Below are 288,358 nucleotides of genomic sequence, written 5' to 3'. Positions count from 1 at the left end.
AACAAGATACCACAAACTTCGGGTCTAAAAACAACCCACATTTTTTATTCCAGTTTTATTGAAATATAATTGACATAGGCACTGTATAAGTGTAAGATGTACAGCATGATGATTCGACCTACATACATCGTGAAAGGTTTACCACAATAAATTTAGTGAGCATCCATCATCTCATATAGATACTAAATTAAAACAAATTTTTTTTCCTTGTAATGAGAACTCTTAGGATTTACTCTCTCAACTACTTTCATATATAACATACAGCAGTGTTAATTATATTAATCATACTGTACATTACATCTCTATTTCCTTATCTTAAAACTGGAAGTTTGTACCTTTGATCACCTTCATCCAGTTCCACCTCCCCCCCCACCCCCTTGCTTCTGGTAACCACAAATCTGATCTCTTTTTCTATGACTTTGCTTGTTTTTTTGAAGTAGAACTGACCTACAACACTATGTTAGTTCCTGATGCACAACATCATGATTTGATATTTCTATACATTTCAAAATGTTCACCACAATAAATCCAGTTACCATCTGTCACCACGTAAAGATATATTATTGTTGACTACATTCCCTATGCTGTACATTTCACCCCTGTAACTCATTTATTTTGTAACTGGAAGTTTGTACCTCTTAATTTCCCTTACCTATTCACTCAACAAACATTTATTATCTCACAGTTTCTATGAGTCAGAAGTCCGGGCATGGATAGCTGGGTTCTCACAAGGCTATAATCAAAGTTGGAGTCAAAGCTGCAGTCTCATCTGAGGCTCACCGGGGGAATGATCTGCTTCTAAGTTTATTTGAGTGACTGGAAATTTTCATTTCTTTGCATGGAAGGCTTTAGGCTCTTGCTGATTCTTGGAAAGAGGCCACCTACAGTCCTACAGTCCTCTCACAGTTCCTTGCCTCTTGGGCTTCCCCAACAAGGGGAACCTTAACTTTATCAAGCAGCAAGGAGAGCCTTTAGGGCAAATCTGCTAGCAAAGTGCATCATATATCATAAAGTAACTATGGAAGTGAAATCCCATCATCCTTGCCATATTCTGTTGACTAAAATCAAGCCACTGGTTTTGCCCACACTCAATGGGAGGTGATTATACAAAGGCATGGATACCAAATCGGGGGCCACCCCAGAGTCTGTCTGCTACAATGTCTAGCTCATAATGCTAAAGAGGTAGAATTGAAAGATAAGAGTGATGTATGAGTTGGCACTTGGGTAACTGGGGTTATATTTTTCTAAGCTTATATTGTTTGGGATATGGATAACTAAATTGATTTATTTGTGAAGTTAAGTATATATGTTAAATACATTGGAAACCATTAAAAGAATAGAAATTGAGAAGAAAATGGAAAAAAGGAAACAAGAAGGAAGGAAGAAAGTGAAGAAGGGAGAGAAGGTGGAAAGAAGGCCAAATATGAGTATGATAGTTTTAAGAAATTCAAGTATATCAGTAACCTGATTTTTTAAGAAATGGACAAAAACTCTACAGTTAATAGAATAAGATAGAGTAAGTTTTTAAAATCCCCAGTCATATGTAGATTATAAGAAACACACCTAAAATATAAAGTAAGAAAAAGTTTGACAATGGAAATACAGAAATGAGATCAGACAGATCTCACTGAAAGAAGACTATAGAAGCATCAAACCAAGGGAATTTTAAGGTAAAAAGAATTGTTAGGCATAATGAAGTTTTCCACAATGAAAAAATATTTAATTCACCAGGAAAACATAAAAATCTGAATTTCTATTCCCTTGTAACATATATTCAAAACATATAAAGATGAAATAGAAAAAAAAATCATAGAAATAAATTGGCAAATTACAATCTATTGCAGGACTTTTAAAATACCTATCAGTAACTGAGATAGTAATCAGTTAAAAAATCAACAATAATATCAAAGAATTGAAGTATAAAAATTAGAAAAACTTGAAGTAATTGACAAGAATATATGTTACTATATATATAAACATCATGTACAAATATAATAGAATATACACTTGTATCAAGTACAGACTTTATAAAGTGGCAACATAATAATGAGTGATAATGGAAATTTAAGCTATGGGAGTAGATAGACTCATCCCTTATGTATATGGGTAGAAAGAAAAAAGGAAAAGTTTCAGACAGAACCCTGATTATGAAGCTGAGCGTAATGACTAAGGCTTGATTCCTTGTAAACCTATATCCCTTGGCTTAACTTTTTTTCCAGCCTCAACTAAGAACATCCATCTGGATTTCTATAGGCATCAAGTGAATCATTTCCCAAATGTAATTATCTTATGTACCAAATGAATCCTCTTCCTATGTGCCCTGTTTCAGAGGCTGAAACCTCTATGGACTACATTACAGAAGCTCTCTTGCCTCTGACTTCCTGTTGGGTTTAATCGATACAAGACTCTGAAAGGAGATGGAAGGCTGGGAAGGAGAGGGGTGGGCTATTTACTGCCCCACATCTAATGCCACTCCCAGCTTAACTCCGGCAAAGGCTACTCCTCCTGCCTAAGGATTCCAACAGCCTCCGCAGCTGCTACTGCTGGCTGCCTGATGAATCCTCACCGGTTCCCACTGCTCTGAACTCACCCTTGCACGTAGCTTTTCATTACATTATTTCTAGGTAAACCCTTTTGCGTGTGCTCTTTCCTGCTGGGGAACTGAGAGATCCCTCACCCATAAATTCCAAACTTAATTCTTAAACAAATGCAGAAGTAGTCTTGTATCCCTAATAAACAGAAGCTGGCAGCCAATCTTCAAAAATACAAATATAATATGTGTTGAAAGGCAGGGGGTTTTCCTCACAGAGGAGCATAAATAATTCAGAAATTATCATCCGTTCCTGAATAAGCAAGTGCTCAGCTGCATACTGTGATTTATATTCCCTTGATTTTTTTTCATACAAGATTCGATAGTATAGAGTCTCCTAGCCTCTTTCATGTGAAGTCTGTTTAACAGATAAAATAGTAAAATAGTCTCCTGATGTTTACAGCAGTTTCATTTTATCTCTAAAAGATTTGTATCTTTGAATAGTAATTGGAAACACCAAAGCTATTTTTTGTGGGGTTTTCTTTCTTTTAGGCAACTCGCTCAACTTTTTATTCTTTATGTTGTTCATTTCTCTTTGTTCAGTGGGAAATCCTCAATGCCATTTAAGAAATAATTTATCTCTAGTTTGCTGTCAGGACCCTTATCATCTGTGGATTAAAATCCATGCCTCCCGTAAATCAACTTGATTTAAACTTCCTCTCTGTCTCCCTTTGCTTCACCTCTCATTCTTTCTCTAATCTTCCTCTCCCCACTGTCTTATCTCCTTTTGACTATTCATGGGACAGATATTTAGTCTGACCGTAAACTTATGCGTTAAGGGTATTTTTCCAAGTGATTTGTCTTAGCCATTTAGTGTAATATCCCTGAAGTTCTAACAAGGCAGCTCCTCAAAGACTAGCTCACTAGCTAGGTAGTAGCTCTATCGACAGAAACTTGATAGGTGAATTGTACAAAATCCTCAAAACCCTAGAGTGTCTTGTTTCTGTTCCTTTGGGAGGTGAGGATAATCAGAGCAGTTTCTGGAGATGCAGGCAGGTTGACTCTGATTATAGCCTGCCAACAGGAAAATGTTGAAAGACAAGAACTGGGTTAACCCAGTGCACTGACCCCCAGTCCCAGAAGAACAGGAGAAACCTGGAGAAAAACTAGGAGCATATAGAGGTGTCACTCTTCTTCCCTCTAAGGAAACAGAATACTACTGGGCAGTATCCATAATGTGAGTACACGGAAGGTCACTTTTAAATGCACACACCTGACAAGGTAACATCAAACAGATGAACGTTCTATGAAAATTCACAATTCTTCCATCAATTTATATTCCAGGAAGACAGAATGGATAACTTTTATTGCCTGGGCATTTAAAAGTAATGCAATATATGATCAAAACAAATTCTAGTGCTTTAGAGTTCCAACCTTTGCTGAAATGATTAGTCCTTTAGATCTATAGAAAAAATATACTACAAAGAATACCATCTTATATATCAGACTCTTTGTAACAAAAGGCTTTTTGAGTACCCGCAGGCTTAATCACTGACTGTTAAAAATGATTTCTGCTTCTAGGTGATTTTTCATCTTGAGACTTCAAAAGACATTTTTAACAATAAATGAGATAGAAACGCTCAACTAAAGAAAGTCATATTTGTAGCATTTAACTAATGGTCTTATACTGCTTCCTGTTTTCTGAGTATAACTGGTAATTTTCTTACTTAGCCAAACTCAACTGTCTTATAGCTTCCTGATTTCCACGGCAACCTCGGAGAATACAACCAAAACTATGGACCTTATTAATAGTAGTTTGGACACCCACTAGAGAAAACAATACAAGCAGAGTCGTCCTCCTCTCACCCTATAAAAGCCCTCCTACCCCTGGCAGAGTCTCAAAATAGTTCATCCAGTCTCCTCAGTGGATACTAAAATCTTTCACTGTTGACCTGTAAGCCAACATTCTCTTCCTGCATCCCTGTACCCTAAACTCTGATGCTCTGTGATGGCTCCAGCATGATATGGACTGACATCGGCATGGTTTTGGTCTATGTAATGACTTATTGAAGGCATTCATGTGATTTTTTTCAAGGTCTTTTTCTGTCCGTAAACCATTTTTTTCCCCTTACCACCTACTTTAATCTAGCTGAGAAGTCTTGATAATTTAATGGGTTTTGTTACAAGTTCACAAAATAATCTCTCAGTTTCTGGAAGTGATAAAGGTATAGCTCTTTTTACTCACTCTTCCAGTTCTCAGGCAAATAGAAACTGCAGACAGATATACAAGGTTTGGTCAAAGATCAAAGCATAGCAGCTCAAAAGTATCCTTTCCTACTTATAATCAGCAAGTCATTCTAGGCAGAATTCTTCTCTATTCCATAGCCTTATGGTGATGATTAACTAAAATAAAAACATGGAACTAAACACATAGTAAATGTATAATAAATATTATTATTATATATTATACTCTTATTATAGTCGACTTGTTAATAAGAACAAGAACATTGGATTTCAATCATGACTTTAACTCTCCTTCCTGTGAATGATAACAAGCCACTTAACCTCTATTTGGCCACCCTGAACCTAGTCAAGCTTCACCTACATAAACACTTTACTAGCTCTCCCCGACAGCACAGTGAAGTCCAAATTCCTATGCATAGTGCATAAGGCCCTTGACAATACGAGTCTTGAGTTTCCATTCTTATACCACACTGACATACCATCAAAAACCCATCATGCACTCTAAACTGTAAATCTCATGCTGCTTCATACTGTGACATTTCATATGCCATTCTTCACTTAAAATGCCTTTTCACCCCTCCTTTTCAAAATAATTCTGAGTCATTAAGACTCACGTAAAATACTCTGTGAAATTCTCTCAGAATCCTCCGTTCAGTTACTACGTGTAATATGCTCACATACTGTTCCAATATATATTTATATTTTAGTACCTATGCTGCTCTGGGCTTGTACATTTACTGTTCAGATCCTTACTACAGTTAAGGTTTTCACTAAAAGGCAGAAATTTTATCTTGCTCTCTCTGTAACCTCGGCAAGTGGTGCTGCTTTTAGCACAAAATCAGTCCCCAAGCACTGGCAGAAAAATAAGTATGTGAACAAAATGCATTAATTCCAGGCCTCAAAACTCTCATTTGTAAAATTAAAAAGTTATGGTTAATGATCATTTATGTAAGCTCTATGATGTTATTATTCATAAATAATTTTATTTATAAAGATGAATGCTTCATTTTTATTAGAATTTATGCTTTACTCAACCTAAAGAAATGTATTACACAATGTATTAATTTTGTTACACATCCACAGTGCTGTTGCTACAGAACAGACAATACTGAGAACAATTTTTATAAAGGTGTTGCTTTAAATGACGTGATTTGGAGACCTTCCACTTCAAAATGGGATAAAGCAGTTTACAGCGAACCAACACTCCTGCCAAGAAAAGCCAAGAAATCCACATACAATTTAAAGAAGTCATCAGTTTCAAGTAACCATGGAGCTGCAGAAGTAATGAGGACCACAGGGACTACAATTACACAAAAAAAGGAGCTTCAGAAAAATTATTTTATGGACAAACTACCTTTTCTGTGCGGGCATCTGCCAGTTCTGAAAACAGGCTAGTGCCTAAGAATTCAGACTTTGCTTGGATTCAAATAGGACTGCCTCTATAGGACCTAAAACCAATCAAACTTTAGCAGTCATTGGAGCTAGAATGATATAACTGTAAAACTGAGAGATCCTAACACACAGCAGGCATTTCAAGAAATCTGCTGAATTATTAAGCTATGCAAAACAAAGAATTAAAGAAATGAGCTTAAAAAAACAAAACCAAACAAAAAATAACCTCTGACAAACAGAATGGAATTCCCTACAGTCTCACAGCACTAAGATGAAAGGCACCAGGAGCCTTCCAAGGAATGGGCTCCTATGAACATACCAGATGATCAGCTAGAGCCCCTGAAGGGCTACACCCTCGGAACAGGGAATGGAACAGATGCAGATGGAGGCATGCTAAAAGGCAAGAAGAAACACAGTCTGAAAAAACAAAGCAAGCATCAGAACCAACTCAGATATGACACAGATTTTGGAAATATCAGATAGGGCCTTTGAAATCACTGAGATTCATATGTTAAGGTTTCTAATGGAAAAAGTAAACAATAACCAAGAACAGATAGATAACATAGGCAGAGAGACAGAAATTCTCTGAAAGAATAGAAAGAAAATGACAGAAATCAAAAATACTGTAACGGAAATGAAGACTGCTTTGATGTGCTCATCAGTAGACTGGACACAGCCAAAGAAAGAATCAGATTGCTGAAAGATACGTCAGTAGAAACTTCCCAGACTGGTTATCATAGAGATGGCATGTACTGATCCTGTGACACCAGTTCACGGGCCCAGTCAAAGAACTTACACAAAATGAGCCAGATATAAATTTAGAGTGGGAGGAAAGAAGGAAAAGCAAGTTTTGTAATTGAGAGTATAATAACGCTAAAACTTAGGAAAATAATCTAAGAATCAATCACATAGGTGGGAAATGGTATGGTAATATATACAATTATAATAAAAATCATATTCACTAGATAATCATCCAGCACATTGCTCCACTTGCTCCTTGGAGAAATGAGCCTAATCTTTTTTAGATGACAACTTAGAGATAATTACATTTTAGGCCATTGAAAAATATCTTATATTATCCACTGATTGCAGTGAAACATTAAAAAATTTAGTTTAATTCTGTGATTCATTCTCCCTCTCTCTCTCTCTCTTTCTCTCCCTGCCCGCCCAGCCGTCAGCATCTATTTCCTACCACCAAAGGGATCAGGGTTTCCTCTTCACAGACCGTATCTTCAAAAGGTTCCTTTTTCTCCTCCTATCTTTAACACTTGTTGACCTTTCAAATACTATTTCTAGCAATAAAAGCCTATTCCTAGTTCTTCACAACAACCAATATAATCCCCATTATACTAATGAAGACACTAATGAGCAAAGAGGCAAAAATGACCTCTTTTTTAAGGTCATACAACCAGTAAACTGAAGAACCAGGACTTGATGCTAGTTATCTTAATCCCAAATTCATGTAATTTTTGTCTTACTACATTGCATTCCACAACTCGTATGGGGTTCCTTTTGTCACTTTGTCATCCTCACCATCATATACTAAATCTAGACTTTAAAATACCTGATTTGTAGAAATAAATTCTTAGTTTTGTCTTATGAAATTCCAATCAACCTATTGTGTATCTGTGAAAGTCAAGAATATCTTGGCTATTTTGGAAAACGTTATTGAAACCTTACCAAACAAGCTTTACCAATCCTTCATGCACACTGTGAGTGCCTGTATGAGGTCGTCCCGACATACAGGGTTGGACATGTTTAATGTCACTAGGACAACTCTATTCAGAGCTAGAAGAAGCTAGCAGGACACTTGGACCTGCTGCCATCCACCTGTCAAACACTCAGCTACCTCCTACAGATAGAAATATGGCCACATCTTTTTCTCTCCTGAGGATGAATGGAAGATCCCTCACATCTTATCTGAAATAAATTTTAACCACACGTTGTTAAACTCAACTCCTCACTTTGTAATATTAATACTATATATTTTAATTAAGCATTTACTATTTATAGGCTATATTTCTCAGTTTATCTCGAGCCAGAGTCATAGAGTTTCCCTGACTCATCATTATTTTATAAAGCACTTAGTATGTTCTATACACTATGTTCAGTACTGTGGATAAGAAGTAAACACAGCTCAATCCTTGCCCAGAGATTCAAAATCCACTGGAGAAAATAGACATGCATAGACAATGCTAATACTGGATTACAAATTTCTTAAGAGGAATAGACCAAGAATCCAAGGGGTTTTCTTCCCCCACACACTCTATTTCCTTTACCTTACTATTTACTATCCTTGATGATACCAAATTTAATTTTGCATGTTAAACTTCCAGGGCTATTTCAGCATCAAAAATTAGTATAAAATGGCCATAAATAAAAACCAGATGATATTTCATTATTTTACTTCTTAACCAGACTACATTAAACCTCATCCACATAAAGATATTGCAGAAAGGAAGAAAAGCTTGCCATATATACATCACTTTCAAGCTGTTCCTAAAATATGTACAAATTAATTGAGTGAGTTTAGTTCATACATGTGTTTTAGCAGTAAGACTTCATTCAGAGTGATAAATATAATTAACAAGAGAATACCAACAAGGCATGGAGTATCCTACAGTTTCTACCCATTTGTTTTTATTACTCGTTAAAAAAACCCTAAAATTCATTATCTCAAATTTTCATGAAATTAAATGTTTATAATTCAGAGCTCAATGGCTCCTCCGTTTGCATGTTAAAGAAAATCTCCTGGGCCTCACTGAAGGAGAAATGATCAGAGAACTGCTTTACAGGAAAAATAACAGGCTGAGCAGATTTTCATATCAAAAATGTTCAGTAAATGTACCAAACCATGAATAAAAGATAATAAGATAAAATTTAAATGAAAAAGATAAAGATGTTTTTCTTATTTTAACTTCATTAACTATTATCTGCCACTAATATCTCGGATGTTCTGCCCTTTGATAAATATGAGGGCTGTTTTCAAAAGAAGAGTAGACTCAGCAAAATTTGTGCACTGAACGAAACTTGAGTTAAGGGACAATGTTTATAAAACTATTCAGGAAAATTTACAAGAGAAAATTCCAAGGCTGAAATTCAGCTATAGGGCAATGATCTTATCGGAGTTTCATGACTAATACTTAGAAATGCATACGATCTGCCTTTGTAATTCATTTTAGGTTTCAAATGTCTCGTGTTTCTGAGTATTGCTCCTGACCTGTTCCCACATCCAATGGTGGCCACTGCTGCTATAATGTGATTGTTATTAGTCCAAAGACAAAACAGTCAAAGAATGAAAGATTGGTAAGCAAATATTTTAGCTAGAAACTATGGCTGAGAAGCAAAGAGGTAAAAATAACCTCTTTTTTTAAGGGCATATATACATACAATCATACATGTAATAGTAAATGGAAGAGCTAAAACTTAAAACTACTTATCATAATCCTAAATCCATGTGATGGCTTTTTCCAAGTTGGTCCCCAATGACCTTTGCCTCCTTGTATTCATATCCTTGTGTAACCCCTGCTCATGTTATACCAGCGTTGTTCTGTGTGATCAACAGAATATGGCAGAAGTGATGATATGTAGCTTCTGATATTAGGTATGAAATACATCACAGCTTCCATCTTGGTTCTTCTATCTCCTGGATCATTTGCTTGGGAGGAAGCCAGAAGTCCTGTCATGAAGAGTTCAGTGCAGAGGCCCATGTTGTGAAGAACTGAGGCCTTTTGCCAACAGCCATGTAAGTGATCTTACAAGCAGATTCTCCATGACCAGTCAAGCCTTCAGAGGACTACAGCACTGGTCGACAGCTTGACTGCAACCTCTTGGGAGACTCTGAGCCAAAACTACCCAGCAGCCACGCCTGTATTTTGAGATTCAGAAACTGTGTTTTTTAAAATTTCTAAATTATGGTAATATGATCATTTGTTATGCAGCATCATATAATGAACAAAATGACCTCAGGCCTATTTTTTTTTTAATTTATTTATTTTTGGCTGCATTGGGTCTTTGTTGCTGCACGCAGGCTTTCTCTGGTCGCAGCGAGTGGGGGCCACTCTTTGTTGCGACGCACAGGCTTCTCATTGCAGTGGCTTCTCTTGTTGTGGAGCACAGGCTTCTAGGCGTGCAGGCTTCATTAGTTGCGGTGCGTGGGCTCAGTAGTTGTGGTGCACGGGCTTAGTTGCTCCGCAGCATGTGGGATCTTCCCAGATCAGGGCTCGAACCCGCGTCCCCTGCATTGGCAGGTGGATTCTTAACAACTGCACCACCAGGGAAGCCCTCTTGGCCTATTTTTAATAAAATCTCTAAAAAATAAGTGGGTTGGGGGACAATGGTATTATATACTAATATCTGAAAAACAAGAGTTTTGAAGGCAAAGCTAAGATCAGTGTCCAAGGGTACTGAGCCACATAAGAAACATAGGCAAACACCAGTATCTGCAGACTTGAGTTCAATCGGGGCAGGTGAATTCTGATTATAGGAAAAAAGAACTAAGTGTGATATTCACGGGGGATGAGGAATCAGGCAGAAGAGGTGTACAGACTGATTCTTTTGGAATACAATGATTTAGCCCCGCCTACAAACCCAACCTCATCTCATGCTAGTCTCCCTCCCACCTATCATCATATTGTCCTAAGGCTGGCTTTCCACCAGTTCTTAGGGAAGGCCAAGCTCGGTGCTATCTCAGGCAAAGCTAAGATCAGGCACTTTTCCTGACCACAGTATGTAAATAGATCCACATTCTGATAGTCCTCTCCTAAATCTTATCACAATCTGAAATCATTTACATATTTGCTTGCTTCTGAAATTTCTACTCATTAAACAGTAAAACCCATGAAAGCAGAGATTTCACTTCTCTTCACTCCTGTATTCGCTGAGCCTAGCACATTGCCTGACACGTAGTAGTTACTCAGAAAATAACTGGAATCTTGTTAGAAGTCAGAACAGAAGATTCCATACAACCAGACGGATAACAACTGCTAATCTCAGAAATGAGGCTGTTTGCCCTCTGCCTGCATTTTAAAAAAATGCATGGGAGCAGACAAGATTAGCAGGTGGATATGTTTCCCAAACGAACTGGATTCTCCCAGGCTGAGTATTTCAGCAAGGAGCTGTTTTATCCAAGGTAAGGCAGTGGTTCTCAAATGTTATTAGCATGTATCAAAATCACCTGGAGGGCTTTCTAAAATGCAGCATGGCTAAACCCAATCCCAGAGTGTCTGAGTCAGCGGATCTGGGGTTGGGGCCTAAGAATTGGCATTTCTAACAACTTCTGAGGTAATGCCGATGTTGTCTGTGCAATGATCACACTCGGAGAACCACTGAGTAAGGGACCTTCACAGTGCCTGTTAATGTTTCCATATGCTCTTTACCACCCCCATACTTGGTAAAATGGAGATAGGCAGATAGTACCATGTACATGGCCGCAAGCTGGACTCTGTCCTTGTTGAACCTGAAAAATTTAATGGATCTCTCAAAAAGGGAAAAACAGAAAAAAATAATTTTAAGCCAGGAAAAAAAAATGTTCACAGACTATTCCATTTCTCAGCAAAAGAAATAATGCTCTGTGTTCCAAGAAAGCAACCCACATAGAATTGATGTTGTGGCTTTTGGAAATATCAACAAAGAACATCGTGTTTATTCTATGTGCAAACTATGTGTGAGATTTGGGTTTGAGTAGAGTCATGCATTACAGAAAATTCTGCATAAAAGCGTATTTCTTTAAAACCTATGCATCTATTCCTTGAAACTCTGTAATTTTGTTCTAATTATCATGGAGATTTTACCCTTATGATAATTAAAATATTAAGGTTACAAAATTACAATTACCTAGGATAGAAGCACTAGACACATTCCAAGTGTGAGGAAGACCTCTATCTTGACATCAGTAACTAGGACTATCTGGGACACACATGACCCACCCTGTACATGTAAGCTGGTGTTACTGCTGGGGTTTCCCAGGAGGCCCAAGAAATAGGATATTTTTTCTCTCTCCAAATTCTGAACACATTTAGAAATAAGAGAAAGGGAATCTCGTAAAGACCAAAATATCACTGTGATAATCCGTAAAGACTAAAGTGGACCGGAGAGCTTAAAGTGAGAAATAAATGCCTTTCCACAAAGAGAACCTGCCCAGGTTCAGACTTCCTGAGTGAAGGAGTAGAGGGTATTCACTCCTGGTTTAATGTCTTCATAAATTTGCCAGAGATAAGCCACCCCTTTCGACTAGAGTAAAGTACGTGGTGAAGAGGTGGGGAAAAACGTAGTGTTTCACCAGTTCAGCCCCCTCAGAAACATCAGGAGGAAGAAAGAAATGTGCCCACATTACTACTACTGCTGTTACTGTACGTTTCAAAGGAATCCATTTCTTCAGATGAAGAGATATTTCTGTGCTTAGTAGTTTTCTTTAAAAATGGCCTTAACTTCCCCACACCATGATATGTGTTTCCCCAAGCTCCCTGGCATACATTCAACTTTCTGCTCCAGCCTGGACTAGGAAACCTTCTTTATTCCTCAGGAGTCCATCTCTCCACTAGCTCCAGGCCTCCCCAACACAGAACTGTAGACAATATTGATCAGGGAGAAAGCATTGACCCTTCCCCAGGCTGGACCCTCACTCTCTAGAGTACTACATCTCTTCAAAACAGTACACTTAAACACAATCCCATGTCAGCTCAGATTTTGCGGACTAAGCAACTACAGCAGAGTACAGAAACCAGCAGTAGAAAGTGTCTATGAACTGTGGTTCTGCATATTTATTGTGGGATAATTGTCATAAAAATGTAACCTCAGCTAAATCCTGGGTTCCAGCTGGAACTTTCTGAAGTTAATGCTTTGGGGGATAGCACTTGAAAATCTCTTTTAAACTGAGTCAGCCAGCTAATTAAGTTTCCATTTCCCAGAATTGTTTTAGTAAGATGTATCAAAGCTATTAATAGACTGTGCAGCAAAACACATTTACTACCATCTTGCAGGCCCACAGTATAGATCTCTTGTTTTGATTAATGCCTAAAAAGTCACTTAGCCATGAAAAGTAATTTTATCACTTGTGGTTTTTCTCAAAAATGTATAGATACCATAAAAGAGTTTTTCATTAAAGCATTTTCTTTAAGAGATATTTCCCAAAGTCCTCACAGATGGTATATCAAATAGTTAACACCTATCTACTCCACCTTTAAAATTTCTCTAACAGCTGACTAAAAATTGAAAAAAGACATTCAAAATATCCCAGATCCAGGATATGGTCGATTAACTCTTAAGATCACTGTAACAAGTTACCCGTTTTACCAGGAGGCCATTTGGGCTGCCTGACAAGGTAGTAAGTTATAACTAAAAAGAGAGAAAACTTGCTACTGATAAGATACTGGAATCTAAGTCTCCTTGCAGCAATGAAAATTACGGATTTTAGCTACCTTTTAAGTTAATAAAGAAAGAACCACAACAGATTGCCATGAAATGATAAATGAGCTGGTAAACTACTTTACCTAATAATAAATACACAAGGATCTATAAAGAAAAAGCATATTCAGGAAAACTTCAGACAAAAAAATTAATGACCAAGATAGAGTCCAGGAAATTTTTGTGTAATTTATCAAATTTGGAAAGTGAAGTTGGGAATTTACCTGGACCTCTTGGAAGACCAAATTTCTTCCAAAAGCCTGAATAATATAAAATATGTATTTCTCTCAATATAGAAAGACTGTCTTCTTTTCATTTGGAACTATATTCCATTAGTTTCTTTAGAATACTTTAACAATTAGAATTTACATATTTGCCATTAATATAATTGATGTTTTCAAACATATGATGTATTTGAATGATCATAACTATAACATATAGAAGTTGAGTGAGATATAGACAAGTTACTTAATTGTCCTAGTCATACATGAAATTTAATGTTTCTTTTAATGTTCCTTTGTATTTCTTTCTAGCATCCCAAGTTTGTACACCTACAATTTCTTAAGCACCTAGCGCCTTCATGCTGCCCATCGCTGCCTACTTCCTCTCGTTTTGCTGCCCTACCTAGACCTATATTTCCAGAACAGTTTCTCTAGCTTCAGAGCTCTCTGATTTCCAGTTGTAAACATAGAAGCTCTATGCTTTCTAGCACCATAAAGTATTACAATTGTAAAGAACCTCATGGGTCATCTAGCCCAACATTTTTTTTTTTTTTTAGCCCAACATTTTTGTAGATGGGGAAAACAATTTACTCATTGTCAGTGAGTGAGTAACAGTTTAATTTCTTTTCTCTTATGTTCCGGCTTTGAATACGGGAAAATCATTCCTTCTGCTAGGTTAGGCACATGTTTCCTAAAGGAATCCAAACATAAACAATGTGTATTTCTGTTTACATGAGTTGAGGGGAGCCAGGCAACCATTCACACGATGAGCAAGAAGCAGAAAAGGCATGTTAACAGAAGTCAACATCTACTCATGAGAAAGACTCTCAGCAAGCTAGGAGTGCAATGCTGTAAGACTGAATGCTTTCTTCCTAAGTTGGGGAGCAAGACAAGAATGTCCTCAACCCTCCTAGTCATCATCATACTAAAAGTCCTGACCAGTGCATAAAGGCAAGAAAAATAAATAAAAGACATGCATGTTGGAGAGGAAGGTAAATCTGTCTCTTTTACCTGACTTGATTGTCTAGGTAGAAAATAGAAAGGAAATTTTTTTAAAAGTCTTCTGAAACTAATGAGTGAACTAAAATCCCAGGATACAAGATCAATATACAAACAAAACAAAATAAAACGAAAAAAAAGTTATTTTTCTATCATCTAACAATGAACAACCAGAAATCAAAAACACTTAAAGGGCCATTTATAATCCCACACAAAATTTAAATAGGTAATGATCTAACAATATATTTAAGGGTTCTCTATGCTGAAAAGTACAAATCATTAAAGAAGAACTAAATAAATAAAGACATTTATAATGTTCACAGATTGGAAATCTCAATATTGTTAAGATGTCAAGTATTCCCAAATTGATCTATAGAGTCAATGCAATCTCAATCAATATCCTAGCAGAATTCTTTGTAGATATCTACAAGCTGATTCTAAAATATCAAACTATCAATGGCATTTTTCACAGAACTAGAACAAAAAATTTCACAGTCTGCATGGAAACACAAAAGACCCGAATAGCCAAAGCAACCTTGAGAAAGAAAATCAGAGCTGGAGGAATCAGGCTCCCTGACTTCAGACTATACTACAAAGCTACGGTAATCAATACAGTATGGTACTGACACAAAAACAGAAATATAGATAAATGGAACAGGATAGAAAGCCCAGAGATAAACCCATGCACATATGGTCACCTTATCTTTGATAAAGGAGGCAAAAATATACAATGGAGAAAAAGCCTCTTCAATAAGTGGTGTTGGGAAAACTGGACAGCTACATGTAAAAGAATGAAATTAGAACACTCCCTAACACCATACACAAAAATAAACTCAAAATGGATTAAAGACCTAAATGTGAGGCCAGACACTATCAGACTCTTAGAGGAAAACACAGGCAGAACACTCTATGACATAAATCACAGCAAGATCCTTTTTGACCCACCTCCTAGAGAAATGGAAATAAAAACAAAAATAAACAAATGGGACCTAATGAAACTTAAAAGCTTTTGCACAGCAAAGGAAACCATAAACAAGATGAAAAGATAACCCTCAGAATGGGAGAAAATCTTTGCAAACAAAGCAACTGACAAAGGATTAATCTCCAAAATACACAAGCAGCTCATGCAGCTCAATATCAAAAAAACAAACAACCTAATCCAAAAATGGGCAGAAGACCTAAACAGACATTTCTCCAAAGAAGATATACACATTGCCAACAAATACATGAAAGGATGCTCAACATCACTAATTATTAGAGAAATGCAAATCAAAACTACCATGAGGTATCACCTCACACTGGTCAGAATGGCCATCATCAAAAAATCTACAAACAAGAAATGCTGGAGAGGGTGTGGAGAAAAGGAAACCCTCCTGCACTGTTGGTGGGAATGTAAATTGATACACCCACTAAATAGAACAGTATGGAGGTTCCTTAAAAAACTAAAAATACAACTACTATATGACCCAGCAATCCCACTACTGGGCATATACCCTGAGAAAACCATAATTTGAAAAGAGTCATGTACCAAAATGTTCACTGCAGCACTATTTACAACAGCCAGGACATGGAAGCAACCTAAGTGTCCAATGACAGATGAATGGATAAAGAAGATGTGGCACATATATACAATGGAATATTAGTCAGCCATAAAAAAAACGAAATTGAGTTATTTGTTTGTAGTGAGGTGGATGGACCTAGAGTCTGTCATACAGAGTGAAGTAAGTCAGAAAGAGAAAAACAAATACCATATGCTAACACATATATATGGAATCTTAAAAAAAAAAAAAAGGTTCTGATGAACCTAGGGGCAGGACAGTAATAAAGACGCAGACGTAGAGAATGGACTTGAGGACACAGGGAGGGGGAAGGGTAAGCTGGGACGAAGTGAGAGAGTAGCACTGACATATATACACTACCAAATGTAAAATAGATAGCTAGTGGGAAGCAGCTGCATAGCACAGGGAGATCAGCTCGGTGCTTTGTGACCACCTAGAGGGGTGGGCTAGGGAGGGTGGGAGGAAGATGCCAGATGGAGGGGATATGGGGATATATGTATACATATAGCTGATTCACTTTGTTATACAGCAGAAACTAACACAACCTTGTAAAGCAATTATACTCCAATAAAGATGTTAAAAAATAAATAAATAAATACCACTTTACTTAACAAGAACAATTCTAATGCCTTTCTTTAAGAAAAATTGCCAACACTGTAATCTTCTCCTGCTAAAATGTCCCTCAGGACCCATGCAAATCTTTACCACATAATAATGACAAACCAATTTAAAAATTGTATTATTTTAGTTGCAACATTTTGCCCCTAGATTTTTTCCTTTGGTAAATAAGAAATCAACAGCACTCTAATCTTTGGATCTGAAAACGCCATGAGCTTCTGTTTGACTTTTTTTTACAATCCATCTGTGACAGGCTGAGTTGGTGATGGCAGTAAACAGATATTGAACTTCTTTTCAAGTGTCTCCTTCCCAGAGGATTCTTTTAGCAATCTGGGAAGTTCGTCGTTTGAAGCTTTTCTCCTTTGGAAAAGCATGCCAGTGAAATTCAGCAAGGAATTAAGTCATTTAAAACTAAGCAAGTCATTCTATTGCCAATGAAGCTAGAGATATCACTTTTGTGACTGAACCACAGGAAAATTAAAACTGTCCTTACCAACCTGAGGATTATCAGGTGCAAGAAAAAATACATTTCATCCATTTTTAATAACAGACATATAATCATACAGGGTAAAGATGATTTCTCTGGTCCAAGGAAAAATTTCATTTACATGGCATTGATCGAAAGGTGAGTTTTCAAAGTTAGTTAATCAGGAATCGGGCTTAATACAATAATTTTCTTAGTAGTGAAATATTATTACACATTTGGCGGTACTATTTAGAGGATAATTTGGCAACCTCTTAACTGAAAATGGCTCCTCTCATAAAAATGAGTACCCAGAGAGATTTTTATGCATACTCAAATTCCATTTTATATGCAAAGAATTACTCTAGAGAAATATATCACTAACTTTTTAGTGTCAGAGTAGACAATAGTGTAAGTCAACAAAATCTAGCAATGGCAGGCAGAGTTTAGGGAAGAAAGGTAAAATACAGTCGAAATGCATTTTGTTAGAACCACTGTTTGCCTACCTAGTATCCATTCTCCCCTTCCTTCTTACTCACAGCTTTTGTACCTACAGGCTATTTGCCTACTAAAATCAACCTTTTTTAGCTTCCCCTGCAGCAATGATGGCTATGTGACACATTTCTGGACAACGAGATATAAGCCATATTCTGCCAGGGGTTTCTACAAATGCTTTGTATTACTGAGATAAGCAATTCTCCTACTCTTTCTTTTTCCTTCCTTTTTTATGCTTGGAATGTGGTCTGGAACTAAAGCAGCCATCATGAAACCAAAAGTATGAGAAGAGATGCCCAAGGTGATGGGACATAAAGCTATAGATTGAGATATGGGTGGTCTCAAGGGGCTGCTACCTCAGACCTGGACCATGAGCCTCAATAATTCTTATACAAAAAATAAATTTTTTTTGGCTTAAGCCACTGTAGTCAGGTTTCTGTTACATCATGCCAAATGCAATCCGTAACTGATAATAATCTTTAGTGCAACTACCAAAAAATATAATAATCTCCTTGAATGAGGACAACTATTTATATGAGCATTTATGATAAATTCATGAGTCTTAAGTCATATTGGTGGAAGAAAACTTTACACATAAAATCATGAGCTTCTGACATGGTATTCTCCTATGATTTTTATGCAGAATGTCACAGAATCCATTACGCAATAAATAAAGTAGGATAAGTTAATGTAAAACGAAAATATCACCCAGCAGGTGCCTAAGGTACATTTGCTACAGAACTAAATGAAAGAAGAGACATCCTGATGAAGCATCTTAAATGGTCATGGTTTACATTCCTTCCATCCTTTTTCATAAAATCCTTCTTCAGTTAATATGTTACTCTTTCTCAATGTATATGTGACAACCATCTGGATCTCAGAAGCTCTGAGAGTCTGTCCTAACACTGATAATACACATGCTTCTCGGAAGTCCTAGGACTGTTGATCATAGGCAATGACGACTACAGAGAAAGTAGCTCACCTTTCCAAATAGACGGATCTGTTATGAGCTCTATTTCTCAGCCAGATTGGAATCGACAAGTCTTACTGTATTAGCAACAACCTCTTTTAAGTCTTTTTTAAAACTTCCTTAATTTTGCCAACTGCGCAAAACTGGTGCTTACAAACTGTTACAATTCATAAACAAAAACCTAACCATTTCTAGGTAGGCACACCTCTTCTGAACCATGAAGTCTGCCTTACCCAAATTCTGAGATGCATATATTCATATAATCAATCAAATTATCAAATATCCTGTTATTTGTTAACTTGACATGAAATAGTCAATATTAAAAAATAATGAATTTAGGAACTATTAGAGTCATTTTATCTGTGGGATCTTTGCGTTGATAATTCTAAAGAAAGAAACAGTACAGTTTAAACAGAGGTCTCAGCCAATTCTATAGGAAGTTCTGTATTTGGGGACCTTCAAAGTTTTCCTAAGTTGAGGTAAAGGGTGAGGCTTTACCACTACATCTACTAGTAATTGGACGTGGACTGCTCCTGAAGAGGGGAACTATTCTTGAATGAGTCCATTGCCATCAACTAGGGTAATTCTGGCAGAAAGAAACAGCCAACACTTGCCGTAGTTGGGGGAATGAGTAACTTGACTTGAAGGTGAGTCTGGACAGTGCACCTCTAAGACCCTTCTCATCAACTGAAGACGTCTGAGAAACATTTATATGAGATATACATCTCATCACACTCTGTGCTCATACTACAAACCCCTCACCCAAACACCTTTGTTATCAATTTTCCAACCTATTCTTTCCATGTCCTTGACCATTTGACCAACCTATTAGTCTCTGCCCTTGAATCACTGTAGATCTGTACCTCAAGCCCCCTTCCAACTTGAAGTAAATGACCAAAGGCACAATCCGAAGTGTTACCCATTTAAAGGACTTATTTTACTACATTCAGGACCAACCCTGCTAACTGGCTAGGCAGATAACATATAAAAACTAGTCCTTACTTTTCCACAGCTATAGGTGGAGGGGAAAGCAACAGCACAGTAGGAAATAGTACAATGTGAGTCTGAAGCACCTGTTTCTACTTCTTTACCTTCTGGATTTGCTCAGATCAAATCACATTACTTCATTTCCATTTTATACTGAATACTGCTGTGCACATTGAGCTGTATGGGGCTGTCAAACAGATAATTTCCAGTTCAATTTGGACATAATCACTTCACTATGTATCAAGCCAAGAGGTGCCTTTTAACCGGTTGCAGAGGATGGGAAAGAAAGAGAGGTTGAGAGTTATACCAAACTTGTAGGAGGTAATAGTAATGATGATTGATATTGTAAAAATTAATAAACAGAAACCTCAATTAAAATAGTCAGGACAGCTACATGTAAAAACAATGAGATTAGAATATTTCTTCCCACCATATACAAAAATAAACTCAAAGCAGTGTAAGACCAGAAACCATAAAACTCCTAGAAGAAAATAGACACAAATTGTAGCAATATATTTTTACAGCTGTCTCATAAGGCAATGGAAACAAGAGTAAAAACAAACAAATGCGGGCCTAATTAAAGTTAAAAGGTTTTTCACAGCAAAGGTAACCACTGACAAAATGAAAAGACAACCGACTGAACAGGAGAAAATATTTGCAAATCCTATGACAAATAAGGGGCTAATAGCAAAAATATATAAACAGCTCATACAACTCAATATCAAAAAAACAAACAACCCAATTAAAAAATGGGCAGAAGACCTGGGATGCTCAACATCCTTAATCATCAGCGAAATGTAAATCAAAACCACCATGAGCTATCACCTCACACCTGTCAGAATGGCTATTATCAAAAAGACAACAAATAACAAATGTTGGCGAGGATGTGAAGAAAAGGTAACCCTTGTACACCGTTGATGGGAATGTAAGTTGGTGCAGCCACTATGGAAAACGGTATGGAGGTTCCTCGGAAAACTAAAAACAGAACTACCATATGATCCAGCAATTCCACTCCCAGGTATATATTCAAAGAAAACAAAAACACTAATTTGAAAATATATATGCACACCAATAGTCATGCCAGCATTATTTAAAACTACTAAGATATGGAAGCAACCTAAGTGTCCATCAACAAACGAATGGATAAAGAAGATATGGTGTATATATACAATGGAATACTACTCAGCCATAAAAAAAGAATGAAATTTTGCCATCTGCAATAACATGGATGAACCTGGAGGGTATTACGCTTAGTACAATAAGTCAGAAAAAGACAAGTACTATATGATATCAGTGATATGTGGAATCTAAAAAAATAAAACAAACTAGTGAAGGAAGGACAGTTTGGAGCAACAGCTTGTCAGTTACTTGAACAGCTCTGGAGAATAATTGGGAAGATAAAAGATGAGAAAGTAAACCATACAAATTTAATGTCTGAAATATCCCTGTTAATCAAAGCCAGGAAGGGGGACCATCATCCCTTGTCAGTAAATCCCACCTTCCCTTCCTTTACTCTTTCCTTCCTTCCTTCTTTCCTTCCTTCCTTTCCTTCCTTCCTCCCTCCTTCCTTTCCCTCCCTTCTCTTCCCTTTTCTCTCTCTCTCCCTCCCTCTCTCAATTGTGGTAAGAACACTTAACATGAGATCTGCCCACTTAAGATATACAGTATTGTTAACGCTAATCACTATGTTTTACAGTGGATCTCTAGAATTTATTCATCTTGCATAACTGAAACTTTATACCCACTGAACAACAGCCTGGGTCTTATGAATAAGCTTAGCATGTCAGATCTTGCTAGTGTGTTTCCTACATATCATGTTCAGCAGAAGTTAAGCTGAACAACAAGAACAAAAGGAAGAACCCTAATCCTTTGCCCTGACTGACTTTCTCTGCTCTGTGCTGTGAGAGAAGCGTTGTCTGAGGCATCTGGGAAAGCAGCAGTGGGGACATACAACTCTACCAAAGACCTAGACATCTAGTTGCACAGACCTAGACACCCTTTTCTCCAGCCCACTCTGAATGAGAATCAGAGTGAATTTGTTGAAAGTAGACACATGTGGTGGGAAGTTGAAGTGGCCAAAATATATGTATATAAATGACGTTTGTAACTAAATAATGTGCCCAGAAGCTATAAAAATAATTTTCTTTTCAAGAATCTATTACTTTCTGGACATGTTTATGTTATTAATTTTCTCTGTAAAAACCTTTCTTGCATAGACTATGAAAAAGAAACTTCAGCCCTGTTTCTGTCTGAATTAGTTTAGAATATAAGCTAGTGGAGTCAGTTAAGATTTTATAAAACTGTAGAGGTTACATGTGCTTTTCTCTGTGTTCTGAGTGCTGCAGTGCTAAAAAGGATGGGGTGGGAGGAAGAGCGACCTGGTCCTATATTTAATCTTTTCTGGCAAGGGTCCAGCCACACAGCAGAACTTAAACGTGACATTTAGAGTTCTGGGAACCAAACTTGACAGTGCACTGCCACCGCAATTCGCCACAACCAAGCCCTGGCAGGAATTACCTTCGCAGAGAGAACACTGAATTCCCTCTGCAAGACCTTGAAAAAGGAAACAGAAACAGCGAACTAGAGGATGAGACTATCCAAAATACAGCATTTTGGCCCAAAATAAAGGGCGTTTAAAATGTGGCTCTGGAAAGTAAGTCCACTGTTGAGGGGAAAAGTAAGTTCACAAAATGCAGTATTTAATGTGTACCCCTTTATTTATAAATGTATAATATCTAGATATAGGTAAATATAGAATACAGAAGAAAAGTTTGAAAATGAATATAAGATCTTAGCAGTGCTCAGAGTGGAGTATGGTTCTTCTTTCCCTCTTTTTGATTATCTTTAATTTCTAAGATTTATGATATATAAATACAGATATAACTTTTGAAATTTTAGTTATTTAGATATTTTACTTATTTAGAAATTAAGTTATTCGTCAAAGTTATGTATGGGCTGATGAACCAGGACATGTACATAAAGTCTTGCACCGTGTATAGCTCTAGTAACACACGGCATTATACCAATCAATGCTTATCGTCTCTTCTCTTCAGTAAACTCTGAGCAACTTGAGGTCAGGGATAAGATCTGATACTTCTGGATACCCCACCTCCAAATAAATAAAAGAGAGGAGTGTATGTCTTTAGTAACGTGTACGTAGTTAACAAACTTAATTCTTAAAACAACTCTGTAATCATCATCATCCCCAATTTTACAGATGAGAAATTGAAGCCTGGAGATATTAAGTAACACAGCTCAGGTCCTTCGGTTAAGAAGCGAGTGAGATTCAGGTGCACATCTGTCTGACCCCAAACTAATGTCGGTGGTAAAATTTCAAATCTGTTAAATGGAAGAGAGAAGGGAGAGGGGCAAGCCATGTGGATCTGGAAGAAGTTTAAAGTTATTAATGTAAAGCAAATGAATAGAATATAAAATAAAATTTACAATAAGCAATTGTTCAAAATATGTATAGAAAATATGCATCTCGTGAGCAAGAATGTGCTCCCTGGCTGATATATCCAGATGGGAACTGAATTACTAGCACTCGAGAAAGTTGTAGTAGAGATTGCTGTCCTGAGGGCAGATGCTTTTAGGTAACATCCGGGCTTATCCATCTTGGTTCTCCTGTATTTTATTAGGGTCAGTCTCTCATTTTTTTTTTTTTTTTCTGGCCATGCCACGTGGCATGTGGGATCTTAGTTCCCTGACCAGGGATCGAATCCATGCCCCCTGCAGTGGAAGTGCTGAGTCTTAACCACTGGACTGCCAGGGAAGCCCCTCTCAAGTTTTTAATGAAGGTCCCAGGTGATTTTTAAGGACAGAAACTTGTTCCTTTCCTCCGACATCCTCTTTCATTTGGCAGCAATGCATCCCGAAAGCATTGCTGAAAGAAACAGCAATCAGAGGAGATTCATTATGATTCTAATGAATCACAAGAGACAGGCCCTTTGCTTCAATGCATTAACAAAAATCATGGATGTAAATGCAGTCCCACGGGTTTTGTGGAGTTTTTAAATAATTAAAAGTTAATCCATTAGTGCTATCTCTGGAGCATTATGCTTGACTTTATGATAGCTCTAATCAAAGAAGATATACCCATAGGTAAATGCTGGGACATACTCAGAAAGTAGGACAGGCTCAGTTTATCCAAAAGTGTAGAGGAAGTAACTGATTTCCTCTTTGGGGCTTAGAATAAATTTGATAAAACCAGTTACCATATAACTCAAGAATGTGGATATGAATTAAAAAGCCCTAACAAATATTGCAATTTAGAGCTACCTATTGTCTAAGTAGTTAGTCCCAAGTTTGGCCTGACTTTGAAGTAAGTCCTAAGGTATGAAGGTTGGGATGAAAAATGGGAGAATCCAAGTTGTTCGTTCCCTGAATGTTTTTCAGGCACATGGGTAAAGAAAAGTGTTCCATTCAAAGAATGGAACTTGATATTTTTTCCTATACCATGAACCGCATGGATACTAATATTAGAAGTACTACCTATAGTATTTAACAAATAGAAATGGCACTATGTTATGACAGTTAGTTTTGGCATTCCAAAGGAAAACAAATATCTTGGATTCTCATGATATGTATCCATAGAAAATAGTACATCTTTCGCCTATCTTATTTTTTACCTAATCTCTCATTCCCTATCTGTAGCCTCAAAGCCTTTAATCTTTACGAGTAGCGCAAAATAAATGTATCTGATAGAATTTAACAGTTTTCAAGTTCAAAAAGTTCTGCCAAAATGAGACAAAGAGAGGTGATTTCTCCTAAGAAGTCTTTTTTTGGGAGACAAAGGATGAACTAAACTGATATTCCAAGCACTCTGCTGAGCTCAGGGTATAGAAAGATGAATAAATAGCTTCTTCTCACAAGGAACCTACTGTCTATGAGGAATACAGACCATCACAGACAAATATAAAATTCTGAGGTAGGTATGCTGGTGGAGATGTAGACATGCATTGTATGTTCGCTAGGATGTGACCGCTAACGCAGGCCACTGGGTACAGGAAGGGCTTCCTGAGTAGCTACTGGAGCTGAGATCAAGGTGTGTAGGTGTTAACCAGGCAGAAGGGTGGAGTGGAGAGAAGAGTAGGGAAGGACATACCAGGTAGAAGGGGTAATATGAACGAAAACACAGCGGGGAACTATGAATAGCTCTAAAATGACAGATTGTAAATTATGAAGCAGAGAAAGAAGAGATATGGGGGGATGCAGTTAGGCAGTGGACAGATCACAGATGAGGATATTTGCACACATGAAAGAGTTTATCCTTGTGGAGTTACTGAAAGATGTAAAGCAACCAAGTGGTATTACCAAACCTGAATTTCTTTTATTTATTTTTATGGAAATATAATTAATGTATAATATTACATTAGTTTCAGGTGTAATAATTATGATTTGACATTTACTATGTTCCTCTAATTTTTTAAGAAATAATGATTACATCCCTAGCACTGTTCCATCCCTCCAGACACCTCACACTTTCATTCAGTTACAAGATAAAGGATAGCACAAGGACACTACAATGGGTACACAGAATACAGATGGAGCTAAATCATATATGTTGAAATGATGAAATGCACCATTTCTATATTCAAGCATTCTTTCCACAGATGTCCCAACCTCTCACTGCTCTGCTTGGAGTCTAGTGCTGTGAATACTGTTACCTCTTTCTTATGACGATATCCTGATAAAGTCTTACTTCACAATGGCAATTGGTTCATCGTTAGGGATACACTGGGGAGGCTGAAGATTATTGGATTTTGGACTCTTCACTTGTAAGAAGTATCATAATAAGAAATGTTCACATATATTTTTTCCTACCCCAAAATCATAACTTCAGGGGTATGTGTAGACTCGTTTGAGATCTTTTTTTTATTCTGTGTTCCAGGCACTGTTCTAAGTTACTGCATTCAACCCTCACAACATCTCTGTGATATTGTTTTTTTAACATCTTTATTGGAGTATAATTGCTTTACAATGGTGTGTTAGTTTCTGCTTTATAACAAAGTGAATCAGCTATACATATACATATGTCCCCATATCTCCTCCCTCTTGTGTCTCCCTCCCTCCCTATCCCACCCCTCTAGGTGGTCACAAAGCACCGAGCTGATCTCCCTGTGCTATGCAGCTGCTTCCCACTGGTAGTGTATATATATCCATGCCACTCCCTCACTTTGTCCCAGCTTACCCTTCCCCCTCCCCATATCCTCAAGTCCATTCTCTAGTGGGTCTGTGTCTTTATTCCCATCTTGCCCCTAGGTTCTTCAAGACCATTTTTTTTTTTTTTAGATTCCATATATATGTGTTAGCATACGGTACTTGTTTTTCTCTTTCTGACTTACTTCACTCTGTATGACAGACTCTAGGTCCATCCACCTCACTACAAATAACTCAATTTCATTTCTTCTTATGGGTGAGTAATATTCCATTGTATACATGTGCCACATCTTCTTTATCCATTCATCTGTTGATGGACACTTAGGTTGCTTCCATGTCCTGGCTATTGTAAATAGAGCTGCAATGAACATTTTGGTACATGACTCTTTTTGAATTATGGTTTTCTCAGGGTATATGCCCAGTAGTGGGACTGCTGGGTCATATGGTAGTTCTATTTTTCGTTTTTTAAGGAACCTCCATACTGTTCTCCATAGTGGCTGTATCAATTTACATTCCCACCAACAGTGTAGGAGGATTCCTTTTTCTCCACACCCTCTCCAGCATTTATTGTTTGTAGATTTTTTGATGATGGCCATTCTGACTGGTGTGAGATGATATCTCATTGTAGTTTTGATTTGCATTTCTCTAATGATTAATGATGTTAAGCATTCTTTCATGTGTTTGTTGGCAATGTGTATATCTTCTTTGGAGAAATGTGTATTTAGGTCTTCTGCCCATTTTTGGATTGGGTTGTTTGTTTTTTTGATATTGAGCTGCATGAGCTGCTTGTCAATTTTGGAGATTAATCTTTTGTCAGCTGCTTCATTTGCAAAGATCTTCTCCCATTCTGAGGGTTGTCTTTTCGTCTTGTTTATGGTTTCCTTTGCTGTGCAAAAGCTTTTAAGTTTCATTAGGTCCCATTTATTTTTGTTTTTATTTCCATTTCTCTAGGAGGTGGGTCAAAAAGGATCTTGCTGTTGTGATATTTTTTTATTACACTTTGCATAAAAATAAACCAAGAAGGTTTAAAAATTTATCGAAGTATCTATAGTTATTGACAAAGGAGGACCCAGGGAGCCCAGATGACCAGCTAATTACAAGCAGAACCCAACATAAAACTCAAGTTCCTGAGTTGGCAACAACAGTGGGCTCAAATAAATATCCAATCCCTTGATAGACTTACAAATTTAACATCTCCAAAGAGCATTCCTGACATTGATTGAAAGTGACATTTCAACATTGAGGATGCACTGTCTTTCTTCTCTGGAGACTGAATGCTCTGAAGCATGAAAATGATGAAACACGGAGTGTATCTGGGGAACCCACCATGATCATGCCCCAGACTGCACTATCCCAGGCTCTCTCAGGGAAAAATACCAATGCCCACCCTGCTAAGAAACATATATTCCTTCCCTTTTTAGGGTTTTTATTCCCAAAATATTTTCAGTCACCTCAGGGATGCTTACATGTGTAACCTGGGGAACACTTCTGCTCCAGTAGCTTTGTAACATATGGTAACTCGTGGGTGTATTTTTTTCTTATGGAATCCGAGCAGCAGTCCCTCTGCACCAATACCTGGTATTCGAGCTTCTTGAGCTCTTACTGAATTGGTTTCACCATTCTTCTTTTCTTCCCCCATGGGTGAGGGGAGATGACGTGCAAAGCACATATAGGTGTTAGGGTGTTCTAGCCTTGTCCCAGCAGTCTCCACAGCAGAATGTGCTGCACATGCCAGGCATTCATTTCAGTTATGGTGACCTTCATGGTGGTTTTTTTTTCTCCTTTTCCCCATAATTCATCCTTCTGTTATGGACAAATTTGGGGCCTGTATCATTTAGGAATCTTTCAGGTATGAATGAATGAATGTGACAGCCTTTAAACAAACAAACAAACAAAAAGGGCGGTTCACTTGCCCAAGTCTGATATCTGACTTCAGGCACCAGCTTGATCTAGAATTCAAAAGACATCTCGAGAATCCACCACTTTGTTCTCTTTGTTCAGATTTGGCTCCATTCTAGGGGGTCTACTTTATACAGCCCCCCAACAACTCCAGGCTCCCACTTTTGTTTACCTCCCTGTCTCTAGGTGACCAACAACATCTGATGCCCACTAAGCCATCTGGCTATACCTCTTTTCTCTGGAAAGAAAAATGAGAACAAGGGACTGAAGGAAATGGGAAGGGAGAAAGAAAGAGAGCTGAGACTTGTTGAGCAGCTACTATGCACCAAGACACTTGGTAGGTACTTGACCCTCTTTAATTAATTAAGCCCTCATGAAAGTCTCTTAGGAACATAATCTCCATTTTTAAGCTCATGCTTTTACCGCACTGTCATTAAGGGAAGGGTTCCTCCTGTTGATCACTTTCCACAACATTCTATCATATCTTGCTCACCCCATCAGTACTCGCCCTATCCTGTGCTTCATCTTACTCTCATCTCTCCTATACTCCACTGGCCAACTTTCCAGTTTCCAGTTTCCAATGTACCATGGGAGTTTTGTTTGTCTCTTTTTGTTTTCTCCTCCACTCTGAGTTTTAGGAAATCCTGCTGCCTCGGCTCTTCTCCTGGTCCTCTTCCAGCTAATTCCTCCTCAATTTTGGATCTTCGCTTACATGTCACTTTGACAGAGAGGCCTTTCCCAACATCCCAAATTAAATAAGACCGCCTTAGTACCCACCCCTATTTGTTGCAGTCTGTTTTATTTGGCTAGAGTTGACATGCGCAGTGTAACTATGTGTGCAGTGATGGGCTTACGTCTCTAAATTCTGTCCCCTAGCTGAACTTTAAGTTCCATGAAGAAAAAGACTGTCCTTATTTTTTTCACATGTGCCTAGCATAGTTCCTGGCACAGAGTATGGCTCAAGACACACTGACTGGATAAAATTTTAAAATTAGTAAATGGATAAAAGAATAAAGGAAATTTTCTCCTTTCTGAAATCCACCTTTACTTTGTTCAAGGTATATGTCACTGTGTGTGTTATATTAAAGTTATTTATTCACATGAGTTATTTTTTTAACTAGGCTGTAAGCTCTAAAGAGGAAAAATTCTACAATTTCTCTATGTATCCCCCCCCACCCGCCTTCTCTCTCTCCCACACACACACACACACACACGCGCGCGCACGCACACACACACCCCAGGAAAATCCTATGCGGTAGATACCAAATAATAGTGTCTTAAATAAATGAGGGGGGAATAAACTAATGTCTCAAGTTGAGTGGAGAAAAGCTAACTATGGTTTCACATGTTTCCTTTCCCAGGAATATTTGAACTGAAAAGAGCATCACTGAAGAGTTATGCCTGATAAGCTAATGGGGTTTCATGGAGTTCAGAGACCATTTTTCTCTTTTTTCAAATCCCATTCCATAAATAGTCTTCTCCTATTGGCCTGAACATGAACTTGGCTCTGTTTGTAAAAAAAAAAAAAAAAAAGTGTAAATAACCTTAGAAGGTTCCCCCCCCCCCCCAGTCTCCCACTTCCCTGTTCTTCACTTCAGAATGTGATGGTGCCCATAAATGCAGCATTTATCCTCAGAGGGTGTCTTGATCAGCATCACCCAGCTCTCACTAGCAGCTTCCTGGTTCAGTTCAGGATCCCCCTGTTCCATCTTAATAATGGAATCCTCATTTAATGGCCCTCCAGCAAGATTCAGAAGCATTTCCTCTCTCAAATAAACACATATCCAACCATTTCAAATTTCCAAGAAAAAAAAAATGCAGGGTTTGATTTAAGATGTGAGAGGACGATTATCCTGCATTCCTCTGGAATCACAGAATGAGCTCATTCACTCTGAACAGCACACTGGGAGACAGCCTGGATGTTAAGTAGTATCACCCTGTCACCAAAAGACGAATGTGTCCAATTATCAGCAGCACCTTGCCCTCAGTAGAGTATAACCTGAAAAGTAACAGAGGAGAGCTCCTCAGCTCTGGGGCCAGGGTTTCGTGACCTAAACTCAAAAGCGAATTCTGATCAGCACAGTATGAGATGTCCAGCTCTCTCCCTAGTGTTCTGGGAAGGCTTCACTGTGCTAAATCATGGAGCTTAAGGTAATCCATTCACAAGCATGCACTGAATACCTCGATTGCTGATTCCTCCCTGTGCTAGAAGAGCTTAAATTTGTACCTCCCTCTGACTCACCTTCCAAATCCCACCCTGGGGCTGGGGAGGATCTCCACACTCGTTTTCCCAGTCCATGTGGGTATGTGTGTTGAGAGTGGAAGGGTGCTGTAAAGAGGAAGAATTAATACAGAAGTCTGGAACTCAGTGAGGATAAAAGGGGACCTCTGACTTTTCTGAGATGGACTGTTACTATCCTCAACCAGCAGCAGGCAATGGCTTTGAAAAGTAGAAAGAGAAACTCTTTAGCACTTGAAATATATTCATGCCACCAAAAGTCACCCTCAGCACTAACACTGGCATGCTGTAATTTAGGTAGTAAACCTCTCCTCTGCCTACACTGTTACCCCAGAGGCACCAAAGAGGCTGCACATCAAAGTGAAAATGCAAAACAGGGTGTGATTCAGTTCACCTTATGAAATCAAAACAACTTGCCCCTTTCACGGTATAATTCTATATATGCTTATAAATATGAATATGAATACACAACACAAAATAATGACTTCCAAAATGTGGCTGTTTGTATGGAATGTTAAAATGAATATTTGTCATTTTGGGATGTCTAGTATGCAAACATTTTTTCTGTTTGAGTGAGTAGAGGTGGGGTTCCATCTCTTACTACCTAAGAAGAAAAGGAAAAAAAGCGTCTTTCCCAGCCCTCTGGCAGTTGGGACATGGCTGTCAGACATAACATTAGCCAGCAGATGTCCCAACTGAATTTTTGAACCTTGAGAAAATAATACAAAAAATTTCAGAGAAAATTAAGACCTCAATAAAACACTAGAAAACAGAATCTATAATATATAAGAATTGTACAACACGACCAAGTAGTCTAACGTCTGAAAATCAACCAATGTAATACACCATATCAGTAGAATAAGGGACAAAAGCCACATGATCATCCCAACAGGTGCAAAATAAAAGCATTTCACAAAATCCAATACTACTTCATGATAAAAAAACAAAAACATAAAACAAAAAACTCAACAAACTAGGAATAGAAGGAAACTTTCTCAAGCTGATAAATGGCATCATGGAAAAACTGACCTAATATCTTACTTAATAGTGAAAGACTTAATGCTTTTTCCCTAAGGATCAGGAACAAGATGAGGATATGCATTCTTGCCACTTCTATTCAACATCGTACTGAGGTTCTGGCCATGGTAATTAGGCAAGAAAATGAAATAAAAGGCAACTAGATTGGAAAGAAACAAGTAAAACTATTCCATTTTCAGATAACATGATATTGCATATAGAAAATCCTAAAGAATCCACTAAAAAGCTAACTGAATAAAATGCATTCAGCAAATTTTCAAGGTACAAGATCAATATACAAAAACCAACTGTGTTTCTATACGTTACCAGTGAGCTATCCGAAAATAAAATTTTGAAAAATTCATTTAAAATAGCATCCTAAAGATCAAATTCTTAATAAATTTAACAGAAGAGGGATAGAACATACACTATAAAAACTATAGAAACGTTGAAAGCGATTAAAGAACGAATGTGTTAAAACCTAACATTTATGATACCACATATCCTGTTTTACTCTAGATAAAATCCTTATGAAGTTTTTCCGGTGGAAACCAGTGAACTTTTTTAACAGCTTTGGGAATTTTTCTGCATGATAATTTTTAAAATTGAAATGTGTACTCTTCAAACGAACTAAGGCTTGAGGTTTTCCAGGAGTCACCTTTTAAAAGTGTCTGTGCACACTTTAACACTTTGATATTTTTCTAATTTGGTTTTGTATATTTTTATGTGTACACAGTGTACAGACTTCTTTTCTTGTAAATAAAACATGTTTTCATTTGTCTAAAAAAATTTTTAAAAAGAATGTGTTTACTCAGAGCAGCTGTGGTGAAGTTAAGAGTAAAGCACTACCAGAGCATCTAAGGATGAAGATGTTTCTGACAACAGGGACTGACTTCCTGGAGGCCAGTCTAGTGATAATGTAGAAAGGGATGCTCCTATTTGCAGGATGAAATTTTGGTTGTGACATGACTTCAAATTTTGGTCCGCTTTCTTCGTCTATTTCTTCGGCCCTCCCTTAAATTCAGAGATCTGTGTATTACCCTTTCAATAAATTCCATTTAGCCAGAATCAGTTTCTATTTTTTTGTAACCAAGAACCCTGACTTGTATGGGTATTATTGCTGCTTAGTTTTCCTCCTCTCCTAAAGATTTCGCTTAGAAAAGGAAAAGCCCTTAAAATTCCTAAAATATATACATATTTTTAGCCCTTTCTAAGTGCCATGGTTTTCCCAATAACATTCTAACTTAATAATAATAACCTCATAAAGCATATATGATTAATCCTATTTTTATAGGTGAGAAAACTGAAGTTAAAAGAGGTTACATGATTGTCTAAGAAAGGGCAGACCTCAGACGGAAATCTAGATCTGCTGAGTCTAAATCCCGAGCAATTTCAACTATAATAAGCTGCTTCCTTAATTTTCTGTCCTCAAAGCACAAAAAGCATGTTAGCTGGCCTCTCCCTAAGGAGGATGGCATTGAGTTTAAGTAGACCCCACACTAAACAACATTAAAAACTCAACAATAAAGAAATAGTTACATGAATTACTTATATGCAGTCAATGGAATAGGAAACAGTCATTAATAGTTATGCTTTCAAAAGTATTTAATGACATGACGATATTAGTTGCAAATTTTAGGATAAACACTGTCAGAAACAAATCCAATTATGTGATATGCAGACATATGTGTGTTTGTCTGTCTTATATATGTGTGTACAGACATAAATATTATAAAAAGTGCTAAGAATTAATAACAGAAAGATAAGGAAAGAAAAGAGTATATTGTGTATTTGAGGAGAAATAGCAGGAGATAGGCAATTATAAAGACAATAAATAGCTCTAGTCTTGGGCCTTGAAAAGATTGGGCCCATGCAACCCTACCATGCTATACTCACCAAAAACCTATTGCGTGCTCAAGTCCCTGAGAAAGCCACACCTTTCCTTTCTGTGTCGGAGATTCCCATCACTTTTGGATTGCTTGTGGCTCTCACAGCTTCCCCAAACAGCCAAGTCCTCCCATAGCTTCCTCAATGCTGACCTCTCCTGGCCATTTCTGATACTGCACTTCTTCCAATTGAGGCAGCTGTCAACCTGTTGTTCTCTTCACCTGTTGCAGATAAGCTAAAATGACCAGAGGTGCCTAAGGGGCTAACGCTGCTGGAGACCCACTGCCAATAATCCTCCTTGGTGTCAGTCTTGCCATTATCCAAATCCAAGTTCACCCTGGGTGGGCATTCTTAAGAGCTCTCTCACCACCTAGCCCTGGGCACTGGAGACTTCTCTGTTGTGGACACTTTTAGACTCAGCGAGTTTTTCCAGACAGGGTTTCCATCACTGATTTGAATTTTCTCACTCTCATTTGTGTTCCCTGGTTTTGTGCCTTTCTGCTCACATCTGTGTCCTCTTTCTGCCTAATTGAACAGTATGACTGGCTTTGATCATTAAGAGTCTCCACAGCAGCTGATAAAACCGCTGAATTTGGCAGCAATATCACTTATGAGAGAAGGAAGACCGGGCCCTTGGATGACTGAAATTCCATCTGTCACTCTGGGGAACTCTCAATGTTAGGAGCTGTGTCCTGACATCTAAAAGGAGGCTGCACAGGTCTCCAGCTGTGGTGGAAAACACAGCCTCATTGTGGTCAGTCCTAATGGTCATCACTCCACTACCAAGCAAACTAATGGGTCATAAAACTGTTGTAGCCACTAATTACCAGTCGGCTCTCTTGCTGACAACACAACCAGCCCAACACAATCACTTGATGAGGGCATTTGTCAGTCTTTCAAGCAATATTTTCTCTTCATGCTGAGAGTTAATGGCTGGCTAGGATAGAATTAGAAAGCAAAGCTTTAACAATGAAGACTATCCAACTGGTAAAATGTGTCCGATGCCATTTATATTATGGTTATAGCCTGACAAACATGTTAGATGGATTATTTTAGATGATACAGATTTTCAATGATAGCCTTGGGATTTTCTAAGGGCCGTTCCCTTAAGAAAGCATACACACGATTTTGAGTGTATCTGAGCATATCTGTGACCAGTCTTTCTGAATTTAAACTGTTATAGGGCTCACTAAATCACACAAATTTCACCCCAGGAATGAGAAAGAGGAGTAGGAAGAAGTGGAGAAGAAACAGCACTCACCACAATGAAGCAAGTGTGGGGCTGTTTAAGCAAGAGGCTGCGAAGCTTCGCATTTCCAGTCTGCAGAGTCAGCTGGAAGCACTGTCCTCAATCATGGTCTCCATTTCCAGTGAATCTTTGTATCTTGCCTACAGCCTGTCTGCTTTCAATTTAAGTCAAGTTTATTTCAGGCCTTGGGCCTGTGGACAAGGTCGTATAATCTGAACAATCTGTCTTTGTTTTCCTAGGGTGCAATTTCTTTGCCTTTGCAAGGAGACTGGGACCATGAGTACCCATTTTACACAAACAAACATGTGATGAAGAGAAATATAATTATAATCAAACAGGGAGTATTTAAGAACCTAAACTTACACAGATATAGACAACAAACTAGTGGTTACCAGGGGGTAGCTGGAGGGGCAAGATAGGGATAGAGGATTCAGAGGTACAAACTACTGTGTATAAAATAAGCCACCAAGGATATATTATACAGCACAGGGAATATAGCCAATATTTTATAATAGCTACAAATGGAGTATAACCTTTAAAAACTGTGAATCACTATGTTGTACACCTGAAATTTATATAATATTGTACACCAATTACACTTCAATAAAAAAAGTGTTTTGAAAAAAGAACATAAACTTGGTCTTGAAATTGTGAAGGATATATTAGAAATATATATTAGCTAGAATGCGTTCAGTGCAAGCAACTGAATACGCAGCTAAAACTGGTTTAATTGGTCAGAACACTTATTTTCCCCCATAACAAAAATTCTGGAGGCCAGGCAGTTCCAGGGTCTGTGTAGTGTTGACTTAAAAAAAAATGTATGCACAATGTGAGAGTTGCAAGTTAAGTTTTATCTGGGACTAAATGAGGACTGCAGCCCGGGAGACAGCATTTCGGATAACTCTGAGAAACTGCTCCTTTGAGGAGGCGAGGGGAGGAGCCAGGTTATACAGGAGTTTTCTCAACAAAGAGCAGGTAATTGGGAAGTCAAAAGATTATATTGTTAAATAAAGAAAACCAGACATCTCAAGTTAAGGAATTTAGCACTTTTCTATGTATGGGAAGATGCAAGAGTCTGGGCTCACTGAAATCATTCCTGTGATATGCACCTCAGCTATCTGGGGCCAGTAGCTTGCGTTTTCACATCCTGAGTTTCCTCAGGGCTCAAGTGGCTGCAATCTGACGGCTGCTAGATGGCAGGTATTCTTTTCAGCCTTGAGTTTCCTCAGGGCTCACTAGCTCACGCTGGAGGGCTGCAATCATTGGTGACTGTGACATCCTTTGTTTATTGATATGGCAGGAAATATTCCATTTATAAATATTCCATTTATCAGTAGTCGCTCAATAGAATCAGAGACCCATGTTCCATACAGCTTTCCACTCTGCCACTCTTAAATTACTGACTCACTTTTGGCTCTTATCCTTGGAGTGGCATGATCACCATCAGCGTTCCAGACAACCACAGCGAGGCAGAAAACAGGATATTTTGTTTTCATGCATTTTTCAATTCAGAGAGTTAAATATTTCCCAGAAACCACAGAGCTGATTTTCATTTAGGTCTTATTGGCTAGAATTGGGTCCCCTGCCCAAGTCCTAGCTGCCAGAGATGCAGCAAAGAGAGTATTTAGGCATCTTCAGCCTCTACGGCAGGAGGAGGATTCTGCCAGCAAGGAAACACAAAGGGGCTTGTAGGATGCTTCGGCAGTCAACACAATCCGCCACAGTACAAGGTACATTTTACTCTCAAAGAGCTTACAATTAACTATTAATAATAACATCATTTTGTATGGTGATTGACAGTTCACAAAGTCCTTTTGAATAAATTATCTCACTTAATCTTCACATTACCCTGCAAAATAGATTAAATAACCCTTTCCATATTTTTAAGGAGGGAATTGAATCTCAGTATGGAAAAAGGCTAGTAATATAGTACAAATTAAGCTTCCTCAATCTCGTAAGTCTAGTAGTATACAAACTTAGAAATCACAGGGATCAACTGGAATTGGAACCAGGTAGGCAGATGGCCACCAAAAATCAGCCAATAGTCTAGGAGAAGAGGAAATGAGCAGACAAGAAAAAATGAATACCCAGTGAATAGGTAAATCTAAGACAGAAGTCATGAATGCAAGCCCTACTGAGAAGTTTAATTCTACAGTATTTATTGGGCACTTACTGTTGGTGCAAAGTTGAGACTGTGGAGAAAATCAATGTGAATTAGACTTAGTCTCTGTGCTCTAAGAGCAGAGTCTAATGTAGCACCAATTAGTAAATGCTCTGATAGAAACATGGAACTCAATATCTCATGAATAGTTGAGGGAAGAAAAAAGAATGTAGGCAGATTTTAGAGAGTAGGACACCACAGTCTTTTATTCAGCTCTCTTCTCCCTCCACATGTGATGTTCATTGTTAATGAGAGTTTACTTTCTTCCTGGGCAACTATTTTTGGTTCCCAGATCATTTGACATGAACATCAACCAGCCAGGAAGGATGTTGGCCAGGGTGCCATATTCTTAATGCCCTACATGCTCCTGGTAAGAGTGTGAGTGGAGAGAGCCACATCCCATGGTTCGTGTAGACCCCTTGGAGGACAGTAACGAGCTGGTCACAAGAGTCCTTGGCCTCCATTTCACTAGACACTTTGTTCCTGGTGACCCTTAATTTCTCCTATTCAGACCAAGGGCTTATCATGACCTGGCTCTCACATCCTTAATAACCATGTAAATCAACACACTGTCAAAACCCAGGTTCCATCCAAAATTTCGCCTAAAACACAGTTATTTAGCCCTAACTTTTCTACATCTTTCTAGGGTTTTCTGTGTTTTTTTTTCTTAAATCTGTATCACTAGGGAACTTTGAATGAATTTGCTCTATGCAGAGCCTTATGAAAATGATGCAATTAGAAACAGGGAGAGGTGCTGGAAAGCGGCAGGAAGCTCAGAAAGTAAACAAAAATTTTCTGTACGCTAATGTAAAGTGGAGTTAAACATTTTCCCTACCCTCAGTATTCTTTAAAAAACTAAGTTGACCTGCCCTTACAAAGAAACTTCTAGTCTTGAGCTGTTGGGATGTGCTCAGTTGAATAAAGTCTCAAATAATAATTTATTTTTTCCACTTTAAAAATTTTCTGAGATTATTCCAATCAATGGAACTCTCATAAGAGAGGTAGAAAGCAGAAATTATTCAAAGTACAAAAAACAAGCAAAAAGTATTCACTGGCATTGTCTGTTGGGGGAGGTCATCAAGAGGACATGACCACCAGCTGACCCAAGAGCTGAACCCAGGCAATAGGAGGTGCCTCACCCCCTTCCCTGTCCTTGGAATGTACATCCCACCCACCCTTCCCATAGCCGGAGACATTTCAAGGACAATTCTTGAGAGAGCACTGTTTTGTTGAGACCATCTGGACTGAATACGTGACTGAACCCAATCAAGGCCTCTACATAAACTTTTAAGATTCTGATGGATGGGTGTGGAGATCTACTCATCTTACAGTCGTCCAAGACAAGCCTCAGATGTAAGTTCCTTTGCCTATTAAAACTGCCACCTACCAATCTGGAGTGATCTACCTCTTTCCTCGTTCTCTCTTTGCCCTCCGCGTATGGAGGCCAATTTCAGATTTCACCCACCGAGCTCCCAAGGTTGCAAACCAACACTGTCTGACCTTCAAGTAAATAGAACAAATTCAGATTTGTGGTCATGTGAACTCTGCCATGCACATGGCCTTTCAAAAAATATTTCAGGGACCAGTCCTCCAAGAGGCATTTAGTATCTCATGCAACAGTGATAGCTTATTGCATATAAAGGTGAGAATTGTTGTTGTGATGTGTACAGTTGATGGAGAATAATAGCAGCCTTCTCAGCAGCTAATAAAAGGCCATCTGGAGACACCCTTCAACACTGATGTTACATTTCATTTTTTTAATGCACTAGAGATTGCATGGAAAATTAAGTTTTGTGAGAGCCAGCAAAGTGGCATGTTGTTGCCTTTCCTTAGGACTTTGTCACTTGTATTCATAATATTGTTTCTAAGCTGACAAGGTGACTCAAATCAAATCCATTTTTAGAACGTACTTTGGCTTTGCTGTTGTAGATTTCTATATATCACAAATCCACACCTTGGAAACAGACTAAATAAATAACATATCCTATGTACTAGTGTCCTCTGATATCTTTAGTAGTCAAAGTAAAGTAGAAAATCTGATTTTTTTTTTCCCTTCCAGTCTTAACTGAGTGAAAAATTGTGTCATTGTCTTCTTGGATAACCCACACATTTTTCTCTCTCCCTGAGGGAAGTAAAACTAACATTCTTCAGTGTTTACTCTGTCTGAGACATATATTCATATACAAAACATTCAAGGAGGGTGACAGAAAACTGAGGCTCAGCAAGACAAGCAGTTGAAGTTGCCCACAATCCAACATCTGGAAAAAGGCTGAACTAGAACTTGGGTCAATCTAATGCCCAAGTCCATGCTCTTTCCACAACTGGACATGATTCGCAGAGGCTGAGCTGATGCACAACCAAAAAAACCTAGAGAGGAGATATATATATGTATATGCAATGGAATATTACTCAGCCATAAAAAGGAATGAAATAATGCCATTTGCAGCAACATGGATGAACCTAGAGATTATCATACTAAGTGAAGTAAGTCAGACAAATATCTAATGGTATCACTTATATGTGGAATCTAAAAAAAAATCATACAAGTGAACTTATTTACAAAACAGAAATAGAATCAAAGACATAGAAAACAAACTTATGGTTACCAAAGGGGATGGGGGGGTGGATAAATTAGGAATTTGGGATTAACATACACACAGTACTACATATCGATATAAAGCAAATAAACAACAAGGACCTACTATATAACACAGATATTCAATATCTTGTAATAACCTATAATAGAAAAAATCTGAATATATATATATATATATATGCTGTACACCAGCTGTACACAACATTGTACACTGTATATCAACTATACTTCAAAATAAATAAATTAAAAAACTACATGCCTAGAGAAGCCACTTGATCAACAGAATGAAAAGAAGAAAAAGTAAATGTATTTTCATATTGGAATCAGAATCTTAGAACTAGAGGCCCCCAGACAGTGACCTCCACACACTGGCACCGCTCCCTCCCCAGCCCTAGTCCCCGGGGTGGGGTTGAGGGTTTCCTTCCCAGGCTCTGCTGGAGTCCCCTGACTGCATCTGAGACAGGAAGACAAGAGCACAGCCATTTTGGAAAAGGACCAGGGAACGCCTTGGGCAAAACAGGCCTTGCAAGCTAAAGAACAAAGGCCCTGGGGGCCTGAGTCCCAGAAGGGGGGAAAAAACAGGCTTAAAAGATTAACTTTATCTCTGTTACACTGACGAGTATATCTAGCTGCCATAACACAAAAAGCTCAACTATACATTTGCACCTTATCCGTGCCTGTGCTTTCTCGCAGAAAATTCTCCTGCATTTCTTTCCTCTCAGAGCAGCACTCCCCATTCCTGACAGCCACCCTGGAGCCCCCTGCTGCTGATCAAAGAAATTATCAGTGATTATGAGACAAACCCTACCTTTTGTTATAAAAGCAACTTGCCCCTGGGAGCTGGCCCTTTTCCCCCCGCCTGCTTTCTCCGTTGTGCACATTCTATCTCTTCTAATAAAAAGCTTTGCTTGTCTAAGAGTCTTAAGGAAGCGATATTCATTTCTACGGTATTGCTGTCCAAGAATCTGGAAAGGGCCGTGCACCAGCACATCAAGGGATACTCCAGGTTAGAGGGAAAGGCTAAAGGGATTCGCTACCAGATCCCCGGCGCCCGGCCAGGCTGGGGAGGGGTCTCCGTGCGCCCTGAGGCGCCCTGACGAGGAGCACGGTCACCGGGCAGGAGGACGTGTCCAGGGGGAGCGCCGAGGGTTCCAAAAGGTAGCAGGAGTCGAGGATGGAGAAGAGGGGAGGCCTCGCGGGTGGAATCTTGAAGAAATAGGGCCTCGGAGCCAAAAGGGTGGAAGGCGCGGGGATGAAGGGTGCTTTGGAGCTACTGGCCTGGACCGAAACGCGGCTCACTCACCTCAGTCGGTCTTCTGAGCTGCGAGGGCCCCGGAGAGGGCGCTAGGCACGCGGGTCCGACCCTTCTTAGGCCTCCCGGGCCGCAGGTGGAGTTCCCAGAAGCCCCGGGACGCCTCCGCAATGTCGGGTCTGTTTCCGCCTGGAGGGCGTGGCACATCAATTCTCGCGTTTTTTCCGGGACCGATTGTTGAGGCCTACCGTGTGCCCTGCCCCCTCCTCGGGGCCCAGCGGGGACCCAGACAGCCCCGACCTACCCTCCCAGGGCACACAAGCCAAGGGGACTTAGATTCTCGTCTCTTATTACTTTCCGTTTTCCCGGGACCCTGGAAAGGTTGCGGGCATACCCAAGCTGCCCAATAAATGTGTATTGAATAAAAAAAAAAAAAAATCTTAGAAATAGAAAGCATTATACCCGTCAATACCCACAACAGTTTGCTTCCACGTCACCCGCATATCTTCAGTACCAGTAAGTGGACCCTCAGCAAAAATATGAAGTGAAAATTGTTTTCCTGTGCATGCATACGCACACGCATGCATGCACACAAATACACACATACATACCTGTTAAAAATACTCAAATTATTTAATGAAAATAGTTTGACAGAGGAGATATGTCTGTATAGAAGAGGTGTACGTGCAGCATTCTCTAGCATACATACTATTTTCTTTCCATCCTTGGTTCTCTATGGGGCGCGTAGTTTTTGTTGACATTCTCTTTATGAAAGTGTCCTATCAGACAAATGTTGGGCTCTCCTGGTTCTTGAACCAAATTTGGCCTCAGCAAACCCATATTTTCATTGGGAATGGTGGGACAGTAGGGTAGATGAAAGCATAAGTCGTACACAGGTAATTTAAAAAACAAACAACCAAAAAAAACTTTGTTGCCAATTTCCCATTGTTCAGGAAAACCCATTGCAAGAATGTGCCTCAATTTTCCCTTCTTCTCTGCCCCTGCCCCCATTCTATTACTCACACAAATACCCTTTTTATTCTCTTAGCTCCTTTATACTCTCTCCCAGATCAAAATGTATGTGCGTAAAAAGATCTAATATGAATTGTCAACACTTCTCCCAGAGTTATTTAGAGTTTACTCTCAGTCCTAACTAGAATTAAAGATGTGGTCTACTGTTAAGGAATTTCCAGCACAACTAAGCATGCGAGAAAGTACATTTGGGGGTGGCATCTTTGAAATCATACGAGTTGATTATTTCTTCTCTTGGTCTACAAATTTATTGTCCAACTGAGCAGTGACTTTGATGAGAGTCAGAAATTTTGTATTCTCACAGCATCATGTGGAGACTTCCTTCACATCATGTAGTCACAATCTTCCTGCGAGTTCATCTCCTGCAAACTGGCTACCATCTCCTTGAGACGAACCATGTCATATGTATACATTATTTTTATTTCCAAGGGCTAGAAGTGAGGCTAGCATAAAGTGTAATAATTACTATAGATAACATTGATTGGTCTTTCACTGCAGGCTGCACAGTTCAAAGTGGGTTCCATGCACTATCTCATTTAATCCTTAAGACAAACATTTGACATGGGGTCTGCCGTTATGCCCCCTTCAAGGTGGAAAACAGCAGCACAAAGTATGCAGGGCTGTGACAGTGCAAGACTACAAAGTAAATGGCTCTCCCTGGAGGTGGGCAGTGCACAACCGTGCAGAATTAGCAACAGCCCTCTCAGTCAATGCTTTTAGAATCAAATTTAAATTTTCAATTGAATAGTAGGCTTTCATCAGATATATTTGCAATTCTGAAGAATAATTTTAGAGGTCTTAATGCCTTAAACCAAAGAACATGTTAGAGGTAAAGACAGCCATCTGCCTAGTGTCCTTCAAAGCTTATTGTCCAGATAACCATTTATTCTGACAGAAAATTGTCACTAACATTGCTCTGATGACCATATGGTCTAACGAGAATGAGAAAACTAAAGGAGAGAATAGGACAGACTGTTTGAAGTAAAGATAGTCTAGAATATCTGAGAATATCATCAGTGTTACTCTACTACAAGTTTTAGGCTATTTTGGTAATAATTTAACATGAAAATGTCTCTTTTCTATAGACATATGTAATGCGTACTGGCCATGTGGAGCTCTGCTAAAACATAATAAAATCTTGTATGTCTTTATTTTCTAAAAGTAATAGCACATTAGGGCTTCCCTGGTGGCGCAGTGGTTAAGAATCCAGCTGCCAATGCAGGGGACACGGGTTCGAGCCCTGTTCTGGGACGATCCCACATGCCGCGGAGCAACCAAGCCTGTGCGCCACAACTACTGAGCCTGCGCTCTAGAGTCCGCGAGTCACAACTACTGAAGCCTGCGTGCCTAGAGACCGTGCTCCACAACAGGAGAAGCCACCGCAATGAGAAGCCTGCACACCACAACGAAGAGTAGCCTGTTTGCCGAAACTAGAGAAAGCCTGCACGCAGCAACGAAGACCCAACACAGCCTAAAATAAAAAATAAAAATAAAAAGTAATAGCATATTAGAATTTAACACCTGAGAGTCAACCAATAGTACACATTACATGAATTCATGGCATTTATCTGAATTGATATTTTGTCCATGGTCTCAGAATCAAAAGGATATTCAAGTAATCCTGAAAGAAGTTATTAAATTCTGCATTTCTCTTTTTTAAAGGACTTTAATAGAATCTGTATATTGCGTTGTGTATAAATATTCCTAATATCATTCTCTGATCTCATGGTAAATGGAAAGAGAAGATCAGTATAACAATAAGAGGTTCAAGTGCAGAGGGAGGAAACATGCCATGAAGAATTAGTAACTTAAAATGAGTGTGAATTAGGGATGGATTTACTGAATAGAATTCAATAACAATCTCATATCCAAGGTCATATTCTAGCTTCACTGCTAATGAACTGCTCATTTTAGCACAAATGCAGTACAGTTCATGAACAATTATCAACATTTTGTTTTATCAACCATAGATCACAATCACAAAGGATGACATTAGGTGCATCTAAGTAGATTATTAAAGAAACTTTCTGAGAGTGTTTATAGCACCTATGGGTCGCCAGAATGGGCATCATTTCGAATATTTTCAGGGAAATAGAATAATCCTGAACTTAGGGAGACACCTACAGGTAGAATAGAAAAATCAAATCAAATAAAAGGAGGATCTGAGAACCAGAAAACAATATTACGTTTAATCAGGAAAACCAAAATAATTTTCTTTGAAAATAGTTTTGAATGCTGAGAGCATTTTTCATAATGATAAGCACAAATTAGATAAGAATATCTTAGTAGCAAATATATATATATATATTTTTTAATTTTATGTCTCAACTTTAAGGTACTTATAAAAATCAAACTTTGTCAAATGGTCTAAAGCATGGTCCATAATTGTTGGAAATGGGTCAGGATTTATCTATTGGTAGAAATAACATTAGTTGCTATCACCATTACTATTATCATCATCATCATTTTTACCGAGTGTCTACCAAATAGCAACAAGTATATTTAGATATTCATCACTTCAGTAAGTTTTTTTTTCCTCATTTAAAATAAAAATACTCCTGATTGGACTTCCCTGCTGGCACAGTGGTTAAGAATGCCTGCCAATGCAGGGGACACAGGTTCGAGCCCTGGTCTGGGAAGATCCCACATGCTGCGGAGCAACTAAGCCTGTGCGCCACAACTACTGAGCCTGCGCTCTAGAGCCCGTGAGCCACAACTACTGAAGCCCACGCGCCTAGAGCCTGTGCTCCGCAACAAGAGAAGCCACCGCAATGAGAAGCCCAGACACCGCAACAGAGTAGCCCCCGCTCACCGCAACAGAGAAATCCCGCACGCAGTGACGAAGACCCAACGCAGCCAAAAATAATAAAATAAATTAATTAATTTTAAAATATAAAAATAAAAATACTCCTGATAGAACAAACATGGTCAATGCTAGCAGACTTTTATGCCTTAACGTAGGTGATTTTATTAGGTTCTTTTTTAAAGAAAAGAATTTTGAGTAGTATGGAGTGCATAGGAATATACAGATACTAGTGGAGAGTGATGCTGACGAATAGCATAATCTTGTCTGTGAATAGAGACCTAGAGCTGTTTAACAGCCCCCCATCCCCACCCCATTAAATGAATCCCCACTCCCTGAAATGGAAATCAGAAGAATTCATCCGGTTTTCTTCTGCTGCTTATCCCTCCTACTTCTATGCAGGTTTTGTTCAGAAAGGCTGCGTCTTCGAAGCTCTCCTCCACTGCCTATATTACTATTATAATATTAATATTTCTATTAACACTTATATTTCCATTAAAGGAAAGGATTTGACATCTTCAGATGCCTAGAGACATCATTCTAGTATACTTCCAAAGCCAGAAAAGCTTCTGAAGCTCTGGTATTGACCAAAAAATCATTAGAAAACAAATCCTGTAATTCTGCCTTTTCCTAATGTTGACATTATGCCAGTGTATCCAGTCGTGAAATCACTGCACATCAAAAAAGGTCCACAAAAGAACAACTAAAATGGGTGAGGGGAGAGCAGATTCCACACAGCAAATACCTAAGGATCAAGAGCCTTTTTTTTTTTTTAAGACAAAAGCCAGATTCTGTCAATTCAGTCTTCCAAAAATAAGATCATAGTCTCTCCATCTTTGCCATTTCTGAGCAGCACCTAAGCAGATAAGCTTAGATACTTAGAATTTCTGTATTATATTAACAGTCTCTCAATTCTTATCTCCAGTCTCGACTCCATTAAAAGCCATCTTCCACACAGCTGTTATGCTGAAACAAATCTCATCAGATTATTTCCCTGGTTAAAACCCTTATATGAATCTCTATCTTTATCTTCAGGATAAAGTCCAAATCCCTGAACTGTACAAGCCTCTGTACAAAATCGGTCCCTGCCTACCTTCCCAGTTTCATGACTTAACATTCATTCTTGTTTAATAATAACAACTAACATTTATAAAACAGGTACCATATGCCAGGGCTGTCCTAAATACTTTTTTGTTGTGGTAAAACATACAAAACATAAAATTTACCATGTTAACCATTTTTAAGTGTACAGTTCTGTGGCTTTAAGTACATTTACATTGTTGTGCAACCATCACCACCATCCATCTCTGGAACTTTATCTTCCCCACCTGAAACTCTATACCCATTAAATATTAATTCCCTGTCCCCTGCGCTCCCCAGGCCCTAGCAAGCACCATTCTACTTTCTGACTCTATGAATTTGACTCTTCTAGGTACCTCATGTAAGTGGAATCATTCAATATTTGTCCTTTTGTAACTGGCGTATTTCACTTAGCATAATGTTTTCAAGATTCATCCATTATTATGTGTGTCAGAATTTCCTTCCTTTTTAGAAATCAGCTGAATAGCGTTCTGTTGTATGTATATACCACATTTTGTTTATCCATTCATCTGTCAGTGGACACCTGGGTTGCTTCTACCTTTTGGCTATTGTAAATGATGCTGCCATTAACATTAATATACATAGGTTAATGTACAAATATCCGTGTAACTCCCTGCTTTCAATTCTTGTGCACGTATACCCAGAAGTGGAATTGCTGGGCCATATGTTAATTGTTTAATTTTTTTGAGGAATAATATCACCTTCCACAGCAGCTGTATAATTGTACATTCCCATCAGCAATGTCAAAGGGCTCTGTGATAGTAAATTCTATATGTTGACTTGCCTGGCCATGGGGTACCCAGATTAAACATTATTTCTAGGTGTGTCTGTGAAGGTGTTTCTGGCTGAGATTAGCATGTGAATCAGTGGACTTGGCAAAGTAGACTGCCCTCCCCAATGTGAGTGGGCACCATCCAGTCTGTTGAGGGCCTGGAGGAGGAAGGAAATTGGAGGAAGAAGGAATTCACCACTTTTTTCCATCTCACTAATTGAGCTGAGACATCTCTTCTCTGGCCCTTGGACTGGGATTTACACCATAGGCTCCCCTGGTTCTCAAGCCTTCAGACTCAGACTGAATCACACCACTGTCTTTTCAGATACAGACACCATAGCCCTTTTACACTCCCGGTTCACATCATCATTCTGGAGGAAGCCATGGTAACAGCCTGTGCACTTTCATTTTAGGGACTATTCATAAAGATCCACTCTCCTGAGTCTTAAGCCAAGCCTAGCAAAAACAGGGTCACGTGTTCACGTTCAGGAAGAAAGTAAAGTCAGACCTGAAGGAATATTCTGCCATTTCCCCCCCGCCTCCCCATTCCAACTTTGGGTCTGATTTAATACACTTATAGAAGTAATTCTGGTAGAATTTGGCTGAGGACTACAATCACAATATAGTCCCTACATAAACACTCCCATTATTTTTTCCAAGATAGGTATAATTATTTTATATATAGGGATTACATCTTCTGGTGTTCAAGTCAATGTAAAACTAAATTAAAGAATGGGACTAGTCAGATTTTTTTTTAGGCATTGTTTAATTCTTAAAATAAAAAGTAAATAGGTTTATAAGAAATCTTTCAAATAAATATCACAATTTAAAAAAAATAATACCTTTGTCTAGAGTTTCTGACAAAGTATTGAGCATATGTTATAGAGAGTTTTTAAGGATAATTTTATAGAGAGTTTTAAAGGATTTTTTTTTAATTTTTAAAATTAAAATTAAAGTGAAACTATACATACACACTTATAGCATAACAACATTCTTATAAGTCAGGTACTTGAATGTAAAGCTTTCAGGAAAGCACATATTAGGTGTTGAATAATTTGAAGACGTGGCTTCTTTGATCATTAGTGAAAGAACAGTTTAGAAAGCTAAAACAAAAACAGGATGTTATATAGATTGTTGCTTCTTTTCCAAACACTTCTCAATATCATCAAGCACTTGAACGGCAGCCTTTGGAATTCGAGTCCCAGGACCAAATACATTGGAAACACCAACTTTAAATAGAAATTCATAATCCTGTTGAAAGAATTTAATTAGTAGAACAGACAATATTTCTAATTTCAAGAAAATGAAACAAAAGGACAATGAATGCTGTCCTTTCTTCTTTATCCCCAACGCCCCAAGCTTTCTCATCCGGTACACTCTTGGCATTTGGGGCTGAAAAATTCTTCCTTGATTGGGACTGCCACTAGCACCACCGTTAGTACTCCAAGACATTAAAAGAACAAAAGACATCCCGCCCATTTTCCAAACACCCCAGTGTGTTGTTTGTGGTGGGAAGCTGTATGGTCCACCAACTGAGAACTTCTGAGCCCTAAACCATAATTTTCTCTCACCTAAATTTTTACTACTTGCCATTATTTGTGTTAAATTTAGCAACACATTATAGCTTTAAATTTACAAGGCTATTTATTTCCTCCAAGGTAATTTTGTCTACAGCTAGTGAATGGTGTAGTACTTTGAATTTGGCTTCGTGATGGAATTCGATTTTCTAGAAATGAAAATTAACTCATTTTAAAAAATTCTCTGTTGTTGCTGCTGCTGCTTGTTAGTTTTACACAAAGTTTGAGTGAAAAGATTCCCAGGGCACAAATACTGCTCCAGGCTTTAGACTGTTTTAACAGCAGAATATTTGTAGCTGTATCAAGTTTAGGACATGCTTTAAAGTCCTGATCCTCATCCACTAGGGTGATCATATTTCCAGGACATTCTGGTTTGTGCTTACTGTTGCAATAGCTTTTTTTTTTTTCCCATGAGTCTTTTTTTTTTTATTATTGAGGTATAATTGACACATAATATTAGTTTCAGGTATACAACTTAATGATTCAATATGTGTATATACTGCAAGATGATCACCAGTAGGTCTAGTTAACATCTGTCACCCTAGTTACACAATTTTTTGTGTGTGCACTTTTGAGTTTAGAACTTTTAAGATTTATACTTAAAACTCTGTAACACACTGAGTAACTGTGGTTACTAACTAACTGTGGTTAGTAACTGTGGTTACTCTTGGTAACTCTCTTAGTTACTTAGTACTATGTCCTTAGTCTCTAAGGTACTACTTACTTACATACTACTCTCTTAGTAACTTTCAAATATGCAGTACGGTACTATTAACTATGGTCACCATACTGTACACATATACCCAAGACTTATTTATTTTATAATTGACAGTTTGTACCTTTTGGCCCCCTTCACCCATTTCACCCACCCTCTACCACTGCCTCTGGCAAACCACCAATCTGTTCTTCTCCATATAAGTAAGATCATGTGGTATTTGTTGTTTCTCTGTCTGACTTATTTCACTTAGCATAATGCCCTCATGATCCACCCATGTTGTCGTATATGGCAAGATTTCATTTTTTTTTAATGGCTGAATAATATTCCTCTGTGTGTGTGTGTGTGTGTGTGTGTGTATCACATTTTCTTTGTCCATTCATCCACTGATGGATGCTTAAGTTATTTCCATGTCTTGGTTATTGTAAATAATGCTGCTATGAACATGGGGGTGCATATATCTTTCAAGTCACTGTTTTTGTTTTCTTCAGATAAATATCCAGTATTGGAATTGCTGGATCATATGTACTTCTATTTTTAACTTTTTGAAAAGTCTCTATATTGTTTTCCATAGTGGCTGCACCAATTTACATTCCTACCAACAGTGCACAAGGGTTCCCTTTTCTACACATCCTTGACGACGCTTGTTATTTCTTGTCTTTTTGATGATAGCCATTCTAATAGATATGAGGTGATATCTCGCGGTTTTGATTTGCACTTCCTTGATAATTAGTGATGTTGAGCATCTTTTCATGTACCTGTCGACATCTATTGAGATCTTCTGTCCATTTTTTAACTGGATTATTTTTGCAGCACCCTTTTTAGTCGTACTCATTCTCATTCTTAAAAGTGATCACATTGGATGATTAATTACATGGTCATGCTAATTATCCCCCAGCTACTTCTTTTCTATCTCTATTATTTCCTTATAATATTCTTGTAATACCATAATTCTGCAATTGCACTTAACATCTTAATGCTATAAGCTCCACAATGGCAATGGCTCAATCATTTTGATTAACCGCCATATATTAGTGCTTTCTAATCTAAAATCTAAGAGACTTTCAGTTGAATAATAGCAACATTTTATATATTTACTGAAAACAAATAATGAGAAAAATGCATGGGTGTTAACTGATATATAATTATATTATAAAGGATACCCATGTTAACACACAAGTGTGTCATTATAGAATATGATCCTTAGTCTTTAAACTCATGGGGAAAAAAGTATGGCAAACACCTACAGATGTTCCAGGTAATTTAAATATCCAGAGACTTATACGAAATATATTTCTTGAAAATGTCAGCTCACTTATATAACAGGCCTGCAATTCTTCTCAATTCATATTTCAATGCCAGTATTCTGTGCTGCCTAATTATTTTGGTTCTTAAATTTTAATATCATGCCCAAGAGCTTAGGGATTGTAGACTCTAAAACTGCAATATAGATAGAAGTATTCCACAGACAGACAGCAATAAAGACTAAAAGCCCTTTATATTCCCAAATAGTAAACTATATTTATGAAGATAAGAGCAAATGTGCTAACAAAAGCAGTTTTGTGTTGACTGTACCACATTAAGTATTGTGTTGTTAGAAAGAATAAGTAATACACAGCTTGGTCGCCAGCCCCACGTTGTCACCAATCTCACTACCTCATACATATGTGTATTTTCTCATTTCCTAAGTAGTGTATAAATTCATTATTTTATATTCTGAGTTGTAATGGAGGGAAAACAATTGTAGACATGGGCACAAGGTCACATGTCACTGACAGATTCCTGCTGTATAGTGGTGAGGACTTTATAGTATGTATGAATCATTTACTTAGGAGCAGTTTCATGTAAAGTTCTTGTAACTCAATACTTTTTCCATTCTTAGTAAAAAAAGAAAATTTGATATAATTAAATATTAAATTGGAAATAGACCCAATTTATATCTTAACTATTTTAACTTATCAGGAAGGTGTCTCTGCCCCCTTAATAAATTAATTGACATTATTGTTACCTAGCATCCATTTCTCCTTTCCTAAGAGGATCTACCTTTTTGTTCAAGAATCCACCTCTGCCCCATTCAGCCAATAATTTTTAGGACAGGCTGACTCCATTTATGTCTGAATTAGGTATTTTTGGCTCTAAGAAAACTATACCCCAATCAAATTAGCTTCATGAAAAAGGGGCTCTTACAGGACCATGTAATTTATACAGTGCTGAGTTAAGGCCACATTTAGGGATGGGAACAGGCAGGAAATGGCAAGGCAGTGACTCTAAAACAACAGAAGTAAGTGCTACCGACTGACTGACTAAAGGACTGGCTCCACTGCTAGGACAAGGGGTGCTTGCTCACTCTATCTCTTGGGAGGGGCTGATATAGTCACTGTGTGTTCACCATTTTTCGCTACTCCAGTTGTGAGATTTTATTACTTTTATCCTGTTCCTTCTCCATCATTGCTTATTGAATATAAAGAAGATAGATCTCTAACTAGGTGACTAGTTTGTAGGGAGGCAACTCTCTCATACAGCATTATGTATTATTAAATCAAATTATGCATATTGAATTATAATATAGTCTGAATAGAAAACAACATGGACCACTTTTATAGAATTTACTTAGTAAATGACCTAGGAAATGATTTGGCTCTAAATCTGCAACAAATTTTTAGAGAAAGTATATAGAAAATTAAAGAACTACGAATAAGCTACTCAGGTTTCCCATCATGGTACTAGAAAATGTAGGAGATGAACAATACCTGTGGTGGTATCACCCCCCCACACATGACGAGAATATCTGGCCGTCCAAGGGCGCTGAGTTCCTTGATGAGCTCAGGAACCAGGGTCTTATGCCCAGCAGCGAGTGTGCTCACACCCACAGCATGAACATCTGCATCCACAGCCTGCTGGGCCACTTCCCGGGGAGTCTGAACAATTCAAAAGTAAAGAGGCAAACCATTATTTATCCCGAAATGTGTTTCTAAAGTGTTATACTACTTCAATCAACATTCCAAGATTTTCCTCATTAAAAATCTTGAAGTGAATATAACTTCATACTTCATCATCAAACACTAACTCATCCAATTATTATAATAAACACCAGGGCTATATCTGCTTCTAGCACTACAAACTATCAATTAGATTTAAGTTACACCAAAATATAGTCCCCCCCAAAATGTTCAAGATAAAGTAGGAATATAGGCAAAATATATATTATCTCTTCATTATAATTTTTAAAAAATATATCTGTTGTCTTCACTATCAACATTTACTGAGAGGTAACATGGCATAGGGTTTATAAAGAAGTAAAAGACTGAACATAAAATGCAACATGAAAAAGTGAGCCTTAGGTTTTAAAATAGAATGGGAAAGAACAAGATGGTGGACTAGGAAGCTCCAGGACCTCATTCTCCCATGGAAACACAGAATTAACAGTAATATATGGAGCAAAATAAGGTAAGAACTATAGAAACTAGTTAAGGGGCTGCAGCACCCAGGAAAGTGCATAAACAAGAGAAAGGACAGTGCCAAGGAGGGCATGCCTCTCATTTATTAACTAATTTAACCATTGGGATATAGAATCATAAAGGATGTTTTCAAACATTCAATTATGAATTGAATTACCGAAGATAATATCTGCTCTGTAATGAGTCCGTGACATTGCTTTGATACTGTACACATATATTTAAATCATTTCATATAAAAAGTACCTACAAGTTTCTCATTGTAAATATAATGTAAATTGAGACAACTGGAAAGGATAAGGCCACCTGAGAAACCACTGCACAATTATAAGCACTAAAAATAGTATCAAAATCTGTCAATTTTCTGAGTTGGCAAGATTTTAAGGCTCATAATTTTAGTGCAGAAACAAAAGATTCTATACTCAGTAATGGAGCCACATTCAAGAAGATCTCTAGGTAAGTCACACAACATATTGGTAAAACCTTGAGTCTGTGAAAAATATTAACACACGAAATTAAAACCTTTAAAAATGTGCATATTCCTGCTATTGATTTCTTAGAGGTAAGACATTTAATTTAAGCATGATTTGTTATTCATATCATCCATGCTACCAAAATTGATTAGATTAAAATTCCACTTAGGGACCTCCCTGGTGGCACAGTGGTTAAGAATCTGCCTGCCAATGCAGGCGACATGGGTTCGAGCCCTGGTCCGGGAAGATCCCACATGCCGAGGAACAGCTAAGCCCATACGCCACAACTACTGAGCTTGCGCTCTACAGCCCAAGATCCACAACTACTGAGCCCACATGCCACAACTACTGAAGCCCGCGCGCCTAGAGCCTGTGCTCTGCAACAAGAGAAGCCACTGCAGTGAAAAGCTTGTGCACTGCAACAAAGAGTAGCCCCCGCTCGCTGCAACTAGAGAAAGCCCGCGTGCAGCAACAAAGACCCAAAGTAGCCATAGATAAATAAATAAATAAATTTATATTAAAAAATTCCATTTAAACAATTCAGTTCCATGCCTTATGTTTATATAAATTAAACTGTATTTTAAATGATCAAATGTTGCAATTTTAAAAACATCAAATCTAATTTTAATTAAATCAGTCATCAGAGAACTGCATGATTGTACCTTCAGCCACAGATAAGTTTTTATTTTAATGATGCAGAATTATGGTAACAAAGTTGGTGGTACTAAAAGACAAATTATATTTTTGCAGATGGTATATAATGGGGAAATAAACTTTTGGTTATTTGAGAAATTCCTTTAGATGCCAATGGCTGACAACAATTTTTTAAAATTCTTTTATTTTATGAAAAATTATTTCCCAAAAGCTAACCACTAAATATTGAAAATGCATTATATTTGATCACTATTTAAAACAAACAAACAAACTAACTAAAGCAAAAGGACAGCAAAATGTAAGTAAAAAAGTAGAATGGGAAAGTATTCAACTTCGAGGAAGACTGAAAGCAATCTAAATACAGTGTATACTATTTGTTTAATCTGAAACATATTTGAGATTCTTAACAAAACCCACCTTAAACGCCTAAGACTCTAAACACATTTATATATTTATCTACCAACACAGTTCAGGACATATCTCCAGAAGTCTGTGCTAACTCTTTATAGTAACAATTTCTTCTAGCCTCTCTAGAGTAGTATTTTAAAATCCCAAATGGGAAAACTCTTATGGGAGACTCTATAAAGGCTGGGCCTCTTCAGGAAGATTTACTTCTTTCCTGGTGAAAATGCAATGAATACTCTTTAGTCTTCATTCCAGTTAACCTATCCGCAGTATGTAGCAATAGTACTTGAAATTCCTCCCAACAATTTTCAATACCTGAAAAAGAGGACCAATATCCACATCAAAACCAAGATCAGCAAATCCTGTAGCAATAACTTTTGCTCCTCTGTCATGTCCATCTTGTCCCATTTTTGCCACAAGAAGACGAGGTCTACGACCTTCACATTCCATGAATTTCTGAACCCTAAGGAACATTTTAAAATACAACAGTTATATATTAATTGTCCAAAGGTAAGATATAAGACTCTAATTTATTTGCAGTAAATCTTTCAAGTTTATTTAAAACATCTAATCTGTTTACTCATATTTTGTTAATATCTCTGTTTCACATTAAGAACTCCATTAAAGCCTGAGTATGTTTACCATCTCCCCCCTTAGAAAAAAATTTGAAAGATGGCACAGACTGTAAGCCTGTAACACTGAGAACATCACAGTGAAGCAAGAAAAGGAAATAACAACTTTACAACTTAAGACAGTCCCCAGAGTACAATATGCAGAAATAGTTAAATATAAACTAAAAAATGCCTTCAGAAGTATTTGTACATATACATGACTCCTAGCTGTTTTGAACTGTCCATATCTCACTTACCCTTCACAAGTGTGAACTCCCCCAAGGTGACCTCAATGTGGTATCTTAATGTATAATCAAAATACTTGCTTGCTTAAATCAATAAATTTACGCCTCAGATGAAAAAGCACGAAGAAACAAATTTATTTTTGTTAAAAGAAAAAAAAATGTTCCATTTCGATGACTTTCACCTTGGTTGTTTTGATATTTATCTCATATATGAGTAGTGACATAATATTTTTCATGGAAAATTTATTACAGTGGTTGAGAAAACCAATCATCAGGAAGCTACTACTCACTTCAGAAGCATGATCAATTTATATTAATTCATATTTCCAAATCATGTTTGACAGTTATTTACTGTCAGTCCAGTGACGAGTGATTTTAATTTATGCACAGATGGCAACCAAATATTTACTTTCAAATAGGAAAAGTAAGATTTTATAATTATTTGAGCAATTAAACAATGTAAATAAAACTTCAGAAAATATGAAAATGTACCGTCGTAAGGAGATTGAAATCTAAGTACCTGGAGGATATGAAGCAATATCAATGTTAGTTAAACAAACATTTGCTTGAAATGAGAAACTCCTAAAGGGGACTGTGGTGAAAGTTCAAAATATTATTTTAGTAAAGCTACAGATTAAGAGGAAAGTACAAGTCAAATATTTTCCAGTGGTATGTGAAAAAATTAAGCCCACCGTAGATTCATGGGGATTGTGTTAACAGAAAAGATGACATTCTGGTTTAAGAAATCTCACATATTACCTCTTGATAGCAAATGATATCTCTTTACTTTCTCCAAATTCCTGGCGATAGGCTCCACTCACCATACGATCACTAGCTTTATGCTCACCAAATACCTTTTTCATGGCATCTGTGATTTCTCCAACTGTACATCTAAAATATTAAATGGAAGTTCTGTTAACATCATTATTTGGGATAAAAATATTTATTTAACTTAACATTCAATATAATTAGACATATTTTCTTACCTAAGTCAAAAATAGGCTGTCAAAAATCTAAATCTGAATGCTTTCTACTGCATTCATGATAGGATCTTTCCTCAGAATACTTATGAAAAAAAATGATTCTGAATGCCTTTACTGAAAAATGACCGAATGACCTAAAAACTACTAATAGACAAGTATCTAAAGGTTACTGAATAATTCACTGCTTAACAATACAAATGGGCAAAGAGCAATATTCCTACTGATATTTTTTGATAAAAAGTAAATCTTTTAGCATATTCCATTTGGTTATTAATTCATTCAACATGTCTTGAGTGCCTAATATGGGCCAAACACTGCTAAGTGCTAGAGATACAGTGATAAATAAGACCAAAAAAAAAAAAAAACAAAAGTACCCGCTCTTGCAGAATTTATCATCTAGTCAGGGAATACAGATAATGCACTAACAAACAAATAAATTAATAAGATAATTTTATGGTAATAAGTACTATAAAGACACTAAAATAGGCAAAATGGAATGAGGTGTTTGGGAAAAATGTTTTAGGGATATTGAAGATATGAAGATACACCTTCTGAACTAAGACCTAAATGATGAGAAAGAGACATGCAAGGGAACTTAAGAGGGAAAAGTGTTTGAAAAGGAAATGCTAAATGCAGAGGCTCTGAGAAGTAGGAAAACAAGTTTTATGTTCTAAAAATAGAAAGAAGGACATTGGTACACAGCATAACAAAGGAAGTAGGATAAGACAAGGTCAGAGAGGTAGGCAAGGATCATATCCAGCAGTCTTGCAGGCCACGGTAAGATTAAGTTTTAATTTAAAAGGACTGGGAGACCACTGAAGGATTTTAAGCAGAGCAGTCGTCTTATTTCTTTTAAGAAATTAAAACTAAAAAAAAAAAAAAAAAGAAATTAAAACTGAAAAACAAACAAAAAAACAACCAATATACTATTCACTCCATCCCTTAAGCACTTGAAACAACTTAAAAGTCCATTATATTAAGCAATAATCAATAAAAGCAAAAATAATTTATTTAGTGACATTATCGTATATTGGGAGAAAAGTTTTTGTGTCACTTGCTTTTCTGCATGTTCTGTAAGGCAAAGCACTGACTGCCTTTATGCTGGACTATCTTTTCAGAGATGTCTACATAGTACACAGTCTTGGAAGACAGAGATACTGTCCAGCTTGGACAAAGGGCAGGTTTGATTACTGTCCAACATAATAATGTCTCCCTATCCTTGAAAGTATATCAAACTTCAACCTGCAAATCAGTGACACAGGTTTATTATAATAGCTTCGAATGTCCTGAGCCACAGGGAAATACACGAATATTAATACACTCCATTCAAAATGTATGAATGTTTTAAATGCACAGATGTTTAAGAAAAACAAGAATTTTTTTTTTTTTTGGTTTCCAATATTTTCTTTTAGGCTCACATGGTTTATAGAATCAGCCTTTTATTTAAGTACACCCTGAAAAACTAAACTGGTCAACTTTTAGGATGTGGAAATCTCCAAACTTACATATCCTTACCTTGCACGAGTTGCATCTACTGCAAGAGCGAGAATGTTCCCATCTCCACTGGCAGCACATGCAGTCAGGGCAGTGAGACACCGCTCAGCCAAAGCTTGATCCCTGCTGGATTTGACCTTACAGAAAAGGGTAAGGAAAGGGACCATTTATGTGATTAGGGAATAAAACAGAGATCAGATTATACTCTTATTTATATCATATGGAAATTGTTCCATAATCCTAACTTTAAAAACAAAAGAAAAAAATAGAAGAGAATAATATGTACCCTAGCATTGATATTCATTACATTTATTCATTCCCTCAACATTTAAGGACTTCCTAAAATAATACTAAATTCTGTATAACACTGATAATTCAGAAACAAGCAGGGCAATAATAAATAATAGTGCTGACCCTCCCAAGTAGTACATGCTACTTAATAGATTACAACTTAGGGAATATTTTAGTTATATTTTAAGTTTCCCTTAGCTAATTAATAGTCTACTGGTAATAATATGTATGTATATCACTATTCTACTTAAAAATAATCCCAAGAGAAAAAGAGAGACAGAGACAATGAGAAATACTGCAAAAGAGAGAGAAAGACAATGAAAAGTGTAGTCAAAAACATTTTCCCTTGGGTCTTAGCTCTATTCTGCTCTGCTAACAACCTGCCTAAACAAAGTTACCTAAAATCCAATTTTTTACAAGTTTTCACCACCTGTAAAGAAGTCTAAAATATGATACTGCCTAAGATGCCACTAAAATTATATCATATCTATAAGCAGAGGTGGGTTAGAAAATTTATATTAAAGGCAAGGAGGAACCCAAATCTATTATCATTATTGAATTTCTCACTCTTACCCAAAATAAGGTAGATATCATTTATGGTAAGTGGATGCCCTCAAGCTGTGCGTTTAAGAGAGTTTAAGTACAAGTGAGGAAAAAAGCAGTTTTCCAAATACAATAAATATTGAGACTTTTGTGACCACTGGAAATATAATGCTACATCCTAAATAGGACCCTTTAAAAAATGACAAAAATGTGGGAGAGGAGTCATTGTCTCCTGAATGAGGGTGAAAAAGGAAATAATATCATTAAACATCTGCCATTAACTCTAACAGAAAAAACAAATGGAAGTTGAAAGTTACACATACAGTCTAACTGGACAAAGTCTACTGGATTCTTAAAGAACATCTGAACTGAGGGGAAAAAAGTCCTATCTTAAACAATCATAGGGAAAGTTAACAGAGAAAACCATTAAGGAACTTCAACTTTCCTGCCTTAGAAATAGCAGTAATTACTAAAGCCAGAGATTAAGAGGCCAAAGTAGCTTCATACAATAGAAATATATAAGTTACAGCAGTAAGAATTAATATGTTTTATCTATTTTAGTATTTTATATACTTTGGTTCATCTCAGTGAGAAACTGGAAATTAAAAGTTAAAACAGTTCTCTAGTTTCAATCTAAATATCTTTCATTCTAAACTGTACCTTACTAAAGCATTATTCAAATATATTTGAATTTTTTTTTTTTAAATTGAAAGCAAATGATTCTTTCACAGTAGTATCAGGAACATGGAAATAAATTACAGTGAGAAGACCTGGGTTCAAATATGGACTCTGAACTTAATTTTGTTTCTAACTTTGAGTGAGTTATATAATCATCTAAGCCTTACTTCAAATGTGTAAATTATAGGAGACATTATTATTATGGTGTGGTTTTTAATAAGAACGTTTAAGTGTCACAGAGGCAGATATCATGATTAAAAACATGAGTGTTTGGTGTCAACAGACTTAGAGATTTGAGTCTTGGATGCTTAATTATTTATCCTGGGCAAGTTTCTCCATCTCCCTTATCTTTAGTTTCCTTACCTTTAAAATGCTGGGAAATAATACACACTTCATATGGTGGTTCTAACAATGCAGCAGGACAGCGTGAGGGCTTGGACAGTGCCCAGCACACAGAAAGCGCTCAAACTATGATAGCTGTCATTACCTTCTTGAGTTTTTCAATCTGCTTGTTACGCACTGAAGTATTATCAATTGCCAGAACATCCACAGATTCTTCTTTTTCCAACTGGTACTTATTTACTCCAACAATTACTTCAGAACCTGTTAATCTCCCAGAGGAAAATAATATGTAGATTCTATTCACAAATAACTGTCTAACAGTAATGTTCTGATCACCACACATATTTTCCTTATAAGTTTGATATTTTTAAGTAGTATTCTTACTCTTAATGAAATTTCAATATAGATCAGTGAATACCAATATGGAATGGGGATAGGAGGGGAAAAGACAGGTATATATCAGGATCTCTGTAAGGGAGGGCTTTGATTATTCACCCAAACTATATGCCTTCCCAGAGTTTCTGATAAACTCTCTTCTGACACTACAAAATTAAAACAGTAGTAGCAGCTACCAACTAAGATTTATAAGGTAGAAAACAAACATGCAATGGCTTTTCTAATATTTTCTTGAATCCTCTTACAGCCAATCACTTTTAAACAAAAAATACCCTTAAAATCTATAAGTGATAAACCAGAATTACAAATTATACTTCCTTAACACTATAAATATATTTTGCCTCAAACTACCAGATTATTACTCTAGCTAAAGACATCCCGCCAAGAAAAGAGGTATATCCTACCTCAGGATATACCTCTTTTCTTATTTTCTTCATAAAACTTACCATAATCTGTAATTATTTTGTCTATTTATTTGTTTACTTGTTCATTTTCTCTCTCTCTTACCAAAATGTAAGCTCTATGGGTGTAGAGGCCATGTCTGTCCCATTCACAGTTGTATGCCCAGACATAGCACAGTGTCTCAAATACTAAAGACTAAAAAAGTATTGGCTGATTGAATGAATAAATAAATGAATAGTCCAATGCAGAGCACAATGACCAATAATAATGTCATCTTCAAAATGGTGGAGATATCTACCCACATATATACACATAATAAGTGGGCAAACCTCCACACATACTTTGTACATATGTTTGCTCATGTGCATCCAGGCGTGCAAAAATACACAGAGATAGATACATATAGATTCATGAGAAACATTTTATCCAAGTTTCATTTTTCTATAATTTTTGTTTTACTAACTTTATATGTTATCTTCAAACAGAAATTAATATTTCTTTTTAAATACTGGATTTCACATATAAACTTTTCTACTTTATCTTACCAGAATCTATTCTAGCTTGTCTTCGGGCAGCACATTCTTCGATTCGAAGTTTAGGTATTCCCTCTGCTACAGCTTTGGCCATTCCACCCATCTCTTCAATTTCATTAATGAGCTAACAAGGAAAAACAGATTAATAAAACTAGAGGAGAATATGACAATATTTTAATAAACAATACAAATGTGTTATGTTATATAATTACTAATGTTAATAAAATTATAAACTATTTTAGTGGTAAATTTAATGTTTCATAAGAAAAGAATTAACAACAGAGCATTAATTAGAAATTCTGCAGAGTTAATAATGCTGTATTATATATTTGAAAGTTGCTAAGAGATAGATCTTAAAAGTTCCCATCACAAGAAAAAATATCTGTAACTATGTGTAGTAATGGATGTTAACTAAACTTATTCTGATAATCCTTTCACAATATATACATATATTAAATCCTTACGTTGTATACAAACTAATACAATGTTAATATGCCAATTATACCAATAAGAAAAAAGACATTCTGTGTTTAAAATTATTTAAAAAGACAACAGAAAAACTAACAAGTATATTTTGGAAAACACAAAATCTCTCGCTTAAGTCTTAGAAGCCAACTAAAGATAACACTAATTCTGTAATTTTTATTTTTAATTACATAAATAAAGTTTTCATGGTTACATAAATACTCTAAAAAATACATCTCAAAATGCCATTTTATTTTTCGATGTGAGCAGCAGAGTAATGATATAACTCTAGCATTACTGACATCAAGAAACACCTAAACTTTCAATCACAGCCTCATATATACATGAGACAATGGAAAATGGATGGTGGAATGGAATACGATTTCATAGATAGGAGCAAGGTCAAACTGGCTTTCTGCTGATGGACTCAAGAAAGAAGAACCTGTACTGGATTCAACAGAAGCCAAGAATCTTCTAGGAAGCTAAAAAGAAGGGGACTACTTGAGAATTTGCAACTACCTCTCTCCCATTCTGTCAGGAAAACAAAAATTTACTGACCTAGAGAAGCAATGGACTTTGAAATATCAAGTACAGGGAGAGGCAAGGATAAGATGTCTTACTGAAACAAAAACCTACATTCTGAATGATAAGACTGCAAACAAAAAGGCACACACAGGAAACAGTGACAATACAGGATATAAAAGAAAACTTCAAAAAATATAATGATCCTCAGAAAAAGAAGAAGAGATTCTGTAATAATGAAACAACTAGTATGAATGCAAGAGGAAAAATTAGAAAACAAAAATGAGCTCTCAGAAATTAAAAATACGATATATAAAGTTTAAAGTATTTAAGTAGAAAGATAAAAGTTGATGACTCTCCAAAAAACCAGAACAAAAACTCAAAGATGCACTCTAGAACAGATAAAAATGTCAGAAATCATTTAAGGAGGTCCTTACCTGATAACCATAAGTTCTAAAAAGAGAAACCAAAGGAAAATGAGTGGAGAGAAATTATCAAAGAAATAATACACGACAAATTTCCCAGAGCTATGAGAACATGAAAAAGGGGCCAGATGAAAAATGTCCACCAAAGGGGACAGTGCAGGAAAAAATACACACACCAAGGTACATCAACACAAAAATAAAGAAGAGATCCTGAAACTTTCAGAAAGAAACATCCTGAGTGAGAATAGCATCAGATTTCTGAACAGAAATATTGAAAGCTAGAATAAAAAGTAGGTGAATGCTTACAAATTTGCTTACAAACTCCCAAATGAAAAATTTCAAACCCAGACTATCAATTAAATATGAAAGTAGAATAAAGACAGTTTTCAAACATCCAAAGTTTCAACTAATTCATCTCCCATGCACCATTTTTAGGAGGTTCCCATAAGATGTGCTTCAAAATAACAAGGGATAATCAACAAAGAGACAGGATTCAGGACACAGATTCAACATAGCAGAGGTGAAAAGGATTCTGACAATAATGACAAAGGGAAGGTCAAGGACAGCAATGGTCTAGAGAGAAACCAGTCTAAATCAAATGAGAATATAGAGGACTTCAGGAAGGATTTACATTGAGATATAATTATATTGGTAATATGGGACAAAGGAAAGAACGGACAAGATCGAGCTAAAATACAAAGCTACCATACTAGCAAAGCAGTAGATAAGGTCTAAAATTGATTGAATTAGAACAAACAGTATATACATGTAATTTTAAAACATGGAGATAAAAACAAACAAAAAGATGTAGCTGACTCAAGGAAGCAGGAAAACAAGCAAGTGGAGGAGAAAGGACTGCTTTTTTTTTTTTTTTTTTTAATTTTTTATTTTATTTATATTTATTTTTGGCTGTGTTGGGTCTTCGTTTCTGTGCGAGGGCTTTCTCTAGTTGCAGCGAGCGGGGGCCACTCTTCATCGCGGTGCGCGGGCCTCTCACTGTCGCGGCCTCTCTTTGTTGCGGACCACAAGCTCCAGACGCGCAGGCTCAGTAGTTGTGGCTGACGGGCCCAGTTGCTCCGTGGCATGTGGGATCTTCCCAGACCAGGGCTCGAACCCGTGTCCCCTGCATCGGCAGGCAGATTCTCAACCGCTGCGCCACCAGGGAAGCCCCTGCTTTTTTGTTATAGTCTTTTAACATTAGCTGTCTTCTTAACTCTTTGAAATAAAATACTTTAATACAAATACAAATGTATTTTTAAATTAAGTTTCAAATACTATAAAATCAAATATAAAATTCCCTTTTCTCTGAAACACTTGAATATAAATCTTGATATAAATCTACAAATGATTTGAATTATAAATCAAAAATCTATAAATCTTTATAAATCTGTAAATCTTATAAACAAAGTTTCAAAGAGGAGAAACTGACCTTCAAGGCAGCATCATAAACATCATTTGTGAGAGATTCCATCATATATGAACCTCCCCAAGGATCAGCCACTTTAGGAATCCCAGATTCTTCTTGAATAATAATTTGCGTGTTCCTGGCAATTCGAGCACTTTTCACAGTTGGCAAACCCAGGGCTTCATCAAAAGAATTTGTGTGCAAAGATTGAGTCCCTCCAAACACTGCTGCCATTGCTTCTACTGTGGTACGAATGATGTTATTGTAAGGATCCTAAAACATTTAGTAAAAGGCAAAAAACCAAAACAAAACAAGGCAACAATTGATATATATTGCAGCCGTAAAAGATGACAATGATTAAGCAGTGGCTGATGCATACTTTCTTTGCCAAAGTCTGTATTAGTCTTCAGAATATCTAGTAAATTTAGACAAATTAGTAAACAAACCAGACTTAGGATTAAGAGCCAAAGGATCTAGTCTGTGCTTAGGCACTAAAACATCGCCTCTTATAATCATCTGAAATATGAAGTATTTGTTGTGCTTATTTTTGTATTGCCTAAATAGTCTTCTATATGTGCATCATGAGTGTATACTTTGTCTACTTAGATAATTAACATACTTCATTTCATAATTCACTATCTCCTAATTATTGTATACCTTGAAGTATCTACCCTAATGAGGTACACAAAACTGGCAATGATTTATTAATAAACGATTAATAAAACAGATGAACAATGGACTATGAGACAAGAAATATGACTTCTAGTTCATTCTGTTCCTAACTGTGATTTGGGCAAGTCATTGGACCTTTCTGAACTTCAGCTTCCTTAGCTGTAAAAATGAGGAGGCTAAGTCAAAAACAATTACTAAAGTTCTTTCCAACTCTGAAATCTATATTTCTCCATTTACAAGTACCTGAAATCATATTTAATAGGGAGACTACTAGTTTATATTTGTTTTAAATTTATAAAAGCAATGTAACTTTAAAGTTATAAATTATTTTAATGTATCAAAATAATTTAATATGGAAAGAAAATGCATGTTAAAAAAGATCATCACCACATAATTTTTTAATGAAATGAAATTTAAATAGATTACCCAAGTGATAATAGTTTTTAAATGGCTTGTTTGCATGCATGCTTATTTAAACACAACTATAGTAAAAAAATGTGTAGGTATAAAATCAAATTTTAATGAGGAAGTTTTGTGTTAAGAATTTTAACCATTAAAATTATTTAAGACAATATTACTTAAATTATAATTTGTACTTCTTCCTCCTCATCACATATTTTTACTTTTAAAAAAGTAAAATACACAGCCTTATATGTAAGCTAAGATTTAAATGATTTTATATTGTTAACCACTAGAGGGGGCCAATTTTATTTATTTATTATAATTTGTGTAAAAACAAATATAAGCATGCGTTACGCTTCAGAATAATTATGATTTTCAAATATTAGCAGATAAGTTCTTAAATCTGTTTCTTGACTATGCCAAGTTGCTTAGAAGAAAATATATGACTTTACTAAAATTCTACACTTTAAATGTTATACATACTTGCTCAGTAAGTGACCATCCTGATGTCTGGCAATGTGCTCTTAGAAGAAGAGATTTAGAGTTTTTAGGCTTAAACATTTTCTCTATTAAGTGAGCCCAGAGTCTTCTCCCAGCTCTCATTTTTGCTATTTCCATATAAAAGTTCATCCCAATTCCCCAGAAGAAAGACAACCTAAAATAGTAAAGTCCAGAATTTGATTATAAAATGGAAATTAATTGTATCACACACACACACACATACACACAAAAAGCTCAGATTTTAATTTCAAGCAACTTAGTTTGAATTAAAATCAAAGCATATGTACTTCAGTAACCTTAAGCCTGTAATAATAGATGACTTCTGTATTTTAAAATGGAAATATTAAAAGAACAAAAGCAAATCTGTCTTGAAAACCATATTTACATTTTAATATTATTTGTCAAATGTGCCGGTTAATTGTGTTCTCTGAACAGCAGAGGCCAAAATTCCTCTAATTTACCAAGAAGTACAGTCAAATTTAATTCTGAATTTTAATTATAAACAGTATTGGCTTATTCTCTCTTTATCACTCAGATAAAACATAAAAAAAAATCTGGTATATTTATATATACAAATTCATTTTTATCAATATATTTTGCTATACACTCATAAAATGGTCCTGTGAACTTTCTTAATGTTGAGGCAATATTGGAGTTTAATTTACTCACCTTGGTGCAAATTCATCAATTGTCAGCCCAGCTTGGAGTCCAGTTCTACAGTACTCCAACCCATCTGCTACAGTATAGGCCAGTTCCAGAATGGCATCAGCCCCTGCTTCCTGCATATGGTATCCACTAATTGAAATTGAATTAAATTTTGGCATGTGCTATATAAAATAATAAAAAAATACAACTGTAAATAAAAGTATAAGAAAGGTTCTATTAAGTCTATCTTCTAAAAGACAATATTATTTTAAAATGATATTCGATTCAGATATACTAATTAGTTCATAATATTAACTGAAAATATTTAACGTTTAGTTACATTCAATTCACTTTCCAATTAAAATGGCTGATCCAATGAACCACTGTAAGGACTGTACCTGTTTTATTTTTCTAGTGAAAAAGAATCACCAACCATCATTTAGCACCAAAAGTTAAACTCTGAAATTAGCTGGCTGAGGTTAGGAATGTAACCTTTGGCCCAAGAACTGAATGACGACATCTTTAATTCCAAACTCATGACTTCGACCTCATAAGAGGTCCTAAGACCTCAAACTTTTGGGAGAATCTGCTGAAGATGTATAAATTTAATTATTATTAACTAGTTATTAATTATCTTATTTGAATGAACTCATTGAATATGCATAAGTACACAGTGGGTAAAAAAAGAAAATGATTCAGTGCTAGTACTATATATCAAAACAGGAAAAAATGCATGGCTTAAAAATCAAAGATTTCAGTTTGATTTGCTGTGACATTTAATGCTAAGGATAATTCAGACAGGTTCCTTCTACCACAACCACTAATCCACTATCCCCCTAAAATGTCACGTTAGGTGGGGTACATGTCACACAGAACCTGCAGAACCAAAAAACTATTATCCTTCCAAGAATTAACCAAAGATAAAATAATAAAAACTAAATCAGACACTCATTACAGTTGGTTCAGAACATGGACTCAAGTCAGAGTGCTCAAATTCTAGTCATGTCACTTAACTAGCCAGAAGACTGTCGGCAAGTTTCTCAACCTTGTTATCCCTTGGTTTCCTAAACTCTAAAATAGATAATAACTCTACCTTCCTCATGGAATTGTTGTAGGATTAAAAGAAACGATTCATCTAAACAACTTAGTACAGTATTATGCCAGTACACAATAAGTATTCAAAAAAAGTTAGCTGTTGTTAGTGTATGGTATGGATTATCTGTATTTTACATTTGCAAATATTTTACTTATAACTAACCAAGAGTGCTTGAAAAATGTTCATCACAAAAGCAATAAGGGGATTGAATTACATGGAATTGAGAGACTACTTGAATATATTTGGAGTTACAAACGAGAAGGAAACAAACGTGCTTCTCTACTGAGAGGAGTTTAATAGCAGAATTTTTTTTAAGAATAGTAGAAACACTGGGAACATTGGAATATTATTCAGCCTTTAAAAGGAAGTAAATTCTGGGCTTCCCTGGTGGTGCAGTGGTTAAGAATCCGCCTGCCAATGCAGGGGACATGGGTTCAAGCCCTGGTCCGGGAAGATCCCACTTGCTGCGGAGCAACTAAGCCCATGAGCCACAACTACCGAGCCTGCACTCTAGAGCCCACGAGCCACAACTACTGAGCCCACGAGCCACAACTACTGAAGCCTGCGTGCCTAGAGCCCATGCTCAGCAACAAGAGAAGCCACTGCAATGAGAAGCCTACGCACCCCAACGTAGAGTAGCCCCCGCTCACTGCAACTAGACAAAGCCCGCGTACAGCAACGAAGACCCAACGCAGCCAAAAATAAATAAATAAAATAAATAAATTTTTTAAAAAAAGGAAGTAAATTCTGAAACAGGCTATAAAATGGATGCAATTTAAGGGCATTACGTTAAGTGAAATAAGCCAGACACAAAAAGACAAATACTGTATGATTCCACTTATATGAGGTACTTAGAGTAGTCATATTCATAGAAACACAAGGTAGAATGGTGGTTGCCAGGGGCTGAAGGAAGGGGAGAATGGAAAGTTATTATTTAATAGGTACAGAGTTTCAGTTTTGCAAGATGTAAAGAATTCTGGATTTGGATGGTGGTGATGGTTGCACAACAATGTGAATGTACTTAAAGCCACTGAACTGTATACTTAGATGGTAATTTTTATGCTATGTGTATTTTGTCACAATTAAATATTTTTTAGAGGAACAATATAAAACTTTAGTTACTTCAAATAACATACTCGATCAATATCTGAAACTGGCACTTTTATCACTTATACGAAAGATTATATAAAGCAATTTTGAACTTGCAGATGACATTAGTGTTTCACAAGGTTAAATGCCCAAGTACGTAACAGCAGACTGGTACTATCCTCTCCAATAGCCATTCTCCACTCTCCTCTTGTACCTGAACCATACAGTCAGTGCCAAAGTGTTCTACATTTCCAATCTTCTCTCTTTGTGTCCACTGAGATATAAGTGGAAGTTTGGTTTGTTCCTTCTGGAAGTTCACCTTTAATCAGAGGGGCTAGGTCCCTCTCCCGACACAAACACAGCCGGCCCACCTACTTCCTTAATCATGAGCTGGCACACAAACAATAGAGAAGCCAAATGAAAGGAGGCTGGAATCCTCACGACTGCAGTGTTTCCATACAACCAAGACTCTGAGTCTACCTTCCAACTTTTTTTAGTTGAAACAGAATTGACTCCTATTTAGTTAAAGCTACTGCTATTTGTGTGTGTGTGTGTGTTTGTCATATACTGCTCAAATCAATCCTCCTGTGCATGTGTTCTTGAAATTGAAAAAGGTGATAGGCGTGTATTCTATACAATTCATGTGAGCAGATGGAATCTATGAAAAGCAATAAAATTGAAAAGTATAAAGTTTATCAAATGAGAGCAGGCAATGCTAGCAAGAGTTCTGAGATAACAGCAATTACAAGAGGTAAAGAGATTAAAAAAAAGGTTTGATGATGGAGAAGAGATTTGCCCTTTGCTATGAAATAATGGTCTAATTTTAAGGTAGGTAAGAAGAGAGCATTGCCAGCAAAAAGTAAAATGGGAATGATGGGGGAAAATATAAATGAATTACTCAGAGGAAATGAAGAAGCTTTATGTTTCCCTGTAGAAGGATTGCTGCTAATATAGGAATACTACAAGAACCTTATTTTCCCACCAATCTTGGGAAAATGAACCTAGTTCAGGGGTGAAATATTAGGGACCTCATTGTGGTTGCAGATATAAGCGTTATCTTCTAATCCAGTTTTTTGCAGAAATAAAGCTAATATTTTGATCCCTATCTGTCTGACACCAGTGTCTATTCACAACTGAATCTGAACTTTGGAGAGAAATAAAAGAAGTGTAAATTATAAGCCCTCCCTGATTCTAACAAATATCAGAGAATAAAAATTTTAACAATAAAGAAAATACAATAAATGTCTACTGCCCAGAGTCCCATAGGTAATGACAGACCATAAAACTAGTACATTAAAGACCAAAAACTAAAAACTAACAATACACACACATAAACACAAAACCCACACCCTGACTCTATACTACAACTATTACTCTGACTCAATTACCAAATTCAAATTAGGCTATGGCATTTTATAAAAATTCCTACATTCAAAGAACTATAGCAAAATCTATAAGAACCACAAAGGATACCTTTGCTGTATATTGGAAGATGTCAGCAATAATTTTCATGGATGGTTCTGGAGGAAAAATGTAAGTATTTCTGACCATAAACTCCTTTAGTATATCATTTTGGATTGTACCAGTAAGTTTCTCTTTAGGTACACCTTGTTCTTCCCCAGTTACTATAAAAGTTGCAAGAACTGGAATAACTGCTCCATTCATGGTCATGGAAACTGACATTTTTTCTAAAGGAATTCCATTGAAAAGAATTTTGGTATCTTCCACAGTGTCAATAGCAACTCCAGCCATTCCAACATCACCACGAACTCGAGGGTTGTCTGAATCATAGCCACGATGAGTTGCCAGATCAAAGGCAACTGATAATCCCTGCTGACCGGCTAAATATATAAAGAAAAATAATGTAGGATTAGAGTCTGGCATCAAAGTAAACTGATTTTCTTTAACACTACTTAGTGTTGATTCATCTCATCACATTATACTTTTATAATAAACATTTTTTATGTTCAAAACAAACTTAAATAAAATACTTCATTTCCTACTAAAAGTCTGCTGTTTCCCATGTGCTAAGATGCACAAAGTGAATTCCAGACTTCACTATAATAAAGGATAGATGGAACCAAACATGTCATATATCTCATGTCCATCTCAAGATTTTATCTTAACGATTTTTTTTTATTTTTAATTTATTTTTGGTTGCGTTGGGTCTTCATTGCTGCCTGCGGGCTTTCTCTAGTTGCCGCGAGCAGGGGCTACTCTTCGTTGCGGCACGCAGGCTTCTCATTGCGGTGGCTTCTCTTGTTGTGGAGCACAGGCTCTAGGCACATGGGCTTCAGTAGTTGTGGCACGCAGGCTCTAGAGAACAGGCTCAGTAGTTGTGCTGCACGGGCCTAGTTGTGCTCCGCGTGGTATGTGGGATCTTCCCAGACCAGGGCTCGAACTCATGTCCCCTGCAATGGCAGGTGGATTCTTAACCACTGGGCTACCAGTGAAGCCCTATCTTAACAATTTTTGATAGAAATATATTTAAGATTCATGAAAACATATGGCTGTTTGTATATAGTTAACATAATTTAGTATTTGTATGCTCGCTTATTTATTTTTGTTCTTGTCTTGACCGTTCAAATATGGGAAACAGAATCATGAAAACCATGCAAAAAACTGAAATTTGTACATGATCATTTGTTTATTCCTTTCTTTGGCCATCACTTAAACCATTCTCCCCTCCAATTCCTATCCTGATGGTTTTAAGTAAAAGCTTCTCAAAGGCAAAGCCAAGGTCTCTCTTCTTCATACAACTTCACCTAATTCCTTTTACACAATGTGCATGTAAGTATTGTTTACTCTCAAGAATTTAGCACTTTATTCTGGGTCATCTATCTTTTTGACCATGGAAGTTGAAAAACATTTTTTTCAGAGTATAGCCTTAACTACAAAATTATAAAGTGACTATTACCTTTATAGAGATTAACCAGCCTCCCTTCAAAACAACCAAGATGAGGAAGTGTATGTTTGATCATAAATATTACGTCTCACTAAAATCTCACCCTTAATATTGTCCTTATAGAACTTATTGCTCTCTTCCACAGTACTAAAACCAGCATACTGGCGGATGGTCCAGGGCCTAAAGGTGTACATGGTGGGATATGGCCCACGTGTGAATGGCTTTACTCCTGGAAGTTCTTCAGGTAAGTCCTTGGTATCCCTGCTGGAATACAGAGGCTTTATGGAGATCCCCTCTGGGGTGTGCCATATTAATTCTTCCGGGTTTTTGCCTTTCAGCTGCTTTTTAGCCAGGGCAGCCCATTCTGGGTGAAGGGGTTGTTGCTGATGCAGAAGTCGCTGCCATATAAGCCTGGAGCCTGATGACTCTTTCAGCTGCTTCAGGTGATGAGGTGAAAGCAAAAAAAGCTGACTCTTAGCCCTCAACATGATGGAGCATGGAAAACACCCAACAGGAACAAGAACTGACCTAGAAAAAGAAACACAGTGCATATGTATTTATAAGAGAGCAGTAAAATAGGAGTTTTTGGTGAAAAGGGAAAAGAAAAAGAAAGGGTATATTAGTATGATTTCATCTCTTCTCCTCTGCTGCTCCCTCCACCTGATATTTTTTAACTCTGGTCCCTCTTTTCCATAACTGCTATCATTGTTCTAGTTCTAGTCCTCTTCCTCAAGAGACTCTTAGTTGGTTTTACCGACCAACCTTACCACCTCTCATCCACTCTACACACTGACACCAATGAAAACATGATCATGTATCACACTTCTCTTAAAATTTTTCAAAGGCTCTGCATCACGTAGAGGATTGAGCATAGCCTCCTAACTAACTTTTTCATTCAAAAGGTTTTTATTTAACACCTACTTTATGACAGGCAGCATTGGACGCTGGAGAAAAAAGTGGTGAACGAAACAGGTATTCAAGGCCCCCATGACCTGATCCCCGCTTATCTCTCAGAATCACCTCTTTGATCTCTACACATTTTGTGTTCTAGAAATACTGGATTATCTACAGTTCCCTGCATACGTCAAAGTTCCGTGACATGCTCTTGCTCTTCCATCGACCTAGATGCTCTTCTTTGGCTAAGGCATCACCTCCAGTATGTGGGGCTTTCTATGTGACAGGCGCTCCTTAAGGACTTTATGTAGAGCAGCAATTTTAATCCTCGTAACAGCACCAAGAAATAGGTACTAATATTATCCCCATTTTACAGATGAGGAAACTGAGGCACGGAAGAGCTAGCATTTAAACCTAGGAAGCATTTAACTAATATACTCACAGCCTGTCCCTGAAACTACAAGCTCAGCTAAATGGCCTCTTCAGTAATCCATACCACAGAGCTCTGTTTCCCTCTTTATACATCTATAATCTCCCACAATACAATATATTAGAACGTTGTTTTTTTTTATGTTCATATATTTCTTTATATATGTTTTACGTTTATGCAAAACACACGTATATAAAATTTCATATACTGTATATATTCTCCTCTATTCTATAAACTGATTCAACATCAGAGCTGTATATTCCTGATAATTAGCAGAGTCTTTTTCATCATTTTAGGTAACTAAGTCCGATTTCATCATTTTACAGATGTAGAAATTAAAGTCCAGAGAAATATAGAAATAAAGTGGCTTGATCAAAATTCCACACAGAAAAGCAGTAACTGTTCACCTGAATTACTAAATCCTTGTCAGAGTCATACAGTCTCAATATGTAGAGCCTAGTATTTTAAAAGATTTTGAGTTGCAAATTTTATCAATATAGTCATCATGCCATGTAGTAGATAAGGCAACAGCAAAGTGAGCCTAAAATTCTATTTTCCATACTATTTCTTACCTATCAATTTAGTGGAGCTTAAAAGAAAATAAGAATACTCAACATTTGTTAGGGAGTTGTGAAACAAAAGACAATCCACTGGTGGGAGTATTAACTGATTTAACTATTTCCAAAAGCAAATTGGCAATACGCACAAAAAGTCTCTGAAATGATTATGCCATTCCACTGAGGGCCATCAGTCCTGGGAAAGTTACTAGATAAAATACATGGTCCCTATAGTTTTACTTGTAGTAAAGAAAACTTAGAATCATCAATGTCTAACAATGAAGAAATAAGTGAATTACAGTATATACAAATTACAGAATTTTATATAGCTATTAAAATATGTTTAGGACTTCAGCAAAACTAATCTTTGATGTCAGAAGTCAGAAGAGTGGTTATGTATGGTGACTAGGAGAGAAAGGGAGCAAGAAAGGAGCTTTGGGGTGATGGTCTTGATCTGAATTCCTATTACAAAGATGTCTTCAGTTTGTGGAAATTCCTCAAATTTTACAATTATGATATGTGCACTTATCTGTAAGTATATTATATGTAAGTTAAAGCTTAAAATATGTTATGCACGGTTTCTTAAAAAAGGAGATAGGCTCAAAAAGTATTAAGTGAAAGATAAAAAACTGTACATGCAATGTGTTCAACTAGTTAAAAAGTGCATAGAACAAAGTCGAAACAGAAATACAACAAAAACAATTCCTTTTTTTTTTTAACTATAATGATTTTTATTCTATTAAATCCATGGGGTCCTTGTCATCCAAGTTCATGTGAGCCATAAACTACAGGTACCAGCTTAAAAGGTGGGTGAGAAAAATAATTAATTTATAACTGAACCATTAGGGTAGTAATGATATAAAAAGTAATCTGAAAACTGCCTGAGACTAGATTGCAGACAGATAATATCAAACTCATTTCACACAAAATACAGGTAGGGCTTTTCTAAACCTGGATAAATGATAGGAAAGAGCCCTATATAAGTGACTTCCTAAAATCGCATGGCAAATTGGTAACGGTTGGAAATAGACATCACTTTTAGATAAGAACACAACTTCTGCTGATGGCAACAGGATTTCTGCATTCTTCTCATATCCATCAAGAGAGGCTTCAGCATCCAAAGAAGCAACATGCAAAGCAAATATAATAAGTTATTGATGGTTAGAATGTATTAAAGAGCAACGATGAAGCAAGCCTGACCCCACACCCTCAAAAAATACGGGTAAAACACCTACATACAGCTCTGAATCAAATAACTTCCAAGTTTGTTTACATGTGGTTCCGCACTAATACTTCAAGAAAAGCTAGCTTGGAGAGGACAGCATACAGCATGCCAATTAATTGTACTATTAGCATAAATAAATCATTAACCATAAGAAAATACTGGGAGAAAATCATCAAATGATTTTAAATGCGACACAAATTCACAAACAGATTATTGAGTTTCGAGCTTATGAAGGATTGCACTTTCAAGATAAAAATGAGAACAAGTTAGTAATTTACACTTTCATGTCAACTTAGACCTGTCTTTCCCCCTCTCAACCTTACCTTCATCTGTACACAGAAAGACACTTCCACTCCCGCCACCTCTTACAAAAAACCCTCACAATCACCGCGGCCTAGACGGGAGGCAGCTGTGAAGCCAGCACATCCCTGTGAAATCTACAATCGCCCTCGGCCTAGAGAAACTTCGGGGTGCCTGGGGGGCCAAGGAAGATGGCGACATGGCCTCTGGGACATTAAAGGCACCTTCTATCCTGCAGTACCTCCGGACTCCCCCTCGCTGAAAGAGAGCGGCCGGTGGAGAATCTAAACCTAAGAAGCAAGTAGAGGAGAGTGGGATCCCTTCCCGGTCGTAAAGTAAAGAAGGAGAAAGTTGGGAGGTTGGGAGGAGGGAAAGGACCGAGGCTCAGAGGACAGGTAAGGGGGGAGAGAGGAGTCTGAAGAATGGAGGGATTTGAAAGGCTGACGTGCCTCAAGGTGCACGGTCTTACTCACGGGTCGGCCTATCTCGGACCGCGGATGCGGGAGAGGACGGCTGGACCTCGGCGCCCCCAGCCCTACAAGTAAAAGGTCCCCAAAGCTGGGCCTGCGACCAAGCAAACGCAAAGGCCAGCGGGACGGGACGGGGGCGTAGGCCGACACCACCCTCTTTCCAGCCAATCTCATTGCGCTCTCGCGGGAGCGCTCCCGATGACGTTAGGGGCGTGGCTAGATTCCCGCCTCTCTCCACAAGTGTTTCCGGTTTCTACCGGTTCACTTCCGGGTCTCCGCGGCTTTGGAAGGTTTGGGCGCGAATTGTTCTGAGCGCGGCACCTGGAAGGATTCAAGAGGCGTCTTTGGTGAGTAGTGAAAGCGCTTTCCCTGACGCTGGCTCCAGTTTGGGGATGAGTTTTGTGTGCGGCGCCTTGGTGGCAAACTCGGCGACTCGTGTTTGAGGAGCTTGAGGTGGTTTTCAAAGAGCAGGGAGATCCGAACAGGTGTGCCCTTCGGAGCCAGTGATTGAAAAAGTGGTATTTGATAGTGAAGCCACGCATGGTTCCTCCCTCGTTTCCCCGAATCATCGTAATCCTTGTTCTCCCTGCTTAACCTCTCCCGCAGTCAGTCGTGGGGCTAAGTGCGGCCTTAGTGATGAGTGCCTTTGAGCCTTAAGGAAGCTGCGGTCGGCAGCGTCACCTCACCTAGGCCTCATTTGTCAAGAGGTAAACATTGTGTATTTGCAGTTTTGCCAGACGTCGTGCTCACCTGTTGTGCCCATACAGAGGTCTAGCTTGGTGGCTTCCACGAGTTTCAGCACGCTGGCAAAGAAAACAAGACAACCTAGAATACTTCCCTGTTTCCTACAGAGTAAAGAATACATTCCTTACTGCAGTATATAGTCTGGCTGCAAACTACAGTCCCAGTCTTTTTTTCTGTCCATTCCTCCCGTACACGTCAAAGCCTCTCTGAATTTTTTCTGCCCCTGAACAGACCAGTTTCTTTTGAAGTGTCTTGCCAACGGGCTTTTTTTCTCTCAAATGCTTTACTCCCCTTCCTTCTGGCTAAATATTGCAAAATGTAATTCAAATATTACTTTTTTCTCTGAATTCTGTATGTCCCCCCCCATACCCACACCAGTTTGAGATATTCACTCATTTGTCTCGTAACATTTGTCGCATTGTGTATAACTGAATATACATAGGAATTGTTTTCACGTGTCTGTAGCTACTACCACTAGCCTGTGGTTTCCTGCGGATCCAAAACAGGCCAAAGTTTACTCTTCCTTTTTGTATCTGCTACAACTAGCCCAACAGTAACAGTAGATTATTTTATTTATTGAGTTCTTACTATGTCCCAAGTTCTAGGCACTTTATGTATTCTGTACAAAATTTTAGCTTTACAAAAGCCTTTGATGTTGATACTTTTAGCCGTGGGGAAAGTGAGCAAATTTAGTTCCCCAAGGCTATACAGCTGGTTAAATGACAGAGCTGGGATTTGGAACCTGGGCAATTTGTCCTCATCCCTGGCTGGCTCTTGGCAATGCTTCTCAACCTCGGGCAGTTTTGCACCAGCGGATATTTGTCTGGAGACAATTTTGGTCTATCCCATGCAAAATGTTAATAGTGCTGAGGTGGAGGAACTTTCTGCACTATGGCTAATTGCCTCAAGTAGGTATCAATGAAAACAGAGCTTTTCAGACTGTCTGTGGTAAAGGACCAATTTTGGGTTTTTTTAAAATTTTTAATCAGTCACAACTGATACTTTTGTAAAATACAATTTTAAAGAAACTGAATACTAGCCAAACCCATGAAACGTACAACACCAAGAATGAGCCCTAATGTAAACCATAGACTTTGGGTGATAGGATGTGTCAATGTCGGTTCATGGACTGTGGCAAATGCACTGCTCTGGTATGGGATGTTGATAGTAGGGAAGGGGGGGTATGCTCGAATTTTGTACTTTCTGCTGAATTTTTCTGTAACCATAAAACTTCTCTAAAAAAGAAAGTCTTTTTAAATGAATTATTAGAAAAATTAAACTTAAAAAGAAAAAACAAGGCCAGTTATTTTTTGGCCAGATCTAACATACATAAAATTGTTGTCAAATTGCCATAAAAGTTTCTAAATGAATACTTTTAATGTCTATACTTTAAAAGACTGTAACAAACAGTTTGTAAATCAAATTTGGAGTAGCACTGAATTACATGTTACTGAATAAAGAATATCAAGAAAAACGATGAACAAAACCAAACTATAAATAAGTGCCAAATGAAAGAGAACGTAAGAGCCCACAGACTTCTGTAGAGCGTTGAGGTGGAGTGGTTAGGAAGGCTTTCAGAAGCAGGTGGCTCATGATCTGAGAGGAGGTTGGGCACAGACAGGAGAGAGCAGCTCGGGTAGAGTATGTGCACTACTCAAAGTGTGTTCCGGGAATCCAGTCTCTCTGGAGAGGGAGATGCAGTTGAGGAGTAGTGGGAGAGAAGTATGGAAAGCTTGGCAGGTCTAGATTTTTAAGGACTATAAATGTCATGGTAAAGAGTTGGGATGTTATAAGGTAGGTATTACGGAAGGATTTTTATTTTTTAATTAAAAAAAATTACCTATCTTGTTCCAAAATTTGGGATTGGAAACAGCTTGGTAGGGTTGACTTATAACTTTTCCACGCAGCGTCAGCTGCAGTGTATTGGCTCAGGTACATGCGCGAGGCTGGCAATCGTTGGTGTTAGCTATTGGTTGGGAGTTCAGCTGGGGCTTTTGCCTGGGTCTTTAGTTCCTCTCCGTGTTGGCCTTCCTCCTAGAGTGCTAGCTGGGTTTCAAGAGCAAATATTCCAAGCAAGGGGAAGTTGCAGCTGCTAGTCTCTTCATATTTGGGCCAGGAAACTGGTACAGAATCATTTCCACCATATTCTACTGCTCAAACCGCTGCACAGTCTGTAAGATTTAAGACAAGGGGACATATACTTCACCTCTCAATAACAAGAGTGAGAAGGAATTTGCACCATTTTTAGTCTCCTAAATGGAATGAGGACTAAATCTCAGCCTTCAATTGTTCTCTCACCTGGATGCTCTTCTTCAGTGAACAACTGTACTGTACATGGCAGTCCTTCCAGGAGAGGTCCACAGGCAAAACTCTCATATGGATTGGTTTTTAAGTAGGGGAAATATATGGCATGGATGTCAAGTTGAGAGAATTTGACATTTCAGGAATGCAACAGAGGAGACTGTGTGTAGAATAAGGTGCCACATTGTTCAAAAGCAGGGTAAAGTGTATTTTAGCTTCCACTGCTTTTTGTAACTGATCTGACATGTAGTCTCCAAGTATGGTTTGTGATCTTTCAGTTAATTCTTTCTTTCCCACTATTTTTGTCTTACGGGAAAAAGAAAAGCTTGAACTTTTCCTTTTAAAATTTGAGAGAATAGATTTATCCAGAGTACCCACTTTATTGTCTGTCTCTAAATTTGCGCGTATATTTAAATTGTAGTAATGTGATAAACTCTGAATTTTTAGAAAAGGAATGGTGACTGGTTTGTCTATATATCTAACTATATATGTCTAGAAAAATATGTATATATAATGTACACACCACACATACTTGTGTGTGTGTGTGTGTATGTGGGTTTGTGTTCACATGTACTGTACCAAACGTGTACGTAACTTCTTAGCTATCTGCTCTTTATGATCTAATGCAGGAATATATATTTTATCCCTCTGTTTCTTTTAGCAGAAATGAGTTTGGTGATAAAGAACTATTAAATGGGGAAAAGGAATTATTCTAAATTTTGTCATTGACATTCTCATCCCCACTCCGGTGCCTGTTTTGTAATGTGTGAGAAGACAGAGTAATCAGTATACTTCTGTGCTTTTGTTAAAATACACATAACCCAGAAAAAGTTAAAGCTTAACTTTTTAACTTTTTAATTCTTAATTCCTTATGAGTGAATTTATCACATGAATGTCTACAACGTAGATTCATGGTATAATCCTAAAAATTATCGTCTCCCATCTTTGACGTTAAGTTGAATGATAAATCCATTAAGCCTAAAATAAGAAGGCCTGAATGTTATTCTTTGAGTTGACATTATCTGTGACTAGAGTAAAACAATTTAGCACTATATATTTCCATCTTCTTGGATTTAAATATAGAGATAACGTTATTGTCTGGGGGAGTATAAAGTAAGAGGTGTAAAAATGTTTTTATATAAGATTTTTTAATGCCATACAAATGGAAGAAATTTTTAGGAATGAAACTGAATTAGATATCTTTACTCTAATGAGAACCAATGTTATTTGTTTTAAAATATATTTAAATGTTTTTAAAACACACAATACTATGCCAAAGCTTTCTTTATGATTTTTTTTTAAAGGCAAATTTGGAACATTTATAAGTAGTCTTTTTAACAAAATGTTTTTAATAAAACAAGTCTTTAGTGTTCTTTTCATCTTTACAGACATTTTGAAACACTGTTACAGTTGTTCTGTTTACATCAAGATGTCTAGCAAAGCAAATCCTTCTAAGAAAAGGTCTCAGCATTTAAAAAGAAATCCAAAAAGAAAAATTGATAATGAAGAAGCAGAGTTACCAGAGAAAGAGGTAATGAAATATCAAGTTTATCATTCAGGACTCTGATTAGAAATATCATCTGTTCTATGTAAAGCAGTATGTGAAGACTAAAGGTCAGCTTTACTACAAATTATAGTAATTCTTATTCCACATATATTGTTATATGGGAGCTGTTGCAACATGGTTTGTAAAAGTTCTCACATAAAAATTGTTTACCTCAATTTCTAAAGATATTGATCAGAGAATTCTTTAGGGAAGAAGTGCTATGGGGCATTGCTAAGGTGTTTAAATCCGAAGACTGGGAATGTAGTATACAGATTCTATGGCATTCATATGTTAAAAGACAAGAGAATCTGTCAATTGGTGGAGGAGATTTTTATTAACATAGAGAAAAATTAGTTTGGGAGGAATTAACTTCTTCCTACCATAAAAGAAATAATCAACAATTTTTCTCTATTTACCCTGTATTAGACAATGCCTATATTTGTTTTTCAGGAAAAGTATATAACACTATTTCACAGGCAAGATGAGTATGATTTCTTTAAAACATTCTTTGACACCATATGAAATTCTATTATACTTTATCACCATTGTTCAGGAGTAGCTTTAGTATATCCTCTGCTTGTGATAAATACACATCCTTTTTCTGTAGAAGTAGCAATATACTTTTTTTCTGTCTTGCCAGAAGGTATATGAATTCTCTCCAACATACATGACAAATCTATTGCAATAGCAGTATCTTTTTATCTAATGTTTAATTCTTTGTGCATACACATGTGTTTTTCCCTCTAGGTTAGAAACACAGCGAAAAAAAATAAAAGTCATCCAAAACATCTGTCTTCTGAAGGTATTCCTTTTCTATGTCTTGTTTAACCTATCTTTCCCAAGCTATCTATATTTATGAAAAAATTCTCAGTATCTTGTTTATGAGTTCTGCATAAGCAAAAGACAGTAATAAACAGTTACATTCTTATTTTTGCAAGAATAAGTAGCAGTGGTTGGTCAGTTCTTTTGGTCAACTGAAATTTTACTTACCACCTGTAGCAAAATACTGTGTAGGGTCCTAAGTTGAAAGGAGCAAGAGAAATTCAAAGTGTACCACAGTCTGAATTATTACTGATTTGTGATATACAGACACACCTACTGATTTCTCTTTGAGACAAATATGCTTCTGTTTCGCCACCACTATTTAGATTAGATTGGAACCACTGAGTTTGTCTGGAGTAAATTAGTTTGGAGTAGTCATCTTTACTTAAACATCACTTCAGCATGGAAGAATTTTCTGCCTCTCCTCACCCAAGACCAAGTTAGGTCCTCTGGTTTTATACTTCCATAGTGCACTGTACTTTTTCTTTTGTAATGCTTTGCATACCTGAAATGTAATTATTTAATCTCCCTTCTCTCCAAAACTAATCTTCATGTGAGCCAATAGTGTATCTCCTTTGTTTATTTCTTATAAGTAGAATAATATCAACAACCTAGTAGACACTGATTATCTGTTTGTGGTTTGGTTAATCTCCTTTGTTTCAGTTGCCATCCAGCATTTGGCAGAAATCATTTTCTAGTCTTCTCAATGAAGCCCTTTAAGTCAGGTCATTTCTGAGAACCAGACTTTTATGTTGAATCCTAAGAGCTGTAGCTTGGTTCTTTATTTAAGATTGTCTTGAGTTTGTATCCGCAATATCACTTAATAGTATTTTAGTTAATATAACAATAGCATATTCATATTCAATACCTGGCCTGTTATGGCTGTGCAATAAAAAGGAAATTAAATAGTTTATACAGCTTTATAATATTGGTTCTCATAATTCCATTAGCTCTTTTAGATAAATTTATATTTGAATCACTTTTTAAGTAAAAACATACAAACTTCTAGAAAAACCAGAGTCTCTTCTTTCACCGGTGACAGGACAAGCAAAGCGTACTAATCTAAAACAGGTAAAGATCGCAACCCACAAGAGAAAAACCTGGCAACCTCTTTCGAAGAGTAGCAGAGAACATTTGCAAACTATGATGGAATCAGTAATAATGTGAGTATGAAATTTTTTTCTATTTCACTCTTTTTATTTCTGCTTATATGTTTCCTATAGACAGTATCCTTTTAAATGTTATTATGTACTTTATGGTGATAGGGTGTTTTTCTCTTTTGCAAGATTTATTTAATGTCTTTTGATGGCCTTAGCATTCAGCAAAAATGTCTTTATTAATTTCATAAACTTGGAATTTCATCAGTGGAATAAAATTGAAATCTTTGCTTGATCTGCTATCTACAACTTTTTCTGGTGAGGGATACTTTAGGAAGAAGTTAGCTCACATTGACACTTTATGTGGAAGCTAACATGCTAAAAGGAATACAGAGACAGGATTCTGCCATCAAGGAGCTGAAATCTATCAGAGGAGTCAGGCCTATAAATTAATTACAACAATATAATGTGATAAAAAGAACTTAGATTATTCCTCTGCTTTAAATGTATTTAACATAAAAGAAAAAGTGATTGATTCTGCCTGGCTAGTAAAAAGGGGTACTTGAAAGAAATCAGAGAGAAAAAGTAAACAGATTATACTAGTTATGTTTCAAACTAATATTTATTCAATCCCTATTTTTTCTCTTCTAGAGCAATTTTGAGTAACAGTGTTAGAGAAAATGAGAAAATTCAATATCATCTGAACTTCCTAAAGAAAAGGTAATACAGTTATGCAATTAAAAAATGATTGAGATATAATTGAAAGGTTAAATGATGATTTGTCAGGGATTTGGGGGAGGCGACTTATTGCTAAGATTAGCCACTGTTAATAAAAGAACATTACAGGCCTTCCCTGGTGGCACAGTGGTTAAGAATCCGCCTGCCCATGCAGGGGACACGGGTTCAGTCCCTGGTCAGGGAAGATCCCACATGCTGCGGAGCAACTAAGCCTGTGCGCCACAACTACTGAGCCTGTGCTCTAGAGCCCACGTGCTGCAACTACTGAAGCCTGCGTGCCTAGAGCCCGTGCTCCGCAACAAAAGAAGCCCCTGCTCACCACAACTAGAGAAAGCTGGCGTGCAGCAACGAAGACCCAATGCAGCCAAAAATAAATAAATAAAATAAATAAATTTATTTAAAATAAAAGAACATTACAGCCCTTGGGAGTATGAGGGAAGAAAAAAGAGGATGACAGTATTTCAAAACAAGAAACAAAAATGATACTAATGGTACTCAAAAATAAAGTTATGTTTTTATTCTATCCATAAGATTGCTGCAACTGTGTGAAACCCTGAAAGTCCCTCCCAAAAAGCAGCAAGATTTAACTCATGTGTCAAGTCTACTGAAAATGGAAAGGGCACAGCACAGAGCTAATGAAGAGGGTCTGGCATTATTGCAGGTATGAAGTTTGAACAGGGAGTTCATCTTTAGAGGGGAAGGGGAAAAGACCAAAAAGTTTTTTAAATTGTCATGATATTCTTCTAATAACAAATACTAGATCTTGGACCAGGTTTTTCATTAACTTTTTTTTTAACAAAGCAAAAACTTTGCCTGAACTTTGGGCCTCTAAAGTTAAGACTATTTCTAATATATTTGTAATTAAGTAGCAGTCTTATTTTTTTCATCGGACTTTAAATATCAGATTATAGGAATTCATCACTAAATGCTGTAGCATTTCAAAACACATTATATTAGTTTTTCTGTCCTGTATATGCTACTTTATTGGCAAGAAGAACACAATCATCATCATTACTGTTGTTATAGTCATTATAGATAACATGTAATGAGGGCCTTCTGTGTTCTAGTCACTGTTCTAAGCACTTTACAGTTATAGCCCTTAATGATTTAAAGAGACCTGTGCTATATTTCACATTTTACAAGTGTGAAAAAGAGACATATGGGCATTTCTAGCTGAACCTTAGACAGACTGCTTACAGTTATGATGCAAACCTATTAGTCCGATTTCAGGGCAAGTGATTCTTAATCATTATTCTGTAGAAGACAGTGGGAGATAATATTAGCTGTCATGATAAACTGCAGGCTTTTAATTAGTGGATACTTGAACAATTAAGAAAAGCAACCTCAGGGGGCTTATTAAATAATTATTAAAACTAAAACAGATTGGACCATATATCCTTTTGCCATTTTGAAGTAGTTTGTAGATACGGTCTTTGTTAGCAATTCAACTTTGTAAATCAATAAGTTTGTTAACCTTTGTTAGTAAATACGAGGTGGTGGTAGTTTAAGCAAGGAATGCATCCCTAACGATTTCTAATAACTCACCATTCACAAATAGGTCATTCCAGATTTTCCATATGATTGAGAATAACAATGGAAGGATTTATTTGTGAGCAACAGCTCTACATATATTGTAAATTTATAGAGTGGTATTTTTTAGTGGTTGCCTCACTTTCTTCATTGTATGAGATTGTATTTAACTTTCATCCCAATGTTATTACTTTGCAAGAGTATATTCTCAGTACTGACACTAGCTCCCCCACTTAATGAACAGTTGGATAACATTAATATAGGTTAATTTTTAAATTTCAGCTTTGTCTGAGATATAATTGACAAAATTGTAAGATATTTAAAGTGTACATCATGGTTATTTAATATAACTATACATTGTGAAAAGATTCCCCCCATCTAGTTAATTTCCCTTGTCATCTCACTTTTTTTTTTTGATAAGACCATTTAAGTTCTACTCTCTTTCAATTATATAATACAGATTTCAATTATGTAATATCAGTTATAGTTACCATGTTTTACATTAGATCCACAAACCTTATTCATTTTAGCTGCAAGTTTGTATCCTTTACCAGCTTCTCCCTATTTCCCCCACCCCCCCCAGCACCTGGCAACCACTTTTGTACTCTCTGATTCTATGAGTTTGACTTTTTTTAAAGGTTATTTTAAAAGGTTTTAAAGTATAATAATGGTAAATGTTATTTTAACATTTAATATTTGCATAAAGTACTAAATCAGAGATAGTAAATAGTCTTTGATCAGAGACAGTAAATGATAGTGTGATTTTTGTAACACTGGGAGGCATTTCTCTTTAACACCTAAAACTGGATCTCCGTGTGCCAAAAGCATAAATAGAATTAAATGGAAAAAACTGTTTTTCTATACTCGCAACACTTCTGACACCAAACTTGTGGGGTTTTCATACCAAGCAATTCTCCACTTCTCTGTGGAAACCAACTGGGTGTCCTACAATTTAATTCAATTCTAACACTAACTACCTGGAGTTAGCACAGACCCCACAGGGTAAGGGCTTAGTCCCACAGAACTGCCCCCCACTTCAGATGCCAATGCAAGGCCAAGCCTCCGGTACTTCTGACCAACCAAGTATCAATTGGGGCTTCCCATGACCTCCTCCTCCGGTTTGATAATTTGCTAGAACAGCTCGCAGGACTCAGGAAAGCACTTTATTTACTATTACAGGTTTATTAACAAGGATACAACTCAGGAACAGCCAGAGGGAAGAGATGCATAGGGCAAGGTATATGGGAAGGGGCACGGAACTCCCATGCCTGTTCAAGCACCTCCACGTGTTCATCAACCTAGAAGCTGTCTGAATCCAGTAATTTAGAGTTTTTATGGAAGCCTCAGCATGTAGGCATATCTATTATTAACTAAATCTCCAGGCCCTCTCCCCTTCTCAGAGATCAAGGATCCAGGCTGAAAGTTCCAACCCTCTGATCACAGGATTTTGGTTGCTCTGGCAACCAGCCTCCATCCTCTATGAGTTATTCAGTAGCATAAATTCAGGTATGGTTGAAAGGGGCTGATTATGAATCACAAAAAGTGCTCCTCCCACTTCAGTCATTCAGAAAATGCCAAGGATTTGGAAGCTCTGTGCCAAGAATCAGGGATGAAAATCAAATGTATATTTCTTATAACATCACAACAGCCTAACGTTTGCTTCACAGTCAGTTAGTTACTCAGTTGAAGCACTGTTGGCATTTTGGGCATAAGAGTTCTTCATTGGCATAAGAGTCTTTGAACTAGGAGTTTGTAGGTGTTATCTGTGTCTATTAGTTTTCTCCAATGTGCCTTACTTAGAATGGCTTTTTCCCACTGCAGCCTAGAGTTACTGCTGGTGATGACTTTCCAAAACCTGTATCAGTTACCAGTAAGAGAAGTTGTGTTCATGCAATAAGGACACATTCATTGAACTCTCGCTGCTGCTGCTAGGGAAAGGCAGTGGTGAACAAAGTCTTTCAGATATACCGAGAAGATGGTATAGGACCTGCTGGGGCATAGTTTTTTTTGTTTGTTTTTTCATTCGTTTAATTAATTAATTAATTTTTAACTTTTGGCTGCGTTGGGTCTTCGTTGTTGCGTGCCGTCTTTCTCTAGTTGCAGTGAGCGGGGGCTACTCTTCGTTGCGGTGAGCGGGCTTCTCATTGTGGTGGCTTCTCTTGTTGCAGAGCATGGACTCTAGGCGTGCAGGCTTCAGTAGTTGTGGCTCGCAGGCTCTAGAGCACAGGCTCAGTAGTTGTGGCGCACGGGCTTATTTGCTCCACGGCATGTGGGATCTTCCCCGACCAGGGCTGGAACCCGTGTCCCCTGCATGGGCAGGTGGATTCTTAACCACTGCACCACCAGGGAAGCCCTGGGGCATAGTTTTTAATCTCTCTGATCTTACAACCAGAGTTAGCATAAGAAAATACTAGAAGAAGGACAAAAAGTAACATTTCTACAGACAACAAAAGCATGCCAAAAATATGTGTTCACAAAACAGATGAATGCTAACCTAATTTCCCAAGCGAGCGGAAAGAAATTTAGAAAAAGAATAGAAGGTATGAAAAAAGTCATAAATATTAGAAATACTAAAAAATTAAGTTATGGAATTCAGGAAAGAATTAGAGCTAAAAGAAAAAAAGCTTTTAGTAATGCAGACTAAGTTAGAAGGAGCAATAAGCAAATGAACAGAACAAATAATACTTAAATAAAAGGTAAAGTAAGGAGAAAATCTTAAGACTCAAAAAGAAAGAATGACATTTTTTTAAGGTATTGAGGAAAAGTGACAAATATAAAAGTTTGGCAAAAAAAATACAGCATGGGTATGGTATGAATACCCAAAGAAGATAACCAAAGCAATGAAACAAAATTAATTTTTTAAATTATACTGAAAAATTTTAGTTCTTATTACATTAACCCTTTCCTTCATTCAGTGCTATTATTCATTCCCTTTTGTAGTGTGTTGAATGGTGGCCCACCAAAAGATATGTCTAAGTCCTAATGCCTGGAACCCATGAATGTGACCTTATTTGGTCTAATAAGTGTAGCTCACAGACCCAAAGTCGTGGGTACTCAGGGATTAGCACACTATTCCTATAAGGGCCAGGTGATAAACATTTTACTCTTTGTGAGCCATGTATGGTCTTTGTTGCATAGTCTTGTTTTGTTTTTTAACCATCCTTTAGAAATGTAAAAACCATACATAGCTCTTGGACTGATCAAAAACAGCCTATGGGCAGTTGCAGACCTCTGCAGGTACCCTTTTTAATGGTTACTAGAAGCCATAATATATTTGTTGAGGAAAATTACTATAGTTGATGGTAAAAATTCAGCTTCCAGTATTTGGAGAATGATGTAGATGTAAGTATCAACCATATCACTCCTCAGGATTTAAGAGTTATTATTTCTGTATGACTTCTGTGTGGCTTCTTTACTTGTTCCCTGATCCCCAGGGGCAGTGCTATCCTTGGCTGTTGCTAGGACTAGATTTGAAAGCAGTACAGTGCTTAATACCATTTAGAAACCTGGAAGCTGGCTAACTCTATGTGTGGCCTGCAGTCAGTACACCCCTGATATCATTATACTCATTTCATTCATTTCTTATTTTCTCTTTGTTTTCCCCCGTAAGTTATATTTTCTTTTTAGGTGGGAAACTGCCACTCATTTTCTATTACTATCTCTGCCCTAATGTTCAGCATTTCTTTCTTTTGGCAAATGAAAATAGCACTCAGATGTTCCTAAATTAAAGTTAGAGTTTCTCTGCTGTTACATACCGCTTAAGGAATGCTCCTGTACCTGCTGCCATCAGTCCTTGGGCTCTGCTAGATTCACACAGGTCTTCCAGGTTATCTGATGCCTGCAGTTTTCGTAAGTTTTTGAGGAAAGCTTCACATACATCTTTGTTCCGTTGGTAAATCAATTTCTAGGGAGTCTGTTTTCTGAAAGAAAAATGAAAATTATCAGTTTCTTCCAGAAGTGTTTCAATATATAAGGTGTTTTTAAAATATGTATGTATATATTAATAGCTGTTTGGGTTTCATTTAATAATATATTTAATTTAAAACATAAGCTTTCTCTCTCTGATGCAGGAAGAAACAGATAAAATAGTGGAGACCATAGAGTCAATGACTGGGGATATTCACAGCTTAAAGAACAAAGTTCATGTTCTGAGAAGTGAGGTAGAAGAAGAGGAAAGGAAGGTAAAACAGGTAATTTTTTTTGAAAAAAGTATCGCTAGAATCTGGATATAATTTTTCATGATTAGATTCTACCCAGACAGCTTTTGAGTGTAATAAGAGAAGTCAGCCTTTTGAAATAATCTAGCTTTATGAAATAATCTGTAGCTTTCTTTTTCTACTTTAGATGTTTCAAATAGATAGTGAGGTACTCTCTCTTCCCGAACTTTCTCAGAAGAGTCTCAAAGCACCCATACTTCAGGTAAGTACCAATTTGCCATATTAACTGCATCACCAGTTACGAATTGTATATATGTAAAAACATTATATGCTATTCCTTTTTTTTTTTTTAAACAAAATCCATGATATAAACTGTAAGGCAAAATTATTTTTCTCATTTGACAGTATAACTTGAACATCTCATTCTTGTCAATAGCTGTATAGCATTCCATTGTATGGATGTGCCATGATGTAATAATTTGTGAAAATGATGGAAATATATAATTTTTGCTAGTACAGGTAATGCTAGGAACACCTTTGTGCATATATCTTTACACATTTGTGCAGTCATGGCTGTAGGGCGGGTTTCTGGAAGCAAATCCTGACGGCTGCTTTTATTTGTGCTTCTGATAATGGTGTGTGCAGCTTTTCCTAAGACAGTGCTGTGTCCACATTTGTGCAGTCATGGCTGTAGGACGGGTTTCTGGAAGCAGATCCTGACAGCTGCTTTTGTTTGTGCTTCTGATAATGGCGTGTGCAGCTTTTCCTAAGACAGTGCTGTGTCCACATTTGTGCAGTCATGGCTGTAGGACGGGTTTCTGGAAGCAGATCCTGACAGCTGCTTTTGTTTGTGCTTCTGATAATGGCGTGTGTAGCTTTTCCTAAGACAGTGCTGTGTCCACATTTGTGCAGTCATGGCTGTAGGAGGGGTTTCTGGAAGCAAATCCTGACAGCTGCTTTTGTTTGTGCTTCTGATAATGGCGCGTGCAACTTTTCCTAAGACAGTACTGTGTCCCATTTGGGCGTACACAGCACACTGCTAACTTACCTTTGCAAAGGACCCCCATAGGTATTATAGTGTAAGTGTTCACAGTGGTAGAAAGCCTTTACGTTTCCCCAGAAAGTAACAAAATTTTCCTGTCTCAAATCTACCTAGGGTGAGAGGAATGGGAATGGGCAGAGGGAAAACAGAATACCATAGATTTAAAAGCAGAATGGCAGTGAGTTGATGATAATTGAAGCTGAGTGAAGATTATATGAGGTTTATTATACCATTCTCTCTAAATAACATACATATAACATTTTTCATAATGAAAGATTAAAAACTAATTATATGGGTAAAGGTGGTCAAAAGGTACACACTTCCAGTTATTTATAAATAAGTCATGGGGATGTAATGGACAGAATGGTGACTAGAGTTAATACTGTATTGTATATTTGGAAGTTGCTAAGAGAGTACATCTAAAAGTTCTCATCACAAGGAAGAAAAAGTTTGTAACTGTGTTTGGTGATGGATGTTAACTAGACTTACTGTGGTGATCATTTTGCAGTGTATACAAATGTCAAATCCTTATGCCGTGTGCCTGAAGCTAATATAATGTTAATGTCAATTATATATCAAAAAAAAATAAAAATAAAATTTAAAAAAGAATTATTGTCATGCCCACAGAAAGAAATTTTGATGCTAATTCCAAACCAGAACGCTCTTCTGAAAGACTTAGATATTCTCCATAATTCACCCCAGATGAAGAACATGTTAACTTTCATTGAAGAAGTCTATAAAAGACTGGATGCCTCTTAAAGAGTTTATTGTTTTGTTTTGTTTGTAGATTGTTCCATATGAGTTTAATGTTTATGAATTTGTAGAAATGTTATTCTACGTGATATTGCCGGGGCTGAGGCTTCTTCAGGATTCTCCTAATATGCGCTTTAAAATTAACCTCTATAAATCTACCATTAACCTCTATACATCTAACGTAGGCCTTGAAAACTGTTTTTATCAATTCCCACATGTAGGAACTCACATTTATGTTGCTGTATTTCCAGTTATTTGCCTAAAACCGTAAAATGAGAACAGCCACAATCTGATGGTTTATAATGGCTGAATAGAGTTCATTTATTGGTTAGTGCAGAGGAAATATGATACTGTGACTTAACATACGTAAAGTGTTTATAGTGCCTAGCACATAAAAATGTAAGTGTTTGGTATCAGTATTGTTTTTTTGGCTGATGACTTGCATTTTCTGTCCGGTCATGTGGAACTCTAGAAGTCCCCAAATGCCTTTGCTCTTTTACATAACTCCCTAGACTTTTTGTGGCATAATTAAGATTTGCCAGGTGTCTTTAACTTTAGAGGTAGCATGAACATTTTATTTCTTTGGTTAGGTTAGTGAATAGATGTTGAATATTTATTTTCTACTCTCATCAGAGCATACCTTTATTTCATAAAATTGTTAAAAACGAACCCAAGTTCATTTATTCCCTTAAAATAAACACCAAACCAAAAAAAATATCCCTTTCTAAATCTTTTCTCATTGCGATAATAAGCATATACACGTGAAGAAATTATCACTTAAATATATTAAAAATCATTTTTAACCAACCACAGTATATTGTCTGGGTTGCTTTTATCTGTTTATAAAATAAAATAATTACTTTTCTGTCTAACCTAGAATGTTTTGTCAGTTAATTTAGAGGGTGCTATAATTCTGTTAATGCCCTCCGGGCTGAGACCACCAGGAAGACAGCTTCGGTTAAATAAGTTGGGTTTAGTGCTCACTGCAGTGAGGGAGACCACACGTCATGGGGAACCCTGGGCAGCTCAGCAAAAGGGTCAAAAAAAAGGTCTCAGGAAATAATGGTCAAAAAGGACATTAATGGATCTTAAGGGAAAGAAAGTCTTCGAGAAAGGAAACCTATAGTGCAACATTTAAAGAGAACATTACAGTATATACTTTGGACTGTCTGCTACATGCCAGGCAAAGCAACTAAAGGAAAAAGATTTCACAAAATGTCTTAAAACTTAAAAACCCTTGTGTTTTTCTTTTTTTTTTTTTAATTTTATTTATTTATTTATGTATGTATGTATGTATGTATGTATGTATGTATGTATGGCTGTGTTGGGTCTTTGTTTCTGTGCGAGGGCTTTCTCTAGTTGCGGCAAGTGAGGGCCACTCTTCATCGCGGTGCGCGGGCCTCTCACTATCACGGTCTCTCTTGTTGCGGAGCACAGGCTTCAGACGCGCAGGCTCAGTAGTTGTGGCTCACGGGCCTAGTCGCTCTGCGGCATGTGGGATCTTCCCAGACCAGGGCTCGAACCCGTGTCTCCTGCATTGGCGGGCAGATTCTCAACCACTGCGCCACCAGGGAAGCCCAACCCTTGTGTTTTTAGAGTGGCAAGTAGAGCCCCAAATCACTTTTATCATTAACCATGATGTTTATAATCGCTTTTGGTGGGGATGAAGGAGTTACATTAAGTCTGCTGTTTCTCTCAGAACATCTGTTTAACAGATGATTGAAAGTCAACAGGAATTTTGACTTACCATTGTTGCTGAGGGGTAGTTCTCTACCACACATAAACTGGTCATACTACCCACTTGTAGCTTTGAAAAGTACATGATCTAATTTTGAGAGATGTACAGTATCTTCTGGCAGGTAGCAGGCAACATACACAGTATTTTCTTCAAAGGTTGAATTGTGGTATACTCTTTGTGAAGAATTTAAGAGTTAATTACAGACCCAAATAAAATTGAAATTCAACTGCACAAGGTCCTAGTAATTCAGATGGTCATCTTATGTAGTATCCTCATCTGTCTAAATTCTCACATACACAGGCCATGCCAACTATCATACACCTTATCTCCGGTGACTGATAAGTGCCCATGCCAGAAACTTTAAATTCTAAAAGATAAATATTTTGGAATGGAGCCTATATGGTGTAAAAATGTAGCCTGTGATAAAGATAGAATATCAAATAAAATGTAGAGAAAATAAATTATTCAATAAATGGTCTTGAGAAAGCTAGCGAACCAACCGCACTGGGGATGTTGGTGGAGGGTGGTGGTAAATATTCCTACTTTATGACAGAATATATTCAAAATAAATAAAATTAAATAGAAAAATAGAAACTGAACAGAATTTATGAATAAATAACTGATGTCAGTGTAGATAAAGCCCAACAGACATACTTGTTTTGTAGTACTTCACTTTATTGCATTTCACAGATGCTGTGTTTTTTACGTATTGAAGGTTTGTGGCCACTCTGTTTTGAGCAAGTCTATTGATGCCATTTTTCCAACACCATTATTTTTTAATTAAGGTATATACATTTTTTAAGATATAATACTGTTGTACACTTAGTAGACTACAGTGTGACTGTAGTAGTAGTCATACACTAAACTTTCATATTCACTGTGAAGCCAAAAAATTGTTGCGAGATTTGCTTTATTGTGGTGGTCTGGAACTGAACCTGCAGTATCTCTGAGGTATGCCTGTATTATTCATATAAACAGAGACACACATGGTTTTGTCTCATATAAGTAGAGATAAAACCATAAAGAAAATAAATTAATAGATCATTACATAAAACTGAACTTTTTAAAATAAAAATTAAAAAACCAGGCCAAAGACACAGCACAGACTGAAAAATATCTATAGCATATATAAAACAAAAATAATATCTTTATTCATAAAGAGCTCTAAAATACCAGTAAAAAATAGATTAAATACCAATAGGAAAATGGGCAATTCTCAGAAGAAAATACATAAATGGCCAGTAAGTACTTGAAAGATTTTCAACCTTAAAATAATCATGTAAATGCAAATTAAAACAGCAAAACTTTTTCACCTATCAGATTGGAAAAGATTGAAAAAGGCTGAAAGGGAAAGTCGCTGAACATACATGAAAATGGGTCCCCAATAATGCTGCTGAAGGAAGGAGGGAAAATGGTGTAATTTGGGGGGGGGAAGGCAGCCTGTACAGATGTTACAGAAACACAGTTTACTGCTAGTCATTTAAAATCATTATTTTATATGGGTTCTACCATTCTCCAACTTTCAGTTGGGCATATGTTTAACAAACAGGTTTTGCTTAAATATGAGACACCTGCCCGGCAACCTAAAATTAAGGGATTTACTTTCTTTCATTTGGACAGAATTTCTTGGCATTCTCTATTTACCAGAAATAAATGTAGGTGCACCTGTCAGCATTAATATTTGAATCATTTAGGTTGGCTTAGTTTCCAAACATAAGTATCCTAAATCCTCTCAGGTTTCATTCATTGTCAAGAAATATTCAGCTTTAAGAAAGAGAGAGGAAAGAAGGAAAGCAAAAGCAGAGAGAAATTCAAATTTCCCATTTGTGCTTTATTCTGTCCAAAGTGACTGATACATTTTTCTGTTCTAACTAGTTTTCTCGTTAAGAGTTGCCACCCTTGAATGTATTTCTCACTACTTAACCACCACACAACCACTTTCTCTTGCCTTGGGTGTTTGTCTCCTCATTAAAGTGACAGCTGTTTATAACCATATCCAAAGACTGGTTATACTTGTTAAAATTGGACAAAGAGGAAGATGAAGGAGGGACGTTTTCCAAATACAATAAAACTACCATAGAGTACTTTTTTTACATGGACGTTTTTCCTTTTTTAACTAGTAGAAACAAATGTGCCCTAGCCAGTTTTAGCCATTTCCACCTCCAAGGAGGTCCTTAAAATTAAGGTAAGTTTTCAAATGGAACGACAGTGCAGTATAACAAAAATAACAATGGTTAAAATGGCTGATATTTATTGATATGTGCTATATGCCAGGCGCTATTCTAAGCCCATTACATGTATACATGCATTTATACCAATGTTTAATCCTAGTAACAACCCTATGGGGATTAAACTTCATAGCAATCACTGTTATTCCCATCCTGCATAATCAGAGACAAAGGAAGCTAAGTAACTTTGTTTTAAGATCACTCAAATAGTAAGTGGTGATAGAGCTAGGAAGTAAAAAAGATCAGGCTATTTGTCCTTTAGAGTTTTAGAGTTTCCCACAGTCTGTTTACTGTCCTATCCCTGAGATGTTGTTTTAAATTTTCCTCGATCCCCAGTCAGGCTTTTTAAAATCAGATTTATTTCTGCATAGGAAGTTAGACAGTTTGTCTGTTTTTTTTTTTTATTAATTTATTTTATTTTTATTTATTTTTGGCTGCGTTGGGTCTTTGTTGCTGCATGCGGGTTTTCTCTAGTTGCGGCGAGCGGGGGCTACTTTTTGTTGTGGTGCGCGGGCTTCTCATTGTGGTGGCTTCTCTTGTTGTGGAGCACGGGCTCTAGGCACAGGGGCTTCAGTAGTTGCAGCACGTGGGCTGCAGTAGTTGTGGCACGTGGGCTCAGTAGTTGTGGCTCGCGGGCTCTAGAGCGCAGGCTCAGTAGCTGTGGCGCATGGGCTTAGTTGCTCCGCGGCATGTGGGATCTTCCCGGACCAGGGCTCGAACCCGCATTGGCAGGTGGATTCTTATTCACTGTGCCACCAGGGAAGTCTGACAGTTTGTCTTTAACACCTACATCATTACCCAAATTTGGACACCTTATTTTGGATATCTGCCCTTCACATACAAGGTCATAGTCTCCACTGTCACTCCTGAAACACGTGTTAGTGTTTTGAAGTTTATTTTCAAGAATTAAATGAGAAAGCCTATTGAGCCCGTTATTGCTTGTATTTATTTATTCTTTCCCCCTGCTTAGTTGTTAGATGAGTGACCCAGTGCCAGAGTCCACGGAATGCCTGGAATGTGAGCTAACACTGCAGAACCGCTAATAAAAAGAAAATACCAACGTGTTCTTTATAAAGAAGGACATAGTGAGAATGACATTACCAGTCTTTTAAGTGGGGATGGTCTTAGGATACTGATAATTTCAAGAATGAAAGCAAATTTGGAAGCACAACCAGCCCCAGAGACTTGCAACTAAGTAATCCATCTCAGTTCTCAGAAATTGCACCAATTTCTATCTTTTCTTTCTTTCTTTTTTTTTTTTTTTAATCTTAATGTCATGGGTTTTTAAACCTTTTTCCAGACCTTTTAGGGAAAGGTCTGGAAGAGCTAGCATTTCTTGAGCCTCTACGTATGCCTAGAATATTAAGAAATTTGTATTTCTTTTTCTGGTCACGGATGCATAAAGATAGAAATTCTATCCTAAAACGTTTATTTTTACCAAGGAAACGATTAGGGGCCCAAGAATCTGGACTTGTTTAAGGCCCTCAGAGAGGGTGTCAGCAGTTTCAGGAGTTAATAAGATCAAGTCTGAGATCTGTTTTACAGAAAAATGAAATACTTACCTTCATCTATTCTGAGGACAATAACAAAGGGGCATAAAATTGGAAGGAAAGACTTAAATCTAATATAATGAGTGTTGTGTCTTATCAGAAATGAAACCCTAAAAGATGTTTATAAGTGGTGAGTGACTGATTCTAATTCATTGAAAATATTCTGGTATTTGCAAGGCACTATCTCGAGGATGATTTCTCAGTTTGAGTCGGTATAAAAAGAGAAGTAGTTGTTTGTGGTCCCGAGATACTGAGTTCATATTTCTTCTCATGTCATTTTCTTCGAGAATGAGTTCTTCCCCACGACTAACCTACCTGAGAGTTGCTGATGCTTATCTACTCAACCGGACTTGGTCTTGGGGTGGCAATGAACAGTGTCGTTGGTATATTGCCAACCTCCTCTCCTGCTTCCCGAGTGTGTGTCAATGATGACAAGGGGAACCCCGTGTCTTGGTCTGTCACAGACCAGTTTGCCACCATGTGCCGTGGCTACACCCTGCCAGAGCTTCGCAGGAAAGGTTACAGCCGGCTGGTGGCCCTCACGCTGGATTCCCCTCTCAGGGCAATGTCCTGGATGACAACGTGTTCTCCATTAGCCTCCTAAACAGCATCCAAGCCGAGTTCTTGCCTTGTCGATTCTATAGGCTTATCCTCACCCCTGCAGCTTTCTCTGGGCAAGTTCACCCCTAGCCCATTAGAACTCCAGGAATTTTCTTCCTTTTTCTGAACATAACACATGCTCCTTAGCTGTCAATGAGGGGAAAAATTAAAACTAGAATCAGGAGAACCTTAAATTTTTGAAAAGGACCAGAAGACAAGCAGGGTTAGGCTGGGAATGCCTAACTCTCCCTGTCTCAAGTTTCTACAGTAATGACTATAGGGGTCACAGACAGCTATGGCTAAAAACAAGATAATTATCCTCCTTTGCGATCCACTGTAGGAAGAAGGTTCTAAAGTCAGCGGGTCTTCGCAAAGGAGCAGAAATGACTGCATGAGAACAAGTGATTTAACATGGGAGCATGTGGCTACTGCTTCCTTATTGCTGCTTGGGCTTCTGCTCGGTTGTCCCACTACCGCGCCAGTTCCCTATGACCCCAAATAATGCTCCCCTGTGCCTGCCACTGCTGTTTCCCCAAACTCTTCCTACCACCTGTGACTCAAGTTCTCTGTAGAATATCCTGCTTTTTTCCCTTTAATTACTGTCTCTCCACTTCTGCCTAGGACTCTAGCCTATAGTTCTTCCCTGGGAATGTTTGAATGCAGTGGTTCTCACCTTTTAGTGCCCTTCAGAATCACCCGGAGGGCAGGTTGCAACACAGATGGCTGAGCCTCTCCCCACAGCCCCTGATTCAGTAAGTCCGAGGTCAGGCCTGAGAATTTGTACTGCTAACAAGTTTCCATTTCTCAGTTGCCTTGGATGGAGGAATGAAGATATGGGCATTTTAAAAGCTAGAAACAAACAAAAAAACAACAAAAACAAATAAATCAATAAAAATTTTTTTAAAAAAGCTCAAAACAGATGATGTCGGCATAGGACTGGACATTGCCTATCACCTATTCCAGCCCCCTTGTTTATAATCTGCTTTCTCATGGGAAACTAAGATGCATATGTAGGTGTGAATCTGGATATGCAAATGCACGTGTAAACATACATACACATATATTTACATTTATTTCATATTTCTGTATGCATATGTACATACTCAGAGAATTTTGATAAGATAAACTTTAATTCTCTCATTACATATGAAGATTTACGGGCCAAAGAAAATAAATGACTTCTTCGAGATCATATAGATAATCAGTGCTAGAGGCCTAGCCAGAACAGTGTTATTTTGATTTCAACCTATTTTTTTCTAAGTCACGTATCTTTTTCGTAAAGGAAATTTAAATGATTAAATTGATTAAATGATTAAAATCAATACTCTTATTAGTCTTTTATCCTTGTCAGAATTTTTGTTTTAATTTGGGTTCCAATTGATTGTGTATGCATATCTTTCAAGGACAATAAAGGAAGAGATAAACATCACAAGCTATTTTCTTCTATCTGCAATAAAAGCAGACACAAACACAATGGTTGGATTTATCTAGTCTGGATAAAGTTGACTTAGCCATATAGAAAATATTGGTTTCTTACCCCATGGAGGTCACAAAAATCCCAACTACAAAGATTAGAGGAAATCTAAATTTTAGGTATTTATTCTTAGAAAAGTAAACAAACTGGCTGAAGGAGAGCTTTGTTTTAATAAAAAAGTATGATTCCTTGGGAGTGACAATATGTTTAGGTCACCATGAGCCAGTTGTTACCTAGAGACTTATCCTTGGTGCCAGAGGGAAGAGGTCTAAGTAACTGGAGTCCATAAATCTCTCAGGAGAATGTGGTCTAGTTTCTGCCCCAGGGATTCTCATTATCTTTAGCATTGATAACTGAGGGTTACTCCCAGGTGGTACATGGCATCATTATTATAGCCCTGTGCCTTATTGTCTTACTAATAATAATGTGCCTACTGTTTACTTAACATTTAACTACATGCTGATAATTGTGCCAAATTTTTTTTTAAGACTTTATTCTTAGAGCCATTTTTGTTTGTTTGTTGTTTATTTTTATTTATGGCTGTGTTGGGTCTTCGTTTCTGTGCGAGGGCTTTCTCCAGTTGTGGCAAGCGGGGGCCACTCCTCATCGTGGTGCTCGGGCCTCTCACCACCGCGGCCTCTCCCGCTGTGGAGCGCAGGCTCCAGACGCGCAGGCTCAGCAGTTGTGGCTCACGGGCCCATTTGCTCCGCGGCATGCGGGATCTTCCCAGACCAGGGCTCGAACCCGTGTCCCCTGCATTGGCAGGCAGACTCTCAACCACTGCGCCACCAGGGAAGCCCTGTGCCAAATTTTATATATACTTTTGTGTACGTGTGTGTGTGTGTGTGTGTGTGTGTGTGTGTGTGTGTGTGTGTGTGATTTATCTTATTGTCGGAGTTCTGGCTCGGGGGTTTTATGAGGCATCAAAGGTTATGCAGATTTTAAGTCATGATCAGAGCCTGAGTTTGTCAGATTCTGAAGCCTGTACTTTGAATTATTATGCTAATTGGCCTCTCAGGCAGCTAGGAACTCTCTGAGGACCCAGTACAGGCAACATGCTCAACTCTCCAGAGACATGTACTTGTCGGCTCTGGGTGGATGCGAACTGGGTTTTGCAATTGTCTGTATTTAGTGAGGATGAATGTTCACTCTGCCTAAGACTCACTGAGGGGAAATACAGAGGAAGAATGGAGATTTCAGTCTGCTCAGACTTTGGGAGCAGGACAAGGCAGGGCAGTTTCGGAGGACATTTAGACATCCTCTAGAATAGAATCTCATTTAATAACACAAGTTTTGTTTCTACTCATTTTGCATTTTTCATCACGAATTTTTGTTGGGTGATTTAAATTTTGAGAAAAAAACATGAAAGAACTATAAATTAAATTTCTGTAAGTTGTCTGTGATAATACCTAAAGTTTTGTATCCATTTTCCCTAATCCCAGTAAGCACTAGGAACAGGGAAAAAATAAAACTGAAAGTAAAACACAGCCGATGGAATAGCACAGCACCTACTACAAAGATGATTTCTCCCTTCTAACCTGGGATGTTAGCATTAAAATCATTTTAGTTGGGGAAAACAAAAATAGTAAAAAAAAAATGCAGACGGAGGGATTGTTGTGTCAGTATAGGTAACATTAACAGCCTAATTCTCTTTCCCCAAGTTTCTATTCACCCATGTTTCTCAATCTCTGATAGAAATCTTGGCAACAGCTATAAAACCCAGTTGCCGACAGCCCTTTGCTTTTTCTGATCTTACTGTACCTGAGCAATGAGGTGAAAGAGAGAAAGAAGCCACTCCCAGCCTCTCCTCTTTTCTTTACCCCCTCCAACCTCAGCAGTGCTGGTGGCATGTGTGTTCCAGCCCTGTTCCAATTTTGTTCACTTCTTTTTAAATTATTTATTTATTATTTTTATTTATTTATTTGGCTGCGTCAGGTCTTCGTTGAGGCACAAGGGATCTTCGTTAAGGAGTGTGGGTTTTCTCTCTCTAGTTGTGGTGCGTGGGCTCTGTAGTTTGCAGGCACGTGGGCTCTCGTTGAGGGGTGCGGGGCTTAGTTGCCCCGTGGCATATGGGATCTTAGTTCCTTGACCAGGGATCAAACCCAAGTCCCCTGTATTGTAAGGCGGATTCTTTACCACTGGACCATCAGGGAAGTCCCTGTTCACTTCTTGAGTGAACTTTATTTTCTTGAGTGAACTTTTGTTCACTCCCCCTTATTCTGGCTCTTGTGATTTTAAAAATTACAAACAAAAATAGCGAACATCCGGGTATTCTTCTTCCTAATTGATGTGCGGCTTTCTCTCCCTCTAACAGATCTGTTTCCAAGGCAAAATATACTCTAGGTTTTAAACACTGTTAAAAGACATTGCTTATAATCCAGTAAGACTGTCAGACTTTAGTTAGTACCATGCAGTTACTGCAGTGAACACTAGATGTCAGATTTTAGTTCTAGATTATTTCCCAAAGCGAGCACTTGATATGTTTCTAGTTGTCCCATTAGAATTTTTGCTTTTTTTTTTTTTTTTTTTTTGGCTGCGCCGTGCAGCTTATGGTATCTTAGTTCCCGGACCAGGGATTGAACCCAGGCCCCAGCACTGAAAGTGCCGAGTCCTAACCACTGGACCACGAGGGAAGTCTCTCTGCTGCATTTTTGACTATTTCCTTTTATCAGATTCCTGAGACTAAGAACGTGGAAAATAAATATGCAAAAATAACAATACAAATTTCAGGAAAAGAAAATAGGTTAAAAGGGGAGATTAACCCCACAAACATTAAAACATACTACAAAACTTATATAAAGTGTAGTAATGGTACATGATTGTGCAGAACAAAGTCAGGGGAAGAAAAGGTCCAGAAATAACAAGTACACAGGAAAGTTTAAAGTAAGATCAAAGTGACATCTCAAGTCATTGGGGTAAAGATGGAATTTTAAATAAGTGGCAGTGAGACAAATGGATAGCAATCTGAAAAAAAGTAAAATTAAATTAAACTCATATTTCATACCTATACAAGAATAAACTCCAAATTGATCCAAGATATAAATAAATAAATAAATAAAGACTTTAAAAAGAAAAGTCATACAAATACTAGAAGAAAACATTGGTTGGTTCCTTTATAATCTGGGTATAAGGAAAGGCTTTCCAAATTCATAAGTAATAAAATTTAGAAAAATATTAAGTTTGATAAAATACATATGTATGTGTGCATGTGTGTAATTTCTCAGTGGCAAAAGATCTAGCGTCAAAATATAAATTACACACTAGGAGAAACTATTTGCAATTTATATCACAAATAGAGAACTATTTTCTGTAAAATATAAAGAGCCCTTAACACTGAGAGGAGAAAAAAAAAATATACTCAAATCCAATAGAAAAATGGGCAAGAGACATGGTTAGTTCACAGAAAAACAAAATGACCCTTAAACATATGAAAAGATGCTTAACTTCACTCAAAAAAAAGTGTGATTAAACTGTCATGCAATACTTTTAAAAAATATTGAGAACCCAAGTTTGAAGCTGTAGAAAATAGGCATACTCATATACTGGTAGTGGGAGTAGGAAAGTTACAACTCCAGTGAGGGGAATTCAGTACCAGAGTCTAATACAATACATATGCATTTACACAAGCAATTCAACTTCCAGAAATTTACCCTGAGGATTCCTCCACAAATATAAAACCAGTGTTTGCACTGGGTTATTCACTCCCATATTATGTGTAATATCAAACTTTTAGAAACAACCTAAATTTCCATCCTTCAAAGTCCAGGTGAATGAATTACGACACATCTACACAATGAAGCACTTATAGCAACAAGGAAGTTCTCTGTGATGTAATTTGAGGTAATTTCCATGATACGTTTTTAAGTGGAAAAAAAAGCTACATGTACAAGAGTATGTAAGAAAGAATGAGAAAATTAATGTATATCAAATAGATCTCTGCTAACTTTTCTTACTTTTGCAAACAGAAACACAGGAAGATTAAACGAGAAACTATTTTTTAAGTGACTTATTAGTAGTGGAGTTAGGGATGGGAATAAGACTTCCCCGAATATGTACCTTTTATATTGTTTTGACTTTTGAACAGTGTAGGAACCTGGGATTAAATATAACATCTATTCTTTGGCTCTGTTGACTGAAAAGGGCTACAAGTAACAACACTCAATGATCATCCCTGATAGTCAGATCTTCGTAAATACCTTTCAGGGAAAATAGAACTCTTGGAGAAAAGGCTGAAGAACAGGAAAAGGAAAGAAGAAAAGGAAAGAACACCTTGGGCAAGAAAGTAAGGAAATGCTCAAGACTAAATGTGGTCATGTTGGGAATTCCCTGGCAGTCCAGTGCTTAGGACTCCACGCTTTCACTGCCAAGGACCCGGGTTCAATTAAAAAAAAAAAAAATTGGTCATGTCAAAAGAAAACAGAACTGGTACAACGAACTTCCTACTTGGCAAATTTGATACCATATATAACAGCATCGAAAATAACAATAATGCAGTGGATTATAACATGAATTTTTTTAAAAAATCCTTGAATCCACAATGATATGAAAACGAGGTGGTCTGGCAAACAAAAGCTCTTCTTTACAGAAGAATACCTACTAAGGAATGTAGAAGGAATGACAAATTAGAAAGTTGACATTTTGCAATCTCCAATTTAAGAATTAACTCAAGCAAGAATTATTATTAAATAATATTAAATAAAATTTATTTAATATTATTACTACTTACAAATTGTAAAGGGTAAAATGGACCTGTATAATGGAGATGACCGGTGGTCACCATCTTTACCAAGTGGTCAAACTTAGCATGAGCCACAGTGGAAGAACCCAACATTGTGTGCCTTCTGATACAGTGCAGTGAGAAGTGCAATATATCACCATGTAGATTTCTGGCCAAAACTGCGTAACCTGAATCTAATCATAAGGGAAGAATCAGAATAATCCAAATTGTGGATGGAACATTCTATCAGATAATTGGCCTGAACTCTTCAAAAAAGTTAATATCAAGGGTGGGAAGAAAAGATGTGAGTGCTTCATTCTAGATTTTAGGAGACTAAGAAACTGAATCACCTGCGACTCATGAACCTTTATTGAATTCTGGATCAGAGGAACAAACTCTAAAACACACATTTTGTAGACCATTGGGAAAAATTTATTATGATACATTAAACAATACTATCGAATTAATGCTAATTTTCTTAAGTACGATATTGGTAATGTGGTGGCATTTATTTTGTTAAGATGCATGCTGAAGTATTTAGCAGTAAAGTATGATATCTGTAACTTAATTTCAAATAATTCCTAGTAAAGGAATGTCTATATAGTGTGTGTGTGTGTAAAGACAGAGAGAGATCAAATATGATAAAATATCAGTGAATCCAGGTGAACAACAGCTGTTTATTACACTCTTCTTTTAAATATTTTTACGTTTGAATCAAAATAAAACTAATGGTAGAAAGTGGCAGATTTTTACAGGCAGCTTATTAACCTATGTATAAATGACAAACACAGGTCACCACAAATTTCATGTAAAATATTGTATTTAAAGTATTATTTTATTCTCAGTTTTCCTTGACTCAAGAGTTCTTCTTTCCCTTTTCATTGGAAACTCCGTGACTAATAATTACTGATAAATGTTGAATTTGTGATGTTTAACTCTACTCAAAAACCTTAGACCCAGAGCCATAGGAGACAATTTAGGTGAGCAATAGATGATGGAAACCTGAGAGGAGGGAAGAAAGAAGAAGCAGAGCTCCAAAGAAAAACACTGAAAGATAAACACAGTAGAAATAGAAAATTAATTAATTCAGCAATGGTATCAGGCACTGGTCTAGGTACTGGAGATACAACAGTGATAGTTACATTGCGGTGAACAAAATTTTTAAAAATCCCTGCCTTCATTCATTCTAGAGGAAATGGCATCTACTATGTGGCAGGCACTGTTCTAGAGGCTTTAAATATATTAAATCATTTGCTCCCAACAACAACCCTATGGGATTGGTACTGTTCTTACCCCCAGTTTTCAGATGGGTAAACTAAGGTAAGAAAAAGGTTAAGTAGGCCGCCTAAAGTCGTTCAGCTAATATATGGCAAAGGTAGATATTAAATCCAGGGGGTTTGGCTCCATCACTCACGCTCTCTAATTCTGCACTATATCACAATAGAAAGAAAGGAAGGAACTGCATAAAAGACCAGAAAAAAAAAAAAAAAGGAGGAGAAAGTGCAGAGAAGAGGCAAAAGAGACACAAAGCATGGTCAGAGGAAAGGAGGAAAGGGTACCTATCAGGAGTATTAAACTGAAGGAGGGCTAAATTCCATGCCTTTCTTAATGAATTTATGGCTTTGAAAATAACATAAGATTGTCCTCAGTAAAAGAGTTGAGAAAGAAGGGGGAGTAGAGATAAGCAGTGGGGTTACTAATGATCAGTTTAACCTACTACACCATTCTGTCTAAGCCTTGCCCTGGAGGGATGAATTATGAAGTATGAGTAAGAGGTAACGAGAGATTATTACTAACAGTTTCTTTGAGTTCCTAGACATTCCAGGTCAACTCGTTTGCAGACTTGTTAAATGAGAGACTCAGTATTTTCCAGCCACTCTTTGCTTGTTGATAAAACGTAGCAAATTATAACAGCTAGATATTTGGGGAATGAAATCTCTCTAGATGTAAAACATCACTGAGGATTTCTACAGTTGTTATACCCCATACCTGATCACATGCACATTGGTTAATAAAATAACGTAATGGGAAGAAAAATTGCCTTGCCCCATTAAAAATGTTTTATTATAAACTAATCAAGATTGGGTATATTAAGATCATGACCTTTATTTTACTAACCTGAGTGATTATTTTATATGAAGTATTTCATAAGTATTAATTCACCCATATTGAGTCAAAGATTGAATTATCTCTGGAATAGTAGTATGGGCTGCTGTTGAACAAGTCAAATTTTGTTTATGCTGAAGATGAATGTAGGATAAAGAACACTGGTTCTTTATTATCATCATAAAATGCCAACTCAATTACTAATGACAAAATTTCCTGTTTAATAAGTTGTTTACTCATACTCAATGAAAGAGCCTGGTCTTAAATCCTAATCTCTGACAGGAGACGATGATGATGAATATACTTTAAAATGTTGGATAATGCAGGCAGCTGACAATGAATTATAGTTTAAAAATCCCCTTTATGCAGCTACTATTCAGAGTGCTGCATGCATCATCTCTTGCAGCTGACTGGCACACCTAGCATTCTTTGTCCTTTCAAAGTGCCTGGCCGACATCTTTTAAGGGTCGCCAACTCTCTGTGGAGTGAAAAGGCAATGTGCTTAAATGCTTCATTCAAAAAATATCATACATATATAGCAAGTTAGTCTCAGGGCCACATGTTAGGTAAACTAAGCCTCTTTTTATTTCTCCCAGGAACACACCCTTTGGTAATACAAAATTTAAAACAAAGACTCCTTTTTAAAAAATTTGCCTCAGTTTCCATTTTATCTCAGGCCACTGGGCTAAGCTGCTTGATATCCCCAGAACTGCCACATTCCCTCTCTTCCTCTTTTTTCTCCAATTTATAGCTAGTAACATTAGCTCCTCTATTCTAAGATTATGGGTCTGGTGCTTATTGTCTAGCTCCAGCCCTTGACTTGTGCATCTTTCCCTAAGGATTTCATTAAAAAGTGTGGTTTGGGTTCCCAGTTCTAAAAAACAATAATGAACTTAAAAAAAATAAATTTAAAATATTTTGCAAGTTTCATAGTTTCAAAGTGTTACCAGAAGAATTGTTTCATTTGACCTCCACAAAAACCCTGGGAAGCACACAGGACAGGTATTATTTATACCTTGCAGATAAGAACATAGATTTGGAGGCATTGGGAGACTTGCCCAAGATAACACGGCCCATCAAAGTCACCTGACTCAGTCCAGTGTAGATTTTCTTTGCAGGGTCTGAGTTCTTCAGGTCCCGAGAACCTTAGTTGTCAAAGGAAATATGATTAGAATCTCTTCTAAAAGGCTCGTAGTTTTCAAGGTCTATCCATAATCAGGCTGGATTTTATTTATACACAATAACCTCACCCTAGTCTCAGACTTGCACTTTGTATTCATTTAGGTGGCTTGTTTGTTTCTTTTTTCATTTATTCATTAAACTATAAACAGTGATAGGCTGGGGTAGGATTATGAAGATATTTTATGTCATGCCTAAGGGTCTGACTTTATTTTTGTAGCTGTGGGGATTGGAGAGGTAGGGACAGAGAGGAAATACACACATACACACACATCAACACTCGGTTAAATATTAGATATGTGGGGTGGGTCTAGCCGCTGAGGGAAAGGGAAGACAGTAGAATTGGTAGTCAAGCTAATCCTTGGGATAAGGAACACTTGAAAGAGGGGACTGATTTAAGAGAATACATAATGAGTTCAGTTTTAGGTATTTTAGGTTTAGAGTGTGTTGACTGAAAAAAGAAAAGTACAACATAAAAGTTGAGAGTTATGTTTTATTCGGCGGACATTCTTAGGACTTCAAGCGTGGGAGACAGCATCTCAAATAACACTGAGAGACTGCTCCGAAGAGGACGGGGGGTGAGAGGGAGGAAGCCAGGATATATAGGAGTTTTTGCAACAAAACCAGGTAGTTGAAATATCAACAGATTATTGTTAATAAAAGAAAATCGGGTATCTCAAGTTAAGTTTAGCGCTTCTCTATGTTTGGGAAGATACAGGAGTCTGGGCTTACTGAAATCATCCCTGTGCTATGCACCCCAGCTATCTGGGTCCAGTTAGCTATCTGGGGCAGTTATCCTATGCTTTCTCATTCTGAGTTTCCTTAGGCGCACCGTCGGGGGCGACTGCTGGGGCTGATGGCTAGATGGGCTTGAAGTGGGCAGCCCCTTTGCCTCCATCCTGAGTTCCCTCAGGGCCCACAGTCTGGACAGCTGTAATGTAATGGCTTGATGGCTGCAACATCCTTTGTTTACTAATATGGCAGGCAACATTTTAGTTCTCAAGTGACATTCAAAAGAGGTGTCCAATAGAAAATTGAACAGAAACATTTTTCAGGTTTAACTCAGGTTAGACTGTGGTAGGAAGCAACCCTCAAATTTCATTGTTTTACTATAACAAAAGTTTGTTTCTTGCTTAGAATATGTATCAGCTGCTGTAACTTTGTTGGATTCCAGTCAGCTGTGTCCCATGTACTGTCTTCATTCCCAGATCACAGCAAAGATGGTAGCTCTGATTGGGGCCTGCCCAGGGCCAACCTTGCAATGACTCTTCCTTCTTGCTCAGATGCATCCAACGTCACACCTGTTTAAGCTGAAGCAAGTCACATGGCCAAAGTCAACATCAGTGGGGTAGAGAAGTGTATGAGAATAAGGAGCATTGCAAGTCATGTGGTACACAAGCCTGGAAGTATGATCTTCTTTCAGGATGAGGAAATAAATAATTTGAGACAATAATACAATCTACCACAAGTCTGGAAATAAGCATCATGGTCTATAATAGAGATATAAATTGGAGAATCATCAGAGTACAGGTTGCAGTTGAAGCCATGGGATGGATAAAATCATGGAGAGTGTTTTAGACGTGAGAGAAGAGAAATGTCAAGGACAAAACTATTCTCTACACGTGCCTCCATATTCACCATTGCACCATTGCTCATAATGTGGCCTTATCCAGAATACCCTATCTGTCACTCCCATATCCACACTCTGTTTATAATAGTTAGTGTGATAGACATTAGTGCAATTTAAAAAAAATTCTTAACAACACCCTGACTTCTTTTTTGGAATGTTACCTTTCCCTATCATACAGTTTTATTAGGTGGTAAGTCCAGCTGTTTGCTTTTCCATTACAGAAGCCAAGGGGATCCCCCAAAGGCTTCTTTGACTGTACCTTTTCTTTTACTGTCCTGTATTGTAAAGGGGTAAGCAGGTTGCATAAACTGAGCCAGCTGGATACTTCTGAGTGGAATTTGACGCCTGAGTAAGTGCCACAGGGACAAGTGAGAGAGTTGGAGTACATTCTGCCCAGCGGAGAAATCTGTTCCTGTTGTACCAACTCCTTATTCCCTCGGCAACAGCTTTGATTTCTACCTGTTTTAAAGTCTGGTATTCCCACTTTCCCAACAAATCTGTCAGCTCCTAATATCCTTATGACAAAGCCTCCTTTCCTTAAATTAGAGTTGGTAGTAGGCAATTCAGAGGGGAAGTAAATGGGTTCACTTTATCAGCACCCTTTATCAGGCTTTTATGCACTGTGAGATATTAAAGCATAGCAGACACCACTATCCTGAAGGCAAGCTGTCTATTTCTTTGTTTTATGTTCTTTTTAGACTTTATCTCTTTGAAGTTTAATTTATTTGGCATTTACTCTTAACATTCTTTTATGCATTAATACACAACTTCTTGACATCTAGAAATGCAGGTGCTTTATGGTGGATGAGTCAGGCTCACTCCTCAGCAAATAGGTTTTCCCCATTCCCCATGCCTACTCTAATCCCTCACCCAACCCCCACTGGCATGAAAATTTGAAAGCAATAAATCTTGTGGTTTACATTATACTTCCCTCAGAATACAGGCACCTTCATTGGAATTCTCCCAATATTCCTGCAAGGAAGGAAAACACAGTGTTCTTATTGCCACATGAAAGCAGCAAAAAACGGCCTAGAGTTTACCTATGGTCTAGAGTATTATCTTTGGTAATGTTTCTTATAATGTTGTCCATGCACCACTAGCATCAGAATTGCTGAGGGTCTTGCTAAAAATCCACATTCTAAGCCCTCCCCGAAACCTATAAGAGCAGAATCCTTGAGAGTAGTTTAGGGCATTAGCCTGCAGTTGATTTTCATGTGCGTTAAAGTTAGCTTATTATCTCCTACGTTTGAACAGAGGATTTGATGTATGTAACTGATGTAAAGAATGAAAATTCCAACAGGACAAGCAATTCAGCTTCTTTCCTCCATCACCTAGAACAGTAGCTGACATTTAGCACACACTCAGTGATTCCTGGTTAAGTAAATGAAGAGAAAAGAACATGAAGTCATAGGTTTAAAAATAGGAAGGTCATTTAAAATGGGACCAAACATTTAAACTTGTGAGAATCCTGGCTCCACTGTTTATTGGTATTTGATCTTAACCTCCCTGTTCTTCAGAGTTCTCAAGGAGACTATAGAGCTACTTCCTTAGTTTGTTGTGAAGAATAAATGAGTTTGGACTTCCCTGGTGGCGCAGTGGTTAAGAATCCGCCTGCCAATGCAGGGGACACAGGTTCGAGCCCTGGTCGGGGAAGATCCCACATGCCTCGGAGCAACTAAGCCCGTGTGCCACAACTATTGAGCCTGCGCTCTAGAGCCCGAGAGCCACAACTACTGAAGCCCGCATGCCTAGAGCCTGTGCTCCACAACAAGAGAAGCCACTGCAATGAGAAGCCCTCGCACCGCAACAAAGAGTAGTCCCCACTCACCGCAGCTAAAGAAAGCTCGCGCGCAGCAACGAAGACCCAACGCAGCCAAAAAGAAATAAAGAAATTTATTTTTAAAAAAAAGAATAAATGAGTTTAAATATATAGAATGCTTAGAGCAATTCTTGCCTAATACACTCGAAAAATTTAGTTAATTGTAATTTAGCAGTAACTGGCCCAAGGTCAGGCATCCAGTCAGCCAGGTATGACCCAGGTTTTCTCACCCCTTGTACACTTTTTTTTTTTTTTTAGTGACTTGTCAGACATCAGAAGGTCCTCTCTTTCCAAAATATCTTTCACCATACTACTTGGTCCTTCAAAGTACGGGCAGAAATTTCCACCATTGCAGTCATTTTTTTCTAAAGTAGACAGGAAAAGTGAACACTTTCTAATAAAGCAAGGACCTGTAACCGAGGACAAACTGGAAATCACAAACTAAGCTCCCTTTTTTCTGTTAGCTAGCTTTCCGCATTACCCTCAGGCAAAGTTAAGTGTGTCAGAGGGCCTGGCAACGAGAGATTCTGAAAGCCTACCCAGAGATCCATATATATATATTTTTTTAACTTCTGGGGTTAAAGAGGGGTGTGTGTGTGTGTGTGTAGGGGAGGGGGTGAGGGAGGTAGGGGAGTAGTGAAAGGGGAAATTTTAAAACCGAACACAAAATTTTAAATCCTTAAGTTTTTTTTTTTTTTTAATAAATTTATTTATTTATTGGCTGCGTTGGGTCTTCGTTGCTCCGCGTGGGCTTTCTCTAGTTGCGGGAGCAGGGGCTACTCTTCGTTGCGGTGCACGGGCTTCTCATTGTCGTGGCTTCTCGTTGTGGAGCACGGGCTCTAGGCGTGCAAGCTTCAGTAGTTGTGGCACGTGGGCTCAGTAGTTGTGGCTCGTGGGCTCTAGAGTGCAGGCTCAGTAGTTGTGGCACACGGGCTTAGTTGCTCCGCGGCATGTGGGATCTTCCTGGGCCAGGGCTCGAACCCGTGTCCCCTGCACTGGCAGGCAAATTCTTAACCACTGTGCCATCAGGGAAGCCCTCCTTAAGTTCTTGTAGCGGTTTGGTTTTGTTTATTTCCGTTTGATCAAAGGCACTAATGCCCCTTTGGACAAGCATGGCCAAAACCAAAATGAAGACCGGTGTGACCATTGTCTTACTGATTCCCGCATTCCAACGAAGAACAACAAACAATACACAGGCGTTTTCCCAAAGGACTCAACTTTCCCAATCAGATGCTTTTGATCTACATTCGATAATCTTGGTAGGTTGGTGAGGGTGGATTCGGAGTGGACACGGAAACTTTTATCCGAAGAACTTGATTAAATCAGACTTTCTTTCTTTTTTTTTTAAACTTCCTTGTTCCTTCACTCCAAGGAGAGTCCTTGGAAAGAAGGCATACACTGTGTTGGGCATTTCGTGGGGCAGTGCGGGTGTGTGTGCAGTGCAAGGGTGTCTCCTGTTGTTTAGAGACAAACGGTGGTGGGCTGGAAACTAGGATAGAACTGAGAAGAGAAAGGGGAGAGACTCAGAAATGAGACCACGGCCGCAGGTCTAGGATCGCAGGTAAGAAGAGGAGGGGCGATCGTGGGGTTGCGGGGGAAGTGAGGTTTTTCGCCTTTAAAAGGCCCGAAAGCCGCGAGAGAGGGAGGGAGGTGCGAGGTGCGGACTGGAGGGAGCGGGGACAGTCCCAGGCCCGGGAGGCGGGGCGCGAGGAGGCCACGCCCACGGTCGACTGGCTGTCGCGCGCTTTCCAGAGCTCGGCTGGCGTTCGCTGCCGTTCGCTGCGAGAACCGGCGGAACACCCACCGGATGAATGGCCCTCCTCCCGGGATGGGGGCCCCGGGTCCCCGCGGGGCTCCGAATCTCGCGGCCTCGCCCCACAGCGTGCGGCGCGCCCGGCCGTTTGTGCGCGAGGCGGGGCGCGGGGCTCCCCTGGCCCTGGGCGCGCCGAACCCCTCGGCGGCGGGGGCGAGCAGCAGCCGGGGCGGCGCCCCCGAGCACCGCGAGGCCGGAGAGAATGTGCACTGTGACTCCTGGGTCCGAGAGAAAGTGCTCTTTCTTCTGCACCCGGAGAGGTGGTTGGGGACTCAGGGGGACTCCGCACGGGAAGAAGTGGCCGATGAGGAGGACCTTTTCAAAGCGGGCGGACAGGGCCGGGAGCCCGACTGCCCTTCGCCTCTCTTTCCACGGGAAAAGCGAATTTCTGGCAGCCGTGCAGACGCTCCCTCCCGAGCTCCGGGGGACCCACCCAAACCCCTCCTCGTGCGGGTCGTGGATTATGAGGTGACACAAGAAGTCCTGCAGGTCGCGTGGGCGAAGGGCTGCATGACCACGCTGACCGAGGAGCGCTCCATGACCGCGGTCACTTTCCCCGCCAACACGGAGTGAGACCGGTTGCGGGGCGCCGGGACCCCTGGAGAACCCCGAGCTCTCGGCACAGAGAGAGAGAGAGACCCCCGTGTCCACGCCGCGGAGGGACAGTTTCACGGTCCCTCAGGACCTGACTCCCCGAGGAGATTCAGTGGGGAAGAGGAGCCCGAGGAACGTTCAAGAGTTGGTGAAGGAGCGCTCATCCTTAAGAAAAGAAAATGCTCTTCCGGAAACTCCAGCCTGAAATTAACCGACAGCAAGAACCTTTTAAGAGGCTTCAGGGAGGCACACGGCACCCAGTGCAGACTGAAGAACTGTAAACAACACGATACCTCCTTTATACCGTGGCTTAAATACTCTGACGGTCTGGGAACCTTAGAAGAGGGGAGGAAAGGTATTTTCAAACTGGCAGAACGTGGGGATTTTGAAATAAGAAAATCTGTTGTTAATTTTTATTTTGAGATAACTCTCAGTTGGTCACTTTTTTGCCTCCCTGCCCTCCCCTTCTCTTTAAGACCTGAAAGCAGAAGTGAAGTTTGAAGTCTGCTCTCTGCAAAAGGGTGGGGGTGGGAATATATGTGGAGAGAGGCTTGTTTTGAAACTGAAAAAGAAAGTAAAAAATGGGAAAATAAAATGTAAAACAAAACAGCCAGTAAACAAAATCTTCTTTTGTTACTGTCTTCTGGTGTGCACATCTTTTTTCTTTCTTTCTTTCTTTTTTTAAAATTTTTTAATTACCTTTAAGTGTTAAGAAAAGAGAGGAGCTAGGAAAAGAAGGGGAGGAAACGGAAGACTGAATTTTGAAGGTGAAATGCTATTTCAAAGGGCTTTACCCCAAGTATCTAATTTAGTTCAGTAAAAAATGCTATTAATATGAAATTTTTAGTTATCTTAATGTTTGAAACACTGCAGATAAATCTGCTCCAAAGGTAGATAGAAATACATAGTTTGCCATAAAATGACTGTATATCTTATTCTTATTCGAAGTTTCTTACTAATAAGATTTGTAGTCGAGACTGGATTGAAAAAAAATCTCTCCTGATACAGTTGAAAAAAAAATTTCTTCTGATGCTATTGAAACAACTCATTTTTATTTTGTTTATTTATTTTTTATTAAACACCATCTTTATTAACTCTAGTAGTGGGGCCTGGTTTGGAGGTGTGTTAGGAGCAAAGCACTCCCTCTAGAGATGAACTGATGAACTGAAGGAGTTATCTGGTTACTGCAGGAATTAACAAAACAAATGGGACTCTGGCTTTTGAGGAGTAAACTATTGAACAGGGCCCCCTCCCTTACTCTTCCTCCTTTGCCCCTTGTTTTCAGTTTAGAGCTTGACAGGCCCTCAAATATCATCTGATCCACCTCTTGCCTCTTGGCAGACAAGATAGGTAAGATATGTCCCTATTTTACAGTTGAGCCAACCTAGGCCTAGAAGCCATGTGGCTTATGTAGGTCACAAAGCTAGTTACTGCATATGCGTACTAAGTAGACAAGAATATGATCATCTCCCTCCTAAAAGTTTGGGGATGCCTTTAGGACTTACTTCTAGGGAGTCAAAAGATGAGTGAGGGCAGCCTAGGTTTTCTGACTCAGTCAGTTATGAGAAATACTAAGATCACCTTGATGTCTCTGAGTCTGGCCAGACCTGTGGGCTTGAGATTCACCACTAGCAGTTCTCAGGCCAGTGTGATCCTCACTTGAGAGAGGAATTCAGCACCTGAGCTCATCTGTGCTCAGAACTGCTTGGTAGGTAGAAAAGGTAATACAGGCTCCATGAAATGAATGATCTTTTCATCCAACAACGCTGCCTGGCTCCAGTGTGAGGTTAAACTTCTTGGCAGACAAATTTCAGACCTGACTCAATAAGTTCGGTTGTTATGAGTCAACATATGCCCCATGTGATAGAGCTTTGAATAGAGACAAGAAAAGCCTCTTTAAAGTTGACCAAAAACAGTAGCGACATTCTGTTGCCTTCCCTATGGAGCAAACTCAGGACTTGAGCTACTTGGGTTCACAACCACTCCACTCTTACTAACTGTGTGACATTGGGCAAGTGTTTCACCTCTCTGTGCCTCTGGATCCTTATTTGTTAAATAGGGATAATAAATAGTATCAATCTTATAGGGTTTTTCCTAGGATTAAGTTAGATGAAAGATATTTAGATCAGTGCTTGGCATATAATAAATGCTCAAAAGTGAGCGATTATTATTATTAGTATTATCGTTATTGTTTGGTTCACTTTCATCCTAACAAGGCTTTAGGGCTTTATTTAATAAAAAGCAGCAGAAGGCATACAACACAAGAAATCTTATAGAACCCAAACCAGTGGTTTTTATGGACTTTTTTCTGCATTCTTGAAACAAAAGTCTTATTTCTAGCTTTTCCCAATATTTAATGGATCAATAAATTTAAATTCCTTAGATTCCTTAGTAATGACAGGCCCCCCCCGCCCCCCCCCGCCACCCCGCCAGCTTGTGATAAGAGGCCTAAGGTGCACCATGTTTGACAGTCTTTGAAGAGGTTTCTCAGACTGCTTAGTTCCCCTTGGCAGGTAGGAGCTTGGAGTACTTTCTTTAGGACCTGTCAGGTTAGTTTGTTTGCCCTCTGGGATTTTAAATCTGATGCCCTTGTCATCTCAGAAAAGCAGAATAGGCACAATTAATTTTCATTTCATCTCCTTTCTGTCAAAAAAAGTATTCAAGTCAGCTGGACTCCTCTAATCCAAATACGTTTGGGTTAATTTTCTTTCCTTTAAGTAAAAATTATTTTTAAAGCACTTAAGCCCCCTGCTAACTGCCTATAACGTCCTTATACGTGTTCTATAAACAGATGTCTCCCCGATGCAAAAAGTAATAAGTTGAAGTCTACTGAATTTGCTTCACAGATTTTCCCAATCCAAGCAGAACCCTGCTGTGGGAGGAAGCTGAGGAATCTTTTCCCAATTAACAGTGTCCTGGGGGCTTCCCTGGTGGTGCAGTGGTTAAGAATCCGCCTGCCAATGCAGGGGACACGGGTTCGAGCCCTGGTCTGGGAAGATCCCACATGCTGCGGAGCAACTAAGCCCATGCACCACAGCTACTGAGCCTGTGCTGTAGAGCCCGCGAGCCACAACTACTGAGCCCGTGTGCCACAACTACTGAAGCCCGCACGCCTAGAGCCCGTGCTCCGCAACAAGAGAAGCCACCGCAATGAGAAGCCCGCGCACTGCACCGAAGAGTAGCCCCTGCTCACCGCGACTAGAGAAAGCCCGTGCACAGCAACGAAGACCCAATGCAGCCAAAATAAATAAATAAATAAATAAATTTAAAAAACAAAAAGAAACCAAACAAACAGTGTCCTGGGAGTGAATCTGAAGGGAAGCCTGGGCATCCTCAATACCAAGAAGTCTCTGAGAATGACTGGGTCTTGGCTCTTTGGTCTTACCTCCACCTCACCAAAAGTGTGATCATCTACAATTGTCTTATGTGGATGAATCACAGCAAGGACTTTGGAAGCCAGCTGACCACTCAAGTGACCGTAAGACACATATTATAGTCACATAACTGCCATGGATCAAGCAAGTGTCAACCTCTCTTATCCTTTGTCCACAGCCTCCATCACCTTTGAGAGTCATTACATTTGACTCGCTGATCTTATTCTTGTTGGTCATCACCAGCACTTGATGTGCCTTTCTGCTTAAAAACAAAAAAGAAAGAAAGAAAAAAGGGGAAAGAGAAAAGGCTTTCTGTTAACAGAAAAAGTTATATTCATTGCAAAAAAATTTGAGGAAATGTTATTTTGTGAGGAAAAAGAAAAATGGAATAAAAGAAAACAAAAACTCGCCCATGACCCCAAATCTCTTTTAGTAATTGGTATGTTTCCAGTCTGGTTTTATTTATTTGATTTTTTAATGTGTATATACATACACTTTTCTAATCATAAACTGTATATAAAATCTGAGTATTGTCTTTATGTAAACTAACGTATACTGATGCTATTCAAGGTGGGGTCTGTGAACCAGAAGCTTGGGCATCTCCAAGAGTGGTTTTTTAAGAAATGCAGAATTCCAAGCCCCACTCTAAATCTGTTGAATTGGAATTCACATTTTGACCAGATCCCTGGGTGATTCACATTAAAGTTTGAGAAGCATTGACATATATGCTATATTTAGTTCTGTATCCTACTTTGTCACTTACAAAAACTTAAAAGTTTTTCTTTTTCTATATGGAAAACAATGCCATGGTAATAACACTTTGTAGAATTATGAAAACATTTAGAGATCACAAGAGTGAAACATATATTGATTTGTGAATTGGCAAAGAGAGCTCTAAAAAGCTTCACAGTGTTTTTTTTAAAGAGCCTTATTATTCTAAAGTTTTCCTAATGAAAGATTGATTGGTTATTGGAGTTCAAACTATGTCAGAAATGTGGTTCTTTTATTGTCTAAGAATGTGAAACAATACTTACTTAAAAATCCCCTTAAGGGAAGAGGGCAGGAAGTCAATAAAGAAAGCCCGATTACAACACTTGCCGGCTGAGTCGAGACTCGCCAGCCACTTGTAATGAATTGCCAGGGGTTGGGGAGAAAGGTGAATTTCTGAATTTGAATCAACAGATTCAGATAAGAAAGCAGGCCTTGACTCTTGAACACCCTGACATCCTTATAACTCTGTTCAGTACTTTGCTCTTTCATTAGGGAGGGCAAATCTTTGTAACTTTTTTTCTGTAGATGAAGATAAGAAACAGTCCAATTTACTTTGGAAAGAATAAGGAATTATAATCATTTATTAGGCACAATGTAGCTAATAGTTAACAAAACATACGACTTGGTTAGCTTTAAAGCAAGGAATAAATTTAAATTCAAACTCAGATTTCTAAGTATAAGATAGAATGACTACTTTTAGGAGGCTGCAGGCTTCACAAAAATAGAACAAACAGATGCTGTTTATTCAGAGCTTGGTTATAGAAGGGGAGTCAGCCAGCATCACTTGCACTGGGCAAGGGAGCAAAGGCAGGCAGGGCAGTGGGAAAGTTTTATAGTGACCAAGATGATCTTAACTTTATTCTCAGCTCAACTAAGCCTTAGGTTTCTTCCTGACTATAGCTCCTGAGCTCCTTAGAGCATTACTTGAGAAAACTTGCAATTGTAAATTTCTTTCTCTATCCCTTTGAGATATAAATCTCCCAACGTCTTGACAGTTTTACAACCCAGGAACAGGACCTTCTTTCTCAAGGATCTGGAAGCCATCCCTTTGAAATGTAATCTAGAAAGATGGGGGCTCCTGACTCCTAGTCTCTGCAAGGGGTGGTCAGAGCCCAACTTCATAAGCCTTAGTTAGCAAACACGGATGACTTAATGGCTTTGACCAACCTCCCCGCTAAGGTCCTCTAGTACTTCTCCACTAGCTCACCCCAGTGCTTAAAAGCTGTCCCACCTTTTGTTTCAAAGGAGTTGAGTTCAGTCTCTCTCCCCTATTGCAATAGACTTGAATAAAGTCTTCCTTGCCTCTTTAACTCGGTCTAGTACAATTTTTGTTTGACAACAGTGAAGAAAGGAGGGGTTTCATGTATGCTCTGATTGAAAGCTACTAGCATGGGAAAGCTAGAGGTGGGCTATCAAGAGGGGCTTCTTATATAATGGTTTAGGGCTCTCTCTGGTGGGTCCTGAGTTGGAAGGTGCAAAAAAAAAAAAAGAAAAAAGAAAAATAGGGAAGCTGGCAGTCATTGACCAAGTAAGTCCTGGTCTTTCTGGGCTGATTGCAGCAGAGACTGTGGTTTGCCTTCCCAGGCTAGTTGCTCCAGAGGTTGTAGATTCAAGTTTTACAACCTGGTAAATAGTATCAGCCTCAGGATTTTTTTCTAGGAGTAAGTTTAAACTACTTAGAACAGTGCCTGGTATACAATAAATACTCAAAATTATTATTATTGTTACTATTGTTGTTATTGTCTATTTTAATTTTTATCCTAACCAGCTTTAGTTTTGTTTGTTTGTTTGTTTTTAAGAGCAAAAGGCATACAACACAAGAAACCATACCAAACCCAAACCAGTGGTTTTTACTAAGGCTTTTTTTCTGTTAGAAACTAGAAGTTAGAAACTAGAAGACCCAGTCACAGAATTCTGGAAGGTCCAGTCACAGAATTCTTTTTTGGAGAAAATCACGTTATAATTATTTCTTAAAAACATCCAGAATGCAGCACTGCAAGTAGTTTCTTCATGGGGTGAAATATGCTTTGGCATAGTTCAGCCCTGACTGTTGGCACCCAAAATGCTATGTAATGGACTAGTGCTACCTTACTGAGAGAAAAGTAAGGGTTCACCTAGGAATTACCCAGTGATCACTGAGGTTGGTTAGTGCACAAGCCTAATCTTAAGGCTGGTTTGTTGGACAACCTGCCCCAGGCTTGGAACCATGAGTGTTAGAGCTGATTTGTGTGCCTGTTGGATCATCCTTAGGCACATGTCTTACTTCTAAAAAATCTTGTGACTTTGAGCTTATTTTGAAAGCCTGCTTTTCTATGGAAAAGCGGGTACAATTGAATAACCGGAATTCAACTTACTTGGGAGAGGGACAGGGAGGTATACGGGGCACCAGGTAATTTTTACCAAATCAAAAGAACTTGAAGGGGAGGGCTTGTGAACACAGTCACCTTGTGTAAGGATTCTCTGACCACTGATGTCCATGTTTCAGAGAGAAACCCTGTGCAAGCCTATGGACTTCCCAAGCCAGCCTCAATATTGACCCAGATTTCTGAGGTTATAGGTTCAGGGTTTACAGTCTTTCCATCCCAACATAACTGGATGGGAAAATGTGCAAACTTACAAGTGAAGTAATATTAAATCAAAATACGGGAGTAGAAGAAAGGAGGTTCTGTGACCTATATTCAGTGGCAGGGTTATATTTAGGCAATGGGCAGGGTTTGCCCCAAGAGTGAAAAATAAGCAGTACAACATCTTCAGAGATTAAAAAAAAATGATAATGCTGGACTAAAAGCCTGTCTGCTTTTTATCATCACCATGGACTTAGTAATAAAATACTTGTCTCTGAAAAAAATCTATTGTTGATCTAAATTCTAAAAAATTCCTGTGATTACTGTTTGAACTTTAATAATACAGAGGTAAGCCTCCAATGAGCACATTTTCATTTTCCTTTATTATTTTTTTTCTGTGTGGAAGATAATTTAAAGAACTCTCAGTGTTGCCCCGCAAGTCAATCTCTCTCTCCCTCTCACTCTCTCTCTCTCTCTCTCTCTCTCTGTCACACACACACACACACACACACACACACACACACACACACAGAATCAGTTACATGCATTCATTTAGAGAGTAAATTCCTAAGAGTTCAGAACCTTTCTTACTCACTTGGAATGCACTTTGTGTCTCCGACCCCTATATATTCCTGCATTTTAAGAGTAGATTCAGGGACTTCCTTGGTGGCGTAGTGGTTAAGACTCTGTGCTCCCAATGCAGGGGGCCTGGGTTCAATCCCTGGTCAGGGAACTAGATTCCACACACATACCGCAACTAACAGTTTGCATGCAGCAACTAAGAGTTTGCATGCCACAACTAAGGAGCCCACCTGCTGCAACTAAGACCCAGCGCAACCAAATTAATTAATTAATTAAAAAAAAAAGTTTAAAAAAAAAGAGTAGACTCAATATAAACTGTAACCCAGTGGTTGTAGTGATTTAGAAAAAGAACTCGAGTTACTTCAATTCTGACATTATATGTGACATGTATAAAATTTTAAATAGGGAAACAGCGAAATGTAATATTTTTTGTTCAATAAGTGCAAGTTTAGTTCACACATGAACGGTTTTATTGGATTTGGATGATTAACATGAAATTTATTATTTATTCATCATTTTAAAACTAAAGAATGAATCGAAAATAAAATATCCCATGAATTATATAATTTAGTAGTTCTGTTTCTTTTGCAGACATTTCAGTTTTATTAAAGTTTATTAGTTACTTGACAGTAGTTTACATACATAATTATTATATCAGACTCACAGAAGGATCAAAGTTATTGTTTTAGTTTATGATTATTATTGAATATTATTTTCTCATATTGGTGTTAAAAATTATCTGCTACTGGTGTCACATTCACTAAATATGCCGCTGCCAACATGTAGTCATAAAGTCATAAAAACGGGGGACTGAAAGGGTTGGCATTCAAACTCAGATTTCCTGATTCCGAATCAAAGCTGTTTCTGTTAATCCCTATATAAGAGAAAGTAAAATCTCTACCTTAATGCAGTAAGTAATAAGTGATAAGGATAGAACTGGGGAAAAGAGTACCTTCAAACACAACTAGAGAAACATGAGGGTTTGGAGAGATTTAGCTCTCACAGTTCAGGCATAAAATTGATTTTATAATAGTTTTTCTTATTGTGACACTTGGGATTATATTTTAGTAATATTTCTGTTTGTGTATGATAAAAAATAGTATTACTACTCCTAGATTTCCTAAAGTAGAAAAAAATATATATATATATCTAGAGATGTTTAGAATTCCTGAGGTAAGCTGGGCAAAATCCTTTAAGGATGGGGCCACCCTGCAAAAATCTATCTGCTGCTGCCTTGTGGTCCAAAGAAGCTCCAGGTCCAGGTGCGTGAGAAACCACGGAGGCCCAGAACACAGTGTCAGTCAGAGCTCAAGAACAAAAGTCAAAGTAATTATTGTTCACAGGGTGTCATAGAGAACATAATTTCTTTAAAGATGAACAGCAGTAAGTCCAAGAGCTGATAAAGGGCTCTGGAAAGCAGTATGTATCTCTTCACTTGTAAAATGAAGGTCTGGAGTTAGATGTAGCTGGCGTATCCTCCAGAGATCATTGTTTATGTTTCTGCGGCTTTTTTTTCCCCCCAAACTATAATGCAAGGAAGTGTTGAGAGAAATTGAGCTCGAAACACTGCGAATACATATATGTCACTTTTCATTTACTTTACCTCTTGTTCCAGATGTGATATTATGTTTTTCGTTTTAAAGCAGGAGTCATGAATACGTGCAACATTTTCTTGTATATTATCCTGTGCCTACGTGTGTATGTGTGTAAAAACTAGGAGAATGGATTGTGCTTTGTATCTCTCTGCATCCTTTAGTTATCAGTAGGTAAAGAAAGTCTATTTTTGGGTGCCTGCTGTTTACCCATCACTGAATGGGAATCTGGAGTGATGCTAAGCCATTGTTTGTACAAGTGCAAAGATGACAAACTGCTTATGGTGAAGTTTTGCTAAGACTCTTTTCTGGAAATGGAGAACTCATTTCAGGTTCTTAGAAATCCAGACAATTATAGAGTAAGTTCATTTAGTTCATGGATTTCAAATTTAATGTAAAGCTCTTTTCTTTTCCCCTTTGCTTTCTTCAAGAAATCCTAAGAGAAACACTGGTATTTACACAATTAAAACAAAGCTTCTCTGGTTGGAATGAAGTGGGTTTGCCCATCGTTGCCCTGCTTGACTTTCTCTTCAAATTCCTGAGGCTCTGCCCTAGCCTCACCCACGAGGAATCTTCAAGGATTCCCTAAGAAAATGTCCTTCCAATGCTTAATGTCCTACAGCCAATTGAAAGCCGGGGGAGGACTCTTCCATATTTCTGAAGTTTAGTGCCACATGGAAAGATATAAAACCTTAGCACTGGCTTAAGACAAAGCCAAATCTCTCCAGTTTTTTCAAATCACCTTTCTCAAGTAAGATGCCTTACCTGCTGAAAAGGGCATGAAAGCTTCCTTCTTGATAAGCTTCCCAGTAGAGTTAAGGAAATGAAATGCTCAGGGTTAAATGTGTTTGGTTTTTCCTACTGTGTTTGATCCCAAAGCACAGAGGTCAGGGATGACCTCAGTGCCCTAGAGATAAAAGTGTTATTAGTGACAGAGATGAAACTTCTTCCTAAAAAAAGTGGCTCTTTAAGATGTATGGTGACCTTGGTTGGCAATTTTTGTGAAGCAGTGTGTTCTAGAAGGAATAGGAAGTGGAGAAGGGGGAGGTGGGGCTTAGGATTGAGTGTGAAGTAGTCATGTACTCAACCAAATTTTCATTCGGTACCTTCTAAAAAACACAAGCTTCGGATTCAGAACTGGGAATAAATTCTTAGTCACGTATCTGCTATGTGATAACAGCATGTTATTTAACTTTTGATAAATTCCAGTTGCTAAATTCATATGATGGCAGTTAAATAGTCCTCATTTGGTGACTCTGAGCCTTCCTGGTGGGTTTGGGGGCTCTGTCAAAGTTTGATCTTTTATCTCCAGGGACAGTGACGGTGGACAAACTAAATTTAACAAGCCCATCAAAACAAATCCTCCAAAATAAGCTACCCCACTTCCATAGCTTGCCACATACTCTGAAACAATGTAGGGCTGTCAACAAAAGTAGTTTTAATTGTGATATAGGAAAGAGTATTCTGAAAACTAAAACTACACTAAGATAATAATAAAAACAAAAGTTTGCCTTGAAATCAAGGGCAATATTCACTGCTTCAGCTTGGTGAATCACAGTTTCCTCTTGAAGAAAGTTTTGCCATACTATCATTGTGGTTAGCTGTTTTATCACAGGAACTGGTATAGTTTTCAAGTGACAAAAAGCAATCAACTGCTTTTAAGTGTTTTGTTAAATAATAGTCATCCATTCATCTATTCATTCATTTATATGCCTGGGCATCATACATGGACTTTCTCCTCATAGCTGTGCTAGATTATTTCCATTCCATGAAAGAGAAGACTGGGGCTCAGGGAAACGAAAGGACCTAACAGCAGTAGCACGGGGTCAGTTAGATGCCCTACAACACCAAGGCTCTTTCTAACACAACACTCTACCTAGCTCGCACCAGTTCATCTCAGCACCTCTGTGATTTTGAGCAGCATTTTGATGTTCTTTCCCTTTCCCCTCACCCCTCTTCTTAAACCCTTACCTTTGGAATATAGTAATTTTTAAATATAATATTTGTGGTGGTTGCACAGGGTAAGCTTGCGGGCAGGATATCAGCAAATCTCTGTGCTTCGTGAATGACAGCGTCTGCATAAGGCATTTGAGTTCGGTGTGCCATTCGAGGCACCCACGACTTTGGCGATCTCATCATGGACCTTTTCTGGGTAAAACAGAGCACGGTTACAGTCTGCGGTGGGAGGCGGGTATTGAAACAGTCTCTCCATTTTCTTTAAAAGTGAAAGTCAAGCCCAAGTGCTCTCTGAGTTCTGACTCATCTTTCCCCCACTGCTTCCACCCCCAGGCCTCTATTCCTAGGGCTCCTCTGGGGACCTGCATGTAGTGATGCCTTCAGACCATCTCAGGTTGCTTAGAGGGCAAAATCTACTTTCTTATATCACAAGGAGACTAAAGGTACAAACTATCCTCAAGGGTACAAATAAAGGTGTCAGGGAAACTCTAGAATTCTGCATTGTCCAGTCCAAGAGTTTCTGCTTCCTCTCCTTCAGACAATGCTCTGAATTTTAGAAGACTTGCTCTGGGTCTTAGGATATCGCGTCATGAGCAGAATCCCCCAGCGCAGCGTGGAGGCCGTGGTCTCTGTACCTGCTGCAAACAGATTACTAACAAGTGCCACCAAATTGTCATCACTGAAAAAGTCAGTAGATGTCTCTTTCTCCTGAAAGAGGAAGAGGAATCATTAGTGATGAAATAATTTTATCCTGGGCAACCATCACAAATAACCTCAAGTGAATTGAAAAAACAAAGTGTTACATTCTTCCCTCAATCGAGTGGAATTTTATTTTATGAGAATGTTGTGCAGAATTTTAGGATGAAGCCCATCCCAGATGCTAATAACGATACATAATTCTAAAAAATGGGAAAGTCTGTTTCTCATGTAGGAAAACTGGGAATAAGTTTTTAATTGAGTGATTGGAATATTCCTGGCACTGTTTCTTAAAAAAAAAAAATCTCTCGAGTTTGTCAATTGAAACATATTTTTCAAGTTTGTAAAGAAAAAAGAATATTAATTCTAAAAGCTAACATATCTGAGATCTTCTGTATATCTTGGTTTTTTCCGAGAGTGACATTAACAGAGGTGGAAAATATTTAAGAATGCAAAATATAATAAATAACATTTTTGTAGTGTACAAATCTGTCATTATTAACTTGAGTTTAGTTATCTTCTCTGAAAGGAGTATTTTTCCTCCAGATGCTATTAATTAAATCAAATAATAAACAATAGGCTAAGGTAACCTCAGAAGAAAATGCTGTTGCTTCCTGCTGTCTCACCAGAAAGGAATCAGTGAAACTTCTTGGATCATTTTTGCCAAATTTATAATGGTAATCGAGGAAAGTCATCCTTATCAAGGAAAATAATTCATCTCTATTCCTGAGTACTTATAACTTTTTAGGAGGAATCCCAAAACAGGAAACATATTGAAAAGCTAAAAATAAAAAACAACAGAGTAAATTAAATATACATATGTAATGCTTGGGATATTGGAAATGATACCACTGTTTCTGAAAGCATTATAGAAATAACATCTCATATAGACTTAGATTTTACCTCAACTAACAGTGGCAGACCAGACTAGACAAGAGGATTTCATTTATTGGAATTTAGTAACTTACAATTAATATTTATATGACTTAAAATAAGTTCTATGTATCCAGAGTATTTTGCATATTATACCTGTGGTCATAGGTATATGTACTTAGAGGTTAGATGAGACATAAAAACAATTTGGCTTTATAGTCAGAGCTATCAATCTAAGTGTTTTGCTTGCAAAATCCCAGGTGATTCCAGGTCAAACTATTCTGGTTCAATGTAATATACTAAATTTACTACTAACATTTCCTTGTAGGATCAGAATAATTCTGTTTTAAATTTTTAAAAGGCTGACTGTCCATAGGTCTCACAGAGCAGTACCACTTAAATCCAATATTCCCTGACCATTAAAAAGTTCACTGTTTGCTAAATTTAGTGTGTTTGTCAGTGTATTCATTTTCTGAGAGACACGCTTTATGTTTTTGGTCAGATTCACAAAGGGGTTCCTAACCGCCCCCACCCCAGATGACTTAATAAATACCAGAGATAAAAGACCATGCTTAAAATTAGTCATCATAGGGACATCCCTGGTGGCGCAGTGGTTAAGAATCTGCCTGCCAATGCGAGGGACACAGTTTCGAGCCCTGGTCTGGGAAGATCCCACATGCTGTGAAGCAACTAAGCCCCTGCACCACAACTACTGAGCCTGCGCTCTAGAACCCACGAGCCACAATGGCTGAGCCCGCGTGCCACAACTATTGAAGCCCTCGCGCCCAAGAGAAGCCACTGCAATGAGAAGCCTGAGCATCACAATGAAGAGTAGCCCCCGCTCACCGCAACTAGAGAAAGCCCGCGCGCAGCAACGAGGACGCAACGCAGCCAAATAAATTAAAAACAAAATTTTTTAATTAGTCGTCATAGTTGTCCGACCTAGTGTTCTCTAGCACGTGTATTTAGAGTAAACCTGCGGTTTTATGCCAACAGAGTCCAAAGTGAAATAATATGGTCGATTGTCTGTAGTATCATTGAAAAATGGGAATTGACAAGGCTCCTTTTTCTTACATTCTAGAAGATAGTAACTTCACTTGCAAATGTAAAAAATTGAATTGCAGCACTGTTGTGCGTTGACATGGCTCAGAATAAATACTATGGTTTTATTTAGTGCTTTATAATTTTTGTGATAACTGACAGTCCTCTTTTGTTAAAATTCAGTCTCCTAAGTGGATTCCTCTGAGTACCCCTTGCTCGCTCATGGCTTATCCACATTGCGTGCATAACAAGTGGAACCGGTGAAAGATGAGAAAGGTGGTAAGACTCTACTAAAGCCATATAATGAACTATTTACCGGTGTGATTCACAATCCCTGCGTTGTAAGATACTTGATGCAGTAATCTGTGATGGGAGAATGATCAGATCTCTTAACCAAGCAGACTCGTCACGTCTCTAATACTAAGAATGTTCCAGAAAGTGTACGTTTTTAAAAAAAAACATCAGGTCCTCTTTTTTTTAAATTATTTTTTAAATTAATTTATTTTTTGGCTGCCTTGGGTCTTCGCTGCTGCGCGCGGGCTTTCCCTAGTTGCGGCGATCGGGGGCTACTCTTCGTTGCAGTGCGAGGGCTTCTCATTGTGGTGGCTTCTCTTGTTGTGGAGCATGGGCTCTAGCCGCGCGGGCTCCAGTAGTTGTGGCACTTGGGTTCTAGGGCGAGTGGGCTCAGTAGTTGTGGTACACGGGCTTAGTTGCTCCGCGGCATGTGGGATCTTCCCGGACCAGGGCTCGAACCCGTGTCCCCTGCATTGGCAGGCGGATTCTTAACCACTGTGCCACCAGGGAAGTCCCGGGAGGTAAATTTTAAAGAAGAAAAATGGTAGACAGAGCTTAGGGAGAAGTGGGGAGAACACATTTCATAGGTGAAATTAGCACAGAACAATAGTACAGAGGTGGGAATGAGACAAAAAAATGAATGACTAAGTAGTAAAGAGATTAGGCAGGTTAATATATAAGCAAAGGACAGAAATATTGAGGAAACAAACACACATGATTGGGGCATATGGAATTAGATGAAGGACAGTATTGAAAGAAAGTGTTCTTCTGAGGAATTAACCTTTGTGTTTTGTGACTTTTGAATGTAGGAGAAAAAGCCATAAAGTAGTTTCAGAAGATCAGAAAACTTAAGTCCTGGTTTTTTAGTTATTAAATAAGTCAATCGCTTTGAGTCGCACTTATATGTAAAATTGAGATAAAAATATCATCCCTATTTTCCTCCTAGGGTGGCTGTGAGAAGTAAGTGGAATCCTAGCAGCCCTTTGTAAAATAAAGACTACAATACAAATATGAAATGTTATTATTATTATGTTGCCCATTGAGGTAAAGTACTGGTCTTCTCTTCAGTATATCTCCTGCTAGGCTTTTCAAACTAGGAAGTTATAGAATATAGCAGAACTCAATTTAAAGTATCTGCCCTTTAGAACTTAAAAATTGAAATTTACAGCCAAATCCCAAATATAAATTTCTCCTCCCCCTCCCTCTTCCCTTCTTCCCTTCCTTCCTTCCTTCCATCTTACCCTACAGTCAGGAACTCTAAAATCTTTGAAGTGGAAATTGGAGAAAAATTGGTCTAGTACGTTGTCTACCACTTTCATTTTACAGATAAGAAAACAGAGACCAACTATTTACATAAATTCACACAGCTAATTAATGGCAAGCTCAAAACTAAATTCTGGGTCTCAGTTTCTGGGGCCATGCTATCAGTTGTGACATTTGAACACACTGTTTTGAGTTTAACTAAAAATTTCTAGAGTAAGACTATGATCACAGCTCAGTTCCTTCATAGTCGGGTGTATATGAAATATGTAGATTGAAATAGTTGAGATAAAGTTCGCAAGTCATAAATACGTTAGGATAAAAATACCACTTTAAATAATAGAAATAGATTTACTAGTATTTTATATATACAAATTTTAAAAAGTAAAAATTTTAAGCAGCTCTATTAATTTTGAATCTTATCTAATTACCTCATTATACATACTGTATATGAAGCAGTTTTAAATACATACATGCTAATAAACCCACTAGGGTAAAAATGATTTAGGAAATTATAAACATGAATTAAATGAAAAATTATTTATTTGTTTACCTCCAGCATGGTTTGATATGGCCTCTTCAGATTAAGGATGTGCAGATTTCCAATAATTGTCAAAGGTCTGGGTCCTGGAGGAAAATGTCGCTTGGAAGCTTTGGTCATGAAGATTTTTTTTTTTTTTTTTTTCCATGAAGATTTTAATATTTAAGATAAAAATAAGAATCAGGCTCAGAATTGGAAGTATGAAAGAAGATTCAGGTCCACTCATTATCTTTAAGTAGAAGTATTATTTAAAAAAATAGAAATCTTTGTGACTGCAGCCAGACAAAATCAGCAGTTTTCAATGCAAATCACAAACATGAAAGTGTTGCTAATAGTATTTGTTCTGTGCTATAGTCAACCACCTATTTTTATAATTAACATGAATTAAGCCCTACACTTTAAGCTTGCCTTATGTGAGCTTCCTTCCCTTTTCTCCCTTTCGCTTATCAGTTCCATCTGTTTTATTCAATAAAGGCTGGAGGGATTTTCTTTTCATGTAAAACAGGGATTAGTCTTAAAATTTCAGAGAAATACAACATGTTTAATCCTCAATGTGAAATCTACACTTTTACAATACAACTACTGGTATTTGGTAAGATACACCATGATCTGTGTCTGGTTGGTCACATAACAGTGTCACACCAAGAATTTCAAGGTTCTTATACAATGATGAGCTCATACTTTTCCACTCTCTTAAAAGAGTTTCAGGGAAAGAGCACTGATTCTTAACTTAATGAGAACTGCGTGCAGATCCTAGCACAGACCTTCAGCGTGTTACTCAACCTCTTTGAGCCTTCATTTCTTTATTTTAAACTGAGGAAAATAGTAATAATACATAAATGGTTGACTTGTGACGAGTTAAGAATGAACAGATACACAGCTCCTGAAATATACTTAGAATTATACCTGGCATTTCTCATTTTTTTCCCCTCTTTTGTTCCCTGACGAGCATTTTCATTTGTTTATGTCCCTATCCCCTTCTGTCAGAGCTGACTCTTTCATTTTGCTGTCACTAAATTTTCTACCTTTTTATGCTACTGACTTTTAACCATGCATCTGGGAGATAGCTCATTCTAGTTGACTTGATCAAGAAGGAAATATCTTTCCCTTTTGTGTTAGAATGACTATGAAAAAGGAACTATATTAATAGCCTGGATTGAACAATCTTTTACATATTGCCTTCTTGATAACAATATTTCCTCAAGTTTTTACTGGTTGCCGTTATATTATATATTTACCTTTTAGTGTAGCATTCTTTTTCTCCAAGGAATTAAAAATTCTTGAAAGCAAGGACTCTTCCCCTGACCATTCCTACCCGCTGCCCCCAACTGTGGAATCCCCAGTGTCTAGAACAGAACAGCTCCTGGCACTTACTGAATTGAAACTGGTCAATAAATGCAGGAGTAAATGAATGACTGAAGTCTTCTGAACATTTTGTTTCTAGAGAGTCATTCCTAGTAACATAGAATTTGCGGAAACTGAGTGACCATGCGTATCAAATTCTGTCATTTCATGGGTAATGCAATTTAGACCCAGAGAGTTCAGGTTTGGTAAGGGTCATGCACTTCTTCCTAATAGAGCTACGATTAGGACTTAGGTCTGCTCCTGCTGCAGTGTTCTTTACAACACGTGGCTTCATGCCATGATACTAAATATACACAACTACTTGACTCCTCTGCTTGGCATGACTTTGGCTTGCTGGAACACAATCCGAGATAATCCTGTCTGGCAGGCACTAACAAAAACCTTCTTGAGCCAAGTCTAAAAGAGGCAGCTGCAGGCACAGAACAAAGGGCTGTATTTCTTTGCATAGAAAGTGACTGTTAGTTTCAGTGACATCCTTTCCGTGATATCCACACTTAACAGTGTTCCCATCAACTAAATTCTTTTTCTAAAACAAAGGACGGAGGGAGAGACAAAAAAGAGATTCCAATCAGACCAAATGGGAGTGTGTCAGGGATTAAAATGACTTGTATCTGATTCAAATTGTTACATAATAATAGGTAATGCAATATGTAATAGATCCTAGTGATGCTGTTATTATCCCAATATTACAAATGAAAAAAATGAGGCTTTAAGAAGTTAACCAATCTGCCCAAGGTCATGTATTTATTAAGTGAGAGAATTCAAGTTTCCCTGATTCCTGGGCTATTAATTTCTTTAATATATTGCTACTTCCCAGTATTGATTCACACATCTGGCTCTGATTAATATAGCACCTGGAAATGATGATAGCTGACCAGCAATCAAATGTTTCTTGATTGCTCTGATTCTGACTGTATAAAGAAAATTGCTGGATATACTCAACCTTATCTCCTAAGATCTGAGTGAAGAAAGCTGGGGATTTTCTGTCTATAGCTGTTAACTATTGAGAGAGGAGTAATGATTTTTCTGACCATAATTGTGGATTTACCTATATCTCTTTGCAGTTCTATCCAATTTTGCTTCATGTATTTTGAAGTTTTGTTATTAGGGGCATAAATATTTAGAATTGTTATGTCCTCTTGATTAATTGTTTTATTATTATGAAATTACCTTTTTTATAACTAGTTATATTCTTTTTTCTTAAATCTACTTTGTCCAATATTAATACAGCTCTCCCAGCTTTCTTATGACTAGTGTTAGTATGGAATATCTTTTCCTCATCCTTTTACTTTTAAGCCTATTCTTGTCTTTATATTTAAAGTGTATTTCTTGAAGGCAGCATATATTTGGGTTTTGTATTGTTTATTTAATCTGACAAGGATAAGTCTTTTAATTTGAGCCCTTAGCCCATTTATATTTGATGTCATATTGTTAAGCTATTTGTTTTCTATTTATGTTACGTGTGTTTTGCTCTTTTTTTCCTGTTTTTCTCTGTTCTTTTGGATTATCTTTTTTTTTTAATATAAATTGATTTTATTGCCTTTGTTGGCTTATTAGCTATAAAACTGTTTTGTTATTTGAGTAGTTGCTTTAGGGTTTTAGTACACACCTTTAATTTATCATTCTCTATCTTCTAGTGATATTACGCCACTCCTTATGGTATAAAAACTTATAATAGTATATGTCCATTTCTTTTTCTCTGGTCTTTATGCTACTGTTCTTATACATTTTACTTTACATATATTATAAATACCAGAGTACATTGTTATTTTGTTGTTGTTGTTTAAGCATTTAATTATCTTTTAAAGCACTTAAATAGTAAGAAAATTTTTAAAAGTTGTATATTTATCCAAATAATCACCATTTCAAGTGCTCTTCATTCCTTTGTGTATTATGTTTCCATCTGGTATAATTTTCTTTCTGCCTGAAAGACTTCCTTTAACATTTTTTGTAGTACAGACCTTCTGGTGATGAACTCTTCTTTTATTCTTTTCAATTTATCTAAACTAAAAATACCAAGAAAAAAAACAAAAAACAAAAAAACCCACCCAAAAAATAGTTCATCTATTTCTCCTACTCTCTACTCCCTGCTTCTGGCAATCACCAATCTGTTCTCTGTATCTATGAACATAGTTTTTTGGGGGGTTTTTTTGGTATATATATTTTTAGATTCTACACAAGGAGAGATAATATGTTATTTGTCTTTATCTATTTTCACTTAGCATAATGCCTTCGAGTTCTGTCTATGTTGTTGCAAATTACAAGATTTCTTCCTTTTTTAAGTCTCAACAATATTCCATTGTATACATATACCACAATTTCTTTAGTCAATAATTAAAAACTAATCTCTCAGATTTAAGACATGAACCAGAAATAGAAAGAATTCCAGAAATAGGCCATCTGAGTAGAGTTTGAGATTTTTAATCAAATTGTCCAATCAATCTAAATGGTATTATTTACTACTTTAAGTGATTTTGGAATGGATAAGGTGTAAACACACCAAAAGCATTCAGTGCCTCAGAGCTGGGCTATGTTTTAGGGGTGGACCTCAGGGAGAGGGGCTTTGTGCCCTGTGCCCAAGCCTGAGATTAAAAGGGCATGGAAAGCATGAAAGGAGGACAAGGAAGGGCATTCACATGACAAAAACATATATTTATATACATATTCAGCTAAAAATCCCCTGAGAATCTTTAAAGCAAATGAGTGGGTCCCTAACTTCATTTTCATATTCACTCTTGAACTTTACCTTATTTTTCTTGCCTCAGTGTGAATTTTAACCTAGTTTCCCTTACATAAATGTAACCTATAATCTATATAGCCCCAACATTTAGTCACATCTGTCAAATAAAAAACCAACTGAGAAAGCGGAGACTTAGTTCAAAAGGATTATTGCAAGGCAGGGAAAGGGACTATTGTAGTAGGGTGAATGCTGCGATCATAATGAAGTCCGCAAGCATCTTAGGAGTACAGAGAGGGGTGAACAAGGCCAGGAAGGACAGGGTGCGTGGAAGCGGGGTGACAGGTGGGATAGTGTCAGAGAATGTTCACACCTCCCACCCCAAGCCAGCCTATTCTGAGCAGGGTTGTCTGCTGGCTCATGCTGGGTGTGGGCCAAAGTTCAGGGCTCTGGAGGAAGGAGAGAAGCTTAACCAGTCTGTCTAACAAGCGTTTTGTTCTGATTGGTCAGTGAAATGAGTAGTTTAGGAAGTAAGTTATGAGGCAAAGCATAGGAATTTGTGCCTGGCCTTGTCACAGGTAAACAAGGGGTTTTGTGAGTCTTATCTAATCATATGCGGAAAGGCTTTTTTTTTTTCTTTTTCTTTTTTTCAGTGAACTGTGAGGTTCCTTTAAACTTCCCTGTTCCCAGAAGCACAGGGCTTAGGTAAAATTCAACACTGTCAAATCCCTATTATCTAATGTTTGACATATTATTGAAAAAAATTGCTAAAAACTGGAAAAAAAGGATTAGAGAATAAAGATCCACACACATGCATTCATTCACCAACTTTTTGTGGTAAAGTCAAGGGCTTACCCTTGGGTCTGCTGATTGAAATTTCCTATCTTCTTCCTGGCATAAATTACACAAAAAGTGCATTGTCTAAGATATTCAGCTTCAGATTCTTTAAATAACAGAAAGAAACTAGGCAAGCAATCTGAATGAAGAATCTTTCTAGATTTTTGTGTTGTTTACTTCCCAGTCTTGATTGTTGTCTTGTTTATTTTATTTTATATGTTGCTCTTGTCTGATGCAAGAGCAATTTCTTTGTTTCTTTTTGTTGTTGTTGTTTTAGCAACTTGTCTTTATAGTCTTTCTAATTTAGCCAATCTAGAAATGACCACTTTCATTCATTGCACTTATAAAACAAGTGAACATTGAGTTGGATGTTTTTGAAAGGTTCTATATAGGGAAGTTACTAAAAATGCATCATTCAAATAAGGATTAAGTAAACTGATAACATATAATTGTTTGAGGTCTGGCCTTTGTTCTGAGCTTCTGGGTGGTAATCCCTGAACCTTGGAATATCCTGCTTGATAAAGTGTATTTGTTTACCTGGGAACCTTGGGCCACCTGGATGGTCTCTGGTAATAATATGGTTTATGGTGTGGTCTTTGGCTGTGTGGTAATAGCTGGTCTCTGGAGGGTAAACACTAAAGTCAGCCACGTGGGTGACCAGCCAAGTGTATGTGACAAAGCCCAAATAAAAACCCTGGAAACCAAGGCTGGGTGATCTTTCTTGTTGCCAGTACTTCATGCACATTGCCACACATCATTGCTGCTAGTAAGCCCAGTCTGCTTGACTCCACTGGGAGCGGACCACTGGAAGACTGTGTCTGGAACTTTCTTAGACCCTGTCTTATGTGCTGCTTCTTTCACCTGATTTTAATCTGTATCCTTTTGCTATTATAAACTGGAACTGCAGGCATAATAGCTTTTCTGAATTGTGTAAATCTTTCTAACAAATTATTGAAACTGAGTGTGGTCTTGGGAACTCCCAAACTTTGCACTTTCTGATAAAGTCAACATAGAAATTACCACTCACATTAAGTACACTTGTAAAACATGAATAAGTATTGAATTGGGTGTTTCAGAAAGACTCCATATTGGCAAACTGCTAAAATTGCATCATTCAATTATTAAGTAAACTGGTAACATATACTTGTTTGAATAATATGATTACAGTAATAGAACAGACAGTTTGCTTAATTCCATGAGTTGAGTAAAATGGATGTCAGTAAATAGAACTACTGTATGTTAGTTAAGGAAATGATGGAGGCCACTGGCCTTCCTATTTTTTTATTTATTTTATTTTTTTATTTTTGGCTGCGTTGGGTCTTCGTTGCTGCGCACGGGCTTTTCTCTGGTTGCGGCGAGCAGGGGCTACTCTTCGTTGCAGTGCGTGGGCTTCTCAATGCGGTGGCTTCTCTTGTTGTGGAGCACGGGCTCTAGGTATGTGGGCTTCAGTAGTTGTGGCCCACGGGCTCTAGAGCACAGGCTCAGTAGTTGTGGCGCACGGGCTTTGTTGCTGCACGGCATGTGGGATCTTCCTGGACCAGGGCTCGAACCCGTGTCCCCTTCATTGGCAGGCGGATTCTTAACCACTACACCACCAGGGAAGCCCCTGACCTTCCTATTTTATTCTACAAAATAACTGGCCTATAATCTTCAAAAGTGTCAAGGTCATAAAAGTCAAAGACAGACTGAGGAACTGTTACAGACTAAGGGACTAGAGAGAAATGACAACTAAAGGCAAAAATGTGATTCTGAACTGGATCTTTTTGCTGTTTAGGGCATCATTGGGACATTTGGTGAAACTTTAATTGGGTCTCAGGATTTGATAGTTGCTATGGACTGAATTGTGTTTCTCAAATTCATGTTGAAGCCCTAACCCCCCAATGTGACTGTATTTAGAGACAGAGATTTTAGGAAGTAATTAAAGTTAAAGGAAGTCATAAACGTGAGGTCCTAATCTGACGGGATTGGTTTCCTTATAAGAAGGCAAAGAGCTTTCTCTTGTTTCTCTGTGCTCACACAATTAGGAAAGGCCACGTGAGCACACAAAGAGAAGGCAGACATCTACAAGCCAGGAAGAGGGTTCTCACCAGAAACCAAATTGACCAACACCTTGATCTTGGACTTCCAGCTTCCAGAGCTATGGGAACATAAATTTCTGTTGGTTAAGCTTCCCAAACTATGGTATTTTGTTATGGCAGCCCGAGCTAACAATGGTCATAGTTTAGCAATGTTAATTTCCAGATTTTGATGATTATATTCTGGGTGAGAGAATATTCGTTAATAGGAAATACATACTAACATATTCAAGGATAATGAGGCCAGAAACTTAAAAGGTTCAGGAAACAAACAGTTCCTTGTACTCTACTTCTAACTTTTTCTGAAAGCTTGAGATTGTTTCAAAATAAAAACTTGTGGAAAGTCTAGTTATTTCAAAGAGGCATTGAGCAAAATATCCAAGTATTTTCTGAGGACATTTGGTCATACTTTAATAGGTTTCATTTTAGGAGGATACCAATAAAATATGCAGAAAGCTGACATTTGAATTTATGTTGATGAAACAATTTACAAAAATATCAAGGAGCCGCTTTATTGAAGTATAGTTGATGTACAGTATTATATGTCACAGGTGTACAATATAGTGATTCATAATTTTTAAAGGTTATACTCCATTTTTAGTTATTATAAAATATTGGCTGTATTCCCCGTATTGTACAATATATCCGTGTAGCTTATTTTATACATAATAGTTTGTATCTTTTTTTTTAATGTAATTTTTTTTTTTTTTTTTGGCCACACCACAGAGCTTGTGGGATCTTAGTTCCCCAGCCAGGGATCGAACCCGTGCCCCCTGAAGCATTGGGAGCACGGAGTCTAAACCATAGGATCGCCCGGGAAGTTCCATGCATCTTTTTTTTTTTTTTTGTATTTTGGCTCTGCCAGGTCTTAGTTGTGGCACGTGGGATCTTCATTGAGGCATGCAGGATCTTTAGTTGAGGCATGTGGGATCTAGTTCCTTGACCAGGGATCGAACCCGGACCCCCGGCTTTGGGAGCACAGAGTCGTAGCCACTGGACCACCAGGGAAGTGCCCGCCCCCCTTTTTATAAAATAGGGAATGTTTCATGAATTTGAGTGTCATCCTTGTGCAGGGGCCATTGCTAATCTTCCCTATATCATTCTAATTTTAGTATACGTGCTGCCCAGTCGAGCATTCAAGTAGCCACTTTAGAATAAATGTTTTTTTTGAAACCTATTGACCTGCATATCCAAATGAACTCTCTGGAGACCCTCTGAATGTTGCCTTATGATCAGAGGAACAAGGAGGACTTGGGACATCCTGGTGTTGAAAATGATTCTTTGTGATGATCAGCAAGAGTGGGGACAGTGGACTTTTATAGGTGAACTTTTTCAAAAAGCCCATTTGAAAGAGAAACTGATGCAGGTTTGAAAGAAGTCACCTATTTATCTAGTAAAATATTTAGGATCTACAAATAAATTACACTATTTTCCCAGAGCAATAACATATTAAATAATTAATTGTTATTATAATTTTTCAGTTCTAGCATCTAGGAATTGAAGTCCTGTTAATTATGGCAGGGCCTCACTGATACTTAAGCGCATCCTGGCAAGAGACCAGGACTCCAGAAATAGAAGAAAAATCTTCAGCATTAACAGAGAGAAAAAAATGTTATGTTATTTCCCTAGAAATGGTTTTGTATGACTATGTCAGTTACCTTTTTCTAAAACTGAGTTCTTCAAAACGTACCCTATAACATGAGACATTAACTTGATTTTTTTTTGCAGTGAATACATAGTAAAAATTTATTTGAATTGAGTATGGACTAAGTATGAGGAATGTGTGTGTACGTGTGTGTAATGTGTGTGTGTGTGCTTGTTACTAAAATGAATTCTAACCACCAAAGAAAAAAGACAAATGCTTTATTTTATAATAAGATTTAATCCACTGAAATTTTATACAAAACAGACATTGGTCAGATAGCATTTGAGCTCTTGTTGCAAATAGTAAACATGCAAAAGAAGTTAAGCATAAGAATATTCAAACTGTGAATGAAACATGTCACCTGCCATATCAGTAAACAAAGGATGTTGCAGCCATTAGCCACTACCTGTTCTCTTGAGGGTGAGCCCTGAAGGAGCTCAGGATGCAAACAGCAGGATGCCTACCAGCAAGCCCTCAGGCACTGCAGCCACCCCCAGCGGTGCACCTGAGGGGACTCAGGATGGGGAAGAACAGGCTACTGGCCCCAGATAGCTGAGGTGCACATCAAAGGAATGATTTCAGTGAGCCCAGACTCTTGCATCTTCCCATACATAGAAAAGTGCTAAATTCATTAACTTGAGATGTCTGGTTTTCTTTCATTAACAGAAATCTTTTGATGTTCTGACTACTTGGTCTTTGTTGCAAAACTCCTGTATATCCTGGTTCCTCCCTTACCTCTTCCAAGCAGTCCCTCAGAACTCTCTGAGAGGCTGTCTCCCGGGCTTATGTCCTCAGAAAGTCTACCAAATAGAACACGATTCTCAACTTTTAGGTTGTGCATTTTTTTTTAGCCGACAAAACAAAGACATAACATTACTAACTAGACCATTTTTAAAATCAAGAGAGCTTAGTCAAAAAACAATCATATTACTGCTTTACATACATAAATTTCTTTCTTATTTCTTATATAGATTTCTTACATAAATTATTGTTTCATTGGCTTCGGTTTTATAATCTTTGGGATTGAAGACATAGTACGTACATTAAGACATGATTAGAAAATGTTGGTCTCTTTGTAAATTTTCCTCTATGTGGAAAAAAAAAGATACTAGAAAATACATGGAACGTTCACCCTGTACCTACCCACTGGCAAGAGTAATCTGGGAGTCCTGAATAGAATCCATTTGACCATCTGTTGTATGTCACATTTCTTCAACTAAACGATCATTGATGCCAAGAGACAGCACCAGATTATGTTAAAACATTTTCACACTGGACATTTGGGGCTCAGGATCTATCCATTCTGGTCCGTATTCTCACTGGATGCTGCCATTTTATTTCAAGTCTAGGCAATGGGAAAAGAGGCGGAGGCACAGGAATGGTTTTTAGGCTTCAGGTTCTAACTGGTTGTGGTTGCCGTGTTCATGGAAACGACTGAACATGTCCAGTTCTGTCCTCCTAGGGACCTTAAAAAAAAGAAGAGATTAGGGCACTTTTGTTAGTTTCTCTCACTGGGCTTGTCAGAGGTTAGTATTGAAACAAAGATTTTCTGTAATTATTATTCAAGCTTAGAAAAAACTGGAAATAAAAATTGTTTGAGTTGGGAAAAAATAATAAAACAAAAATATTTATCCCGCCCACCCTGACTACATTCGCTTTCCCAAACCTGTTCTCTTTGAAAATCCCATGGAACACATCCAAATATCTATCATTCTTAAGCTTTGCAGGAAATAATTTGGGAGAAAATGTCAATGAAATAAAGAGGTAGAAACCGGAGGATGGAAAGAAGCTGATGTTTTGTTAGTCCTAGAACCTCTTGTGTACTCACTGAAATTCTTCAACCTTGCGTGCTCCACCTGGTTCGTCTACTTTTATATGTGGGGTAAAATCTCACACCACTGCCCAGGATTCTTAGAGTTTTATGAGGAGCTTTTTTATTGCTCTCGGAGGAGTGAAAGGGCACTTGCCAACTAAAGTCTGTCTTGTCTTCATCTAGTTTCTGCTTTGGAAAATATCATAGCTTCTGATTTTATCTTTCTGGGCACATTTTCTCAATTTCTCTCTATAAATAGGGAGTTCAACCAATTTCATCATAGGGACGCCACACAGACATCTAGACATGAGGTGAGCAAAACTTTCCCTGGTGTAGTCATCATGTACATCCTTAGAACGCTATATAGTACCTCCCAATAAACAGAATCATCGTAGCAGTCCTGGTCAGCTGGTTGTCCCCAGATAGGTATCTTTAGAATCAGACCTGTGAAAGTGGGGAGAAAATAAGTCATGTTATGATGCTGAAGAGGGAAATCAATTTGCAAAGTAATTAAAATACTGTTGTAAAGTCATCCCCTTGAGCTTACATGATTACTGTCAGAAGTTTAGAAAAATTTTAAATTTACCAATGTTTATTATCATCTATTATGCTGAGAGCATGAGATATAAACATATGTTTACTTTTTATGCTCACCTGTGACTAGCCCTCCAACAAGTGCTGTTCCGATGGAAGAACCTAGCGCAGCTGCCTGCATGGCCATGGCAGACCTAGGAGGCCAAAAAAATTCCATTGTTTTTCCAAGCCAGCAAACAAAGCTCATCTCCTGAGGGCATGCATGCCTGCCCCTTTCAGGCCAGAGTGCATCATTACATACCAGCAAACAAACATTTGTTACAATTTTTCTTTTATCTCATATATTTATTTTCTTTGAAACTCTTGAACAACGTTCACAAATTCTTATAAGCACTTAAACAGGAACTACCTTTTTCTTCAGGAATGATGAAAAGATCTTCCTCAGATTCCATATATATGTGTTAGCACACGGTATTTGTTTTTCTCTTTCTGACTTATTTCACTCTGTATGACAGACTCTAGGTCCATCCACCTCACTACAAGTAACTCAATTTCGTTTCTTTTTATGGCTGAGTAATATTCCATTGTATATATGTGCCACATCTTCTTTATCCATTCATCTGTCGATGGACACTTAGTTTGCTTCTGTGTCCTGGCTATTGTAAATAGTGCTGCAATGAGCATTGTGGTACATGACTCTTTTTGAATTATGGTTTTTTCAGGGTATATGCCCAGTAGTGGGATTGCTGGGTCATATGATAGTTCTATTTTTAGTTTTTTAAGGAACCTCCATATTGTTCTCCATAGTGGCTGTAGAGAACGGACTTGAGGACACAGGGAGGGGGAAGGGTAAGCTGAGACGAAGTGAGAGAGTGGCATGGACATATATACACTACCAAATGTAAAATAGATAGCTAGTGGGAAGCAGCCCCATAGCGCAGGGAGATCAGCTCGGTGCTTTGTGACCACCTAGAGGGGTGGGATAGGGAGTGTTGGGAGGGAGACGCAAGAGGGAGGGAATATGGGGATATATGTATACATATAGCTGATTCACTTTGTTATACAGCAGAAACTAACACACCATTGTAAAGCAATTATACTCCAATAAAGATGTTAAAAAAAAAAAAAAGATCTTCCTTAGAGGGTTTAGTATTTTCTAAAAATGTGGTACAAGGTTCTGACTGGCAATCTGATTCATTCAACAACTACTTATTGGGTACTTGCTCTGTGCCAGCTTCCCTTCTAGGCACTGAGGATGGAGCAATATACAAAACAAATGTGAGCAGCCATCTCTCCTTACTTCATCCCCGCAAAAAACAATTGTGATGAAATTAAAAATCAGGAAAGCTAATTTTAACATGTATTGTAGGGACAACTCACTGAAAATATTAAAGTGTATCTATATCTTAGAAGTAGTTACCTTAAAATGAAATGAGTGAAAAATTCCTTATAATTTGGGGAATAGAAGAATGTGATAAAAAGCTATAGAAATGCATAAGGGTGTCAAATGAATTAGGAGTGTGGGAATCTCCTTAGCACAGTGCCTCACTCTTAACAGGCAATTAACAAATAGTTGAGTTATTGCAGGAAAGCAAACCATTGAACTAGGAGAATGTGTTGTTTCTTCCTCATCCTTCAGGGAAAAGAATGTACTTAACTCAGATTCCTTTTTTTCTCTTTATTTGAAGGGTTTATTTTTTTTTTTCTACTAAAGAAAAAATCGTACGAGTAATATGTGATCATTGTAAAAATTTCAAAATCACTAATTAAGAAAAGAAGGGAAAAAGTTTAATTTCCCTCCAATCTTATCAGTATAAACATGTAAAATATAAGCAAGTATTTTTATAAAAATGCAATCATGTCATGATACTGATTTTCCCATTAAATCTTAATGTTTTTTCATGTCAGTAAATGGAGATCTGGATCATAATTTTAATTGCTAGAGTATTACACTGTACAAATATACTGTAATTATAGTTCTATAGGTTGGATATTTAGGTTGTTTCTGATGTTTCATATTTTTAAATATGCTGTGAGAATATATCCTCTTAGGAACATGCTTATGGACTTGTCCAATAATTTCCCTAAAATAAAACCTATCTAGAAATAGGATTATCAGTAAAGGTTTATATTCTTCTTAAGGGCGTTTCCAAATAGGACCTTGTACAATTTATATCCCCATTTTTCCACTTTAGCCACCATTCAATATTATAATTTATTAAATCTTTATCAATTTGATAACTGAAAAATGGATAACTTGTTTTAATTTGCATTTCTTTGATTACTAGCAAGGTTGAATATTTAATATGTATTTACTCATCTGATTTTCTTCTTTTGTAAGCTGCCTGTTAATTTTACTAGAATTTGCCAAGCTCTTTTACAAGGTATTAAAAGATGTTTTTGATGAAAGTTATTCCATGATAAAATAGGCTTGGAAAACACTGAGTTAGACAAAATTAACAGCACTATTAGAGTAAAGCTGCCATAGCTTGAAAAAATGTCCCTTAAGTATATTAACTTCTCCTTGTTCTATGCGTACCAAGAAACTCGATTTGCATTTTAATATTCTGAATAGACACATGTGAGTAAATAGATTTGGCTCTTGTACAAAGGTATTTTATCTGCTGTGTGAAATATGTGTGAATTTTACCCACACATGTGAATGGGCCTTCCAAGGCTTGCCCCCCTCAACGCCTCCTGAGTAAATTAAGAAGTTGCTAAGCCTGTATACCCAAGGACTAGACTCTTAACCATGAAACCTACCCCGAATCTGGCCACCCAGCAAGACCCAGCCTTTGAGAGCCAGACAGACTAGTTTTATTGCATCTGTGGAACTGATCCAGGCATGATGCTCAAGAATTCCTCTATTTCTAATCCTGAGACACCTCTTAAGTGTGTGTGCAGAACGTTTACACACTATAATACTTAGGAGTTGAACTCTTTAACTCAAACTTTTGTCACGCTTGATTTGCATTAAAATACATTAGTGTTTGGTCTCAACACTCTGTTGGGTCCTGGAAAGAACTAAAAGAAGATGTGATATCTCTAGGGTTGTGCTCCAAATTTACAAAAGTAGTAAAAAACAAAAAAAAAACAAAAAAAATACAGAAGAAATGGGTCACCTATACACATGAAGAGGAAGCAAATTTTCTATTCAGTAGAAAATACGATGAAGGAAGTTTTTCAAATATTTATCATTACTGGTCTTAAAATGGTAATACTTTAATCTGCTAAAATAGAAGAGAAACACTTTCTTTTCATATTATATAACTCCAGCCAGTGGTTTGTTGAGACATCATCAAACACATTCACCTTTTCCTCATGTTTTCAATCAAAAATTGAGCATTTTGTTTCCTCCTTTCTTACTCCCTGAGTGATCTGAACGCTACAATTTTCCTAGCTGTTTTGCATGGATGACATTAATATCAAATTGTTCCAATCTTGTTGCATAAAATTACGACTGATGGCTTATGGCATCACTTCCATTCTCCTAAATTTGACTGATGGCTGTTCTTTCTCTGGCCACTTGGGGAAGAATCTAGGTCTGTTATAGCCTAGAAGGGATTTCAGAGAATAAATAGTACAAGTCTCTCATTTTACAGATGAGAAGACTTAGAACCAGACATGCTGAGTGACTTGTCAAAAGCTACTTAACTAGGTAGCAAAGTTGGAACCATATGCCAGTCTTTCTGATTCCCCAGATCCAAATGCTCTCCACATTATGCTAACTCATTCTTCTTTGTGTGGATTGGATGCAGAGGTTGCCAGTTCATCACATATGCCCCATATGCTTGATTTTGGTAGGACTAAGTAAAAGAGTAAGCCTACTGTAATCTGAATGTGATGATCAAATTGTCCTATCTGCAATGAGACAGTTGCCTATGGTAGAGAAATTTAAATTAACACGTTAATTAAACAAAAAAAACCATTAATAATGCTGGTTAAGAAACATCTTCCAATACAATTCTTTTATCTTGGTTGTGTCTCTTTGGCTTCAGTAAGAACAGTACTTACGAACTGTGGTCTGGACTGCTAAAGAAAAAGCTCTCTTATCACTGGGTTTCTCTAAGAGTAAGAGAAAACAGCACTTGACCTTGGGGAACAGGAAAACCCATTCTTTCACTCACCTGTCAGCTGTCTCCAAGGCTATGAACACAATGCTGGCGAGGCCTCCTATCACACCAGGTAAGCCGTGTAGGTTATGGACCCCACATGTATCGTGGATCCTCAGTTTAGTAGTGAAAAATGGCTAAAATTGTAAAAAGAGGAAACGTTATTATTTTGTTAGCTATAGAGAGCTGTGTGACTGAAGTCAGTGACCATGCAGGAAAATTTTTATCTGCAGGCAAGTTCCCCATCTTCATCTGAAACCTGCTTACATCAAAGAATCTGAATACACTGATGGCAAAACTGCTCATTTCAGTCTTAGGTAGATAGATTTGAAGGTGAGTGACTTTAACTCCTACTCATTCTTACCCACTGATGGTATCCTAAATCCCCCGAATAGGGCTCAGAGTCCTTAATTATACAAAACAAACATCAACAACAACAAAACCTTTAGTGGAACTGCCCTGAGGAAAGTAATACAAGTATGTTCAGTTCATACTGTTATAAGTAACTGATATAAACAAAAGAAAGCAAGAAAGAGTAGAAACCACTGGAACACTGACATGTTGAATGACCGAAGGAGAGGTGCTTAGGAAAGGACTTTTCATAGCTTTTTTCTGCTGGTGGGATGTGAGAAGATGATGCAGCAGATCCAAAGTTTGACTCAGAGTATCTGTTAATACTTACAGTCAGAAACTTGAACCCAAACACGGAGACCATTCCTGCAATGCTCCCAATGATCATAGCATAGTATGGGGTATTTGCCATGTCTGCACTAGTGCCTATAGCCACTCCTCCAGCAAGGGTTGCATTCTGAATGTGAACCTGTGTAGGGCACAGAAATGTGAGTGAGGTGAGAGGAAGGAGGAGGAGTTCAGAAGGACTGTAGCAGTCGTGGATTCAGTGGATTCCACACACCACACATTCTTCAGTTGGAAGGGTTATGGATTCGTTCTTTATTTTTTTTTAATATTATTGGGGAATGGACTTTTTATTTATTTTTAAAATTTTTATTTATTTATTTATTTGGTTACACTCAGTCTTAGTTGCAGCAGGCAGGCTCCTTAGTTGCGACTCAAGGGCTCCTTAATTGTGGCATGCGAACTCTTAGTTGTGGCATGCATGTGGGATCTAGTTCCCTGACCAGGGATCGAACCCAGGCCCCCTGCACTGGGATCGTGGTGTCTTAACCACTGTGCCACCAGGGAAGTCCCAGGATTCCTTTTTAAGAAGAAGGTTCTTTGTAATTTCAGAAGGCCTTTCCTCCCAGCAGTTGACACTTGGTATCCTTGTTGTAGGGTTCTTTGGTCGTGCATGAGAGATCAAGTTAGTAAGACCAGTGTGGAGAGGGATGTGAGGAAATCAAAAGAAGTTGTAGTAGGAGGGTGGGAATATACAGCAGGTATTCTGGCAGTGTTCTGCCTCTTTATGCAGCTTTGGAATGCATTTGTGGTTACCGTGAACTGAAAGAGGCCTGTGGCCACTGTGTGCTTTTGCAGAGTCCATGATATTCCTATAATCAAAGAGGGGATTTAGAGACATTGAAATGTACACATTACACATCAAAGACAACAGCTTTTGCAAGTGTCACTCTTCTGAGAACATTTGAGGATGGAGGAAAGAGTAACCAGTTTCCATTTACCAGAATTCCTCAGAAAAATCATATCCTGGCTGTTCTGCCAGAGGAAGACAGGTTATCAATACTTTTGAAAGAAAACCACTGAGCTGTACATGTACGATTGCTTCTTTTTATTGTTTCCAGTTTTTTCTCATGAAACAATTTGTAGAGAACTGAAATACATGTCCTTAGCTACGCTTAGAAATATTTTAGTGGGACTTCCCTGGTGGTGCAGTGGTTAAGAATCCACCTGCCAACGCAGGGGGCACGGGTTCAAGCCCTGGTCTGGGAAGATCCCACATGCCGTGGAGCAGCTAAGCCCGTGCGCCACAACTACTGAGCCTGTGCTCTAGAGCCTGCGAGCCACAACTACTGAGCCCGTGTGTTACGACTAGTGAAACGTCTAGAGCCTGTGCTCTGCAACAAGAGAAGCCACTGCAATGAGAAGTCCACGCGCCGCAATGAAGAGTAGCCCCCGCTCGAGGCAACTAGAGAAAGCTCGCACACAGCAACGAACACCCAACGCAGCCAAAATAAATAAATAAATAAATAAAAATTTTTAAAAAGAAAGTACTATTTTGGTACAATATCTTTTTTCTCCCTCAGCTTAGAAAAGAAGAGTGGCTGATCTGAGGATTATTCCTTCACTGATATTTCTTTAAGCTCTTAGGCAAGAAACTCAAAAGACTATTTTGGGGGAGATATAAAAAAAGTTTGATTTTGAAATAATTTTAGACATGTAGCAGTTACAAAAATATTGCAGAGGGTTTCCATATATACCACACCCAGTTTCCCCCAATGTTAACGTCTTACATCACTGTAGAACTAGGAAATTAGCATTGGTGTAATATTATTAAATACCTTTTTGAATTTCACCAGTATTCCCACTAATATTCCTTTTCTTTTCCAGAATCCTATTCAGGATCCCACATTACATTTAGTTGTTATTTCTCTGAGAGAAATATCTGCTGTTAGAAAAATAAAATCAACTTGCATTCTCCCACTCTCTTTTTCTACTCTTGTAGAAATTCCTGTTTCTAAGAAAGATTTTCTAAGAACTTGGGGACAGTTAGCTCTATCATTAAAGAAATATGCTTCAGATCTTTGATTTTTGCATGATTATATTCCCTACTGGACTGTAAATTCCTTGATAACACTTTTAATTTGCCAGAGTACACATTTGAAGAATAAAGGAATGTTATTTTCAGATTATTCTCCAAGGTCTGCAGTGTTATGATTTGTTCTGGCAGCTCAGCAGTGATGCAGAAATGAACTAGTCATCAGAGCAGCCATCAGGGTCGCTTAGCGAAAGTTCCATGGGGGTTAACATGGCACTTACCATATGGAGCTTGCCTCGGCTCTCAAGAAGGCTGGAGCATGCATAGGCTGTAACCACGCAGGCGGCAAGAGAGAAGTATGTGTTTACGATGGCCATGTACTGGTTCTTTCCAGCATTAGCGATGGCCGAATTAAAGCTGGGCCAAAATATCCATAAAAAAAGAGTCCCTGTAGTAAATCACAAAAAGGGATATTAGTTCTGAGTATGGAAGACAGTCCAGGGGAAGCCGTTTGCCTTGGGCACTGACAAGATGTTTTTACTTTTAGGCTTTGTTATCTAAGAGTTAGGGGAAAATAGGGGTATTCCCTTGCGTCTGACCAAATAGACAAGAATCAGGCAAGTTCATCCCAACTCACCAATCATTGCAAACAAGTCTGAGTGGTACACAGACTCTTCATTGCGATGCCCTTCTTTCAGGCTTGATCGATACAAGACGCCTGCTACAGCCAAACCAAAGTAGGCCCCAAAGGCATGGATGGTCATTGATGCTCCAATATCAGAGGCCTGAGGGTGGCAAAACATTCATGTAAATAGAGGTGAAGCTCACTACAGGAGGGAGGTCAATGAAAGAACTGCTTCATGGGTGAAAGAAAAAAAGATCAAGAGAGAGAAAAAATGTGTCAGAGAAAGGGAATAAAACAGGGTCGTGAAAAACAAAAAAGTGCAAGCATTGGAGCCACACAGAACTGACTTTCAGTCCTAGGTCAGGTACTTCTCTGATGTGACTTTAGACAAATTACTCTGCTTCTTTGAATCTCCAGTTCTGTAAAACGGGGAAATGTTACCCAGCTAATAGAGTTTGTGGTAAGATTTAGATGGGACCATGTTTTTCAGCTGTTAGGTCCTTAGTGGGCACTCAATACATTTTAGGTTACTTTTCCAGGTTAGGGAGATTCTCAGTGAAATATTATGCATTGCACTTGATACAAAACAAACATGATTTTTGCATTCACTTGACATTGCAGTAAAAGCTCACTTCATTGTAACTCAAAGACTTGAAGTTTCAAGAAGCTTCACCCTGCAATGATGATATGAAAACCAGCTGAGGGACTTCCCTGGCAGTCCAGTGGTTAAGACTCTGCGCTTCCACTGCAGGGGGCACGGATTCGATCCCTGGTCTGGGAACTAAGATCCCACATGCTGCTCAGTGCCGCCACAAAAAAAAAAAAAAAAAACCAAAGAAAAAGAAAACCAGCTGAGGTCCAAGATTCATTTGAAGAAGTGCATGTTAGGTCCCTCTTTAGGACACAATGGATTTGATCCAGTTTTCTACATTTCTTGTCTCTAGATGGAAAGTTCAGTGTGCCAAACCCAAGGCATTGCTCTGTACTTATTAAAGTAGGAAAATGATACAAATTTATTTAAATTTTCATGCTTGATAAACTCCTATGTACCTTTCAGGTCCAGCTTAGCTGTCACTTCCTCAGACAAGTCTTCCTTGATTCCACAGTCTAAATTAAGTCTTTTAGGTATACTCCTTCAGAGCCGCTCCATGTATTTTTTCAAAGCATGTGTTGCAATTTATAATAATATTTTTTTGTGTGTGTGCGTGATTCTATAGGTAGATGGTTGAATGTATGATCATTTGTTGGATGTCTATCTCCCCCACTAGATTGTAAACCCTATGAAAACAGAGACCTTAACTATTTGTTTGTCACTGAATCACCAACACATGACACCTAGAAAGTTACCAAAAATATTTGCTATTGAATTACATGTTCAATAGAGGCATAAATAAAATACTGGAGAGTACCCAGAAATATTCTGTTTATTTTCCTTGGGGGAATCAATGAGATTTTCTTGGAGGAGAAGAAATTTCATCTAAGCTTTAATAAAAGGCTTTGAAAGAGCTATTCAATGAGTAGTTGAAATATAATTAGGAATTGATCATTGATAGAAAATGTATTTTAATAAAAAGAGTTGTAGAGCTAGAAAATTCTGGATTTGAATCCAGATTCAGGCAAGTAAGTCATTTAGCATCTGTGATCATCAGTTTTATCGTGTATAAATAGTAACATCATAATACCTGCTTTACACTGTTGTGGTGATAGTGCAATTAAATAATGTTTATCAAACTCCTGGTTTACAGTAGGCACTCAAATGATTACTATGATTACTATTTGCTGTGGTGTCACTGTCACCAAGGTTTGTCCCTGAATATAGTGGGCATCCAATACATGTGTTGTGATGTTCAAAGCTAGGTAAGTATCACTAGAACACTTACCCCAAATATCTCGACAACCAGATATTCATTGACAGCAAAGACAGCAATTTCTAAAATTGTCATGGTCAGCATTTGGATTGGGCTTGTTTTTCCCAGGACAGCTCCAAAAGAAATCAGAACTGTGGCTGTACTGAAGTCTGCATTTATCATGCTGAGGGAAGAAGAAAGAAGACACTGAAGAATGATGCACACCCCACATACGTGGGTTGTAATGAACTACAGCACCACCATGCCCAGAGTTCAAGGGCCCTCTCCCCACCTGTCCCCATCAGGTGCCTCTTCCAGGCCTACTTTTATCCTCTCCCACGTCCTTGCCCACCCCCACCTCCAATTACCATACAATCTTTAGTTGCTCTCACATTTCCTTTAACCTACCTGTTCTTTACCTCATTTAGGGTTTTACCTTAATAAGGTAAAGGAATAATAATAATTATTATTATTACCTTAATAAGGAAGGAATAATAATTTTGTGGAAGGAGATTTCTCATACCCTTAAGGTCAAATCATAGTGGATATAGACATGAATGTATGGTCCAGCTCAGTTGAGCAAGGCATTGATTCAGATCCTTGGATCCCAACGATCTTCTATCACGGAAAGGAAACAATTTGCACGCTAGTTCAGAGGCTGACTGTCAAGAGACTAAGCAGAGAGACAATTGCTCTGAAAACACAATGGTTGGAAAATAAGGGGTGCTCACTCTTTGATTTCAATGTGGAATTTCTCTCCATGGCTCTGCAGGATCCCCTGTGCAATAGTGCCCCACTGGAGGCCCAGAGCAGCAATGAGTAGGTTGATGCCCACACTACTGAAGCCATATTTTCTCAAGAAGGTCATGAGGAAGCCAAACCCAGCAAATACCATAACATGCACATCTTGGAAGACTGCAACAGAGCAGAGGGAAAAAATTCTGCATAAGGGGACCACTGAGAAAGTGTTACATCATAGCATATTCCATTTACTAAGTGCTACATCCTTTTCAGAAAACACTACAAAGGGAACGTTAACTGGGCTGCCAAGGGCTGGGTTCAAGTGCCTGCTTGGTTACTTACCAGCCAGGAGACCTTGGGCAAATTATTCAGTGTTTGAGCCTTTTCTTGGAAGACTATGCACTATCATACCAGTGTGTCTTTCATCCTCTCCCTGAAGAGTTTTCCATTACTTTCCACCTGAGGAAAACTTTGCAAAACACAGTGCAAGTATCACCCGCTCTTGCAGACTTTCCCAATATTTCCAGGGAAAATTGATATTTCCTCTTGTCTTTCCCAAACCTCAGCTTTAGCATTTGTCACATTGCATTACCATTTATTTAGCACGTATCACACTGTAATAGTTATTTTGTGAGGTGCCCATTGCCTGCACTAGATTGTGAGTTTCCTGATTGAAGGGATTAGGGCATACCCATCCTTTGCTTCCCTGAATCTGTCATAAAAGCGTGCGTAGAGGAAAAGAGGCAACATTGACTAAATGAATGAGCTGCTGTCTTTATCTATCAAATGTGTATAGTAGGACCAGTGCTGGAAATCTTACTAGGTCATTATTCAAGTCATATGGAACAACGTCTTTGTTAACACTTTCTAAGCCAATGGAAGGAAGGCTGTATCCTCTTGAGGAACAGATACTTGACTTGGTTCTGAAGATGTAGGCTGATAGCCCCCAATTGCATCACGTGACCGTGAGACCTTGGGCAAGTCACTTATTCTCTGGGAGCTTCCGTGTTCTCATCTGCAATACTGCAAAAGCTATATTTCACATTTCCTGGGGCTGTAGGGAGTGCTGCCAGGTGACAGCTCTCCCTTCCCTCTGGGAAACACTCTTGTCTTATACAGGTCACAGGCCTTCCCTCGGGAAGCCTGAGCCCAATGACTGGTTCACATGAGCGTCCCCTTGCCTCGGGAGAGGGCCACCTGAAGCTAGGCAATCCCAGTCTCAGAGTTTCTGGTGGGGTCAGCTGAGGCTTCTGTCTCTGCCCAAACACTTCTGCTGCAGGTGTTGATCATAAGACACTCCCCAATAACCTTCTTTCAGGCTAATGTCGCTCTTAGAGTCTGTAGCACCTTCCCTTTGGGCTCCCCTCGTCTCTGTAGAACTGTCCTGACTCTCTCCCCAACACAGCTTGCATACTACATTTTTTTTCAAACTTTTCCGATTAAATCCGATCAACTAATCTGTGGCAGTGATCACAAACCCGGAAGTGGATGAAGGTACTGTCTTTCCAAAGATTCCCAGTATTTGAAAAGGGCTGGTTGGAGCCGTGGGGACTTACCCTACCATCTTACTCTATGACAAACACCAGGACAGACAGAAGTTGGCATCATAGACTGAATTATGAGGATCCTTTGGTGGTCTAGAAGCTAGTCTCACCTGTATATGAGTGCTGCAAATGTAATAAAGAGAATGAGAAAACCAGAACAAACTTGCTGATTCAGGCACACACAGGGTCATCATTCTTTCGACCCCATCCATGCAGTGAGCCTTTTGGTCATTTTATTGTTTGTTGGTGCAACCTCCCAAGACAGTCAGTCTGAGGAGGGTGAAAAAGGAAAAAATAGATTTCTGAAGATTCCCTCTCCTTAGCAGCTTTGAGGGAGGTCTCAGAGAGGAGAATGCTGCAGTCTTTTTGTTTTCCTAGTGAGATAATGCCTATTGGCAATAATCTGACTTATACCCATTCTGGCATTCTGGATGCCCACCCTCATCTCATATCTTCCCAGAGAACTTCCGAATTGGGATTTTACCTGACCTGCCAATGGGCAACTGTCAACTAACATCAACCTGTTTGATTTTGGAAATATAGGTGACCACGTACATTCATCTATTTTTACAGATTGTTTTACCACCATTTAAATTTTTTACGTAAACATCTGATTTAGATTGTAGACTAAGTTGGAGTGGAGCTCAGAGAGTATGCGTGACGTACTGTTTATGATTTTCCTAGACCTTTCTGCAGCTCAGTTTTCTCCTCTTTAAAGAACAGTTTGGATTAGATGAAGCCCAAAGTCTCTCCTAGCTCTATAAGTTGTTTCATTTATTTTATTTTGTTTTTAGGTCAGGACTCTAAGATCCAGAGAAGTTAGGTGAGTTGTTTATAATCACAAAACTAAAATAAAAATAAGAACCCAGTCTTACTGTCTTCACTGTGTTTTTTTTTTTTCATTACGCCAAGTTATTTTTCTAAACATTCTTTTCTTTTTTCCGAGAGTACTCTTGTTCCTCCTGTCATCAGCTGATTTTAAAGTGTGCAGTAACCAACTAATTTAAAAATTGTTTTAACTAATTTTGTAATGTCTCACACTGGGAGTAATAATTATTCAGATTCTATCCCCCTCTCCCTTTGTTGGAAAACCAGACATTATACAGAGGGAGGAATTTCTTGTATTAACAGTGCTCCACTGTTTCCCACCGCTCCCCCAAATCTAATTCTTGTTACTGCTTTTCGCCACAAGGGGGCGTAAAGAACCTCACCTAAGAGAGCTTACAAAGTTGAGAAGGCTCTTGACAAATAATGATTCTGTATGAAAGGTATGGATAAAAAGGTTTGTAAACAGTTAGGATTATGTATTGTCTTTCATCCTGCACTAGGAATTTTTTTTTGCAGGTGGGGTCAAAGGAGAGGGTCATGAGTTTAGTTTTATGGTGCAAGACTCTGCCATTAAAGGAATTAAGTATCCTCTTCATAGAAGGAAAAAGGGATTTCTTTAGTGATTGGTACTTTTGTGAAGTCTTCTGACGGGTTTTAAGGGCTGCCAAGACTTGTCTAAATCAGATATTCTCAGTAGCAGGCAATTTTTAAAAATTGAAGTATAGTAGATTTACAATACTGTGTTAGTTTCAGGTATAAGGCATAGTGATTTGCCTTTATTTTTTTTTTTTTTCAGATTATGTCCCATTATAGGCTATTACAAGATATTGGGTAAAATTCCCTGTGCTATATAGTAAATCCTTGTTGCTTATTTACTTTATGTATAGTAGTTTATATCTGTTAATCCCATACCCCTAATTTGTCCATCCCTGTTCCCTTTCCCCTCTGGTAACCATAAGTTTGTTTTCTATGTCTGTGAGTCTGTATTCAAGCATTGTATCACTTAGGATAGCAGAAAACAATTTCCTAGGAATCATTTACCCTGCACTTTTAGTAACCTTTTGCCTGTCACGTATATCTAGATTTGCTGAATCTTTTGTAGTAAATGAACTGAATGAGGAACTCCGTGGTGGTCCAGTGGTTAGAACTCGGTGCTTTCACTGCCCTGGCCTGGGTTCAATCCCTGGTCAGAGAACTAAGATCCTGCAAGCCGCGTGGCACAGCCAAAATAAATAAATAAATAAATAAATAAATAAACGAACCGAATGATATCTGAATAAATATAGGAGCATATTCTTAACTTGAGATTTAAAAAATAAATCATCATACTAATCTGTTGCTGGTATTGAAATTCATAAAATAATTTCTAGTGCTGTGTACATTCGTTGCCAGTTTACCTATATCTTCAGTAATTCTTCAAGTGTGATCTGCAGACATCTTGGGCATCTTGGAAACACTTTCAGAGAATATGAGGTTAAAATTATTTTTATGATAATTCTAATTCAAGATGTTATTTGACTTTTTCACTGTGTTGATATTTCCGCAGATGATGAAAAACAATGGTATAGAAAACTACTTGTACTTTAGCATGAATGAAAGCAGTGGTACCAAACTGAACTAGTAGTCTGGTATTCTTCATGACCACACACTTGCAGTAAAAAAAACCAGTTTTACTTACAAATTCCTTGATGAATCAGTAAAAATTATTAATTGTAACTATTGACCCTCTCATACATGTCTTTACACATAAAACACTACTGAAACATGATGGTCGTCTCAGAAAAGAAAAAGCACGTTTGTTATTGTTTGAGTTATGAACTGAGTGAGCAACTTTTCCACAGAACTCCATTTTTTTTTTTTTTGGAAAAAGATTGATATAAACTATGGTTTTTCAAATGGGTATAAACTTTTTCTGAAAAATGAACGAAGTGATGTTGTGATTTCAATGAAAAGAACTCACAGTATTTGTTGCCAGTAATACATTTTGAGTTTAAAAAAAACTTAGAATTCCACCAGAAACTAACACAACATTGTGAATCAACTATACTTAATTAAATAAGAAGTAAATTAAAAAATTAGAAGTAAATTAAAAAATTGGAATTTCAGAAAATTTATGTCTGCCACTACAAGCTTGTCAGCTTTCTGAAACTTCTTGGGGTTTCTGGTGAGATTGTTGGTGATATTAACAAGTATCCTATTTTGATATTATATAATGAAATATGTCAACATTTGGAGTATCTGCATAACTGTGAATCAGTATTTTTCAAATGATCAATGTACAATGTAACAAGATCACACATGGGATCCACTCAAAGTTCAAGATAGACTAATGGATTCTAATGTTTAACAGAGGACATAAAGTTCATTGATGTGGTTTTAATGTCCTGTAGGCATTAAAGACCTTGTGTTTGTAGAATCTCTGATAACATGTTAACAGCCTTCAAGGAGCCTTCTCCTTAAACTCTACTTTTCTCTAGTCTTGCTACGTGTTAGCAAGGATTAGTTGACAGTCACAGCCAAACGTCATTCCTTTTCAAATTATTTGCCTCAACAAAGTGGCCAACACTTTGCTGGGTGCCATGAAGGCCAAAAACCATAGAGTGTATCTAGTTCCTCAAATGAGTTTTCTCTGGGGTCCGTCATGACATGCAATGTGATATTCAGGTGTGTTGCCCACTTCCGTAGTTGTGCCCTGGGATGGGAGCAGATGCCAGGATTGTGTGATATCATCCCTTTCTCTGCATTGCGTAGTGAGGAATGCAAGTGAGGAGAGAGATGAATAAACTTATATCCTATTGAATTTATTTTAAATATAAATTAAGGTCCTACTTTATTTATTTGTGGAAAATTTCATAGCTTTCACCACACTGCAACTGAGAACTGGTGAAACTCCCTGTGAGCTTCTTAGGCAGGAAATGAGCCTCTTCTGTGCTTGAACCCCTGAACCCGGCACGGTCCATGACGCTAGGTAGGTGCCCCCAAATGGTTGTTGACTTGACTTGAACTTTGTTTCTTAGTGAGTGAATATTTAATAATCTTCTCTCCAGTGACTTACGCTGTTGCATAAGTTTGATGTACATCAATTGTTTGAAATGTAGGAAAAAATATATAGGTATAATTAGTATAATTGTGTGGTTTCTAGGGCTGTTCTACAAAATATTTTAACCAGTGATAACATAACTGAACTGGAAGATTAGTACTAACCAGAATTTTAGATCTTGGGAGCCACCTTACAGAAGAGAGAACTTTTAATTGTGTATAGACTTGAGTTATGGGGAGCATTTTGAATGAGTGAAGACTGCCTTCCATGTAAAATTTCACTTTGTGTTCTGCTTAATGTCCTTCTTCTGGGCCCCCAGGGGCCTCTATTGCTTAAATTCTTCTTCCCTTATCCCGCCCCCTGCCTATGTCCTGGCTTCACTGCTCTTATAGTGAGGAAGATGCTGTGGTTTGTGTGTGTCGGTGTGTCTGTGTGTGTGTGTTGGCTGTTGATTGTTAATCATTATTATTATTGGCAACTGTGATTTGATGTTTCCTTAAAGAAGTAAAAAAGAATCCTGCCCTAGATATCATGTTTTGATCCCTCTCTTGTTTTCATGTTTGATACAGCTGATATAACAGAAAATCCTTTTAGCGATACTTTCAAGTTATAGCCAGAATTTGACCATTTCTCGGAACTTCCTCCATTATGACCTTGGCCCAGCCTACTTTCATATCTCTTCAGAATTACTGGATGGTTCTCGTATATGACTTCCTAGTTGTTCCCCTGACCCCCTACAAACTCTTTTCTACTTAACATCCAGAAGAATGTCTTTAAAACTTAAATCATATCATACTCCTCCTCTCAAAGTCCTCCAATTGTTTCTCAACTCAGAATAAAAACAATTTGCTTACCACGGTCTACAAGGCTCTGTAGCACTCGAACTCTCACACTTCTGACTTTGTTTTCCCTGCTTGCTCACTGCATATACTAAATACCCCAGGGCCTTTGCGCTTGCTGTTTCTTCCATATAAAATGTCCTTGTTCCGTTTCCATATAGTTTATTCTCTTGCCTCTTTTCGTTCTGTTTAATGTCACTTCATATCAAAAAGACCTATCCAGACTCTACATTAACTGCCTTTCTCAATCAGATTTCTCATTTAAACCATGGAACAAGACAATGATTTAAGTAACTATTTTCTAGTTCTCTCAAAGATGGTACAGGATTGGTACCACTGTAGAAGCACAGAAGAGAAGTTAATTAATTGTATGCAGTGGATGCCTTGGGCTAGTAAGACTTAATTCATTCACATAACCCTGGTTGAGAAAGGCTGAAAGGATATCCCCCTTGTCCAGGTGCATCTATTTTTTAAATATTGCTTTGTTTATTGGTGTGGCATTTTATTACCATGTGAGTGTGTGTGTGTGAGTGTATGGCTGTGTGCTGTGTGTATGTATAACATACAGGCAAATATATACATGTATATATTTGCTTGTATTACACACAGCTATGCATATGTATATATGTGTATATATATATATACACATATATACATATATGTATATATGTGTAAATGCTTTTCCCCTCCCGGCACAGTATACATGTGAATATGAATATATATATATACGTATTGAATATATATCTATTCATATATATATATATGTGTATATATATATATATATGGTCTGGGTTTCCCCATTGGAATGTAAACTTCATAATGAAATAGAGCAGGACCCTATGGTCCTCCCCCTGTCCATGCCCTCCACCTGCCTTTTGTGTGTGGAAAAACTCTAGCCAAAGAATAGGTTTAATAGAAGTGAGAAAATGCAGAAGCAAAGAATAGCAGTCCAAAAAGACTAAATAATATTAGTTTAGTCATTAACCAAAGTCAAGGACCTTTAGTTCCTCCTCATGGGCTATAGGTAGTATCCTGAGCCACATCCTGTGAGCTGCCTTATAGACACTGAAACCCCCGCCAGATGGAAGAAGTGAACTACATGATGACCAGACTGTAGCCATGACATAAGCTGCCACAATTCTGAGAATTGGCCTCAAAGAAATGGGAACAAACCAACCCTGGAACTAAAGACTAACTGTACTTAAAACAGTCAATATGACACTGATCAGACCACTGATGACCAATATCGAGAGGACTGTCAGAGCTGACTGCTCTTTCTGCATGTAGCCCCCTCCCTCCGTCTATAAAAGCTCTTGCGCCCTGATTGTCGGGGGGCGGGGGGGAGTCGGCCTTTGGACAGGAGTCTGCCCTCCCCCTCAGTTGCAGCATCTATAATAAAGCAAACTTTCCTTTCCATCAAACTTGCTTCTTTATTGGCTTTTGAGCGGCGAGCAGCCAGACTCCACTTTCGGTAATAGTAAGGGCGTGGACTTTGCTTGTTTTGTTTGCTTTGCTTTATTCACTGCCTAGAGCCTAGGACCTTGAAGACTGCTTGACGAGAATTGGGAGCTAAATAGATATTTTTTTAATGCATCATAAGATGAATGAATTTCTATGTTCCTTGCAAGCAGAGTATAAAGGTCATGTGATTGCTAGGCGCTTGAAAAAAATGACCATGTTTAGTAACTCTTCTCTCCAACTTGGCTTTTATCTCAAATTCTGAATTGAAGTTTTACCTACGAGGGTTGACACTGGAACTGAGAGAATTCAGCTTGAATTATGCAAATTATGAAGCTTTTGATCTCTTAAGATAACTTTATTTGAATAACACTAATCTTAGATTATATTTTTGGCATTTTGTTTCTATGCCATACTGCAGCTCTTCGTTTACATGTGCACCGAACAGTGGAGTCTTACAATAAAGAGATCTTACTTGTTTTATCTTTGAGTAAGTTTGCTGTAGCACATGCTTGGTGCATAGTAAAAATGTTTACTGGATGAAGAAACGAAATGTACAAAAGCATACAGGGTTGAACAGAATTCTTTTCTGTTTTGGTGTTCTTGAACTTGCAAATTATAAAATTCTTTAATCAAGGACTCTTTTGGATATCTATGTAAAGAGAACTAGATTTGGACCCTGAGTCTCTGACTTATGGTCCTAACTCTGCCCTTAACTTGTGAATGTGCATTTTGGCTGAGTCGCTTGGCAACTCTAGGTCACCTTTTCTACATGAGAATACTCCCCATTATATAAACTCCCTCAAAAATGTGTAGGAAAGAGAACAAATGTCATATTTTTTTAAAAAGCTTAGACATATGCTGTAGAACTATAATAAATATCGCTACAAAAATAATTTAATAAATTAATAAAATTTAACATTTAATAAATAATAAATACTAAAATTATTTGTGCCTCACTGAAAAAACAGTCTATATAACAGGATTATATTACAACCTCCCTCCCTGGTTAACAAGGTGATGAATATGCCTGGCTCATAGTAAGCAGTCAGTAAATGGTAGTTATTATTTTTACACTAAGTGTTTCATAGCCTGCCTATCCAAACTTGAAACTAAATCCCTTCTTTCCTCCAGTCGCCATTCCCAGGGAAGGGTCCTGCTTTTAAAATATGTCAGGTGCTCACACGTTTCTTCTCATCTCAGAGGAACAAACGGTCTTCCTTTCAGAATATTATAAAACCTTAAGTACATCATTTACATCCTATATCATCCTTAATACCCCTTCTTATGCCTTAAGGCCCTTACATGAATTCCTTCTCAATATTCCATTTTGTTTCTACTCTTTCTCCTCCAAAGTTAACTTTGAGTCTTTTTTTTGGGGGGGGGGAGGCGGATATTTTTATACCTTGCAGAACTAGTGATGAAGGGAAAAATAAGGTCATTTAGCAGCATGTAGGCAACACAAAACATTGATCAATTATTTACATTTTCAGCTTCTTGTTCTGATATTTTAATAAACACAGATTCTACCCAAACACATTAACTACAGAGACCAGATGCCCCAGCATAAACTTATAACAACCTTAGCGCTCAGAACTATCACATAATTCTATAAGGAGCTCCCATGTAGAGTGCTAGGGGTTACAGTATTTACAGACCTCACATTCTGAGAACCTAAAATGGGTCCACATTCTGATAACCCAAAAATGTACAATAAGAAGCAGATTGCTTACTCACGAGGATACAAGTCAAGGTATCTGTCCACATCCACGGTAGGTGACTTGGTGCTGTTGGGCTGCTGGGAAAAGTTCTGATCCGTTTCATACTGAACAAATAATCCAAATAAAACAATCATGGCAACTTCCAGGCCAATGGCCATGAGAGGGAATGTGAACCTCATGTTTGTGGCAAAGGACAGAGGCACACTGAGGGCTTCGCGGTCTGTGGGAGGTTGATAAGGACAGAGGAGCTGCTCTGTGTGTAGAATTAAGCTGCATGCTCAAGGCACTCCAGTGACATTGCAAGAAAAAAAATGGGCAAGACTGGTGAAAACGCCCCATCCACTGGAGTGAATTATGCTCTGTAATCAAACTGTTGTAAATGCTGGTTTGAAGAAAATACAATATAGATTGAAAGAAGCCAGCTGATGGAAATGATCTATTGCACACAAGTGTCTAGACTCTTTTTTCCCCCTTTTTATTACATTTTTAAATTAAAAAATTTTTAATTATTTTAAAAAATTTTTATTGGAATATAGTTGATTTGCAATGTTGTGCTGTACAACAAAGTGAATCAGCTATACATATATATATCCACTTTTTTTTTTTTTAAATGAAAGCTTCTTTATTTATTTATTTTTGGCTGTGTTGGGTCTTCGTTTCTGTGCGAGGGCTTTCTCTAGTTGCGGCGAGCGGGGTCCACTCTTCATCACGGTGCGCAGGCCTCTCACTATCGCGGCCTCTCCCGTTGCGGAGCACAGGCTCCAGACGCGCAGGCTCAGTAGTTGTGGCTCACGGGCCCAGTTGCTCCGCGGCATGTGGGATCTTCCCAGACCAGGGCTCGAACCCGTGTGCCCTGCATTGGCAGGCAGACTCTCAACCACTGTGCCACCAGGGAAACCCTCCACTCTTTTTAAGATTCTATTCCTGTGTAGGTTATCACAGAGTACTGAGTAGAGTTCCCTGTGCTATACAGTAGGTTCTTATTAGTTATCTATTTTATATATAGTAGTGTGTATATGTCAATCCCAATCTCCCAATTTATCCCTCCCCCCACTTTTCCCCTTGGTAACTGTAAGTTTGTTTTCTACATCTGTGACTATTTCAGTTTTGTAAATAGGTTCATTTGTACCATTTTTTAGATTCCACATATAAGCGATATCACATGATACTTGTATTTCTCTGTCTGACTTACTTCACTCAGTATGACAATCTCTAGGTCCGTCCATGTTGCTGCAAGTGGCATTATTCCTAGTGTCTAGACTCTAATGTAACTTTAATTCAGCAGAAACTTGGTGCTAATTGTATGACAGGGACTGAGCTGGGCTCTCTAGGAGACACAAAAGTAAGCAAAGTATAGAATGGGTCTATTAACTTCCTTGAGGAAGTTAATCTAGTTGGGAAGACAGAAATGTAAGCAAATGATCATATAAAAACAGATAAGTAATATAACAGTGTTTGTAAAAGTATTGGGGAACATAAATAAGGCAGCAATTCATTTTGTCTTGGCCCAAGAACACTACTAGCACATGAAATGCTATGGATGGAGGCATCAAAAAAATAAATAGGCTTTACCAGTAAAACAGAAAGAGGGACTAGCATAAGGCTTGGAAGAACATGGCATATTTGAGGAATAGCAGTTCATTAAGTAAAGCTGGGAGAAATGGGGAGGGACCAGGTGTGGGGTAGCTGGTGATAAAGTTGTAATGGTAGCTGGGCTGGATTATAAAGGGTCTTGCATTCAGTATTAAGAATGCTAAATAGGCTTCCCTGGTGGCGCAGTGGTTGAGAGTCAGCTTGCCAATGCAGGGGACGCGGGTTCGAGCCCTGGCCTGGGAAGATCCCACATGCCGTGGAGCAACTGGGCCCGTGAGCCACAGTTACTGAGCCTGCGCGTCTGGAGCCTGTGCTCCGCAACAAGAGAGGCCGCGATAGTGAGAGGCTCGCGCACCGCGATGAAAAGTGGCCCCCGCTTGCCACAACTAGAGAAAGCCCTCGCACAGAAACGAAGACCCAACACAGCCATAAAAATAAAATAAATTAATTAATTAATAAAAAAAAGAATGCTGCATATATACAATGGAATATTACTCAGCCATAAAAAAGAACAAAATAATGCCATTTGCAGTGACACGGAAGGACCTAGAAATTATCATACTGAGTGAAAGATGGCACCACAGGACTGGGTTCAGATGGTTAACTTCGGGGACACACGTGTACGTCCCCCACTTTGATTTCTGGTTTTGCAGTGGCTCAAAGGGTGCTTGTGATAACTCCAACAGATCATAAAGGCAAAGTACTTACGCTGATAAACTCTACACAAGGTTGTAAAAAACCAAGTAACAGGGAATTCCCTGGCAGTCCAGTGGTTAGGACTCTGAGCTTCCACTGCAGAGGGTCTGAATTCCAAGTCTGATCCTTGGTCGGGGAACTAGGATCCCATATGTATCTAGTGAAGAAAAGAAAAAGTTTTCCTGTCCCCAAAAAGGCTCTTTCCACCTCTCAGGGCTATAGCTGAGGGGCCCTGTGTTTCCTCATCATCCTACATGGCTGTGGAATTATTTCCCAGAATATTACCACCGAGCTGGGTTACAGGACCAGAGTGAGCACCAGCACACCCAAAGCAGCTGTCTGAGGTGTAGGCCCTTGTCTTAAGCCAAGGGTTCTTAACATTTCTGTGCTATGGACACTTTTGGCAGTTTGTTGAAGCCTCTGAATTTCTTTTCGAAATATTTCTTAAATGTACAAAATAACATGCATAGAATTATCAAGGTAACCAGTTGCACTGAAATTCATTGATCAAAATACAATAAAATCCAAAAGTCTGATGTAGATGCTTCCTCATAATATAGAAAATAACAAGATCTAGTGGCATTTCTAATAACTAGCATAACTTCAAAGTAGGAGTAGGAGTATAAACAATTATTACTCATTATTTTAAGATATTTGGAACAAGAATAATATGAGAGAAAATTATTTAGGATGTCTATTGGTGACAAAGTCATAAAACTACTAATGGAAATACTGAATTTCAATTAAATGCACTTTTTTCTCTGCTCAAGTACATGGACCACCTGCACTCTATCCATGGAACCCTGGTTAAAAATGTCTGTTTTGGGGACTTCCCTGGTGGCACAGTGGTTAAGAATCTGCCTGCCAATGCTGGAGGACACAGGTTCGAGCCCTGGTCCGGGAAGATCCCACATGCCATGGAGCAACTAAGCCCGTGCATCACAACTACTGAGCCTGCACTCTAGAGCCCACGAACCACAACTACTGAGCCCGCGTGCCACAACTACTGAAGCACGCGCCTAGAGCCCATGCTCTGTAACAAGAGAAGCCACCACAATGAGAAGCCCGTGCACCACAATGAAGAGCAACTCCTGCTCGCCACATCTAGAGAAAGCCCGCGCGCCGCAACAAAGACCCAAAGCAGCCAAAAAAAAAAAAAGTCCGTTTTAAATTTGGCCTTACTTCCCCTTTGTTTCAATGTAATTTTACCTCAGGAATCTCCTCATCATTTCTTGTCCTTGGTAATTCTCATGGACACCTTAGTTTATAGCAATAAATCTCCTTAACTCTACATCGCAGGGACAATTAGAGGAATATTAGTCAAAATCTTCCTAGGAGATACTGTGCACCTTAGAAAAGTTAATTCAACATCCCTCATATGATCGGCGTTGCATAAGAAGAGCTAGAGGACCTGTGAAGTGATCCTTAAAAAAGACAGTAAAACTAACTTTGCCAAGTAGAAGAGAACTCTATAGATAGATAATAAACTTGAGGCTCAGAGAGTTTAAGCAACTTGCTCAAGGTTGCACAGCAGGTAGAAGGCAGAGCTTGGCCAGACATGTCTGTCCAATTTCCTAAATTTAACTTCTTTCAGCTATACCATTTCATTTTCTATGTAAGATAATTTAGGTTCCTGCTGATCTCAAGGTACTGAAAAATGTCAAAGAATCTTCTGAAATATTAAAGGAAGACATTTCCAATTTTAGCTCTGTCTTCTGTTTATTATATTTTATTTTACTTTAATTTGGAAGGTACTATCAAATTAAGATAGATGTCAACTTTCTTACTTGGGGCACTCTTTTTCCCAGTGAGGACATCTAGATAATAGAGAATATTTTATGTTTGCATATAGTTATTCGACAGATGTCCCCAAACTTTGTCCCTGATACATAATGGCTTTATTACAGAATACTAAAAATTGCTATGAACTTCAAACTTTGCACTGAGAAAAAAAAATATGCCCTATGTACTTTTCAAATCAAAAGATATGAAAACTACATTTCTATCCTGTTGAGGACTGTTATACACTTATATATTATATATTTAAAATATAATTCTATATTTATTTAAATGTAGTTTTTACTATGGAAAGAGTGGGGATCACTAACATGTATTTACCCCTGCCTGTTAAATGGATGAATCTCATCAACCAATGATCAGGTACAAAGAATCTTCAAATCTGATCATTACTATGGGTTAAGTGTTGAGCCACAGTTGACATTCTATAAAAACATCCCCTTTTTAAGGAGGTCACTCCTTGCTGCCTCAAAAATTTTCAGTCTAGCTTTTGGCTATTATGAGAAATGCTGCAATGAACATTTACATACAAGTTTTTGTTGTAGATATACTTTTTTTTCTTTTGGGGATATATTGAGGAGTGGGATTTCTAGGTCTAAGACTAATCATTTGAAGAACTGCCAGGCAATTTTCCAAAGTGGCTGCACCATTTTATGTTCCCACCAGAAGTGTATGAGGAGTCTGATTTCTCCACATCCTCATCCACAGTTGCTGTTGTCTGATTTTTTGACCCAGCCGTTCATTCTAGTGCTATGACCTTGTGGCTTTGATTTGCATTTCCCTGATGACTAATGATGTTGAATATCTTTTCATGTGCTTTGACTATTTGTATATCTTAAAGAAATGTCTATTCAGATCCTTTGCTCATAATTTTTTTTTAAAGTGTTGTTGAATTGCACCAGTCCAGGTTCTTGACAAAACTCTGTTGCTAACTCATAGACCATAAAGTGAATCTCAAACTGCCTTTGTCACCATTTTGCTCATCTTTAATGTGGCAGTGAGGAGTCCTTTCCATCTCAAGAAGTTGTAAAGACTAGATGAGAGAGAATATATTGCAGGTACTTTATCAATCAAAAAGAGATGTGAAATCTAGGTTATTAAACAGCTAACAAAGTGGCAAATGTATGGGGCAGTTTGGGGGAAAAATTTGAAACCTTGGTATAAAGACAATAAATTGGAAAAATGAAGGCATGCTATTTAAATAATAAAGCCACTAAAGTGTTTATATCCTATCAACATTAGGAATCAGAAGAGATTTTTAAATTTTTTATTTTGAATAATTTTAGGTTTAGAATAATAACTTAAGATTTATCTCTATTGCAAAGATAACAGAGAGTTCCTTATGACCCTCCATTCAGTTTTTTTCTAATGTTGACATCTAACATCATCATAGTACAATGATCAAAACCAGGAAATTAACATTGGCACAATACTATTAGCTCCAGACTTTTTTGCTAGTGGTCTTTTTCTGTTCCAGGGTTCAATCCGCGGTCCCATATTGCATTTAGTCATCGTGCCTTCTTAGACTCTGATGTTTTCGACGAGTACTGCTCAGATATTTTGCAGAATGTTCCTCAAATTGGGTTTGCCTGATGTTTTCTCATGATTAGACTGGGGTTATGGATTTTAGGGTGTACTACTCCAGAGGTGAACTGCCCTTCTCCTCCTAACATATCGTGGAGTATGAGATATGGATATGTTTTATCACTGGTGATGTTAACCTTGGTTACTTGGTTAAGGTGGAGAAGAGTTTTAATGTTGAAAAATATTCACTCTCCACAGTCTTGCCAAGAAAGGATTAGGTCCCAAACATGTTTCCCTAAATTCACTCATAATAAAATGCAGTAGCTGCAATTCCACTGTACACAAATTAAAATAAAGAACAAAAGAGAAGGAGGTGATAGTAGAAGAGAAGGGTGGGGACAGAAACTTGTATCTGGGTTCCAGGAAGATCCCGCCTGATTAGAGTCCTGGCCGTTAGGCCCAAGGGAGGGTACAGTTAAAATGAAAGGGAAGTCGTGTAAACCAGGCATGGTCTTGAGCAAGCTGCTTTCCAAAGATAAGGTTAGAACTGAAGGGCCTCCCAGAAAGTATGGCAGAACTTTTTTTTTTTCCTCCCGGAACTTGGTTCTTTCCCCATTGCGTTTTATCAAGGTACATCAGCGTACTGGGCTTCAGGCACTAATGTGTCTTTCCAGTAAGCATTTAGTGACCTTTTAAACGTCCACTGGCACCTGATAGCTGCCAGGGTGTTTACACAGGTTAATTATTACCCTTGAAACAGTCCATCAAGGTAAGTTTGTTTCTTATTGTCATTGTACAAATGGGAAAACCAAGAAACTAAATCACTCCCAAAATCTAACAGCACCTAGAAAAGTTCCAGGACTCAATTAAAATGCAAGTCTGTCTGACTCTGACACTGTTGTTCTTTTTCTTCGGCTAATTGTCTTTGGTGCTCTTTTACTAAGTCTTTCAGGTATTACTTACCCTAATGAGAATGATTTTAGAGGCCTAGAGGAGATGAAAGCTGGAATGGAGTGGGTTGAGGAGAAAAATGGGAAAGTCTAAATGAAGGAATTAACAAAGACAACAATGTGAAATTTTCCTGTGAAGGAAAAAAAAAAAAAAAAAAAGCTTTTCGTGTGAGCAAAAGAAATTGGGCTCCAGAGCATGGGTGCCATGGTTGGCTTTGGATGGAGCAAGGACAGTTTTCCCATTTGAACAGGAGGGAAAAAGGTAAATATATGTACATATGCCTGATGGATACCATTTTTTCCAGTATTATAAGAAAGAAGGTCTTTAGATAAAACACGTTTTGTTCTTTTTGGTTTTGCCAAACAATATTTCACATGACTTTTCCTTCTTTGTACATGTATGATTTTTATTGGCCATGGTATCCCATTCTCTAGATCAGAAGTCTGTGCCAATACTATATTAAAGAAAAAAAATGAAGACTATGTGACAGAGATCTTATGTGGCTCACAAATCCTAAAAATTTTACTGTCTTGACCTTTACAAAAAGAGTTCGTCAAACAGAGAACAGCCTTGTGGTTGCCAAGGGGGAGGTGGGGGAGGGGAGGATTGGGAGCTTGGGATTAGCAGATGCAAACTATTATATAGAGAATGGACAAACAACAAGATTCTACCTTATAGCGCAGGGAACTATATTCAATATCCTGTGATAAACCAAAATGGTAAAGAATATGAAAAAAGTATATATATATGTATAACTGAGTCACTTTGCTGTACAGCAGAAATTGACACAACATTGTAAATCAGCTAGACTTCAATAAAATTAAAAAAAAATGTGTTGACTCCTCCTGTAGACATCCCATAAGGTCTTTACTCAGTTCCTTCCTGATGTAGATTTAAGCAGGTAGGCTGTTTTCAGCCTTTTTAAAATTTTTTACGATTCCACGCAATACTGCAATCAAATCATTTTGTTTGGACATTTTCACACACATAAAGTAAATATAGCTATTGAAGAATTTCCCAGAAGTGAAGTTGCTGATCAAAGAATATGTGCATTTAAAAAATCGTCAAATTATTCTCAAATTTGCATTAATGTGTACTCCCATAAGAAAGTGATTGCTTTCTTCCCTTACCCTGGGTACTATTAAACTTTAAATTCTCATCAATGTGATACATGAAAAATGTTAAGTTTTCTTTCTCTATATCTATATATAAAGCCAGGCCTCCTTACATATGTTATTGGTGATTGTATTTATTTTTTTATCATCTGATAAGGACTTCTGCCTATCTTTCTATTGGTTTTTCTTATTTATGTTGTTTTGCAGTAAGACTTGGCAAGTTGCAGAAATTATCCCTCTGATGGTCACATAATTTTTTTAGGTATCCCTTGTCTTTTCTCATATTATTTTTTTTATTATTGAGTTATGCAATTAATGTTCCTTCTTCCTTCCTTTCTTCCTTCTTTCCTTCCTTTCTTTTTGTACATTGGTTTGACTTCACCCCACAGATGACTTTCATGTTGCCTTTGAGTTTGTTATCCTCTCCAGCTCTAGTTCGACCTAAAACTTGGCAAGTCAGCATCCTAACTCACAACTCCAAGTTGCCAATAAAAAAGCTGAATCAAATGTGCATCCCTGATAATAATGATGACCTCCTGTCCTGGAGTTCTTTATATTTAGAAAACATTATAAAACCTGCCCACATTGTTTTAAGATGTTGAGGAGATCCATACCTTCCATAAAGTCAGGCTTTCCCAATGCAACTAATCAGTACATATGGGACATAGTAGATCCTCAATATATATTTAATATATTTTTGAATGAAAGACTATCCTTTTTTTTTTTTTTTAACCAGAGATATGCATAATGGTGTTGGATATTCAATTATAAATATAATGATGTATATCAATGTTCAGAGTTGCCTTTTAACTTCAATGTTCTTGTTCCATCAAATAAATATATTGTGGTATGTTCCTTTATGCTACATTTTTAGACACTGTTACTTTCTCTTTCAATTTTATAGGCACCAAACAACCAATATATCAACTTAACATTTTAAAACAATAAACATCGTATTAAGGAGAGAGAGAGGACTTGGGAATCAACTAAACTTTCAGTATTCCTTTATGTATGATTCTTCCTTGTATTTACTATGTTTCAAAGGGAAGCTGGCTCTTATTTCCTCTTCCCCACAGAAACAGTAGTGATGGTCCATGTTTACCAAAAAGGTGGAGCCGACACTCTCTTTTTTTTTGTTAAATTAGAGAGCAGGTAGTGTTCTTTCACCTACAATTTTAGCAAGAAGTACATTAAGGAATTCTTTGGCAACACATCCTACTGGTAAAGAACCCTTTGGATTCTGAAAAAATCTGTGTCAGTCTCACAAAATACATTCCTGTAGCAATTAATGAGTTATTTTTTCATTCATTTACTTATTTGTTCATGTATCCATTTATTAAATTGCTACTCGGTAGCTAATGTTGAGCAGAGTACTGGGTGTGGGTTACTGAACAGAGTTCTAGTTAAACATAGACCAAATTTAACAATGAATAAAGATATACTTGGGGAAATGCCAAAAAATCAAAGCAGATAATCTTTTGAGGGATTGATACTGAATAAGGAAATAGGTAATGAAGGCAAATATGATTATGGTAGAGAGGTAAGCAATGATGATATTTAAGAATAAGTGTAGTTTTAGTGAAACACTTACTGAAATTGGACTCAGGGAACCTGGGTTTAGAATCAATGTTAGACTTGTAACTTGCACTAATTACTTCTATAACCTCTTTCAGGGTTTCAGTGTTCTCATCTCTAAAAAGAGAGTAGGCCATAGAACCTCTGAAGGTCCTTTTAAGCTCTGGTTCTTCATATTTGCAGGGTTGAATATACCAAAAAATCCATCTGGAATTTAAAAATAAAAATAATAACATAAGAAATAGAAAAGGAGTTTAGAAACAACTCAACACAACAAACATCCCCTGAACATCAAATATTGTTCTACAGGGTGCTGAGTGTTTAGGGGACATAAGAGAAAAGTCGTCCATAACTCCAAGGAGCTTGTATAACCTGATTGGGTTGATAAGTCAAATATTTTAAATATAAGAAGATAAGAAAAATATTTTAAATCCTAGGAATTTCCCACAGGTTAATATCAAGCTTTCCAGATTTTCTGGTTCCTTCCATTTGTCATGTCAGTCACCTTATATGGCTCTCCTTCCTCATCATTTTTCAAGATTAACTGATAGCTATCAACTGACAGTAATTTCATGATCATTTTCAAAAGGTTTTCAGTATTCCCCAAGCATCTGGATGATCCATTTTTGTCTCCTTAGAGATTGAATTATTCCTTTCCTCCTTCAGGTAATTGCACAGGCATAGAGAATTTAAAGATTCATTTCTTTGATTGAAAAAAATGATAGGAGTTACACAGTAATCTGTCTCTCTGACATTCATTTACATTATACTCTTCAGTCCTTTCCACTTCTTCTCCTGTTTTGACACTTTTGGTGAACCTTTATATATTATTTTCCAAGCTTCAGCATATTCTGGGATTTAGCACATTCCTTCAATCACTTCCTAGGAATCTAATCTAATATCATGACTGTAGGTATCAACTATACAGAGATGATTTCCAAATTTTTATTTCCATTCTAGACTGAATCCTAGACTCATATATTCAACTGCCACTCCATACCTCCACTCATAATATGCACCAAACAAAAACCAGATTTTCTTCCCAAACCTGTGCTCTTTGCCATATCATAGTAACCTATTTTCTTTTATTTTTTTTGCCTTTTCCTTTTTTTTCCTTCCTTCCTTCCTCCCTCCCTCCCTCCCTGCATCTTTTTTTAAAAAATTGAAGCATAACTAATATACAATAAATGCACAAAATCTTAAGGGTATATAGCCACTTTAATTTTTACATATGTGTATAGCTATGAAACCAGCTATACTAATTCCAGAAGTCTCCTTCATGCTCTCACCCAGCCTAATTAGTTCTCTTCAAGTTTTAATTTATTTCTTGTCACCTTTTTTATAACTATAGAACAGGTTTTTAAGATAATAGAAGTGGAAGTCAATAGGCTTGAGTCATGATGTAATTTTATAAAATTCTAAGGAGGTATTCCATGCCTGACTACCATTGAACTATTAATACAAGTCTTAAATGTCACATTGTCCAAAGTAAACACATCTCCATGAATATAGAACAAAGAACCTAAGAACTTTGTATAAAACTTTATTTCATTTCCCATTGAATCCTCCGTCTGAATGCATTTTTCATCCAAACTGTCAATTAATTTCAGTCTAGATCAGGAAACAGCATTGTGTATTCCCTAAAAGCGTGAGGGTTGAGTCTGTGCTCTGATGTTGGGTGGCAGTCCCTATCAGAACAAAATACTTCACCCTACTGTCCCTGTTCACTCACCTGCAAAACGCAGACAAAAGGACTATTGCGAGGATAAAGTGCAAAAAATGAACGTAAAAAAATCAGCATATCACCTGGAATGTAGAATGTTTTCTAATTAACTTTGGTAGCACTAAGGTGAAACAGAGAAGTAAATTAGAATTTACTGAGCACCATTAGTCTCTCTTACTCCTAAATATCTTACATGCGTTATTTCACTTACAAAAGAGAAACATGATCTCAATGTGAAATGGCGAAATCAGTACCTGACGACATTTAAATATTCTATACATAGATCCAGAGTACATTTTATAATCCCAGTACTAGGGGGTTTGGTTTTAAGACAGTTTCCATCAGTTGTTTTCATGTATGTGTGTGCATGTATGTGACAGGGAAGAGAGCGTTCCCTTCTGCCTGCTATTGAAAGAGCCATAAACCCTACACTTTTCACCCAACTGCTACTGGGTGCCCCCAGGGATTTTCTCACGTGTGCTAACAGATCCTGTTACCTCCCCCATAGCATCTGCTCTTTGTCTACTCTTCTACCCCACCTTCTTTCACAGATCTGGGACTGTAAGGATTCTGATGCTTGGGGACTCTCAGTGAACATGTTTCCAATAGCTCCAGATCTCAAAGATGAGTTTGTCTTCTGGACGCCACTGAAGTGACTGCTCGCCAGCTACTACCGTCTTTGTTGCTGGCTGCCAACCTTGCCGGGATAAGGATTAATACCTCATGGGGCCAACGTGAAACCGTTTTTTTCTGGAACTTTTTTTTAAAATTTCTAATTAGCATCACATCGATTTAAATTTATTTATTTATGTATTTTATATTTTGGCTGCATTGGGTCTCCATTGCTGCACACAGGCTTTCTCTAGTTGCGGCGAGCGGGGGCTGCTCTTCGGTGCGGTGCGTGGGCTTCTCATTGCGGTGGCTTCTCTTGTTGCGGAGCACGGGCTCTAGGTGCGCGGGCTTCAGTAGTTGTGGCACGTGGGCTCAGTAGTTCTGGTTCGCAGGCTCGGTAGTTGTAGCGCCTGGGCTTACCCATGTCCCCTGCATAGGCAGGCGGATTCTTAACCACTGCGCCACCAGGGAAGTCCCTGGAACTTTCTTTAACTCAAAGCCACTATGTGTTTCATTTAAAAGTGGTTAAGACTACATTTTGTTGTTACATTTTACGAATAATTTTTATCATCCCAAAGAATGGTTTGTGTCCCTAGTGACTCTGGGGACCCTTATGTTCTTATCCTCCAGTTTCAAAAATTATCCATGCAGGAGGGCAGGAATTCCTTCTGTTCTGTTCACTATTTCTCTAACACCTCTATGTATATGTGAAAAACTACAAATTCACACTAATACCTCCAATTCCAATGCAACAACACAGGGTTTAATCCTGTATTCCTTCTTTCCATGTATGTAAAGCCTTTCTCCAACAGTGAGAATCCTGGCTCCATTATTTATATTTATTTGTGTGTTTGTAGGATACATAGTAGTTTCAGAATTACTAATCCATGTGTCTATGTTAAAAACAAACAAAACAAAATCTTATTGACTAGAGTTGAACATTTGTTTATATAAATATAGAAGACATACAGTCCAAATATGACATTCAAACAGTTGAATTGATTCTTTTTTCCCACCCTTTATGGTGATTATTTGATCTATGTGCAATACAGTTTATTTTATTCTTGTTTTTATTTCATTTTGGATTTTTCTCCCCACCCTTGTTGATGATATTTTATTTTAAAGAGTATGTGAAACAAAATTCACAAGCTAAAACTATATAAAAGGAAATAGAGAAGTGTCACACCCCACCCATTTTCTCCTAGCCTTCTGACACCCTCCATCCTGCCCAACCCGTTCTCACCCACCCACTCTATATAACCAATCTCATTAGTTTCTGGTATATATTTCCCATGTTTCATGTACATTTTGCATAAATGTGAAATTGCATGTGTATTTCTGTATTTACTATTCTTTTTATACAAAAGGTAGGATATCAAACCAGTGCGGAAGGGAGCAAAATGTCAAAAAGCAAAAAGCAAAATGAGAATACAACTGATTCCTCTTTGTTATTGTTAAAATTTAATTTTTAAATTTTTAAATTTTTTTATTTTTTGGCCGTACCACACAGCTTGTAGGATCTTAGTTCCCTGACCAGGGATCGAACCCTGGCCCCCTGCAGTGGCAGTGCAGAGTCCTAACCAATGGATTGCCAGGGAATTCCCAAAATTTAATTTTATAGGCAAATGTTTTCGGAAATTTTGCTCTGTCTAATCATATATTGGGCTAGTCTAGCTGGGGTTATATATTAATATTATAAAATATGACTCAAGAATCACATCCATGTGTTTGCTTAGATAAATTCTTTATTTTAAAAGCTGTTTGCTTTTATTTAAAGAGGATGTCATAAGACAAAGGTAGATGTCAATCCTTGAATTCATTCTTTAAACATGTAAAAAGTCTTGGAGTAGGAATGACAATGTTACAGTCTTTTTTTTTTTTTTTGGCATGTTGTTTCAGGAAACATGTAATTCTTTATTTTAATCCAAAGTTCTAGTGACTAAGTCCTGTGGTTGTACAACTTTAAAAATTCTCAACATGATTCAGTTAATTAAATGTAAGGTGACAAATTTGTATCAGTCCAAAGTTGTTGTCATAAACTAGCTTACTTTTGTAAATCGTTGTATGAAAGACATCTCTGTAAATATCCTGGAGAAAAAGGTTCGTTACTGTTTGGAATCAAATTTGTAACTAACATGCCTACAATTTCCCTCTTGGTATGTGTCAATTAAATGATGCAGATTTTCTCCACTTAGTCCTGCACAATGCAAATTGGGCATTTCAGTAAATTTTGCCTTCACATAGGCAAGTAGCCTTGCACTTTTCCTTGAGCAATTCCTGTTCACAGCCAGCTGTTTTCTTCAAGGAATCACAGTTACTAAGGAGATCTTCATACTCTCAAGAATTGGCTGTAACAAAAACAGATGTTACCTCATTATCATTTTTCTCAGTAGCGAAAAAGCAATCCACATATTCAAAGTGTATGAGTGGGTAAGATTGGACAAACAAGTCAGCGTCACTTACACCACAAGGGGCCTTTCACTTCTTGAGGAACATATGAGGTGCCTTAGTTGAGCTCACTGATTAATCCATCACTTTTTATTTTGAACTTGGTGACATGTTTCTCAAATGAATTGACCTATTTTTCTCCCTTAGCAAAGAGAGTAAAATGAAAATACCTACAGAATCTAATATGGAAGGAGTTACTAGACACATAGAGCTATTTAAACTTAAATTATTTTAAATTAGGCGAAATTAAAAATTTAGTTCCTTAATCTTACCAGCCACAGTGTTCAATGGCCACGTGTGACTAGTGGCTACTTGTAAGTTACATGCTGATAGAGAACATCCTTGTCATTTCATCCTATTGGACACACTGCCTCAGACACCAATGCTTTCTTTCAGGAGAAAGTGATTCCAGTGGGAAGATAGAGATGTAAAACAATGATAATATGCCTTCTTTCTTTCTAATGTTTCGTTTTTGGATGTTCTCCAGGGACCCCAAACCCAACAAATCTCAAACTAAACTCATCCTCCTACCCACAATGGATCCAAGGTGACTATTCTCCTCCCACAATCCCAGGGGAATGGCTCCCTGACTACTCAGTCATTCAGGCCAGGAACTGAATCAATCTGAACTCCTTCTTTTCTACTTCTGACCAGCACCAACCAGCACTGGTAACAAACACTGGCTATTTTACTTCTTGTCTCTCAGCCCTGTCCATTGTTCTTCATTCATTTTCCCAGTAATGAGGTTAAGACATTCAATTTCTTTTTAACCCATGTTTTTCAATAGTTTTCTTGCTGACTTCCATCCAATAGTTTCTACATACCATTGCTAGAAAGCTCTTTCTCAAACATGATTCTGACCTTGTCACTCTTTTGCTGAAAACCTTTCAATTGAGTGCTTATTGCTAATAGGATAAATTCCAAGCTCCTTAGCTAATATAGCATTCAGCAGAGGTAGAAATATTCCATGTTTTTTTAGCTGATTTTTTTCCTTTAGTTAATTTATAGTTTTGACATCATCAATAGTCTGAATTATAGTTCTATAATTCAGTAAGAAAGAATGTTGACTAAAGGTGAATGCATTTGAAAGGTAAAAATCTCAGGGAATGAGTCAACTCTATTGTTCATAATAATTTTAATAAAAGTATCCCAACTATTAAAAACCAACAGCTATTTTTACTTCAGATCGTGACAACTTTAGAAGTGACACATATGACATTTATTTTATTCCCTCCTTTTGCAACAATATCTTTATGGATTCTATGAACCCATATCATATACAGGTTGGATTTTGTCATTAAAAATGTGCACAAAACCATGATTAATTTATAGGGCAAGTGATCATTTATTATGTTAATCACCATGCTTCCAATTATACTATAGAAAAAAATGCAGTAATCAGCATGAGGAACTCATTTGCACAAAAGAAACATTCAGTTTGCCTGTACAGACTGAGACACAATGTGGTCTCACATCCTCAGATTTATACATTTTTATTCTTTCAAAATACTACCTTTGGTGTAATGATACTAACGCTGATGAAATTATTTATCAGAAGCATGAATGTATAGTTATTAATAAGCTCTGTGAGATCACAGAGACAAATGGATGCTAGATGTTTCATTATCTTACATATGGTAATATAGGCATACCTCATTGTATTGCATTTCACTTTATGGTACTTTGCAGATATTGTGTTTTTTACAATTGAATGTTTGTGGCAACCCTGCATTCAGCAAGCCTATTGGTGCAATTTTTCCAAAAGCATTATTTTTAATTTAATGTACATTGGTTTTTTTTTAGACATAATACTATTGCACACTTCATAGACTACAGTATAGTGTAAACATAGCTTTTATGTGCACTGGGAAACCAAAAAATTTGTGTGACTCGCTTAATAGCCCTATTTTCTTTCTTGCAGTGATCTGGAACAACGTCTCTGAGGTATGCCTGTATTCTTTTCATTACAGAGAATATGTAGGTTATTGAAATGTGTAAAATGTTTACTTAAACACACTCTGTTGGGTAATCTTTTTGTCTTGGCATAAAGATGTTATTTAAATTGGTTACTTTGGGAGATTTCTTTATCCATAAAAAGAAAATTAAACATCAATTCTTGATTATAATAGCAAGTTAATCACTTTAAACTTACTGCATAGTCCACTGTCACAGTTACCAGGGCAACTGGCACAAGGTGTTCCTTGTTGGTAAGGGGTATTCTTTTTACTCACAATATTACCACTGTAATGTAAAATACACACTGTCAAATATTTTTCACTTTACTGTTTAGTTGCCAAGGGCAACATCATCACTAAATATATATAAGTATATAAGTAATGTTTTTAGTTCTGTTGACAAAACTGAGGGGAATTCCCTGGCGGTCCAATGGCTAGGATTCTGCACTTTCACTGCTGTGGTCCCAGGTTCGACCCCGGTCGGGGAACTAAGATCCCACAAGCCGCACCGCCGGGCCAAAAAAAAAAAAAAAAACCAACAAAACCAAACTGAAAAATTACAATTCCCAACATGTAATTTACATAACATCCAAATTAAGAAAATACTTCACACACATCGACCCATCTCCTTGACTCTAATTCTTCAGGCTGGGCAGCTACATTGGCATAACTAGTCTAAAGCATTCAGATAACTTTTTTGCAGCAATACACTTTTCATCTCCCAGTAGACTTGGTCAGATTGGTAAGGCCGTGCCCCGCAAAGAGCTAGCTAGGGATAAATATATCCCTTTGAGAGACAGGGAAAGATCCTGGGGCCAGGAGGTTGCAGTATGAAAAAGAATACTCAATATTGCAATATAATTTTATATTTGAAAAAGGATAAATACCCTAATTCCTCTAATATGAACTAGGGGCAGTAAAGCTCCAATATATATATATATATTTTTTTTATTTTTATTTTTTTTATTTATGGCTGTGTTGGGTCTTCGTTTCTGTGCGAGGGCTTTCTCCAGTTGTGGCAAGCGGGGGGCCACTCTTCATCGCGGTGCGCGGGCCTCTCGCTATCACGGCCTCTCTTGTTGCGGAGCACAGGCTCCAGACGCGCAGGCTCAGCAATTGTGGCTCACGGGCCCAGCCGCTCTGCGGCATGTGGGATCTTCCCAGACCAGGGCTCAAACCCGTGTCTCCTGCATTGGCAGGCGGATTCTCAACCACTGCGCCACCAGGGAAGCCCCTCCAATATATATATTTTTAATTTCGAGATGGCATTGTGCTATTTAAGTAGTTTGTGGTGTGTGTGTTTGTGGGTCAGGGAGAGCTGGGGAAGGTTTGTGAGTTTCCAGAGGTAGTGCGTGAGAGATTTTTATGTTTACTGAAAAAGGAACGTTAGATTAAAAAGTTTTGATAAATGCCAGTAGCCTGGGTGTAGTCAATTACAGTGACTAACTTGTAACTCATCGATGATGTTTATCCTATTGGCTGTTAAATTTATCTAATTCATCGGAAAACACATGGGAATGCAAATCTCAGTAGTGTCAAGGGAGCCAAGGGCCCAAAGTGATGTGTTTGAATCTGTCTTCCTGCACAGAACATGGCTGTCCATGTGGTAGCCCTTGGAAAAATTGTGACATAGACACAAAAGTGTTCTGGAGGTTCTCTCACTCCCGCTTTCCTCATTATTCACTTCAGCTCTCACTTCAGATGCCTGGTTCCCGATGCCTCCCCTCTCACAGCCAGGCAGTGAGTTTGGATGCATTCTCCAAGGATCTATCAATTTTTTTATTAAGTTATACTTGACACACAATATTCTATTAGTTTCACGTGTACAACATAGTGGTTTGATATTTTTATACATTATGAAATCACCACAGTAATTCCAGTTACCATCTGTACATCCCATGTGGTTTGATGGATTCCTTTAGTGTTATCTTTGGACTTCTTTTTCATTATTTTTTGTGTTTCCATTGTAGGTTTTTGTTTTGTACTTAACGTGAGGTTCATATATATCAGCCTGTATCTATAGCTGTCTGTTTTAAGCTGATAGTCACTTAAGTTCGAAGGCTTTCTAAAAGCACTAAATTTTTACTACCCCCAACTGTTTTATGATTTTTGTGTCATATTTTACATCTTTTTACCTTGTGTAGCCCTTCGCTACTTGTTGCAGTTACAATTGATAGTAGCACTTTTGTCTTTTAAACTTCATACTAGCTTTTTAAGTGGCTAATCCACTGCCATTACTATATATTTGCCTTTATCAGTGAGATATTTTCTTTCATATGTATTTTCTGTTTCTAGTTGTGGCCTTTTCTTTTCTGCTTAAAGAAGACCCTATAACATTTCTTGTAAGGCCAGTTTAGTGATGATGAACTTCTTCAGTTTTGCTTGTCTGGGAAACTCTTTATCTATCCTTCAATTCTGAATGATAACCTTGCTGAACAGAATATTCTAGGTTGTAAGCTTTTTTTGTTTTTGTTTTTTCAGAACTTTAAATATATCCTACCACTCCCTTCCAGCCTATAAAGTTTCTCCTGGAAATCAGCTGATAGTCTTATGGGGTTTCTCTTTTGTGTGATTAGCTGTTTTTCTCTTGTTGCCTTAGAAATTTCCGCTTTAACTTTTGCCATTTTAATTATGTCTTGGTGTAACTCTAGGTTCATCTTGTTTGGGACTCTCTTAGCTTCCTGTACCTGGATGTCTGTTTCCTTTTTCAGGTTAGGGAAGATTTCAGGCATTATTTTTTTTTAATGTTTTCTGTTCCTTTCTCTCTTTCTTATCTTTCTGGGACCCCTAGATGTTGGTAGCTTGCTGTTGTCCCAGAGGTACCTTAAACTCTCCTCATTTAAAAAAAAATCCTTTCTTCTTTTTGCTGTTCTGATTGGGTGATTTTTCACTATTCTATCTTCCAGATCGCTTATCTGTTCTTCTGTATCATATAATCTGCTATTGATTCTCTCTAGTGTATTTTTTATTTCAGTTCCTATATTCTTCATTTCTGATTGGTTCTTTTATTTTTTAAGTCTTTGCTGAAATTCTTATTGTGTTCTTCCATTATTCTCCCTAGTTCAGTGAACATCCTATAACCATTTCTTTGAACCCTATCAGGTAAATTACTTATCTCCATTTCATTAGAGTTTTTTCCTGGGGTTATATTCTGTTCTTTCATTTGGAACATATTCCTGTCTCCTCATTTTGTTTGAATTTTGTTTTCATTATTATTAAAAAAAATTTTTTTATTGGAGTATAGTTGCTAAATTTTGGGTGTTTTTCTATGATTTAGGCTAAACAGCTACTGCTCTTGGTCTTGAAGGAGTGGCCTTGTGTAAGAGCATCCCCTGTGACTGCTTGTGACTGGTGGCTTTAGCAGACCAGCTTGAACTGGAATGGGCCAGGCTAGAGGAAGTCCCTGGGGAGCACTGTGCTTAAGGCTGCCTTGGTGGGATGGCTAGGGCTGCAGCTGGGGAAGGTGTGGACTGGGGGAGTCCCAGGGGGACCAAACAATGGTGCTCACTGGTGTCTCCGACTCCGGAGAGGGCTCCAGCAGTTCCCTGTTCATTTGGAAGAAGCTCTCAGGATAGTAGATGGATTTTCCTTCTGTATAGTCTGAGCGCTTTTTAAATTGCTGAGGTTTTTTTTGCTGTGTCCCAGGGCAGGTGACTCTGTTCTCAAGCCCCTCAGCTATATCCCTCCTACTGCAGATCACTGAAATGGGGGTGGGGTTCCCATGGATACAGTGTCTCCATCTTTCCTACTAATTTCCATGTGGTCCTTCTATCTACAGAAGCTGCTAAATCAGCCTTCAGGTCTTCAGGAGCAATTTCTTTATATGTGTAGGTGTAGATTCAGTGTGTGCATGGGAGGAGGTGAGCTCAGGGTCTTCCTAGGCCCGTGTTGTCCTTCCCCAAATGACCTATCTATTCTTTCTACTAAACTCTAATAGCTGTTTTCAGGAAAATGACTTTGGAGGTCATATTTCTCAAACTGGAGACCCATACCCCTGGGTCATCTATAGTATCAAATAAATCCTGTATGAGGCTTGGTTTGGGGCCTCCCTGCCTGTAGTGGTCAAGAACTTCAAATTTTAAAAGAAATTAAGACTAGCAGATATGTTGAGGTTAGGTCTTCAGTTTATCCATAGGATTTGTTGTGGAGAACTTCAAACATTTTGCTTAATGAAAGAGCATGTTTCCTGTTATAAATAAAGACTGTAAGGAATTGTTCATTATGGAGTTTTTTGTGAAACCTTCTGAGAAACAAAAGCTTAAGATGTTTCCTTTTTCTGGACTCTGAAATATATTAAAGATCTCTTGAAAAACCTTTGAGACCCAGAAGAATGAATCATTTCTAATGATAATAACATATGTGGTTTTCAAGATAAGTAAGAATAGGAACGTTTCAGCAGAAAGGGCTGAAATCACAATTTACTATCCCTTATTTTTCACTCCACTACTGCCTCTTGCTTAATCATCAAGCTTCCACCCACCTAGGGTGTGAAATTAGTGAGAACTGATGACATCAAATCTAGAGAAATGCATACTACACATGCCCAGAGAATAACCTTGAGCCCTGGGGAAAGGCAATTGAGAGAAAAGACATGACTTCATAATTGAGGAAAGAGAGTTTCAGCTTTTACTCTTGGAAATGAGAACTTGGTCTCTTCTCTGATAAGTTGAATGTATCTTACCTTAAGCAGTATTTCCAAAGGTTTATCCTTTCTCTTTATTAAAATATGCTTTTTTATTTTGGTTGGTTAAATGTAAGAGTATTTTAAAATATTAAATTGCTGATGGAATTATTGGCATTAGACTTTAAAGTATATACTTACGCAGGACAGTATTGGCAAATATAGAAGTATTTTAGACTCTTCTGATTGGGACAGTAGGCAATTCCACATCCAACACGGAAAGATGAGTACCAAACAAGCTACAAATGCATAAGGGAATACATGAGGGTACATTAAAGAAGAGGGGAAAATACTGAGAAAACAAATAATAGCAAATGTAAAACAAAAAAGTGATTCTTGAGACCTCCTTGGTGGTGCAGTGGTTAGGAATCCGTCAGCCAATGCAGGGGACATGGGTTCCATCCCTGGTCCGGGAAGATCCCACATGCCTCGGGGCAACTAAGCCCACGTGCCACAACTACTGAGCCCGCATGCTACAACTACTGAAGCCCGCGTGCCTAGAGCCTGTGCTCCACAACAAGAGAATCCACTGCAATGAGAAGCCCACGCACCACAACGAAGAGTAGCCCCCGCTCACGGCAACTAGAGAAAGCCTGCGCGCACCAATGAAGACCCAACGCAGCCAAATATTTGAAAAAAAAGTGACTCTTATAGTTTGTAGCCGTACACCTTATGGAAATATTTAAATTACTGAAACAAAGTCACAAACTTTAAAAATATTAAATTTCATGTACATTCACTACTTTATCCATTAATAATGTTGGAAAAGTACAGAGTGTACTTCCTTGCCAAGAATTTTGCAGCCCATGGAAAAAAAAATGACAGTTCTAGATGAAATACCAGCCAAATGCCAGGACTCTATTATACTCAAGCCCTTCCCCCAGATTGAACATTGGAGTTGGTCATCATTAGGAGAAACTTTCTCTGTTAGAGCATTTGTGGCGGAAGTTTTTCATTTGTTCTGGTTACCTGGGTATAATGTCCAACAATTGCACTGGGGCTCTTCGGTCCTTCACCATAGACAAAATTGCGGTGCTCTTCAAACCAGTTTTGGATTACATCTGACCAGGCAGTAGGGTTACTTGACATGTAGAGATTCTCACCACATTTTGTACCTAAGTGTGAACAGATCACTCATGAAGAAGACAAAAAAGCATGCCGTGGCAAGAGGAGTCAACTATATGAACACAAGGATGTTGCCCTTCAAACTCAGTGCCTGTATTTGCTAACTGTTAATACATGAAAAAGATGCTTCCATTCCTTTTCAACTGTAAAGCTGAATAGAAGACAGATCTACCTAGCCCACTGAGGCTGGCCACAATATGCAAACTTTGAATAGGTTGAGAAGACTTTATTCTAACAAGGACCTACTGTATAGCACAGGGAACTATACTCAATATCTTGTAATAACCTATAATGGAAGTGAATGTAAAAAAATATATATATATGTATATTTGAATCACTTTGCTGTACACCTGAAACTAACACAACATTGTAAATTAACTATATTTCAATAAAAATGAAAACCAAACCAAACCAAACAAAATCCTTCTCCCTCTGGATTGTCAAAGATGCATTCTTTTTCATGCTAAATTCTTTACAGGTATAATGTGTGTGCTCTCAGCTTTGTATTGTAAGCTTATGAAAGGCAACAACCAAATTTTATTTTTTCTCTCCTCTTACCCACCCTCAGCAGAGATTTTTCACATATAGGACCCAGAATAAATATTTATGATTATGAATCTGCATAAACTTTGAAAAAAAAAGGTTTATGGGCAGTCTTTAAGAGTCCCAATCAAGAGGCAACTGACATCAGGAAGGTGTTCAAAACTTGTAGATCTTCCCTTAATCCGAGAATCATAATGTCACAAGGCCAAATTCCCCTCAGAGAGTTAGGCAGGAAGGACCTTGCAGAGGGTGACATCAGCAGAATGGTGAGGTAGAAAGCCCTGGACTCTCCTTTCCCCAATACACACACTGATTCAGCAACAATTCATGAACAAATTGCCCTTGTCAGAAATCCAAAAACAAAACTAAAGGCTTCCTTACCCTGAGGGATATGAAACCAGACTCACTGAAGCCTCTAGAAGATTGGAAAACCCTCTTGCGAGAATCCCTACCCTCAGTGTTATACAATCAGGAAGAGACCCTCTAACTCACACCTTCTCCCAGGGGAGGGAAAGAGTTGGCTCATGTGTCCAGCAACCCAACGTTTCCAAGGGGACGCCCCAGAAGGCTGGCTTCTGTCTTGCTAGTCTTGGAGGTCAGACAGTCGGCTAAGAATGGAGATGGTGGTTGGGCTGGTAGACACCATAACTCCTCCCTCTGGCTCAGCACAGAGCAAGCAAATGAAAAAATCCTTTCATTTTTTCCTTTCTTCCCTGGGAGGCAGAGTTGATCAACGTGTCCAGTGCTCCAGTTTCTCTGGGGCTACCCAAAGAACTGGCATCTTTCTTGCCAGTCCTGGAGCACAATCTTGTTCCCTGGGGGAGAACAGAGATGGCAGTTTGGATTGGTAGATGCCATAGCCCTTCTCCCCAGCTCAGCACAGAGCAAGCCGACAAAAACCGCAGCTGCCTGCTTCTCCCTGGGGAGGGAAGAAGCTGGTTTGGTCATCTGATGCCACACATTTTCCAGAGGCTGCCTGAAGGACTGGCTCCTGACTTGCCTGTTTTGGAATACTATCAAGACCTAGCATAAACTCGCTGCCTGCGGCTAGTGAGAACAGAGACAGATACTTGGGCTGGCAGTTGCCATAGCCTCCCTTCCTGGTTCAGCACAGAGTGAACAAACAAAATACTCCAGCTCTTAGCCTCTCCCTGGGGAGGGAAAGAATTGGATGGACTGTCAGAGATCCATCTTTTCTGGGGGCTGCCTGAGGAAATGACTAAGAATCTTTCTTGAGCAAAATGGACTTGAACAGCATTTCTCCAAAAAAGACGTACAAATGACCAACAGGTATATGAAAAGATGCTCAATGTCACTAATCATCAGAAAAATGCAGATCAAAACCACAATGAGATATAACCTTACACCTGTCAGGATGTCTGTTATCAAAAAACAAAAGACAGCAAGTGATGGTGAGGACGTGGAGAAATTGGAATTCTTGTATGCTGTTGGTGAGAATAAAACATGGTGTAGCTGTTGTAGGCAACAGTAGGGAGGTTCCTCAAAAAATTAAAAGTAGAGCTACCAAATGATCCAGCAATCCCACTTCTGAGTATTTATCCAAAAGAATTGAAATCAGGATCTTGAAGAGATATTTGCATTCTCATGTTCACTGCAGCACTATTCACGATAGGCAAGATGTGGAAATGGCCTAAATGTCCATCAGCAGATGAATGGATAAACAAAATGTGGTATATACACACAATGGAATATCATTCATCCTTAGAAAAGAAGGAAATTCTGCAACATGCAGCAACATGAATGAACCTTGAGGATATTTTGCTAAGTGAAATAAGCTAGTCACAGAAAGAAAACTAGTGCCTGATTCTATCAATATGAAGTATCTCAAATAGTCAGATTCATAGAATCAAAGAGTGGAATGGTGGTTGCTGGGCTGGGGGGAAGGAGGAATGGGGAGTTACTAATCAATGGGCATAAACTTTCTGGTAAGCAAGATAATTTCTAGATATCTGATGGACAGCATGGCACCTACAATCAACAATATTGTATCATACACTTAAACATTTCTTGAGAGGGTAGATTTCATGTTAAGTGTTCTTAGCAGCATAAAATTTTTTAAAAACTAAAAAAAAAAAAAAAAAAAGATAGGTGTTCTTACCACAGTAAAATTAATTTAAAGAAGAAAGAAGTGACTTGCAGTCCAGAAACTTTTCTCTACCCTTTTCAGCCCTCTCTTAATATTTACATTTTGGTGACTTGAAATATAATGTTTATGTGCTGCTTAAAGAGAGTATAAAATATTTTTGGATATCTCCTTTAATAGAGAAAGACAGAAACTAAGAAACTAACAGTAGACTTGGATCTTTAAGACCATTTGTTCCAATGTTCTACTGAACACAGTCGCCTCCTGTTGTAATTGCATCATAATGTTTGCATCAACAATATAAACAAGAATAATTCTACTGAAATAACAGGTAAGTTATTCACTACCTTTAAATTGGGCTTACCTATGTGTATATCATGCTTGATAATGTGAAACATTTTATGTAAGGTTTGTGAATACAAGTTTTTTTTCTCTCATGGCTTTTATGATCATTGGTAAGATACGTCTTAAAGTTTTTTTGAGTCTAGTATATTATTCTATGCATTATAGGCACACAGTCTATACAAAATACTTGACAATTTGTTATCAAAACTTTAAAAAATGAATCAACACACCCAAAATATTCATCCTGATTAAAAAAAGCTTAAATATTTTTAGAGTAAAATTCAGGAACAGTTCAACATATTTTAACACATTTTGTGAATGCAAAATAATCTGATTTCAAAACAGCATACAGCTACACAGTATCACAAAAAGGGCAAAGGGTGAGAAATCAGGAAGCCTGGTTAACTTTCCAGTATATGATACTCCTTCCAGTTGTGTTCTTGCATAATTCATCCCTTCCGCATCCTTATTTTTTAATCTTTAAAATCGGGAAAATGATTATGCATGACCTGTTCACCATGAGCTGATCAAGAGGAGCAAATGAGATGCTGCTTAAGAAATAATTTGCATAATGTAAATAATCAACTTATAGTTGAAATAGTACTTATCGTATCTCTCTATATACAGATACTTTAATTTTAAAAATACAGCCATATAAGCAACATTTATTCACAAAGTCTTCTGAATACAATGCCCCAGAATGGTCTATCCTATTTTATTTATCTAATATTTTATTTGCTCATTTATTCAACAAACATTGACTCATTTACATACTGGTTTTCCGGTCACCTGGATTACTGTGTTCTAAAGTGCACTTGTTTGCCCACTTCTGGGCATTTGCTGCTGCTTCTCTGCTCCATTCCTAAAGGTCACAAGAAAAACAAAATACACAAAGATTCAACTCCAGTGAAGTATATGCTTTAAAGTCTAATTGGTAGGCTGATTTGCATTACTTTAAAACTTCTGTAGATGTATTATCTAATTATCATTGGTATGAAAGTACCTTTTTGTTTGTGTGTATGTGTGTGTGTGTGTCTTTATCTGTCCCAGTGCCAGTTTCCGCACAAAGACAAGTCCACAAGTATGTCTACCGAGAGAAATACCTAATACAATACTATCTGACTATGATAGCATAGCAGCCACACCTAAGATTTTTAATAATGGTGCTGCTCTAAATACTAATTAACATGTGAGATAGTCTGACTACATTTCAATAGTAATAAGCTGACCTAGTTTATAGCCAATTCCATTTGTAGCCCGCTGTGTCCACATGGGAGATATCTAGCTTTTATGGACTATTCCCTGGGAAATGGGCTGTTATTTACCCTAAATGGCATTGATCCTGAAGGATAGGAGATTTCTTATTTTCGACTAGGGAAGATAGTGAACCAAAAATGTAACACCTTCACATTTGATGTCTGAAGATTGGGCTTCCAAATTCTGCCTTCCCAACTTAAGAGCCCTGTAATCTTGACAAGTTCTTTAACCATTATAAAGGAAAATTCATTTCTGCCCTGCCCATGACAGAGCTAAATGAAATAGAAAAATAGAGACAGAACTTTGTAAGCCACAAAAGTCTTAAGAGATGCCAGTTAGCTGCCTGCTCTTACCACTGCTGGTTCACACCACTTTATTTATACTCTTGCTTCTTACCATCTTTAGCATGTTGCTGGCAGGTGGAGAGACTGATTTCCGTAGTTCATTGTGTTTATTTACAATCTCTCTTCGGACTTGCGTTTGAGTGGTTAACAGAGCAGTAAAGGTTGGATCCTACAGGGAAATAAAATTAGGGTTATTTTTTAAACATTTTTGAAAATTGCATTTAAGGGTGAATAAGTTAATTCAAGGGCTCTGAGATGACTTTACAAAGTGCTCAGTTCAAGCCACTATGAGTTGTTAAGCACTGCCAATGAACTGAACCAAGGCAATGACAAATAGGGAAGAAGTAGTTTGAAGTTTTGAGAATGGGAATGGAATTCACGGCATGACAAATTAAAAACTCCTCTGAGGCCGCAAATGCCAATTTCTAGTTTCAAGGGAACCCTCAGTGTGATTTTTCTAGACATACAAGTGATAATGTTTTATAATATTTTATAATATTGTGTACAAAGGTATACAATAAGAACATGAAGACAGATTCATCCACATTCAATCAGGCTGCAGCAGTGGGGTAAGAGTGGACATCAAGACTCATCCTAGACTTTAAGGGGAACTTTGACCTGACATGGTGTCTGTTTTTAGAGAAAGAATATATTTAGAATGTATTTAGAGAAGGAATGTTGAGGTTCACTCGAAGTGCATTCAGTATTCTAGTAAAATGATTCTACCTGGTTTATTTTTTTAACATCTTTATTGGAATATAATTGCTTTACATTGTTGTGTTAGTTGCTGCTGTATAACAAAGTGAATCAGCTATATGTATACATATATCCCCATATCCCCTCCCTCTTGCATCTCCCTCCCACCCTCCCTATCCCACCCCTCTAGGTGGTCACAAAGCACTGAGCTGATCTCCCTGTGCTATGGGGCTGCTTCTCACTAGCTAACTGTTTTACATTTGGTAGTGTATATATGTCCATGCCACTCTCTCACTTTGTCCCAGCTTACCCTTCCCTTTCCCTGTGTCCTCAAGTCCATTCTCTATGTCTGTGTCTTTATTCCTGTCCTGCCCCTAGGTTCTTCAGAACCATTTTTTTTTAGATTCCATATATATATGTGTTAGCATATGGTATTTGTTTTTCTCTTTCTGACTCACTTCACTCTGTATGACAGACTCTAGGTCCATCAACCTCACTACAAATAACTCAATTTTGTTTCTTTTATGGGTGAGTAATATTCCATTGTATATATGTGCCACATTTTCTTTATCCATTCATCTGTTGATGGACACTTAGGTTGCTTCCATGTCCTGGCTATTGTAAATAGAGCTGCAATGAACATTGTGGTACATGACTCTTTTTGAATTATGGTTTTCTTAGGGTATATGCCCACGAGTGGGATTGCTGGGTCATATGGTAGTTGTATTTTTAGTTTTTTAAGGAACCTCCATACTGTTCTCCATAGTGGCTGTATCAATTTACATTCCCACTCCATAGTGGCTGTATCAATTTACATTCCCACCAACAGTGCATAGTGGCTTTATCAATTTACATTCCCACCAACAGTGCAAGAGGGTTCCCTTTTCTCCACACTCTCTCCAGCATTTATTGTTTGTAGATTTTTTGATGATGGCCATTCTGACTGGTGTGAGGTGATACCTCATTGTAGTTTTGATTTGCATTTCTCTAATGATTAGTGATGATGAGCATCCTTTCATGTGTTTGTCGGCAATCTGTATATCTTCTTTGGAGAAATGTCTATTTAGGTCTTCTGCCCATTTTTGGATTGGGTTGTTTGTTTTTTTGATATTGAGCTGCATGAGCTTCTTGTAAATTTTGGAGACTAATCCTTTGTTAGTTGCTTCATTTGCAAATATTTCTCCCATTCTGAGGGTTGTCTTTTCGTCTTTTTTATGGTTTCCTTTGCTGTGCAAAAGCTTTTAAGTTTCATTAGGTCCCATTTGTTTATTTTTGTTTTCATTTCCATTTCTCTAGGAGGTGGGTCAAAAAGGATCTTGCTGTGATTTATGTCACAGAGTGTTCTGCCTATGTTTTCCTCTAAGAGTTTTATAGTGCCTGGCCTTACACTTAGGTCTTTAATCCATTTTGAGTTTATTTTTGTGTATGGTGTTAGGGAGTGTTCTAATTTCTTTCTTTTACATGTAGCTGTCCAGTTTTCCCAGCACCACTTATTGAAGAGGCTGTCTTTTCTGCATTGTATATTCTTGCCTCTTTTATCAAAGATAAGGTGACCATATATGCGTGGGTTTATCTCTGGGCTTTCTATTCTGTTCCATTGATCTATATTTCTGTTTTTGTGCCAGTACCATACTGTCTTGATTACTGTAGCTTTGTAGTATAGTCTGAAGTCAGGGGGCTTGATTCCTCCAGCTCTGTTTTTCTTTCTCAAGATTGCTTTGGCTATTTGGGGTCTTTTGTGTTTCCATACAAATTGTGCAATTTTTATTCTAGTTCTGTGAAAAATGCCATTGGTAGTTTGATAGGGCTTGCATTGAATCTGTAGATTGCTTTGTGTAGTATAGTCATTTTCACAATGTTGATTCTTCCAATCTAAGAACATGGTATATCTCTCCATCTGTTTGTATCATCTCTAATTTCTTTCATCAGTGTCCTACAGTTTTCTCCATACAGGTCTTTTGTCTCCTTAGGTAGGTTTATTCCTAGATATTTTATTCTTTTTGTTGCAATGGTAAATGGGAGTGTTTCCTTAATTTCTCTCTCAGATTTTTCATCATTAGTGTATAGGAATGCAGGAGATTTCTGTGCATTAATTTTGTATCCTGCTACTTTACCAAATTCATTGATTAGCTCTAGTAGTTTTCTGGTAGCATCTTTAGGATTCTCTATGCATAGTATCATGTCATCTGCAAACAGTGACAGTTTTACTTATTTTCCGATTTGGATTCCTTTTGTTTCTTTTTCTTCTCTGACTGCTATGGCTAAAACTTCCAAAACTATGTTGAATAACAGTAATGAGAGAGGGCAACCTGTCTTGTTCCTGATCTTAGTGGAAATGGTTTCAGTTTTTCACCATTGAGAACGATGTTGACTATGGGTGATTCTACCTGTTATAGGTAGATTTTATAGGGTCGCTCAAAAGACCCCATTAAAAAAATCTCCAAGGCCATTTGGAGGGAGCAAAGCCATCCAGTAAATGGACTATTGCTGACTTTGTTCCTTTTAGAAACAGAAATATAACTGATAAGGTATTAAATCAGGTGCTGATATTTTTGGTGTATCTTTGTGTGTGTGTGTGTGTGTGTGTGTGTGTGTGTGTGTGTGTGTTGGAGGGGATGGGTCCTAAACCTGGAGGTGGAGTAGGGTGTGTGAATTGCTCCGACAAGGTATAGCAATTTGATAGCCTAAATTTACACAAAAGGCTGATGTTACATGAGGATGAGTAAGATTTTTTTTTAAAATAAATTTATTATTTATTTATTTATAATTTTTGGCTGTATTGGGTCTTCGTTGCAGTGTGCAGGCTTCTCATTGTGGAGGCTTCTCTTGTTGCCGAGCACGGGCTCTAGGCATGCAGGCTTCAGTAGTTGTGGCACGCGGGCTTAGTTTCTCTGCGGCACGTGGGATCTTCCCGGACTAGGGCTTGAACCCGTGTCCCCTGCATTGGCAGGTGGATTCTTAACCACTGTGCCACGAGGGAAGTCCCAGCATGAGTAAGCTTTTGAAGTGTAAGTCTGAATAGACAGGGTCCTTGGTTGATCTTCCCCTGACACCCTGGGATAAGTTATTCTCTGCTCCCCCAATACTGAGTCCCCTTCAAAGCTCTGCAAATACTGTGAACATGGGTCTGACCACATTTTATCTCCATGATCTCGTTGTGTGTCCATTTCTCCTGCCTACTTGTACGTTCCTAAGGACAGGGATCGATACTGAATGAAAAATAAATCCAACGGCACATGTCTTTATAAGAGACACAAGAGGAGAAGGTGATGTGAAGATGGAGGCAGAGATTTCAGTGATGTAGCCACAAGCCAAGGATTGGTGGAAGCCACCAGAAGCTGGGAGAGAGACATGGAACAGACTCCCTCCTAGATCCTCCAGAGGGAGCATGGCCCTGCTGATACCTTGATTTCAGACTTCTGGTCTCCAGAACTGTGAGAGAATAAATTTCTATTGGGCTAAGCCACCAAACTTGTGTTAATTTCTTACAGCAGCCCTAAGGACCTAATGCGTTAATTTTGTAAAATATCATTCCATCATACACTCCATATAAAAATAATGCAATATTTTTCTTTTTTTGTACTAAATCTTTGAAATCTGGTGTGTAATTTATACCTACAGTACATCTTGTTTTGGAAAAGCCACATTTCAAGTCTTCAATAGCCATGTGTGACAGGTGGCTGCTGTACTGGACTGCTCATCCTTAAACTTTCATCTAGATAATTGCGTTAAGTGCTCTGAGCTACCAATGAGTACTCTGTGATGTACTAGACACTCTCATTACTTCCGCTCTCAAAGTGCCTTGCCATCCCACAGAGCTGCCTTCATAGCTCTGGAAAGATTTTTCCACTTTAACCTTACCTTTGCTTCGGTGGGGAAAGATGGTAGCAGCACAGCAGCCAGAAACAGCACAACTGGGAGTAAAGCCATTGCTAGGAAGTAAGTCAAAGAGAACAAAAGTCTACACTGAAACATGTAGTACATGGACCTCTAACTAGGAGGGAAGAACTAACGTAATGATCTTGGTTATCTCAAAGGAGCCATGATTCCCAAATTTATAAGTAATGTAACAAGAGAGGACTGTCATATGGTGCCAGTAGAATCATAATAGAACCAACCTTGTCTCTGATAGGGACAATAAAAAATAAGCTGAAGAACTTGACTGTTGCACTTGAATTATACCTATAAAGGCGAGGGACATACCACTTCTTTCTGCCCACTTCTATTGCTCCTAAGCCCATCAGAAAAAAAATATGGAAAAAAACAGATTTCGACACAGTTAATTATGATCTTGCATCGATTATTCATTTCAATTTTAGGGCAAAGTTTATTTTTAGTGTATACCATTTCTTAGTTTTTTTCCTCTTGTCTATGAAAAGTAGATCTTTCTGTCCTTTTATTTATACACAACTCTAATCAAGATTTCAGGGTTGTGATTACACAGAAATGTACAAATACTTTAGTAGTAGTTATTTCTCCAATGGAGGCATTAGAAGTTATATTTATTTTATTCCTTAAACTTGTCTATATTTTCAAATTTCCCAGTATAGAAAAAATACAAATAGAACTAATATATTGAAAATCTAGCCTGTTCGAATTTGCTGAATCCATGATTGGGTACAAAGGTTATTTAATATCTTCATTAACTTTTTAAAAGACACTCAGCATTGGGTTGCCCACATTGTGCTTTCTCAATGTGTCAAAAAATCCTTGGTCCTTTAGATGAAGCAACAAGAATATGAAGTTTAGGAAGCATTCATATTCTCTTCCCCACCATTCATCATATAAAAATTACTCACTTTGTAAATTAAAGGAATACTGCTTAGATTAACTGTCTTCCTATGCAATTGCTACTCCCAAATTCTTGGAGGAAAAGAAAATTCTAAACTATTTATCTGCAGTACTTCTCAGGCCTTATTGATTTGTAAATAGTGGACAGTTGGTACCTCTTCCATGTATTGCCTTTCTTCTCAGTAGTGTGATTACCAAAGGGAGAGGAATGAACATTATTGACAGTGTGGGGCAAAATACAATGTCTAATTTCACTCTCATACCTTCGCAGGTGTGGTGGTATTTTACCGATGAAGGAATTGAGGCTTATAAGAGTTAATTAACCTATGCCAATGGTAAATTCTTTTATCTATTTATTTTTATTTATTTATTTATTTTGGCTGTGTTGGGTCTTCGCTGCTGCGTGCGGGCTTTCTCTGGTGGCCTCGAGCGGGGTCTACTCTTTATTGCGGTGCACGGACTTCTCATTACGGTGGCTTCTCTTGTTGTGGAGCACGGGCTCTAGGTGTTTCAATAGTTGTAGCACACAGGCTCAGTAGTTGTGGCTCGCGGGCTCTAGAGCGCAGGCTCAGTAGTTGTGGCGCATGGGCGTGGCTGCTCCACAGCATTTGGGATCTTCCCGGACCAGGGATCGAACCCGTGTCCCCTGCATTGGCAGGTGGATTCTTAACCACTGCGCCACCAGGGAAGTCCCAAGATATGAGCTTTTTTTTTTTTTTTTTTTTTTTTTTTTAATTTCTGAAACATTTATATTAACATATTTCCATACAAATAACCCAATGAAAGTTTAGTATTAGTTGTTTTGTTTGTTTGTTTTTTTATACTGCAGGTTCTTATTAGGCATCAATTTTATACACATCAGTGTATACATGTCAATCCCAATCGCCCAATTCAGCACACCACTATCCCCACCCCACCGCAGTTTTCCCCCCTTGGTGTCCATATGTCCGTTCTCTACATCTGTGTCTCAACTTCTGCCCTGCAAACTGGCTCATCTGTACCATTTTTCTAGGTTCCACATACATGCATTAATATACGATATTTGTTTTTCTCTTTCTGACTTACTTCACTCTGTATGGCAGTCTCTAGATCCATCCACGTCTCAACAAATGACTCAATTTCGTTCCTTTTTATGGCTGAGTAATATTCCATTGTATATATGTACCACATCTTCTTTATCCATTCGTCTGTTGATGGGCATTTAGGTTGCTTCCATGACCTGGCTATTGTAAATAGTGCTGCAATGAACATTCGGGTGCATGTGTCTTTTTGAATTACGGTTTTCTCTGGGTATATGCCCAGTAGTGGGATTGCTGGGTCATATGGTAATTCTATTTTTAGTTTTTAAAGGAACCTCCATATTGTTCTCCATAGTGACTGTATCAATTTACATTCCCACCAACAGTGCAAGAGGGTTCCCTTTTCTCCACACCCTCTCCAGCATTTGTTGTTTGTAGATTTTCTGATGATGCCCATTCTAACTGGTGTGAGGTGATACCTCATTGTAGTTTTGATTTGCATTTCTCTAATAATTAGTGATGTTGAGCATCTTTTCGTGTGCTTCGTGGCCGTCTGTATGTCTTCTTTGGAGAAATGTCTATTTAGGTCTTCTGCCCATTTTTGGATTGGGTTGTTTGTTTCTTTAATATTGAGCTGAATGAGCTGTTTATATATTTTGGAGATTAATCCTTTGTCCGTTGATTCGTTTGCAAATATTTTCTCCCATTCTGAGGGTTGTCTTTTCGTCTTGTTTATGGTTTCCTTTGCTGTGCAAAAGCTTTGAAGATTCATTAGGTCCCATTTGTTTATTTTTGTTTTAATTTCCATTACTCTAGGAAGTGGATCAAAAAAGATCTTGCTGTGATTGCTGTCAAAGACTCTTCTTCCTATGTTTTCCTCTAAGAGTTTTATAGTGTCCAGTCTTACATTTAGGTCTCTAATCCATTTTGAGTTTATTTTTGTGTATGGTGTTAGGGAGTATTCTAATTTCATTCTTTTACCTGTAGCTGTCCAGTTTTCCCAGCACCACTTATTGAAGAGACTATCTTTTCTCCATTGTATATCTTTGCCTCCTTTGTCATAGATTAGTTGACCATAGGTGCGTGGGTTTATCTCTGGGCTTTCTATCTTGTTCCATTGATCTATGTTTCTGTTTTTGTGCCAGTACCATATTGTCTTGATTACTGTAGCTTTGTAGTATAGTCTGAAGTCAGGGAGTCTGATTCCTTCAGCTCCGTTTTTTTCCCTCAAGACTGCTTTGGCTATTCGGGGTCTTTTGTGTCTCCATACAAATTTTAAGATGATTTGTTCTAGTTCCGTAAAAAATGCCATTGGTAATTTGATAGGAATTGCATTGAATCTGTAGATTGCTATGGGTAGTATAGTCATTTTCACAATGTTGATTCTTCCAATCCAAGAACATGGTATATCTCTCCATCTGTTGGTATCATCTTTAATTTCTTTCATCAGTGTCTTATAGTTTTCTGCATACAGGTCTTTTGTCTCCTTAGGTACGTTTATTCCTAGGTATTTTATTCTTTTTGTTGCAATGGTAAATGGGAGTGTTTCCATAATTTCTCTTTCAGATTTTTCATCATTAGTGTATAGTAATGCAAGAGATTTCTGTGCATTAATTTTGTACCCTGCAACTTTACCATATTCATTAATTAGCTCTAGCAGTTTTCTGGTGGCATCTTTAGGATTCTCTATGTATAATATCATGTCATCCGCAAACAGTGACAGTTTTATTTCTTCTTTTCCAATTTGGATTCCTTTTATTTCTTTTTCTTCTCTGATTGCCATGGCTAGGACTTCCAGAACTATGTTGAATAATAGTGGTGAGAATGGACATCCTTGTCTCCTTCCTGATCTTAGAGGAAATGCTTTCAGTTTTTCACCATTGAGAATGATGTTTGCTGTGGGTTTGTCATATATGGCCTTTATTATGATGAGGTAGGTTCCCTCTATGCCCACTTTCTGGAGAGTTTTTATCATAAATGGGTGTTGAATTTTGTCAGAAGCTTTTTCTGCATCTATTGAGATGATCATATGGTTTTTCTTCTTCAGTTTGTTAATATGGTGTATCACATTGATTGATTTGCGTATATTGAAGAATCCTTGCATCCCTGGGATAAATCCCACTTGATCATGGTGTATGATCCTTTTAAAGTGTTGTTGGATTCTGTTTGCTAGTATTTTGTTGAGGATTTTTGCATCTATATTCATCAGTGATATTGGTCTGTAATTTTCCTTTTTTGTAGTGTCTTTGTCTGGTTTTGGTATCAGGGTGATGGTGGCCTCATAGAATGAGTTTGGGAGTGTTCCTTCCTCTGCAGTTTTTTGGAAGAGTTTAAGAAGGATAGGTGTTAGCTCTTCTCTAAATGTTTGCTAGAATTCACCTGTGAAGCCATCTGGTCCTGGACTTTTGTTTGTTGGAAGATTTTTAATCACAGTTTCAATTTCATTACTTGTGATTGGTCTGTTCATATGTTCTGTTTCTTCCTGGTTCAGTCTTGGAAGGTTATACCTTTCTAAGAATTTGTCCATTTCTTCCAGGTTGTCCATTTTATTGGCATAAAGTTGCTTGTAGTAGTCTCTTAGGATGCTTTGTATTTCTGCAGTGTCTGTTGTAACTTCTTTTTCATTTCTGATTTTATTGATTTGAGTCCTCTCCCTCTTTTTCTTGATGAGTCTGGCTAATGGCTTATCAATTTTGTTTATCTTCTCAAAGAACCAGCTTTTAGTTTTATTGATCTTTGCTATTGTTTTCTTTATTTCTATTTCATTTATTTCTGCTCTGATCTTTATGATTTCTTTCCTTCTGCTAACTTTGGGTTTTGTTTGTTCTTCTTTCTCTAGTTTCTTTAGGTGTAAGGTTAGATTGTTTACTTGAGATTTTTCTTGTTTCTTTAGGTAGGCTTGTATAGCTATAAACTTCCCTCTTAGAACTGCTTTTGCTGCATCCCATAGGTTTTGGGTCGTCGTGTTTTCATTGTCATTTGTCTCTAAGTATTTTTTGATTTCCTCTTTGATTTCTTCAGTGATCTCTTGGTTATTTAGTAACGTATTGTTTAGCCTCCATGTGTTTGTCTTTTTTACGTTTTTTTCCCTGTAGTTCATTTCTAATCTCATAGCATTGTGGTCAGAAAAGATGCTTGATATGATTTCAATTTTCTTAAATTTACTGAGGCTTGATTTGTGACCCAAAATGTGATCTATCCTGGAGAATGTTCCATGCGCACTTGAGAAGAACGTGTAATCTGCTGTTTTTGGATGGAATGTCCTATAAATATCCATTAAATCTATCTGGTCTATTGTGTCATTTAAAGCTTCTGTTTCCTTATTTATTTTCATTTTGGATGATCTGTCCATTGGTGTAAGTGAGGTGTTAAAGTCCCCCACTATTATTGTGTTACTGTCAATTTCCTCTTTTATGGCTGTTAGCAGTTGCCTTATGTATTGAGGTGCTCCTATGCTGGGTGCATATATATTTATAATTGTTATATCTTCTTCTTGGATTGATCCCTTGATCATTATTTAGTGTCCTTCTTTGTCTCTTGTAACATTCTTTTATTTTAAAGTCTATTTTATCTGATATGAGTACAGCTACTCCAGCTTTCTTTTGATTTCCATTTGCATGGAATACCTTTTTCCATCCCCTCACTTTCAGTCTGTATGTGTCCCTAGGTCTAAAGTGGGTCTCTTGTAGACAGCATATATATGGGTCTTGTTTTTGTATCCATTCAGCAAGCCTGTGTCTTTTGGTTGGAGCATTTAATCCATTCACGTTTAAGGTAATTATCAATATGTATGTTCCTATGACCATTTTCTTAATTGTTTTGGGTTTGTTTTTGTAGGTCCTTTTCTTCTCTTGTGTTTCCCACTTAGAGAAGTTCCTTTAGCATTTGTTGTAGAGCTGGTTTGGTGGTGCTGAATTCTCTTAGCTTTTGCTTGTCTGTAAAGCTTTTGATTTCTCCATCAAATCTGAATGAGATCCTTGCCGGGTAGAGTAATCTTTGTTGTAGGTTCTTCCCTTTCATCACTTTAAGTATATCATGCCACTCCCTTCTGGCTTGTAGAGTTTCTGCTGAGAAATCAGCTGTTAACCTTATGGGAGTTCCCTTGTATGTTATTTGTCGTTTTTCCCTTGCTGCTTTCAATAATTTTTCTTTGTCTTTAATTTTTGCCACTTTGATTACTATGTGTCTCAGCGTGTTTCTCCTTGGGTTTATCCTGTATGGGACTCTCTGTGCTTCCTGGACTTGGGTGGCTATTTCCTTTCCCATGTTAGGGAAGTTTTCGACTATAATCTCTTCAAATATTTTCTCTGGTCCTTTATCTCTCTCTTCTCCTTCTGGGTCCCCTATAATGCGAATGTTGTTGCGTTTAATGTTGTCTCAGAGGTCTTTTAGGCTGTCTTCATTTCTTTTCATTCTTTTTTCTTTTGTCTGTTCTGCAGCAGTGAATTCCACCGTTCTGTCTTCCAGGTCACTTATCCGTTCTTCTGCCTCAGTTATTCTGCTATTGATTCCTTCTAGTGTAGTTTTCATTTCAGTTATTGTATTGTTCATCTCTGTTTGTTTCTTCTTTAATTCTTCTAGGTCTTTGTTAATCATTTCTTGCATCTTCTCAATCTTTGCCTTCATTCTTATTCCGAGGTCCTGGATCATCTTCACTGTCATTATTCTGAATTTTTTTTCTGGAAGGTTGCCTATCTCCACTTCATTTAGTTGTTTTTCTGGGGTTTTTTCTTGTTCCTTCATCTGGTATATAGCCCTCTGCCTTTTCATCTTGTCTGTCTTTCTGTAACTGTGGTTTTTGGTCCACAGGCTGCAGGATTGTAGTTTTTCTTGCTTCTGCTGTCTGTCCTCTGGTGGTTGAGGCTATCTAAGAGGCTTGATGGGAGGCTCTGGTGGTGGGTAGAGCTGACTGTTGCTGTGGCAGTCAGAGCTCTGTAAAACTTTAATCCACTTGCCTGTTGATGGGTGGGGCTGGGTTCCCTCCCTGTTGGTTGTTTTGCCTGAGGCAACCCAACACTGGAGCCTACCTGGGCTCTTTGATGGGGTTAATGGTAGACTCTGGGAGGCCTCATGCCAAGGAGCACTTCCCAGAACCTCTGGTGCCAGTGTCCTTGTCCCCACGGTGAAACAGAGCCACGCCCTGCCTCTGCAGGAGACCCCCCAACACCAGCAGGTCTGGTTCAGTCTCCCCCAGGGTCACTGCTCCTTCCCCTGGGTCCCGATGCACACACTACTTTGTGTGTGCCCTCCAAGAGCGGGGTCTCTGTTTCCCCCAGTCCTGTCGAAGTCCTGCAATCAATTCCCACTAGGCTTCAAAGTCTGATTCTCTAGGAATTCCTTCTCCCGTTGCTGGACCCCCAGGTTGGGAAGCGTGACGTGGGGCTCAGAAGCTTCACTCCAGTGGGTGGACTTCTGTGGTATAAGTGTTCGCCAGTCTGTGAGTCACCCACCCAGCAGTTATGGGATTTGATTTTACTCTGATTGCGCCCCTCCTACCGTCTCACTATGGCTTCTCCTCTGTCCTTGGACGTGGGGTATCCTCCTTGGTGAAGTCCAGTGTCTTCCTGTCGATGATTGTCCAGCAGCCAGTTGTGATTCTGGTGCTCTCGCAAGAGGGAGTGAGAGCACGTCCTTCTACTTCCGATATGAGCTTCTTAAAGAAGCTCAGTTAACTGTTGGTTGACCAACTTCCTTGGAATATCACAGCACACTTTCAAGACTCTCAACTCCTTATCTAGGCCTCCAACCCATACACTCTTTAGAAGGTAATTTCTGTAAATAGCCAGGCGTGTATTGAGTGGATTTAGGGGGTCCTACCTATATCTCTTCATGTCTTTTCCTGGAAGCCAGCAGATTACATAAAGTCCAGAAGAGTCCTCAGTCACAATTCTAATTGTTTGTAATATACAGTTTCTAATAACTGTTCATTCAAAACATAAATAAGAAACTAAAACTTAGTTTGATCTCATGAAAAACCAGAGTTAGAAATGACTTCAGGTTTCTGCTATGACTCAGTGTTTCACATAAATAGAATGATTTGTCTTTTACAATAGGTAACGAGTTTCAATAGGATATCTTAGACAGGATGTTGAGTCTTTGGTGGCTAGGTGCTGAGCAACAAAACTGACCACTCTGTCGTCTGTCTGAACCGAATCAGGCCATGTACCAACCTGAGTGCCTGAAGAGGCATGGAGGATCAGAAGACCCCTCACCCCACAGATCTTTCTCTCCCCTGTTTTCACCCACCTACCTCCCCACCCCCATCCCCGGGCTGGGCATTTCCAGTTTCCTAGCCTGCTCTAATTCTTTTTTTCTATGAAAGAGTATTTAATGGCATTGCTTTTCTTGGTTTTCCATGCAGGCTTTATGATCACATATTAATCCAGATTCCTTAAGCACTGTTTCTTAAAATTGGAATGGATATATAGAATATGGAAAATAGATTAGCATATTCAGTAATAAGTAGGTTATTTGATCCTGGCAGATTAGCCATAGTGTAATCCTACTGCAAAGTTTTCCCCACAACTTTCCAACTGTCACCATTTCCATCTAGAAGGAATGTAGAATTAGGCAAAGCCACAAGTGAAGCATTCCCTGTAGATTCTTACTCTTACTAAGCCTTCAGCAAAATCTTCTCTGGAATCAGAAGGTAAAGGAAATTAAGAAGCAATAATACATGGCTTGACTTGGAGTTTTTTTTTTCCTTTGATCTGGAAGACACAACTACTCTGTCTGATAACTGTGTGATACAATCAAACCTAGTGTGTTCCCCATTTGAAGCCTAAAACCAGCGCTTTAGAACAAACATCAACAATGTTTTCCTTTTAATTCTGATACCAGTTTATTTATGACACTTTGAGATTAAATTCTTAAGTGATAAAATCTGATATGCCAATTTGACATCAGAAAATAACATCTATTATTTCTTAAATGTAATTTTGACTCAGGTAAGTTTTCCAACGTATTTAAGAGTTGACCTTTATCATGATTTTTTTTCAAAAGCAAAAAAAGAAAATATCACAAAAATATAAAAGCTAGCCTTCATAAAGCAGAGCATGGACTTTTCAAACAGTAATTCTCTCTTTTTCCTATTAACACCAATGACATTGCAAACCAGACATGTAACAAAAAAGAGAAATACAATATACCCTGAAAGTAAAAAACAAGGTCAGAGGTGAGACTTTAGCTAAAAGACTTTCTTTAGGCAACAGAGACAGCAAATCAAGCTTATGCTTTTTTCTGTTCGAATCCTCATAAAAAAAAGCTGTAATAGCTCAGGTTTTTATTTTTAATTTTCCTTCCATGAAGTGCTATGTTAACACTTTCCTGCATTGCTATTTCCAAACATATTATGCATAACCCAGCATTGAAAAAGACTGTTAATTTTTTAAAAAGGAAGGAAAGAAAGAAGAAGAGGGGGCAAGAGAGCTAACAGGAGGGAGATGGGAAAGAAGAGGGAAAGGGAGGGAAACAGAGGGAAAAAGATAAGGAAAGGAGAGGGAGGGAGGCAGGTAGAGAGATAGAGACAGAGAGAAAGAAGAAAAGAAAACGGAAGGGAAGAGAAATTGGAGGGATGGAGAGACATGTTTTTATGTCAATCTGGTACATCTGATTTGGGTAAGCAAATTAACAAAGAAATCTAACACTATTAACAGAGAAATCTAAAAGTGTTTCATGGCATGAGGACACTTTAAATAAGTCTACCAGGTATGAGACCGGATTTCTATATTTCTTATACTTTATCTACTTTATAATTTCCAAATTTATTTATTTTTTTCCCTTTTATTAGATAATTCTTATAAACGTACATCTACCAGATTCCTCCCTATGATTTTTATTTGTTTATCCTTCTGAAGTATTCAACTCCTGGTGACTTATTTCTGCTTCCCTTAATGTATTTGTTATTTGTTCCTCTTTGCCTTATTGCTTTCTCTTCCTAAGTTTAAAACATCATCTTATCAGAGGGATACATGTAGTATTATTGGTTTTTTTTTAAGTCTGTTCCTAAAGAATGGACCAAAAGCAAAGTGGAGCCATTAGAGTAATAATCTATTTCAATGCCCTAACCTGGCTTTATTCAAAGCTCACCTGCAAAGGGTAGATTGTTGTTTTTGTAAAGAAATTGTACTCCAATAGAGATGTTTAAAAAAAAAAGTACTTATTTACAATCAGTAATTGTTTAAACACTTTACAATTTATCAAAGCTAATACAGAGAGAATATAAAGAATTTTGTCTTTGATCTGGTAGTCTATTAAATGATGAATTATTTCAGTCATTCATTATATTATTATTCATTTATGCAATTGCATCTGACTTTCACTTATTTTATCCTATCCTAAAACGTCCTTAGCCAATAACAAAGGTGTCTATTGTGTAGTAGAAATCTTTGCGGTGAGCATTATATTTGTAAGTGTATCTAAGAAATAGAGTGAAGGGATTGTGACTAAATTCGTAGTAGGGGGAGGGGAATAAATGGTTCTCTTTGTAAAGAAGAGGGGCACAGAACACTGTACAACAAGTCTCCCTGAAACATTTGAGAATTGATCTCAGTTTGAGCTGAAGTCCTTACCAACCTCACCTCAACAAAGTGCCCAAATGACTTTTTAAAAGGGTACAGCGCAAACCAGGGGAGAATGAGGGAAAGGGCAGGTTTGAAACTTACAGTGTTTCTATAATCAATACTCTGCTCCTGAACCAAAGTGTAAAGAGGCGCACAAATGTGCTAAACTGCATTTCAAAAATGACATCGTAATTGCTGGCACTGCCCAGCCTAATACATGGACAAACCGGTGCAAGCTGACATCCTTGCCTTTTTCTTGACAGTGGATCCCAGATTGAAAAGTACTACAATGATGTTTTCACCTGTAAAATAATACAATGAGAAAGCATTCAGTCATCCACTACTCAGTATAAAGTTAGCTGGAGAACTTCATAAGATGTTCCTCGTTAAGGTGAGGAAGTTGCCTTCTAATTCCTGGTTTTCTGAAAATTGTTTTCATTAAAGGTGTTGAATTGTGTCAATTGCATTTTGGGGCATCTTTTGTGAAGATCATATGATGTATTTATTTTATTAATATGGTATATTACATTAATTGACTTTTGAATGTTGAAACAGCCTTTTATTCTTGGGATAACCTCACTTTCTCATGGTGAATAATCTTTTTTTCTTTTCTATGAAATTACATTATTTATTTATTTTAATGAATTAGATTTATTTTAACATTTTTTTTATGGTGAATAATCTTATATGTTACATCTATGTTCATGAAGAATAATAGTCTGTAGTTTTCTTTTCTTGTGTTGTCTTTGGCTTTGGCGTAGGGTAATACTAGCCTGAGTTGGGAAATAGTTCCCTTGTTTCTGTCATGATATAAAGAAACATATCTTGAAATTGTACAATATACATGGTAGACATATATGGATGTGTAATATACATCTATAATCTAGCACAATTTAACTTAATCTCATTTATAGTCAATAATCTCTTAACTCATTTCTTGTTTCCACTCCTGTCTTTTTACAACATGTATCTCATCATCTCAATCTCTTCTTCAGTGGTGTGTTTTGGGGTGTCTGTGACCTTATTATGATTTTAGGCAGCCTCTCTGCTAATGCGTGGGCTTCTGTTCCTGTCTTGACAGTTGTTTGGCATAAGGTGTCCAGCACTGTAGCTTGCTGGTCGTTGAGTGGAGCTGGGTCTTAGCATTGAGACGGAGATCTCTGGGAGAGCTTTCGTTGTTTGATATTACTTGGAGCTGGGAGGTCTCTTGTGGACCAATGTCCTGAACTCGGCTCTCCCACCTCAGAGGCACAGGCCGGACACCCGGCCAGAGCCCCAAGACCCTGTCAGCCACACGGCTCAGAAGAAATGGGAGAAAAAAAGGAAGAAGAAAAAAATAAATTAAAAAAAAATTATTAAAATAAAAAATTTTTAAAATTATTAAAAATAAAATAAATTAAAAAGTAATAAAAAAAAGAAAGAAAGAAAGAAGAGAGCAACCAAACCAAAACACAAATCCACCAATGATAACAAGTGCTAAAAACTATACTAAAACAAACAAATAAAAAAAAAGGACAGACAGATCCCTAGGACAAATGGTAAAAGCAAAGCTATACAGACAAATTCACACAAAGAAGCATACACATACACACTCACAAAAAGAGAAAAAGGAAAAAAAAATATGTATCTATATATAAAAAAAAAAAGGAAGAGAGCAACCAAATCAATAAACAAATCTACCAATGATAATAAACTCTAAATACTAAGCTAAGATAAACATAAAAACAAAAACAAATTAGATGCAGAAAGCAAACCCCAAGTCTACAGTTGCTCCCAAAGTCCACCGCCTCAGTTTTGGGATGATTTGTTGTCTATTCAGGTATTCCAGAGATACAGGGTACATCAAGTTGATTGTGGAGATTTACTCCGCTGCTCCTGAGGCTGCTGGGAGAGATTTCCCTTTCTCTCTTGTGTTCACACAGCTCCTGGGGTTCAGCTTTGGATTTGGTTCTGCCTCTGCGTGTAGGTCGCCTGAGGGCGTCTGTTCCCCTCCAGACAGGAGGGGTTTAAAGGAGAGTCTGATTAGGGGGCTCTGGCTCACTCAGGCTGCGGGGAGGGTGGGGTACGGATGCAGGGCGAGCCTGCGGCGGCAGAGGCCAGTGTGACGTTACACAGCCTGAGGCGCGCTGTGTGTTCTTCTGGGGAAGTTGTTCCTGGATCACGGGAGCCTGGCAGTGGCAGGCTGCACAGGCTCCAGGGAGGGGAGGTGTGGATAGTGACCTGTGCTTGCACACAGGCTTCTTGGTGGCGGCAGCAGCAGCCTTAGCGTCTCATGCCCGTCTCTGGGGTCCACGCTGATAGCTGCGGCTCGCGCCCGTCTCTGGAGCTCATTTAGGCGGTGCTCTGAATCCTCTCTCCTTGTGCATCCTGAAACAATGGTCTCTTGCCTCTTAGGCAGGTTGAGACTTTTTCCCGGACTCCCTGGCTAGCTGTGGTGCACTAGCCCCCTTCAGGCTGTGTTCACGCAGCCAACCCCAGTCCTCTCCCTGGGGTCCGACCTCTGAAGCCTGAGCCTCAGCTCCCAGCCCCCACTGGCCCCAGCGGGTGAGCAGACAAGCTTCTCAGGCTGGTGAGTGCTGGTCGACACCAATCCTCTGTGTGGGAATCTCTCTGCTTTGCCCTCTGCACCCCTATTGCTGCGCTCTCCTCCATGGCTCTGAAGCTTCCCCCTACCCACCCCCTATTTCCACCAGTGAAGGGGCTTCCTAGTGTGTGGAAACTTTTCCTCCTTCACAGCTCCCTCCCAGAGGTGCAGGGACCATCCCTATTCTTTGTTTTTTCTTTTGCCCTACCCAGGTACGTGGGTAGTTTCTTGCTTTTTGGGGAGTCTGAGGTCTTCTGCCAGCGTTCAGTAGGTGTTCTGTAGGAGTTGTTCCACATGTAGATGTATTTCTGATGTATTTGTGGGGAGGAAGGTGATCTCCACGTCTTACTCCTCCGCCATCTTCAGGATGACTTTTAAAATCTCCCCAGATTGTTATCACGGAACTCAAGGTCGAGAACCACTGTTCTAGAGAATAGAATCACTAGAAAACTGGATCAGTTACTCAACGATTATTCATTCATTATGTATGATATACCCAGTATATAAAGTAAGTGCTAAGTGGAATGTGAAAAGTTGTCCCTGAGTTGTGGAAGGGATAAGATTGGCATTTGAAAAAAATACAGACCAGTATGGTAGTGCACATGATCGGTGACAATATGTGCAGTGCTCATTGCAGTGGTTGTAAGAATTCAAGAAAAGAAGTATACTTTGTGGGTAAATAAAACATATATAAATGGAGAAATTTGAAGGTGAGGTGGCATTAAAGAATGGATAAGCTTTTGAGCACTAATGAAGTTATCAAATCCAAGCTGGATTTTTTAAAAAAATAGCTTTATTGAGGTATAGTTGATATACAAAGAAGGGCACATAGTTAATGTATAGGATTTAATGAGTTTCGACAGATGCAAACATCTGTAGTACCACCATCACAGTCAAGGCAACAGACATATCAAAACAAAACAAAACAACTTGGATTTTATATGTTAATTTTCCCTGGAGAGATGTGTCTTTATTACTATAGAAAATTTACTTGTGTTCAGCTTCCTTATGACAGAATATGATATTACCTACATTATTAATAAATTTCAGCATACTTTAAGCTAGTAGAAACACCATATCTCTTGGCTTTCTTTTATATTGCATAATTCAGTTTATATGTTTATTGGGTTTAATCAAGCAGTCTGTGACAATTTCCTTCTTATATAAAATATTAATTTAAAATGGACTTGATGTTACTTATTTTGTATAGGGCCATGCGTGACCCCATCATTTTATAAATTAGAGTTATGTTTATGCTCAATGCTCTAGACCAAAGTTTTAAAATCTGAGCACTGAATAATTGCTAGAAATAGTAGATTCTTAAGAACTAAGGAATCTGAAGGGCAATATTAAACTGAAGTCTTAATTTCTGACAAGTTAAAATTAATTTGATCACCCTTTGTAAATTTTGACACGTGTGATGGGACTGTGCCCATAATCTGGGTATGGATATAGCATTCATTAGAATTTGTTTTGCAGCAAGTGGTTAGATATACAGAAATTACTTTCACATACGGTGTTATCTTCAAATATGGAGGTAATTATATTTGTGTGTATATGCAACTTGTGGGTAGAGATTAAAATCTTCATTGTTGTTGAAAAACTATGAGGAAGGAAAATATATCTTTTGTTACCTAAGAGGAAGTTTATAGGCTGAGAATCTTGTGAGTAGTTAAAAGATGAGTGGCATGATTTGTAATGATGACACATCGTACCTTTAGAAATTAAGGGCGAATAATTTTCAAAGAAACTTCCTGTTGATGCTCTTTTGAGAATCTTAGCAATATTTTCCAATAAAGATGGCTATCTGTACAGCCAACTTGTACAGGTGTTTGTATTGCTATTCTCCCTAGGGCCATGTGCAAATTTATTCATGCAGTCTTTGATTATTGCTACCTAACAAGACAGGCTGAATATCCTTGACTGTGAAAAAGCATTGTATCCTACAAGTGACAAGAATGCTTTAATAGCTGTTACTTTCTGGTCTCATTCATCTTTCCCTCTTCAGTCAACATTCCAAGATACATTTATCATAAAAAAGTTAATTTCACCCTCAACTTTTGTATTGGTAGCACCAGTTTAACTCCTGACCGTTGATTTCTATAAATTGAAATGTTTATAGTTATCAGTAGTATCATTTGTGTGTTCTCATGTGCTTGATCCTTTAATGATGCTCAAAGTACTTGTTCTATCCATTCAAATGGTGATAATTTTTTTCTTTTAGTGGTCAATATATATACATGACACAAGATGGTGTGGTGAGTTATCCTGTCTTCTATATTCACTAAAAGTCACAATATCTTTTGTTACCACACCTTTTAAAGAGAAGTACAACTAAAATTTAAATTGATATATATTATTAACTTAATTCATTTGGTAATTTTATGTCAGCAGTATTAGTAAACTATAAAAACTCATTTAGAATATAATATATGAACTTTTGAATAAACTGCTTTTTCCTGGTAAGGAGGGGAAACTCTTGGCTTGTTTATTGAGATCATATTAGAAGAATAAATTAACTTCGGAAACATTGACAGGTTTATGCTATTGAGATTTCCTATACAAGACCATGTTGTGTCTTTCCGTTTATTTATTTCTCCTGAAGTATTTGAATGTTTCTGGCTAAGTTTATTCCAATGTTTTATGCTTTTGGTTGTCACTGTATATGGTATCCTTTCTTTCCATCTGCCATTTTAAATACCTATGACGGCACTTCTAGCCTGTCTTTGTAACCTAGGAAATGAACCGTGTTGAAGCTAAAAAGATAATAAAGAAATGTCGCCACTGAAATTACAGACTATTGATGAATTCTCCCCCTAAAATCCATCTATGATTTGTCTTGCCTAACCCAACTATTAAGTAATGATGATTGTTGTATTAGTTTTCTGTGACTGCTGTAATAAATTATCACAGATTTTGTGGCCTAAAACAGCAGAAATTTATGACCTCACAGTTCTGGAGACCAGAAGTCCAAAATCAGTATCACTGGTCTGACATCAAGTTGTCAGCAGGGCTGTGCTTTTTTCTAGAGGCTCTAGGGAGGAATCCATTCCTTGACTCTTCCAGCTTTTTGGGGCTGCTAACATTCTTTGAACCAACTTACACATTGTATAAGAAAACAAGAGCATTCTTTGGCAAAATATTCAAGGTATTTTACAGGAATAAATTTTTATGTCCGGTAACTATGGGACACTGAAAACCATTAGGCATTCAGAAATTATGATTAAGTAGTTAATCTTCTATTAGCCCTGAAAATTGTATTAGAATCACTTAGAAAAAAAGAAAATATATTGATATCATTGAATACTTGTTATTGAGCCATCAAAAAACATCATGGGAAATTTACTGGTAAATGAAGGGCCATGTCACACAGATGGTGCTGTAGAAACAATTACTATTAATATATTTCAGGGATCACCAGTAACTAAAAAGCCAGGCACAATCTAATCTGAATTTGAACCAACTTATACATTGTACAGTCAAACAAGGTATATATATTGAAAAACATCTGTAGAAGGAGAGTAGCAAGATTTAATAAATTTTAATGAACTCCACAGAGGTAGTCAGAGTAATTAAAATTTAAACCTGGTTATAGAAAAATAATAAATTCCAACGAACAGCAATGAAAGGAAAATGAATGAAATTTAATAGTGATGGTCGTCTTAGGTATGTAAAAGCCAGGAAAATAAAACTAAATTATTGTAAGTTTCTTCACAATTATCATTAATATACAAAACACAAAAAATCATTTTCTGAGCAAGAGAGAAGATTATATCCAAAGACTAAATTCTCATTGCCATGTTGGAATCCAAATGGCTTGCTTAATCCATGGCATAAGTTATATTAGAAACTGAATCATTATAATCTTTAGACAAAAAATGACCATTTTTAATCCCACAGACAAACTCCAATGAAAACAAATGATACTGTTTATGCAAACTCTGCTGGGAGTTTCCTGGTGGTCTAGTGGTTAGGATTCAGAGCTTTCACTGCTGTGGCCTGGCTTCAATCCCTGGTCAGGGAACTGAGATCCCACAAGGTGCATGACGCGGCCAAAACAAACAAATAAACAAACAAACAAGCTATGCTAAGATTGTAGACTTTTAGGGCAAAGAAAGTGCCTTAGATACTTGGATCAGAAGTCAGAGGAGTCTCAGAACAGGAGCAGAGCTACCCTGAGCTGGGCCTTTCATCCATAAAGTGGCCAATTTGTACGGAGACTTCTGGTTTTCTGGTTTCTCTGGGGGGGTTTGGGTGGATAGATGGAGAAAAATACATCTTTTATGCTAGCAAAAACTAGCATTTTTTGTTGTTGTTGTTGTTAAAAGCAATATGCTTCCTGTTCTTCAAGGATCAAGGAATGTGACAGTTTCTTTAGTTATTGGCAATTCCATGAAAAAGTGTCCCTGCACATCCTAAAGGGGGGAGGATTTGCCACATATTAAAGTACTGCCTGATCTATCAGGTTTAACTGAAACAGTTTCCAAAAACCTATGCTCACAGGAAAAACATGGAAATATCCTAATAGATTTAAGTATATCTTTAAAGACCAGATTCTTAGTCTAAAGAAGCTGAGTATGTAATTTCAAATTCTGTTTCTCCATTAAAAAGCATCAGTAAGTAAATATGCTTAAAACTGTGGGAAGAATTTCTATGTCATGTTTTACCTGTTTCCTCTTCCTTTTCAGAGTATGTGTTGTTTGAACGTTTGATTTTGGTAGACTGTTTGGACCTTGAGGTTGGTTTTCAGTGGGAGGGGTGTTAGCATGTGAAGTGGAATTGAATAGCAGGCTTTGTTCGCAGGAGCATTGAGAATTCTGTCACGTGACTAATACGCGGCATTGGCCATTGAAATATTAATAGGAACAGGATAACATGGCTGCTGGAGTGAATTCTTTTTTAAATTGAGATAGTTTATAATGAATCAAGAATGCTTATTTGAAAAAGTTCATACATGAAAAAAGGAAGTTGGTTAAGATTAGTCAGAGAGGGGCTCACGAATGTTGATACCTTTTGAGCTGAACTTTGAAGGAGTAATAAATGTGGTGGAATGGGGATGAAGGAATTCCCATTCCTACTGAGGCCAATAAAGCAAGAGAGAAATGGGTACATAGGTGAGTGGAGAAGGGCAATTTTGGATGAGTAAGTGAATGATACAGAAGTAAGAAATTTATCCCAATACGTTTTATGCCAGTTTGAGGAGTTCAGAGCTGCATTACTGGAACTGGTAAATCCAAGCTTTATCTCCTCACAATAGCCTTGGGTTTGTTACAACTGGCAGTTTGTGCTTCCCTGAGGCTTGGTTCCAACTCCATACAATATCACCTTTTGTGTCCCAGAAAGATGCAAATCCATGTGAAGCATTAACTAATCTTCCTGTGCATGTACCTTCCCTGAGCACGTCGTGTTCTCCTTTCAAAAGTCAGCCGATGGCTGCTTGGGCCTTGCTGGCTCATTGTCCTTTAAGCATGTGGTTCTTTGTCAAATCTTAATCCCCCTTGAATTAAGGCACAAGGAATAAAGAAATCAATTTAGTGATTTATGCCCCAGCACTGGTTCCGTACTCTTTGGCATCTGACTTTTTTATGTTAGTTTTACTAACTCACTGATGTTTGAAGACTCAAAAGAAGCCAATCTTGTGGCTGTGAAACTGTATTTCTTATTTCTTATTCAGGAAAACACCTCATCTGCCTTTAATATGGAGTGTGTAGATTAACTACAGTTGTCTATTATTATTTCTAACTTTTTAAGATGAATAATTATCCCTAAAATACTCATAGTCAGAGTAAAAGCAATCTAGCCTCCATCAGGTTAAATCAGTTCTACCCTGGGATTTTATTATTTCCTCCAAGTTACACAAAATTGAAAGTGACCTATGTTCATTTCATTTTAATCTTAAGCAAAAGCAAGAGTTTTTACAACATCGGGATCCTGGCCTGGGAATAGAAAACAGGCAATAATTATAGATTTGTGCGTATGAATAACTAGGGCTAATCCCTTTGTGTGGTGTGAGAGCCTGTTATTTACTCAAGTGATATTGCCCTTGGCAAATTTCTTTCCTATTCTGGGTAAAGAAACTTCTCTTCTGCCTGCTGGAAAACTTTTTAGATGTGATTACCACTGCTGTCCTCCAGTTTTCAAAATTTTCCTCTGTCTTGAGTTGGGTCTCCAGCTATTCTAGGTTGTTTATCCATGTATTTCTACTGCTTGAAGGGTACCCTTCCCTCAGGAAACATTTGAAAGCAGGATACTATTTCTATAGGCATGACTCTCAAGATTAGTTCTGAGCCAGCTGTGAACTCACCCATTATTTTATTTTATTGCCTCCTTATTTTATTGCCTAATCTGTTTTTTTGACTTTCCCTCTGTCAGCTCCAAACTCAAAAGTGTTCTCCTCTGCTAATAGCACCTGTGCTTCCCTTAAAAGTCACATCCTTCCTTCCTGGCGATGCTCCATCCACACAGAAGTTCTTAATGAAAGCTCTGTTATAGAAAACTATGACTATTTTCATTTCACAAGGATGGAGGCTTAGAAAAGTTAAACATCTCAAGATCATATAGCTAATAAACAGGAAGAGTTGAAAGTTAAACTATATTCTTATTTCCAAATTTAATATTTTGTTCTCCATGACATGTGGGAGTCTCCCGACTAAAATTTGAGATTTGTGAGAATAGAGTTTTTAGGCAAAAATCAACATTAGGTAAATGACAATTATCCCAAGTTGGACACTTTTACAGATATTCAAATACCTTTCCAACTGCAGAAAAAACTCCTGTGCAGCCCTGTGTGCTGACTCCAGCTTAGCCTCTTCCTAGTTGTATCACCAACTGTTAATTCTGTGCTTTAGTTTTTTCTTCTAAAATGGGGATAAATACTCCCTGGGGTGGTTGTGAAAATTAAGTTGTTTACTTATATGTAAAGCTTTAGAATATTGCTTGTCACAGAATGCTTAATACATGAAAACTGTCATTATGATTTTTGTCATTGTTATTAAAATTATCTTACATCTTTCCTAAAGATTTTCTCTCCTCTCAATAGAACACTAAAAGCATAAAATACATGACCATCTTATTTGTAATTAATTTTGTAGGACTTCCATCATTAATTGCGTGGAAGAAGAGTTCTTTATTTTTTATCTTTAGACCCTTAATGAAAGTGGCTTGATCCCTGACCCTTTTCTTCTGAGGTTCCAGCCAGCCTTAAACAGGAAATACTAGAATGGGTGTATCTAACTGTTTCTGGATTTGATCTGTAACTATAACTTACAAAAGAGTAAGATCAGAACTTAAGTAGAATCATAATATATCAGTGATTGAAAGCATATTAAATTTCATCTGCTTTCTAACCCAACATCTAGCATGGGTGAACACACTGTCTTTGTGTCCCTTTACAGTAAACACAGAGACACTAGAAATTTCCTGCTCTTGGAATTATTTGATACAGTGTAGGTTTTGTAACTCTTCATAATTTGTTTTAGTGGGGGTATGTTTGCTTTTTTTCTCTTGACATTGTTCCAAAGTTGATGTTGCTCATGAATTTTACTAATATGCAAATTATATTTTGAATATAGAGGTCCCCAACCAGGAGATTAGTGTCTCCTGGGAGATGTCAGTGAGGTACTTAGTAAATAGACCTCTTGGTCCATTTCCACGACTTGACTCCATTTGCAAGGGAATTGCTAGTATTCCTGGTAAGAAGGGAAGAACAGTGATTATGTTCTTCTTCTTAGAGACTTCGCACTCAGAAACTTCTTTAGTCTCTGACCTCTCCTGAAATCCTTAATAAGACTGCAGAAATAAGAAGTAATACCTCCCTACAAAAATTTCAGCAATGCTTAGTCTAATATAGTGGTTCTCAACCCTATCAAATATGATGCTTCCTTTTTTTATTGGACATTGCAATCCCCATGACTCCTTTCTTTTATAACTGGAAGTTTGTACCTTTTGTTCCAATGCTTCCTTTTTATCACAAATATTTTTAACGCCTCGTTTACTATCATGAAAATAAATTCAGGGAATAATATATCTAGGACCTCTCCTAGGGTATACAAAACCCTGAGAAAATACATTTTATGGAACTCCTTTCTACGTAATCCATTTAACTCAACTAAAATCAGCATGTAAACACCATTCTGGTGACCCAATATCATTTGATCCTGTCAAAAAAAATACCACACAGATCAGTGGGAGCAATCCATTTACCAGGCAGCACACCTGTGGAACTAAGGCCTTGCCATGGGGCCCGACACACCCTATAGTTTCAGTTGTGACGCTTTTGGGGGCATCTAGACACCATTTATGGGGTAGAGGGTTGAGAGCAGCCCATAGGGGAGTAACTGGAACTGAGACCCACATATGTAGAGTTAGGATACACTTCAGGGGGACTTAGATATTTTCAAGGACCTTCCCCAAAACACAGGAGCCCCCTGAGACCCAGATATGGGGCAGGGACCCCTGCTTGCCCATGTCAAAGAACGGTATTGAACATAACATATCTGCATATAATTTTAAAAAATTGATATTAATAATGCCATGCATAATGTCATAGGGAAATAAAATGAAGCTGATTCATAACAAATTACATATATTTCAATACAAAAATTTTGGTGCACAGTAATGCCAGAAGACTTGGTGAAGTTGTCAGATGATTGCAGCTTCTTTTAATGAATACATTTGTATTGAAAAGAATAAGAATGTCACAAACCATTCTGTACCAGAAGCACAGAGAAATGAAAGGACAGAGATGTGGATGGACACCAGAAAACATAGGATTAAGATAGTTAAAGACCAGACAAGAGAAATGGGGAAATAACCTTAAATAGAATTACAAGGCAAGACAAATGAAAGACTGACAAACTGAACAAATAAGAAAGTAAGGATTCCTTGTAAATGAGCTCAGCATTATTATAAATCCATTGTTAAAATAATTCCTTGTGCTATGATATGGATCTCAGGGGGCCACTGTGCTTTGGAGTGAAAATTTCTAAGGCCCCTTCCTGTGTCTGGGATGGAAAAGAGTCCACAGTACCATCCAGGAAGAGTGCTCAAGCCAGCCCAGTATCTGTGTGGGCCCAAGTGCTTATTTCCCTTCCTTGCGTTGCTCTCCGATCCTCTACATATGGAGTGATAAGACACAGCAGTGAAGCAGAAAAGAGAAACCAAGACTTTTTTGTCTTCAGGATATGATTATCTTCATGATACTAATTATTCTACTGATTTGATAAGTATAATTTCTAGCTATTGAAAAATTCTGTGGGGAAATAAATGAAATATAGGGTAATTTGTGTATGTCACTGTAAAGAGCTGGACAAATGATTGCCTGATTTGTTTCCCTATTTAGGGCATATATAGCCTGAGTCTAATTCTTGTCCCACTTGTTGAGGATGCCCTTCAGCATTCAAGACTTATAATTCTTTGGACCACAAATCACTAATTATTGACCATGCATAACAGTTTGTCATATTCTTGCAAAAAATATAATTTTGTAAGTCTTTCTGGCTTTTCTCATGTGTAAGTGAATCTAGAGGGATTTTACAGGTGTTTTGGGACTGTTCAAATTTCATATGTCCTCTCAAAATAACTATTGGCATGAGTTTTGTAGATTATTTCTGTTGGGTTAGAAATAAGGAGAATACAGTTGTAAGTATGCTGCATTCCTGCAGACATAAATGTTGGTTCAAACTATGAAGTGGACATTACACCATCTAGTTCATTCCAGCCTTGGGTATGTAAGGTAAATCACACAAAAAGAAGGAAAGGAGGTATAAATGGCATTTCCTTGTTTAGCATAATTGCATTTTCAGATTTGGGTAATATTGTGGTTCTGCAAAATCATCGTGCAAGTACTTAAACTGTTTGGTTGATTCAGGAAGGGAAACACTGTTTTCTTTAGTTAGTTCCACTTGGATTCTACTTCTGAAGTGTAGACTATCTCCATACCTAAGAAGTGGGATGAAATCACACCAGTAACAATTGACTTTACATGTATGTAGTACTGTCATTAGAGAGTAAAGGATATGTATGTATCAAGAGTTTGGAATTCAAACTAAGAAGCAATTGCTTATATTATTGTAAGTTACTGCAAGAATAGGTTCCAAAACACCACTGGGTGCCTCCAAGGTATTCCCACCTCAGATACTGAACAATTAGGAGTAAATGCTCTGACTTCATTGTTAGCCATATCATTCAAGTTTGCCAGATATTTTTTATATTTTTTCCACTGACATCTTTGCTCTGTCTGTAGTATCCCAGTATATCTAAAGAAGTTTGATTCCCTTTCTCAGTTTGACCATTCTCGCTGAGTGGGGTAAGTATGGATTTTTGTTTGGAATATTTTATGCAAAGCACTAATTCTAGATCACATTTCTTCAAGCTATTTCTATCTCATTGGCAAAGTTTTCTGCTAAGTCTCACCTTCAGATTTGAAATTCTCAGCTCCCTTAACTCTCTAGCCAAGCCTGTGTTAGCACTAGTGTTCTTTCCTATCCAGGAAACCTCAATCCTAACATTCTCAGGACCACAGAAGAGTACTCTTAGGAGACCTTTTTGCATTGGTCCTTTTAGCACTCTCCAAAAAAATTTAAGTAGCAATAGTTTATGTCAGTTTTTAGGAAATAATTCTAATTTCTCAGGCCAATTTCACCTTCTTCTCTGAGAAGACTTGTGCTTTTTCTCCAATTGTCACTTTTAGGCCAGTTCTACTAAAAGTGCTTCCTCCAATCCTTTGCTTTGTTAGAAGCATAATTTGAAGAAGGAGCACAATGCTTTATTATATGTCCCATATAGTTGTTAAATATATATTGTTTCCTGTAAATACTTCCTCTTTTATGATCTTGTGAAAATATTCTTAACACTAAGAGTGGTATGACAGATAAACCATTCTCCTACTATTAATAATATAAGAACTTACATATTTAGAACTTTCTGCCAAACACTGTGGTGAGTGCTTTAGAAATATTATCTCCTATGATCTTCACACAAACACACACAACTAATACCTTAATGTCATTTCCATTTTGTAGACAAGAAATTAAAGATGCATGTGTCTTCCCACTAGTAAAATATGCAGAATATTTATTATTGAATATTAATATCAACTTCTTGTGACTTTCAATAATGAGTTCTCAATGGTTATACACGAATTCCACTTCCTGTGTTTCTCTAGTAATTGATCATTCTGTATCCTAGCCAGCTTGCTTTCTTTTCTGTAGCATCCTAAATGGAATACTCAGTTTCTTTTGAAAGTAAAAGAAACTTCCTGATTGTGAGAATGAAGTTCCTGTTATGTGGCACTGGGAACATTGTTACACTTCTGCTTTCATTGGGCAACTTGTGTTTTACCACTTATTTTCAAACATCATGTGAGCTATATACTTTTAATTTATAAAACACAACATTATCAACAGAAACCTTCTATGTGCTAAATACTGTACTAGACCCTGGAGTAAAACCTTTGAATAAGATGTAGTCTCTGACCATCAAGAGCTGGGGGAGATGGATATGCAAACAAAAAAAGTCCTAATAATCTTAAAGAGTGAAATAACAGTTTTGCATAAAGAACAAAAAGCCCCAAAGGTGTGATTCCTTCCTCTGGATGTGTGTCTTGGGCAGGGGGACATTAAAGTAAGGCTTCTTCCAGGGGTAATAACTGGGCCTGTCCAGTTAAATCCATTTTCTTCTCAATTGTATATGATTTTTCCTAATTGAAAAGATGATCCATGCACCAATTTAAACTATAGAAGAGAACATTCCATGAAAACTAAGCCTCTTCCTGCTATATATTTCTGCTATCTTCACAAGCAACCAAATCACAGCTTTAAACAACCACCGAAAACACACAGGCAAACAAAAACAAAGCAAACCCTAAAATGTACAGGTATCCTCTGAACAATCAGTTTTCTCCTACAGACATGAAATTTGGACTCACCTTCTCTTTATCTAAATGACTCTAATAAGGCAAAGAGTAATTGGATATATTTCACTATATTTTATTCTATCTGTACTTCTTTAAGTTCTCAGATACTGTAGTTTGGGGGAAATTTGCTTCCATGTATACAGAGTTACAGTCAAGTTGCAAAGGAATTTATATTGGAGAGCCAAATTAGACCTCTATGTCTTGTGTCTATTAGCTTTTGGCCCTTTTTCCCTATTTGTCAAGAGTCTTAGGTAAAAATTGCAGCCAGTGGTTTCAAATAAACCAATAAGGGTTTCAGAGTCATATAATTTGGGAACTAGAAGAAACCTCAGATAACATATGGCTAATATAACATTTTTTTCAGATATAGGCACTCAGAGAAGTGAGATGATTTGCCTCAATTAAAACGTCAAGACAGTGCCATGACTGTCACTAGAACTAATTCCTGCTTCCCTTTAAAGTGATCCTTATTCCATACCAGTGGTTCTCAGAATAGCTGAAATAGGAGCACTGGAGAGCTTGTTAAAACACAGATTGCTGGATTCGACTCTGAGTTTGTGATTCAGTAGGTTTGCTGGATGGCCCAATAATCTGCATTTCTAACAAGTCTCTGGGTGCTGTTTCTGTTGGCCTGGGAAGAACACACTGAGAACCTTGTTCTACGGCTTGCATTTTGAGTCCTTTAGTCTGTTTGGGGTAAGTATTCTCAATCCCAAGCCACTGAGAATTTACTACTAAGCATTTCTCACTGGGCAGGTCTATGTCATCTTTTCCCTCCAGTAAGATATCATCTCTCTGCAGTGCACTTAAAGGCTTTATTTGGTAATGGCTTATTCTAAGACCTGAAGGTTTTCTGAGCAATTACTTATTTATCTAATTTAAAGCCAGTTAATGTATGCATGCTTCTTAAAATACTGAACACTAAAATACTTTTTTATCATATAACCCTCAATTTAATTGATCAAAATTATTCTCCATCACTATTCATGTCTGTCTAACTGGTCTAACCTTGCAGCAAGGTTTGTGAATTATTCTGTCCAATTTCTAATCTCCTCCTGACCTCTTCCCACTGCTTCCATCTTCCCTCCCCTCCCTGCTTCAGTACCTGTGTCCAGATGGCCATACCAGAGGTAGGCCATCAACCTGCGATAATAATACTTTTTCTTTTCTCTTGTTTCACAGACACAAACCAACAAAAATCATGCTTCTTCTAAAGAACTCATAATGTCTAAAAGAATTCCAAGGGTTTTTTTGGAATATATAAGAAAACAAATATTAAATGCTTCAAGCAAATGTAACTGCCTTATTTTTAAAAAAAATAGTTTTTAACATTTTAAGGTCTTTTTTGCTTTTCTAAAAATGTGATTTTTTTAATCAACCACTATAAATAACACATTTAACTTATGCCAGTTGCTTTCTATGAAAAAAATTATGTATGTTTTCAGAGGAAAAAAACTAACATTTACAGAATTTAACTAGGATTATTGACGGAAATATTCTCAATCAACTATCTGTTCTGCTCACCTCTGGGCAGACGTGAAGATCCTCAGAGAAAATGAAGAATGATAGTGAGACAGGATAGTGCCCCATCTTGGGGACACTGAAGGGCATCATGTCCTCTTTAATCTCTCTTTTCTTCCTTTTTTTGGTAGAGAGTGCAAAGAACCACAGGAACATATTTTAATGCAAGAGTGGAGCCATTATGGAAGCTAAAGTTGATTTTTTTGTGTGTGTGCATTTAAACACCTACACATTCAGAGACCATATTTGGGTAGAGATTTGTTTTCAAATGAGATTTATTTTCAGATGATGAGAGGTTGCATCTTCTGAAGCATTTTATGAGCCTTAATTCTTTTTTAAAAATTTTATTGGAGTATAGTTGATTTACAATGTTGTGTTAGTTTCAGGTGTATGACATGGTGATTCAGTTATACATATACGTATATTCATTCTTTTTCAGGTTCTTTTCCCATATAGGTTATTACTGAGTATTGAGTAGAGTTCCTTGTGCTTATGCGCTTTAATTCTTCAGAGAACCTTTAGGAGGGCTTCTGTATGATTCCTGCTCCTAGAGATTCAGGCCAAGTGCAGGTGATGGCAGAGCCATGTCTCTAGCCTGGGTCCTGGGATGAGCTCAAGAAGTGTCTACTTACCCATAACCACCCTGGAATGTCACAGGAGGAAGAAAGAAATTTCTACGTTGACATTTTGGTCTGGATAGTTCTTTGTTGTGAGGGATGTCCTGTGTTCTGCAGGATGTTTTGTAGCATCCTTGGTTGCAACTTCAAGATGCCCCCAGCATTACTACCTGTCCCGGTCGTGACAAACAAAAATGTCTCCATTCTTTGGCAAATGTCTCCTATGGGGAAAAGCTGTCCCCGGTTGAGAACCACTCGTCTATAGACTGACTAGTATAGAAATTGCCACTGGTAAGTGGGACACTGCCTTAATAAAACTCATGAAATATGGCATTCACTTAGGGGTCAGGTAAAGGAAAGTGAATAAAGCAACATGGAGGGCTGGAAGGTGGTGATCATTTTTCTGCCGTGGCATTTGGTAAAACTGTTGCCTATGTTATGGAGTAGACAGAACACTTCCTTACAGAGCCTAAAAGGATAGGAAAAGTGTTTAGAAAGAGGCAGAATGTCAGTGTGTTTTGGCTGTTACATGTGGTTTTAAGCAAACAATGAGCACAGTCAGGATATATTGGACAATCTCCCTGTTGCCTGCAATCTAGATTGGCCAATAGACCAGGAAAAGTGAGGAAGGCCAGGAAAGTCTGAGAGCAGAGTTGAAAAAGCAAACTGTCTCAATACCACAAACAGCAAGAGAAAGACTGTCACTCGTAGTTTTTTCTCAAAGGTCTCCCATTTGGCTTTTCAGACAAAAATATGAAGAAGCCACAGGCAAAGATGTGATTATAGGTGTTGCCCTCCCCCGCTCCCCACAATCCCTGCCTACATTTTCAGGGGGCCACAAGTTAACCACTCTTAAAATGAGGAAGAGGAAAGTGGACCCAGCAAAGAAGCCAATTAATTAAAAGCAAGAGTCAAAGGATTAAGAGTTACAGAGAGAAGAGATTTTTGGGTGAGGTTCTTTCACAGGGAATTAAGTAGACCAGAAATCTTGATTCTGGAGAAAGTTGAAAAATCACTAGTCTGGCCTTCAAAGGCTTTTTAATTGTGTGATACATGAAGAAATCCTTGGTTTCTTAAACTGCACCAGCAAGGAGGAAGCCAGGAAAGCCATACAGTGGTCTAATGTGGCCCAACCCTCCAATATCTCAGAAGATGGCATGGAAGATTAGGAAATAAGAAAATTTCCCAGATGACCAAACTTGGGGCCAAGAAAGGACAATGAATAAGAAACTTCCTCCCAAAGAAGAAAACCAGAGTCTAACCAAGGAAATTCTTCTACTATCAGGTCAAGGAGTTCTTAAAATTTCCATCCAGCATGATTTATTTCAGGATTGTAATGAACTGATGATTTTTTTAGGTGGGGAATGTTATTGCAGTTTTTCCAGTTCTTTTCCACGTTTGTATATTGGGTGTGTGTGGAGAGGAGTTTCAGAGGTATAAGAAAAATAAATGACTGTAGTTTTTTGGCTCACCAGACTGTTGGACTCCCTACTGGATCACATAGAAAAGACTGTGTATCACCCAGAGATACCCAGTTTTGAGTGGACTGCAGTAACTGAACAAGACATTTGATTGTACCTCTTGGAGAAGGCATGTTTTCTACATATAGGACGAAGGATACACGGATGCTTGTACTTGGATATTTGGGTGGCCAGAGTCCCAGTCTATCAGAAGCCATTACTTTTCCCCTGGTATTTATTCCCACCCCCTACTTTCTTTTAGTAATAGAATCTATTGATTTGTAGTTGAATATGAGTTATTCATCCAGAGAGAATACATTCCCAAGCCTCCCTTGCAGAAAAGGACATATCACACAACTAATAGCCAATAGAATAAGTAAAAAAATTCCTGAAATTTTGGGATCCTGTATTTAAAAGAAATACATTGCTCTGCACTAACTTCCCCTTTGGACTGGCTATCAAGTAATAAAAACTCCGACAGACAGCTCAGGCACGTGGAACCCCCTTATTGGGATTAGCAAGTTTGTTTCACAAGTTTGATTGCTTAGATGACCTCGTGGAGAAGAGACCACCTATTTGCCCCAGACTTTTATGCAAGAGAGTAATATGCTATCTGCTTGTTTCAACTACTCTAATTTTCGGTTTCTTCTATATTGATTTTAAGTCTATATCTTAACTCCTTCATCTTCCCTAGAGTTACCATGGCATTAATATTGTCCTTAGGAATATGCGAAAATTTCAGGTATATTAAGATTGAATTTTAAGCTTAATTATTCAGGATGTTGAATATATAGAATTGATCAGAGGCTTTGGGACATAGGCCATTACATCTGGGATAAATTGCTCTTCACTTTCACTCTTAATTTGTTAACAGCATTTTGGACCAGCTCTTTGTCTACAGAATTTGGCGAAATATACTCCAATAAGTATTTTCATTTCTTCTACATTTCTCAGTATTTTATTATTCTATTTTCTAATATGGAAGAGTTTTCCTATCTTTACTTTTCCCATAACTAAACTATATATATATATATGTATTTTTGTCTCAAAACGTCAGTTTTAAGATTTAGCAGTTATATTATCTATTTATTAAATAATATCTGCTTTAAAAATAAAACAATTATTTCTTTATTTGAAACCTGGATTTAATTTGTAGCCCCCATTCTAACAGGCATATATGTGTACTCTTGTACATCCACACCCACAGATATAATTCCTTCCTTGGGTTTAATTTCTTTCCCTTTTTAACTTCTCAGGTTTAATATGTATCTTTTATTTCTCTTCTTTCTTATTTAGTAAAAATTTCCTCTTAGCAGAGCTTTAATGGTACCCACGAGTTCTTAAATTTAATTATTTTTCTCAATTTATTTGGGCACTTTCATTGTTTAATAATTTGTCAGCTTCTACCCCACCCTTCCTCAGCAACTTTTGTTTTGTCTTGTTTCCATGTTTCAAGCAGTGAAACAATAATAAAGCTGGTCTAAAATTAAAAGAGAGAGAGATTCAGCTTATTCAACTCACTTTAATAGGCAACTCACTTTCTATGAATCACAACAGTGAAGTTCAAATGAGATCTTGAAGAGAGTAGGCAAATGCATGACAGAACTAAAATGAGTTGTGTTGCTGTGCTGATGTTAAGAGGTCCTGATGGCCCATCCCTTGGTGACTGCCTTAGTCTTGATTTAGGGGTCAATTTTAGCAAAAGTCAAGTTGAGATGTAAAAGCACTAAGTTGGCTTAAAGGCTGTGGACAGAAAACAGTAGGAAGGGACACTTTGGCAACTACAGGTTGCTGAGGGCATCCACTCCAGGAAGGACTTTACCTTCCAGAAGCTCTAGACTGGCACCTCCTCCAGTGCTCACGTGACTGACTTTATCTTCAGTGTTCCATTTGGCACAGCAAGTAGCAGTGTCTCCACCTCCTATAATGGTGATGCAGCCCTTGGAAGTGGCTTTCACAATTTCGTCCATGAGGGCTTTGGTCCCCTTAGCAAAAGCATCCCATTCAAATACCCCTAAAGGTCCGTTCCACACAATTAGCTTGGCCCGGGCCACCACTTGCGCATACTTCCTGTTTGTCTCAGGACCACAGTCCAAAGCCATCCAGCCAGCAGGTATCCCTGATTCTATAGTGGCTTGGCCAACCTTAGCGTTCTCTTCAAACGTGTCAGCAGTGACAAAGTCAACAGGAAAGGTAATGTTCACACCATTCTTTTCAGCTTTGGCCATAATCTCTTTGACAATCTTCGCTCCCTCTTCATCGAACAGGGAAGCACCAATCTCCATGTTGTTGAGTACCTTAAGGAAGGTATAAGCCATTCCACCACCAATAATCATCTCATTGACCTTGTCCAGCATATTTTTGATGAGTTGGATCTTGTCTGTCACTTTGGCTCCACCAAGTATAGCCAGAAAGGGTCTCTCTGGGTTTTCCAAGGCTTTGGCAAAGTAATCCAGCTCCTTTTTCATCAGGAATCCAGATGCCTTCTGGGGCAGATTCACTCCCACCATGGAACTGTGGGCCCGGTGAGCTGTGCCAAAAGCATCATTGACATACACATCACCTAGCTTGGAGAGGGATGCTCGGAAGGTTTCTATTTTATCTGGCTCAGCTTTAAGCTTATTTCCAGAAGGATCTTGGCCCTTCCCTTCTTCTTCCACATGAAAGCGCAGGTTCTCCAGCAAGATGACTGTACCGGTAGCTGGGCTAGCACAAGCTGTCTCCACTTCTGGGCCCACACAGTCCTTTAGGAACAGAACGTCCTTGCCCAGCAAGGATTTGAGTTCAGCAGCAACAGGCTCTAAGGAGTATTTATCAGGCATCGGAACACCATCAGGTCTACCTAAATGACTCATGAGAACCACCGACCTGGCTCCGTTATCCAGGCAGTATTTGATGCTTGGGAGGGAGGCCTTGATTCTTTGGTTGTTTGTAATCTGGTTCTTCTTCATGGGGACATTGAAGTCTGCTCTCATGATGACTCGTTTCCCTTTCACATCCAGTGTGTCCAAAGTTAACTTCTTAGAAAGAGACATCTTGACAGTACCAAGACAGGCTAACACAGATCCCAGTGTTGATGAGAACCCCTTTATTGCTGCTGAGATGGTGGGTGGGTGGTGTTTTCTAACGCCTTTCGCTTTGGCCCGCCCCTTTCTTCCCTGCGCTGTCTCCCACATGGCAGCCATGATTGGACTGGGGAAAGGAGACCTGGCTCTGCGATTGGTCAATGGTCCTGTCAATCTGAATTTGGAGTGTGTTGCAGGGTGCAGATTTTAACTGCCAGGGCTGAAGCGGAACCCGGAGTGGTGGTAACTGGCGGCTTGGGGTGACAGTTGGGGAGGTCAAGAAACCCTGGAATTAGAACGGCCCTGAGGTCTAAGCCTACTGCTGGTTCTTTTCCAGATCCCTTTTAACGATTGCTTTTATTCTTTTAAAACAAAACACATACCCCCTCACCCATGTCAAATCCTGATTATATTGAGGTGTAAAAACTTGTGCAATGCCACGTTAAAGGAAAGATTTGAAATAATGGGTCTATGAAACCTTGTTTATTCAAGGCAACATAATATGCTTCTGTTTTTTTTCTTTGTCTTGACAAATATTTCTGTTAAGAGCATAGCGTGGTGTTAGCCTTTGGCTTTAGATACATTCTAGGGTGGGGTGGGAATAGCATATTTTAATTACCTTGCTTCTTCCATTCTCAGTCTACTGTGAGAAAATGCTTGGTGGCTTCTTCAGGAGAATCCCATAACATCATAGCAAAGATAGTATGAGTAAAGCACTCAAGGTAATGGTGACATTTCTTTCAGGCTACGAAATTATGATGAGACTGCTTACCTTATTCTCTCCTCTTTCTCTGTTTCACTACCTGCATAACTTTAAAATTTATCTGAAAAGAGGCATGGTTTCATGAGGATGAAAACATCTACTTGAACTGAAAATGAGTGAGAGTTTTTATTTTTGGAGAAATTATATATGACTGATTGGCTTAGGAATGAAAACTGTGTAACTTTTTACTCAGTGCAGAATTAGTTAGAAATTAACTCGTGCAGTAACTTTATGTACAGATTAGCCAATGAACACATTTTAATGTATATCGCTGTTTTTTTGCATATTATCCTATTTGTCCCTCCATCTGTTCATCAATCCTTTTAACATAGTTCTGTTACATGACTATTAGGTAACATTTACTATTTCATATTTTGTTTTTATAATCTTATTTTTTTAAATAGAACATACAAAGAGCACACACAAATATGGCCCAAAATAAATGGCTTAAGTTGTCCAAATCACACATAGGTAATTTCTTTAGGACACAATGGATTCTTATAGATCTTTGTTACTGATTATTAATTGAGGTAAACACTTAATAGGACAAACCCTTGATGTGAGAGCTAAGATGGGAATTTTAATTTCACTACAGTGAGATTAATAAGACATTATAAATATTATATTATAAAATAAGACAAATCATTGCCAGTTCAAACTAATGCTAGGAGAGGATGGATGTATTGTTAAAGTTAGGTTTTGATTGGTTTTCCCTAAGGAGTCCAAACTGCAGATGCTGTCACCCTGAGTAACAAGGAAATGTGTTCTGAAAGTTATGTTTTAAAAAGGTGTTGCAAACGGGAACACATTAATTAAAAATTTCATAAAAGACATTTGAAGTTAAAGAGTTTAAATTCACAGTAACATGTTATTTTTAACTTATTAATAACTTCGGAGTCATATTTATAAGGATATTTCAGTAATTTTTAAGCATATAGCTTTAAGTATATTTTGTTATTCTACAATAAAATAATGAATTATTTCATCAAAATGAAAAAATAATTCTAGGCTTATTTGTCCATCTAACACAGAAGATTCAGTTTATTAGATGAATTTTTATGACTACAGAGCTCAAAAATTTCAATAGAAAATAAAAATATATGACATCTCTTGAGCAACCATCCACTGAATTTTCATAAAACAAATCATTTTATTTCTTAAGGCAATTACTTTATCATAGTTGTAATATCTCTGATAGTGGTCTGCATAATGCAAAAAATACTTACTAATTTTAAACAATTGTATCCAGTTGATTAGCTTTGATATTGTCAAAACGTTTGCCTTGTACTGATAATACTTCTTGAGGCTTTATTCATTATAATATGTTGAAGATACACTGCCATAGAGAAGGGGTGCAGGTGGGAAGGAGAATTGTAGTCTGTGTAAGCTCTAGGCAAAGGAAAGACCAATAATAAGAATGTATCTTTGTGTCTCCAGCATGAACTAGGGAAATTGGGAGAGTTATTAGAGAGACCTATTACAGGGGACAAGGATGACTGATTTTGAGAACTTAGCATAAGAAAAGTATTGTTGAAGAATATATATATATATTCAACATATATATATATATATATATTACGGCCAGACATCCGTAATTTCTGTAAGATTAAGATTATTGAGCTTTTGCACTTCCTGGGGTGGGGAGGGGGGCAGAAAGCAGTAGCCTTCAGTGGAAGTCCAAAGCCCAAGGAGAGCAGTTGGACTGCTGTCAGGGATTTTTGTTGCACTCTTTCTCTCTCCCTTGTGTCCTGTTGAGATCAAGTTGGCCAGTGTGGCCAGGAGGGACTTAATTGGAGCAGCACTAAAGGGGTACAACTTGTGAACTTTGACGCGTAAGTTCTGGCCTCACAACTCAGCAAAATAGAGTGTCAAGTGAGAAAGAAACAAAAAAACAAAAAGAAAAAACAAAAGACAAGAAAAAAGAGGGAAAAGGAAGCCCACACAAGAAACAATAAACCAGTGCCTTGGGACTGGTTCTAATTATCTCTCTTACTGTGCCAGTTGTAATGTGAGGACCATGCTAGGGTTAGACTGAAGTGGGAACCCAAGAACAGTTATGCTTAGGTCTGGAAGGCTTTCCTCTCAACTGATGATCTGGGGATAGAAGTTACTGCAGTGGATGAACTGTAATATTTCCTGGAGGACAAATGACACCCATGGTGGAAATAGGAATAAGGAAAAGGGAATCATCCACTTCAGCGTAAGAGGCTTTCTTGTTTGATATTTCCTTCCAATTTCAACACACACAAACAAACACAAAACACACACACACACACACACACAAAATTAGTGCCTGAGTTTGGCTCACCTTGCCAACATTAGTAACCAAGGCAAAAAAATATTTACAGGGGAAAAATTTCAATATATCTGAGCGCTCCCACATTATAGGAGAAAAGCAACATATAGCACAATATACTAAAGAAGGCAAATTCATGGGAATTCAACACAAAATTAAAATAAATGGGAAAATAATCCTAGAGAAATAAAGATAATGGAAATAGCAGGGATGATGAAGCAGTTGGAAGCATAACCACTCGAACACACTGGACATAAAAGAAGTTGGAATGTATAACTCAAAGGGATACGTTGCATAGTAAAATAGATATAAAAGTAACTAAAGGATGAATTAATGATCAGCTAATTTGTGGAGGAACATTTACATAATGCATTAGAAAAGGACCAAGAGGAAGAGAGTAAAGACAAACCCAAGGTGTGCGGAAACTAACTATAGTTTCTCCATCACAGAGATGTCACAAAGCGAGAGAAAAATATGAAGGTGATAAAACATTTGAAAAAAATGATATCCTATAAGTGAATAAAGACATAAGATCTCAGGTTAAAAGAGTCCATAACATAATACGTGAATGAGCCAAGACTTGAAACAAAAACACACACTCTGGAAACAATACAATGAGTTTTAGGAACGTTTATATAAAAAAATTTTTTTCATAGTTTTATTTATTTGTTTATATTAAGACATAATTGGCATATAACATTATGTTAGTTTCATGGGGAAAACATAATGATTCAATATACGTGTATATTGCAAAGTGATCACCACAATGTCTAGTTAACACTCATCACCACACATAGTTACAAGTGTTGTTCACTTGTGATGAGACCTTTTAAGATCTACTCTCCTAGCAACTTCCAAATATAGAGTGGATAAAGAAGAGGTGGTACATATGTACAATGGAATATTATTCATATGCAAAAAAGAAGGAGATTCTGCCATTTGCTACAACATGGATGAAATGAGGGCATTATGCTAAGGGAATTAAGTCAGACAGAGAAAGACATTTTTTTTGAACTTTCCAGAATGGAAAAGCAGATCACACGCGAAGAAAAAGTTTCAGATTGAGAGTCCACTTATCAAAATAAGCAAAAGACAACTTTTTACCAAAATCTTTGTATCTAGCTAACATATAATTTAAATAGGAGAGTTAAATAAAGGTATTTTAGGTTCTAAAAAAATCAGAATGTTAATTTCACTGAGGCTGTCTTTTTGTGAAAAAAGTAAAACAACTCTGGGTAGGTTTATTCTACCAGAATATTTAAATTTAAATCCAGAATAAAGCAATGAGTTTGGGGAACGAAATATGATTTAAAATCTTAGTGACACTTACTGTCTAAATAAGTAATGATCACAATTTCTAGAGTTTTTAATGTAGTTGTAAATGGTAACTTGATTTTTATATTATTCCGTAGTTATTGCCAATATAGAGAAACACTGTTTATGTTGGTAGGTTGATCTTATATTGGACTTCTTTTTAAAATTTTTATAATTTATTTATTTGGTTGCACCGGGTCTTAGTTGCGGCAGGCAGGCTCCTTAGTTGTGCCTCTTGGGCTCCTTAGTTGCAGCATGTGGGCTCCTTAGTTGCGGCATGCATTTGGAATCTAGTTCCCTGACCAGGGATTGAACCTGGGCCCCCTGCATTGGCAGCGCGGAGTCTTATCCACTGCACCACCAGGGAAGTCCCTTATATTGGACTTCTGTACTGAAGCTTCTTAGTTTAAGCAGAAAACTCAAAAGAAGCAACAAATGATTGACTTAAGTGATTATTTAATCTCCAAATAATTAAATCAGTTTCTCTTTCCTTCTTACCCTTATACGTATCACATGTCTTAATTGAATGGCTTTGACAAGGGTTTCCAGTAATATTTTGCACACTTGTTATAATATCAGGCATATTTCAGATACTCTTTGCTTTTTTCACAATTTAACTTCTTTGAAATCAGGATACTCCTGGCATTGAAGACGTTTCATAGTATTTATTTTTTTCCTTTTTCCTTTTTAGTGGCTTATACAGTAATTATGTATCATACAATTGATGACATCGCCTCCTAGATGAAATATACTGAAACACTAACATTCACTCCCAAGTTGCCATGCTTTATCAGCCAATATATTGAAAAACTTGATTTCTCATTATAATATTAGCAGAAGAGGTTGACACTGTATAGCAAGAAGTGTACATTTTTTAGGGGCGAGCATGATGCTTAGTAGCTGTTGTTATGGGTGAAAAGTCTGAACAGGGGAGGCCTCCCTGCCACTTTCACCACTTTTACTCACGTTACCCCACGGCTAGGTCAACCCCAAATGTGTATTTTTTTTTTAATAAATTTATTTATTTATTTATTTATTTAAAATTATTTATTTATTTATTTATGGCTGTGTTGGGTCTTCGTTTCTGTGCGAGGGCCTTCTCTAGTTGCGGCAAGCGGGGGCCACTCTTCATCGCGGTGCGCAGGCCTCTCACTGTCGCGGCCTCTCTTGTTGCGGAGCACAGGCTCCAGATGCGCAGGCTCAGTAGTTGTGGCTCACGGGCCCAGTTGCTCCGCGGCATGCGGGATCCTCCCAGACCAGGGCTCGAACCCGTGTCCCCTGCATTGGCAGGCAGACTCTCAACCACTGCGCCACCAGGGAAGCCCTCCATCTTAAACAAATCCTAGGAGAGGATTGGTGTCTTGCTGAAGTTAAATTGTGTTTTATTTTCCCCATTGGGACCAAATTGTAGTTAACTTCTAAAACAAAAAATTTGTGTTATAAAAAATATTTGTTTCAAAATAATATTTCAGAAGTGATCCCTACAATTAAAATTTTAACTAGATTACTGTGTAGAAGCCAGAGGGTTCAAACTCATTAACAGATTTATTTTTCTAAAGATCCATTTACAATATTTTAAAAATGTTGCTTTAAGAGTATTTTTATTGTAAGATAGAGTAAGGAATTTGTTAATCAAAAGTGGAGAACAACTCCGTAAGCCTGCATAATTGTCTTACAATACACAGGAGCCTCATTTTCTTGTGTGACTTTTCATTTTTGCAGAGTTCACAACTTTCAGTAGGAAATAAGAGAATGTGACTAGGGCAACCAATCAATAAGTGTTCCTAAAATGAAATTTTTCATCATCCCAGGGCTGATGTTTAATCACAGTTGTGTTATAGTCAACAAGTCTCCATAATAAAAATCATGTTATATAATTTTTATAATGTGTTTATATATAAAAATATTTTATAATGTTTTATAGTTAATAATTATATTCAATGTCTTCAAAAATTTTGCACTGTAATATACCATGTGGTTTCATGCATCACAACAAAGCAAACACAGAGTTCAGTCTCATTAATTGCAAGGTAAATATTACTTAATTGGGAGTGATTCCATATATTAATTGTAATTTCTATACACATATGAGAAGCAGGAATTAATTTATAAATATTTACCCAGAGTTGACTATAGACAAATGGTAATTTAAAATATTTATGATATATAAATACAATGTATACAAAGCTATATTAATTGAAACAGTATAGTACTGGCACCGAAACAGACACATAGATCAGTGGAACAGAATAGAGAGTCCAAAAATAATTACAGTCAATTAAACTATGACAAAAGTGGTAAGAATATATACAGTGAAGAAAAGATAGTCTCTTCAATAAGTAGTGCTGGGAAAACTGGACATCTACATGTAAAAGAATGAAATTAGAACCTTTTCTCACACCATATACAAAAATAAACTCAAATTGATTAAAGAGCTAAATGTAAGACTGGAAACCATAAAACTCCTAGGAGAAAACATGGGCAGAACACTCTATGGCATAAATCATAACAATATTTTTTTGGATCTGTCACCTAAAGCAAAGGAAACAAAAGCAAAAATAAACAAACGGGATCTAACTAGACTTAAAAACTTTTGCACAGCGAAGGAAACAATCAACAAAACTAAAAGACAACCTATGGATATTTGCAAATGACCAATAAGAGGTTAATATCCAAAATATACAAACAGCTCATTCAACTCAATATAGAAAAAGACCAAACAACCTGATTAAAAAATGGGCAGAAGACCTGAAAAGACATTTTGACAAAGAAGATGTACACATGGCCAACAGGCACAGGAAAAGATGCTCAACATCACTAATCATCAGAGAAATCAAAACCACAACAAGATATCACCTCACACCTGTCAGAATGGTTATCACCAAAAAGACTACGATAACAAATGTTGGCGAGGATATGGAGAAAAGAGACCCCTTGTACACTGCTGGTGGGAACTGTCAGCTGAATAAAGAATGCACAACATAAGAGCTATGAGTTCAGTTTTATTTGGGGCTTACTGAGGACTTTAGCCCGGGAGACAGCCTCTCAGGTAGCTCTGAGGAACTGCTCCAAAGGGGTGGTGTGGGAGGTCAGTGTATATATATAACTTTGGCACAGATCTCAGTGGAAGATTGCTGCTAGTCACAAGGAGCGGATGTCTCCGTTAATGATTCTGATGCTTTTCTAGGTATGAGAAGATGCAAGAAATTGGGTTCATAAAATTTTCTCCTGAAAATATCTCACTATCTGAAAGCTTGTTCTGCCAGTTTTCTGGAGCACAGAGTGCCTCATCCCTGATCTCCACCCTGAACTCCTTTCAGGGTGTGTTGAAAGTCAGTGACTGTAGTGGCTAGTGACACAATTCTTGTAGAACCAGATGACAAGTGACATTTTTTAGTTGTCAGGATGTAAATTGGTGCAGCCACTGTGGAAAACAGTACGCAGTTTCCTATAAAAATAGAAATGCCATCTGATCCAGTAATTCCACTCCTACATATATATCTGAAGGAAACAAAAACACTAATTTGAAAAGTTACATGCAACCCAGTATTCATAGCAGCATTATTTACAATAGCCAAGATATGGAAGCAAACTAAGGATCCATCAACAGATGAATGGGTAAAGAAGATGTGGTACATATATACAATGGAATAATAGTCAACCATAAAGAGAATGAAATTTCACCATTTGCAGCAACATGGGTGGACCTGGAGTGTATTATGCTTAGTGAAATAAGTCAGAGAAAGATAAATGCTGTATGATATCACTTATATGTGGAATCTAAAAAATACAACAAACTGATGAATATAGCAGAAAAGAAACAGACTCACAGATATAGAGAACAAACTAGTGTTTACCAGTCAGGAGAGGGAAAGGCAGAGGGACAAGATAGAGTAGGGGAGTAAGAGGTACAAACTACTATGTAAAAAATAAACTGCAAGGATATATTGTACAGCTCAGGGAATATTGCCAATATTTTATAATAACTATAAATGAAGTAAAACATTTAAAAATTATGAATCACTGTATTGTACACCTGAAACTAATATAATATTGTAAATCAACTATATCTCAATAAAAAAATAAAAGTTAATAAAAAATTTAAAAGTGGAGGAACCAGGATGGGTCAAAAAATAAAAATTAAAAAAAACAAAACCAATGTAGTATTAGCATAAAGACAGACACATAGTACAATGGAAAGCATAGAGAGCCCAGAAATAAACCTTCACATATATGGTAAAATGATTTTCAAAAAGGGTCCTAAAACCATTCAATGGGGAAAGGCAGTCTTTTCAACAAGTGGTGCTGGACAAACTGAATCGCCATGTGCCAAAGAATAAAACTATACCCCCACCTTATACCATATTAAAAATAAACTCAAAATGGATCAAAGATTAAATATAAGCGCTAAAACTGTAAAACTCTTTTTTTTTTTTTAACTATTAAAGAAATATCCTTTATTTCCAAACTAAATGAGACATTTAAGAGTAGATCTATTTTTCTTAACATATATTGAAGTTGTTTACATTGTCTTTATATTTACTGAAGTTGTTCTTCATATAGTTCAAAGGATCATATAGTTCTCTAAGTCACATTACAAAGAAGCAATAGTCCTCTCCTCCCACTACATTTCACAGGCCATAGAAACAAGCATTTTTGACAACTGTAGCTGGGTTTTGTAAAAAAAAAATTAACTCCATAAGCCTAAATAACATGTTTATTTTGCTACTTCTAGATACTTTCTTCATTTTACATGTTATTTACTGATATCCCCCTATGCAAACTAAGGATTTGTGCCCTACCTCCTCCAAGATGTAAATCACACTTAACACTTCTACAGCATAATTTTGGTTGTATCAATAATCAGTATTTGCATGACTTGTAAATGATTTTCATAGCTGAATCACAGACTGCATTATGGTTACTTTTCCTTTCTTGCACAACTTTGTTTCTCCTTGGAGTTAAACGGATTGCTCCTTTTCTTAGTTTTCTACATATTAATTGTCAATTTACCCCCAAAACTCTCCCTTAGTTGTGTAAAATTCCTCTCAATATGGTCAATCACTTTAGCTATCTATCAGTTTCTTTTATTTGGAGACATAGCTCTAGAAGCTTCTAAGTGCCCCAATCTGGACTGGATTCTCTCTAGGCATACTGCATGGCTGTGTCCCTGGGGTTCTCTTCAGCTCTCTCATGTTGGATCTCACACATAGTCCACATTCTATGCTTATTCCCTTATACTGTGAAGTCCTGTCTCCCAACTTGCTGAGAAAGTCCACATGAGAAGGAGATATGAGGCCCAGGCTGTCTGAACATACTTTTATAATTAACTCACATTTAATTGACTGCTTGGTGTATTTTAGGCTTACACTCCCTTTCCCTCTGTACACCTAAAAGAAACAGGTATTGCCAGATATCTCTCCATCAAAGATGGGTTTATTCGGCATCAGCAGAAAATAACAATTTGGAGTCTGCAACTATGGCGAGCCACACCCAAGTCCCTACATAGCAAAGGCAGGAGGATGCTTCTATGGAGAGGAAAACGAAGTTGGGAGGGCGCTAGTAAACAAAGAGTCCAGGACTTTTCATTGGCTGAGTCCTTGCCAGGAAAGGAGTCTTTCTTCTTTCCACTGGGCTCTACTACAAAACTGTAAAACTCTTAGAAGAAAACATAGGGGAAAAGTTTCATGACATTGGATTCGGCAGTGATTTTTTCTATGAGACCTGGAGTACAGGCAACACAAGAAAAATACATAAATTTGATGACATCAAATCAAAAATTTCTGTGCAAAAAGGACACAATAAGCAGAGTGAAAATGCTGCTCATGGAATGGGAAACATTATTTGCAAGTCATATATCCGATAAGGTGTTAATATTCAGAGCATATAAAGAACTACTACAACACAGCAACAACAAAAACCAAACAACCTGATTAAAACATGGGCCAAGGACTTGAAGAGACATTATTTCAAGAATTTATAAAACTGGCCAATAGGCCCATGAAAAGATATTCACTATCACTAATCATTAGGGAGATGCAAATCAAAACCTTAATATGTATATATGTCAATCCCAATTTCCCAGTTCATCCCACCCTCCCTCCCCCGCTGGTATCCATACATCTGTTCTCTACATTTGTGTCTCTATTTCTGCTTTGCAAATAAGTTCATCTGTATCATTTTTCTAGATTCAGCATGTAAGCAATATTATACGATATTTGTTTTTCTTTCTGACTTACTTCACTCTGTATGATATAAAATAGGTAACTCATGAGAACCCACTGTATAGCACAGGGAAATCTACTCAATGCTCTGTGGTGACCTAAATGGGAAGGAAATCCAAAAAAGAGGGGATATATGTATACATATAGCTGATTCACTTTGCTGTACAGCAGAAACTAATACAACATTGTAAAGCAACTATACTCCAATAGAAATTAATTTAAAAAAAATAAAAATCATTATTAAAAAGAACCTTAATATGATGCCAGCTCATATCCATTAGAACACTTACTATAAAAAAAATATGACAGATGTTGGTGAGAATGTGTTGAAATTGAAAATTTTTTTGTGCACTGTGGGTGGAAATGTAAATCATGCAGCTGCTGTGGAAACAGTACGATGGCTTCTCAAAAAATTAAAAAAAGAATTACCAATGATCCAGCAATTATACTTTTGCGTATATACCCAAAAGTATTGAAAACAGAAACTCAGAAATATTTGCTCACATGTGTTCATAGCAGCATAATGGCAAAGGTTGAAAGGTGTATACAAGCCAAATGGCCATTGGCAGTGAATGGATAAACAAAAGGTGGTATATACATACAATGGAGTATAATTCTGCATTAAAAAGGAATGATATTCTGACATATGCTACAAAATGAATGAACACAGATTTGAATATATTTGCTATGTGAAATAAGCTAGTCACAAAAGGACCAACACTGTATGTTTCCACTTGTATAAGGAACTTAGCATAATCAAACTGATAAATACAGAAAGTAGAGTGTAGTTTCTGGGAGCTAGGGAAAGGGGGAAATGAAGAGTTATTGTTTCATGGGTACAGAGTTTGAGTTTAGGAAGATTAAAATGTTTTGGAGATGAATGGTGTTGATGGTTGTACAATGATGGGAATTCACTTTATGCCACTGAACATTAATGCCATATAATGGTAAAAATGGTATGTTTTATGGAATCTCTGTACTATAAAAGGGGTAGAAGCTATTCTTTTCACTGTTTATAAGTATCACAAATGAGATTGATATTTTATGATTTTCTGACTTCCTGTAAAATCAAATGTGTAAAGAGAGGAACTAGGAAGTTAAGCATCTTCCCTAAGCCATATATTGAGGGAATCTCATTACACTGGATCCCAAATTATATGTAATTATAGTTATAGGTAACTCAGCAAGTGTAATTTACAATAAGATGGTAGAATGACTCTCAGTTGTTCTCACCTTTTTGTCACATATGCTTATAGTCGTTTAAGCATTGTGTACATTTTCCAGCACACAGGTTACCTGTTTATAATAGTTAGTCACTATGTTCTCAGCTGATGATGTCCATTCCTCATTCGGAAAATATGTAGACTCATAGTAACAGCCTTCAATTAATCTGACCATGAAATTGGATGTCAATTTCATACTTCCAAAAATATTCTCTGAAGAGGGGAAATCGGGCTGATCATACCCTACAAAAGTTGGAAATATCATTCAAGGATATTTCCTTGTTTTCATTTTTTAAGATGCATCATTGATCCTATAAGTGACATCCTATAAGAGGAGGTAAATTCAGTTGTATCTCTGCTGGCAGTATTCTCTCCCATCATGAATGAATTTGTGGAACTCATGTTTGGTGAGGCGTTGGTATGCAAACTTTGCAATCAGATCAATCAACGCTTTAGTCTCTGCCAACTGCAGGCTGAGCTGATGGAGAAGGTTGAAAGCGAACCAGAGAAGCCTATGAGTTGTAACAGGACCTGTGCCTTGAAAGCAACCACACGGAGGTGTTCATCATGCATGACCTTGATAGGAACATTTGTTCATTTAGCCATCCACTTGTGGTGTGGGCTCCTGAGCCAGCATGCTATTCCAGGGTGGTCTGCCTTTCCCTGGGACGGGAAGACCTGCATTGCTCATTCACTGCTCCGAGTTCCACACCGTCTCTCTGGCCTACAGTTGTGTAGTTCCATTCCCCTCCCCCCACTTCAACCCCACCCCCCTCCTGCATCTCAGGTTCTCACAATAAAGTGGTCATGACTTCCGGTTCAGAGTGGCCCAAGGTATGTGCAATCACATCTGGGGAGTCCACCCAGCAATTGTCCCCGCCTTCCTCTGCACAGTGTCTGTGTCCTTTCCCTCAAAAATACTCCAACTCTTTTATTTATTTTATTTTTGGCTGTGTTGGGTCTTCGTTTCTGTGCGAGGGCTTTCTCTAGTTGAGGCGAGCGGGGGCCACTCTTCATCGCAGTGCGCGGGCCTCTCACTATCGCGGCCTCTCTTGTTGCAGAGCACAGACTCCAGTTGCGCAGGCTCAGTAATTGTGGCTCACGGGCCCAGCTGCTCCGCGGCATGTGGGAATCTTCCCAGACCAGGGCTCGAACCCGTGTCCCCTGCATTGGCAGGCAGATTCTCAACCATTGCACCACCAGGGAAGCCCCTCCAACTCTTAATCTGAACTCTCCACACCAAGGAAATAAATACAGCTAAGAAAAACACAGGAAAGTGTATCCATCTCTTGCCTTTAATACATTAAACATCAGCAGCGGCCAACTCAGGTCATAGACTTGCTTCTCCATGTCAGGCAATATAAGTCTTCAGTAATCCAGGCCATGTCATTTTCTGCCCCACATCAGGAGAATATAAATTTGAATAATTCAAAAGCCTGAGGTGAACACATTGTGTCACAAGGGATTGTGGAGAGAAGATGAGAAAGAGCAAGAAAGTTAAAAGTCAGAGGTATTGTTTCCTGCTTTAATTGTTCATCCCCTGTCCCTGACTATACCCATCCTCAGTGAAGCAGTGAGCTTTAGAAATGTCGGGAAAGTATGCAGTGACCAGAAAATTGGGACTACTTGTAGGCTTTTCTGGGAGGACACTTGGGAGCTATCATACTTTGAGGGATGCGTTGAGTTAGTGGTCTTGCAACGTCGCCTTCATAAAGAGATCAAACTGCTGGAATATGTGACACAGATTAGTTAGTATGTTGTATGTTGTTAGTATGTTGCTGGGATCATTGAAGTTTCCAGATGCTCTAGGAATGGCACACAAATGTACTAAGAGTGCTCCAGGTGAACAAGAGGGAGGGGAAATCCAAGAGAACAGCATTTTATCTGAAGAGTGTATTTGCAAAAAGGGTCTTTCAAAAATACTGTATTTCATTAGACCACATTACTGGATTGAACTCAAATTTATTTTTGTTAATTTACTTGTTTGTTTTTGCAAAATTTTGTTTGTTCTACTACTTAGCAATAAGAGTAGTGAGGAAGTTTAGATAAATTCATAGAAAATTAATGAGTCAATATTTGCCCTTCACTTTTCAGTGTACACTTTGCAATTTTGTGACCTAGAGAGGTTTGTCATGTTGATAATTCAATGTTTTGCTGTTGCCCACAAAGGAAAGCTTCACCACCTGCTGCTTATAAAACCACCACCCAGTCTTCTTGGCTCCAGCACCAAAAGTTGCTTTTGAAACTCCATTAATAGTTACTTTTTCCTGCTATGTATTTTTAAGGCAGGTAAATGGGGAAATGGGAAAGTCCTATATGTGCTTATACATATAGGACTTTTGGGAAATTAAAAAAAAAACTTGATAGAGGACATACGATAAAACATGCAATATGGGGAAATTCTTTTGTGAAAAGAGTTTTAGTGAATACTTAAAACATCTTAATTTTATTTAATTTGGCTGCTGAAAATTAATCTTTAATAACATTGAGCTAAGATACCTACTAATCTGAAGATGTGGAAATTACATTAGTAGTTTTGATTATGTTAAAAAATAGTCTTGCAAATATTTTTAGTGTTTTTTTGTGTGTGTGTGTAGGGAATACTAATGGCTTTTCTGGGAACTATAGCAGTGAACACCTCATTTATATGGTCAACATATTGCTATAGATGAGATCATTTTGAGCACCTAAAATTGCTCTTATGGACTACACGGTAAAGTTTCATATATCTCATTTCTCAACCGCATTAGTGTTCCAAAGCTAAAGAAATCCCCACAACGAAGATGTGGTACATATATACAATGGACTATTACTCAGCCATAAAAAAGAATGAAATAATGCTATCTGTAGCAACATGGATGGACCTAGAGATTATCATACTACATGAAGTAAGTCAAACAGAGAAAGACAAATATCATATGATATCACACATGTGGAATCTAATTTTTAAAAAATGATATAAATGAACTTATTTACAAAAGAGAAGCAGACTCACAGATTTTGAAAAAAACTTGTGGTTTCCAAAGGAGAAACATGGGAAGGAGGGATAAATTAGGAGTTTGGAATTAACATATACACACTACTATATGTAAAATAGATAACCAACAAGGACCTGCCATATAGCACAGGGGACTCGACTCAATATTCTGTAATAATATATATGGGAAAAGAATCTGAAAAAGAATGGATATATGTATATGTATAACTGAATCACTTTGCTGTACACTTGAAACCAACACAACTTTGTAAATCAACTATACTCCAGTAAAATTAGAAAAAAAAAATAAAGAAATCCCCATGGTGATATTGTCAGTAGCCAAGATAACTACATAGAGTGGAAAACTTTGAGCTATCTTGCAGCCCATCCCTTCATCTTTGAATTACTCCACAAATCTGTAATTAGGAGAACTTTAATTATTTTTTCCTAATAATCAGAATCTGGAATCTGAAAATCAAATTAAAAATGGAAAAGATAAAACTGTGTGTTGTCACATTCATCGTCAGTACGGTTACAAATGCAAATGCAGACTGGATGACAACGTGCCCTTGTCAGATCACTTAACAATTCCTGAGGATTTTTGAGCACAAAGGTTGGTCATGGACACATATACCTACTAGTAATTTGCCACTCTTTGCACTGTCCACTGTCAATTCACATTGCTTTGACAACATTCTGACATTTTTTGCAGTGTCTTCACTCCAACTCTATAGTGGAAGAATAAAAACCAAGCCCGAGGTCTTATTAAAATTTCCATGACAAGATCCTAGTTTGTTTTCTGAAAATCCAAGTCTAGCAATATATTTAATCATGTAAGATAAAAAATTAAATAATGAGATTATTCTTAATTTTCTGGTTGGAAGAGAAAGACAAACATTTCAATATAATGTATCAGCCATTAAATTCACAAAATCAAAATTTTGTAATAACATTCAGATGTAGCTTCTTTTTCAAAGTTAGTAAGGAGTTAAAGGAAATGCTTCCCGTAAATCCAAATAGGATTAGGAACCCATTCCTGTCATTTATAAGCAGTTTTACTGTGGACATGTTTTTTAATCTCTTTGTATTTCAGTTTCTGCATCTGTAAATGTGACCCATTATTCATACCCCTAGTTTGCTCCAAAGATTTAATGATACCCCATGCAACACAATTGTGAAATGCTAAATATTATACTACACCCACAAGTAATAAATGACAACTTGAATAAGAAACAAGTATAGTTTTATATATGTCAGTTGACATGTGAAGAGTAAACATTAATAGCCAATACAATACACTGGGATCTGTTATGAATTCTGTATATATATCCCCTTAATTTTTCTTTGCAGCAACCCTACAAGGGAAGTACTATTATTATCCCCATTTCAAATGAGGAAACTGAGGCTCAGATATGTTATCAGGCAGATGTCAGCAACAACTATTATACAAAGTTACAACCTCTTTATCAGCAGGTGTGGGACAAATTATCTCCCTAACACTCCACTCTCATCCTCTCATTTGTGTACATCCACTTAAAGGACTGTCACTATATCTGTGTGCAGTGCATTGCCAACACAAAGTGGAAGTTTTTGGATAGACTTTTGTTTTTTTAATTTTATTTATTTTTTTATACAGCAGGTTCTTATTAGTTATCTATTTTATACATATTAGTGTATATATGTCAATCCCAGTCTCCCAATTCATCCCACCACACCAACCCCCTGCCACTTTCCCCCATTGGTGTCCATATGTTTATTCTCTACATCTGTGTCTCTATTCCTGCCCTGCAAACCGGTTCATCTGTACAATTTTTATAGGTTCCATATATATGTGTTAATATACAATATTTGTTTTTCTCTTTTTGACTTACTTCACTCTCTATGACAGTCTCTAGATCCATCCACATCTCAACAAATGACCCAATTTCGTTCCTTTTTATGGCTGAGTAATATTCCATTGTATATATGTACCACATCTTCTTTATCCATTCGTCTGTTGACGGACATTTAGGTTGCATCCATGACCTGGCTATTGTAAATAGTGCTACAATGAACGTTGTGGTGCATGTGTCTTTTTGAATTATGGTTTTCTCTGGGTATATGCCCAGTAGTGGCATTGCTGGGTCATATGGTAATTCTATTTTTAGTTTTTTAAGAAACCTCCATACTGTTCTCCATAGTGGCTGTATCAATTTACATTCCCTCCAACAGGGCAAGAGGTACTACACAACAGGGCAAGAGGTAGATCTTTTCTCTACACCCTCTCCAGCATTTGTTGTTTGTAGATTTTCTGATGATGCCCATTCTAACTGGTGTGAGGTGATGACTCATTGTAGTTTTGATTTGCATTTCTCTAATGATTAGTGATGTTGAGCAACTTTTCATGTGCTTCTTGGCCATCTGTATGTCTTCTTTGGAGAAATGTCTATTTAGGTCTTCCGCCCATTTTTTTTTTTTTAATATTGAGCTGCATGAGCTGTTTGTATACTTTGGAGATTAATCCTCTGTCTGTTGATTCATATGCAAATATTTTCTCCCATTCTGAGGGTTGTCTTTTCGTCTTGATTGTAGTTTCCTTTGCTTTGCAAAAGCTTTTAAGTGTCATTAGGTCCCATTTGTTTATTTTTGTTTTTATTTCCATTACTCTAGGAGGTGGATCAAAAAAGATCTTGCTGTGATTGATGTCAAAGAGTGTTCTTCCTATGTTTTCCTCTAAGAGTTTTATAGTGTCCAGTCTTACATTTAGGTCTCTAATCCATTTTGAGTTTATTTTTGTGTATGGTGTTAAGGAGTGTTTTAATTTCATTCTTTTACATGTAGCTGTCCAGTTTTCCCAGGACCACTTATTGAAGAGACTGTCTTTTTTCCGTTGTATATCCTTGACTCCTTTGTCATAGATTAGTTGACCATAGGTGTGTGGGTTTAATCTCTGGACTTTCAATCCTGTTCCATTGAGCTATATTTCTGTTTTTGTGCCAGTATCATACTGTCTTGATTACTGTAGCTTTGTAGTATAGTCTGAAGTCAGGGAGTCTGATTCCTCCAGCTCCATCTTTTTCCCTCAAGACTGCTTTGGCTATTTGGGGTCTTTTGTGTCTCCATACAAATTTTAAGATTTTTTTGTTCTAGTTCTGTAAAAAATGCAACTGGTAACTTGATAGGGATTGCATTGAATCTGTAGATTGCTTTGGATAGTATGGTCATTTTCACAATATTGATTCTTCCAATCCAAGAACATGGTATATCCCTCCAACAGTTTGTGTCATCTTTGATTTCTTTCATCAGTGTCTCATAGTTTTCAGGTCTTTTACCTCCTTAGGTAGGTTTATTCCTAGGTATTTTATTCTTTTTGTTGCAATGGTGAATGGGATCGTTTCCTTAATTTCTCTTTCGGATCTTTTGTTGTTAATGTATAGGAATGCAAGAGATTTCTGTGCATTAATTTTGTATCCTGCAATGTTACCAAATTCATTGATTAGCGCCAGTAGTTTTCTGGTGGCATTTTTAGGATTCTCTATGTATAAGATCATCTCATCTGCAAATAGTGACAGTTTTACTTTTTTTCTGATTTGTATTCCTCTTATTTCTTTTTCTTTTCTTATTGCTGTGGCTAGGACTTCCAAAACCATGTTGAATAAAAGAGGCGAGAGTGGACATCCTTGTCTTGTTCCTGATCTTAGAGGAAATGTTTTCAGTTTTTCACTATTGAGAATGATGTTTGCTGTGGGTTTGTCGTATATGGCCTTTATTATGTTGAGGTAGGTTCCCTCTATGCCCACCTTCTGGAGAGTCTTTATCATAAATTGGTGTTGAATTTTGTCAAAAGCTTTTTCTGCATCTATTGAGATGATCATATGGTTTTTATTCTTCAGTTTGTTAATATGGTGTATCATATTGATTGATTTGCGTATAATGAAGAATCCTTGCATCCCTGGGATAAATCCCACCTGATCATGGTGTATGATCCTTTTAATGTGTTGTTGGATTCTGTTTGCTAGTATTTTGTTGAGGATTTTTGCATCTATATTCATCAGTGATATTGGTCTGTAGTTTTCTTTTTTTGTAGTATCTTTGTCTGGTTTTGGTATCAGGGTGATGGTGGCCTCATAGAATGAGTTTGGGAGTGTTCCTTCTTCTGCAATTTTTTGGAAGAGTTTGGGAAGGATGGATGTTAGCTCTTCTCTAAATGTTTGATAGAATTCACCTGTGAAGCCATCTGGTCCTGGACTTTTGTTTGTTTGGAAGATTTTTAATCACACTTTCAATTTCATCACTTGTGATTGGTCTGTTCATATTTTCTATTTCTTCCTGGTTCAGTCTTGGAAGGTTATACATTTCTAAGAATTTGTCCATTTCTTCCAGGTTGTCCATTTTATTGGCATAGAGTTGTTTGTAGTAGTCTCTTAAGATGCTTTGTATTTCTGCGGTGTCTGTTGTAACTTCTCCTTTTTCATTTCTAATTTTATTGATTTGAGCCCTCTCCCTCTTTTTCTTGAGGAGTCTGGCTAATGGTTTATGAATTTTGTTTATCTTTGCAAAGAACCAGCTTTTAGTTTTATTGATCTTTGCTATTATTTTCTTTGTTTCTCTTCCATTTATTTCTGCTCTGATCTTTATGATTTCTTTCCTTCTACTAACTTTGGGTTTTGTTCTTCTTTCTCTAGTTCCTTTAGGTGTAAGGTTAGATTGTTTATTTGAGATGTTTCTTGTTTTTTGAGGTAGGCTTGTATTGCTATAAACTTCCCTCTTAGAACTGCTTTTGCTGCATCCCATAGGTTTTGGATTGTCGTGTTTTCATTGTCATTTGTCTCTAAGTATTTTTTGATTTCCTCTTTGATTTCTTCAGTGATCTCTTGGTTATTTAGTAACATTTTGTTTAGCCTCCATGTGTTTGTGTTTTTAAAGTTTTTTTCCCTGTAATTGATTTCTAATCTCATAGTGTTGTGGTAGGAAAAGATGCTTGATATGATTTCAATTTTCTTAAATTTACTGAGGCTTGATTTGTGACCCAAGATGTGATCTATCCTGGAGAATGTTCTGTGTGCACTTGAGAAGAAAGTGTAATCTGCTGTTTTGGGAATGGAATGTCCTTTAAATATCAATTAAATCTATCAGGTCTATTGTGTCATTTAAAGCTTGTGTTTCCTTATTAATTTTCTGTCTGGATGATCTGTCCATTGGTGTAAGTGAGGTGTTACAGTCCCCCACTATTATTGTGTTACTGTTGATTTCCTCTTTTATAGCTGTTAGCAGTTGCCTTATGTATTGAGGTGCTCCTATGTTGGGTGCATATATATTTATAATTGTTATATCTCCTTCTTGGATTGATCACTTGATCATTATGTAGTGTTCTTCTTTGTCTCTTGTAACATTCTTTATTTTAAAGTCTATTTTATCTGATATGAGTATTGCTACTCCAGCTTTCTTTTGATTTCCATTTGCATGGAATATCTTTTTCCATCCCCACACTTTCAGACTGTATGTGTCCCTAGGTCTGAAGTGGGTCTCTTGTAGACAGCATATATATGGATCTTGTTTTTGTATCCATTCAGCGAGCCTGTGTCTTTTGGTGGGAACATTTAATCCATTCACGTTTAAGGTAATTATCGATATGTATGTTCCTATCACCATTTTCTTAATTGTTATGGGTTTGTTTTTGTAGGTCATTTTCTTCTCTTGTGTTTCCCACTTAGAGAAGTTCCTTTAGCATTTGCTGTAGAGCTGGTTTGGTGGTGCTGAATTCTCTTAGCTTTTGCTTGTCTGTAAAACTTTTGATTTCTCCATCAAATCTGAATGAGATCCTTGCCAGGTACAGTAATCTTGGCTGTAGGTTCTTCCATTTCATCACTTTAAATATATCGTGCCACTCCTTTCTGGCTTGTAGAGTTTCTGCTGAGAAATCAGCTGTTAAACTTATGGGAGTTCCCTTGTATGTTATTTGTCATTTTTCCCTTGTTACTTTCAACAATTTTTCTGTCTTTAATTTTTGCTAATTTGATTACTATGTGTCTTGGTGTGTTTCTCCTTGAGTTTATCCTGCCTGGGACTCTCTGCACTTCCTGGACTTGGATGGCTATTTCCTTACCCATGTTAGGGAAGTTTTCTACTATAATCTCTTCAAATGTTTTCTTGGGTTCTTTCTTTCTCTTCTCCTTCTGGAACCTCTATAACGCGAATGTTGTTGCATGTAATGTTGTCCCAGAGGTCTCTTAGGCTGTCTTCATTTCTTTTAATTCTTTTTTCTTTATTCTCTTCTGTGGCAGTGAATTCCACCATTCTGTCTTCCAGGTCACTTATCCATTCTTCTGCCTCAGCTATTCTGCTATTGATTCCCTCTAGTGTATTTTTCATTTCAGTTATTGTGTTGTTCATCTCTGTTTGTTTGTTCTTTAATTCTTCTATGTGTTTGTTCTTTAATTCTTCTAGGTCTTTGTTAAACATTTCTTACATCTTCTTGATATTTGCCTCCATTCTTTTTCCAAGGTCCTGGATCATCTTCACTATCATTATTCTGAATTCTTTTTCTGGAAAGTTGCCTATCACCACTTCATTTAGTTGTTTCTCTGGGGTTTTATTTTGTTCCTTCATCTGGTACAAAGTCCTCTGCCTTTTCATTTTGTCTATCTTTCTGTGAATATGGCTTTCATTCCACAGGCTGCAGAATTGTAGTTCTTGCTTCTGCTGTCTGCCCTCTGGTGGATGAGGCTATCTAAGAGGTTTGTGCAAGCTTCCTGATGGGAGGGATTTGGATAGACTTTTATGTAAATCATTTAGTACTCCTTAGAACAACTTTTCGAAGGCAAACTAGCTTAGATTTTCAGTACTCTCCTTGGCTGCCAAAGAAATTTAACGATCATGTGTATACGCTGCCATCATTTGGTTTTTTCCTAGAATTACCCTTCATGTTAATGAGTTAACTGAGCTAAGTGATGAATTAAGTAACTCATCAGCCTGGCCCAGAGTAAGAACATGGTTTGCAGGTTTTAATTTCTTCATACACGAAAATACACAATTTTGGCATGGCTTCATCTAACTGAATGAATGGATGTTACATAACACACTGCGTTAGGGTATAGGAGCGCCCAGCTGTGGGAATATCATTATAATCATTCGTAAAGAAGTCTTGCTTATTGTGAGCAGGTGACCAAATAAATAGGACTGGAACTTAACTGCCTAACTTGCAGATGATTGCTTGAGTGGATGCTGTGATGCACTACCCGATCCTTTTCTGCAATGCAGGATGTATTCCCCCAGCAGCTGGGAGTCCCTCCCAACAGGCAGTCCTACTGCCTACCCTCTCTAACAATCGCTTACACCCATGAGCAGACTCTCTTCTCTGGGGCAGCCCACATATAAGAACTCATAGCTGTGGGAATTTTAACTACCAGCCACCTCTCTCCATGTTGGGACAACTCAGAAGGGCCATCCCAATTTTATAGCTTCCTTGGTATTAGCTGAGTCCTCTGTTGTGACTACCTTACAACCCAACTTCTCCATGTGTACAATCCTCTTTCTCTCCCTATGTCCACAGGTAGGTGTAAATCTGGAGATTTTCCCCAATAAACATCCTGCCTAGGAATCTCCATCTCACACTGCCTATCTACCTGCAACACTCAATATATACAGTTTGCAGTTCAGACCTCTTTGAGAGAGCTCTCCAGGACATTACCTCTGATTAATGTTGGTAAGATATTCCTTTTTTTGTGGTACATCCCTGATTAAAATCACCAAAGTGTATTCGCTATTTTTGTAACAAAGCTATGAATTCTGGCTTGAACAAATAATTCTATTTAATCAGGTGCTAACCCTCTATATTGATTTTTTTTTTTCTTTTCTGGGGGTACTTCTTTGCCTGGCAGTTGTGTTTGTCTCTTCACTTCCATTCTTGTTCCGTAAATGTGTTGCTGCTAATTCTATCAGTTCCTTCCCATACATGTCTTATGCACTTTTATAGGACAGCTCAGCTCCTATATTCCCTTTGACATGTTACTTAGTTATAAGAGCGTATTTAATCTATCATCTTGTTGATCTCTCATACCTTCTCAACTTAGCACTTTGTTTTATATACCTAGTCTGCTCACACAGCAAGTTTAGAGTGGAAAGACAAGTTCTCTCTTTCTTTGGAGAAAAAATGGGATGCAAGGCAACTGGGAAGTAGATTTCCTAGTGTTTGTCTGGCTGTACCAACTGTCTTAGAATCTGGACATCTTAATTCTCAGAGTGTCTTAGCCTCTGGGCTACTGCCCAATGAAGACAGCTATGAAATGCTTCTTGTTAAACAAAAGTAACTTGTTAAACAAAGTTTGCAATACTGACGATACTGACTGCATCAGCATTAACTGGGAGTCTGGTGTGGTCTCCACCCTAGATCTCTAAAATTGGGATCCCAGAGAATGGAGCCCAGGAATGTGTGCTTTACCAAGTTCTTCAGCTGATTCTTAAGCACATTCAAATTTGATCAGCACTGTCTGAGGGTACATTAAGAATGAAATTAGACTGTCTCTGTTAGAATTATTGCTCTGTTACTTACTTACTAACTGTATGAAGTGGGGAAAGGTTAGCTACCTCCTCTGGGCCTATTTCTTCTTCTGCAATATCATAGACTTCTCTGAGAGGACCAGACTTTAGTACAGGCATACCTTGGAAATATTACAGGTTTGGTTCCAGACCATCACAGTAGACCAAATACAGCAATAAAGTGAGTCACATAAATTTTTTGGTTTCCCAGTGCATATAAAAGTTATGTTTACACTATGCTATAGTCTATTAAGTGTGCAATAATAGCCTTATGTCTAAAAAAGGTACATACCTGAATTAAAAAACACTTTATTGCTAAAAAATGCTAACCATCATCTGAGCCTTCAGTGAGTCATAGCAGTAATGATACCGATCAGGGTTCTCGGCCTTCCCCAATCAATAGAAATTGATAAGAAGCCAGACAAGAAATTCAAGCAAGTCTTCATTGGCGCCCCTGTTAAAGCAGGGGGGAGCAGAAACAAGTAACAGTTTCCCTCGCTCTCTCCCCGAGGGGGGCAAGCTAGTTCCTTATATGGGGTGAGGGTAGGGTTTTGTCCAGGGGTCGGGCTGGAGGGGTGACTTAGGTGGTCTGCCCATCCGTTTGGTGGTGTTGAGTGCGGGGGGCATGCTCAGCACCCTGCTTTTGCTCCCGACAACCTGTTTTTCCTCCTGGCTCTTCAGAAGTGGCAGTTGGGTTTTTTTTTGGTCTTTTTGTATCTCGTTGTCTGTAATTTGCCCTAACTGCCCATGCACAAAGTTATTTTTAGTCCCTCATAGTTTCTTTATATTTTGTTGCTCAAGGAGATGTTTGTTCAGGTGCAAGCACTGCAGCAGAGGGTCCCAGGTCCCAGGTCCCAGCCTGTCTCAGTAACATCTCCTAGGCCTGGTTGTGTCTGCTGCACATGTGTTGGTAGGAAGGGTGAGTCCCCAGGAAGGCTGGCTGTGAGGCCAGGTCATGAGTTCTGCAAGTCTGATGGCCAGGGTTGGCCCCTGGCGTAGCTGGCTTCCAGGTCCAACCATAACTGCTGTGAGTGCCCTGGTGGGCTGGACTTGCCCCCCCTGGGGTCAGAGCTGCTTTGGGGGGCACGCTGGTTCAGGCTGAGGCCACCCACTGGAAAGTCAGTCCCAGTCAAGGTTGCCCACCGGGTGTGGCAGGGCAATAGCTGCTTTGGAAGAGGGCTGGCCAGGGAGGGTGGGTTGGGTGGGGCATATATGCAGGGAAACACCTGGGCAAGGCAAGCGACACTAGCAAGGTAGATGACAAATGTCAGAAAGGTACCCCCCAGAGCCCAGCTGGCTAGGTAGAGGGAGAGTAAAAATAAATGGTGCCTGCCCAGCACTTCAGTCCCTGAAGAAAGCTCCAGCAGATCCACACCGCTTGGCACTTGCCGTAAAATTAGTCAATGAATTTCCTTCATGTATGGCCAAGATGCTTTTCAAACTGCTGCCTCTGTGCAGGGACTTGGAGAGAGTGAGTTTATGCCTGAGCCCTTTAAGAGCAGAGTCTCAGTTGCCTAGATCCCTCTCGGGCCCTTCTGGACATAAGCCCTGTTAGTTTTTTTTATTCTTTTCTTTTTTAAACTGAAAGAAGATTTATTCAGGGAGATGCACACTCCAGAGACAGAGCATGGGCTATCTCAGAAGGCTAGAGGCCCTGAAATATGGGGTGGTTAGTTTTTTTTTTTTTTTAAACTTTTTATTTTATATTGGAGTGCAGTTGATTAACAATGTTGTGTTAGTTTCAGGTGTACAGCAGAGTGATTCAGTTATACATATACATGTATCTATTCTTTTTCAAATTCTTTTCCCATTTAGGTTGTTACACAATACTGAGCAGAGTTCCCTGTGTTATACAGTAGGTCCTTGTTAAGCCCTGTTAGTTTTCTTTTTTTTCTTTTTTTAACTTCAAACGGTTTATTTTTTCATTTATAAAGTAAAAATGAAAATAATTATAAGATGTTTAGAAATTCTCAAATTTTATACACACACACTCATTTTTTAAGCAACTTAAGTAAATAATATCACAAGGAGAGTTATCATATTCAAGAGAAGCAAAACATTTTTTGAAGTCACAAGTTCTCTTAAAAGGAAAACTCAAAGGAAGTATCAGGATTAATGGAACGAAAATAATTAAACAATAAATAGTATTGTATCCTATTTCTCTGTTAATTTGATATGCTCTATCCATGATTGCTAAAGATTTGAAGAGCTTTTTAAAGGACCAAAGTGAAAAAATCTAAATTTAGCCCTGTTAGTTTTCAAAGCCAGTGTTAGAGGGGTTCATCTTCCCAGGGCAGGTCCTCAGGGCTGGGGTGCCTAATGTGGGGTGCAAACCCTTGCTCCTTAGGGAGGACCTCGGTACTCGTGATGTCCCCTCCTGTTTGTAGGTCGCCACACTGGGAGTAACTACACTCAGTCTCTCCCCCTCTTACCTGTCTCAGCGTGGTTTTACTTTTTATATCCTTAGTTGTAGAAGAGCTGCTAGGTTTTTTTTTTGCTAGCTTTCAGGTTCTTCTCAGAGAGAGTTGTTCTCTATGGAGTTGTAGTTTTTGTGTGTCTGTGGGAGGAGGTGAGCTCTGGATCTTCCTACTCTGCCATCCTCCTGCTGGGATTTCTGAGGCCGATGTATTTACAGCGAAGATCAGTTTCCTTTCTACGTGGTTCACAACATAATTGTGTATTTTCCAATTAATGGCATCTTCATTAGATTAAATACCTTAAAATATTAATATTCACTCCTAGGTTACTGTGCTTCATCAGCCAATACTTTGAAAACTTGATTTCACATAATATGAGAAGAGCAAGTTGACAGTACATTCTAGGAAGTGTACATTTTTTTAGGGGCAAGTGTCATGACTCAGAAATATGTGTATGGGACAAAATTTAATCAGCATGTATAGGCTGGGGAGACCTCCTTGACATTTCTCCACATTTACCTCATTCATTCCTCACAAGTATGAATTTTGATGCCACACATAAAAGATCAACTTGAAATGTGCATTTTATTGAAGCAAGTTTTCACCTATGTTTCATGTGTAGACAATGTTATATTCTGCTATATTTTGCAGTTGTTCTTGGGCAGGTTTCCCAGGAGTATTTTGTTTGTTTGTTTGTTTTAATGACTATGTCCCCTAACTGCTTCTCTAACAAGTCCTTTAATAGCTTCTAGTCTAGGTCTATTTCCCCATAGTGATGAATGAACTCAAGAGGGGAAGATATTAGCAAAGGTTGTTAAATTCAGAGAATGGCATAAAAAAAATCAGCCTTGAAATATTATACAAGAAATGAAAACAATTTATTATTTCTTCTACTAGTAAATGGCTGAAAATTTATAGTACCTGTTTTATCTAGCTCTTTCGTTGTTGATTTATCTATTCACCTATCCTTTTCACTAATATAGTACTATTACATAAATATTAAGACCAATTATTAAATATGAACACAATTTAGTATTGTTTAAATTCTGTTTGTTAAGTATGGACTGTTTTTGGATTTTTACTAAATGCAAAAAGCATCAGATAAATATACAGACAAAATGAAATGACTAAGCCACCCAAATGACAAATATATATATTCTGAAATGTCTTTGCATATTGACTTCCTGTGGAACTCTGTTATTAACTCAGATAAGCACAGGATAGGCTGAACCCAAGCTGTGAGGATTAAGATGGGAATTTTAATTTTATTAAACTAATGTAAATAAGAATCATTTAAAAATAAACAAGACCAATCATCTTCAGCTCAAATTAATCCTAAGAAAGGATTAGTGTGCTGCTGAAATTAGGTTGTGTTTCATATTCACTAGAGTCCAAAATGCAGCTTAGTCCCCCACAAATAATAAGGAAATTGTGTTCTAAAACTTTTTGATTTGAAAGTTTTTCAAAAGTGATCCCTTCAATTCAAATTTTAACAAAACAGTGATTAGGAGCTAGAGTATTCAAATTCATGGTAACAGAGTTATTTTTCTAATGATACTTAAACTGCTATGATTTTTTTAAAACTTAGCTTTAAGGTTTTTTTCATCATGAGATAAAGTAATATACTGGTTAATCAAAACTTGAAAACACCTTCTATATGCCTTCATAATTGTCTTCTAAAAAATGCATCCAGCGATCTCATGCACTTAACACAAATTTTATTACTGCAGAGTTTACAATTTCCAATAGGAAACAGAAGAATGTGACTAGGGCAGTTAATCACTCAGTTTTCATAAAAAAACTTCCATCCTTCAGTAGAGTTATATCTTTTAAAGTTCTCTAAATGTAACATCTAGCTAATCAGAAGACAAAGAATGAGAATGTGTGTCTTTGTGTCTCCAGCATTAAGTAGGATTGAAAGAAGTTATTAGATAGACTCACTAAAGGGAGAAAGATAAATGATTCTCACAACCTTAATAGAAATATTCCTTAAGAATATATACGTTCCAAAATATGGCCAGACAACACTAAGTTTCCTATAAGCTGGAGACATAAGCTATAAATACTTATTCTTCACCCCTCATCTAGCCCCAGAGATGACAGAAATGAGATGGGAATTCTAAGAGAGACTTCTGCAATTATAAAACTGATATAATGTTGATGGATCCTAAGATGGTTGGAACTTTATGTTTTCTTGATGGACGCAAAGACATGGGCTCAGTGGGAAGTATCCAAAGTCCAAGGAGAGGAGATAGGTTGCTGGATAGAATTGTGGCATTATTTCTCTTTTTCATGCCCTTTAGATCAAGTCAGTAACTGAGATCAGGAAAGGCTTAATTGCGGTAGCAGTTGGACGAGGTGTGAACTTTGATGAGTATTGGCTAAGCCTGGAAATTAGATCAAAGAACTCAGCAAAATAAGGAAACTACATGAAATTAAAGAAGGAATGGGAAAATGGTATCTTCACCTTGAAAATAAGTCCTGGCAGTAGATTCCAAATATCTACTGCTCTTCCTTTGCCAGTTATAGAGAAATGCTGGGACAATGCTGGAAGCAGTTAGAGACGGGAGCCGAGGACCTAGAACAATAAATATACTTAGTTTTGGCAGCCTTTAGCCATTAGCAGTTAAAGGGACACAGCCATTAAGAAGAAGAGCAGTTATGAAACCGAGCAACAGAGATGTTATCTTGAGGACAAGAAATGTCCATTTGGGAGGATGGAGGATAGAGAGCCCGGGACCATCGACAGCAACGTAAAGCCTCTCAGAACTGATGAAATTCTCCAACTTCACCAAACACCCAAAGGAAAAAATAAAGTGGTATTCATAGGGAAAAATTCAATATATTCAAAATTTATGTGAGAAAGCCAAAAATGGGACAAAACATACCAAAGGAAGCTGAACTATTGAAAAGTCAATACAAACTTAAAATGAACACAACAAATATCTTTAGGGGAAATAAGCAAATGAAAAATCTAAATGATGATCAATCAATTTTATTGATTTATATTGAACATCTTTTACTGTGCCACATGCCCGGAAGACAGTGGTTAAACATTATGCTTGAAGTTCACCTTAGGGAGGAGACTTTTGTGTTGACCAAGTAAATACAAATAGCAGAATGAGACACGTAGATCAGTCATCAGCTGTCATTAGCAGAAGTGATATTTAAGCTGGTATCTGTAGTCATCTATGGTGGGGGCTATATCCAGCTCAGAACAATCCCTCCTTTCTGATGATCACCACCTGAGCAACAGAGATGGGTCCCTGTATCATCTTTGTCTTAACTTGATCTCCCTCTATAACCACTGTTGAGGAGTCAAGGGAGTATCCCTGCCCCTACTGAAAGAATTAGATTATCTTTGGGAATTCCCTGGCAGTCCTGTGGTTAAGATTCCACGGAACTAAGATCCCACACGCCGTGCGGCATGGTCAAAAAAAAAAAAAAATCAGATTATCTTTTCTGGGAATTAGGACTTCTGATTCCTCTGATGGAATACCTCTGGTGAAATCTGCAACATGTAAATTTAATTTTTAATTAAAGACATAAACCAATATTCGAACTAAAGTACAAGAGCCCTTGGATTTTTCTCTTTTTGATACTCTACCACATTGCTATTATTGAGTTCTAAAAATAATCCTGTATTCTTGAAATAAATTTCATTGCTTCTATGCTTAAGCTAGCTCAAATTTTTTTGCCTTAAATAATACTAACTTCAGGAATCAATAGCAGGGAGTTCACTGGTGGCCTAGTGGTTAGGATTCCAGGCTTTTACTGCCGTGGCCTGGGTTCAATGCCTGGTTGGGGAACTGTGTTCCCTGAAGCCACATGGCAAGGCAAAAAAAAAAAAAAAAAAAATTCAATAACACATAGCAACACTACTGGCAATAGTTCTGAATTTTTACATTCTATAAATGTCATATTTATTTATTTACAAAAACATAATGTAAAGAAAAATACCCGTGTGTATGTGTGTGAATAAACTAAGAGTTTATATTTTTAGGGCAATTTTATGTTCACAGCAAAACTGAGGGGAAGGTATAATTTCTCATATATTCCTTGCCCCCAAACATGCATATCCCCTCATACTATCAACATGCCCCACCAGAGTGATACATTTGTTACAATTGATGAACCTACATTGACCCATCTTAATATAATAACCCAAAGTCCATATTTACATTAGGATTCACTCTTGGTGTTTTACATTCTCTGGCTTTGGACAGCTATATAACGACAGGGATCTATCATTATGGAATCATGCAGAGTATTTTCACTGCCCTAAAAGTCTTCTGTGTTCTGCCTATTCATCCCTCTCGTACCTCCAAACCCCTGGCAACCACCGATGATTTTACTATCTCCATAGTGTTGCCTTTTCCAGAATGTCATATAGTTGCAATCGTCCAATAAGTAGCCTTTGCAGATTGGCTACCACATTGGACACTACATTTAAGTGTCCTCTATGTGTTTCCATTTTTTTGCACTACATAATATTAGTTGTTTGGATGTATCACAGTATATTTGTCCATTCACTTACCAAAGTGCATCTTGGTCGTTTCCCAGTTTGGGCAATTATGAAAAAACCTTCTGTAAACATCAATGTGCAGATATTTGTGTGGATATAAGTTTTCATATCCTGTGGGTAAATACCAAGAAGTGAGATTGCTATATCATATAATAAGAGAATGTTTAGTTTTATAAGAAACTGCCAAACGGTCTTCTAAAGTGGCTGTACCATTTTACTTTCCCACCAGCAATGAATGAGAGTTCCTTTTGAACCACATATTTGCCAGTATTTGCTGTTGTCAGAGTTCCAGATTTTGGCCATTCTAACAGGTATGTAGTGGTATCCCATTGTTGTTTTAATTTGTATTTCCCTGATGATATATCATGTGGAACGTCTTTTCATATGCTTTTTTGTCTTCTGTTTTCTTTGGTGGGGTTGTCTGTTAAGGTCTTCGGTTCATTTTTTCATTGGGTTTTCTTATTTAAGAGATCTTTGTATATTTTGGATAATAGTCCTTTATTGGAGGTATCTTTGGCAAACATTTTCTCCCAGTCTGTGGCTGGTCATTTCATTCTCTTGACATTATCTTGTGCAGAGCAGAGGTTTTTACCTTTAATAAAGATCAGCTTATCAATTCTTTCTTTCATGGATCATGCCTTTGGTGTTGTACCTCGAAAGGCATTGCCACATCAAAGGTCATCTAGGTGTTCTCCTATGTTGTCTTCTAGGAATTTCATAGTTTTGCATTTTGCATTCAGGTCTGTGATTCATTCTGATTTAATTTTTGTAAAAAGTGTAAAGCCTGTTTATAGAATTTTGCATTTTGCATGTGTATGTCCAATTGTTCCAGCACCATTTGTTGAAAAGACTATCTTTGCTTCCGTGTAGTGTCTTTGCTCCTTTTTCAAAGATTAATTGACTATTTATGTGGGTCTAATTCTGGGCTTTCTTTTCTGTTCCAATGATATGTCTATTATTTCACTAATACCACATGCTCTTGATTGCTGTAGCTTTATAGTAAGTTTTGAAGTCAGAGAACGTCAGCCCTCTGATTTTGGTCTTCTCTTCAATATTGTGTTGACTATTTTGGGTATTTGCTTCTCCATATAGCCTTTATAATCAGTTTGTCTAAATTCACAAAATAACTTGCTGAGATTTTGATTTAAATCTATACTTTGCATTGGCTCTCTTGATCTAGTTAGATAGAATTGACACCTTGACAATGTTGAAGATGTGGATAAATTGGATCCCTTGTGCACTGTTGGTGGAAATGTAAAATGATGCAGCCCATGGGGAAAACAGTATGGCAGTTCCTCAAAAATATAAAATAGAACTACCTTATGATCTAACAGTTCCATTTTTGGGTATATTCCAAAAAGGATTGAAACAAGGACTTAAAGAGACATTTGTACACCCATGTTTATTGACAGCATTATACACAAGCCAAAAGGTGTAAGCAAACAAAGTGCCCATTGACAGATGAATGAATATAGAAAATATAGTATATCCATACAAGTGAATATTTTTCAACTTTAAAAAGGAAGGCAATTCAGACACATGCTACAACATGGATGAGTTTTGAAGATATTTGGCTGAATGAAATAAGCCAGTCACAAAAAGGACAACTATTGTATGATTTTCTTTATTTGAAGTACCTAGAGTAGTCAAATTCATAGAGACGAGAGTAGAATGGTAGTTGCCAGGGACTGAGAGCTAGACCATTAATTGAGTTACTGAGTTTTAGATTTTAAAGATGAATATTTTGGACATAGGTAGTGATGATGATTACACCAAAAAATGTGAATGTACCTAATGCCACTGAACTGCACACTTATTATGGTTAATACAGTTTTTTATATATCATTGTAGTTTTTGATTTGTAACTGTAGTGTAAATGCCTGGCAGTTAGCTTTTTTGAATGTAATGTAAGTGCCTGACATTAACATTTGGATTGCTGAAGCATCCACTTCAGAAACATTTATGTAGAAGAATCACATTGCCAGGAATACAACCAGAGAGAGGAGCAGGCTGTCCCAGCCATGAGGTTCCCTTTTTGGAAAACTCTGGTTGACCTAGCTAACGGACCCTCTGATGAACGCTGGCTTTTCCCTTCCCATGGTTTAATTCCCATTTTACACTCACCAATAAAAAGTGAACGCGCAAAACCCTAGGCATCCATCCTTGACCCCAATAAAATCATAATCCTGAGTCTACTCCCTTTCTCTCTTTCTAGCTGTGGGCTTACTCTGTGGCCCCAGGCTTGCTGTGTATTCTCCACAACTTGTGAGTAATAAAACTTGTCTTTTCAAAGTTCCCTGCTGGTTGTTGCTGAGGTGCATTTGCAATCATAATATGAACCCCAGGGGCCAGTCCAGCCACAACACTGGCTCCGGCCAGGGAAATGTTTGTGAGAAGCACCACGTATAGTATGAGCCCAGGTGAGTCCCCCACAGACATTCTAACCCATAGCATCCCTATTGATAGGCTGAGACTCACACCCCTGAAAGTAGCTAATTTTTTATTTTCTACAGAATTTAAAATGCAAATGCATAACAATAATTATAAATCTCTGGGGCTTCCCTGGTGGCGCAGTGGTTGAGAGTCTGCCTGCCAATGCAGGGTACACGGGTTCGAGCCCTGGTCTGGGAAGATCCCACATGCCACGGAGCAACTGGGCCCGTGAGCCATAATTACTGAGCCTGCGCGTCTGGAGCCTGTGCTCTGCAACAAGAGAGGCCGCGATAGTGAGAGGCCCGTGCACCGTGATGAAGAGTGGCCACCACTTGCCGCAACTAGAGAAAGCCCTCGCACAGAAACGAAGACCCAACACAGCCATAAATAAATAAATTAAAAAAAAAAAAAAAAGCAAACCTTTAAAAAAATAAAAATAAAAAATAAAATAAATAAATCTCTGTTAATGGGTGCACAGTATTTAAAGAAGTAACTTGTGACATCAATAACAGAGGAGGGGCAGAGTTGCAACGTAGTATTTTATGCAATTGAAGCAAAGTTGGAATCAGTTTAAAATATATTTTAATAACTTTAGGGTGTTTTACATAATCCCCATGGTAACCACAAAAAATAATAAAATATACACAACAGGAAATAAAAAAGGAATCAAAACTTGTCAAAAAATCAGCTGAACAATAAAGAAGAGATTAATGGAGAAATGAGGAACAAAAAGGATACAAAGACATTCAGAAGACAAATAACAAAATACCTAAGGTTAGTCCTTATTTGTCACTAAGTATATTAAATACAAGTAGATGGATTTAACTCCTCTCAAAAAGATATAGTTGGCAGAATGGATTAAAAATAGGATCTGATTATACGCCATCTACAAGACATTCATTTCACATCTCCAGACACACAAAAGTTGAAGTGAAAGGATGGAAAAAGATACCCATGCAAATAGTAACAACAAGAGGGCTAAATTAGGAATGGCTAAATTAATATCATACAAAATAGACTCTAAATCAAAAACTTACTAGAGACAAAGAATGACAAAAGGGTCACTTCACCAGGAAGATATAACAATTATAAACATGCATTGGGCTTCCCTGGTGGCGTAGTGGTTGAGAATCTGCCTGCTAATGCGGGGGACACGGGTTCGAGCCCTGGTCTGGGAAGATCCCACATGCCGCGGAGCAACTGGGCCCGTGAGCCACAGCTGCTGAGCCTGCGCGTCTGGAGCCTGTGCTCCGCCACATGAGAGACCGCGGTGGTGAGAGGCCCGCGCACCGCGATGAAGAGTGGCCCCCACTTGCCGCAACTAGAGAAAGCCCTCGCACAGAAACGAAGACCCAACACAGCCATAAATAAATAAATAAATAAATAAATAAATAAATAAAGTAGCTATTAAAAAAAAAAACATGTATTCACCAAACATCAGAGTTCTCAAATACCTGAAGCAAACACTGAAAGAAATCAAGGGAGAGAAACACAGCCCTACAGTAATAGTAGGAGTTCAACACCCCACTTTCAATATTGGATAGAACAGACAGACATAAGATCAACGGGGAAATACAAAGAACACGCCAGCCAACAATAGCAGAATACACATTTTACTCCAGTGCACACAGCATATTTCCCAGGAGAAAACGCGCATTAGGCTACAGAATGAATCTTAATATGTTAAAAAAATGAAATAATTAAAAGTATCTTTTCTGATTACACGGAATAAAACTAGAAATCAACAGCAGAAAGAAAAGTGAAAAAATCACAAATATGTGGAAACTAAACACAAAACTTTGAACAACCAATGGGAAAAGAAGAAATCACAAGGGAAATCAGAATATGTCTTCAAATTATAGAAAATGAAACACAATATCCAAAAACTTATGGTTTGCAGAGAAGAAAAACAGAGATGAAAATTTATAATTGTAAATGTTTATGTTATAAAAAGAAACACCTCAAGTCAACTAGTTAACTTTACACTTGATGGAACTAGAAAAATAATAAACTAAATCCAAAGGTAGTAGGAAAAAGGAAATAATAAAGATTAGAGCAGAGATAAATAAATTTGAGAATAGAAAACGGTAGAGAAAATCAACAAGTTGGTTCTTCAAAAACATCTACAAAATTGACAAACATTTAGCTAGATTTGACTAAGAAAAAAGATGACAAATAAGTAAAATCACAGAAAGAAAAAGGATTATGAGAGTGCTATGAACAATAGTATGCCAAAAATTGAATTACCTAAAAGAAATGGGCAAATTCATAGAAACACACAACCTGTCAAGATTAAGTCACGAAGAAATAAAAAAGCTCTGTAGGCCTATACATAATAGAATGAATTAGTAAGCAAAATCTCCCAACAAAGAATAGCCCAGAACCAGACGTTTCTCTGGTGAATTCTACTAAATATTTACAGAAGAATTAACATGAATCCTTCTCAAACTCATTCAAGAAATTGAAGAAGAGGGATAACTTTCTAATTTATTCTGGAAAGCCAGTGTTATGCTAACATCAGAGCCATAAACAGACATTAGAAGAAAAGGGAACTACAGTAAAATTTAGGATTATTTTTGAAAATATCCTCAAAAATACTAGCAAACTGAATTCAGGAGTATATTAAAAAGATTGTATGCCATGACCAAGTGGGATTTATTCCTGGAATCAAGGATGGATTAACCTACAAAAATAAATCAACTTAATAGATCACATTAAGAGAAGGAAGGGGGGAAAAACATGATCTTCTCAATTGTTGTTTCAAAAGTGTTTGAACAAATTCGACACCCTTTTGTGATACACTCAACAACTAGAATAGAAACTACCTCAACTTAATGAAGGCCATGTATATACCTTTATTACCATGAGATACTCCATGCAATACAATTGTGATATACTAAACTTTGTACTATGAGCACAATTAATAAATGACAGCTTTGATTAGAAGCAACTATAGTGTCAGGCATCTCAATGGAAAATTGTGCATTATAAAAATAATAAAAATTAATAGCTAACACAACATGCTGGGATCTGTTAGGAATTCTGTATATATTTTCCCCTTACTTTACCCTCACATCAACTCTTCAAGGGAGGGACTATTATTATTCCCATTTGCAAATGAGGAAACTGAGGCTCAGATATGTTATCAGGTCGTTGTCAGCAACAGCTATTCTACAAGTAATCAGTAGGTGGGGGACGAATAACCTCCCTAACACTATTATCCTTTCATTGTGTACATCCACTTAAAGGACTGTGACCTGTTGCCAACAAAGTGTGGAGGTTGTTTTGTTTTGTTTTTACTATAATCTTTTTATGCAAATCGTTTAGCTACTCTTTAGAATAATTTTAGGATATCAATCTAACAATTTTCCTTGGCTTCAAAACAAGTTTAACGATAATATGTATATGCTGCCATCTTGTGGTCATTTTCTAGAATTACCCTTCATGTGAATGAATTTTCTAAACCCTGAGGTGAATGAAGTAACTCAGCCGGGCACAGAGAAAAAACCGTGGTTCTACAGCTTTTAATTATTTCACACCAAAAGACATATTTCTATCAAACTATATGTACCTGAAGGAGTAGAACTGACAGAAAATACCCAATCAGGGCATAAGATCTTCTGGCAAAGGGAATACAAATGCCCTCACTAGTAAAGAAATCTAGCTTTTATGACCAGGTTACCAAATGCTTAGAACAATGACCCCTAATATAGGCAGTTGTCCATCTGCATATCTTGGATCATTTTATTACACATGCCTCCATTTACATCTGCAGAGAAATGAGTTTTTATTGTAGAGCTTTTTAAATTGAGAATCAGGATGTATTACCTTTTCTTATGGCATCAAATCCAAGTCATCCAGTTTGTCTTTCCTTCAAGTTTCCCTGTAATCTGGATCCATTTTTGTGCCCATTTGCTCTCCACTACAAACCCAACAATCTAATCAGGTTTTTGCCCTCAATGACGCTCTTTACTACCTTTGTTTTACAGGTTTCTGGACATCCATTAGTATATGTACATACACACACACACACACACACACACACACACACATCTGTGTTTTTTTTTTAAACTGAAAGCAGGTTTATTTAGAGAGATACACATTCCATAGACAGAGTGTGGGCTGTCTCCACACACGTCTGTTTTTTGTTTTTTGTTTTTAATTTTTATTTATTTATTTATTTATGGCTGTGTTGGGTCTTCGTTTCTGTGCGAGGGCTTTCTCTAGTTGCGGCAAGTGGGGGCCGCTCTTCATCGCGGTGCGCGGGCCTCTCACCACCGCGGTCTCTCTTGTTGCGGAGCACAGGCTCCAGACGCGCAGGCTCAGCAATTGTGGCTCACGGGCCCAGTCGCTCCGCGGCATGTGGGATCCTCCCAGACCAGGACTCGAACCCGTGTCCCCTGCACTGGCAGGCAGACTCTCAACCACTGCGCCACCAGGCAGGCCCCACACGTCTGTTTTTAATAGAGCAATGTATTTGAGTTCCTGAGTCCAGTCTTGACACTCCCCCTGACGGTGACCCTGGAACATACCGTGAGATTTCAAGTCTAGGAGTAAGAATGCTGCTGTGTCCACAAACACGCCTGATAAGCTGTGGTCATTGGAGTGAGGTTGGGAAGTATTCAAAAAGTTGCCCTCATGAAAGATTAATAAACAGAAACCTCAATGAGGTAGGGTCAGGAGACCAGAAGGGGGAGCTCTCATGCCCTGTGAGGAGAGCAGAGCCCAACAGGAAGATGAAAGACTCTTCTTTCCTGGCACGGACTCAGCCAGTGAAGAGCCATGGGCTCTTTGTTGACTACAGCCCTCCTCACTAGGCTTCTTTAATGTTCCAGTTCGGTTTGAAACGAGGGAGACAATATCCTCCGTATATGGATTACCCCTTGCATGTAATCAATGATGAATACATCTTTTGTTAAATTAAGCACCCACACGGTTTTCTTGCCCTGCTTTACAAATGTGTATAGACATGGCAATGAAACAATGAGACATTTAAATCATTTCCAATTAACCAGTGTTTACCTTTCAAGTCATGAGACTGGACTCTTTGTTTGCTTTGTGGATTGTTTTAATGGTTGATTTAAGGTAGAAGTGAAGTTGAGAAGTGAAGAATTATTCGTGCGTGTAAATTGTACAGGAAGGACAAACATCAGCGCGGTTGGAGACCTGGGAAAGCAGGGGAAGGAGTCAAACAGGGAAAGACCCTCCTTTAGTACAGGTTGCTGAATCAGTTATCCAATCCACTGAATCATGCCAGCCCGAGAACGAGACATCACAGGATTTAAATATGAGGCAGGTGTTGAACTGCCTCATATTTAAATCATATTTCATTCCATATTTCATAGTTCAATCATATTTCATCAATCATATTCACCCCAGCTTTAAGAAAGTTTAAAACAATGTTACTTCACGATGTATCAGAACAGGAGTGAGGGGCACTGTCGTAAACATACTGATGCCCATATTTGATTAGTGAACATTAAGATCTCAGGTGTAATTAAAACCACATGAAATGCAGGGGAAACTGCTGAAGCAAAGTAAGGTCAAAGGTATGATTCAACAGCACATTACAGCTGCAAATAACAAAAGGCTATTTTATCTCAGTGGGACACAGGCAACTAGCTTTGCAGAGTCTTTGAACTGACAGGTGGCTGCAGGCAGGACCTCCTCGTGTCTGTGTCTTACAATTACTGTATTCATCGTAGTAGACGCAAGGGTTCGCTGAAAGGAAGAAGCAGGGTTACCCAATATTGACTCAAAAGCTCATCTCTCATCTTCTCATGCCTTTATAGGTGAGTAAGGGCTTAAGAGATGTATAGTCTGTGTTATATAGTCAATATTATTAAGTAATACTTTTTTTCTTTTCTACTCTCATTTTACTTCTATTGCATCTTTCAATTCCATTGTAGACATTGCTTTTGTCTCTTGGATAAAAAAAACCTACCCCATTCCCTGTAGCAAAGATAATTAGTAGATATTTGATCTTTCTCCAAGTACATTTATTTTCAGAAATGAATTACTGAAAATGATAGGAGGAGGAAGGAGGAGGGAGACAGAGAGAGAGAGAGCAAGAGTGAGAGAAATTGGTAAAGGGAAAGAGATTACATTTTCCTTGCTTTAAAAGCAAACAGAATGACCTGGTCAGGTGAAGGAAAATAAGTTTTTTGGTCTTACAAATCTGAAGGTAAAGGATATTTTTTTTGGGCGGGGGAGGTTTGTTATTTCTCCACAAACTTATTGAAAATTATGATGTAAACATATCCCTGTGGAGTAAGGAATTATGCCTGCAGGAAGCTCTATAAAAAGAAACTTTTGCTATCTAAGGAAATGAACATGTAATTGGAACTCATTTGGTTAATACTGCATTAACCTAGGTAAGATTTACTTAGGAAATAAAAGGAAGTGCGATACACAGACAGTGTGATCATCAGCTAATATCTTCCAATGTGTCAGCGGAAACTTCAAAGAATAAGGATCACTCAGTAAGAAATTACCGGCCCCGATAAGTGGTCAGGCAGGTTAGGAGGTTATGACCCGCAAGTAATCTGAGAACACTGGTAACCTGAAAGCAAGATGTCTAACTTCAGGGCTGCAATAAGAGAGCCAAGAAACTTTTTATAGAGCAGAGAAAAATTTATACTTATATTAACATGTTATCCGAGGTGCCCATATTAGGGTGGGAACTTTAAGCTTTAGGGTGGAAACTTGAGTTTAGACTTGGACATTCTAATTTCCAATCCAATAGATTTAATCAGTGGTCTTCTGGGTCGCTCTGGGGGTGGGGGAAGGGAAATCAGATAATGTTGATTTTTCCTTTGGGATGATTGAGGAAAAAGTAATAGAAAAGTACAATATTGTTACATGCTTGATTTTAAGGACATATGGTTCCCAGATCAACAGTCAAGAGTAAGCACACTGAGATGTAAAACTTACTACAAAGTTTATCTTCACAGTTATTTGGACAGTCTCCGCATGGAGTTCCCTTATTATAAGGTACATTCTTTTTGTCAGGATCATTGCCCCTTAAAAAAGAATAAAGAAAAAAGGGCCTAATAAAATTGACGTTTGAAAAATGCATATAAAATTTTACTCACTATTGAAAATCAATTAAAATAGTTTAAGACAATGAAACAATTTTTGAAAACCACTTGTAACCACTTGTATGTAATCTCTAAGACATGTAAGATTTCTAGCCTTAGAATGAGAATAATTTATCTTTTTGAATATACCGCAGGCAACTCTGAGGTGCTCAGAATATTTAGACAATTTGCATCTCTTTGGACAGTCAAGTTCTAACAAGCAGGGGGCTTTAGAAACATTTATGATAGGACTCTTAGCCTTATTTATACCCATAAGGACTTGATAAACATTTATGTAAAAGGGCATCATTCTTAATAATGTAAGAAAATTTTTAAGTGAGTCAAATTGGAGATGTTCTAACTTCATCTTGCCCTATGTCATGAGAATTTTGATACATGTCAGTGTCATTTGTAAAAACACATGCACTATTATAAAAGATGAAAGTACAACAACATGGATAAAGCCAGTGTTGGAGTTTGGGGAGAGAGAATAGATGAGAATTTCCTGTTTTGAGCCAATTTAAAATTTCAGAGAAGACGGTCTTCCCTTAGATATCTAAGAAAACAATGGGGATTATGGCTGATTTTCACTTAAATTGTTTTTTCTTTTGGAGCAGAGGAAGGTTTATTGCAGGGCCAAGCAAGGAGAACAAGTGGCTTGTGCATGCTCAAAAAACCCCAAACTCCTGATTTTCACTTAATATTACATAAAAAATAAAGTAAATATTCTAGTTGAAACAACATTCTATCTGATATATTTCTCCTTGAATGAATTGTTAAAATTTGGATTTATAAAAGAAACATTACTTAATTCAGCAAGGGGTTTTGTCAGACTCTTGGCCTCATCTTTGGCTGAGAAAATTCTTGTATCTCAGCCCCATGTATTCTATTTTTCTTTTTTGTGTTGTCAGAAGTTTACTGCAGACCATGAGCTCCCACAAGGATTTAGTACAATTGATGCATTGTATATGCAAGGAGACCTTACTGTCTTTAGTACTAATCACACAGATAAAATCACAACAAATATTAAGTACTGAAATCAAGACATGATAAAACCAGAAAAGAGCTCACATAGAGCTATTGTATGAATATGCTACATCTACTGAATCTACAGGGATAGTGGAGACCTCATTTAAAGTGTAAATATGGTAACTTACTATGAGAGAAATCAGTTTCATTGATTCATATTGTGTATCTTTTATTGTGCTACACACATGGGAGATGGGAGTTCAATAAATACCATACTTGGAGCTCATCTTATGGAGGAAAGACTTGTGTATTGAACAAGTAAACACAGGTAGCTGAAGGAGACATATGCAGACCAACAACTTTCCTTAGCAGAATAACATTTAAACTGGCATTTGTAGTAAATTAATGGAGGTTTGTATCCAGCTCAGAACAATCCCTGCTTTCTGATAATCACCACTCAAGCCACACAAGTGGGTCCCTGTGGGTTCTTGCAATTACCCTTTTCGGAAGTTGACCTTGCTTCATAACCAGAGGTGACAAGACAAAGGAGTACAGCTGTCCCTAACCAGAGCAATCAGATGATCTCTTCTTGGAATTGTTGCTCACACCTTTGGTAACATGTAAATTTAATTTCTAAAGGAAATACATATGCCAAGACTAAAATGCTAAATACAAAAACACTTGGCTTTTTCATTTGTTCATTCTTGATACTCCACTGCATTTTTGCCCTTGCATTCTAAAAATACTCTTGCACTGTTAAAATAAATATCCTTTTTTTTTTTTTGCTTAAGCTAGATGAAATTTGTTTCTCTTAACTAATGCTACTTGAAGAAGGAATAACACATAGCGAGATGACTGGTAATAGTGCCTAATTTGAACATTATATTGAGATATAGATTTATTTAGAAAAATATAAATAAAAATATGTGTGTGGGGGTGTAGTGTTTTAGGTGTTGACTAAAAGACATTGTATCCCTAAAGTTATTAACTGAAAAGAAATATTTATTTGAGTTTTATTTTATAATGGTTGAGAAACTAAATTAGGGAAACTAGTAAGGGAAATACATTTCTAAAAGCTATGTGAAACTAAGCTGTAAAATACATACTCGTGACAATAGTGACAAACGTAGAGATACTGAATTCCTTTACGACATGATGATATGCCACAGCCAATAAGGTAAGAAGTGGCCCAAACAACCTGTAAAGATAAGGTTATTTTATTAACAATTTGATATTTTGCTAAATGATTACTCTCTGAATATTGTTATCCTTGATTGAAAATAAACACACATGTTTTTAGGATGCTTTGAGCATGGCTTATTAGGAACTCCTAGAAACAGGAAGATTCCCATGTGTCTAGATAACACACATACATATGCATACTCAGTTGCCATCGCTGACCCTGACTCATTCTCTTCTTCTTATCAAATCTATATGGGATATATTATAACCTGATGAAGGCTGCTTGGTGATTATATAAAAATCAAAGCATGGAAGGAACTTTAATTAATCATCAAAAAACTGGCATGGTGGAGAGTAATGAGTTGACCTTTGAGAAAAAATTGAGTCAGGTTCAAAGTCTGTCTCTACCATTTCCTGGTGGGATGGTATTTACCAGTTTGCTTTATGTCTTGAAATTTCATTTTCCTATTCCTAAAATGGAATATAATAATATTATCTTTTACATCATAGGTATATGGTGGGGATTAAATAATAAACCTTATAAGTGTTTGGAAGAGGAAATATTAAATTACTATTCCAAAGTAATAGAGCTCATGCTCTTTTGATGGAAATAGTGGGGCTAGTCTACTTTTATCTAAAAGAAATGGAAAGTAGGAATTGACGTCACACATTTGTCATATTTTTAGCTCTCTGGGTAATTATTTTGGTTTTTATCCTCTGCCTGATAACGTAAGTTATATAAATAAATGGTCTAATGCTATAACATTCTTGGATTCCTGGCACATACTGCTTTTGTCCAAGGATATCAGTCTTAAAAGAAGAATGCTATTTGCTAATCTTTTACTTAGAAATGTCTGCATTGCTATACATAAGTGATTTAAGTCTATGAGTTTTAAATGTACTATCTTTGTCAGCTTTTAACATTAATCTTAAGTAGGCTTTATTTTAAGTAAATTTTATTATAGATTTTGCGGTCACATCTGAGTCTTCTGCTTTGGGGACAACAGCTGTTTTTCCATTTTTGTATTTCTTACATGTTCAATGTTTAAATCTATCCATTCTGGATGAGTTTTGTTAATTTATTTTTTACTGGAAAATAACTCACCTGATTTAGATATTCAAAGTCATTTTTGTAGAATTAATTTATTATCTACACTGAAGCCCAATGGTATTTTAAAAACATGAATCAGGTTAAATCACTTACCTGTTTAATGACTTCTATTGCATTTAAAATACAATGTAAAATTGATGATAGCTAATAAGGCTGCAGTGACATAGTCCCACTTCCCTTCTGTGTTCATCTCCTTCCACTCTTGCATTTATCAGGTTTCAGCCTCCTTTTCCAACCCCTTCCCTAGTTTTTTCTCTGTCCTTGCACATACCCAGATCCCAGATACTGGTTTCCAAATATTATTTCCCACTAAAAGTAAACAAAAATCTTTAAAGGGTGTAAGTTTGCATAAAATGGATAGAATGATTTCCCATGGTTCTCATTCGCCTATTTTCCACGCATGCTTATGGTCACTTAACCAATGGGTATATTTGCCAGCACACAGTTTACCTGTGTGTAATGCTCGATCATCACGTCATCGTCTGTCGGGGTCCATTCCCCGTACTTGAAATATTTAGACTCACTGTACCAGATTCTGATTACGTTTGACCATGAGATAGGATAAGATGTCAGATGCATATTTTCTCCACAAAAAGTATCTGAAAGGAGGAAAAAGATCTAGGTCATACTCTACAAAATTTGGAAATACTTTATAAGGATACTTTTCGTACTTTTATTCTACAAATGTTTCACTGGGCATCCAAGCAATGTTTGATAAGAGGAAGCAAACTCAGCTCTATCTCTGCTAACAATTTTCTTTCTCACTGATGAATAAACTTGTGGTGCTCAAGTTTGCTGAGAATTTGACAGTAGGAGATGATCTGCAAGCTTGGGAATCAGATCAACCAACATCTCAGTCTCTGCCATGTCCAAGCTGATGGAGAAGGGTGAAACCAATCAGAATAACCTATGCAATGTAACCAGGCCCATGGCTTGAAAGCAGCCACACAGAGGTATTCATCATGCATAGACCTTGAAATAAATATGTGCTCATTTAACCATCCATCCTCTTGTGACGTGGGCCTTGATCAAATATGATATTTGGGAGTAAACTGCCCTTCTCTGGAGCAGGGAAGACTCACATTGCTAATTCACAGCTCGACAACATTGGGTAAAGATGCCCAATAATCTGTAAATATAGCAGGGGGACTCACATTGCTAATTCACTACTTAGCATTGGGAAAAGATGCCTAGTGATCTGTAAATATGGAAGTTTCATTAATATTTTAAAATATTTATAATAGACAAGTATCCTATAAATGTTATTAATGTCTACTTGTGTAGGAGGTACTGATGGCTTTTCTGGAAACCAGCAGGGATCCACCTAATATACATGGCATGAGATGGACTCATTTTTGAGCGCCTAAAATTGTTCTCATGGGCAGCTCAGTAGAGTTGGATATAACTCACTTCTCAACTGTATTAGTGTTCCAAAGCTAAAGATAGCCCCATGGTAATATTGTGAGAAGCTGAAATAAATATACAGAGTGGAAACCTTCTAGCTATACAGCTTTCCAGCTAGTCATCTTCACATTACTGAACTCTTCTGTGATAGTGAGAGCTTTGATTCTTTTCTTTTGGTGACCAGAATCAGGAATTTGAAATTTTGAATTTCCAATTTCAAAAATTAATAATAATGAAACAGTGCAGTGGGCCACAATTGCTACCATTTATGGGGCAAATGTAAATATAGGCTAGATGACTTACCTTACCCATACCAGGTTACTTAACAATTCCTGAGAACTTTTGAGCAGAAAGGTGTGTCATATACCTACTTGTAATTCGCCTCTTAAGTGCATTGCTCTCTACCAATTCACAATCTTTTGACAACATTCTGGCATTTCTTGAAGCTTCTTCACTCCAGTTCTACAGGTGAAATACAAGCACATGGCCTTATAAACATTTCTTTGGTAAGATTCTAGTTTATTGTTTCTAAAAATCCAAGGCTAGCAATATCCTCAATTGTATTAGCTAACAATTTAAATCACAGCACCTCTCTTAAATATTTTGGTTGGAAGAGGAAGACAAATCTTTCAATCCATTGTTTTAGCCCTTGAATTTACAAAATCACAATCTGGCAGTAACATTCAGTTGTAGCTTCTCTTTCAGAAATATTAAAGAATTTAAGTAAATGCTTCCAGTAGAACAGACCAGGGTTAGAAACTCATCCCATCATTTATTAGTAGTTTTACCTCTGACACATTATTTAATCTCTTTGAATCTCAGTTTTTTTTCATCTGTAAAATATGCCCCACAATTCATACCCAGCAGCTTGTTCAAAAGTTTTAATGTGATAATTTGTGCAATACAACCGTGACATGATAAATCTTATGCTACATGCTCAATAAGTAAATATTTCTGTGATTAGAAACATGTATAGTATTACACATTTCCATCTAAATTATGAATAATAATAATAGCAAATCATAGCTAATACTTCATGCCAGGACCTCTTACCAATTCTATATGTATATTCTCTCATCTTTACTCATAGCAATTCTACAAGGGACGTACTATTGTTATCCCCATCTTCAAATCAGGAAACTGAGGCGCGGAGATGTTGCATAATTTTTCAGGATAATACAACCAATAATGGCAAAAAGAGAATTGGAATCCAGGTTCTTCTGGCTCTGGAGTGTGTGCTCCTAACTCGTGATGTGTGTCAATTGTGCTAAGCTGAAACATTTTGTTGGGTTTTTCTTCAAAGTAGATGAAAGGCAGAAAATCTACTAAAAAGAGACAAAGTTTGTATCTACAAATATGAGGTCTTTTGTGTAGAAAAGGATAGCACATTTTTGTGATTTATTTGAATGAGTCACACACAAATCAAAGGACACGGGACTGTGTCCACACTAGTTATGGGACTATGTGACGGATGTTCTCCCAGGCATTCTTTCATTCTCATATTATGCACATCCACTTAACAGACTGTCCCGATACCTGCATGCAACACATTATTACCAACGAAAGTTGTGGCCTTTCTTATTTACTACAGGCTTTCACATAAATCATTCAGCTACGCTTGAGAATAATTTTTGGATGATGCCCTTAGGTTTTCAATATTTTTCCTGACACCGAAGAAGTTTCTCTCTTATATGCATAGGCTGCCATCTGTGTGAATTTTACAGAATTACTCCTCAGGTTGATGAATTGGTTAAACTGTGAGGTTAATTAAGTAACTCATTAGCCTAGGGTCAAAGTAGAAATGTGGTTTTTTAGGGTTTGACTGTTTCATGCAAGAAAAGATGTATTTCAGTGATGGATACATCTAATTGAAAAAGTAGAGATGACATAACACATCCCATTAGGGCATAGCATCTCCTGGCAGCGGGGACACCATCATTGGACTCACGAGTATAAAATCTTGCCTATTATGACCAGGTTACCAAATAAGTAGGACTGGAACTTATCTGGTTAATTTACTGCTGATTGCCAGTTGTGCATGCTTGATGCACTACCCATACCCAGATCACTTTCTGAACTGAAGCACTTATTTCCTCTTAAGCTGAGAGTCCTGCCCTACTGTCTTCTCTAAAAATTATCCTCATTGACGAGAATACTCACTTCCCTGTGGCAGCCCATATCTAACAGCAAGTAGCTGTAGTAACTATAAGTGCCATGTAACCTCCCCCCAACTCAGGACAAGGTTGTGCTGAGTTGTCCTAGTTGTACAGCTTCGCATAGGATTAGCTGAGGACCCTGTTATGCCTACATCACAACCAAACTTCTTTGTATGCCCTATGTTGCTTCTCTATCTATATCCACAGTCGGTGTAAATCTGGAGATTATTCCCCAATAAGCATCATGCATGCTAATCTCCATCTCAGAGTCTGTTATCTTATTGTGTAAACTACCTGCAACATTAATTACAAACTGTCTGTAGTTCAGACCTCTTTGAGGAAGCTCTTTAGGATATTTCCTCTGATTAATGTTGGTAAGATACTAATTTTTTTGTGATACATCCATGATTAAAATCAAAAGTAAGTATTCATGGTTATTGCAGCAAAGTTATGAATTCTGGCTTTAATAAATGGTTCTATTCAAATAAAATTCTTATCCTATGTGCAGAAACTTTTTTCATTTTTGGAAAATATCTGCCTGGCAGTTGTGATTGGCTCTTCAGCTCTACTGTAATTCTATCAATTCCTTTCTATCTGTGCCCTATGCATTATTTATGGAAAAACTCAACTCCCATATTCCCTTTAAAATGTTACTCAGTTTTACTGGTGCACTTACTTTATCATCTTGTTGATCTCTCATACCTTTGGACCTTAGCACTTGAATATATTCATTCTATATATTCAAACAATATGTTCTAATGTTTCCTCTGTATTCACCTTGAATCCACAATAATAAAGTCTCTGAAATCAGAGACTATATTTTCTGTTCACTCCATAACTTCTTTACTACATCCCAGCTACACTTATTTGCTCATCTGGAAACCAAGGATTTTGAACCCTGTTTGTCCTAAGGAAGGTAAAGAGTTAAGAGCAGGTGCCTGGAGCTGGCCATTTGTGTTTGAATCTGTACTGATCCAGTACTTAGGACTTTGGATGAGCTACCGAATTTCTCTGAGGTTCAGATTCACTATCTGTGGAACAGAGATGATAGTATCATCTACATCACAAGACGACTGAGAGAATTAAATGAAATAATGCAATACGCTTCTAGAAGACAGCCTGCCAATCAATAGTAAGCACAATATGCATGTTAGCTACAACACTCACAATGCACGAATGCCTATGCTACTATTGGCTTTTATTGTTTTGGATTCTAAGATGACCAAGAGATAAATTTCAAAATCATTTTTCTCGTCACTAGCTTCCTTCCTCTTTGTCATTTGCATGAGGAAGCTGTCTCTTAGAATCACTTCCCATAGCCTGCATTATTTCTGACCCTTGTTCCTCTAAGCCAGTCCAGGGCTAAAGAGCCAGGCTTACGATACCAAAAACCTGAGTGATACTTCCAGTATATAATATAGGTGAGGCTAATCACCTAATACACCCGAGTAGTCCCTAAATCTGTTTTGTTTGGCAGCACCTAGTCTGCTCACGCAGCAGGTTTATAGTGGAAAGACGATTTCTCTTTTCTCTTATGGGATGCAAGGAAACTGGGAAATAGATTTGCCAATATTTGTTCATCTGGTTGCACCACCTGGCTTAGAACCTGGACATTTTTTTTTAATTATTATTTTTTTATTATTATTTATTTTAATTTTTTAAATTTATTTTAATTTTTTATTTTTTTAAGAAGTATTATTATTATTTTAAAGTATTTTTATTTATTTATGGCTGTGTTGGGTCTTCGTTCTGTGCAAGGGCTTTCTCTAGTTGCGGCAAGCGGGGGCCACTCTTCATCGCGGTGCGCGGGCCTCTCGCTATCGCGGCCTCTCTTGTTGCGGAGCACAGGCTCCAGATGCGCAGGCTCAGTAATTGTGGCTCACGGGCCCAGCTGCTCCGCGGCACGTGGGATCTTCCCAGACCAGGGCTCGAACCCGTGTGCCCTGCATTGGCAGGCAGATTCTCAACCACTGCGCCACCAGGGAAGCCCGAACCTGGACATCTTGATTCTCAGGGAGTGTCTTAGCCTCTGGGCTGCTGCTAAATGAAGACAGCTGTGAAATGCCTCTGTAATTTATTAAACAAGGTCTGCTACATGAACGATACTGACCGGCAGCATCATCTAGGAGCTTGGAGTGGTCCCCATCCCAGACCTCCTTAATCAGACCTCAGAAAGTGGGGTCCAGGGAACTGTGCTTTACCAAGTGCTTCAGCTGATTCTTAAGCACGCTCAAGTTTGAGAAGCACTGTCTTAGGGTCTGTTAAGAGTGAAATTAGACTTTCTGCGTTGGAATTGTGGCTCTGTCATTTACTAACTCTATGAGTTTGGGAAAACTACTTACCTTCTCTGTGCCTCTGTTTCTTCTGCTGCTGCATGATAGGTTTGTTTGTGAAGACCAAACTTTTAGTATATGGAAAGCAAATAGAACTTAATAAAATCTCAGTAAACACCGTTACTATTATTGGCATTGTTGTGGTTGCTGTTTAATTAATCTTACCATTTTTAGCATGTTGCTGGCTGGTGGAAATACTCGCCTCCTGAGGGTGTTATGTACAGCCACTATTTCTTCTTGGACAGTTGCCAGTTCTGTAAGGAGTGTATCATATGGAACTTTAGGTGGTTTTGCCTGTTACCAGAAAATTATTAATTAGTCTTACTTCTTTTAAGTGGAATTTGCAATGCATAGTATATTACTTGTAGACTTTGTGACATGAATTTATAATTGATGTTGAATGAATAGTGATCAACAGCATTTTTTAATCTACAACATCTCAGTATATTAGTCTCCATTTCTCCGGTGCTGGTTTTGAGGACTTCTGAACGTCAGCCTGACATTATACAAGTCTATAGAACAGTGACTGTTCTGGTTGTGACTGGTTTTCTTCAGATTTATGATTGGTACTTTGGACCATGTTGAAGCATTTTATTGGGCAATGTGAACCACAGTGGAAGATGTTTTGATAGTATTACACCTTTTACTGACCGACTTCCCTTCCTTGGCTCATTCTTCACCCCACCTCCTACAAGCCTTCTCTCTGCTTCCTAAATAAACACTTGCACTTGAATATTATTTAAAGGTATGTGTCTGGGAGAATCTAAAAGATTCATTATTGAGTACAAAACCTCTAATATCTTCAACCCAGGTTCTGCATCTCTGTCTTATTCATATGAGAAAACATTGATATTTGTATCAGTATGTATACATACAAAATAGAATTCAAAAAAATTTTGTAATATGGAATTGACAATAAAAGTTTTGTTTATTTTATTATTTGTTAAAAAAACCAAAATAGAATTCAAATCAACTACAGTCTAGAATTTGTGACCGTTCTTTTCATTTGTTTACCTTTTATCCTGTAACTCACTAAGAACAATGCATGGCCTTAATATTTTGGGTTAGCATTAATTTTTATAAAGAACATCTCCTTTTGTGTGTGTGTGTGTGTGTGTGTGTGTGTGATATATCACATGCGTTTCATACTATTTTTTTAAAGCGACAAAGCTTATGTAGTATAACTTGAGTGGTTATCTATCTATTCCTCAGCTACCGCAAGACTATCAATACAGTTTCTGAATGGATGGGATTCAGCCATACCTTGCTCAAATATAGAAGTAGTTATTGTCGTTTATTTTATATCAACAGTTTAAGGATATCGGGAGAAAACTATAAAATCAGTAGACTCCTCTAGAGACTGTCCCCTGTGGACGTCATTTCCTCAAAAGCACACTCACGAGGTGTTATTTTCCTGTCATACTGCAGGTAGCCTGGGCTAGACCTGAGGGATGGTTGGGAACCCATGAGAATCCCCTTACAAGTTCCAGATTATAATTCTCCTTGCTCCTCTAAGAAAACCCTGCTCCAGTGAAACTCATGGCAATTAGCTCTACCTACATCATTCCTGAACATTTACTCTCCTACAATGATTTTCCTGTCAATTTCTCTCATTTATAGAAACTGGGTCTCCTAAAACAATTCATCTTGTCCACCCCAAATTTTGCAGTCATATGGAGGGACTTCAGCATCCACAGGGATGACTCAACCATCTGGTATCTCAGAACTTGAACTCTTCCTCTCTTAAACCTCTCCTCCAAGGCTTTTTAGTTCCCCACCGTGATGGTCACAGCCTATACCTGGTGATGACTCCAAAATGCCACACCTGTAGCTTGCCGGAGGATTGTTGCGTATCTGGCAAGACCTCCACCTGGTTTCTCTTTGGGAAAAAAGTGTGAGTGAAAAGATCCAAACCAGCACCCCAGTAATCTAATACGTACGGATTTTCTTTCATTTATTGAATTAAGCACCTTCGACTTTTGACTTCTCCTATTTAGCATGTGAAAATAAAAAAGCCACTCATGTTCTTTACCAAAACTATTAACTTCAGCTCATCGTAAAAATATTTTGGGTACATTAAAAAATGTAATATTTTCTTTATATCATTGAGGTTATTTAGAGGTACATGTTAGTTGATGATCATAAAATATTAGGAATTTATATCCTATTAGATACCATTGAATGTTTGGTTTCTGCTGTGTGAATGTTGAAACTCTTGTTTTTAATAAGTGGTGAGTTTCAGGCCTCCTGTGTTAACCCCATTGCTAACAGACCCTCACACTTCTCTCCATGCTGTTGCACCTTTCATTTTATATTTGATTTGGATGTGTGAAATTCTTGTTATAGTCATCAGTCAGAGAGCTCAATTGGGATATTGATGAAATACTTACCTTTTCTGGGTAAAAACTAAAAAAGAATACCTTTTTCCCATTTTGTCTTGGAAAATGCATGGATCGGTTGTAAAGAAAGTAATTCCCGCCCTACATTGTTAGCTTTTTTGAATTATCCAGAGAGGCTATCATGACATAGGCACAGGCCCATGGAGCCAAACTGCTTGAATTTACCTTCAGGCTCTGTCACTTCCCAGTTATCTGACCTTGGACGTATGACTTAACCTCCTTATGTTTTGGTTTCTTTCTCTGTAATCCGGGATTTTGAATAGTACTTGCCTAGTAGGGCTATGGTGAGAACTAGGTGAGTGACGGGCATAGCGTCCTCACAACAGTGCCTGTAACAAAGTGAGTTCTAGCAGAGGGTTAGCTCTTATCCTCTTCTCAAAAGTAATCATAAAACATACAATCCTCACATACTCTTGTAATCAAAACATGCAGGAAGACAGCAGCAGCAGCCAAAAACAAGAAGTGTTTCATTGTCATCCCTGGAAAGAAAAGTAACATAAATTTAGACTATTGCAAACTTGTGGGATAATGTTTTGTAATAAAGCCTTTTTTGGAAACACTTTTACATATACCTGCAGTTTCTGCAAAAAGAGACCTGCAGGATCAGAACAAGGTTTAATGTGTTAGTCATTAGGACCAAGAGAAGAAGAGAGAACTGTGTTTGGAAGAATAGTAGACTTAATGTCTTAATCCCTGTAACCTTTGAATGTGTTACACTGTGTGACAAAAGAGAATTAAGGTAGCAGGTAAAATTCAAATTGCTAGTCAGCTGACTTTAAAGTAGGGATATTGTCCTGGATTATCCACGTGAACTCAATGTCATCACAAGGGTACTTAGATGTGGAAGAGAGGGCCAGCATCAATGATGGATTATGAGGAAGACTCAACTAGCCACGACTAACTTTGGAGATAGAGGAAGGGACCATGAGCTAGAGAATATGGGCAACCTCTGGAAGTAGGCAAAGGCAAGGAAAAGGATTGTCCCCTGGAGTCTTCCTGCTGAATCTTGATTTTAGCTCAGTGAGACCCATTTGGACTTCTGACCTCCAGAATATAAAATAGTAAATTTGTGTTGTTTGAAGATTCTGAGTTTATAGGAATTTGTTACAGTAGCAACAGGAAACTAACATAAAACAACAAGATTAGATTTGAATTCTCTATTGCCTGTAGCGAGGAGGTGTGATGTTGGTACAAGTGATTTACGTACATGATTTAGAGATATTCTGTAAAGTCTGATCACTCTGCTAAAAATGATTGTCATTGTGAGTGGAGCAAATCAGAGCTAATATACCCTCTCTTTTATTTCTATTTGATATAGGTTGCTGATGCTAGGATATTAATAAGCATAGGTTATTACATTTGTTTTGTACATTCTTTTTACGATCTGACAAATTTATTTCTGAATCAATCCTGCTGAGTGGGAAGCAGAAGAGGCTAACAGTTTGGTTTGTATTTTAAAGAAAACTTTCAAAAAACAGGTTAAATGATTTGTGCAGAATGATACACACAATGCAATTTGCCATTGCTCTCAAGCTCCTCCCACACACTGCCAAACATGTTTGTATGAAAAGAATTCTGTAAATCAATTTTTTCAGAGAACATACACATACAATCTGTCCCTTACTGCACTCTATTTTTTCATCTTTTTCTTTCCCTTCCTCTCTTTCTTCCTCCAAAATGTTACAAACCCTTGAACCCTAAGATAGACAGCAATACAGTAACACAGATGATGAAATATGCAACCTATTCTCTTACTTAGTCCTCAAAAATCCAATAAAGCAAATAATTTTTTCCCTGAGTTATTGAAGAAAAAATAGAATAAAAAAGCTTCTGAACTATAGTAGGTTGATATATACACACATATTAATATCTATACCCCTCACACTATATCTCTATATCTCTTTCTGTATCTCTGTCTCTATTCAGTGAACTGTTATTATTCAAGTTAGTCCCCTTAATGAAGCTGTCTATAACTTCTGTTGCATTTTCTAAGGGAAAATTTTGGGGGGTGGTGTGTACGCTCGTTATCTTAATTGTTATGATGTTTTCTGGATATACACTAGCATGTACCTCAAAAAAGCTGTTATAAAATGTTTAAGAAATGCCAAAAATATTACCTGTTTCACACCAAACAACTGGCATTGACAATTTAGATTTTATCTTTCCAGTCTTTTTTTCTTATGCGTAAATTCTGCACTTAGATTTATACATAAACACATAATATACCCCAAAATCGTATTCAATAGAATTTCTATTGTTATTATATGTTCATTAAGAGCATCATTTTGATAATGTGAATAAGTTGTAACTAACTTAAGATCTTGGCTAAGTTTGATTTTAAGCTTTAATATTTTTCTCTATAAGTAATGTTATCATGAATATTTTAACACAAACACCCAGCCATTTTTAGGATACTTTTCATAAATTACCGTAGGATTTGTGCTTCAGAATTGGAAATTGATTGAAATCTTTGCACTTTTTTCTTTTGACATGATACAAAACTAATTTTACTTCTAAGTATACCTGATACATAATAAGTGCTTAATAAATATTTATTAATAAATTAAATTTTGTACAGTTGAAATAATTGAAATAATAATTTAATAATTTAATAATTTAACTAATAATTGAATAATAATTTCAGACACACACACAATCTGCTAATCAATACATGTGGTATAATAAAAGTCATACTGATCCTGGAGTTAAAATACTAATGTTTTATCCTAGGTTTTCCTATTATCTATGACACCGATAAATCCACAAGTTCTCTGAAAATCAACTTATTTTTGCTTAGAATGAAATCCAACAAGCTGGCATTCAAATTTATAGGACTACTAGACACAAACAACTCTTTAGAATTGGCTACTATTGTTCTTTTTAGAATACTGCAATCTGCTCAATGGGCTTCCTAATCCAAATTTGAAAGCATATGATATTTTATAAATGGATTATAATTCTGATAGATGGCCTTTGAAAGCATACAGTATCCCCCATATTACTGGAAATAGATAAAAACAACCTGGATATTTTACATACGGATATAATATCTTTCTTCTGTCATAAATGGGTGAAAAATCATCGTTTTATGATATAAGATACATAAGGAATTAGGTACAATACTGTGTATTGATGATTTAATGCCAGAATTTATATCCTGTGCAAGAATTGAAAGCAACCATAAGAAAACTTATCGTGACCTCTTGAGAGTGTTCATGGGACAATCAGTGTCAACTGGGATTACAGTTACCTTAGCAAATTTGGCTCCTCCAAAGAGCTTTGATTGGTTGAAGTTAAGGGCAACTAAGCCGCAGGGGACCTCAGATTTTTGAGCCTAAGTTTTGGCTTGGGGTCTATGAATAGGTAGAATGTGTGCATTCGACCTAAAACTCTTCAGAAATCAGAGGCTACGAGGAAAATAGGAGGATACCTTTACTTAAGGTTCAAATATCCACTTGGAGCAACTGAGCCAAAACAGAGAGGTAAAGGTTAATACCTGGGCATCAGTAGTATATTAAGCATTTTAGAATGAGATTGGATCCAGGTAGTTATAAAGGCATCCTTGTTGGCCCATAATTATTATAAAAGTACAGACTGGGCTCTGGGATCGTCTTCAGAGATAGAGTCAGAGGGTCAGTTTAAAGGACTAGAAAGCAGCAGGCAATAGGCAGAGCTTCTGGCAAACAGTGACTCCAGCAGAAGTGACCAAGGTGCAGAAATAGAGATGAAAACTGGAGAGCGTGACTCCGAGGTTGAGTAGAGGTTATGGGGGGCGGGGAAATAAGTGGCCCCAGGATTAGAGAGTCTGGGGACACACTGAGGCTTGTTTACTGGAGAATTAGGACAGGGGTAGCTTCAGGAACAGGACCAGGGCCAAACCTCCAGAATGATCTGAATGATTCTCCACTGCCTGGAGGACTCAAAACCTGGATACTAAGTAGGCCATTTTAACTAAGGAATTCCAGTTACTTGCACAGGACTCTGGTAAAGGCAGCTCTTCTGAACAGAAGTATTACAGAGCAGCTGAGATATCAGCTCACGGATGCTCATTAACTTGAGCATCAATCCCTACTTAACATAGTTATCTAATAAGCAATAGGCAATTTTAAGCCCAAACTCAAACTATTTTCCAATAGTAATACCAGAAACTTGATACACTGACTACTAAAATTAATTTTCCCTACATTTCTGTTTCAGATTGTATGCCTTATTAACGTATAAACAGAACTTGGATATTTGCAACTTAATATTTGGTAGGAGGAAAGATCAAAAATGAGGGAAAAGACTAAGGAGAACTGAGTCCTGCCCTCTGGCATGCCCTTGGGAATGCATTCTTATATATGGATTAAATTGTTAGACCATGTCCTTCTCAGAAAGCACTTACAGGAAGAACAGTTCCTTCCTTCCCTTAATTAAAGAATTCAAAAGAATAAACTCTACAAGGATTCGATCATCAATCCTTTTTATCTTCTTTGCCTCAGTGAATTTGTAAATTTAAAAATAATTACTAAGGTATAACATATTTAGTAAAGTATGTAAATTTTAACTGTACAGATTGATAAATTTGTAAATATGTATATACCTGTGTAACCACCAAAGCAATATATATATATATAATAGTTCTACCACCCTAGAAGGTCTCTGGTTCCCCTTTCAGTCAGTAACTCCTAAGAGTAAAAATCATTCTGGTTTCCATAATTAAGGCTTAGTTTAATCAGCTTTGAAACTTTACATAAGCAGAATATATATATTTTAGTACCTAAACTTTTTCACTTAATATTATGCCTATGAGATTCATCCATGTTGCTTTTAAAGAAGTTTACTTTTGTTAATAGCTGGGTAGTATGCAGATAATATAATTTATTTACCCAATCTATTATTAATGAAGATTTGGTTTGTTTTCGGTTTAGAGCTATTACAAATAAAATTTCTTTGGACACTTTTTCCATATGCCTTTTAATACATATTATTATTTACTTTTTTTGGACATATACCCGGAAGTGGAATTATTAGGTTATATGGTATACATATGTTTTCCTTCAGTAGGTACTGTCAAATATTTTTCCAATGGAGTTGTAGAAATATATACCTTTTTACTTCTACCAGCTTCATATCCTCACCCATACTTGGTATTCTTTTTTTTTTTTTTTTTTAGTTTTATCCATTATGTTTATGTAATGGAATTTCATCAGGGTTTTTCATTTGTATTCGTCTAATTACTAATGACATTGAACACATTTTTGTATGTTTGTCAGCCACTTTGATACCATCTTTTGTGAAGTCTCTGTCAAATTGTTTGCTCGCTGTTGTAAGTAGGTTGACTGCCATTTTCTTATTGGTTTGTATTAATTCTCTGTATGTTCTTGATATAAAGTATTTGTCAAATGTACGTATTGCAAATCTTTCTTCTTCGCCTGTCTTACTTTCTGAACTCTTTTAATTGTATCTTTTGTTTTAAAAAATTCTTTATTTAAATATGTTCCATTTATCTTTCTTTCTTTATGGTTAATGCTTGTGTTTATGTGTGTGTATGTGTGTCTGTCCATCCTATTTAAGTCATGAGTCATGAAGTTATTCTAAGCTTGATTTGAACATTGATAAAATACTGAAGTCGAATAAAGCTGGATGACTTATACTATCAGATATCAAGATTTACTATGATTCTATAGTAATTAAGAAAGAGTACTAGTGGCACCACTGTAGATAAATGGACCAGTGTAATATAATGGAATATGGAAACAGAATCACATATATACTTAAGTGGTTTATGACAATCCATGAAATGCCTGTTGACTCTCAAGGTAAAATTTGAAACTAGCCTGCCTTCAGTTATAAAAGAGACAGAAAACCCCTGCCTTATGACTGGCTGGTTGCTTTGGAAGCAGTGTCACATAGTTCATGAAATAAAAGATGCCTGCCTTAGCACTTTAAGATGTATATAACCACATGGTAATTGGCCCTACATGAAAATCAGTTTCTTCTTAGCTTTGCTACAAGAAGTTCTCGAGAATGATTTGAATAAGTAATATTACACTTGCATACTATGTCTAAGTTTATTAATCCCTTTATTAAAAGCATGGAAATAGCTAACATTTACTTTTTTCCCCCTAAAGTGGTTATGTTGTTTTACTTACTTTTTTATTGAAGTATAGCTGATTTACAATGTTGTGTTAATTTCTGCTGTACAGCAGTGATTCAGTTATACATATACATACATTCTTTTTTATATTCTTTTCCATTATGGTTTATCATAGGATATTGAATATAGTTCCCTGTGCTATACAGTAGGACCTTGTCATTTATCCATTCTATATATACTAATTTGCATCTGCTAACCCCAAACTCCCACTCTATCCCTCCCCTACCCCTCTCCCCCTTGGCAGCCACAAGTCTGTTCTCCAACTAACATTTACTTTTACATTATAATGGATGGTGTTAAGATAAGGCTGCACATTATCTCTTATTTAACATTATGACAATGCTATTAAGTAGTCATTTATCATTAATCTCACTTTTCAAATAACTAAACTGACACTTAAAGCCATAGATAACTTACCCCAGTTCACACAGTTTGTAATATTCAGTCTTCTGATGAGAACCAGATATTTGGCTGTATAGTGTGCTCTTGCCTTTACACAATACTCCACAGGGAAGATTTGCTCTATGAGGAAGTCAGCTCAATGAAAATGCTTACAAGAGATTCAGGAATTTACAGCAGACAAGGGGCATGAACACATAATAATCACAACAAATCTAGAGCCTGTGAAGCCTACAAGTCATGATTGTGGATGCGTTTCTAATTTGTAATCCAGACTACGTCATCTATGAAACTCACCAGTCTTAAACTTCCACATTTGGAACAAGCAGCAAAGATTAGTTGCATGATTCACTGGAGCCACAGTCAGATAGCAAGACAATGAAAGGGAAAGTGACCCCATGGCCCAGAAAAGAAAAGCAGCTTATCAGCTTTCTTTGCATGCAAGAATGGATACATTCAATAAATATTTATTGAGATATTAATATGTACCATGCTCTCCCCTAGACACTAAAGAAACCTGAAATAATCAAATATATAAACTGCTCAATCTCATGAAGTTTGCAATCTAGCACCTGGTATATAGTACATACAATGTATTTATGGCAACTGCACTATAAATGCCAGACACTGAGATTCTGGCAATGAAAAGATAAATAGTGCATTTTCCTAAGGAACTTCTTGTTTAACAGGAAAACTACCTGCGATATGAGAGCTTTCTAATAAAAATTTGTCCAAAGTCTTGTGGAAGCAACGGACTGCCTTGAAACGTCTGGAAATTTTAAATCATATTGTATTAGATACTAAAATACTCTAGATGCCATTTGAGCTAGATAAGGGCAGATAAATAAGACTTTTAAAGCAAAGAAGGGCATTGCTGCACAGACAGAAATCATATATGAGTGTAGAAAATCACAGGTAAAATCAGATGTTTTTGATTTATTTTATTATTCTGAAAACTTGGGAAATGCTTGTTTACATGAGTGCATGACCATTTATATTGAAGTCTCTACATAGGTTCTGGTATCTTTTTCTTTTTCTTTCTTTTTTTTTCCATTGTGGATTTTGCCTTTGTTCTTTGGAAGAAAGAAGACACTATTATTTAATAAAAATGTGTTCCTTGGATCTTTCCTGAGAAAGGTCAATTGAATACCTATCTACAAGGGAATGAAATAAGGCAAAGAGTGTGTAGTCATGAATTATTTTGTGTTATGTGTTGAGATGGGGGATAGGAAATAAAAAATAACAGAAAGATTGAAGGCTCTTGAGACAGCATTTTCTAGCTTTGCCAAAGAGCTGGTAATAAATGCCTGGAAAACAGTTTGTGAGAAAGAATGACTAAATATCATTCAAAAATTGCTCACCTCTAGCCATAAGAATTTGTCGTTGTTGCTGGAGAGGGATGGTAGTAAGCTGGAAGCATGCCACATCTCATCTATAAATCTTTTAATATTTTGCGGAGAGAGAAATTCACATCTCAAGTAAAACTCACAAATTACTGAGTAACTTTTTTTTTCTTCCACATGGTAAAAAGAAAAGCTGGAAAAGAATTCTGTTACTTCATCAAAGCAGCATGGTTTATAGATTGGAAATGTATGATTTGTTATTTATGCCTTGCTACACTGCTGTTTAGAAAGAAGAGTGTTGATTCAACACCAAGTCAAGTGTTTATGGAAACTTAATTGCTTTGGTTTTATCTGTTGGTCCTGTCAACTCCTGGCATTGCTCTACCCAACACAATGCTGTCTGCATTTTTATCACTGATGTCTTCATAGAGAGTTGCTATCCAGCTTCAAATATGGTTTTAAAAGAATTTGGGAAGTGTTGGAAAGCACAGAATAACTTGATTTGCATATGAGTCCGAAGCATGGATGCCAGTTGGCTGCTTCGTTCACATCTCTCTTATTTTCATACATTGTTCTTTTTCTGTTTAAGCTTCTTAGCATAGTAAGAAATGATCTGCCATGACTTTTTTTTCTAAAACAGAAAATCAAGACACATTGGTCTAACATATGATATGATAACATGATAGAATAGAATAGAATTGGAATTATCCCCAAAAATCTTTTGGAGATAGAGAAAGACTAATATGTTTATAAGCACAACATGTTTGTTAAAATATATGAATTAAAAAAACTTAAAAAAATCAATCATTTACTTAAAGGTTGGCTACCAAAAATTTCAGAAAACACAAACATAAATACAGAGAAAGAAGAAACTAGTGTCTGTGCATTAAACTCTATTTGAAAATGATATTTGTACAAGAAAAGTTACATACATTATGGCTATAATATCCTTAGGGTAAGAGTTAACCTAATAACATCTCCTGTGAGAACTTCCTGCTGAGATGTATATATATATATATATATATATATATATATATATATATATATATTTTTTTTTTTTTTTTTTTTTCCTTTTCCAATTCAATGGCTTCATTCCCATTTTCCATTCATCCCAGACTCCTCTCCCTTCTCTTCCTCCATGGCTGAACTCTTACCTACTAAATTTCCCTCTGAAGCTGATTGCTTCTTCACATCAGTCAGTAAAACTGTACGTTTGCTTCAAAGTCCTCTGTGTCGCAATGCCTCAACAACTCTAGACTTGCCCAGAAACTTGGGCCCCGCACCTGAAATTCTCTAGACCCTATGAAATTCAAACATCTGTCACACACAGAATAAAGTCAAAGGAATTTCTGGGATATAAATTCTAAGAAACCTCCTGGATATCACAGCCCTTTAAACTTTTTTCCCCCTCTTGTCCTATGATTTATAGCTTCTGTAGGGGTGGAAAACTCTTCCCTTTTTCTTTTTTAGGTTCTTTGGCTGGCCTAATAATTAAATTGATGTAAGATAGATTAAAAGGAGAAAAAAAAATTTGTACATATGGGCGTCCCCATAAAAATATAGTAGACTCATAGGCAGTCAGACAATTGAGGATTATACACCATTCTGAGCTACAGAGAAGTGGGTAGGGGTCTGGGGCTTCAAAGGCGAGTGAGACAATTCCCAGGAGGATGAGAAGAGTTTGGTAAACAGATGTTTGCCCTGCCATACAGATAAGTCTTTCTGATATAAAAAGTTATCTCTGGTAATAGCTCTTTTCCTAGTTTAAATTAGTTTAGGCAGTTAAAGGAGAGGCAAAAAGCTCTTCCTGAGTCTGCTGGGTCCTATTTGCCTTCAGCTCAAAACAATCGATGTGCCAAAGTGGCACATTTGGGGTAACGTATTCTGCTCACCTTCTTGTAATACAGCTCATTTCAAAGCTTAGTGGCTTCAAACAATAAATATGACCTCTCAGTTTCTGGGGATCAGGAATTTGGGACCGACTTGACTGAGCAGTTTTGTCTTGGAGTTTCTCATTGATTGCAATCAGATGCAATCCTCTGCAGGCTCAGGCATCTATCCCTCCTGATGGCTTAACTGTTTCCAAGTTCACTCATTCATACCTCTTGAAAACTGGTTCTGTTTGTTGGTGGGACCTTTAGTAGCTCTCCTGATTGGCCTTTCCACAGGGATGCTTAAATGTCCTCACAGTAGGGCAGTTTATTGATCCCCAGTAAGTGATCCAAGGGCACAAATAGAAGCTGTGATAGTTTTACCATGTAGATTGGGAAGTCACACAGTGTAGTATTCCATTGGTCACACAGAGTAGCCCTAATTCAGTTAAGAAGGATATCACACAAGGGCATAAATAACAGGAGGCAAGAATTATTGGAGTCATCTTGGCAGTTACAATCATAAACTCCCTAGCCCCGTCCCCTTTTTAACTCTATGTCCAGTTTTTCCTATTTTCAACTTAAAGACAGGCTTGTAATTTCTCTCCAATTTTCAGGAAGACATCTGTAGGAAGCAGGAAGTATAAAAATGGTATGTTCCTTCTTTCTCAGAAATAAGAGTGCTGAAACATCATGCCTAAAACTTATAAAGAAAAGGAAGGACAGATAAATAAAATGCACCCATACACAAAAGAGTTCCGTAGCAACGCCAAGTGCCATAATCACATGGATCTTTCTAAAATATTACTATAGATATCCTCTGCTTTAGCTCCTCTCTGAAGTACCTAGATAACAGTTTCTGATGCACATTTCCTGAGCTGTTTTACAAAAGTGAACCACGCCCACCAACTGGAAGACATTAACAACTTGATGACCATGAGCACATAGCCCCAGGCCTCCTGGAGCCTAAGGACTGATAATGTTGACCCCTGTGCCACCACCCTGTTACCTCACCATTAGCCAATCAGAGAATTGTGCATGAGCTGATCACATACCCTGCAACACCCCTCCCTCACTGGGCTTTTAAAAATGCTTTGCTGAAAACTTTTGGGGAGTTCCGGGTTTTGGGGGGCATGAGCCACCCGTCTCTTTGCATGGCCGTGCAATAAACCTTTCTCCAAACTCTGATGTTTCGGTTTGTTTGGCCTCACTGTGTGTCAGGCACACGAACTTGCACAAGCAAATATTCAATATCTTGTAATAACGTATAATGGAAAAGAATCTGAAAAAAATATACATATAACGAATCACTTTGCTGCACACCTGAAACTAACACAATACTGTAAATCAACTATACTTCAATTTAAAAAACCCCCGAAATTGTTATTCTAATAATCATATGTGTTTGATATGTTTTTATTAAATAAAATATTGATCATCTGAGAAGACTCTACTGTTCCTGACCAAATATTTAAGAATATTCAATAGGCTGATTCGTTAATTTTCAATAACTAAATTTTTAAAAAGACAAAACTAATAGCTGCTAGAGCTTGGATTTTTTCTTTTTTTGGTTCTTCTAGTGATGAAGTCATGATGTAGGGACTCCCAGTTAAAATGTAGTAGAGCTTCTAGAATCAGTGTAAGAAATGAGTATTAACGGGGGTGGCGGGGGGGTGGTGTGGGAAGGAGGTAATGACTCAGCCTGGAAAGAAGCTCCTGTGCATAAGAATTAGCACCTGACGCATCTTCTTTAACTTCCCTATGATTTTTTGGTGAAAGGAATACAATGCTGTAGGAGCAATTATTCCATTTCTAGTTTCTATCCTACCTGAATTCCAGCCCATGAATCCATCATCCTGGCTCAATTTTTTGACTAAACATTGTTAGTAAAAACTTTTCCTGGAATTTGATGATTCTGAGTAAAAGCCTTAATTTCAAGGACTTAATTCCCACTGCTGTTGAAAAGTCTGCCTCTCTCTTATGTGTGTGTGTGCTTTGTGTTTCTCAAACAAAGAACTTAACAAAGAAGACTTGTTCAGTAATTATTTGTTAAAGAAAGGAACAACAAAATGAAAAGTAAGGGAAAAACTGATATCACTTCTTTCACTATTGTAAGACAAATAGGCACAGGATTTTAATTTAATTTGATTATGTTACACATACATATTCCAGATTTTTGATAAATTAAATTTAAATACATGTATTTCCTAGAATACCCTCTATGCTGCTGACCAAGACAGCCTTAACAGCTTGACAAAATGTTAGGCCTCTTCCTGGCTATGGGCCCTTGAACTCCCTTTTATTAGAGCATTTACTTTAGAAAATTGCACTTGTAAGATCTTTTTCTCTTCTTTGAAATGTGAAACTTCTACAACCCAGGAATGTCTTTCTCAAGGACCTTGCAACCATCCTTTGAAATGTAACCATCAAGAAAAGCAGAGCCACTGCTTCCCAGTCTCTGTGGGAGGCTAGGAGCCTAATTTCAATAAGCAACAACTAGTAAACACAGAGGCCTAATCAAATGGACCGAACTACCCCTTAATGCCCTCTAGTAATTTTCCATTAGCTCACTCCAGCATTTAAAATCCTCTATTTTTTCAACAGAGTTGAGTTCAATCTTTCTTCCCTCTTGCAATATAGTCTTGAGCTTTATTGCAAAAGTCGTTTTTTAAACAAATTAATTAATTAGTTAATTTCTGGCTGCACTGGGTCTTTGTTGCTGCGCACGGGCTTTCTCTAGTTGCAGCGAGCGGGGGGCTACTCTTCGTTGCGGTGCGCGGGCTTCTCATTTAGGTGGCTTCTCTTGTTGCAGAGCACGGGCTCTAGGCACGCGGGCTTCAGTAGTTGTGGCTCGCAGGCTCAGTAGTTGTGGCGCACGGGCTTCGTTGCTCCACGGCATGTGGGATCTTCCCGGACTAGGGCTCAAACCCGTGTCCCCTGCATTGGCAGAAGGATTCTTAACCACTGCGCCACCAGGGAAGTCCCTGCGATAGTCTTGAATACAGTTTTCCTTGCTATTTTTAGCAAGTGTTAGGTGAAATTTTTCTTTTCCACTATCTTATTGTTCTTCATCAGTTCTTCTTCAACTTTTATACTCCAGGTCAGATGTTGTGAAGCATTCATTTTGAGGAGACATCAGAGTAATGAATTAAGGTGAACTCAAGAACGCACCTCTCCACATCTAGCACAGGCGGGGTTAGATTAAAATTGCAAATGTCACCATCCTCCAATGGGAGCAGAGTTTATCCCTCCCGACTTCAGACCCAACAGCACTGTAGGTGGAGAACGATATCCTTTATATTTAGCATTTGGGGGAGGCTTGAAATGGCAGAGTAAGAAAGGAACAAGAAGAACAAAGGGATGTAACTATTTTCAAGAAATAGTGGATAAGAAATACTTAAAGACAAGACAGTAGAAGAAAGATACAGGTCACTTAGAGAATCAGGAAAAAAGAGAGAGAGAGAGAGAGAGAAATTAGAAAATGCTAAACAATTTTAAAAATGCAAAAAAGAAACAAAATTCCTTAAGCCTTCACTAAGTAACCCATGAGTTTTGTATATTTTTGGTGCACAACACATTTGGATGCAGAAGTGGGCTCCTCAGCTTCTGAATAGTCAGTAGGAAGATTAATCTTTCTCTTTGGATGTGTAGTCAGAGAAGTTAACTCACCTAACTGGAGGCAGTGTAAGACATACTCCCTGTACTTCCCCGGTTGCCTCTCTTTTATCAATCTCCAGTAACCCTGGGAAATGGAGAGACTATCCTATATGGGCTATATAGCATAGTATCAGTACTTCTATATCTTAAATCTAGAATAGGAATGAAAATATGGGCTCTAACTTCTAGAAAAGAGTCACCTAGAAGCAAATTGTTTGTGACTTATTTTAAGCATTTGGTTTCTCTATTAGGATGGACGTTAGAAAATCCTGAAGTGAATTTATAATGTGCTCTGTTTCAGAAAATGTCAATATTTGTGAAAGTACTGTGTACACTATCATATCCTACACAGAATTCCCCGGTGGTTCTTTATAGCTTTTATGATATATTTCATAGTATTAATTAACAAATCACTTCCCTCAAAAAGTGATCCTGCCTACCTCTTGGTTCTCCTTTGTCTTCTTAACCACTTAAACTTCATTTGGAAATCTCTGCATTCTTGTTTGTTGAGTAAATCATTTGATAGCTGCTTCTGGTAGGGGTGGATAAGATAACACAATGAGCATATTTGTATAGTATGCAAAATCATTTTTTCTCCCATTTTAAAAACCTGTAAACTGAATGGGCTCTTTTTACTTTATAATGACTTTCCTTGTTTGTTGGCTTTGATATCTTTTATTCTTATGCTCAAAATATTTGCTGATCTATGGCTGTCAGCTTATATTTGAGAAGGAAACACTACAGACGCTGACAAGGAAGCTCAATCTGTGAGGGCAGGATTAGCAACTGGTAAACTTGACCACAGAGGAATCAAACAGCAATGTGGCTTTCATTTTACAGATAACCCCGAGATCCTCGTGGATTTACCTGCCAGAGTTTAGTAAACTGTACTGATGGAGAAGAGTGCTTACTGGGATGCTTAACCCCAGGCATGGCTTTTCTTTGCTCCTAAAGTGAATTCCAAATGATAATGAAATTTTACAGCTTGTGACTCTCTTTTCCTCTTGCTGTTTTTCCTCCTCTCTTCTGATTCTGTGTTTTCCTTTTTGTCTCTGGTTCATGTACAACCACTAAATGGTTCCCCATTGGTGGGTGGCAGCAATAATTGATAATTTGGTTTTATCGTCTGACTGTTTGGTGTTCTTGGTTGATCAATGGTATTAACCTGTTCTCCACTAGGTAAGAGATGGTGGAGAATCCAGTTTGTTATTTTCATGGATTTGTCTGTTTGCCACCTCAAATAAATAAATAAATTTGTGCCTGCTGGGAAGGAATGTGCGAGTTCTTGTGTATTTTTACTTGTGACCTGTGGCTGAGATTGTAGAGCTGAAACTATAAGCTCTCATGTGTTTGTTTTATGTCTGGGAGTCGGTGTGTCTATAATTAAGAAAAGCCTTGACCTTTATTGTGTGTGAAATGTTTTCCTACCTCCAGAAATTATTAGTAAATTATTATAAAAGGGGTGTACATGGCTGTAGAAAGTTGTGCTATGTGAAAGACAAATGCACAGAACAATTAAGGAGTTAACTGTGTTCAGCCTACTGTGATAGGGAAAAAGAGATGAAGAACGTCTCAAAGAAAAGGAGGAGTCTGGGGTTTTATAGAGGCAACTAAACAAAAGAATCATACACAAGTATATGAGAGTCATGAGGAAGGAGGGAGAAGTGTCTTATTTCTAAATATGTGAGAGTTGGAAGGTCCTTTATGGCTAGCCTTTTCTTGGAACACACAAGGCTTGGGGATTTCTGGATTTGTTACTACTTTCCAGGAACATAGAACTCAGATACAATTCAACGTTGCCAGTTACATGTATTCAGTTAATTTCTTAAAATGTTTGCGTATGACAGTCAATTCTTACTTTTCTGCCTTCTGTGTTTTTCTCTGTACAAAGAAATTAGGTTATGTGGATTAAGAGGTAAAATTGCTATTGCTAGTGAAGTCTATACGAGGAGCAGCAGTGACAGAGAAATACATGTGTGTATATTATTTTTTTCCCAAGGAGAAATAGTACAATTTTATCTTCAAGTATCAGTTTATTCTAGAATATGAAAGCATAAGTAGCAATTAACACACAGAGAAAGGCAAAACTTTTCTATCATAGCTGAGTCTGGAAAGAAGCCATGACATATATATATATATATATATATATATATATATATATATATATATATATATATATATATATATATATATATATATATATATATATATATATATATATATATATAAAAATGTTTTTCAAAGTTTACTGAGTTCCCATGGGCTTGCTTCTTTGTTTTGTTGATTGTCTTCCTCTACAATAGGAAAGATTATTATTTACCTTCATAATGTGCCTAGACAAAGACCCCTAGTCTTATCAGAATTATTTTTAATTATTTCAAAAGAGATAGCACTACTCTCTGTTTCTGTGGGAGATGGGACCCTGATTGTAGTAGGGTGCCTTATTCTGAGCTATGAAACTACCTCCTGTCCTAAAGATAGGAGAAGTTTATTTTTCCTTTGGATAAAACCAATTCACAAACACAGATGGCATTTGACCTCCTCCCAATCTTCTCCAGTACTTTTCTTCTAGCTCACCCAGCCCTTAGAAATCCGACTGCCCTCTGCTTCAGCATAATAAAGCTCATACTTAGTTCTGGTCTCTCTTCCAGGCAATAGCCTCTTTCCCTCCCTCGCAATAAGCCTTCTGAACAAAGTCTGTCTTTACTAATTCGGATTTGTTTTTTGTTTGACACGATTATGTTATACTTGTACAAGAACCATGATTTTCTCTCTTAAAACAATTCTTTAAACACCTCAAATACAAAAATGTGGAGGGTCCCCCCCTATACACACACCAAAGGGAAAATATAATCTCCTAATTTAAAGAGTATGGATCGTTATAGAATTGACTGCTGGTATTCTAGGAGCAGGGAGGAAGATTAAAACTTAGAATTCTGACACAGCATATAGAGATTATCATGTACTAGCCTCTCCCTTAATTTTTCCTTCTATTGCATCCTTGCCTCGTGCTTCATTTTGCGTCCCTGAATCCAAAGCTCCTCTTGTTTAATTTCTCTAATTTATAAACCCTCCATTTTCTGCAGAGGAGGAGTCATCTGCCTTCAGAGATAAAGGAGGGCACTGAAGAAGTGTTTTGGAGATGAGCTCTTCTAAAGAAACACTTTAATCGATCATTCTATATCTTAACATTTCAATCATTTCTATGTATTTATATCTCCCAAACTGGTTTATAAATTCATGTTTCTAAAATTTTATATTTCTCACTGAGAGTAGCATACTACTTTTCTCTCTGTTTGTTAATCAAACATATGGTAAGCTTATAGTCATCACATTTGTTTATATATATATTTATATATATAAATATATATGAATAAATTGCAAAAAGCTCTAAGAGTTTATTCTCTTCTGTATTTAGTAAAATTTTTGAGTTCTTAAAAATTATTTTATTATTATTATTATTACTATTTTTTAAGAGCAAGCATCATCTGAACAAGTATCATTACAATTGCATTTGTGAAGCTCTGTACTTCTGCTGTGGCAAACAAGACTAAGCCCGTCCCCCCCGCCCCTCCCCCCGCCCCCCGCCTCCAATTTAAGTAATCATTAATAGTATGAAATTGCTAAGTTTGAGAAGGAAGGGATTTTTAAAGTGAGCCCTGTAGATGTTTCACAAAGGGCTTCTCTGAATCTAAAAGGAGAAATGACTAAGGAATTCCTCTGTTTAGGAGTGGAGGGTGAAACGTATTGTGATTTTAGCAGCAGTGCAGAGGAGTAGTGCAGGTGCGAGGCACAGAGAGCCAGGCAGAGGCTGCCAAAGCAAGAGCAGCAGCTGCTGCGAGTGAGAGCTGAGCAGATGGTGCGATGGCATGGGCCACGGCCGCCATCAGCAGTGAGAAGTATCAGTTCACATTAGAAGGTTCTGGAACAGCTGTCCTGAACCTAGGGCAATATGAAGTCATTAAATTCAATGATTATTTGTTAGTGTGCCCTGGTGTTGAGGGTTAGGTAAAGACAGCCAATGGTTATTGATCAGAGGGATGACGCTATAAAAATACAGTCATTGATTTCATATTTTCAGTTATCTGATTGAGTAAAACAAATATAATTCATTGTATGTATATTTGCAGGGATAAGAAGGACACCCAATATTTGTACCAGGCAAAGTTGCTGATGTATGTTGCTATGTTTTTCAAGTACTGTCAAAACATGTAATTTCTTAATCCTTAAAGCCAATTTTTCTTAAAGTAGGAAAACCTCAGATATATAAGAAACACATGAGATATTGGCTAAAAAATACAAATTCCTGGGTTCTTTCTCCAAATGGTTAAATCAGAAATTCTAAAAGTGAAGCCATAAATCTGTCACTAACAAGCTTCTCCAGAGATTCCTATGCACATTAAATTTAGCGTCCACACCTTAAGGAAATTTGGGGGAAAATTAGAAAAATGAAAATCTGTGAATAAGTATAGTTGCAAATGAAAGAAATTATATGTTTGTCGTCTGTACATGGGAAGTCAGATGGTATAGTTCTGACTTTATGTATGGCTAGATCCAGATGCTCAAATGCTCTTTCTCCTGATATTTCGCCATTTCTCAGGTCTGCTTGTCTCTTCAGGAAGGTTTATCTTCCAAACAACTTCTTTACTCATCCCTAAAAATGACTCTATTCTTAATTGGTTTATATTCTCACCCTAGAGAACAATAAGCCCCAGGTCTGCAATGGAAATGTTATCATAGGTTTGCACGTATAATGACTGGGGGGATAAATGAATATGGATCAGTTGAGAAATTGAATATAACTTGATTTAATGCTTACCAGGAAAAGATGGTGGTGAGTCTGAAAAATCAACAGAAAGCAGATCAGTTTACACAAATGCTACAAAATTTAAACTTTATTCTTGAGGGGGAAAAATGGAAAGATTTAATCAGGCAATAGACAGCTAATAGATAATCATAATTTAGATAATCATTTAGAAAGATCACCTTTATCATCCTTGTGTTCTTAGGTACAAATATTCTTCAAAGATTCCCTGGAATCTTAACAGAGAACTCTTAACAATGGATC

General features: G+C 37.6%; 7 protein-coding genes across 20 annotated transcripts; 2 read left to right on the top strand and 5 right to left on the bottom strand.

Annotated features, from left to right (window-relative positions):
• Positions 1 to 46,791: 46,791 nt before the first annotated feature.
• On the bottom strand, positions 46,792 to 74,032 carry MMUT (methylmalonyl-CoA mutase). 4 transcript variants are annotated; one of them, XM_082411628.1, is made up of 13 exons: positions 73,853 to 74,032; positions 70,077 to 70,501; positions 68,542 to 68,909; positions 64,908 to 65,065; positions 64,221 to 64,392; positions 62,688 to 62,936; positions 59,859 to 59,970; positions 58,661 to 58,776; positions 56,683 to 56,798; positions 54,944 to 55,075; positions 53,644 to 53,791; positions 51,092 to 51,259; positions 46,792 to 47,300 (listed from the first exon to the last, which is right to left on the bottom strand). In XM_082411628.1, the coding sequence occupies exons 2-13, from the start codon at positions 70,459 to 70,461 to the stop codon at positions 47,172 to 47,174; spliced, it is 2,253 nt and encodes a 750-aa protein (XP_082267754.1). In that variant the 5' UTR covers positions 70,462 to 70,501; positions 73,853 to 74,032; the 3' UTR covers positions 46,792 to 47,171. The 4 variants fall into 4 exon arrangements, with proteins under 4 accessions (XP_082267754.1, XP_082267755.1, XP_082267756.1 ...); XM_082411629.1 differs by having other exon boundaries at positions 73,829 to 73,967; XM_082411630.1 differs by having other exon boundaries at positions 73,849 to 73,966.
• A 57-nt stretch (positions 74,033 to 74,089) lies between these two features.
• CENPQ (centromere protein Q) lies at positions 74,090 to 251,250 on the top strand. Of its 10 annotated transcripts, XR_014250475.1 has the most exons (10): positions 74,115 to 74,196; positions 78,283 to 78,425; positions 79,188 to 79,242; positions 80,305 to 80,425; positions 81,011 to 81,079; positions 81,629 to 81,758; positions 86,698 to 86,808; positions 86,972 to 87,046; positions 140,516 to 140,702; positions 143,999 to 144,108. XR_014250475.1 is itself a non-coding variant. In XM_082411710.1 (9 exons), exons 2-9 carry the CDS (start codon positions 78,324 to 78,326, stop codon positions 113,069 to 113,071), a joined length of 870 nt encoding a protein of 289 aa, XP_082267836.1. In that variant the 5' UTR covers positions 74,090 to 74,196; positions 78,283 to 78,323; the 3' UTR covers positions 113,072 to 117,003. The 10 variants fall into 10 exon arrangements, 9 of the variants coding, with proteins under 9 accessions (XP_082267836.1, XP_082267837.1, XP_082267843.1 ...); XM_082411710.1 differs by lacking the exons at positions 140,516 to 140,702; positions 143,999 to 144,108 and adding an exon at positions 112,874 to 117,003 and having other exon boundaries at positions 74,090 to 74,196; positions 86,698 to 86,817; XM_082411711.1 differs by lacking the exons at positions 140,516 to 140,702; positions 143,999 to 144,108 and adding an exon at positions 88,454 to 89,451 and having other exon boundaries at positions 74,114 to 74,196; positions 86,698 to 86,817.
• On the top strand, positions 109,320 to 110,663 carry LOC309637309 (uncharacterized protein C6orf141). The gene has a single exon (XM_082411728.1). The coding sequence runs from the start codon at positions 109,428 to 109,430 to the stop codon at positions 110,004 to 110,006; it is 579 nt and encodes a 192-aa protein (XP_082267854.1). The 5' UTR covers positions 109,320 to 109,427; the 3' UTR covers positions 110,007 to 110,663.
• On the bottom strand, positions 129,573 to 169,125 carry RHAG (Rh associated glycoprotein). The gene is made up of 10 exons (XM_082411749.1): positions 155,960 to 169,125; positions 146,504 to 146,687; positions 145,806 to 145,956; positions 143,938 to 144,085; positions 143,582 to 143,748; positions 141,312 to 141,449; positions 140,645 to 140,766; positions 136,638 to 136,711; positions 136,354 to 136,427; positions 129,573 to 135,636 (listed from the first exon to the last, which is right to left on the bottom strand). The coding sequence occupies exons 1-10, from the start codon at positions 156,120 to 156,122 to the stop codon at positions 135,556 to 135,558; spliced, it is 1,302 nt and encodes a 433-aa protein (XP_082267875.1). The 5' UTR covers positions 156,123 to 169,125; the 3' UTR covers positions 129,573 to 135,555.
• Positions 169,257 to 187,004, bottom strand: LOC309637307 (cysteine-rich secretory protein 2-like). Of its 2 annotated transcripts, XM_082411725.1 has the most exons (7): positions 186,889 to 187,004; positions 182,384 to 182,500; positions 181,505 to 181,592; positions 177,583 to 177,728; positions 176,755 to 176,852; positions 172,130 to 172,218; positions 169,257 to 169,877 (listed from the first exon to the last, which is right to left on the bottom strand). In XM_082411725.1, exons 1-7 carry the CDS (start codon positions 187,000 to 187,002, stop codon positions 169,867 to 169,869), a joined length of 663 nt encoding a protein of 220 aa, XP_082267851.1. In that variant the 5' UTR covers positions 187,003 to 187,004; the 3' UTR covers positions 169,257 to 169,866. The 2 variants fall into 2 exon arrangements, with proteins under 2 accessions (XP_082267851.1, XP_082267852.1); XM_082411726.1 differs by lacking the exon at positions 172,130 to 172,218.
• PGK2 (phosphoglycerate kinase 2) lies at positions 215,872 to 220,876 on the bottom strand. Its single transcript, XM_082411692.1, has one exon. The coding sequence runs from the start codon at positions 218,677 to 218,679 to the stop codon at positions 217,276 to 217,278; it is 1,404 nt and encodes a 467-aa protein (XP_082267818.1). The 5' UTR covers positions 218,680 to 220,876; the 3' UTR covers positions 215,872 to 217,275.
• Positions 251,251 to 251,681: 431 nt separating the features above from the next.
• Positions 251,682 to 284,238, bottom strand: CRISP1 (cysteine rich secretory protein 1). Its single transcript, XM_082411750.1, is given in 10 exon segments — positions 251,682 to 252,352; positions 252,680 to 256,969; positions 258,182 to 258,270; positions 260,403 to 260,494; positions 262,040 to 262,188; positions 263,365 to 263,455; positions 267,648 to 267,776; positions 270,293 to 270,360; positions 284,158 to 284,164; positions 284,167 to 284,238. Coding segments are annotated over 9 exon segments (813 nt in total). The 5' UTR covers positions 284,224 to 284,238; the 3' UTR covers positions 251,682 to 252,352; positions 252,680 to 256,838.
• Between the last annotated feature and the right edge of the window lie 4,120 nt (positions 284,239 to 288,358).

The sequence above is a fragment of the Balaenoptera physalus genome (assembly GCF_965194825.1).
Source record: "Balaenoptera physalus genome assembly, chromosome: 11".
Classification (NCBI taxonomy): Eukaryota; Metazoa; Chordata; class Mammalia; order Artiodactyla; family Balaenopteridae; genus Balaenoptera; species Balaenoptera physalus.
This window is presented reverse-complemented; position numbering and strand designations above follow the sequence as displayed.

Coding starts and splice junctions, on each gene's coding strand:
- MMUT (XM_082411628.1), bottom strand. CDS start 70,461: ATGTTGAGGGCTAAGAGTCAGCTTTTTTTGCTTTCACCTCATCACCTG. Junction 64,393..64,907: donor ATTGATGAATTTGCACCAAG/GTGAGTAAATTA, acceptor TTACTATTTTAG/GTTGTCTTTCTTCTGGGGAA. Junction 59,971..62,687: donor TTTATGATGCTGCCTTGAAG/GTCAGTTTCTCC, acceptor TTTCCTTGTTAG/CTCATTAATGAAATTGAAGA.
- CENPQ (XM_082411710.1), top strand. CDS start 78,324: ATGTCTAGCAAAGCAAATCCTTCTAAGAAAAGGTCTCAGCATTTAAAA. Junction 80,426..81,010: donor ATGATGGAATCAGTAATAAT/GTGAGTATGAAA, acceptor TTTCTCTTCTAG/AGCAATTTTGAGTAACAGTG. Junction 87,047..112,873: donor TCAAAGCACCCATACTTCAG/GTAAGTACCAAT, acceptor TTTGCTTCACAG/ATTTTCCCAATCCAAGCAGA.
- LOC309637309 (XM_082411728.1), top strand. CDS start 109,428: ATGAATGGCCCTCCTCCCGGGATGGGGGCCCCGGGTCCCCGCGGGGCT.
- RHAG (XM_082411749.1), bottom strand. CDS start 156,122: ATGAGGTTCACATTCCCTCTCATGGCCATTGGCCTGGAAGTTGCCATG. Junction 146,688..155,959: donor ATACCTTGACTTGTATCCTC/GTGAGTAAGCAA, acceptor GCTCTGTTGCAG/TCTTCCAAGATGTGCATGTT. Junction 136,712..140,644: donor GCCTTGGAGACAGCTGACAG/GTGAGTGAAAGA, acceptor TTGGCCTCCTAG/GTCTGCCATGGCCATGCAGG.
- LOC309637307 (XM_082411725.1), bottom strand. CDS start 187,002: ATGTTTCAGTGTAGACTTTTGTTCTCTTTGACTTACTTCCTAGCAATG. Junction 177,729..181,504: donor TCCAGGTGACCGGAAAACCA/GTATGTAAATGA, acceptor GTTCACACTTAG/GTACAAAATGTGGTGAGAAT. Junction 172,219..176,754: donor ATTTGCCAATACTGTCCTGC/GTAAGTATATAC, acceptor TTTACATTACAG/TGGTAATATTGTGAGTAAAA.
- PGK2 (XM_082411692.1), bottom strand. CDS start 218,679: ATGGCTGCCATGTGGGAGACAGCGCAGGGAAGAAAGGGGCGGGCCAAA.